Source organism: Musca vetustissima, unplaced genomic scaffold (genome assembly GCF_032173495.1).
Source record: "Musca vetustissima isolate MV318-11 ecotype Yass unplaced genomic scaffold, APGP_CSIRO_Mvet_v1 utg1129, whole genome shotgun sequence".
Classification (NCBI taxonomy): domain Eukaryota; kingdom Metazoa; phylum Arthropoda; class Insecta; order Diptera; family Muscidae; genus Musca; species Musca vetustissima.
In genome coordinates, this window is record NW_026888644.1 from 433,514 (window position 1) to 709,957 (window position 276,444).

At 33.5% G+C, this 276,444-nt stretch overlaps 13 protein-coding genes across 15 annotated transcripts; 7 read left to right on the forward strand and 6 right to left on the reverse strand.

The window, feature by feature from the left end:
* Window positions 1-805: 805 nt before the first annotated feature.
* On the forward strand, window positions 806-87,960 carry LOC133336544 (high affinity cGMP-specific 3',5'-cyclic phosphodiesterase 9A). The gene is made up of 8 exons (XM_061544827.1): window positions 806-2,603; window positions 54,640-54,965; window positions 62,489-62,640; window positions 63,110-63,217; window positions 85,425-85,551; window positions 85,615-85,910; window positions 85,972-86,356; window positions 86,421-87,960. Exons 1-8 carry the CDS (start codon window positions 806-808, stop codon window positions 87,846-87,848), a joined length of 4,620 nt encoding a protein of 1,539 aa, XP_061400811.1. The 3' UTR covers window positions 87,849-87,960.
* Window positions 87,961-101,053: 13,093 nt separating this feature from the next.
* LOC133336530 (endoribonuclease CG2145) lies at window positions 101,054-104,272 on the forward strand. The gene is made up of 6 exons (XM_061544813.1): window positions 101,054-101,129; window positions 101,975-102,309; window positions 102,637-103,418; window positions 103,482-103,678; window positions 103,742-103,974; window positions 104,037-104,272. The coding sequence occupies exons 1-6, from the start codon at window positions 101,054-101,056 to the stop codon at window positions 104,268-104,270; spliced, it is 1,857 nt and encodes a 618-aa protein (XP_061400797.1). The 3' UTR covers window positions 104,271-104,272.
* A 10,087-nt stretch (window positions 104,273-114,359) lies between these two features.
* On the forward strand, window positions 114,360-190,164 carry LOC133336529 (protein tweety-2-like). 3 transcript variants are annotated; one of them, XM_061544812.1, is made up of 9 exons: window positions 114,360-114,501; window positions 161,499-161,676; window positions 166,168-166,262; window positions 183,286-183,513; window positions 183,587-183,838; window positions 185,278-185,396; window positions 185,465-185,740; window positions 185,817-186,164; window positions 189,885-190,164. In XM_061544812.1, the coding sequence occupies exons 1-9, from the start codon at window positions 114,391-114,393 to the stop codon at window positions 190,018-190,020; spliced, it is 1,743 nt and encodes a 580-aa protein (XP_061400796.1). In that variant the 5' UTR covers window positions 114,360-114,390; the 3' UTR covers window positions 190,021-190,164. The 3 variants fall into 3 exon arrangements, with proteins under 3 accessions (XP_061400796.1, XP_061400795.1, XP_061400793.1); XM_061544811.1 differs by having other exon boundaries at window positions 185,817-186,032; XM_061544809.1 differs by lacking the exon at window positions 189,885-190,164 and having other exon boundaries at window positions 185,817-186,211.
* Window positions 190,123-192,026, forward strand: LOC133336545 (alpha-protein kinase 1-like). Its single transcript, XM_061544828.1, has one exon. It carries the CDS (start codon window positions 190,123-190,125, stop codon window positions 191,779-191,781), a length of 1,659 nt encoding a protein of 552 aa, XP_061400812.1. The 3' UTR covers window positions 191,782-192,026.
* A 10,459-nt stretch (window positions 192,027-202,485) lies between these two features.
* LOC133336532 (protein SMG9) lies at window positions 202,486-203,916 on the reverse strand. The gene is made up of 2 exons (XM_061544815.1): window positions 203,878-203,916; window positions 202,486-203,814 (listed from the first exon to the last, which is right to left on the reverse strand). Exons 1-2 carry the CDS (start codon window positions 203,914-203,916, stop codon window positions 202,486-202,488), a joined length of 1,368 nt encoding a protein of 455 aa, XP_061400799.1.
* A 523-nt stretch (window positions 203,917-204,439) lies between these two features.
* Window positions 204,440-205,461, forward strand: LOC133336549 (protein KTI12 homolog). Its single transcript, XM_061544831.1, has 3 exons — window positions 204,440-204,704; window positions 204,767-205,116; window positions 205,176-205,461. Exons 1-3 carry the CDS (start codon window positions 204,440-204,442, stop codon window positions 205,458-205,460), a joined length of 900 nt encoding a protein of 299 aa, XP_061400815.1. The 3' UTR covers window position 205,461.
* A 319-nt stretch (window positions 205,462-205,780) lies between these two features.
* LOC133336533 (carnosine N-methyltransferase) lies at window positions 205,781-207,543 on the reverse strand. The gene is made up of 5 exons (XM_061544816.1): window positions 207,350-207,543; window positions 207,038-207,278; window positions 206,614-206,732; window positions 206,245-206,548; window positions 205,781-206,179 (listed from the first exon to the last, which is right to left on the reverse strand). The coding sequence occupies exons 1-5, from the start codon at window positions 207,529-207,531 to the stop codon at window positions 205,781-205,783; spliced, it is 1,245 nt and encodes a 414-aa protein (XP_061400800.1). The 5' UTR covers window positions 207,532-207,543.
* Window positions 207,544-208,906: 1,363 nt separating this feature from the next.
* Window positions 208,907-210,689, forward strand: LOC133336534 (uncharacterized). Its single transcript, XM_061544817.1, has 2 exons — window positions 208,907-209,293; window positions 209,358-210,689. Exons 1-2 carry the CDS (start codon window positions 208,907-208,909, stop codon window positions 210,687-210,689), a joined length of 1,719 nt encoding a protein of 572 aa, XP_061400801.1.
* Window positions 210,690-210,922: 233 nt separating this feature from the next.
* LOC133336536 (uncharacterized) lies at window positions 210,923-217,286 on the reverse strand. Its single transcript, XM_061544818.1, has 4 exons — window positions 217,260-217,286; window positions 213,091-213,236; window positions 212,802-213,030; window positions 210,923-212,500 (listed from the first exon to the last, which is right to left on the reverse strand). Exons 1-4 carry the CDS (start codon window positions 217,284-217,286, stop codon window positions 210,923-210,925), a joined length of 1,980 nt encoding a protein of 659 aa, XP_061400802.1.
* Window positions 217,287-219,265: 1,979 nt separating this feature from the next.
* LOC133336551 (helix-loop-helix protein 1) lies at window positions 219,266-219,779 on the reverse strand. The gene has a single exon (XM_061544834.1). The coding sequence runs from the start codon at window positions 219,770-219,772 to the stop codon at window positions 219,266-219,268; it is 507 nt and encodes a 168-aa protein (XP_061400818.1). The 5' UTR covers window positions 219,773-219,779.
* A 1,065-nt stretch (window positions 219,780-220,844) lies between these two features.
* On the forward strand, window positions 220,845-221,613 carry LOC133336531 (large ribosomal subunit protein uL30m). Its single transcript, XM_061544814.1, has 2 exons — window positions 220,845-221,005; window positions 221,198-221,613. Exons 1-2 carry the CDS (start codon window positions 220,872-220,874, stop codon window positions 221,610-221,612), a joined length of 549 nt encoding a protein of 182 aa, XP_061400798.1. The 5' UTR covers window positions 220,845-220,871; the 3' UTR covers window position 221,613.
* A 70-nt stretch (window positions 221,614-221,683) lies between these two features.
* Window positions 221,684-223,565, reverse strand: LOC133336537 (torsin-like protein). Its single transcript, XM_061544819.1, has 3 exons — window positions 223,543-223,565; window positions 221,899-222,759; window positions 221,684-221,828 (listed from the first exon to the last, which is right to left on the reverse strand). Exons 1-3 carry the CDS (start codon window positions 223,563-223,565, stop codon window positions 221,714-221,716), a joined length of 999 nt encoding a protein of 332 aa, XP_061400803.1. The 3' UTR covers window positions 221,684-221,713.
* A 2,503-nt stretch (window positions 223,566-226,068) lies between these two features.
* Window positions 226,069-228,306, reverse strand: LOC133336538 (histone-lysine N-methyltransferase SMYD3). Its single transcript, XM_061544820.1, has 7 exons — window positions 228,094-228,306; window positions 227,788-228,029; window positions 227,599-227,729; window positions 226,995-227,171; window positions 226,652-226,937; window positions 226,348-226,510; window positions 226,069-226,279 (listed from the first exon to the last, which is right to left on the reverse strand). The coding sequence occupies exons 1-7, from the start codon at window positions 228,204-228,206 to the stop codon at window positions 226,069-226,071; spliced, it is 1,323 nt and encodes a 440-aa protein (XP_061400804.1). The 5' UTR covers window positions 228,207-228,306.
* Between the last annotated feature and the right edge of the window lie 48,138 nt (window positions 228,307-276,444).

A 276,444-nucleotide genomic window follows, 5' to 3' on the forward strand; every position in this document is an offset into this window, starting at 1 on the left:
AATCCAGCAAATTGCTGGGAAAAATAAACACAAACATACATACACACACATTGATAGCTACATATAGACAAAAAATGTTATGGGTTTTACGATATTACCTCTACAAATGCAGCTGGTGGTGGTCCGATTGCTGGACCATATTTTGGCTATATGCAATATTTTGTGGCTAATAAATCAATTAGCACTGGCCAGGGTAAGATATACACATGCACATACACACACACATGATACACATCATCCAGAGCATCATCATTGGTATTTTGCTTCTGGCCAATATACAAATTTCTATTCAATCATCACTTGATGTGGTTGCACCAAATTACGCACTCATTTGAATACGCAGCAATAGCAGTTGCATCATATACTGTTCTCATTTCCTGAGAACAAAAACAACAACAACAGCAAAAAATTATTTGAATAATTAATTGAGCATAAGCCGAGAAAAAAATTATTGGGAGATATGGCATCATGAATATTTATAAATATGAAAAAATTGACAACAACGAAAAAAGTCACGTGACTTGTCACTTATGGCACACACACACACCCTCATATACTCATCAATATTGTTGTTGTTATTTTTTTTCCAAATAGGAAAAAACAATAATAAATTAATTTATTTTTTTCCATTTTGTTTATTTACAGCAGTAACCCTCCTCAATACTCTCTATCACCCAGTAGCATGTTTTAATGCCCTCACCTCAAGCTGTGGGTAGATATTGCAGCTGAACATCCGCACCCACACACCCACACCGACATAGCAAGCAAGTGGTCACTTGGTCTTACGTTGGACTAACACACATAAATGTACAAGGACAGCAGCTGCCGTAGCAGCCCTCAGCCACCACCGCCAACAACGAACGTCGCTGATCCAGACTCGGATAGAGCGGCAACGACTGCTAGCACGAATCTAACTCAGGGCCACCCACCTAATACGAACTTGACGAGTACAACAACAACAACAGCAACAACTACCACCACCACAACTACTACTCAAGGTACAACAACTACAACAGCTAACGTCCCACCTCATGTCCATAGCTCGGCCACCGTAGAAGACGACGAAGAGGACGGCTTTAGTTGTCCCTCTGAATCGAGCAGTGATTCGGAATACGAAATACGTTCCAGGCCCTCTACGACCAGTACCACCTCAACCTCATCGTCATCGACAACCACAGCAGCCGGTAGCGGAGCAGGAGGAGGAGCGCCAAATTTCGGTTTGACAGCGGGTGTTGGAGGTCCTTGTGTGAGACGTCAGCGCTCCACAACCACCACAGCCCGTCGTCAGCATCATCATCACCGACATTCGAATTCCGATGTACGTATTTTACGTAAAATTGGTTATATAGCTTCAAGGGTACGTTTCCTGGCCCGCATCTATGCCGATTTTAAACTTGTAAATCCCTATACACCCGCCAAGCAGAGACGCCTGCTGCAGGACATTATACTCAAACATTCGATTGTAGATCCGGAAAGGGAATTAAGTAAAGCTGCGGAAGCCTCAGCAAAACCTCGACCCTCTGATACCCCCTCGGTACGTAGCTTAAATTCCACCAGCAGTTACAGTGGCCAACAACAAACGGAAAGCTCTTTTGAAGACGATTCGGTAACGGGTACGGTGAGACGGAAATCCTCAACATCGATAACAGCTTCACCCTCACTGCTGCTGCTCGAAGATCTTTTGGTTCAGTTATATGAAGATCGTCGTAACAAGGTTACTTTGATACGCAGACGCCGCAGCAGACGTAGTAGTGCAGGTCAGGCAACAGGTGGCGGCACCACTGGCGGCTCCCAGCAGCTGAAGAAGCCTCTCAATCATTTAATCATAATGAGCAGTAAGACGACAAGTAGCAGTGTTGAACGTTTACTACAACTCGACAACGAGGATGAGGGAGGCGGCGGCGGGCCAAGCAGTCACACTGCCACAGATGCGGGCAGTGTGGAACGGCTGGCGAAAGGTGGCAATCACATTTACAATGCAAACATCACATCATCTAGTCAACAACAGCAGCAGCAGCAGCAACGCAACAGTTCAATATTTCTACAACCCATTGCGGGGGGTGAGGAAAATTTACGACGGCGAAGGGCCAGTGATTGTACACCCCATCCGGGGCAACCTCTCAGCAATCAATTGCAAATAACGCTTAAAAATAATAACTGTACCAAATTCCCTTTGCATCGTGGCAGCTGTGGTGGGGCGGGAGATCATCTGCTGGCCGCAAATTCCATTGCCAATCGTCAGACCCTAATATTGAGTAAATCGTGTGGCAATGTTGATGCCTCGCTGGGCAATAGCAATCCCGCGCTCTATGGTAGTGGAGATTTGCGTAGCAACACAACAGGGGTGTCATCGGTGGGTGGTAATGGTTCAATGACCACAGCTGGGACAACAGCGACATCTATGTGTGGTGGTGGTGGAGGTGGTAGTGGTATTGGCGGTGGTGGTGGTGCCGGCAGTCAGGCAATGAACGGCAACAACGAGTACAGTATTGTCCAATTAAATAACACCATAATACAGTGCCACTTTAACGATGAAGACTTTAAGGCTTTGGTCAAGGACCTGAAGCGTAAAGTCGAATATACGGAACGCATGAACTGGTTATGTAAGTACAACAACAAATTTATTTTTGTTATATAATTTTTTTTTAAATAAAATTGGGAATGTTTTTTTTCTTATAACAAAATTTGTAGTGTAGATATCAAAATGAAAAAAAAAATTGAAATTAAATTCAATTAAAAAATCTAAATGTATTTTTTTTTAGAATTACATTTTTGTTAAATAGAATTTTTTTTTTCAAAATCTAGATGTATATTTTCCATATATAATAAAAATCTCAATATACAAATTTTAAATATACTTTAATTAAATTTTTAATTTGTGATAGAGAACAATATATTCTTTAATAATTTTTATTTATTTTTTATATATAAAAATTTGTAGTTTGTGTAAATTATAAATGATATATATAAATTAATTTAAAAAAATAATTAATATTTTTAAATTATATATAAATTTGTGTATTATATACTTTTTTGGTATATAGGAAAATGTTATTATACCCTCAGCCTTATTGCTAAAGAGGATATACACATTTTGCTACGATAGAACATGTCCCACATCGAAAAATTGGTTTTATACCCTAAGCTTCTTTGGATGAAATTTGTTTCAGACAATTTGTATAGACCTTTGAAAAAATCTTCTTTAAAAAATCCACGCCTTGTATAGACCTTTGAAAAAATCCACGCCTTGTATAGGCCTTTGAAAAAATCTTCTTTAAAAAACCCACGCCTTGTATAGGCCTTTGAAAAAATCTTCTTTAAAAAATCCACGCCTTGTAGAGGCCTTTGAAAAAAATATTCTTTAAAAAAATTCCACGCCTTGTATAGGCCTTTGATAAATATTCCACGCCTTGTATAGACCTTTGAAAAAATATTTTTTAAAAAATCCACGCCTTGTCTGTATTAAAAAATCTCCGCCTTTTACGGACCCCGTAAAAAATTATTTAGAAAATCAACGCCTATTACGGACCCTGAAAAATAATTTGTAAAAAAATCTCGTGTTATGGACTTCTAAAAAATTATTTAAAAAATCCACGCCTGTTATGGATGTTGAAGAAAAAAATATTTAAGAAATCCACCTCCTACAGATACTGTAGAAAATTGTTTTAAAAATCCAGGCTTCCTATAGATACTAGAAAAAATTATTTAATTTTTTTTCCAAAAAAAGTTCTCAAAAAATATTTTCATAAAATTTTAAAACTGTTGTTAGAAAAAACATCCATTTGTGGGAATCCGAAAATAATTTAAAAACCGCAATTCTGATAAATATAAGAGATGTTCCTTATGTACAAACCATATTTTATTTTTTTACAATGAAGGATATTTTAATCCTTGCAAATAACTCGAATATTTTCCTTCCACGATTATTATCACTTGTTATGGTTACCATATTTCTCCATTTAAAATCCTTTACAATTTTTCCCCTTGAGAGAGAGAGAGAGTGAAAAAATCCTTTAAAACATCAACAACATATTTTATATATTTTTATGATTATTTTTTTTTAGATTTGCATTTGCATCCTTTTTTATCTCAGCTATTAGCTTCATTTTTTAGTTACTCCCTTTGTTCCCCACAAAAGCCGAACACAAGCTTTCACTTTTCATTTCTAATTCATATCTCCATCCTTATGTTGTAGTTTCACTTCTGTTTTTATGTTCATGCTTTAGCCTTAGGCTATTGTTCTGTTTCTTGTTACTGGCTGCATCAGCGGATATGATGGCTGGCTGTCTAACTGCCTTGATGGCTGACAATGTGAAGGTCCTGGTTTTTTGTTGTTGTTGTTGTTGCTGTTGTAATACAAATTATGTTCGTAATTGTTTCCTTGGATTGATGGTTGATGGCATCATTTGCTGGGAACATACCTCTTCTTACCTCATTTCCTCACCTCTTTTAACCTCACTTCTCTGCCAAGGATATTTTTCTCTTTTTTATTCTGCATTTTATTTCTCTCTTGCTTTTTTATGATTACATTTCGTAAGCAGACACTTGTTGCCAACACCAACCCCATCAACCCTGCAACATTTTAATTTTATATTACTCCATTTCTGAACAATGAAGCTGCATTGCTTAGCATCCTCTTTTTTGCCATTTCAGAATTGCAAAGCGAACTTGGCAATAATTTCAAAGAAAGGGAAGACTTTTTTACTTTTTAATAATATATTTATGAAAGACAGCATATGGCCATCCATTTAAATTTAAAAAAAAAACCTGTGTCCTGTTAGCGGTCTCCCTCTTCCTTTAATTTAATTCCCTACTTTTTATAGTTGTTAATTTTTTTTTACAACTCAGGATTATTAGAGTTTTTTAATTACATTTTTTATAACCACCATCCCCCAGCATTCAATCTTACCATGGAATTTGATTTCTGTTATCCTGGCAATAACTGTGCTCAAGTAAACTATTTTTACTCAAGTTCTAAAAATCCTGCAACTCTATGGCGAGGAGAATTTCGAAATGCCTTACTGCACACAAACATAGTTTAATAACTTATTTTTCGTAATACAGTAGTTATCGTTAAAATACTTCTTTCGTCAAGTTATGGTAATTATTTCAGAATTTATTTCATATTATAAATTACAATCTGTTGGCTTTGGCTTCTAACCAAGATGGGAGGAGGAGGAGTGTGGCTTTATTAAAGGCTGGGTAGAAAAAAAATTAAATCCGTTTACTTTATGACTGGCAATCAGAGCAGAACTTTTTTAATGCTCATTTTGTGAAATTACCAACTTTTATTTTTATGGAGAAATAAAATCAGCAACAACAATAATAATAACAACAACAACATAAATTCCAATTAACCAATCATCACATTGTTTGACTTTCAGTAAATCCGCCTTTATTTTTTTTTGTGATGAACGCCATCTGTTGATGTTCTTATTTCTCTTTTTTTATTTCAAATTTCACATTTAATTTTCACAATTTTTATTTCGTTTTTTATTTTTTTATGTCTTATTTTTTTTGGTAGCTTCGTTTTTTATGTTGCTGCTTTATGACGGAAATTAAACATTAAAATTGATTTGGGAAAATAATTTGCAATGTGATTTTGACAGACAGATTTCGAAGGAATAAAAATTTGGAAAATGGGAATTTAAAGGGAGAGAGTACAAATTTCGTTGAGGAAAATTCAAAAAAATGGCTGGACAAGAAATTGATTGTGGCACTAATAAAAATAAGATAAAAACCTATTTTTTCCGTCCAGGTGGCGTATGAGTTGTAGGAATTTTAAATAAGCACAACTCATACGCCACAATTTCAGATATATGTAATTCTAATTATTAAATTACATTGTGATACAAATTAGAGCTCCAAGCCAAAGGCTTGGATTTTTTAAATATTGTTTTGAAGTGGATTTTTAAAATATTTTTTTTCAAATCCCTCTATAGTCCTAGGAGTGGATTTCTTTAAAATTATGTTCCAGTTCTAGGCGCTGATTTTTTTCAGGGCCTTCTACAATAGTTATAGGCTTCGATTTTTTAAATATGTTTTTACGCCTCTCTACAGCTCTAGAAGTGGATTTATTTAACGGTTTTTATTTCAAGCCCCTCTGAAGTTTTAGGCTTAGATTTTGTACAGATATATTTCAAGTTCCTTGACAGTCCTAGGCCTGGATTTTGCAGGGATTTTTTTCAAACCTCTCCATATTCCTAGGCGTCAATTTTTCAAGCCCTTCTATATTAATTAAAAAATCCACGCTTGTTATGGACCCTGGAAAAAATTATTTGATACACCCACGTCTATTAAGGGCCCTGACAAAAAATATTTAAAAAATCCACGCCTACTATAGACACTGAAGAAGATTATATAAAAATCCACGCCTGTTAAGGGTCCTGCATTTTTTTTAAATTCACGCCTGTTAAGGTTTTTGATTTTTTTAATTTATTTAAAAATCTACGTCTGTTATGGATTTATTTTAAATAACTTTTTCCAGCATCCATAAGAGACGTTAATTAATTCAAAAATCAGCGTCCATAATAGGCGTGAATTTTTTTAATAGTCTTTTGCAGGGTCCATGACATGATTTTTAAATACTTGTTTTCAGGGATGGACTTGTTAATAATATTTTGAAGGGCCCATAAGGCGCGTGGATTTTTTAAATAAGTTTTTTGGGGTCTATAACAGATTTATTTTTTTCATGGTCCATAAAAAGCGTGGATTTTCTAAATATGTTTTCGGGGTCCATAACAGATTGTATTTGTTTCGTAGTCCATAAAAGGCGTGGAGTTTTTAAATAATTTTTTCAGGGTCCATTTTTTCAGCGTCCAAAACAGGCTTGGATTTTTTAAATAACTTTTTTTCAGCGTCCACAACAGGCATGGATTTTTTAAACTAAGTTTTCAGCGCCTATAATAGTGGTGGTCTTTTAAATAACTTTTTTTCAGTGTCTATAACAGGCGTGGAATTTTTTATTCATTATACGTCCCCTAGTCCTCCATATGAAATATATTTTTTAAATCCTTTAAATTACTGTCTAAACTATTTTATGGTGATTTTTGTTCATTTCAAAAGTAAAATGTTACTGCCCTTGTATCTTTGGTTTAATAATAACTTATTTCAATAAATTATTATAATTATTGTGGCAACTACAATAATTTCATATATATGATATGATAAATAATAATAAATTTAAATATAAAAGTACTGCCACTACAACTATTTAATATTCCATTCTAGTTATTGTTGTTGTATGCCTTTTGATCCTCTAGCCCCCCAAATAAAAGAACAATACCGAGAAAAAAAGGATAACCGACAATTCCATAGAAATAATTTTTAATTCTTATCACAAAAACAAAACTGCATTGTCTTATGCAGTTTTTTTTCTGTTCTGTGGTTCCATTCATTGTCCATCCGTTTGGTTTTTTTTATTCTGGTCGTTCCGTCTCTTTATCCTGTTCTCTTCTAACGGTCTACATATTTTATGATTGAGGTCCTTCTAACGTTATTACCACACAATTGAAATACATGTCATTCATAAAACATCACTTGTTTTGTCACATATATATTTTGTGTCATATGCATGTATGTCTATGTGTGTGTCTGTGTGTCGCACTGAAGGACTCAACTCACTTACTGGCTAAGTGAATGAATGACTGAGTGAGTGAGTCAATGTATGACAAGGACTTGTTACCCAAATAAATCGAGGAGAATATCAAGCAAAGTTGTTTGCTTTCTCATTGTTGTTGTTCTTGCTGCTGTTGTTGTTGTATGTTAAAATATAAAATATATTTGTCAAATGTAAGTACTTACATACTAGAATATATGTGGTTGTTATTGTGTCTCTGCTGTGTGAGTGTGTGCGTGACTGTGTAATGATAACATATATATTCATGCATGCTTTCCTCAATTCATCCAAGCAACCAGCCAGCCAACAACAACCAACAACAAAAGCCATTTTTTATATTTGAAAAGTTCTATGGAAAACCGACATGAATTTTTCACTTTATTTATTTAAATATTGTGAACATGTATTTATTTACAAATACACACACACCCTCACACACACAGATGAACAAATATCCTCTTCAATATTAATGCTAACAACTATTGTTGCCAGTTTGCCAGGCTCACTGGTTGGCTGGTATGACTTTTATCGCCATAACCCATGGGAAAAGGGGGAAGAGAGGGAGACACAGAGAGTGCACACAAGAGCTGGCGGAAATTTTATTAGAAAAAAAAAACGAAAGAAAATAATGCTTTATGCATATCGTTGTTGTAGTCGTAATTTTATGAGCAGCGAACGAACACTCATTGCACCAGCTGTTATTGTTGTTGGCATATTTATTCTGTTGTTGTTGCTGCTGCTTTTGCTTTTATCATCAAATAGTTAATGGATTTTGTCAAGGACTGACGCTGATGCTGCTGCTGCTGCCGTCGTTGTTCCCCCATTTGCATTGGGACACTCTGTGCCATTTTGCCACCAACAGCCTGTAGTGTAGGTAGTCATTTTTCTTAGCAGTTATTAAATTTCCCGAACAACAACAGTAAAAACAACAACTTAAAGGTAATTTTCAAAGAAAGTTATTGTGTTTTTGTTGTTGTTATAATTATGGTTATGAATAAATATTCTCCTGAGTTATTCTTTATAGTTAGTGGAATTAGTTTGGCGGGGAGAAAGTATGAATAAATATATTTAAAGGAGCATCAAAGCCATAGAGCATTTATTTCAAGCTCTAATAGAATACATTTTTTCTACATCAAATGGAGCAATAGGCATAGATACTTTTTTCAAGTCACAATAAAGCAGTTGACTGCGATTTTGTACGATTTGTTCATGCATCGGGGCTATAGGCGTGAATTTGTTTAGATTCGGATGTTTAAAGGTGTTTGGAGAAGCAACTAACTTTACGTATGGATTTTTAATAACTTCTCAAACCGCACCTTATCATTAGAATGGGATGTTTAATAGCTTCTCCATTCCCAATATATCATTAGGGCCCCACATAGTTTCAAGCATCAACCGAAGCCTGGAATTTTAGGAATTTGTTGAATCTTTTACCAAAATTCGTTTGTGAATTTGTATAAACATTTTTCGAAGACTGTGCCGAACTTTAAATATTATTTTTTCAAGGCATCTGCAGAATTTTATGCATAGGTTTCAAAAAATATTTTTTTTCAAAATCCTTTACCGAACTCTGAGCGTAGATTTTTTTTTTTTTTGAAAACAGCAGCTTGACTTTATGTTTGGATTATTAGAAGACTACCGGAATTAGTGTATTAGTTTTTCAAAGCACCTATCAAACTCTAAGCGTGGATTTTTTAAAGAATTTGTTCAAGAATTTTTTTTATCGAACTCTGAACATAATATTTTTAAAGATATTTTTCGAAGCTCCTATCGAAATCTAAGTGTGGATTTTTTAAAGATTTTTTTGAAACCTATATCAGACTGTTGACGTAATTTTTTTAAAGAATTTTGCTGGAGCCCTTATTGAACTCTAAGCGTCGATTTTTTATAAATATTTTCGAAACTTCTATCGAATTAGCAGCGTTGATTTAATAAAAGATTTTTTCCAAAACTCCTATTGTACTCTAAGCGTGGATTTCTTAAAGAATTTTTTGAAGCCCCTATCGAACTCTAAACTTAGATTTTTTTTCAAAACCAATATCGAAGTCTAAGCGTTGATTTTTACAGCACTTAAAAAATACCCTATTCAACTCAAGGAACTCTAACCTTAATTTTTTGAAATTGTCTTCGAAGACCCTATCGAACACTGAGCTCGAAAAATAAAAAGGAAATTTAAAGAAGTTCTTTAGCGAAGAGTTTTAATTCTTCTACAAAAATGAAGAACTGCGAAAGAGCCTTCTGTAGCATATTAGAGCTTCATTAGGCCCTTCTACACCCTTAAAGACCTACAGAAGTCTCGTCTAAGGAAAATAAGACCATAGGAAGAAAATAGAGGTTTCGAAAAAAATGCTCCTTACCATAGAAGAGTTCTGGTAGGATATTTTATAAAACAGACCCCCCACAGACAGACAGTGGAGGTCCGGTTCGATAGGAAGTCTTATATATGAAGAAGACTTTCAAAGGGTCTTCTATACAACAGATGACCTACTGAAGGGTAATATATTGAAATGGAAACCTCTTGATGTTTTCTATACTATGGGATTTCTTTTAAATAGTACAATTATCTAGAGAATATGAGGCATTTTATATTTAAAGGCCATGAGAAGAATAAATATTTTCCATTGTAAAAAGGTACCATACGGAAAAATTTAAGCCATAGAGGGGAGGCATTTCGTTCTATGTGAAATTCTTCCGGAATTTTTGTAACCTATAGGAATCCATTTTCGATGGTATCCACTATAGAGGAATTTTCGAAGCCTCATGTGGGGATGTTATGTTCCATAGGGTCTCTTTAAGTATATTTAAAAAATAAACTTTCAAATGAATACCTTTCCGGAAGCCTTCTTTTCTAAGGATGGGCCCTCCATATCTACTCTTTTCTATAAAAAACAACAAAAGGGATTAATAATTAATAATTTTTGTGAAATGATCCTCTCTAGAATAGATGACATTTCCTGATAGAAAGTGAGAATGTCTTCTACGCATCTCCAGGGGGATATAAAATATTGTATATTGAGTAAAAGGCCTCCGAAGGGCCTCCCAGAAGGAAAGAAGTCATTTGAAGACCCTCTTAAGAGTCTGTTATAGTACCGATGTCCTCCTGAATAATCAGAAGACGTCATGAGGAGATCTCTGGATTGATACTCTTATTGATTAGAATATATTCGATATGGCTTTAATTGAATACACGACCTCAGGCAGAATTCAGTAATCAACATATGAGGTATCAATCTATTTTTTCAGGTAAAATAAACGTCATGATAAAATTACTATCTTTATAATACTTTATATCCAGCATATGTCCTTGAAAAACATTATCTTACTTCCACAGTGCCTTGTCTATACCATTATATATTTTTTTTGGCAATTTCCTCAGTACCACTATCTTCTTTATTTTATTTTTCATATCTACTCAAGGTGTTCATGTGAATTTATTACCAGCCTTGTAGAAAATTAATATTTTACTTACATGATATCCTTTGAAGGTAATATGCACTGAGATATTCCCGCCCTGTCAGAAAGTTTTTTTTTATTTTTTTGTTTTGTTTTGAATTCGTAATGCCTAGCCGAGCTGGAGGAGATGCTGTGGTGGTTGAATACCATAGTAACTTCTTTATTACTGTTATCTATATTTCCTAGGTTTCCGTTGGTGTTTTTTCTCTTTGCCATTCTGCAGGATACATGTCCTTTCAATATCAACATGGCATATTCTCAATATCTAAAGTATTTCAAGTTGAATGTTATTGTTGTTGTAGTAGTTGTTGTTCGAGTTTGGTTGTGTAGTTCGCCAAAGAAGAAGACATCATTCAAGTGTAAATGAATTCTGTACAAGTGCACACTTATATTCATTCACACGGCAAACACTCACACACAGAGACACACTCCTGTATACTATTGTATATTATTGTGAGAGTCACACACATGATCCTGCCGTACGCAAGAGGTCTTGAATGTGTAATGAGCTACTGCAACATCTTTGTTTGACTACCCACAGTCACAACAATCATTTGCCATGTGGTTAGGAATGTATCTGAAAGTGTGTGTGTGAAACATCCTTCTAAGGACCTTTAAATAGAAATGTCGACATAATTACATATATACATTTATAGGCTACAAATATGTGCTACGCTGTGCTGCTATGTCATTTGCTATTGATGAAATTATTATGCTACTTGCATTTGCCACGCACTTCTCTTGCCACGGCTAGAGGGAGAATGGAAGAGAGACCAGGTGTCACAATAAGAGAGAAATGAAGTCATTAGGCAAGGTGAAGACTTTTCATTTAAGCATTAAGTCAGTCAGCCAGTCAGTCAGGTTAGTTAGTTTAGGTGACAGGTTATTGGGGTTAATGTTGATGAGGCCACAGAAAACCCTCAATATTAATTAAGCTAAGAGCCGTGGTCCGGAATGGAGAAAACCATAAGCCAGCCAATTGGAATCGATAGCAAACATTTGCAATGTGTGTGTGTGGTCACCGTGATAAGTGTCATAGACACACACACTCGGAGATGAAGAGAATGTTTTACAAGAGTTATTTAAAATTAAATTAATGGTATTAATTAATTTTATAGGTAAGGATTATGCATAAGCATTGTGTGGGTTTGTGCAGGGTAAAAAGGGGCTTATGGAGGTGTTCTAATTCATAGGAGTCGCCTAAGGAGGTATTTTATTTAGGAGAAGAACCCATCTAGAGAACTATACTATGGAAGAGACTTTAGGAGGACTTTTTCTTTAAAAATCCGGTGATATAACCACCTTTGAGGGTTTGGATTGTTTTTTTTTTTTTAAATCTACGACTATAACTCATTTAGGGCTTGGAAAAATAATTTAAATAACACGCATACCACCCTATTAGAGTTTGGAAAAAATTTGAAAAAATCCACGTCTATAACTCTCTCAGGGCTTGGGAAAATTCTTTAAAGTACCCAAGCTTATAACAAAGTTAGGGCTTTGAAAACCTTTTTAAAAATCCATTTTTAAGGTTTTTTTTTAAATGAAGGACTGTGTGGCCTTGAGGCTTCGAAAAATCTATAAGAAATCCACACATGAAGACAGTTGGGGTCGCTTGGAAATTTTCCTTTAAAAAATCCACGAAATTTTTCATTTAAAAATCCACTTCTAAAGGACTGTTAGGGCTTCGAAATTTTTCATTATATAACCTTCCCCTGAAGGACTGTTCGGGCCTACCGAAGAGCTTGGGATTTTTTTTCTATAAACCAGTAAGGAAAGTAGTAAAGTCGGACGGGGCCGACTATATGATACCCTTCACCACTATGGGTATATTAAACAGGACTATTAAGATGAAATTGGATGAAATAAAATATGTGATATTTATCTAAATGTGAATCTACCTAAATCTATCCATAAAGTATGTAAATCGACTTCAAACAAATATAAATAGGTCATCCGTTGGGCTATGTCTGTACTTCTACAAAACGCAACTACGTAATTCTATGCTCAATTTTGTAAGTTGTACAAAATTTGATTTCAATCTGACTAACATGAGGAGTTTGATGCCCAATTTACTTGAAATCGGGCGAAAATATATATGGAAGCTCTATCGAAATATTAGGCGATTTCAAACAAACTTGTCACAGGTTAGGTTATACTAATTTCAGAAAGTTTTGTTCCTATCAGCCTATTGGTTCCTTGGTGCATCAATTACTTAAAATCAATCTATAATAAAAGGAAGCTCTATCTAAATCTGGACCGATTTTCACGAAACAAGACAGACATCACTCTAGGCTCAATTCAGTACGTTATGCCAAATTTCGTGCAAATCGAAGGATATATAGGGACTTTGGTGCACCATTTACCTAAAATCGGGCGAAACTATATATGGGAGCTATATCTAAATCAGGACAGATTTTCACGAAACTTGGCAGACATCATTCTAGGCTCAATTCAGTACGTTATGCCAAATGTCGTGCAAATCGAAAGATATATAGGGACTTTGGTGCATCATTTACATGAAATCGGACGAAACTATATATGGAAGCTATATCTAAATCTGGACCGATTTTCTCGGAACTTGGAAGACATCACTCTACGCTTAATTCAGAACGATTTCGTGCAAATCGAAAGATATATAGGGACTTTGGGGCACCATTTAAATGAAATCGGACGAAACTATATATGGGAGGTATATCTAAATCTGAACCGATTTTATCAAAACTTTGCAGACATTACTCTAGGCTCAATTCAGTACGTTATGCCAAATTTCGTGCAAATCGAAAGATATATAGGGACTTTGGGGCACCATTTAAATGAAATCGGACGAAACTATATATGGGAGGTATATCTAAATCTGAACCGATTTTATCAAAACTTGGCAGACATCATTCTAGGCTCAATTCAGTACGTTATGCCAAATTTCGTGCAAATCGAAAGATATATAGGGACTTTGGCGCACCATTTACATGAAATCGGACGAAAGTATATATGGGAGCTATATAGAAATCTGGACCGATTTTCTTGAAACTTGGCAGACATCACTCTAGGCTCACTTCAGTACGTTATGCCAAATTTCGTGCAAATCGAAGGATATATAGGGACTTTGGTGCACCATTTACCTAAAATCGGGAGAAACTATATATGGAAGCTATATCTAAATCACGACCGATTTTCACGAAACTTGGCAGACATCATTCTAGGCTCAATTCAGTACGTTATGCCAAATTTCGTGCAAATCGAAAGATATATAGGGACTTTGGGGCACCATTTACATGAAATCGGACGAAACTATATATGGGAGCTATATCTAAATCTGAACCGATTTTCTCGAAACTTGGCAGACATCACTCTAGGCTTAATTCATTACGTTATGCCAAATTTCGTGCAAATCGAAAGATATATAGGGACTTTGGGGCACAATTTACATGAAATCGGACGAAACTATATATGGGAGCTATATCTAAATCTGAACCGATTTTCTCGAAACTTGGCAGACATCACTCTAGGCTTAATTCATTACGTTATGCCAAATTTCGTGCAAATCGAATGATATATAGGGACTTTGGTGCACCATTTACATGAAATCGGACGAAACTATATATGGGAGCTATATCTAAATCTGGACCGATTTTCACGAAACTTGGCAGACATCATTCTAGACCTAAATGATTAGGCTGTACCAAGTTTCGTGCAAATCGAAAGATATATAGGGACCGTTTACATTAAATCGGTTAAATATATATATGGGAGCTATATCTAAATCTGAACCGATTTTTCCCAATTTCAATAGGGTTCGTCCTTGGGCCAAATAAGTGACTTGTGCCAAATTTCATCCAATTCGGATCATAAATGCGACCTGTACTTTGTTTACAATTTAACATGGACAGACAGACGGACAGACGGACAGACGGACAGACGGACGGACGGACGGACGGACATGCATAAATCGACTCAGAAAGTGATTCTATGCATATTCTCAAAAGGAACCATGGGTCTATCTCGATTATTTTTGCCTGTTACAAACATATGCACAAAGACATAATACCCTGTACCACAGTGTGGTGAAGGGTATAAAAAGGACGCCTGCTTTAGGGCCTAGAAATTTTTCTTTAAAAAAAAACTACGCCTGCTTTAGGGCTTAGAAAAAAAATATTTAAAAAATCGAGGCTTCAACTTTTTAGGGCTAGACAAAAATCTTTAAAAAATCGATGCCCATAAATCCTTTTAGGGCTTGGAAAATTTCTTTAAAAAATACAAATCTTTAACAAATTGAGACCTTCACTCCTTTTATGGCTTGAAACAATCTTTAAAAAATCGAAGCCTTAACGTTTTTACGGCTCTTTAAAAAATCGATGCCCATAACCGTTTTAGGGCTTGGAACATTTTATAAAAAATCCAAATCTATAACCCTCGTAGGGCTTAAAAATCTTAATATGAATACATTTCCATAACCCTTTTCGAGCTTAGAAATCCCAAATTCTATAACTTTTTTAGGGCTTAAAAAAATCTTTAAAAAATAGAAACCTATAACTATGTTAGGTATTGAAATAATATTTAAAAAATACATAACAATAGCAGGGCTTGCAAAGAAGTCTTCATATATGCCACACATTTTACTCTTCTAAGAGCTTAATTTTTTAAAGGACACATTAACTGCTCTTTTAGTTCTTTACCATAATATATTAAAAATCCACTCTCCTAGCTATGGTGCCCCATGAAATATTTACAGTAAACTCTCACTGCCACTTCAAATATTTTAATTTGTAAAAATTAAAATTCCTAGAAATGCATTTCCCCCATAGTTTTGCAATATTTTCCACTTCATTTCTAGCATATCAAATTTTTCCGATGTTAATTATTTTCCTCTTAACATTTGGCTTTTATCCAAAAAATTTCACAAATTACACTTTTAAGTGCTTCACCTAAACCTAATGAGCGTATTTAGTGCGTGTATAAATTACAAAATGTATATTTTTTCCCTCCTGAGCTCGATATTTTTTCACTCCGCACTGAAGTTTTCTAATAATTTACTCTCCTCTCTATATTAAGCAATTTAATCAGGTTACTTAAAATTGTGCTGCTACCCAAAAGTAAAAAACAAGACATTGACTACGACTAACTTACAATGTTGCTTACACTAACAAATTTTTTATTAAGACAATTTTTTTGGAGAACTTTTTACGTTCCTTGTTTAGAATTCCGTCTTCATCGACAGCGGGGCCTTGTCAGCCAATCCAGCCAGTCATTCTTGTTGCTTCATTTCACTTTCATCATTATATAGTTTTGTTTTTTATTTCCCCTTACTTCTATGTTATTTTTTGACAACCATCATCATCACGATCTAACTCTGCCACCTCTCTTCCCCACATTTCTTGGCCCTCCATTTTCACTTTACATTTAAACGTAAAATGTTCTATGGCAGGGTTTCGAGGCAAGAACGGCGAAACTAACTTTGTTATTGACGTTGTTTTGTGTTGTTAATTTAGAAGTTTTATCATTGTTGTTGTTGTTATTGTTGTTGCCTTTCCTTTCCACTACTTGCCATGCATTTCCATGTTTTCTTTTTCTTCTTCTTCTTTGGTCTTCGGCAGGCACTCTGTGTGGCAAACAGAGAAGCAAAAGTTTTTCCACTGTTGTGTTAGAGTGTTTAGTTTTAGTTAGTTAGAGGTTTGAGTTGTTGTTTTTGTTGCTGTTGTTATTATTTGTGTTCAAGTTTTAGTTGTTGTTGTTGGTATTATTTAGTTAAGGTGTATTTCACGGAACTATGATAAAAATTTTAAATGGTTATTATCATACGGTATTGAGTGGTAAGAAGACTGGGTACACTGATAGTCCTTGAAAAAAATGTGGTTGTAAAAATCTCCTTGAAAATTATTTCATAAATATCACGATAATCTATAAAAAATATGTTACAATGGTATATGAGCATATATAAACTATTTAATAATTCATGCTTATGGCTCCTTGATACTCCTTGAAATAACTACTTTAAAAAGCCAAGCTTACAAGTCGGTTAGAGGCTTCACCATTTGTTTTTAAATCCCAGCAAAGAGGTCGGTTAGGGGATTCCAGTCAAAGTTCTTTAAAATTAAACATCTATGGTTCTGGGATTTTTTTTTACTAAATCAACGTCTAAAGGTCTTCATAAAATCTTTTAAATATCAAGCTTGAATGGCTGTTACTGCTTGAAAAGAAATCTTTAAAAAAAAAATCCAGCCTGATGGTCTGCTGTGGCATCAAAAATTCTTTCAAAAGTTCAAACATATTTCAGGTTTGTCTTTGAGAAACTTCTTTAAGAATCCAAGAATGAAAATTCTACCGGACCTTTAACGAAATCTTTAAAAGAATCCAAGCCTAAAAAAATTTTGGATCCTAGAAATAATTTTTAATGGTCTGTTGAAGGTCAAAAAATTCAACACCTTAGGGGCTGTTAAGGATTGAAAAAATATATATTTATATAATTTACGCCTGATAGTCTGTAGGGCTTTGAATAAGAAACATTTTTTCAAATCCACGCAATGTGGCGTTGGGACCTAAGGAAGACCCCAACCTCTCTTAGGGCTTTGGATTTTTCTTTAAAAAATCCACGCCTGGAGGACTGTTGTGGCCTTCCTTAGAGTATGGAAATTGTTCTTTAAGAAATTTATGGCTGAAGGTCGGTTAGGGCTTAATAAAAATCTTTCTTAAAAAAATCCAAGACTGATAATTTTTTGGGCATTGAAAAACTTCTTTACAAATATCCAAGCCTGAAAGTCTTCTGGACCTTCAAAAAATCCTTAAGAGAATCCACGCCTAAAATACCTTTGGAGCTTAGGAATAATTGTTTAATAAATCAACGTTTGAAAGTCTGTTGAGATTTGGAAAAAAATATCTTTAAAAAATTGAACCTGAATGTCTGTAGGGCCTTTAAAAAATCCAATAATCCAATGCCTAAAAAATTGTTTTTGGAAAAATTATTTAAAAAATCGACATCCGAAGGTCTGTAGTGCCTTGAATAAAATCAAAGCTTAAGAGACTGTAGAGGCTTCAAACAAATCTTTAAAAATCTACGCCATAAGGACTGTTGGGGCCTACTTTAGGGCTTGGAAATTGTCCTTTAAAAAAATCACGCCTGATGGGCTGTTGGGGACTCCCTTAGAGCTTGAAAACTGTTCTTTAATGGGGTCTACCATAGGGATTGGAAATTTTTCTTTAAAGAATCCGCGACTGAAGGTCTGTTGGGGCCTTTCATTGAGCTTGGACATTTTTCATTAAAAAATCCACTACTGAAAGGCACCCGAAGGACTGTTGGGGCCCTTTTAAGGCTTAGAAATTTAACTTTAAAAAGTCCACGCTTGAAGGGCTGTTGGGGCCTACATCTGTCTTATGGCTTGGAGAACTACTGTCTTTAAAAAATTTACGCCAGCTTAGGTCTTGGAAAAAATTAATTAAAAAATCTACGCCTCCCTTTAGTAATTAAAAAAATTCTTTAGAAAATCTACGCCTCCCTTTAGGACTTAAAAAAATTCTTTAGAAAATCTACGCCTCCCTTTAGGGCTTGGAAAAATGTTCTTTGGAAAATCTACGCCTCCCTTTAGGGCTTAAAAAATTCTTTAGAAAATCTACGTCTCCCTTTATAGCTTGGAATAATGTTCTTTAGAAAATCTACGCCTCCCTTTAGGGCTTGGAAAAATTTTCTTTAGAAAATCTACGCCTCCCTTTAGGGTTTGGAAAAATGTCTTTAAGAAATCTACGCCTACCTTGAGTTTTGAAAATACCCTTTAGAAAATCTACGCCTCCCTTTAGGGCTTCGAAAAATTTTCTTTAGAAAATCTACGCCTCCCTTTAGGGCTTGGAAACATGTCTTTAAAAAATCTACGCCTCCCTTTAGGGCTTGGAAACAAGTCTTTAAAAAATCTACGCCTCCCTTTAGGGAAAAAATGTCTTTAAAAAATCTACGCCTCCTTGGATTTTGAAAATATTCTTTAAGAAATCTACGCCTCCCTTAGGGCTTGGAAAAGGTTATTTAAAAAATCTACAGTTTTCAGGGCTTGAAAAAAATCTAAGCTACCCTTTAAAAAAACCCACGCCTCCCTTTGAGCTTGAAAAATATCTTTGAAAATTTTGAAAGGGCTTGCAAAAATGTATTTAAAAAATCTACGTCAGCCTTAGGGAATAATGTCTAAAAAATCTACGACTCGCATAGGGCTTGGAACAAAAAATCTCTACAAAATCTACGTCGTTCTCAGGGCTCGAATTTTTTTCTTGGAACATTTTTCTTCAAAAAATCTACGCTTTTTTTAGGACTTGAAAATAAAAAAAAATAAAACCTTAAGATCGTGTAAAAAATCTGAGAATTTTGTAAGTCTTTTCCAAAATCCAAGCCTTATCCAAAATCGATTTTTTTCTCACCATTAAAAAAATGTACATTTCCACAATATAATTGGATTTAATTTTTGTATGTCTCTGTCTTTTATCATTCCAACATCATCATAATGCCAATCACATAATTTTTCCATTATTGTTATTCTCTCCATATTTCCCTCCATATTTCCCTACCTTCCTCACCCCTCCATCTGCACTGGGCTATTCATACGCTGATGGATAAATCGTTGATTGATTTGTTTCCTTATGCATTTGCCTTGTACTGTTGCTGTTGCAGGGCCAGAAAAAAATTGAATGAAAATGTCAAAATGCAATAATAAAACTGCACACACAGAGAAAATGGGAAAGTAAGAGGGGGAAGGGAAAGGAGAAAAGTGAAATATAAACAAACTTTTCATTCATTGGTTAATACACGCACAGTTATTGTCTACAATTGAATTTTGAGGACAACATGCAGAACGTTATACCCTTTCTCTTCCTCTCTGTCTCTCTCTCACCATCATTAAACTGGCAAGACATGTTTGTTATTTTCGTGGTTTCCATCAACGAGGACTTGATAGCATTGCATATGACGGAGTCAGGTGTGTGAGGGTGTATGTGTGACTGATGGCCAAACTGACTTTGACGTGTGAAATGATGTGAAGTGTAACATTGTAACGAAAGGAAAAAAACAACAACAAAATGAAGGAAACATGCTAATAGAAACAGTAATTCAATTCTTTTTTGTTGGTGTTGTTGTTGTCATTCCGTTACTTTTGACAGGCTTTCAATTTACCACACAATATTGTTGCGCTGTTGTTATTTGCGGTGTCCTTTGGCTGTCTTTTGCTTTCCGTCACTTTCGATAGTTAGTTGCGAATATTTTATCTGGCGTAGATGTGACATTTAAGGTATAAATATGTGTGTGTGTGTGTTTGAGTGCATGCATGTATATATCGCAAAGGATGCATTTTGTATGTAAGTTTTAAAGCATGCTGTATATATATGTGTGTTTTTTTAATTTTTACATGCTGTAAAAATCATTTACTGGTAGCTGTTTTTTTACTTTGGTTTGAAATCCACACACAAAAAAAATTACATCGAAAAAATTAAAATCACTGGCTTTAATGAAAAACATGTTTTCCATTTCTGTTTTTTTCTTTTTCTTCTTCCACTCATTTTGCTTCTCGACCACACCTCCTTCCACTGCTTTGCGCCGGGTAAACATTTGTTTTTCGTTCATCACATCCAGGTAAGTTGACGCACAAGGAAATCAATAGTAAGTTGGAACACTTTAATGAACAAAAACAAAAATTTTAAAATTGAAAAAAACAGTTTAAAAATTTTGCCAATTTTCCTAAGTTTTTTGTTTGTAAATTGTTTTGAAACATTTAGGTTGTTGTTATTGTTTCTACTGCTGCTGTTATTATTACAGCTGTGCTCGTTGTTTTGTTGTTATTATTTTTGTTTTTGTATTTTTCTTCTAAGTTTATGTTCTCTTTTTTTATTGATCTAAGATCCTGGACCTTTTAACCAATTAAGTTAATTTGCTGGCATTTATTCGTAATATTTACTCATAATTGTTTTCAATTATTTTTAAGTAATTGGAAAAGTTATTAAAAATTAGGACAATTTTACAACATAAATTTTTTTTGGCATAAAATTCAAGGATGACAATAAAAAATTATGGCTACAGGACAATTGGGGAAATAGAGGAAAATTTAATATTCATTCGGAAGAAAATATGAAGACCTATTCTCTAAAACGGAAATAATTAATTAAAAAAACAGTCCTCAAAAAATATTAAATAATAAAATAGCACCTAAAAATATATTCTCAAAAATGCGAGGGTATATTAGGGGCTAGAGAAAATTCTTTACAAAAACAACGCTTTAAGGCCAGTTGGGGCGTGGAACAATTCTTCAAAGTAGCTCGAAAAAAATTCTGGAAACTTCACCTATCTTAGGGCTTGAAAAATTTTTTTTTAAGAAACTACGCCTCTCTTAGGGCTTAAAAAAATATTGTAAGAAACTACGTCTGTCGTAGGTCTTGGAAAAGAAATTACTTTAAAAAACTTTGCCTGCCTTAAGCCTTGACAAAATTCTTTTAAGAAACTTTGCCAAGGGAGGCAAAGTTTCTTAAAAGAATTGAAAACAAATATTTAAGGGGACCCCCCATTCTCGGGGTCAACTTTTTTTTGATTTTTCAAAAATATTTTTTCAAAGGTCCGCCATTTTGTTAATTTTAGTGCGAAGTCAATAATCCCAGTTCTTACGAGAGCCAGTCATGTACTCTTTCTAACACCGTTGGAATTTTCGGATTCCGATGTTCCAGTGAGGAGTTATCATGCCTGTCATCAAAAATAAGGATTTTTGTTTAATTACCAAAATTACCTTAAAGAGACTACGTCTTTCTTCGGGCTTGAAAAAAAGTTATTTTAAGAAACTACGCCTTGGACTTGAAAAAAATTATTTTTAGAAACTTCGGCTCTCTTAGGGCTTGGAAACAATTATTTTAGGAAACTAGCTTTTAGGTTTTAGAGCTCGAAACAAATTCTTAAAAAAATTTGTTTTTTCTAAAAAATCCACGAAAAAACATGCATCTTTAAAAAATCTTCAAAATCGACGCCTATGAATCTAATAGCAGCAAAAAATTCACGCTTATAGGTCGTTAGGGGCTTCAAAAATAAGTCGCAAGTTTCTTCAAAATTTCTTAAACAAAAATCACGCTAAAAACGAAGGTAAAGGGTTTCTTTATTATGGCTGTTATTCTTCCTGAAAAAAAATCTTCAAAAAATTCAGGCTAAAAGGTTATTATGGGTTAGTATTAAAAAAAAACCTTATAGTAATCCCCAACTATGGCTCGATTAAGGCTGGAAAAAACTTCTGAATTAGGTTTTGAAAAAATCTTTAAAAAATCACGCTAATATGTCGGTTAGGTCATCAACAAATTATAGATCGGTTATGGGCTTCAAATTCCCCGCCTATGGCTCAATTAGGGTTTAGAAAAAATAGCTTAGAAATATCCACCTATTGAAAAATGTTCTCTACAAAATCCATGCTAATATGTCGTATAGGACATCAAATCTTTTTTTTTTTTTTTTGAAATATTAGCATATGGTCCTCATATATTCAACTAACTCATACAACCTAGGTACAAGTAATAGGAACACGTATAAGTAATGCCGTTACTTATACACCACACATGGACTACTAAATACATTTAAATATGTGTAGATCGCTTAATTATAGAATTGAGATATATTGCAGGAAAATATAGAAATAATATTTAGAGAATTTAATATCGTCAGAATTTTTTCCACCCAGGCTCATGCACAAGGCGCATAAGTAATATCAGCACTCATAACTCTCAATCAATATTAATAATTAGGCGTATAAGTAATGTCGTTCATTATACACCACCCATGAACTAGTAAAGAAACATAAATTTAAATATATCTAAAGTCACATAACTGTAGATTATGTAGTCCTTGCCGTCTTCAAAACGTTTAATATTTTTAATTCTAAAGGTATGTAGGGCGTATGATTGGTGTCAATACTTATACGAACCGATACAATTACAAAAACATAAAAAAATATTTAAACATTTTCTTAAGGGTCGAATATTTAAAAAGCATTCTTGATTCTTTTGAATTCCCTGATTTCTTACTTAGAAAATGTTATATCATTTATTAGGAAAACATAAATTAAAACCATATTCGCAGTAGTATGGAGCGTATTGCGAATGACGTTACTAATACGCATATTGGAATTAACTTTGAAATAGAACAGCAAATTAATTTAAAAGAATTTTGTTAGGAAGGATATGAGGTCCATAAAAATTGTTTTTTTTTTTTAATATTTTAGAACGTAGCCAAAAAAAAATGTAGGAACGATAAGGTTCACGAATCCGAAATAAAAAAAAAATAATTTTACAAAATTACTGAAAAATCCTTAGATGTCTTAACGTCCTTTGTTAGGTTTAAACCAGTGAGCGGAGCAATATAGTCGGACGGGGCCGACCATACGATACCCTACACAACTTCAATGAAAATCTAACTTTCTGTGCTTCTATATTCTGAGATTGGGCGATATTTGCATACTTTTGACTGGCTAGAGGTCAGCAAATGTTACTAATAATCAGTACAGCCCCTCTAATTACTTGTCCAGATTCTCTTCACCATGGGTTGTGTTGTGATGTTCGGCTTTCGATTCGAAAATATAAATATTTAAGTTTTCGGTCTACTCCATCCGAAAAATTATTATATGATCATCACCTAACATTTTAGGCGTTGTCCTTCACCATAACTGGAACCTCATGGAAAATTTCAAAGCGATCAGCGCTATATTTCCGTCCTCCAGTGTGGTTATAGGTTACTAAATAATATATGAATACGTAAGCACCAGTAAATATTTAAGTGTAAATCCCGCATCCGAGTACCTACGACAATATAATTGGTATCAATTTAAAGGACAACCACTTCTCTTGGATATACTATCAACTTCTCGGGTCTATGTCCTTCAGTGGTAAATATATACGCTATAGAATACAAATTTTGTCATTTTTCACACAAAAGGTAGGGTCGATTTGACCCGCTAACTATTGACCGATCATTATCAAAACAGTCATGCTTATTCTTTGGCCCGATCCCCTTCTCCATGCAAAAATTCGCGGTATTTGGGCCATTGGAGCCACCAGAAAACCCGACAAAAATAAAGTTTTTGGTCCATTTTATCCCCTAAATATTAACCGATCTTTTCAAAAAACAATAGGGATCTTCACTGGCCAGAACCCATCCTACATGCACAATTTCGTGAAGATTGGTCCATAACTGTGGCCTGTATCGTGTTTACAAATTATAATGGACAGACAGACGGACGGACACACATGTCTAGATCGACTCAGCTAATTGGTCTAGGACCAATATTTCGCGGCGTTACAAACATTTGGGGCTGCACAAAGCTATAATACCCTGACAACATAGTTTTATAGGGTATAAAAATCAAAATGAATTTAAAACATGTTAGTCCCACAAAAAAGTAATTCATATAATCCATTAAAATATTTCTTTGTTGAGTTTCAATTTCTAATTCCACCATTGAATTCTTATTGGGCTCAAACTCCTTCATATAGCGGATGCTAAATTTTTAAATATTTTTTAAATCTCAATTTTTATAAATTCTATCCAAATCTTCTCTTAAATTTTCTTAAAAATCCACATTTAGTCTTCAATTTTTTTTTATTTGTGATAAAATGTATTTTTAATTATTTAATTTATTTATATACAAAAGAAAAATAATACAGTATCCTTAAACCAACAGTAAACGCACACACACAGAGGACAATGAAAACAACAATAAAAACACGTCTAAGTGAGATTTAACAAAGCATTTAACAGCTAGTTCGTTTCGAAGACTCCTATTCAATTGTCTTGTGTGTGTGTGTGTGTAGTTGTGTGAGTGTGTGTGTGGGAGAGACAGTAGACCTGTGATAAAATGTTCTCAATACTCTCAGATACTTGACACACATTAACACAGAGAGATGCACACACACATATACGACAGTGTAGTTCACTCTGTGTGTTATGCACACACACACATAGTGTAATACCCACCGAGTGTCTTACCAAAGATATTAGGAAATTATTCTTTAGCAGGAAGAAAACGTAATCTTAGCCAGCCCACAATTGAACCCAGCCATTCAGCCAGCCAGCCATGGCATCACATAGCTCATACAAACACTTAACAGCAGCAACAACAAATAAAGAATGAAAAAAATAAAACGTCAATGTTTTCTTTAAGCTTAGCATTCTTTAGAGAGAAGTGGAATAGTACAAAAAAATCCTAACGTTTCGCACGTAGCCAAGTTTCTTTGTTTGCCACGACTTCGACTACTTCATCGTCGTCGTCGTCGTTTTCTACTATTTCTTCAAAAAGCAAACAAACAACCGAGATAAATGTAAAGCTTATGCATTGGTTTTGATTTTTTATTTCAGAATCTCTGTTGTTGTTTTTGTTGTTATCTTATTTTATAGACATGTTTTAGTTGTGTTGCTCTACAAGGAAATACACACACACATCTCCATTTGAGAAAATTACTGGTGTTTGTCGCACATGTAAAAAAAATACTTGACATCCTTAAATGCTTTTGTTGGCATGGCAAAATAAAAACAAAAATGAAAAAGAGAACTTCGCAGCCGACTTGGATAAATGTCTTGTTAAACATAGTAAAGCAAAAAAAATCCCAACTAAAATGGTCTGAATCTTTACGTTTTCATTGCTAACTTCTGGCTTTACAACCAGCCCTTCCCTCTTCTCTCACCACCTCACAGTTTCACTTTTCTATGAGAGGCATTTACGTTTTGATTTTTCTTTTTTTCATGCCTACATTTTTCTAAAGATTTCATTACAATGACATCATAAACACATCACAACTACTCAAGGAGCTTAACATTACCATAGAGGTATCCAGAACCCCTCCACCATTTCCTTACTACCCACTAAGCCACAAAACTTCTGCATAACTGCCAGCCAGCCATCCATCCATAACTATGTGTAAGTTTAGTGTGTGAGGAAAAGTTACACATTGCTCCCATATATACTGGAAGAGAGAGAGAGAGAGAGAAGGGGGGGGGGAGGGGGGGATTGAGAGAGCTATGTGTTAATATTATGATTATTTTTATTATTATGAGCCAGGAATGTGTGATTGCGAAAAAAACCATATATCCTTGCAAGGACATATTTGTGGGGTACTCTATCAAGAATATGGAAAGAAAGTTTGAATTTTTCCATATGTTTGGAACACCTGGAGTAATATGAGGACATTAACAAACAATTCCGTACACCTTCTTAAATTAATGTGAAAGAAATAGTTTAAGATATGTTTTTCCATTTATTTTGGCGTATGAGTAATGCCAATACTTATACCACCCAGCTTCATGCAAAAGGGTGGGCGTATAAGTAATGACAGCACTCATACAACCTAGGTGCAAGTAGTAGAAACACGTATAAGTAATGCCGTAACTTATACGCCACCCATGGTCTAGTAAATAAAATTAAATTTACTTATAGAATTGAGATATATTAAAGGAGAATATAGAAAAAAATTTAAAAAAATTTTTTTTAAAAAATATAAAATTATTTGCATGACAATCACACCTTCTTAAATTGATTTTAAATAATATTTTTGGTTATATAGGCATATAAAGAATTTATCGTAGTCAGAATGTTTTCCACCCAGGTTCATACACAAGGCGTATAAGTAATGCCAATACTCATACAACCTAGGTACAAGTAATAGGAAAACGTATAAGTCTTGGCATTGCTTATACGCCACCCATGGTCTAGTAAATAAATTTAAGTATGTGCAAATCACTTACTTATAGAATTGGGATATATTGAAGGAGAATATAGAAACAAATTTAAAATAGATATAAAAAATTATTAAAAAAAATAAATAAAAAGTTAATAGGATGACAATCACTTAAATTGATTTTAAATAATATTTTTGGTTATATAGACATGTAGAGAATATATCATATTCAGAATAGGTACAAGTGATAGGTATAGTATAAGTATTGGCGTTTCTTATACGCCACCCATGGTCTAGTAAATAAATTTAAATGTGTGTAAATCCCTTAATTATAGAATTGAGATATATTGAGGGGTGGAATATAGAAACAAAATTAAATTAGTAAAAAAATGTATTTTAAAAAAATATTTAAATAATTTGGATGACAATTACACCTTCTTAAATTGATTTTAAATAATATTTTCGTTTATACAGACGCATATGAACCACCACCTATGAACTAGTAAATAAAAATGGATTTGATTAAGTCCAAGATATCATTACTGTAAAATTTTTAATATAGTGGAATGATTATAAAGCTGGATTTTTAATTTAATTTTTTTTTTTTTTTTTTTTGAATGACAACCAAGATTTTTCGACGTTGATTAAAAAAATAAACCTGAGCGTATGACGAATGGCGTTACTTATACGCATATTGAATCTAGTATTGAAATAGAGCAACAAATGAATCTAAAATATGATTTAGGAAGGAATTGAGGTCCACAAAACTGTATTTTGTTTTAAAGAATACTTTTAGTTGGCATCAATGATGTAGCTAAACAAATTGTATGGATCCAAAGGACTACGAAGCTGAATTTTTAAATGAACATTTTTGAAAGAAAACAAAGGCCTATGAGCGTTAAATAAAAAATAAACCGGAGCGTATGATGAATGATGTTACTTATACGCATATTTGAAATAGAGCTATAATTATTTTAAATTATACTTTTTGGTAAGGACATGAAGTCCGTAAGACTGTATTTTTAAAGAATACCTTTCTCAGGAATCGAGAATATAGCTAAGGATGGAAGGAACCCAAAGGTCTTCGAAGGAACTCAAAGGTCTACGAAGTTGGATTTAGAAGAAAACAAATGCCTAAATAAAAAATAACTCGGAGCGTTGAAATAGAGCTAGAAGCTGGATTTTTTAAGAAAAAAATTAGAAGTAAACAGAGGCCTGTGAACGTCAAATAAATGGGAGGCAGCGTATGACGAATGGCGTTACTTATACGCATATTGAAATATAGCGATAATTTAATATAAAATATTTTTTCCGAAAGATTTCAGGTCTATAAAACTAAATATTTAAAGACTACTTTTAACAGGAATCTAAAAAAGTAGTTAAGAATGAGGTCTACGAAGCTGGATTTTTAAAGAAAAAAAAAATAGTAGAACACAATGGCCTGTGAAAGTCAAATAAAGTCAAAGAGGGAGCGTATGACGAATGGCGTTACTTATACGCATATTGAAACTGACTTTCAAATAGAGCGACAATTTAATCTAAAATATTTTTTTGAAGGATTTATAAAATCTATAAAACTAAATATTTAATGACTACTTTTAATAGGAATCCAAAAAAAGTAGTTAAAAAAAGTTTGAAGGACTCCAATAGCCTACAAAGCTGATTTTCAAAAGAAAAGAAAGGCAAGGTCTAGGAAAGGGAGATAAATAAAAATAATAAATTTGGAAAAATTCTGAGCCAATCCTTAAAATATTCTAATGACATTTCAATGATTAATGTATTTAAACAAACTTGTTTTGTAATATTTTAAATATTTCGAATTAAAAAAAAAAAAAAATATTTTCGAAGTCATATATTTCGATCATTAATCATGATCTATTTTCAAATGTGTAGTTAAAAACTTTTTTTATTCGAGAATATAATAATTTTTAAATTTTATTCGAATCCAGAAGTGAATCGAAAAGTATTTTAAAGGGTTATGAAAATCTTTTTATCACAAAATATTTATTTATAGTTCTTCTCCTAATTTTTTATTTCATATATTGACATTTTCTTATACGTTGACAACATGTATCCTGGTACTTCCTATTTTCCCTCCATAGTGTAACACACAATCGACCTTGTTTTCCTTGTCCGTACATTTAACTTGTGTCTTTTTATATTTTCTTACATATTCTTCTTCTTCTAGTCTTTTGTATTATTTATTTGATATGCATATAATGTTTTACGTTTCCATTCATGGCCCTAGGACATGTATTTTGCAATGACGTCAGCGATATCAAATGTTACGTTTACGTCCTAAACAACAGGAACAGCAACGCCAACAACAACGCCAAACAACAATCAAATATTGCTTACATGACATGTCTTTTTAACAAATTTCCCAATTATTAATAAAAAATAGAGATATATATGTATGCGTGCATATATATGGCAAAATATGTCATATCATAAATGTGTGATGGTTTATATGTAAATAAAAAAAATACAACAACAAAAAGAAAAGAAACTTAAGTGCCAGAAGTTCCAGTGGATTAAGAAGTTAATCAAAAAGCCAAAAGAAACATGATTTGCTTGTTAGGCAGTAATATGATAATTGTATTATTAAAGTAAAGGAAGAAAATTGGAAGATTTAGTGAGATTTCATATATAATAAAATAAGAAAAAAGTGATAATAAAATTCTTTATTAACGTATACGTGCTGACAATAATTATACGCCACACTGGATACTCTTTGGCCATTGGCGTATACATTTTGACAACACGTATACGCACTTATGGCAATATTTTTCAATATTTAGCCAACAGTAGTATTGGTTCTATAATTTCTACCTATTTTAATGCAAATTCTAATAAGAAATGCTTTGTTAAATTTTGTGGTATAATCGATATTGAAAAATAATAATATTAGCTATTAACGTATACGTGCTGCTAATACGTATACGCACCACTGATAACTCTTTGGCTATTAACGTATACATTCTGAATACACGTATACGCACTCGGGTACTCTTCTAGATAGTTTTTTTCCTATTTTAATGCAAATTCTAATGAAAAATGCTCCGACAAATTTTAAAACAAAATCGATATGGATCTAAATTACTTAAATTTTGCTTTTAAAGTTTCCCACTTCTCTATTGTTTTATTTCCAAGAAAATTGCGGGATTTTTTCCCCTCATCTTTTGTGGCTTCCCCATTTTTTTCTAAATTAAATACATATTTGATTTTCGATTTTAAATGCTTTGCCTTCATCTTTTTCCCTTCCACCTCACCATTTAACCTCATTAGCAACAGTTGCCATGTTAAAAATGTAATTAAAATTAAATATTCATTTGGCTTGGCAAAATTTTGTACGTCTTCAACTTTTGGTTCTATGCACATCCAAGCTTTCCATATTTGATTAAAAAACATCCATTCCGCCAGGTCTGTGTTGTTTTTTTCATAGCTAAGTGTGTTAGGTTTTTTTGTGTTTTTTCTTCCTCTAGTTCTGCCTCCTTGTAAGTCCAAAGTGATGTTAAAAATGTGTGAAATGTTTGGCCTAAAAGTGGATTTTCTTTTTGACATCAAATACCAAAAAAATATATAAAAAGGAAGACAAGAAAAACAAAATTCAGGCGATGGCTTCTGGCAAAGTTGGTAGACTGAAGTCTAAGGATACAGTGTTTTAAACCGAAGCAATTTGAAATAGAAAAATAAATAATTTTTCCCAAAACTTCTGCAAAGTTTGTTGGCTAAAATCTAAGGATTTAGTGTTTTAAACGGGGAAATTTTTATATAAAAAAATAATTATTATATCCTAATCGGTTTGTAGATTAAAGTTCAAGCTTACAGAGGTCCAAAAGGAAACAATTATAAATTAGATAATATATCAATTTTTCTCATGAAATTATTCTGGTAAAATGAATCTATTACTATAATTTCCCAGAGAAGTTCGATTTCAATAGTAAATTACATTCGCGATCTTCTGTAAAACCGTTCAGCATATTAAATTCAAATTATGTTCAATTTCACGTAAGCCTAGTGCGTATAAGTGACGACAGCACTCATACGTACCGACTAAAAATTATTATTTATGCATTTTATTCATTATTTACCAATTTAATTAAGCCTAGTGCGTATAACTAACGCCAGCACTCATACGCAACGGATAAAAATTACTATTTACCCATTTTCTTGGCGCTCATGGAATGATTTTTGTAAAATTCATTTATTACTACTATTTTCAAGAGGAGCTCGATTTCAATTAAATTCCGATTATACCCTATTTGAAGTAAATCGTTCAACATATTAAATTCAGATTATTTTCAATTTCAAGTAAGGCTAATGCGTATGACTAACGACAGCACTCATACGCAACGAATAAAAATTATTATTTACCTTTTGCGTATAAGTAACGCCAGCACTCATACGCAACGAATAAAAATTTCTATTTACCCATTTTCTTGGTACTCATGGAATATTTTTCTCAGAGGAGCTCGATTTCAATAGTAAATTTTATTCATGATCTTTTGTAAAACCGTTAAACATAAAAAACGATTAAAAGTTATTATTTACCACTTCATTATTATTATTTACCAAATATGAAGAGTAGTGCGTATAACTAACGCCAGCACTCATACGCAACGAATAAAAATTTGTATTTACCCATTTCCTTGACCCATTTTGACTGCCCATTATTTAATAATATGCTACCTTATTACTTATCTTAATTACTGTCCCATTTTTTGTCCGTGAGTCCTTTTCCTTTCTATGTCCTCCGCTTTCCTAATATGAAAATTATGCAAATGATTTGCCAAAAAACGAAAAAGAAAATATTTGAGCACCCCAAAAAATCTGCCCAGATTTTAAGTACTTTCTGAATATTTTATATATTAATTTTTTATGCCATAATCTTAAGCGGCTGGCCTAAGCTGTGCAACCGAAAAAGATGAAGGAAAAATTTCAAAGATTTCCTTTTTTAATTACATTTGCAAATATGTAGCAAAGCTTCATTAATGTGTCATGTAGTTATGTGGGAGGGGTGGAGGGAAAGGGAGTTTTGAGAAAAGTTCTAAAGACATATAAAATTAAATAGAGATGATAGCAATTAGAAATATTGCCGAGGACATCAAATTTCATGGGTAAAGAAATTGAAATCAATATGAGAGCGGATATAGGTTGATTTTATGAAGAAATTTTTTAAATATGTTATCAAATATCTATTTTCGAGAATATGGTGCGTATGACAAATGTCATTACTTATACGCATAAGGAAATTAATTTTTAAATAAAGGGAAAAATTTCGTTTCACATTGAAAAAAAATGTGATTGTTTAGAAGAAGTTTTTAATTTTTAACAAAATTTTTTTTAGAGAATATGTGATGCATATGCCAGTATATATATTCAATTCTCAATCGCGCTATATTCTCTTGGCAATTTTCTGCCAAACATTAAAATTTAATCTGACTTTTCCCTTTCTACATTATCAAAAAATGTTTTTTTTTCAAAATTTTAACAACGATTATTAATTAAAATTCTCATTATTTGAAAATCATTTTTTCAATCATTAATTTTATTTATTTTTTTATTTAATTTAATTTTACATTACTTTAAAAATCAATTTCCAGGTGCGTATTAGTAATGCTTCTTTCCATACGCCATATATTCCTGGATGTAGATATTATTAATTGGAGATATTAAGAAATGTATACCGAGCTCGTATACGTATTGACATATATCATACGCACCAGGGACTCACACAAATAAAATGTAATTTATTTTGAACAAATTAAAACATGAATTAAAATATTTTTTTGAACGGCTAGCAAATTACAATCGTGAATTTTTAAGAATTCCCAAATGATGTCCTTCTGTCGTTTTAGACAAATTTGTATTTTAATATTTATTTATTAATCCCAAAAATAATAAAACAGATATTCTTATTCCTTATAAGAGCTGGAGGTATTATTCTTCCTATAAGAGAGCTGGAGGTATTCTTGCTCCTATAGCAGAGCTGCAGGACTTCTTCTTCCCGTGGAAGAGCTGCAGGTATTATTCTTCATTTGAATGAGCTGCAGGTATTCTTATTATTTATAAGAGCTATAGATATTCTTTTCCCTATGGAAGACCTGAAGGTACTCTTCATCCTATAAGAGAGCTGCATGCAATTGTCTTCCTATTGGAATTCTGGAGGTATTGTTCTTCTTTTGGGAGAGCTGGAGGTCTTCTTCTTCCTAGAGGAGGAGGTATTCTTCTTCCTGTGAAAGAGCTGAAGGTATTCTCCTTTCTTTGGAACCGCTGCAGGTAATCTTCTTCCTGTGGAAGACCTGCAGGCATTACTCTTCCTATGGAAGAGCTGCATATATTCTGCTTCCTTTAAAAGAGCTGTGGTATCCTTCTTCCTAGAAGAGAGCTGGGTGTATTATTCTTCCTGCGGAAGAGCTGGAGGTCTTCTTCTTCCTAGAGGAGAACTTTAGGTATTCTTCTTCCTAGATAAGAACTGTAGTTATTCTTCTTCCTTCCCAAAAATATTTACCTTAATGATCAATTGTTATGGAGTACGTATACGTATTGGCATATATCATACGCTGTGATTATCTGAATAAAGTATACGAATTTTCTAGAAATTTTTGTTATTCGAATTCTCAAAAACAAATTCTATTATATTTTCATATAAATAAAGGATTTGTAGTATTTATTAATTTATGTAGACCATAGAAACCTTCAACAATAATAAATTGTTATGGAGAGCGTATACGTATTGTCATATATTATACGTACCCTGATCCCTTAGAAATTAACGAAGACTTTTCATAAGAATTTTACCTTTGTTTGAATCAAATATTATGCAGATCCAACAAAATCATTTAAATTAACGAAATTGTTTATACTGAAGTACCATTAGCTTTGCATCTCATAGACCAAATGTTATGGAGCACGTATACGTGTTGACATATATCTTACGCTATGATAACCTGGAACAATATCATTTAGATTGACTATATATTTTTTTGAATTTTCAAAAAAAAAATCTATTTGATTTTCATAAATATAAAGGTATCTAGTATTTATTTATTAATTTTTGTTGACCATGGACACTTCATCAATAATAAATTGTTATTGCGAGCGTATACGTATTGTCATATATTATACGCTCCCTGATCCTTTAGAAATTATTATTGAAGAAATTTCATAAGAATTTTACCTTTGTTTTAATCAAATGTTGTGAGGACCCACAAAACATCATTTAAATTTTCAAAGTTGTCTATACTGAAGTACCATAGACAAAATTTCCAATAACCTATTTTATATGGAATATTAATATAATGTATCCAAAAAACAAAAACCTTCATTCATATACCCCCATAAACCATTCAAGTGGTATGGATAATTTCCAATTGATTTGATTTTTCAATAACAGCAACAACAACAACCAAATGAAGCTTACACAAATAAAATGTTGGTATATATTTTGTTTGTACAAGAGTAGTTATGAATACCAATTACAGTTTATTACCAAATTGTATTTTTTTCCAATAACAATTTATATGGAATTTTTATATGGTTGTGTTGTTGTTTTTTTCTGACCCACAAATTTCAACAATTTATTAAAACCAAATCAATATGAGAAAAATAACAAAAACATCTAAGGGATTTAATAATATAGAAAATTTCTAATGAACATGAAAATGTTTTTCAATTTGTGATGTATGATTTTAAAAAATCGATTTTTTTTCATTACTCATACCAAAAGAAAATTACCATAGATGAGAATTGTTATGGTACCATGGGTTGCAGGACTAATAAAAATTTATTGAATTGATATAAACTAGGTCAGATTTTGAGGATATGTACAGATAAATTAGTATGGTATTTTGTTTGCTAAGAATTCTCTACATCAATACATTTAAAAGTGACATATTTAATATGATCTATGGATTACCAGATGAAATGTCATAAACATTTAAAGAACCTGTAGTATTTTTACAACTAAAATTTTTATATTTTTTCAATAATAAAAAAAATAATAATTTTTCCATAATGAAAAAAACAAATATTTCATTGGTGAAAAACCACAAAAAATTGTAAACGTCATTAATATTTATTTTCCATTCCATTTCAAAAAATTTATTTTATAAATTGCAATTTTTCTCATACATTATTTTACCCATTCAATAGTTAATTCCCTTCAATCTCCCCAAAACAAAAACTCCCATTTGGATTTACTACTTAACGGATTTAAATTTATAATTGCTAACCAAAGGCAATGTACACCAACGTACCTGCCACATAAGGCCAATGGCTCATGTGTATTTTGGTCGACCGGAATTTTATATTAAATAAATTTTATATAAAGTTTTATGTCATTGCATATAATGTAAAGCATATGTAATTATATTTAAAATTTTATGAGAAAAATTTGACAATATTTAAAATTATTAAAGTGATGTTGAAAAGGGTTGTGCATGACCAACAAAAAATTAATTTAGTTGATTTCAAAATAAATTTTAAATGTTTATAGAAAAATATTCAAAAATATTTCTCATTCAAGTATTATTTAAATATAATTGTAGCTGCCATTATTGCGTATACGTATCGACAATGATCATACGCTCTATATTTCTCGTTAAATTTATTATTTTAAAAAAGCTGCCATAGTGCGTATACATATCGACAGTGATCATACGCTCCGTAGTCCCCTTAATAATCCCAAAATAGAAAATACAAATAATTATTTAAACGATTTCCAAACTAAACACTTTATATATTCAAAGAAAATAATTTTGTCTTTATACCGAGTGCGTATACGTATTAACATATATCATACGCACTATGGACCCTCACAAATATAATGCAATTAATTTCAAATAAATTTCAAAATGAATTTAAACTTTTTTCAATGGTTAACAAAGTAGTATCTGTAATTTTCAAAAATATTCAAGTGTTTGAATGATTGCTGAATTTAAAAAAAAAACGTTAATATTCATGAAGAATAATTATTTCTTGATATCGAGTGCGTATACGTATTGGCATATATCATACGCTCTCAGGACCCACACAAATATAATCTAATATGGGAAGGAGAGCAAATACGTATGGACATATATTATACGCTATATTTGTTTTATTTATTTTTGGTTTTACAAAAATTGAACCTATAAATATATTGAAGCTCATTTCTAATAATTTTTTTATTGGCTAGCAATAGAAAATATAAAATTTTGGTATTTGAAATATTTATTTATTGCCTTCAAAAATATTTAAGTTAAGGATTATTTGTTATGGAGTTCGTATACGTATTGACATAAATCATACGCTCTGATTACCAAAAGACTCAGACGAATATAATTAGTATGATAAGGAGAGCCTATACGTATTGACATAGATTATACGCTCTAACGAGCCACACAAATATAATGAAGTTCGAAATAGGAAATTTTGGTATTTGAAATATTTATTGACTTCAAAAATGTTTTGGGTTAAAAATTATTTGTTATCGAGAACGTATACGTATTGACAGACCAAAAGAAATATAGTTTTATGTACGATTTTCTTATTGTAACTTTTAAATAATTTCTATTATGTTCATTATTATTGATGTGTATAGGTATCGGAAGTTATCATACGCTCCATAAACCCTTTAATCGGTTACAAAAGTTCATTTGTAATAACAATTTGAATTATTTTCCGAATTAGAACAGAAAAAAAATATTCAGAAAGAGCAAGTCTTTCCATTTCAGGATTTCTTAATTGGGGCGTATGATTTATGACACAAAGTATGTACTCTGGGTTTTAAAAACAATTACTTTAATAGGGGTGTTGGGGCGTATTATTAACGTCGTTACTAATACGACTTAAAAATTGCCCAAAAAATACTCTCCAAAAGTTTATCAAACTCTCAGAAAGAATAATTCACACCACTTCAGTATTTTTAATTGGGGCGTATGATTTATAACACATCGTATACGCTCTAGTATGCGCTTTTTAGTAGCCATTACTTTATTAATTTCCATATTATTAGGTGTGTGTGTTGGGGCGTATTATTAACATCGTTATTAAAACACTTAAAAATTTCCGATCTTAAAAATTTTTTGATAGAAATTCTATCAGTTATATAATTTTCTATTAGGGCGTATGATTGATGACACAATGTATACGCCCTGGATTTCTTTAAAAAGAATTTTTCTATTTACTTTTAAGCATTTCCTATTATTTAAGATGGATGTGTGTATGACTAACGAAATTATTTCCGAACTTAAAAATTTAGTGAAAAGAAATTCTATCAGTTATATTCTTTTCAATTGTTGCGTATGATTAATAACACAAAGTATATGCCCTGGATTTCTTCAATAACAATTTCTCAATTTCCTTTAAAGCATTTCCTATTATTTAAGAAGGATGTACGTATGATTAAAGACATTACTAATACGTCTTAACAATTTCTAATATTTAATACTCTACAGGAGTCCTTAACCTCAGTTGTAACCTACTAAACAGCATCCATTGTTAGCTAAATTGTATATTAATTTACAATACCAAGAATAATATGCCTCGAACACACACTTGAAGACCTCAAGAATAAACCTTCACACACCCTCACCACTCTTCTATGATCAAAGTCAGCCAGCATCAATATTTAATAAATATTTTAAGCGATCAATTGCTATTAATTTGCGATGCTTAAAGGCATTACACAAACAGACATGGCAAATTGAAATGTTACAAAAGGCCTTTGTAAGATGTCTTAAAAGTAAATATGTTGGCATTATGGGATGTGAGGCTGTGTATACCGTTCAATATATTGAATGTATTTATGGCAAAGAGAATGAGTGTGGGAGTGTGCATTTGACACATTTCACTCCCACACACACACCGATTTACTTTCCTTCCCTCCCTCCCACTTTTACAATTACAAAACCAACAACCGTTTACAAAGTATCCAAAGTTTTGTAGGTGTTGCATGAATGCCAAAGCATAACAGAAGACAATGGAAATGGTTCTCCCTCCCTTTTATTTTCTTCCTCTTTCTTTGTTTTCCATTTTAGTGCGAGAGTTGGTTGAGAAAACCTCTACCACTACCACTTTTATTCAAAGCGTAACTAAACTAATTAATTAATGGATTGTAATTAATTAGATGGTCTTTGTATTCAGATTTGTTGTTGCTGTTGTTTGCTTTGTTTTCATTCTTGTCTCTTTGTCTCTAGCGTTCTCTCTTTGTATTTGTGCAGGAGCATTGCAATAAACTACTTATGTTTAATTTTCTGCGTTAAGCGGACATATTTGCATACTGAAAATGCGGAAAGCAAGGTGAATGGAAGAGAAATAATCTTAAATAGGTGTCGCGAAGAAGGAGGGTACTTGTAGAGCAAAATATAACCGGCTTTTCTTAAAAAAATTAAAAATTCCACAATTAAAAAAAAAAAAAAAATCTAACTAAAAAACAATTTGGTAAAAAATCTTTTTTATCCGTAATATTGCTGACAATATTTGTAATCACCATTAACAACACGTGCTAAAATTAAAAGAATTATTTTTTTTTATTTCAGCGAATAAATTTCAAAGTTTAAGAAACAAATAATCGGGATAGACACGTGGTTCCTTTTGAGAATATGCATATAATCACTTTCTGAGTCGATTTACGCATGTCCGTCTGTCCGTCCGTCCATGTATTTTTGTTAACAAAGTGCAGGTCGCATTTATGATCCGATTTAGATGAAATTTGGCACAGATCACTTAATTGGCCCAAGGACGAACCCTATTGAAATTGGAGAAAATCAGTCTACGTTTAGGTATAGCTCCCATATAAGGGTACCCCCCAATTTTCGGTATTTTGAGAGGTTTTGATCGCAGTTTTTGAGTGAATTCGCTGAAATTTGGTACATTGAGTTCTTATTGGGTAGCAAATCTCTCCACTAAAAATTCTAAATATAGGTCCATATTTTCGGATAGCCCCATATAAGGGTACCCCCAGTTTTCGGTTTTTTTGGAGTTCTTGGGCTCGTTTTATAACTGAATTTTCTGAAACTTTGTACATTGGGTTATTATTGGGTATCAAATTACTGCACTAAAAATTATAAATATATATGTGCAGTTTTTCTGGTAGTCCCCATATAACGGTACCCCCAAATTTTTGGTATTTTGGGGGTTCTGATCGTATTTTTCGATCGAATTGACTGTAATTTAATACGTAGAGTTGTTATTAGGTAGCAAAACTCTCCACTGTAAATTATAAATATAGGTCCATTTTTTTCGGATAGCCCTCATATAAGGGTACCCCCCCAATTTTCGGTATTTTGGGGTTCTTGAACGCGTTTTTCAACCAAATTCTTTGTAATTTGGTTTTTTGTAGTCGTATATGGTAACAAATCTCCCTCCCAAAAATTATTAATATTCGCTCCCTTTTAGGGGTAGTCCCCATATAACCCTCTTTATATACCCTCCACCACACTGTGGTACAGGGTATTGTCTTTGTGTATATGTTTATTTGCAGCAGATTTAGATGAAATTTGGCACAAGTCACTTATTTGGCCCAAGGACGAACCCTATTGAAATTGATGATATATATTTTCGTCCGATATAGGCATATAGGTCCCACATATATATTTTAGTCCGATTTTTGGTAAATGGTGCACCAAACTCCTAATGTTTGTCCGATTGACACGAAATTTTGCACAACGTACCATATATATATTTTGAACGGGTGTCTTATTGAGATTATATTTTTAGCAGTGCGACATACTGAATCGCTTGTAAATATGATTTAAATTAAATGTAGCATAGGTTGACATGACATGGAATTGTTAGGATACATATAGTGGTGGAGGGTATAATATAGTCGGCCCTGTCCGACTTTACTACTTTCCTTACTGGTTTTTTAAATCGAAATGGTCGAAATTCACCCGATTGGCTTCATATCATTTAAGAGGACCATCCCCCCCATTCTCAGGGTCAACATTTTTTTGGTTTAATTCGAATCTACATTAATTCAAGAATGTCCCTACAAAATTTTAAGTGAAAATCTCAAGAAAACTTGAAGATATAGCCGATTTATTGTGTCAGCATCAAGTGACGGCTAAAGGGCTTCTCAAACTTTAAACTCGTTTTTCTCTCTTGCGAATGGCGGGCACGATAACTCAAAAACTAATAACCCAATCGATTGCAAATTTTTACACGTTTCTCTGTGTGTGTATAGCTATCGTATGAACTAGGATAAAGCCAATCGGTGAAGATCTTCCTTATTTTTGAACTTGGTTTTTGGTCAAAAATCGGCGATTTACCAAAAAAGGTCCGCCATTTTGTTAATTTTAGAGCAAAGTCAATAATCCTAGTTCATACGAGAGCCAGGAATATACTCTTTCTAACACCGTTGGAATTTTCGGATTCCGATGTTCCAGTAAGGAGTTATCATGCCCGCCATCAGAAATAAGGACTTTTCTTTAATTACAAAAAAAAAAACAACAACAAGACAACAACAAAATTTTTTTGTAAATTATTTTTCTTCTCTTTTAAATCTTCAAATATATATGTGCAAAGTTACAAACCTAAAGAAGCATTGGTATTGATTTACCAGCCCATTGAAAATCTTGAAAAATTAAAATCGAGAATGGTGGAAGGTGGTTCCCTTAAAGAAAAATCTTTGGGAACAAGAATAATATTTCAAAAAAAATTCCGTTGAATTTAAAATGTATATTAAGGACCCTTTTTTTGGAATGCAGTAGAACAACAAAAATCTTTAATATTTTTTTCATATTTTGAATTGGGCGTATGATTTATGACACAAAGTATTCGCTTTTCAGTAACTTTCATTTTATAAAGGATGTTGGGGCATTAAGAAAACATTCCTGGATTTATTTAAAATGGATATTGCCGAAATTTCGGCTGAATAGCATTTAAAGAATAATCATTGGGAAAAATTTGCAAGTTAAAAAAAATCTTCAGTAAATGAATTCAATTTAACACATAAAAATTTGAAATAATACATCCTTTGAAATTATCGTCAACTTCACGATTATAATCCCAGTATTCTAGCCTTGAATATTTTATAATTTTGGTTTTTTTTTGGTATTGTATTTTTGTGTGTAATTTGTGTGCTTTCCACCTCCCAGGTCAGCTCTTAGATATTGTGGGAGAAAACGTAAATTCCACTCAAAAATTTCCCCTATTTTTAGTCTGTAATTTTTCTTCTATTTTTTTCTTCAAGGACCTCTAAACACAAAACAAGAAATTCCTCAAAAATACAATTTAATGTTAAATTTATGGCCCAAAGACTTAATATGAAACATAAGATAAAAATGTTTTGTGTTGTTTAGGCAGCATTTTTCTTCTTATTCGCTTATTTTTCGACATGTTGTTTGTTTTTCTTGTATTTTTTGCAAAATAAGAGAAGGCGAAGTCATGAAAAACAAGTATATTTTTCCGTTAAATGCCAAAAAGTGACGACGATGATTCGGTGAGTGATGTAGTTAGGCTGTTTTTCTTTTTTTTCTAAAGCTGAGATGATTTGATGTTTTTCAACTGGGGCCGGCATTAACATCATTTGGGGGATTATTTACAAGGGAATTTATACACTTCCCCTGCATTACTCTGCCACCCAGCTACTTTTAACATACATTTCCTTTAACATGTTAATGTAAAAATGTATTATTTGCTGCTCAAGCACTTCTCCAGAGGTTCCCTCCTATGATGTTGTTGTTGCTATTCTTCATCATCAGCATCATCATGGCATGCTGTGTATGCCACGATGCCATGTGCTGCTTCCCCTCAGGACTTATTGATTAATGCTAATATCTGATATTTAATGTCTTTATTTTGTGGTCCTGCTGCCATCATGTTTTTCGTTGTTGTTGTGCAAAACCCTGTGGTGTTCGCTCATATGAAAAGGTTAAATGAATCATTTCCTTTTTAGATTATACCGAACAACAACCAAAGCAATGCCAAAAGGGAGTAAGAAAAAACAACAACAACAACGTTGAGAAAAAAAATCCTTGACAACTACAGTAATATTAACACCATTATTTTAACTAGATTATAGTGTTATTAGATATGTTATACAGAAGGAGTACACAAAAGGGGCCATCTTCATGTTCTATTTGTTGGAATTTTATTTTTTTTCCTTTGGGTTCTTTTGCTCCTCTTCAATTTATCTTCTCTATAACCACCAACAAGGTTCCATGCTGCTCCTTCCTCCTACTTAATTGTGTGTTAATCAATTTTAATTATTGATAATTTTTCTTTATTTGACTTCCTCTCATCCTCTTGACCCTCTTATCCGTTAGAGCTTTTATTGGAATCTTTTGTAAAGTAAAGGACTTAATTAACCGAATAATGTTGACTATTTAAGGTAATTGATATGTAGTTTAATTAAAACTTTTTTTTTTGGAAATAGAAGAGAAGAAAATAATGAGGAAATAATGTGTAGCGTATAACTTATGACGTCACTTATTCGCACCAGGGAACCTTTTTCATTAATTAAACACACTTTATTTTGAATTCTAAAATCAAGTAGCTTTAAAATTAATTTTAAAACCAGTGAGCGGAGCAGTATAGTCGGACGGGGCCGACCATATGATACCCTACACAACTTCGACGAAAATCTAACTTTCTATGGTTCTATATTCAGAGCTTGGGCAATATTTCACGATATTTGCACCCTCTAGACCAACTAGGTGTCAACAAATATTTCTAATATTCAGTAGACGAGGGCTATACTTGTCCAAATTCTCTTCACCGTGGTTTACGTTGTGATGTTGAGCTTTCAATTGTGGCCTGTAGATCGACTTGAGAAAAAAACACAAAAAAATAAGTTTTCGGTCCATTCATTCCAATATTATTATCTGATCATCACCGAAAATTATAGGCATTGTCCTTGACCATAACTAGAACGTCATGGAACATTTCAAAGCGATCAGCGCTATATTTCCGCCCTCTTGTGGGGTAATGGGTTACTAAATAATATCTGATTATGTAAGCACCCGTAAATATTTAAGTGCAACTCCCGCATCCGAGTACATACGACAATATAATTGGTATCAATTTAAAGGTCAACCACTCCTCTTGGATATAATATCAACTTCTTGGGTCTATGTCCTTCAGAAGTAAAAATATACGCTATAGAATACAAATTTTGTCATTTTTCACACAAAAGTCAGGGTCCATTTGACCCGCTAAATTTTGACCGATCTTTATCAAAACAGGCATACTTATTCCTTGGCCCGATCCCCTTCTCCATGTAAAATTTTGCGATGTTCAGTTCATATTTGCGGCCTTTAGAGCTACCAGAAAACCCGACAAAAATAAAGTTTTGGGTCCATTTCATCCTCTAAATATTAAGCGATCTTTATCGAAAACAATAGGGGTCTTCATTGGCCAGAACCCAACCTATATGCAACATTTCGTGAAGATTGGTCCATAACTGTGGTCTGTATCGTGTTTACAAATTATAATGGACAGACACACGGACGGACACACATGTCTAAATCTACTCAGCTAGTCGAGATAAGACGATCGGTATACTTAAAGGTGGGTGTAGGGCCAATATTTCGCGGCGTTACAAACTCTTGGGGCTGCACAAAGCTTTAATACCCTGACAACATAGTTGTGTAGGGTATAAACATCCATGCGTATAAGTAACGTCATAAAGTATACGCCCAAATTCACCAACCTATTCACTTCTTTAATATAAATATTCCAAATGAAATTTCAATTAACGGAGCTGCAAATATTTGGCCAACAAAATGTGGGTTATTATATTAAAAAATAGTTTATTTAAATTTATCTCCCAAACAAATAAATATTTCAATATTTGTTTTACAATAATTCTTTTTTTGGATCTAGTTTTTATAGATGATCATCCTTTGCTGCAGGGCAGCAGACAGGTGAAATTTACGAAGTTGTATATTTACACACATATAATTATACTTCCATGTTAATGAGATATGTTAAAAAAATAATGAAATTCTCAACAACAACAACAAAATTCCTAAATTAGTTCTGATACCATGGAGCGTATGATTGATGGTATTACTTATACGCAATTGATAAAATGTAATAAAGTGAGCCTAGAAACCCAAAGATGAATTATTTTTATATTAAATATTATTAACATAAAGGATTTCGCAATCATTTCTGAGTCCATGAGAAGAAATATGTAACCATGCTATCAGCAACGTATAAAGGATTTCATTTCGGGTGGCGGCCCGGTAGTACAAAATGAAAAAAATTCGCTGTTGCAAAAATACATTTACTGTGAAAAAATCATTTCGGGGTGGAGGGGCCTCTGCTATGAAATATTTACATAAACCTAATTAGGGTCCACACTGATAATGGAATACTTCTTCCAAAGAATTAATGAATAATTGATTTTTCGTATCAAAAGGATATTAGATAAAAAGAGAAAAAACAACAAACAAAATATATCTTTGAAATGAAAAAAAATAAAACAACAACAAAATGACATCTGTCTTTGACAAAACATGGCGTTCATTGCGTATGATTAATATTACATGGCTCATCGTTCATACGCATTGAAGGTTTTCCCGTGCAATTCCATTGAGAGCAGAGTATGAGTAATATTGTTTGTTTTTCTCGCTTTGTCTTTGGAATTAATAACATTTTTTTCGACATATCAAGAAAGTGATATATGTATATATATGCTCATGTGTGTGTCAGCAGCCAAGCATGTCAGTGGCAACAACAGCAACAAAAAACAAACGTGACAGGCATTGTGTAATTTCTTTATTATTGAAATTAAAATAAAAAGGAAAACCAGGTAGATATGGTTTTGGAATCCTGAAAAGGTAAAAATCTGGAGGGAGAAAGGAAGGTGTAGATCAAGGTAATTTTATTGTAATTAATTACACAACCATTATGAACAAATGACATGCATACAAATGGTTTTCCCCCCAAAGAGATAATAGACCATCAATTTGTAGGTTTTTTTGTTCTGACCAAGCAATCAGTTAAATGTGATTATTTTCGGGCGCAGCCTCTATTGACTTCATGTCTTAGGTGGATTTGAGGTGGGCGGAGGCCATAATTAGCTATTCCTTTTGCCCTGGAGTTTATTTTCAACAAATCGCACTCCCACTAATTTATGTTAATTCACTCTGATACCGAGAGATGAAGGGAAGATCAGGGATGGATGTAAATTAAAATAAATACTTCTTGGTTTATTTTGAAAGCCCTGCAATCCATCACAAAAGCCTTAACATAGCGGTGTGGGGTATTTATATTTATTACTTTTGTTCTTGAGATTGCCATCTCTCCAGGTAACACGCCAGTCAGCCTTTTTAAGGCTTAACAGCAAGTTACCAAGTGAATTTAGTTGCTATTATGTTGGCTTAACAACTCGTAACGTTATTGTGGGTGTAAACCCTGAACATCATGGGCTTTTAAATTTGAATTTGCTCAAAAACAAAACCTTTCTTGTAATAATAATAACAAAAGATTTAAATACGGCGTGGTAAATTCTAGAAATGCCATGTTTGAATAATACATAATTATTTTTCGCCAGAATCTAGCAATTGTTTTCAAGAATAATAACAATACAAAATTTATAAAATAAATTATACTAATTGCTGGATAATTTTGAATAAAATAAATGTTTATGTTATATTAAAAATCAATTCAAAGTAATTAGAAAGAGCTTAAAATAGAATCAATATTTCTTGCAACAAAAGTTAAAAAAATAAAATAAAAATAATTCATTATTTAAATGTTTGCACCCAATTTTTATGTGAGTATAAGTATTGCCAGCAATCATACGCTCCTTGGTAACAAATAAAAAATATCTAATTATTTTATAATTGGCACACTCTATCCAATTGCGTATCAGTGTTGTCAGCAATCATACGCTCTAAAGCACCACGTGCAAATATCGATTATATTTATTTATTTCGAATAAAAAATATTGTAGACTTTTTTTCATTAAGGATATATTCTACTACTGCATTTCCAAAAGCAAGTCTTTGATATATTTTTTATATTTAATGGATTATTTGAAGAAGCGTATGAGTAACGTCAGCAAGTATACGATCTAAAACCCCAATAATGTTTTCTGTTATTGTGAATTGTGTTTTGGGGACAAAAATAAACCTTAAAAATTTATATTGTCAAATTTCCTCTTATTGCGTATGAGTGCTGACGTTGATCATACGCACCCACAACGGCTAAATATTAGTTTTTGAGCAATATTTCTAATAGCAGTATACTGAAATATTATTTGTTATTTCTTGAAATAGTAATCTAGGGACCATTGTGTATACGACGATTCTTATATGCATTCATTGAAAATTTATAAATGCAATTCTTGGTCTTAATAAGATTTTCAAAAGTTAGGAGCCTTTCTCGATGCCCAAACGACCAATAAAGGCTTATTAAAATATGGTCAACTAAATATTTATTGGGACTGAAAATGTTTATTCTTCAAGAAAGGGAAGAAGTATATTAATAATCCATTTTCGGGCTTTGCGTATGAGTGTTGGTGTTGATCATACGCACCATACTCACACATTAAATTTTTCATTACTTATGATTTATAAAGTTGATCGTACACAGCCATAGTCGCAATCTTTAGAATTTTGACCTGGACTCTTAAAAGATTTAGCATAGGATAAATGGTGGACTCATAGTTAAGACTATAAATTGCATGGAATATGCATTTAAAGGTTCTATACAATATTTGCAGCTTTGGAGCCCATTGCGTATGAGTTATGACAATACTCATACGCTCCCATTTTAGAATTTTGAAAACGAGTGTATCAATATTAATTCTTTGAAATACTAATTCCGGAATATTTAGAATATTGTCTCAAGGCCCTATAACATAAAAATGGTAGAACTTGTGTCTTACTGGGTATAATCATATGCTCCCATAGTCGAATATTCGAACAGTATCCCTCATATTTAAATGTACCGTTCAAATAAATTAGTCAGCGCTCGTGGCACCTTGCGTATGATTTACGTCGCTACTCATACGCATCCAAAGACCCAATAAGACATTTGCAACTTTGGAGTACATTGCGTATGAGTTATGCCACTACTTACTCATACGATCACATTGTCACATTTGACCTCGCAGTGTACCAGTACAAATTTCTTGAGACTTTTTTTTATTGAATTATGGCTTTGTAGAAGTTTTACAATTTAACCTCCAGGCTGTATCGAATAAAATGGGTAAAATAGGATACTTTATATGTATAACCATATGCTCCGATAGTCGAATATTGAAAAAGAAGGCTCCATATTTAAATGTTCATGTCAAATAAATCAATTAGTGCCCGTGGTATACTGCGTATGATTTATGTCGCTACTCATACGCAAAGACCAAATACAATATATGCACCTTTGGAGTACATTGCGTATGAGTTATGTCACTACTCATTCGATCCCATTGTCACACTTGGTCACCCAGTGTACCAATATAAATTTCTTGAAAAGTATTTATTCAGTTATGGCTCCATATTAGAATTTTTATAATTTATTCTCCAGGTTATATCGAATAAAATGCATATAACCTTCAAATTATTGCGTATAATCAGATGCTCCCGTAGTCGAATATTCAAGTATTAGCCTCCATATTTAAATTTACAGGTCAAATAAAGCAAAAAGGGCTCATGGCACTTCCGTATGATTTATGTCACTACTCATACGCACCCAAATACCCAATAAAATATTTTGCATCTTTGGAGTACATTGTGTATGAGTTATTACAATACTCATACGATCCCATTGCCGCATTTGGACACATAGAGAACAAATATTAATTTCTTGAAAAATAAATTCGGTTATGGATCCACTATTGAATTTTTAGCACCCGAATATATCTTCATATGCTCCCACATATTTTTGGGATATATTGTATTGCGTATAAGTACTGTCAGCAGTCATACGCATCCAAGCATCATTAAATAATTTATTGAACCATTTTTTCAGACTTTTAAACGAACCGTTCGACTCATTCTGTCTATAAATTTCTTTCTGTGAATTCACTGGAATCATATCCTCTACGAAATTTACAGATATATATTAAAGTTCAACGTTTAGACATGAATATTTTTTATGATGATATATATTTGTTTACATAAACTTATAATTTTCCCATATGAATTACGATATTCCGCAATAAGTATTTATGTTTGAATTTCATTGCAATTTCGTAAAAATCAAATCCTATTATTTTTAACTAGCTCATACCCTTTCCCCCTTTTTATATCGAATCACCTATGCGTATGAGTAGCATCATCACTTATACGCACCGATGCCCTCCAGAAGAAATTCCCTTTTTTGTTTGTAGTCCAAAGTTCAAAGATTTTTTTAACATCTTGTTTTACCATTTAACCTTCAAAACTTTCCCTTTTTTTCGATCTACTCAAAAATGTATTTGTCTGAAGAGAAAGAGATGGAGAGCGACCGACCATGACATAAATGTTTTTTCTCCAGCTTAAACAACTTTAAATTCAATGAACTTTTCAGTGAATTTTAAAATAAAAATATAACTTTCAGCTGTTTCAGCTTAATCGCCCTAACAACAAACAAATCAAATAGAAAACTTTTTTTTTTCGTTAAGCCCAAGTTAAATATTTGGCAAAACAGGGGATTTTCTGTGTGCGTTTTGCTTGTTTTCAAAACAATTTAAATATTTTTTTGTTTTTCAGAAAACAGAAAAATATATTTGGTCGACCATAATTATGGTTAACTGGCTGGCAGCTAAATACGCCAAAGTAATGCATCATTAATTTTGCATAATGAACAAAGTTCGGAAAACGCACACACACACACATTTTGCTAGTAGATATAGTTCTCTATGCGAGTGCAGATTGCTTGGTTGCACAGTAATCAAAGCCACATTATTAAAAAATAGTATAGCGAAACCATAAACCCAGTAACGAGAAAAACGCAACAATCCCTCAGCAGCACAACTGTGGAGAGACCACCGTGGACATGACTGCAGTTTGGAGAGGGAGAATTAAAGTTTGACTCCTTCTCCCTGGCAAGCTGCTACTGCTTAACAGCACCTTTGGTGTAAACTGTTAAATTCAATACAAGTGTTTATACCACAACAGAGTTTGTGTTTTTCAATTTTTTGTTTTTAACATCAAAAACACACATATACACGCACACAAGTCCATACACACATTCATCAAATCCAAAGAAACATGTTAAGCTCTCTTTACATACTCCCATTTTTTCCTCTGTCTGTTACTTTCTTCCCCCCTTTTGCTTAAATACCCTTCCATCAATCTTATGTGTGTGTGCGTGAAATCCTTGTTGCCTTAAATTTGCCATTTCCTTTGCGTCGCTACTCTGAACCTTATGCTCATCCTTGGCCACATCGAGGGCACCAACGCTTTGGTTCGTTTTTGGTTAGACACCTGCCAGGAACACAACAATCAATTTAAGTTCATTTTCTGTGGAGGTCTTTTTTGTTTGGTTGGTATGCTACTGGTTTTGGTTCCACCGCTTTGTTATTGTGGTGGTGATGATGGTGCTCCAACCGAAAAGTAACAGCATCAACAAAAACAACAAACCGTGAACACACCTCGAAAATAACAACGAGGTTTTGAGGTATGAAAAGTTGTTTTTGCCCCTCAGCAAATGAACGCTAGGTGGATATTTTTCCTTGGCGGAGCTACAACAGGGCAAATAGGGTTTCATAGAACAGTCTTGCAATATGTCATATTCGGAGAAATTTATTTTTATTTATAATAAATGTATCTCTCATTGCGTATGAGTGTTGACGTGGATCATATGCACCCACAGTCGCTCATCATTTGCTTTTTTGAGCGATATTTTCCATAGCTGTAACCTGAGGTTTAGTTTTTAAGTTCTTGACATAATAATCTCAATTTACATTGCGTAAGAGTGACGACAATTCTTATACGCACCCATTATGGGATTTTGAAGCTGATTCTTCTACCTTAACCAGATCAAACAATCAGGTATCCTTTTTTTATGTCGAAGCTACTTTATGGGAAAAGTGGTATTAAAAAACTCTTTCCGTTTATAATTTCTTGAAAAATATACATTTTCAGACCCAATGAGTAGTGCGACGGCTCTCATTGCGTATCAGTGTTGTCGTTGATCATACGCTCCATAATCCCTCATTAAGAATTATTGATTATAAAGTTGATCATACGTAACGCAGTAAAATCTTTAGAATTTTGACCTCTACTCTTAAATAATTTTGTATAGGTTACAAGTTGGACCCACAGATAGACTAGTTATTTCTTTGAATAATCAGATCCAGATAACGTATTAACAGCTTTGGAATTCATTGCGTATGAGTTATGACAATACCCCGTCCTCCCTGATATTAATTCGATTATATTCAAATTTTTATAATTTTGCCGCGAGGCTTTATCAACTATGTGGGGTAGAACTTGGGATTTATAGTCTATAATCATATGAATATTCAAACAGTACCATCCATATTTAAATTTACAGTCAAATAAATTTATTGAAGCGGGTGGTCCCTTGCGTATGATTTATGTCACTACTCATACGCACCCAAAGTTCTAAAAAAATATTTTCAGCTTTGGAATTCAGTGCGTATGAGTTATGACAATAATCATACGCTCCCATGGTCGTATTTGGATGCCCAGTGATATAGCCTCCAGGCTAGATCGAATGAAATAGGTAAACTTGGGAACTTATGACATTAACCATATGCTCCCGTAGTCGATTATTCAAAATTTAGCCTCTAAATTTATTTTCATGTCGAATAGCTTAGTTAACTCTCTTGGCCCTTGCATATGATTTATGATACTAGGTGGAAAACTTTTTTTCTTGAAATATGCAGTACAAGATACAAAAAAGTGAATAAAATTTGGAGTCGATGGCGTCCGATTGAGCTCAAAGGGATTCATTACTAGGCTCCTCAAATTTTTGTCTTTCCTCTAAGCTGTATTTATGTATGCAGTAAATCTGGCACCCCAATTAGAAATTCGGTCCTTATTTTTTAATAGTTATACCCTCAGGCGAATGACTTGTGACGTTACTCATACGCATACATATTTTAAATTCTGTGCTTTAGGGAAAAGTGTTTCGAATTCGCCTTGGCCAAACAAAACTCCATTTTAAAATAAAAAAATCAGTTCCTTTTTCATTTTTACCTCACAACGTTTTTCAATTTTCTGGTATTTTTCTTCTTCTTCTCATAGCTTGTCAATTTTTTTTCCTTCTACGCTATATTTGTATGTGCAGTGGCGCATAAAGATTGGGGTCTTTTTATGTGGCTGTGAGAGTGTGTGCGTTACGTTTTTTTTTCTGTTTGTCTTCTTTTGGATAAAGGATGAAACATCAGCGGAAGTCTAACACCCTCCACACACTTTCAAAAATAAAACAAAAATCTTCCAATTGACTGCGATTTGTAAACTGAAAACAAAAAGATAACACCCACAAAAAACACCGGTAACAGTTACTTTTTATTTTGGCACTCAAGGTGCCGTCTTTGGATTAGCCTCAGTAAAACACAAGGAATTTGTTTCCTTCCTGAAGATAAATGAACGAATGAGTGCTGGAGGGGACCCCCATTTATATATAGACAATCTGAAAGACACATGACAAAATACCATCATGTGCCACTGTGAAATGATGATGCGCTGCTGTCGCTGCTGATGATGGCGTTATCAGTAGAAAAATTTCATTAAAATTATTAGAATTCCAGAAATGTATGACTCCTCCAGAAAACCTCCACGAACTTTCAATCCAAAAGGCAAGCCGGAGAAGACGAAATGGGAGGCATTCATACCAATGTGAAATAAAAAATAAATTTGCTGGATTCATTCTGTTTTTTCTTTTTTTCGATGAGTGTTAACGAAAGCAATGAAGCGTAAATGGAAGTGAAGAGAAAATTTAAAATGTTTCGTTTCGTTTTTTTTTATTCGAAAAACTTCGCAGCAAGATTTATGAGCCTTAAATTGCCATAGGCTTTTGATATTTGATTTTTAAATTGAAAGAAAAGCGGAATAACTAACTTTGGGCTATGCATAAAGAAGCAACATATGTCTGGGCCTCCAGGCGTGCACATTGGTTGGTATTTAGCTGGAAATGAGAATATAAATTATTTCCATGGAATTTAAGTATTCTTTTAGGGGTTTTAGATTGTGAAGAGGCAAATAATTAGGTGTGGGAATTAATATTGGCATAACTTAAATAGGAAAAGGGTGCGTATACGTATTGACGCTATTCATACGCCACAGAGGGCAATAAAATATTTTCTTTGAAACGTCAACGAACTATTTAATGTGGCGAACATAATTTTAGATCCCTTAATTTTTTTCACCACGAGAAGGCAAACGAAAAAGTATAGAATAAAGTGTGGGAATTAATACTAAATTGAAAAAAAAAGGTGCGTATACGTAGTGACACTACTCATACGCCACCAAGGAGAAATAAATATTCTCATTGATACACTACCGCACTATATAAATTTGATTATAGCTCCCATATACAATTCTCATACGATCAGGCAGCTAACTAAATCTTCATAGTAATCAGATAAGCCTAAAGACAATTTTTTTTTTTCAAACAAGAATATTGTTCTCTCGTTTTTGGATTTTTTGACAATTTTTCTGCCTTAAATTAAAAATTTTCTTAATTATATAGTTTTAAGATTTCCCAGGGAAAATTATGTATATGTAAAATTCAAAATACCAAACTACAAGCACCCAGCTGCAATATTTTCCCCTAAAACAGATCATTACCATATTTGCGTATAAGTATTGTCATCTATCATACGCCCAAGGGTACCACAATTAAATATTTTCGAATTTAATCATTTTAAAAATTAAAACATATCTAGGACCCAACATATCAATCTACAAGCACCCAGCTTCAGTATTTCTCCTCCAAAACATATCGTTACCATATGTGCGTATAAGTATTGACAAAAGCCATACGCCCAAAGGTACCACAATTTAATATTTTCAAATTTAATCATTTTTAAAGCTTTTTCTTCAAGTCTTTAATAATCACAACCAAAAAGAACATTGTTTTATAAAAAAAATAAACCCTGTTTAAGGATTATTTTCTATGATCCTTTGCTAAGACAGAACAAAAAAATCTCCTCTTCTTGGACAAGTTAGATGCTTGGCTGTAACAGCAAAGCATTTATTTTTTGTTTAATCTGGGTTTTAAGGTAATGACTTGCATCATCAACATTTAACTGTAACAGCTGCAATCAAATGCATGGGGAGGAGAGAGGGAAGAGAGAACAAGGTGAGAGGAAAAGAAGGAAAACAGTCATGTTCCTTTCCCTTTGATAAACTATTACCCTGACAATAAAATAAAGTAAAAAACTTGCTAAACTAATGGCCAAGGGAGAGATGATGACCTTCTTGTGCCCGCTACCCTCTCTTTAGTTTCTTTATTCTCTTTCTGCCACCCATTTTCTCAATTACCATATTAAATTCAAAGTGAATTCTATTGCAGTTGGGAAAACATTTTCCTAGAATGAAACCATGAGAGCAATCACCTTAAGTAGCAGCAAGAAAATGGAAGAATAAAAGAGGATAAAAGGAGAAGAGAGAAATAGGCGAATTTTAAAAACGAAGGGCCTAACATAATCTTGGACTTAAAAAAATACCTAAGGCGTGGATTTTTTAAAAATATTTTTTTCAAGTAGTACCTAAGGCGTGGATTTTTTAAAAATAATTTTTCTAGTGGTACCCTGGGCGTGGATTTTTTAAAAATAATTTTTCTAGTGGTACCCTGGGCGTGGATTTTTTAAAAATATTTTTTTCAAGTAGTACCTAAGGCGTGGATTTTTCAAAAATATTTTTTTCAAGTAGTACCTAAGGCGTGGATTTTTCAAAAATATTTTTTTCAAGTAGTACCTAAGGCGTGGATTTTTTAAAAATATTTTTTTCAAGTAGTACCTAAGGCGTGGAGTTTTTAAAAATATTTTTTTCAAGTAGTACCTAAGGTGTGGATTTTTTAAAAATATTTTTTTCAAGTAGTACCTAAGGCGTGGATTTTTTATAAATGTATCTAAGTACCCAATGAAGGAGTTTTTTGTTGTTATAGAAATATTTTTTTTCTTGAATTTCCTAATCAACCTCAGCATACCCTCCATCTGTGTAGGGAATCCGCACAACAACAAAAATTGTTCTATATATGTATTCTAATTGGGGTAGTGAGAGAAGTCCTTCTAATTACCATGCTGTCATGGCAAGGATGGATGACTGGCTGGCTGTGTGTATTTTTTCCATATCCTACATCTCCTTGTTGCCATTGATGTACTATGGCGAACATTTCAGCTTTTGCTGCCAGCCTGCCATTCACCATTACAGTTGGTTTATTGTTGAGCAATGCCATCATTGATTTAATTATTTTTCTAGATTTTCCGTTTTTTTTTTTTTTTGCATTTGTGAATGACGTTCGGGGCAGGCAGAGGAATTTTCCGAAGCCAGACATTTGTTTTCGGTCTAGAGGCATTGAATGTGGCGAGAGAGAGGGAAAAATTCAATCAGTGTTAGCCTTTGTGTTTAGCGGTAATTTTGCCTTTTGGTGGAAAATTGAATTTGAATTCTCGATTTTATTTTTTTGCACCAGAGAAAAAAACATTGCCTGCCAACAAATGGTAAACATCATGTCCTGTCAGTCAGTAGTGAGAGCAAAAATGGCAAAAAGAATAACCATAACTAATGTTTGTAGCCAGCCAGAATTGCATTTAAATTTAATTTCCGTTTCCAATTGGCCTCCATATTTCCGGTTTTCCAGTTGGGGCTAGAATATCATGCACAACAACAACATCCTGTTTGGCTGGATATTAGGATATTAGGTTAAGTGTAAATCTTTCTTTTTTGTTTGTGATTTATTGCCTTTTTCAGTTTGATTTTCCCCTTTTTTGTTGTAAGGCCTAGAAATTAGTGAAACTCTTCCAAACAATAGATCAACAAAATATAATTTCCTTTTCGTCTCTCTTTCGATTTCAGGTCTTTCCAAGCGTCCCATGGGTCCCCAATGCCGCAAAAGTAGCTTGCCCAAACATCAAGAGGTGAAAAAACGTTTCCTGGAAATATGCGATACCACCTTCTCGGAAGAGGTGCGCAACGCATTGCGTTTGCCGGCCTTCGATTCGTACGAGTGGAGCGATGCCGATATCATTCATTTGATGCAGACCATGTTTATAGAACTGGGATTTATTGAGAAATTCAATATACCGTTGGACACATTGCGGGAGTGGCTATACGAGGTGTACAAACACTACAATGAGGTGCCGTTTCACAATTTCCGGCATTGTTTTTGTGTGGCCCAGATGGTAAGCAAAACAAAAGAAAAGAGAAAAAAGGAAACCCCTATTCCTATCCCATATACATATGTGTCAAACCTCACCTCTCCACCCCAACAAACCCCTTTTGTTTGAAAAGTCAAACCAATCAAATTTTGTTGTATATTTGAAAAAAAGGAACTACATTATTTCGTTACATGGCCATTGTGCAGTAGGGCAGAAAACCCTTATCATTTGTTCGACCATACCTCTATTTTGTCCTGCTAATGGAATTCCTTCTCTTCCGAACTTACATAAAAAAAGATGAACAATCCGATGAGCCTCCTATTGTAGTGAATTGCCATGCAAATTGAACTTCGTTCGGCTGTCATTTCAAATTATATTTGATGTGTCGTGGTTATATTTCAATAGCTTAGATTCTAATTTGATTTAGGCTGTCTTTTTTCTCTCTCTGTGGAATCCTTAAAATGCCACCCAATAAATCCTTATTGATTGTTGAATTGGAAATTAACATTTGCCAGTTTTTCTTTTTTGTATAACAGATGAAGTTTGTAATTTAATTCCCTTCTTTTTAAAGGCAGATCGTAAAAGGCAGATTTATTTTGGAAGCAAGAAAATAATAAAATGAAATTCAATCAATTACAAAGCACACCGCAATGGGTCGAGGGTTCTAAAATTAGTAATATTTGTTTGTTCGAAGATTTACGTATAAGTAATGACAAAAGTCATACGCCAAGAAGTACACCATGAGGCTGGCATATAAGTAATGTCATAATTCATACGGCCTAGGGTACACCTAGAGAATTTTGTTTTTATGTTCAGGATAAATTTCTTTTGGATTTTTTAAATATTTTTTTCAAGTAGGCGGGGATTTTTTTTAAATATTTTTTTCAAGTGGTCCTAAAGGCGTAGGCAACTTGAAAAATATTTTTTCAAGTTGTTCTGTATGCCTGGTATCCTAAGGCGTGGGTTTTTTAAAAAATATGTTTTCATGTAGAATCCTTAGCGTGGATTTTTTAAAAATATGTTTTCGTGTAGAATCCTAAGGCGTGGATTTTTTAAAAATATGTTTGCATGTAGAATCTTAAGGCGAGAAAAAAATCTGAGACCCTTAGGTCTCTACTTTTTTCTATAGAAAAAATTCTGAGACCCTTAGGTCTCTACTTTTTTCTAGAGAAACAATTCTGAGACCCTTAGGTCTCTACTTTTTTCTAGAGAAACAATTCTGAGACCCTTAGGTCTCTACTTTTTTCGGTAGAAACAGTTCTGACACCCCCAAAGTCTTCATCTTTTTGCTATAGAAAAACTTTGAAGTCCTCAGGACTTCACTTTTTCAATATAATAAATTCCGAGACCCTCAGGCGTTTTCTTTTGTCTATTGAAAAAAACATAAAACGTTCATGCCTTCACCTTTTTCTTTAGAAACAATTCTGAGACTCTGAAATCTCAACTTTTTTTATCCTATTTAACTGTCAACACGTGTAACTATTATTAGTAATTGAAATCCTCTGAACTCTTAGCTGATTTCATTTACAATTTCAATAACAATTTGAAATTTGTGTTCCGTGGGTGCGTATAAGTAGCGACATAAATCATACACCCATGGGTACTTAAATCAAAGCAATTGTAGAAGTCTGCTGCATTACTCAAATCATTTTTAGGTTCAATTTAATTTGTAATTAAATTAATTACAAATTCAATATATTAACCATTGTGTGTTAACAATTATATCATTGTGAATTGATTATTTAAAGGCTGCTCCTACACCCCCCGACCCCCACCCAAGAAGGCAAACTAAAAGGAAAACAAGACAATGTACATATTTGGTTGCCTCTATGGTTTGACACGTGTCATTTTTTTGTTTGCCAAAAACTCCGATAAAAATCATTTCCAAAGAAATGAATGAAAGCCCACGTTATTTGTGGAGGCCGGGTCGGAAGATGTTATTATGCTAAAAGCAAGCTTAGGTCTATGAACCGGCTGTTTATCCTCTAAAGAAAAAAAAAACAGAGAAAAAACAAAACACGAGCTGTATTTATCGGGTGATAAAACAAAGGTACGGTGTGTAAAACATTGTCGTAAATGATTAAAATGAACATTTTTATGAGGAATTATTGTTGTGGTTGTTGGGTGGTTTTGAATCCATGGAGAAAACATGACATTATGATATTATTTTGAAACGTTAATACTGGGTTCTTTTATTTGGAAATCCATAAAAATATTAAATATTGTTTACCACTTTTTTCTTGTCATAATCCCTTGCTAGTGTCACAACGTCTTTAATCAGTTCAATTAATAATTTTACATTCCAAACATGAATTTCGAAATGTGTTACGACCGCTAGTCAAAAGAAAAAAAAATAAAAAAATTCACCCCAATTTTTCTACTTCAAAAAATATTTTTAAAAAAATCTTTGTCCATTTTTCTTGAAAAAATATTTTCTCCCCTTCTTATTTTCCATTTCCGGATTTCTTTTTTCAGGTGTCCTTATTCCATCTATTCTCCTGCCATAACGACAGTTATTTTTTTTTCCTCAAAACTTGTTTTCGTTTTAGTGTTGTTCTTCATAGTTTTATTGGAAACCAATAACAAAAGTTCTGCAAGAATTTCACAAAATTGTTGTTTTTTTCTCTTTCTCCTTCCAACAACAACAAAAAACCAACAAGGAAAACTTGTTAAAAGTGACGCAAGTGTCAAATGGCAAATAAAAGAAAATAAGTCAAGTCAATATTTTATTGATGAAATTGTTGTTTTTTTTTCTCAGGGAGGGTGGAAAGAGTCAGAGCAGATACATTTTTGACAATTTTTGGTAAATTTTTAACGAAATTCTTCATTTCTTATTGGAAAGATTGGAAACTAAAAAGAATTTGAACTGGTCTGTCAGTCTATTCGTGTTGTTCTAAGTAGGGGAAATTTACAACATGGAATACCCTTAAATTTCAAACATAATATTTATGGCCAACATTTTTTTCTCCACACCCTGCCCTCCTTCAAAAAATATTTATTTGTCCCGCAGGAAGTTAAAAGGAGTTCCTCTCTCTCTCTCTCTCTTGATATTTATATCCTTAAAGTATTCCAATGTTTATTTTCCCAGTTAAGAAAAAGTCATTTTCCAAAGTTTGTGTTTTGGCTCAAGTTTTCCTCTGCCTGAAATTCTGTTTCTACAGCAACCACTGCAGTGTCCTGTAATAGTTTCGCCATCTTCGTAGTTAGTTTGCATTCGACATTTCTAAGTACTGCCAGTGGCATTACGTGTGTCAGGGATGGTCGTTAGCTACCCCCCATTGTCATTTTTGTTCTCGAAAAAGAGATGACACTTTAGTCCATTTAAATGTCATTGAAACGAAACAAAAATTCCGAAAATATGAAATAAAATTAGCCTTAAATATGATTGGATATGACATTAATGGGACAGACAAAAAGATAAATAAGGTTGATCAAAATAATACAATTAGGCTTTAGTTACTACGTACCCATACTTACTTAGCTGGCTTGTGCCGGAACTTTCGTTCCATATGCCGAGCTTAAAAAAGATTTCCAGGCGCGTCGATCTTTTGGGCAGTTTTTCCAATTTGAAAGACCATATTCGGCAATGTTTTCTTCCAATTGGCCTTTCCATCTTATTCTTGGACTTCCCCGTTCTGCGTGAATCATCAGCTGGTTCGCTATTATATGCCCTCTGGGCTGGAGCATCTTCATCCATTCTCACAACATGACCATGTAGTCGCTGCAGCTCAATACGTCTAACAATAATATAATAATCCTCGCCTTGGATAGTAAAAAATCTACGCCTTGGGTGGTAAAAATCCACGACTTGAAAAATATTTTTTTTTTAAATCCACGCCTTGGGTGGTAAAAAATCCACGCCTTAGAAAATATTTGTTTAAACAAATCCACGCCTTGAAAACTATTTTTTTAAACAAATCCACGCTTTGAAAAATATTTTTTAAACAAATCCACGCCTTGAAAAATATTTTTTTAAACAAATCCACGCCTTTGATAGGTTCTTTAAAAATATGGTTTTAAAAATCCACGCCTTTCAAAGGCCCTGATAGGTTCTTAAAATATATTTTTAAAAAATCCACGTCTTAGAAAGGTCCTTGGAAAAATATTTAAAAAAAAATCCACTCCTTAGAAAAATATTTTCGAGGAAATTCTCGCCTTCGATACATCCTTTGAAAAAATATTTTAAATATATTCCCCACTAATAAATAGTTGTTTTTTATAAAAACAACAAACTGGGATTAAGCCAGACTATTTTGCAAAAACATTTTAAATATATTTAAAAGCATTCAAGCCTAGAGCATGTCCAGGCCCCTAAAAGTATGCAGCGTTTGACTAACAATGATAAATTTACAAATTTTCAATTTTTCCATCATTGAATTTAAAATCCTTAGTTTTTTATATATTGACAATCCCTAGACCTGTTACCTATTTGCCGAAAACCCAGAAAAATTATCTTCTCCCCGAAATTTCTTCCAGTGTCATCGTCCACTATAACAATTGTATACAATTTGTATCTTTTGTTTTACAATTTTTTACTTAAGCTTCTTAGGCTTTTGCCGTTTTCCTAGCATAGTCATGTTGCGATGCCATTATACCAGATACCCTGTCCCTGTACTACACCCCGCCAAAGACAGAGAACTGGGTCAAAATCGTTTTTTGGTATCTTAGGACCGGACAAGGAGACGACGACGTCGGGGTACTTAAAAAAGCCCTTTTTTTCAAAAGGACAGACGGCGTGAACAAAAGATTATGATGTTGTGTAATATTCTAGCTGAGTGTAATCGTTGCATCAGCTTCTTCCTCCTTCTCCACCCTGTTTTCAGGTTTCTAGTGCTGCAGTAAAACGTTAGCATCAAACTAAAGAAGATGCCAAAAAAATACACCGAGTACATGACTTGGATAATGGTGATGACAAAAAGAAACTACTGAAAGGGAATGGCAAAGAGTGGAGTGGAGAGGGGGAGGGTGGGCCAAAGGCAAATGTAACTATTTTTACATGAACATTTCTTTTAAAAATAGCTTTGGCCAAGTGCTTGAGCTCAATAGTAGTAGTTGTAGATGTGCTAGCTTTAAAGTGGCCCCAAACTGGGTGGGTTAGCTAGATTCCTTAATGCCCTGCAAAATAGTGTGCAGGAGGTTTTGAGGGGGGTTTTGGAAAAAAAATCCTTATGATTGCATTGTAAAACGTAAGTGGGTGACTGGACTACAAAGGAAATGAGTAAAAGCTACAGCAACAGAAACAAAAAAAGAAAAAAACGAAATAACAACGTTTCATCTTTCGTTTAGAATTTATGGAATTTCCTTTGTAATGTCAATATAATTTCTTGCATTTTTTTGTTCGTTGGCATTTCCCTTTTATTGCAACGTTAAAAAACGAACGAACGAAAGACAAAAAAAAAATTGAATAACCACACTTTATTTTGAGATGACAGTACACCTTTTTGACAGCATGTCTCCATACACATGCATAAGTAAATGACAACAACCATTTTTTTTTTCTTTGCATGACAATTTGATTGATAATAAACGAAATACAGTTATGGGATTAATAAAGAGAAAATTTAAAATAAATTAAATTTTTGAGGGTATTTTTCAGAATTTTCCAAACCTATTTTTAAACAAGTGAAAAAGCGTTGCAGCAAATTCGTTCAAGAACCCGCAAATTACCGAAAATTGGGGGTACCCTTATATGGGGGCTATCCAAAAAAAATGGACCTATATTCATAATTTTCTTGTGGAGACATTTAGTACCCAATAAGAACCCAATGTAGAAAATTTCAGCGAATTCGGTGGAAAAACGCGTTCAAGAACCTCAAAATACAGTAAATGGGGGGGGGGTACCCTTATATAGGAGCTAGGCATAGCTCCCATATAAGGACGTGGACCGATAAAGCCCATCTTCGAACTTGACCTGCCTGCAGACAAAAGACGACTCTATGCAGACGCACATGGCTATATTGTCATAGAATTTTATACTGATCAAGAATATATACGCTTTATAGGGTCGGAAATGATTATTTCGATCAGTTACAAACGGAAAAACAAGATTAATATACCCTCCATACTATGGTGGAGGGTATAAAAATACAAAACTTTTAAAGGTCCAAACACGCCTCATAAGGTCCCTAAAAAATATTTTTAAAAACCTAGGCCTAATTTAGACCCCTACAAAATTTATTTCGTATTCAAATATCCCAATAAATACTCATTATTATATCCCTTTTCTTGTATATTTGTATATCCTTTCATTAGATTTGTATATCCTGTTATTAGATTTAAAGATTCCGTTAGCCTCTAAATATTCTATAGAAACTCATTGAGCCTTTAGTTCGTCTATAAAGACTCCTTGAGACTTCAGCTCGTCTGCAGAGACTCCCTGTGCTTTAAAGTCGTCTGTAAAGGCTCTATGAGCCTTCAGTTCATTTATAGAGACTTTCTGAGCATCCAGCTAGTCTATAGGGACTCCCTGGACCTCCATATAGTCCATAGAGACTACCGGAGCCTTCAGCTCTATAGATACTCTTTGGGCATTTAGCTCGTCTATAGAGACTCGCTAAGCCATTGGTTCGTCCATAGATACTCCTTTAGCCTTCAGCTCGTCTATAGAGATTATATGAGACTTCCGATCGTCTATATAGACTCGCTGACTCTTTAACTAGTCTATATAGACTCTCTGAGTCTTGAACCCATATATTGAGACTCCCTGAACCTTCAGCTCATCTATAGAGACTCACTGAACCTTCAACTAATTTATGTACATGGACTCTCTAAGCCTTCAGCTCGACTATGAATCGTTCCGCTTGTCTGTAGAGACCTAGGCCTAAATTAGACCCCTACAAAATGTATTTTTTATTCAAATATCCCAACAAATCCTCATTATTATATCCCTTTTCCTTCTATATTTGTATGTCTTTCATATGTCATATTTTTAAAAATCTAGACCTAAGGTGAACCCCTACAAAATGTATTTTTTATTAAAATATCCCAATAAATCCTCATTATTATATACCATTCCTGCTTTATGTGTATATCCTTTCATATTTCGCTGTAGATTTAAAGTAGATTTAAAGATCCCGTTAGCCTCTAAATATTCTATAGAAACTCATTGAGCCTTTAGTTCGTCTATAGAGACTCCTTGAGCCTTCAGCTCGTCTGCAGATAATTCAGGTCGTCTGTAAAGGCTCTATGAGACTTCGGTTCATTTATAGAGACTCACTGAGCATCCAGCTAGTCTATAGAGACTCCCTGAACCTTGAACCCTCGGAACCTTCAACTCATCTATAGAGACTCACTGAATCTTCAACTCATTTATATGGACTCTCTAAGACTTCAGCTCGTCAATGGCGACTTCCGCTTGTCTGTAGAGATACCTAGGCCTAATTTAGATCCCTACAAAATTTATTTTTTATTCAAATATCCCAATAAATCCTCATTATTTTATCCCTTCCCTTCTATATCCTTTGTGTATCCTTTCATATTTCCCTGTTTATTAAATTCCCATCATCATTATTAATATTTCTTATCCGTTTTTTTCATCTCATTTGCAGATGTATGCCATAACACGTCAAGCCAATCTATTACAACGTTTAGGTGATTTGGAGTGTCTCATCCTTTTGGTATCCTGCATTTGTCATGATCTCGATCATCCAGGCTACAATAACATTTATCAAATAAACGCCCGTACAGAATTGGCACTAAGGTAGGTGGCCAACCAGAATCTCTCTCACACACTCAAACACCCACACACAAATTTTCCTTTAAGCCTTTGCCTCTCACACAGCATGTAATAGAGATGGTGTAGAGGGGAACGTACGTAACTTAACCCCAATGCGAAACTTTGAAACCATTCAACCATTTGAGCCAATAAACGTCAATCAAACTCAACAATGGTGTCCATCAAACTTTTTTATGTGTTGGCCTTCCTTCAAAAAAAAAAAAAAAAAGAGGACGAAGAAGGAAAACTTGTAATCCTAGATTTAGAATGTAACCCAAAGGTAAAAAATTCATGCTGTGTTTGGAAGAGAGCGAGACAAGGAAAAAAAGGAAAAATTGTGTGAATTTTTTTGTAATCCTTTTTTCGGGAGGGTAACAGCTGTTATGGCTAAGGGGCTGCAAAATCCTTTATGTTATGCATTTAATGAACATATTTTCTTCTATTCTTGTTTCAGATATAATGACATATCGCCTTTAGAGAATCATCATTGCTCGATAGCATTTCGTTTATTGGAACATCCAGACTGTAATATATTTAGAAATTTTAGCCGAGAAGCATTCAAGTAAGTTGCAATTTTTTTCTGGATTTAAAAATAAAACAATAAAATATTATTTTTCTCTACATACATTTCTATTTCCTCTTGTTTAACTCTAATGTTTGTCTAAGTACTTTGTGAGAGTGTGTAGACACACCCACATATATATATATATATATATATTTGTAATAAGCTGTATGGCCACAAGTACCACACTTAGTTTTCTAAGTCCAACAGAAATCCTCTTGAAGCTAGCCAACAACCCTCTTTCTTCTCCTCTATAAAACTGTTACTTAGAACTTGACCAATGGTTGGGACTTGACCACTGGCAAAGGAAGTTAATGCCAAGTACTCTTAGAACACTCATGCATTCACTTACCCACACACACACACACTCTTCCGCACAGCTATTGTTCATGAACAAATTTAGTTTAAATATTTTTCTTTTTCCTGTTTTTGAAAGAGGGGGGAGATAGAGAAAAGTTTGAAATATTATTCCATGGGAAACTCTGGCCCCAAAAAATAATATACAAACTGCATATAAATCATAGAGAGATAAATCTGAACATATGCTACTGGTATTTAATTCACAAACTCGATAAAATACAAATATATAAAAATTAAATGTCACAAACAAAAGATTTGCCAGGGCAATTGCAAACAAAGAAAAAATAAAACCAATTGAAATAACAAAAATAAATTAAAGTACATATTAAAAAAAACAACAAAATAAATTAAATAAATAATAAAAAATTTATATCAATTATGAAATCAATTTATAAAATAATATTTTAATAATAAATAGCAAAACATTTTTTTTTTGAACCTTGAAAAGTGGGCAGCATTATCAGTTGAACTCCGAAACTCGTCAATATAGAAAACTTCTAAAGCAAATCTCATAACAGGGAATTAGCGTGTTTTTTGAATATTCCAATAAATTTTGTGCTTCAATTTTATATTAGAATCAATTCTGTACCTGAGTAATATACTTCACCCATAAAGACTCCCTGCTTCAGCTCGTCTACAGGGACTGTCTGTCGGTTCATTTATAGAGATTCCCTGAACCTCCATATAGTACATAGACACTTCCGGAGGCTTCAGTTCGTCTATAGATACTCCTTGGGCATTTAGCTCGTCTATAGAGACTCGCTGAGCCATCGGTTCGTCTATAGATACTCCTTTAGCCTTCAACTCATCTATAAAGACTATATGAGACTTCCGATCGTCTATATAGACTCGCTGACTCTTCAACTAGTCAATATAGTCTTCCTGAGTCTTGAACCCATATATTGTGATTCCCTTAACCTTCAGTTCATCTATAGAGACTCACTGAACCTTCAACTCATTTATAGGGACTCTCTAAGCCTTGGAGCCTTCCGCTCGTCTGTAGAGATACCTTCAGCTCGTCTCTAAGGACTGTCTGAGCCTTCAGCTCATTTATGTGCTCTATCTGAGCTCGTTAACAGAGACTCTCTGAGCATTCAACTGGTCTATAGAGGCTCATTGACCTTTCAGCTCGTCCGCAGAGACTCCCTTAGTGCACTATCTGAGCCTTCAGCTCGTTAACAGAGACTTTCCGAGCCTTCAACTGATCTATTGAGGCTCATTGACATTTCAGCTCATCAATAAAGACTCCTTTAGTCTCCATGTTGTCTATAGAACATTCCTGAGCCTTCAGCTCGGCTATAGAGACTCTCTGAACCTTCATTTCACCTATAGAGACTCCCTGAGCTTTCAGCTCGTTAACAGAGACTCTCCGAGCATTCAACTGGTATGTAGAAGCTCATTGACCTTTCAACTCGTCCGTAGAGACTCCCTGAGTCTCCTTATCGTCTATAGAGTATTTCTGAGCCTTCAGCCGCCTATAGAATATTCCTGAGCCTTCAGCTTGGCTGCAGAGAATATCTGAGCCTTCAGCTCATTTATGGATACTATCTGTTCCTTTAGCACATCTCTAAAGCCTCCCTGAGCCTTCAGTTTGTCTATGGAGCCTCCCTGAGTCTCCATATCGTTCATAGAGACGCCTAGAGCCTTCAGCTCGTCTATAGAATAATCCTGAGCCTCCAGCTTGGCTGTAGAGAATATTAGCTCATTTATGGATAATATTTGTGCATTTAACACATCTCTAGAGACTCCCTGGGCCTTCAGATTGCCTATTTAGCCTCCCTGAGTCTCCATATCGTTCATAAAGACGCCCTGATCCTTCAGCTCGTCTATAGAATATTCCTGAGACTATCTGAGTCTTTAGTTGGCGTCCCTGATCCTTCCGCTCGTCTGTAGTGATTTGTTCATCCTTCAGCTCATTTATAGGTAACTAGCAAAGTACCCGCTACTTCGTATGCGGAAAGGGAATAAAAAAATATTTCATATGGAAATGGTGAATACCGTATAATTAGTTGTACTATAGTTCTGAATTCCACCTCTATTCCTACATTTAATATCAAGTTTATTACCATTAATTACTCTTCATACACATAAGCACTATTTTCCGAAATCCACACTTTAGCAAAAACGTACAGTTTCCACATGTAATTCCATTTAGAACTTTTCGAACACCACTAAATTTAGTACCAAAAACCCTTTGGTCCTTCTTTCTAACTCTCTGTCAATGACCAACATTCTGAATTTTAGGTTTCCAGCTCTCTCCGTTATCCAAGTTTAGTGAATTTTCTATTCTATACTATTGGTACACATAAATTCGAGTTTCCAAAGTTGTCTCCATAGCTCAATACTACACTTCAACAGTAATCTAAGTTCCAAATCTCAAGATTCAACCAAATGCAAATGGTTTCAAATTTAGTACCATTTAGTAATTCTCATACTCATAGGTAAGAATTTCTAAAACTACATCAATCCATCAATCCTAATCTTACTTCCACCAAAGTCCAAATTGTTCCAAATTATTTTTATGTCCAAATATTAGGATTCCCGCTCACACAAAACGAATTGTACCATATTAAGTACCAATTAGGTCTTCTCGTATCCATAAGTACGAAATTCCAATACTTCCTTAATCTTGCAATTTTAATTACAAATTTACGTTTACTATCTCTATCCGTTAACTCGAATCTAAATTGTAGCAATTTTTTACCATTTAGTACACATAATGACGAATTTTAAAAAAAATTACCGACATATCTCAATTCTGCACTCAAACTGTAATATTAATTCAAAATTTTAGAATACAGCCCTATCCGTTCACACATTTGTAAGATTTCCGAACCCATTTAGTACTTTTTGTTTCTATAATTAACAATTTCCTAAACTATGTCAATCTTACACTCCAACAGTAATTTTAATTAAAAAATTCGGGAGTCCAGCTCTATCCGTTCATACATAATCAAGTTGTACGAAATATAGTACTATTTAGTACACATATGTACTATGTTTCCATATCTCAATTCTATATTCAAACATCAACCATTAGTCCAAATTATGGGTTTCCAGCTCTCTCCGTTCACCCAAATCCATCTAGTGCCGTTTATTACTTTTCGTACACATAAATACGAGTTTCCAAAGATGTCTCTATAGCTCAATCTTCAACAGAAATCTTAATTCCAAATTTCAGGTTTTCAGTTCTATCCTTTCAAGCAAAATCCAAATTGTACTAAATTAAGTACCATATAGTACCTTTCGTACCAATAAGTACGAATTTCATAATCTACCTCAGTCCTACATTCCAACAGTCATTTTAATTCCCAATTTGAAGACTTCAGCTCTGTCTGTTCACCTAAATCCAACTTCCACCAAATTTAGTACCATTTAGTACTTTTCGTACAAATAAGTACGATTTTTTAAAGCTAATTCCGATTATCAAGATTCCATCTCTACACACTCAACTGAATGCAAATAGTACGAAATTAAGTACCATTTTACACTTTTTATATACATAAGTACGAATGTACTTATTTCCGTACATCAACACTAGTTCCCAACCAGTATTTCATTTCATATGTCAAGATTCATGCTATATATGTTCAATATATATACAACAGGAAGTAAATTCAGTAAAGTTTAGTACCTTTAGTACACTTATAGGTCGAATTTCCAAAAACCCTTTGCACATCATTCTAACTTTCCATCAGTGACCAACATTCCAAATTTCAGAATTCTAGCTCTTCCCGTTCGCTAATAAAAAGGGTACCATATTTGGTACATTTTAGTACTTTTCGCACCCTTCTACTTCCAACAAAACTTCCTGCATACCCCGATTCTACACCCCCATAATGACTGTACACTGTAGTATGAATTTCCAAAACTTCCTACTTAACCCAAACCTACACTTCACAGAGATCCTAATTCCAAGTTTCAGAATTCCAACGCTATCGGTTCACTCACAATCCAAATTGTACCAAATTTAGCACACAGTAGTATGAATTTCCAAAACCTCCAACTTACCCTAACCCTACAACCCCACAGAGACCCTAAATCCAAGTTACAGGATTACAACTCTATCGGTTCACTCACAATTCAAATTGTACCAAATTTAGTACACAGTAGTACGAATTTCCAAAACCTCCTACTTACCCCAATCCTACACCACCACAGTGATCCTAACACCAAGTTTCAGGATTCCAACTCTATCTGTTCGCCCACAATTAAAATTGTACCACATTTAGTACACAATAGTACCAATTTCCAAAACATCCTACATACCCCAATCCTACACCCCCACAATGATCCTAAATCCAAGTTTTAGGATTCCAACTCTATCGGTTCACCCTCAATTCAAATTGTACCAAATTAAGTACATAGTAGTACCAATTTTCTAAAACTTCCTACATACCCCAATCCTACACCCCCACAGTGATCCTAAATCCAAGTTTCAGAATTCCAACTCCATCGGTTTATCCCCAATTCAATTTGTACCAAATTTAGTACACTGTAGTACGAATTTCCAAAACTTCCTACAGACCCCAATCCTACACCCTCACAGTGATCCTAAATCCAAGTTTCAGGATTCCAACTCTATCGGTTCACCCCCAATTCAAATTGTACCAAATTTAGTGCACAGTACTATGAATTTCCAAAACTTCCTACAGACCCCAATCCTACACCCCCACAGTGATCCTATATCCAAGTTTCAGGATTCCAACTCTATCGGTTCACCCTCAATTCAAATTGTACCAAATTTAGTACATAGTAGTACCAATTTCCAAAACTTCCTACATACCCCAATTCTACACCCCCACAGTGATCCTAAATCCAAGTTTCAGGATTCCAACTCTATCGGTTCATCCACAATTCAATTTGTACCAAATTTAGTACACTGTAGTACGAATTTCCAAAACTTCCTACATACCCCAATTCTACACCCCCACAGTGGTCCTAAATCAAAGTTTCAAGATTCCAACTCTATCGATTCATCCACAATTCAATTTGTACCAAATTTAGTACACTGTAGTACGAATTTCCAAAACTTCCTACAGACCCCAATCCTACACCCTCACAGCGATCCTAAATCCAAGTTTCTGGATTCCAACTCTATCGGTTCACCTACAGTTCAAATTGTACGATATTTAGTACACAGTAGTACGAATTTCGAAAACTTCTTACTTACCCTAAACAGAGATGCTAAATCCAAGTTTCAGGATTACAACTCTTTCGGTTCACTCACAATTCAAATTGTACCAAATTTAGTACACAGTAGTACGAATTTCCAAAACGTCCCACTTAACCCAAACTTTCACCCCCAGACTATCGGTTCACCCACAATTCAAATTGTACCAAATTTAGTACACATTAGTAAAAATTTTTAAAACTTCCTACATATCTCGATCTTACACCCCAACAATTATCCTGACTCCAAATTTCATGATTCTAGCTCTATTGGTTCGCATAAAATTCAAATTGTACCAAATTTAGTACCATTTAGTACCCATGAATATAAATTACTGAAACTGGGTAAAAAAATTCCAAAACTACGTACATTCCCAATCCTACACTCAGATGTCCAACTCCTAATGTTAATTTCAAATTTCAGGATTCCAGCTCGATTTGTATCTCCAAATTAAATTTGTACCAAATATAGTATCATATAGTACTTTTCGTACACATGAGTACACGCTTTCAAAACCATCTCCTTAAATAGACTCTACATCTCATCCCTAAGTCGCATTCCAAATTTCAAGTTTTTAGCTCTATCAATTCACATGCTACGAAATTGTACAAAATTAAGTACATTTTAGTACTTTTCGTACCCTTCTATTTCGAATTTCCAAAAACCCGTTGGTACATCTATCCTACACTCAGCGACCACCAATCCAAATTTCAGAGTTCTAGCTCTACCGGTTCGCCAAATACAAATGGTATCACATTTAGTACTTTTTAGTACTTTTCGTACCGTTCTAGTTCGAATTTCCAAAAACGCTTTTGTACATCTTCCTAACTTTACATCAGTGACCCACATTCCAAATTTCAGAATTCTAGCTCTTCCCGTTCGCCTAATACAAAGGGTATCATATTTGGTACATTTTAGTACTTTTCGTACCCTTCTAGTTCGAATTTCCAAAAACCCAGTCTTATCTCACGCCTACACACCAACACCAACCCACACTCAAAATTTCAAGCTTCTAGCTTTAGCCGTTTCGTCTGGGCGATGATCTGTCAGTCACTCACTCACTCACTCACTCACTTAACACTAAGCTCTTTTATATATATAGATATCTGAGCCTTTAGCTCTATAGCCTCCCTGAACCTTTAGTTCGTCTATAGGCTCATTGAGCCTTCATCTCTAGAAACTCCTGATCCTTCAGCTCCTTTATAGATATCCGTTGAGCATCTAGTTTGTCTATGGAGATTCCCTAAGCCTTAAGCTCGTTTATAGAGACACCCTTAGTCTCCATATCGTCAGCAGATATTCCTGAGCCTTCAGCACATTTATAGAGACTCCCTGAGCCTTTATATCGTCCATAGAGATTTCCTGAACCTTCAGCTCTTCTATTGAAATTCCCAGAGCTCCAAGCGGTGATAAATTGGAACTTCTAAGCATAGAACCTCGCACTCTATTGATTTCAACTAAACTCCTATGAAATGTTATTTTTCCCGATTTGTTATTTATTTTATTAGATCCTTAATGGTATTTAATTTTATTACACCTTCCTGCCTTCCCTCTTATGATGGCTATTAAGTTATACATATAGCAAAAGTTTCTTTATATATTTTTAATTATTTAATTTCATTTTCTAATAGTTTGCTTATATATAAAGTAAATTCACCATCGCTCTGCCTCACTTTCCTCCACTCCCTCCTCTCTCCCTGTTCTCTCTCCCTATCTCTGCCTCTGCTATAATAAAATTAAAATATGCAATCGTAAAGTCGAAATATTAAGTGTGTGTGTATACGAAGCTTGGTAACTTAAGAACAATTTTGACAATAATATTAAAGTGGGTCGAATGTTACTGTTATTAACATTTTCAACATGTTACAGTTATTACCATTTTCCTTCAAAAAAAATTACTGTTAATAAAATTTTTCACAGAAAATGTTACTGCTAATACAATTTACTAACTTTTCAACAGAACGCTTACTGTTAATAACATTTGCAAGATAACATGTTACTGTTATTAACATTTTACTCCAAAAATGTTACTGTTATTAAAATTTTCCTCCACAGATGTGACTTTTTCCTCAAAAAATCTTACTGTTCATAACATTTTTCACAGAAAATGTCAATGTTATTAACATTTTCCTCCAAAACAATTTCTGCTAATACAATTTTTCACAGAAAATGTCACTGTTAAAAAAATTTTAAACAGAAAATGTTGTTTTTGATAACATATTCAGCAGATAATGCTACTGTTACTAACATTTTCAACAGAAAACGTTACTGTTAATAAAATTTTCCCCAGAAAATGTCACTGTTAATAAAATTTCCCACACGAAATGTCACTGTTAATTTAATTTTTAGGTTTCAATGTCACTGTTAATAACATTTTTAGCAGAAAATGCCAGTTTTAAAAATATTTCTTAATGTTTATAACATTTGCATAACTGTTATTAACATTTTCACCAAAAGTCTTCCTTTTTCCCCGTTATTTTTTTTTTTTTTTTTGTACCCACTCTAATATCCTCCCTTTATTTCCCATGCCACCTACAAAAATTGTTTGCAATTAAATTTATGATGTTACTGGTAAATTTCTTACTAGTTTTTCACATAACTCTTATCCTTCAACATATGTATGTATATAGATGGCTATGTAAAAAATTTTTACAAATGAGCCTAAGATAGAGAAAGATGCCAGAAATTTAATTTTTAAGAAAATGCAATTTCAAATTATAAATGTAAATTTACAAATACACAGACACACATACACTCTCAACTGCAGTTAACATGTGTGTGTAAATAAAGCAAGTGGTTTTATTTGAAGTACTATCTACCAAAAAAGGAAAAAATTAAAACGAATATAAATGAAACTCATAAAGGTAAGAAGTTGTTCTCGGCTAAAATATGAAAATCCTATTAAAATGTTAAATGGAGAAAATTACTTAATTGAATTGATGAAACTCTTTAAGAGGAAAAAAAACAACAACAACATGAAACGATGTAATATGTCGATTAATTAAGATACAAGGCTGTATAATGAATAGCAAATGTAATTTTTTAATGGAAGGTGGAATAAAAAAATGTGAAGAGGAAATGTAAAGGATATTAAGAGATTGTAGTAAAGCAAAGAGAGGTATGGAAAGTATTAATATTGTTTCAATAAAACTTCAGTTGTTGTTGTAGCAGCTCTACTGATTTTCCACCATGGCCTGAGGTGAGAGATTTTGGCCGAGTGAGCCTCCGGTTGTAGCAGCTCTACTGATTTTCCACCATGGCCTGTGGTGAGAGATGTTGGCCGAGTGAGCCTCCGGTCTTTTCGGATAGTATACCCCTCTGTCGTAGGAACATTGTCTTTTGAAACTTTAGTGGTATTTATTGCTTTCTATGCAAGAATTAAGTTATCATTCTCTGGTTTATTGACCTTTAAACCTTTCCAATAAAATATTTTCAAAATCTCCCACATTGGCTTCTTTGTTAAAATTACCCTGAAAAAATATTTATGATTACCAGTGTTACACTCAAAATCCTTAAATAACTGTCACACAACTTTAAGTTATTTCAAAAAGTTTAACAGAGTATTTGTTTCTCCCTCTTCTCACCTCCCCCTCTTTTTGTCCTCACTTTTGGCTGTGTAATTTAATCTTCTTAATTGAAAGTGTTTACGATTACTTTGTCATCATCATCATCATCGTTGCAAAAAAAAAGAAAGAAATAAAAACCCGCCTAAGGATCCAATGAGAACTGAAACAAGAACGTATCTAAGATAAAAAAAAAGAGTTGGAATGAGATTGAATTGTCAAACAATGTGGGCTGGGAATGTCGAAGATGCCACTATGAGAATTTGAAGGAATAACAATGACATTAGGTGGACTGAAAAGTTCAAGAATATAGAATTTTTAAGTTCGGTTTGGGAAACTCGAATATGACACTAAGAGATTTAGAAGGAATGTCAATGATATTTGGTGGACTGAAAAGTTCAGGATTATTGGGGACGGAATTTTAAAGTTCGAAGAAAATCTCCGCTTATGATGAAAGAGTTTTGGGTTTATTGTAGAAAACCTGCTAAAAATTCAGAGATTAAATATCTACTGCAGCCAGAGAACTATTTTTGGAAAATGAACATATTATGATCTCCTCTGATTTAATTTTTAAACCAGAAGCCTTTTTCTTTACCCAAAATTTGTTTCAATAATGGCAAACCCTTATTAAATAATCTCAATTTTCCCCTTATTTCCTTTCATAAAAATTTAGAACTTCTAATGATGTAGCTATATCCTATGACATCTTAAAATATGGCAACCTTCCCTTAACATCAAAAATAACCCTTTCTTCCACCCATGAAATACTTCCCACTACCATATCTCTCCACTAGTATTTAGCTCGGATTTCATGCGAAATAAAGGCATAAACGAGAAACGTCTTTAACACCAATACCACCACCACCATCCACACCATAGCCAAAGTCATTTCGAAATATATTTCAATTTCTTTTATGACAGTTTATTTGCTACTCTGTTGCTTTTTATGGTGTGTACTTTTTTGCTTTTTTGTTCGCTTTCCTCGCTCGCTGCTCTGTACTCCACGGAGAGTTGTTACTGCAAATGGTGTCACTATTGCAAATGCTTGAAGTTTTGTCTTTTTTGTAGTTTTTTCCATTGCGATTTTATTTTTTTATTTAGTTTTGATAATCATAAAAATTAATTTTTCAAATAAAACTTTAAATCCCAAGACATGATGAGATGAAAGAAAAACCAGAGATAGAGAGAAAGATTCATTGACGTCATTGATAAAAGAAAACCCAATACGAATGCCCAAATGCAAATAGTTCTCAGGGATTCTCAGGATAATTTTGATTAATTTCTTCCACATTTCATTTGATTTTAAATAGAAGTGAATTCTAAAACATAATTTCCTATTACATTTTTCTTCAATGATAATGATTTGCACAGATATTTGCCGTTGCGTATAAGTAACGACAACACTCATACGCCACCAATTACCATATCATTTTTATAACAAAGTTCACATGTGCCTATTGTGGCGTATAAGTAGTGTCAATACGCATACGCCACCAATAACAACTGCAAATTTCTTATTTGATGGTTAATATTCTCAGAACTGGCCATATTTTCTAAGAACTGACCATATTTTTTGAATACATAGGTTTCAAATATTCTGGTGTCCAAAGGAATAACTTAAGATAAAAAGAGAGAAATATGATAACTTTCATTTTAAAAACAATTTTTTTTTTCAAAAGCACAATTCAGATTTAGAAATCATAATATTATGCCGATTTTACTCAAATTTTTATTTAAGAGCAATATTTTTAGTTGATTTCTTGAAGGCAATAGCTACTGTGGGTCCTTAATGCTGCCCTGCTTAATAGACTAATGGATTAAATTATCAGATTATAGAAAATAAAGAAACTACCTCTACAAGAACATTAAAAAATTGAGATTATTGATTCTATTTTTATACCCTACACAACTATGTTGTCAGGGTATTATAACTTTGTGCAGCCCCAAGAGTTTGTAACGCCGCGAAATATTGATCCCAGACCCACCTTCAAGTATACCGATCTTCATATCTCGACTAGCTGAGTCGTTCTAGACATGTGTGTCCGTCCGTCCGTCTGTCCATTATAATTTGTAAACACGATACAGGTCACAGTTATGTACCAATCTTCACGAAATTTTGCATGTAGAATGGGTTCGGCCCAATGAAGACCCCTATTGGGAAAATCGCTTAATATTTAGCGGATGAAATGGACCAAATACTAAATTTTGTCGGGTTTTCTGGTTCCTCCAGAAGCCGCAATAATGGCCCGAACTTCGTAAAATTTTGCATGGAGAAGGGGATCGGGCCAAAGAATAAGTATGCCTGATTTGATAAAGATTGGTCAATATTTAGCGGGTCAAATGGACCCTAACTTTTGTGTGAAAAATTACCAAATTTGTATTCTATGGCGTATATATTTACTCCTGAAGGACATATAGCCGAGAAATTCATAGTATATCCAAGAGGAGTGGTTGATCTTTAAATTGATACCAATTATATGGTCGCATGTACTCGAATGTGGGAGTTACACGTACATATTTACAGGTGCTTACGTACTCAGATATTATTTAGTAACCCATTACCACACTAGAGGCCGGAAATATAGCTCTGATCGCTTGGAAATTTTCCATGAGGATCCAGTTATGTTCAAGGACAACGTCTATAATTTTCGATGATGATCAGATAATAATATTGGGATGAAGTGGGCCGAAAACGTATTTTTTTATTTTCGAGCCTGGAAAAGTAATTAGAGGGACCGTACGAAATATTTCCAATATTCGGAAAGAGGTGCTGTTGTCAGTGTTAGGAAGAGGTGCTGTTGACCTCTAATCGGTCAAGAGGGTGCAAGTATCGGGAAATATTGCGCAAGCTCAGAACATAGAACAAAGAAAGCTACATTTTCGTGAAAGTTGTGTAGGGTATCATATGGTCGGCTCCGTCCGACTATACTGCTCCGCTCACTGGTTTCTAATTACAATTGAAATATTTTTACTTTTTTTTCTTTTAATAGTTTTTAATATTCATTTTAAGTTTTCATTTAAAATATTTTAGTCCGCCAATTCTTTATAAATCTGTTTGATTAATACGCTGTTAATGAATTCCCTCAATATTCATTTTATTATTTGTTTTTATATAATTTATATTCTGTTTCAAAATTCTTTTTTATTTATTACGTTTTCCAAACACTGTGTAGCCGTTTGGTGTATTGTCCATCATGATTGATCTTATCAGTTCTCCAAAAAAAAAAAAAAACTAAGTAACACAAATGTTTATTTAATTCAATGAGCGGCGTTTGAACTTCTCATTCCGACAGATAGCTAGCTAGTCAATCATCAAATGGCCTCCTCAAGAGAGCTCTTCAATAAATAATAAAATATATATTTTTTTTATTTCATCAAGTATTTTATTTATTTATTTCCTAAAGTGAAAACTCTCAAATGGTGTTATCATTTCAAATTACAAATTGTGTGTTTGTGTGTTTTAATTTATTATTTTTTATTATTGATGGAAATTACAACGTAAATCAAAAATTACAAAAAGAAATAGATTATTGGCTGGAATTGAACTGGGTATTGCAAAAATTACACAGAGAAGGGCTTATCAGCAACGAATTGAATTTAAAAAAGAGAGGGAGAGAGAAATGGAAATATTTTTTTGTATAATATTTCAAAACTGGCTTGAAATTGATTAACGATTTAGTTTTATTTTAATTAAGCTTGGGAGAGGTGTTAATCGGAAATTATTTGCGGTTTGCTAAAGAATAAGCAGAAAAGAAAATGCCTTCCAACTTTAGCCATATTTTGTGGTTTATTGGCATCTCCATAATGCTAAAGGTCGCTCGAGCTCTACCCCCCACAACACAGACACCATTGAGCAGCAAACAGAAATTCCCAAAATGTAATACCACCTATTGGCCCAGTGTTAAACTTCAAATGGACGACTATATGGATCTGCTGGAGCAGCCCTGTGATGACTTTTGGAATTATGCCTGTGGCAATTGGCGTGTGCCACATCAGCTGAGATTTATGAAACCCACAGACACCCTGACCGCCATTAAGGCCCAAAATAAATATTTACTTATGCAGTATTTAGATGAAGCTGAAAAGCAAGATGAGGAACAGGAGGAGGACGTGGGAAGCCATGCAAATAGTGATCTGGCCTCAGAAAGTGTGGTGAAATTTTACAAATCCTGTCTGGACAAACGAACTTTAAGATCTCGGACCCAAGATGAATTGGCCATACGTTTGTATACCGATGTTTTGGGTAATTTCAGTTCCAGTTGGCCAATACTGCACAGCAATTTCTCTGCCAGCCGTATGGAAACGAATTTCAATTGGGAATATGTGGCTGGGCATATGCGACGTTATGGTAGCCAGACCTTGATTCGTACCCTAGTCCAACCGAATTGGCAAAGTTCTCAACAGCTGATTGTCTATCTAATGCCACCTTCATTTGAACTACTCAAGGCCCGACAATCGGATAGTACCTATGATGAAGAATCTGTTTTTTTCTATCAACGTTATATCAAAATGTTAATGATGGATCTGGGTGTTAGGGTAAGGAAATCCAATTTAATTGCCAATGAAGTTGTGCAATTCGAACAATCCCTATTGGCCTTGGTCAACAATAAAGATGTCATGATTTTAAAGGAACCTCAAACCTTGGCGTCTTTGGCACGGGAATTGCCTCAAGTGGACCTAATGAAATATTTCAAAACATTGCTGCAAGATTTCCAATTACCAAGGAATTTTGAACAAAAAATGCTAATAGTGGCTGATAAAAATTATTTGCGTAACCTTGTGCGTCTGCTGGACAAAACCAAAATCGAAACAATTGCCAAATATTTTTTGGTACAATTTTTGGTGAATTTCAAAGTGAATCTTCACGATGATGAGGGTTATTTTAAACAAAAGGAAGAATGTTTAAGGCAGCTGAATGATTTTATGCCCTCAGAATTGACCCGGATATTCTTGAGGCTACAACACCATGGGGATGAAGAGGAATTTATCGCCGAAACTCAAAAACATTTGGAGGAAATTTTCAGCAAACTTAAAATACAATTTGAAAAATTGATAAATTCCACCTCGGTATTTGAGCGAGATGTCTATTCGAAAAATCTCAGTATAGAGAAAATTCGTAACATGCGTTTGCTGTTACCAAAATTGGAAGAGAATTCAAGTATTGGTAGTAAAGATTTGGAAATTTCCGATATTTATGATTTAAATTTAATTGCCTTGACGAAATTTAGAAATCAACAACAACTACAGCAGCTGATACCCCACATGGTTAGCGATGTAACGGAAATTGTAATGGATCCGGAATTATCTTTATCTTCCCTATATTTCGATCAATCCTATGGCCCATTGGATGTTAATGCCTATTATCGCCTAAAGAAAAATGCCATTGAATTACCGATTGGTATATTGACCGCTCCCCTCTATGATCGTTGTATGAAACCTGCAAAAATTTACGGAGGTTTTGTCTACATCCTGGCCCATGAACTGCTACATGGTTTCGATTATGATGGCATGAATTATGGTAAAAATGGCAACACGAATAATGGCTGGGGCCCCAAGGCAATTATCAAATTTGGCATACAATCCAATTGTTACCTCGATGATCGTTATGCGGATGGCCATTCGACAATAAATGAAAATATTGCCGATTCGGAGGGTCTACGATTGGCATTGGAAACTTTGCTGGATTATGAAATGGATCAGTCATTCGATCAAAATGATATGAAATTATTTTTCTTAAGTTTTGCCCAGACATGGTGTGGCATTAGTGGTGCCGGAGCCAATGGGGAAAGTAATTTTCGCATACATGCCAGCCATCAGGAGCGCGTGAATAATGTTTTGGGTAATTTTATGGAATTTGCTGATGTCTATAAATGTGAAACAATGCAGCCATTGAATCCGGAGAAGAAATGTAGAATATGGTAGGGGAGGGAAAATTTTTAAAAAATATATATTAACTAAAAAAATAAATATATTTAGAAAATGTTTTGTGAAAAATTAGTTATAAAAATTACGAAAAAATTAAATAAAATACAAAAAATAATAATTCTCTAAACAAAAAATTAATAAAACACAATTTTAGTATTTAAAAAAATATGTTCGTGGGCTGTGGTTGCGTATGCGTGTTGACAATATGTATACGCCCTGGAGAACTGGAATAAAAATTATCTGCAAAATTGAAAAAAAATCTCTGAAAGTCTTAGAAATCCCACAAAAATTTTAAAAGAAATTTCATAAAAAATATCAAAAAGACCATAACAGACAATTTGTGGCCTTTGAACCTTTGAACAAACCTTAAACAAGTTTTATTTAATTTTTGAATTGCATTTTTGAAAAAACATAATTTTTGTTTATTTTATAAAAGTATAATGTTGGCTCTTTCAAATTATCTACGAACATTTCAGTCTCCTGAGCCCTGTGGCGTATAAGTTGTAGCAACACTTATACGCTCCCTGAGTTCTTCAACTAGATAATAGAATACACAAAAGAAAAATACCTTGAAAATCTTTTAACTTCCGATATTTTCTAAAAAGGACATTTATCTGCAATTGAAGGAACCAAAGATTATCCTTCCTATCTCTCCCTAATTGAGATCTTTAATTTCCTTTTTATCTATTTCTTTCCACATAACAAAAACATCTTCCAAGATATATGACATATAATCTGTTTCCTTTCTTTATCCTTTTAGAAATATATAATCATAATAATAACATATGGCCACTAAACATGTGTGTGTGCGTTAGCATGAGTGTCTGTATGTGACAAATTTGCTTTGGGGCGAAATTCTTTGAAACTTCTTTGTTATGCAAAACTATTTTGCCCTCCGTCCGTCCCCTCCCCATGCAAAAGAAATGACAGAAGTGAGAGATTCTTAACATGTTCTATGCATGCATGGAGCTGCAACATTTTCTTAGGGTGCATTGGGGGAGAAAAACTAACATAACTACTTCCTTTGCATTCGCATTTTTCTGCTACAAAGGAATTCAAAAAGCTGTAACATCTTTTGGTCACACACACACAGAGGAATAACTGTTTTACCATTAGGCAAAAGAAGGGAGAGTAAATTCTCTGTGTCCAAGAATTTTAATTTAAATTCTGATATATTTTTCCTGAAGATATTTTAAAGAGCCAAATAATTTCAATTTTAAAGCCTGACATATTTTTCTTCCCTAAAAAGATTTTGAAGGGTTAAAGAAAGGAGAGAAGATTTTTTATAATTTTTCTCAAGAACTTTCGGAGAAACCTACAAATCGTTTTCTTTTCGTAAATTTAATTTCACTTTGATTTCTTTCCAAAACTTCTGTCTCATTTAACCGCAACAATTTTTTAATTAACTCTCTTACGGCAATCAAATAAAACACAAAATAAAATAAACAAATTGTAATTGCTAAAACTATTTCCTCTTTTGCGTGGCGTTCTCTAATTGTCCTTTTTGAAATGGATTTTATTTTATTCTGTAGTCTGTATCCTTTGTATCCCTTTTAGCATCCTTCAATTCTGCTGCCATTTTGTATTATCGCACATAATTTAGTTAATTTCTATCACCACAAAGCTGCTTAAGTTTTAAAATCCAACCAAAACCGATCCCCGACCTCCACCAACCACCCTGTCCACAATTGTTAAAAGTTCGCATGCTGGCTGGCATGGTGATGGCTGAATGAAATCTCATTATTGACATTAGCCGAAGTGATGTGAGGAAGTAGTAGCAGCAGAAAATTTATAATTTTTCGAAATTAAATTTCCGCAGACCATAACGGAAAATATGTGCGTTGTGACAGAAATTATACGTCCTAATGTTCTTAAAAAACGTGTTCTATAATTTTTCTTTTTCTTTGTTACAAAATTGGAATTTTCAGCTCTGTTCGATTATCCGTTTTATTTTCAGCCTCCACATTTTTTTTAATTTCATCACAAAGACTTATACGTTTGATTAACACCCATAGGCACCATGGTCCATTATTTAAATAACTTCACAGTAGCGCATACGTTTTGTCAATGCTCATACGCAGCATAGTCCGTAAAATAATCTGCAAAATCCACTTTCTGGCGATGTTTTCCAAAGATTTGCGAAGGAAATGTAATTTCAACACAATTCTCCAACAAAATCTACTTCTGTTGCCAGATGTTTATGTATAAATTTGAGGATGTTTTAATGTAAATATACGTTTATTATCTTCGTCTATTTAAAAAAAAATCGCGTCTTCAAAAATATTTGAAAATCACACCCTTGGAGGTTCTCAAAAAAAAAAATCTGCTCGTTTCGTATTTAGCTTAAAATCCCAACACTTTTAAGTACTTAGGTTTATTTATTAAATCCCATATTTTGTTCTGCTCCGTTAAAAGTTTTACGGCGTATACGTTTTCTCAACACTCATACGCAGCATGGTCTGCAATAAAAATAACCTGGAAATACACTTTCTGACGAAATTTTTCAAATGTAATTTGGAGGTTCACAAAAAAATCTGCTCGTTTCGTATTAACCTTAAAATTTCAACTATTTTAATTACTTAGGTTTATTTATTAAAACCCATATGTTGTTCTGCTCGGCTAAATGTTCTATAGCGTATACGTTTTCTCAACACTCATACGCAGCATGGTCTGCAATAAAAATAACCTAGAAATACACTTTCCGACGAAATTTTTCAAATGTAATACCAAAATATATCTACAAAAAAACTGACAGTTTCTTCTGTTCGGCTATATTTTCTATCCTTTCAGGATAGATCCAATATATGTTTTTTTATATTTAATCACAATGGCGTATACGTTTTGTCAGCACTCATACGCAGTATGGTTTGTTGAAATTCACTTTCTGGCGATATTTTTCTTAAAAACCATCCCCTCAAAAAATGTAAAAATATTCTCCGAATATTTTTCTAAATTGCGTTTAGGTCCTCCAAATGTATACACAAAATTGCACGCTTTACGTCCTTCAAAAAATTTTAATTTGTAATCTTGTTAAAAGAACTATTTCACTATCCATATAAAAATAAATAAAAATTGGCTTTGGCATAGGGTTTTTAATTGGCGTATGAGTAACGACAGTACTTATACGCTCCCCGTATTATATTGGCGTATAAGTTACGGCACTACGTATACGCTCCCGGTATTAAAATGCTGGCTAATCGTTTCTTCCTCTCTTAATTTTCAGCAAATTACTCAATTCTTTTCATTTATTTTCTACAGGTCCTTTCCATATTTTAAACACCGAACTTCAAATAATGTTAACATATTTTTCCTAGCACATTTTCTTCTACTTTGTAACAAAAAAAGGGAGATCAGAAAAAAATGTTAATAGAAAAAATACTCCACAAATTATCCTCATAATTGCTCGAACATGTTCCAAAGAAAAGTGGATATTTTGTTGCGAATTTTTCACTGACCACCTCTCTCTTTCTCTCACTTTCTTTTTGCTATTTTAGGGTTTAGCATTTAACAGCTAGATTATTATAAAAGTAGCTTGTAGCCAAAAAATACCAAAAATAAAGCTGGTCAAGTGTGGCAAGCTGCTGCTACTAATACCACAACAGAAAATAATACAGAAACAAAAAATTAAATTGCTTCTAGTTTAGTGTTTAATTGGCAATTTAATTAAAAAACAGGAGGCGAACACTATAAAAGGGGTGGCCTGCCTGCCAGCCTTTAACAAAAGAGGAACAAGTTGCGGAAAAACCAAAAATTTATTTCTCTACACAATTTTGCACATTCAGAATTTTTTTTTTCATTTTGTTCATGTTGTTATTAGTCTATGAAAAATGTGTAACGGAATAGAGTAGCTTTTTGAGGTAAGTTTTTTGTTTTCAACACAAGGAGAAACATAATAGAAAACTTTTCTTAGTTATACACCAGCATATCTATTTATGTCCGTAATGATAGGGTTGTTGGAACTTTTACTTACTTGGGTTTTTATTTTTTTATTTTGCAAGGCAATATATACATTCTACACTACCATACACACACACATTCCAACTAACTGGGCCACACCATTATAATTTGTTTCCATATTTCTCTTAACTGTAATTATAGCTTGTCCTCTTGCTTCCGTTGTAGCTCTTTTGAAAGAAAGAAAGTGTGCTTAATGACGCATGACGTTCGCATACACGTGCAGCAGCACAAGCACCCATTAGAATACACAATGTAAAACGGTTTCTAAGATAGTTGGCGTATACACGCTCACGCCAGACCATGCCTCTATGACAAAGTCTTAAATGTATATATTTCAATATAAAAAAAATCCCTGCACATATACATATATATTTTTGTCCGGACACATTATGAGTAGCGTGTTGCATATATCATACGCAGGTTTCTTCGAGGTTTCTTTGATATGCATTCGGGCAATAAATTATAAAAAAGGTCCTTAAAGAAAATTTTTATTTTAGTAAAGAAGGCTTGTGATTTATTTTAAGGCATTAGGGAAGGAAGTTTGTCATTATTTTATGTATTTAGATTCTGTCAGGATGTCAATTAAGTAACAAACTTTTGGTTTGCACCATAAATTGCCTATTATTTGAGTGGTGTAAACCTCAAAAGTCATAATTCATTTTCTAAGGTACCCCATGGCGTATACATGGTGTCAGTAATCATACGCACCATTTCACTCTAGGGGAAAATGTTTTGAAATCGAGTTAAAAAATAAAATTAGGTTAATTAATAGAGGAATATAATTTTTTCTCTACAATAGAAACGATTTTAATCTATTCCAGAAAGACACGGAAGTTTTGAATTTAAATTTATGTGGACCGTGAAGTTGTTTATAAATCTAATAAAATATATATTCAATTCTCAAGCTTCTGAGGCTGTGAAAAATCCGATTATTTAATATTTGTATTCTATTAATAATCTCCGAGGCGTCGATATGGTTTTTATATTTGATCACGATGTCGTATACGTTTTGTCAACACTCATACGCAGCATGGTCTTTTGAAAAATAGCCTTGAAATTCACTTTCTGGCGATATTTGTCAAAGGTATGGAAGGAAATGTAATGCCGAAAATTAATGTTCCAAAATATCTAATTCTCTTGCCAGATGTGAACGTTAATTTTTGAGGGAATGTGTCCCTGAGAAAGACTTCTCCTTATCTGAGAACGAATTCTCTCCGTCTGCATAAATTTCAAGCCAGAAAAGTGATCTGTGGTGTGTGTGTGAAGGAAATGTAATCCCAAAATATATCTACGCGAAGCTGAAAATTCCTTCTGTTCGGTTATATGTTCAATTCTTTTTAGGTTAGATCCATTATATGGTTTTTATATTTGATCATGAAGTCATATACATTTTGTCAACACTCATACGCAGCATGGTCTGTTGAAAAATAGCCTAGAAATTCACTTTCTGGCGATATTTTTCAAAGGTATTGAAGGAAATGTAATGCCGAAAATTAATGTTCCCAGATACTTAGTTCTCTTGCCAGAACATTTATTTTTGAACGGATGTGTCTCTGAGAAAGACTTCTCCCTATCTGAGAAGGAATTCTCCCTGTCTGGATAAATTTCAAGGTAAAAAAGTGAATTTCTTTACAAAAAAAACCGATTCGTCAACCAGAGGACTGCTCCTTTGATTTTTTCTGAAGATTAATAACTACTTTCAAGATTGTATGCAATAATTCCAATCGAAGTCACTTTAGCTCTAATGTGTCGTTAGTTTAGGCCAATATAGCACCAATAGGAACTTCTTCTATACACGCCACAATCATGGCATAGTGAATTGTCGCCTCGCGACCATATGAACGCCCTGAGGCTCTGAAATAAAAAAATAATTTTACTACGTATACGTTCTGACACTACTTATACGCCCTAGTGTCCTGGAATAAATACAACAATTATTTTGAAAATATTTTCAAAAAGATATTTGTAAAAATTCTATCTTATTTTCCCAACAAAATATTTAAAAAGTCCGTACTAAAAATCCTTATTTTTGAGTAGTTTTTGTTTTAGTTGTCCATAAAAAATTATATTAATAATATTCTGAGCAATTTATTTAGGTCCTCGAGATATATTATTAAAAGTCCTTAAAAATTAAAAAAAAAATCTATTTTCTTATCAGTGTCCATATTAAAATAAGCAACCATTAGTTAATACATTGCATAAGGGCCCAATTGACGTATGAGTTACATCGGTACTTATACGCTGCCTGTATACGTGGTGACAGTAATTATACGATCTAGAGTCCGGGAAATAAATAATCGCCGTCTCTCCGATGGCTTGCAACAGTTTATTTCGGATGACAATGTTATCTATAATCGCCACAATCGTGGAGGTTTGGTAGCTTCCACAGTCGAGGATATGAATATGAATGGCACTGGAATTGTTACCGCTGCCCACTCGTCGGGTGGAAGAGTGGCCCTTGGAGGCAGAGGTTATCTGCCCTCAGTGTACGCTTTTAATAACTAAATACCCATGCTTCAATTTATGTTGCGTATACGTTGTGTCAACACTCATACGCACCCCATGCACCTGTTACAATCTTGTCATGTGCGAATATCTTCGATAAACGCCGACATTATTGATTTTACTTACATATTCCATATAAATCAAATACCTGAGATATCTAGAAGCTCAAAATCTCGGAATTTACAACCCTTTCTCTACAGAAACCCTCCATTCATTTACCCACCTATCTGCTGCAATATTTTGAGGCCTTGTTTTGATTTAATCTTTTGTGGCATTACTTGAATATAGCCTCAGGCATATAGTTAGCTCGCAAATAACACCCTCATTCTCCTCCTTCCCCGCCCTTTTTAGGTATTAAACTAGATGTTACGGAGGTAGTGTTAGTAAACACTTACCTGTAATTAAACAAGTGGTCGTCGGTTGTTTTTCGGTACTTATGTTGGCATCATTAGTTTCTAGTAGGCGAGAGTGTGTATGTGTGTGTGTGTTGTTGCTGTTGTAATTGTAATTATTGTAAAGAGTGTAATTTTCTACTTAAAAATCCTGTTGAAAATTAAATGAAAAGAAATGTTGTGGTACTGGGTGTGTGAATGGCTGGGCGGCCCTTCACAAAAATATTCCGCACATATGTGGGGATGTGTGTGTGTGCGAAAGCAAGGTGAAGTGTTTTAGTAACCGCTTAATTAACCCATTTTCTCGTCTCTCTCCTTCTCTTTCATTACAGCCAAATACGTGAAGGAATTATACGTTGCATTTTAGCCACCGATATGGCCCGTCACAATGAGATCTTGACCCAATTTAAGGAGGTTACACCGGTCTTTGATTATTCCAATAGGGCTCACATAAATTTGGTAAGTAGTTTGCCAAAAAATCGAAAAAGTATATTTATTTATTTTTCCCCTCTCCCTCCCTAGCTTTGTATGATTCTCATAAAAGTCGCCGACATCTCCAATGAGGCCCGACCCATGGATGTGGCCGAACCCTGGCTGGATCGTTTGCTACAAGAATTCTTTGCCCAGAGTGCAGCTGAAAAAACCGAAGGTCTGCCGGTAACGCCCTTTATGGATCCCGACAAGGTTAGCAAACCGGGTTCCCAGGTGCGTTTTATTGGTCTAGTCCTGTTGCCGTTGTTCGAAGCCTTGGGTGAGCTGGTGCCAGAAGTTGTGGATATGATTATAGTTCCTGTACGCGTAGCATTGGATTACTACAAGTAAACAATTTTATTTTAAATTAAAAACAAAAAAATTAATAATTTTCCCGACCACTTCCAGGCGTTTAAATGATGCTCAAAACAAATCTCGTAAATCCCTGGCCGATAGCATTTCAGCTGCCGCCTCAGAGAATACAAGCGGTGGCTCAGATGCCAATGCGGCCTCAACAAGCACGGCTGGTGGTTCGACCGGCGGTGGCACCGGTGGGGCTGGCGGTAGTAATACCGGTGCTACGAGCAGTGGGGCCGGCAACTCTGGCGGCAGTATTTCACCCCAAATGCCACGCTCCCAGTCGGGCATTAGTGTGAAGTCCCGCCGGAGTATACCCTCCCAAAAGTCAGCCTCACGCACCTCTGTCGATGAGCCGGGCGGCATGCCAGCCGAATTACATGATCTACCGGAGGGCAGTGAAAGTGGTGACTCCGAAACGGCCACAGAGGTTGATGTAAGCCAAGCAAATACCTCTCCCTTAAATACCCTTCTCTTTAACTCCCTTTCATTCGTTGCAGGTTGCTGAGAAAACCTCCAAATTCAAGGTGGACACCGAAGGCACCAGCAATCGCTCCAAATCCTCACATTCCGCCTCGCGGAAATCGTCACGCGAAAAACGCCCCTCCATGATTGGTGAAATGTGCAGCAGCGGCAGTGGCCAGCGCATCCGCAACTCCTATGGCAACATCCATGGCTATCACTCCAATCGCAGTCACTTTAGCTCTAATCGTGCCGTTAGTTTAGACCAATATAGCACCAATAATCGTCGCCTCTCCGATGGCCTGCAACAGGTCATCTCGGATAGCAATGTATTCTATAATCGCCACAATCGTGGCAGTTTGGAAGCTTCCACAGTTAATTGTCGCCTCGTCGAGGACATGAATATGAATGCCACTGGAATTGTGACCGTAGCCCAGTCGTCGGGTGGAAGAGTGGCCGGAGGTTATCTGCAATCCAATACTTCCCCAATTGTGCCAAATACAGAAGGTGTCACTTCCATAAACGGTTCTTCGCTACAGACGCCTGCTGCGGGACCCAATGCTACCAATACCACTGCCTCTAACATGCAACAGCAACAACAACAGCAGAATATCATGTGCATTAATACCTTCTCCAATGGAAACATATCGCCCACCCAGCAGCTACAGCATCAACAGTTACAGCAGCAGCACCAACAACAGCCACCGCGTCAACATTGTTGTGCTGCAGCAGCAGCGGCCGCCGCTGCGGCTGCCAACAGTGCTCAAAATGGCTTGACTACCAGTACGACCAGCGAAACTCCTGCCGCCTCCAAACACTCCTGGAAGGCCCGCCTCAAACAATTCTCCGATTACTTTAGCTTCTCGTTCGATAAGAGCTCCAAGCGCTTTAACAGCACCCGCAGCAGCCCCTGTTCGGTGCGCAACAACAATGGCACCCAGACGGGCGGGCAAGATGCGGGCGCCACCTATATTGATCCGCTGACCGGCAAGCCCACCACCATGTGTTGTACCATCTCGAATAGCCTGCAATCGCCGGGTCTGCGACAGAAACACATTTCCCACCAACACGACTTAATGTCGGCCGGACGCCATCGGGCCTATAGCCTTGATGTACCCTGCAATCGCAGTAATCCACGTTACAGCAGTAGTAGCGGAGGCGGTGGCGACAGCAGTCGCAAATCATCCCGCCACGATGGCACCGTCACCGGCGAGGAGAACAACAGCAACAATACGCTTCACAGCAGCAGCGGTGGAGGCAGTGATATGCCCACCTGCATGCCGCCACCCATACGCATTGGCAGTGTCGATGCCAGCGATACAATACTCATTACCACTGGTGTCCTGCCAAATGCAACGTCGGCCACATTGACACCCGCCACCCTGGGCGAACCGCCCGAGCCAAGCCTGAGCATTGACTTGGGCCTACAGAGTCAATCATCATCGGCGGAGCCACCGAAAATATGACAACGTGGTAGCTCAGAGACGACCACCAACTCCTCGAATGGAGCCTTTGCTGCACTGCTGCAGCAGCAACAACAACTCGATGGTCAGCAGCGGGCAGCGGTAAGTGCGGCCACAGCGGCCGTGCAAACGTCCAGCTGCAATGTATCATCCTCCATGTCGATGACAGTGTGGTCGGCTCTGGGCCAGCGGTTGAGTGCTTTGGTATGCCATTGTTGTGAGCGGAAATTGCCAGAGCCGGAAAATGTGTAGAGAAATGAAGGCAGGCAGAACAGAAGATTCAGATGATGATAAAAAATAACAATTGAATAGGCAACTAAAGGAAAACAAACAACAACAAAAATAATAGTTAAATCATTATAGCAAGAAGAAGAAGCACAGCATCAAGAAGAATCATGAAAAAACATTATATGTCAAAAAACCAATACAAAGAAGATCATTCATGTTCATTGATTTTCAGATTTAGAAGAAGAAAAAATGCAATACAAAAAAACCTCCCCACCTCTCTCTCCCTGCTAGAAAAATACTACATATACAATAACCTCCAAATTTCTCCACCCATTTTCAAACCGTTTAGACGATTTTTATTTTATAGTTTTAAATAGAGATAAACAAACCTATACATATTTTGTAGATAATCTTTATGTTGTATGTGTGTAAAGTGTGAAGAAATATTTCAATTTGTGTGTAAAAAATGCAAACTTTATTTTTGAAAAAAGTATAAAAATAAATTTTAAACAATTGTCAACTGACCTAGGACCTACATTAAGGACCTTTATTTATGTGCCAGGCAACAAGATTTCATTTTCAAAATCATAGAAAATTATTCGGTAATGTGGCCCTCAGTTTCCAACAAAATTTATGAAAAATAATTCTCTAGGTAACAACGAACACATGTCAAGTATCTTCAATAAGGGCTCTATAAGGACTCTCTGAGGACCTTTTCTGTAAAAAAGAAAATTAGCCTTTAAAATTAGAAAAACATATTTTGAAAAGGGATCATTTCTATGGACATCGGAAATAAGGGTGTATAAAAAATGCCCCTCCGTCAAGAAGTTCTCTAGGTGATCCCCTCAGATGTTTTTTATTTAAAGATTATTTTTTTTAAATTAAAGAATTTTTAAAATAAAAAAATTTTAAAAATTTCTATGCAAATCCTATCCATAGATTACATGGGATTATATAAATGGGTCCTACTTAGCATCTGATATAGTCTATCGGGATTTTTTCTTAATTTTAAAAGATAATCTCTTATGCGTATTGTGTGAGCTCCGCCTAAGAAAATCAACGGATTTTATGTAGTAGTATCATCTCGATATCTTACCATATAAGAGATCTTCAATTGGAAGACTTGTAGTTAATCCACAATAGATCACCAAATATTCGATAATCTTATAAGAAGTTCGGTTCATTTTCTTGAAGAAGATCGGCTATGTGATGATAAATTTATTCTCTGATTCAACTGTGGATCACATCAGAAGGACTTCAAATTTTTTCTATAGAAGAAGACACATACCAGAGAGAAACTCTTCGGAGGGATCTAAGAATTTTTTGATACATAAAGATGCCTTTTAAGACCTCATGATAGAAACAGAATCACCGATGTATTTGTGGATTTTTTCTATAGAAAAATACACCTCAGAGAGACCGGAGAAGTTGTTTCTATAAAAAATACACATTTAGATGTACCTGAGGAAATTGTTTCTATAGACAAAGACCTGCGATTTTTTTCTATAGAAAAATACAGAATAGAAAAAATGAGGATTCTTTTCCTATAAAAAACATCTTAGAAATTCCTGAGGATTTTTTTCCTATCAAAGAAGACACCTCAGTGGAATTTGATGATCAGAGGGATCTGAGGAATTTTGTGTATAGAAAAAACACTTCAAAGGGACCTGAGGATTTTTTTCCTATAGGAAGAGACCTATGTGGGACCTGAATATTTTTTTAAAGCAACTTGGAGGCGTCTGTGGATTTGTTCCTCAGAGGTATCTGAGGAATTTTTTTTATAGAAAAATACTGAGGACCTCAAGATTTTTTTCCGGAGGGACCTGATGATTTATTTCTATAGAAAACAACATCTCAAAGTAATCTGATTCATTTTCTTCTATAGAAAAACACCTCAGTGGGATCAAAGATTTTTTGTTTATAGAGAAATGCAATTCAAAGGAACCTGAATATGGATTTTTTTCCTATAGGAAGAGACCTCTGTGGGACCTGAGTATTTTTTCTATTGAAAAAGACAACCTGGAGGCGTCTGTGGATTTGTTCCTATAGGAAAAGACACCTAAGACGTATCTGAGGAATTTTTTTTATAGAAAAATACTGAGGACCTCAAGATTTTTTTCCGGAGGAAACTAGGAATTTTTTCTATAGAAAAAACACCGATGAATATTTTTCTATAGAAAAAGGTCCCTGAGGCTATACATAAGGACCTCTGAGATACATAAGGATTTTTTTGCTATTGAAATACACTTCTCAGAGGTATCTGACATTTTTTTGTAAGAAAGGAAAAATTTTTATATAGAAAAATAATATTTCGGAGATTGCTGAGTATTTTTTCAATATAATAATACACCTCAGAGTTATCTGAAGATTTTTTTTCTACAGAAAAATATAATTCAGAGGGTTCTGATAATTTTTTTCTACAGAAACATACGAGAAATGAGAAATGTTTTTTCTATAGAAAAGACACCATACAAGAATATGATACATTTTTTCTATAGAAAAATACATGAGGGACCTGGGAATTTTTTTTATAGTGAGACACCTTTTAGGGGTTTTTAATTCTAAGATCCTCTAAGATAATTAAAATATGGGCTGATGGACGGGACAGAAGAATGATCCCGTTGTAAAAATTTCAAATAGTTTTTAATAATTGTATAAAAATTTGTTGAAATATTTTTTTTTTTAAATTATAACTAATTAAATTGTGTAAAAATAAAATAAAGATTTACAATTCAATATCTTTGCACAAACCACAACAACATAAATAAGTAAAATTATTTAGTCCGGTAAATAAATTAAAGGTCAGTTAAAGGATTTTTTATTTTTCTTTCCAAAAATTGTATTTTATTTCATTGCATTTTATTTTTAAACCTTTAAAAAATTTACAAACCCAATCCCCAACTACAAACCCCATTTTTTGTTACATTTCTTTATGCTACAATTCATTGTAACATTTTTACAGTTAAGCACAAAAGTATTTGTCATAGGTATAAAGAAAATAAATCAACACAAAATAATAGTAAAGGACAAAAAAAAACAAAAAATAATACTGAAGTAATAATCATCGATATTGTTCTTAGAATTTATTATCATTATTATTATATAACATACCAATTACATACATATATATATACCATACAAAAATTACATATATACATATATGCATATTATATATATATAATTTTTTTGTTGAAAATAATATTTAAAAATTAAGGTAAATAAATATTATTATAAAAAAGATACATAACTATTTGTTCATGTCTATATATATATATATATATATAAATACATACTCTATCAATCACACACAAAAACCAGAACAACAACAAACTGCAGTATAACAATAATAATAAAAAACCGAACATCACAAACATGAAAAACTTATTTTCTTTGTTTTATTTTTTATTTAAAATTTTAAACTATTTTTCAGAAAGGAGAACTTCTTAAAAGGAGGAGGATTCCATATTTATAGAAAATTTAAAAAAATATATGGATCTTTTCAAATGACCTCTAAGTAGGCTATTATTCGTAGGGACTTCTGTATATAGGTAGACAATTTTCAAATTTTTTTGATTTAAAAAATACTTCTGTGATACCACCTGAGAAAATTGGCGGATCATATGTAGTAGTATCATTCCGATGTTATAGAAGACCTTCAAGGGGAAAATATTCTACTTAGTCATAAATGAACTAAGTAGGCCTTCCAGAAGACCACATATATTATGAAGAAGTATTGTTCGCTTTGAGTAAAAAAATTTTAATTTTTTTTCGGTATTGAATAAAAAATAACTATATTCAGAAAGAAGATCTTCTTAAAGGGGGATTTGTTAGAGGATTCTATATTTATAGAAAATTTAGAACAAATATGGATCTTTTCAAATGCCTTTTAAGGAGGCTTTTATCCGTAGGGACTTCTGTATATAGATAGACATTTTTTTTTTTTTTTTTTTGATTTAAAAAATACTTCTCTGATACCACCTGAGAAAATCGGCGGCTCATATGTAGTAGTATCATTCCGATATAATAAAAGACCTTCATAGGGGAAAATATTCAACTTAGTCATAAATGAACTAAGTAGGCCTTCCAGAAGACGACATATATTATGAAGAAGTATTGTTAGCATTGAGTAAAAAAATGTGGCGATTTTTATTTATTTTTTTATTTATTTATTTTTTTTTTTTTTTGAAAATATTTCTTTAAATTTTGATTAATTTTTTTATATTTTATTTATTTATTTTCTTTTCTTCATTTCATTTAGCTTTCATTTTAACACATTTTATGCGGCATTTTCTATAGAAACTGGCATTTCCGGTGACAGCTCTGCAATGCAATTTAAAAAAACCCACACTACTACAAATTTTAGAAAAAGAAACAAAATATATATGGAACCCCCGGCCAAGCTGGATCTTGGCTAAACGACAAAGCCAAACAATATAATAATAAAACAAAATATTAAAAATAAAACAACACGTCTTCAAATTTATAAAATAAAAAATACTATGCTGGTCCAGACACAAATTAAAAAAATTATGTAATAAAAAATAATATTACAAAAATATTAAAAAATATATATATTTAGAAAAAAATATATATTAAAAATAAATTAATAAAAAAATAGTTATTAAGTAAAACATTTTCTTTTCTTGTGAATAGAAAGTAATAGAAAAAAATTATAATTTATTAATTAAAAAAAATTATTAATTCAAAAAAGGATGCATTTTAAAATATTTTTTTTTAAATTAAAAAAAAATAAATTTAAATTTATAAAATTAAAAAAAATAATTTCAATAAATAATTATTTAAAGTATTTCTTTATTTGATTATTTTTATTTATTTATTTATTATTATTATTTTTTGAAATAGTAATTATTAAAAATAATGCGTCTTTATGATATATTTCTTGGTAAGACTTAAATAATTACTAATAAAAAATATTAATTAAAAAAAAATTAAATATATATTTATTGGTAAGACTTAAATAATTACTAAATAAATTACTAATAAAAAAATATTAATTTAAAAAAATATTAATTTCAAAAAAAAAATTATTAAAGTATATAATAATTTCAAGTATTTCTTTATTTTATTATTTTTATTTATTTATTTTGATTTTTTAATAAAAATTATTAAAAATCATGCCTATTAAAGGTATATGTATTGGTAAGACTTAAATAATTACTAATTAAATTGCTAAATGAAAACTATATATATTAAAAAAATATAACAAAAGAATAAAAATAATAAATGTCTTTATTAAATGTAAACGTAGTTAGACAACAACATGAATTTTTTTCTTCAACCCCCCTTAGTCTTAAAAAATAACAAGTAATCAAAATTTTAATATTAAAAAATATATATTATTTAAATTAAATAATTTAAAATAACGTTTTTTCTATTCCCTTTATTATGTTATATATAACAAAAAATAAAAAAAAATCCTTATATATAAATATATATTTAACTGTTAATTTCTAACCTCTACAACTAAAAAGACTTAAGCCTGAATTTATTCATTACAAAAATAAAACTTAAAAAAATAAACGTTTTCAAAACACAATATAACCCCCCGTTTGTCTGTAGAAAAAACTTTACAACTTAAACAGTCAATTACACACCGAGTTTCGAATTTCCGTTTTTTTTTCCCAAAACCCAAAGATTTTATGAACAAAAAACCCTCTACATGTCATCTAAATGCAACACTGATGAATTGATATTAAAAAAAAACAAAAACAAATAATAAAAGTTATTTATGCAAAAAATTCCCAATAAGACCTTCTACAATAAAAGTAAAGCACAAAGTATAGGCAAATAAAATGGTAAATAAAATAAACAAAGAAATAAAAAAATGAAGAATAAAACTTAAAAAATCCCAACTAATTTACCAAAGGTTTACACACAATAAAAACAATGACGTTACTATTACGTTACTAACTATACGTCTACGAATAACTACGGACTAAATAACTAGAGTAACTACATTCCTACCTAAATAAAAAAAACGGGCGTAAGAGAAATTTTATTGAAAAGAAAAAGAAGATAATGAAATGAATATAGAAACAAAGATATACATCACTAAATATATATATATGGACCAAAAACAATATGTATGTAGTTTGTTAGATCTCTATACATGAAAATCATATGCCATATTTACATTGGAGAGTTAAAAACAGCTGATTGATTGGCAATGAGAGAGAGTGAGAGGAAGGTCAATTCAGCATAGCTTTTCTATAGAGAAGCCCAATCAAGCAAAGTTTTTCTAGGGAAAAACTCCATTTTTTTAAAGGAAACCCCTTTTTCTTTAAAAACCCCCAATTCAGCTAAGTTTTTTATGGAGAAAACCAACAAAGCGGATTTTACCCATATAAAACTACAATTCAGCGACGTTTTTAAATAGAAAATATCAATTCAGCGAAGTTTTTTAATAGAAAATCTCAATTCAGCAAAGTTTTTCGATAGAAAAATTCAATTCAACGAAGGATTTTTGATAGAAAAATTTGAAAACCACAACTCAGAAATGTTTTTCTTCAAAAACCCCCCATTTAGATGTAGACCAGTTATTTGCCGAGAATAGTTCAATTCAGCAATATTTTTTGTGGACATGAACTCTATTAAGCTAGGTTTTTACTATTGAAACCTAGTTTCAATAGTAAAAAGCTATATTTTTCTCTAGGGAAACTCAATTCAGCTATATGTTCCTGTCGAAAAATTGAATTATACAAGAACTTTTTCGAGTAAAAATGAATTCTGATAGATATGCAATAGAAAAAATCTATTCAGCTAAGTTTGTTGGCAGATAATATTAAATCAGTAAGGTTTTTCAATTTATCAGAGTGTTTTCTGCAAATAAACCCAATTCAGCAACGATTTCTCGTCGTCAAACTGAACTCACAATTTTTTTAGAAAACTTCAATTCTAAGGATTTCTATGGAAAAACATTTTTACGTTAGGCTTTCCAATAGATTAACTGGATTTATCAGGGGGTTTTCTGCAGATATACTCAATTCAGCAGGGTTTCTTACATACAAATTCAAATACAATTCAGCATAGGTAGAAAGAGATAATCTGAGACCATCTACTCTGCAATAGATGGCCTCTGAGACCATCCAATCTGCAGTAGAAGGCCTCTGAAACCATCCAATCTGCAGAAGATGGCCTCTGAGTTCATCTAGATGGCCTCTGAGACCATCAACTCTGGTCTCTGAGCCCATCTACTCAGCAGTGGATGACCTCTGAGCCCATTTACTCTTCAGTAAATGCATCTGAGCCAATCTACACTCCAGTAGAGGGCTGATGAGTTCATCTAATTTCGGGTGGAGGGCCTCCGAGTCCATCTAATCAGCTGTATATGGTCTCTAAACTCACCTACTCAGAATGTGGCCTCTTAGCTGCAGCAGATGACATATGAGTCCATCTACTCAGCTGTAGATGGCATCTGTGCCCATCTACACTCCAGTAGAGGGCCTTTTTGCCCATCTACTCTCCAGCAGAGGGCCGCTGAGTTCATCTAATTTCCGGTGGAGGGCCTCGGTGTCCATTTACTCAGCAGTAGATGGCCTCCAAGCCCCCTTACTCTCCGGTAGATGGCCTCTGATCCCATCTACTCTCCGCTAGATGGCCTCCGAGCCCGCTTACTCTCCGGTAGATGGCCTCTGATCCCATCTACTCTCCGGTAGATGGCCTCTGATCCCATCTACTCTCCGGTAAAGGGTCTCTGTAATGACCTTCTATAATAGGCCTTCTTCTCTTCTAAGAAAATATTGTTGATTTAATATACTCTAGCAAATATGGTATCATAGGCAATCATAGTTTCCAATACATATATAAATCTCCTCTCCCTGTTTAAATGTAAAAATTTTTGAATCTAAAATTGCAAAACGGGTCCTTTGTATTACCAATATTATAATGAAAACAAATTTTCCCAATACAAAAACAAAAATCTCTCCAAAAGGTTTCCTTGTATACTTCAATGGAATTATTATTTTTTATTTTTTTCCCCCTCAAACCTCAAGTATTGAAACCCATCAAGAAAAGAACTCCTTAAACTACCTATCACAAAATTGTCCTTAAACTCAGACAAAAAACTGATAACACATATATATTTATGAAACTGTTTTTTATACACTATAAACTATTTATTCCAGCAGCAGAAGAAGAAGAAACTAAATGTAACCTACCAAAAGCCTTTAAAGAATTTTTATTATTTTGTATTTAAAATAAAAAATAATAATAATAAAAATACAAACACACACAAAAAAACACAGAAGACTTGAATACCACAGAGAAAAAACACAAATGTTTTTAAAACTTTACAATAAAAGCAAAAAAGAAATAGAACCTAACAATACCAATAAACTCTAAATGGAAACCCCCTATTAAACAAATGACGGAACTCCCTCCCTTCTTCTACAAAACCAACAGGAAAGTTACACAAAAAAGGAAAAAAATGTAAATTAATTATAGTAATTTACAAAAAAAATGGAATCCTTTACTCAAAAAAAAATTATATAAAAAGAAATTAAAACAAAAAATTATATTTAATAAAATTATTATATTATAATAAATAAAAAAGAAAATTAAAAAACATACACATATTATTATATGATGAGAAATTTAAGTGTCTATAGATGAAATACTTTATTCCAAGAACAAAATATTTAAATTAAAATAATAATAATAATAAAAACGATAATAAAACATTTAAAAATAATCAAAATATTTGATTTCCAGCGAAAAGCTAAGAGAAACCATTTAAATTGAAAGAGAATCCCTTAATGAGCGTCATATTCTCTCTCATGTACAAATGACAACTAAGTATGCAGTGAATGGGGAGAAATGTTATGATAAAATGCATAACTTGACTCAAAGGCCATATTCTATTGAGTAGATGGGCTAAGAGGTCATCTGCTAAAGAGTAAATGTCACATATACAGAGCTACGTACAAACACCTGTGGTACGTACAAACACCTAAGTAAACAGAATCTTGTTTACTAAAGCAATGCTCTCTCTTAAAACATTCCATCTCTACAAAAGATCATCGTTTTATTTATCACAAAGTAACGGCTCTAATACCCAAAGAGAGAGAGTGTGTGTGTGTGATAGGAAGAGAATTGCTTTGAATAAGAGCGTTGCTGTTACCATAAGGGATTTAAAAGTGATGAGTATCGATTCTGAAAAAAAAATAATTATTATATAAAAATTAAAATAAAAAAAACACTGAAACAAATTCAGAAACAAGCATTTACAATTTTTTCTTCAAATAATGACCACACACTTAGGAAAACCCCAAAAAAACGAGGTAAAATGTCTAACAAAACCCAACTTATATAGAAAAGGAGAAGAGAAAGGAAAACAAAACAAAAAACAATTTAATGTATACAATAATAAATTAAAAAAAAACTATATTTAACAAAAACACAATACGATAAATTAAAAACCAATGAACTATACTGCATGTAATACAATAAAAACAACAACAAACAACTGATCATTGATTAAATTAAATTGAATGATTGCAAAAAAAACAAAAAATTTAATTGAATTGGCCCAGAAAATTAAAAAAACAACAACAATGACAACCATATGTCATCTAGCACCTAAATTCCTATTACGTGTATTACAAATTAAAAAAACAGATCACCACATCATTACTAAAAAAATCACCATCATTTTTATTAAAAAAAAATTTTTTTAAAAACAAAAAAAAAACAACTCTCTTGACAAAAGGCATCAGATGTCGCATAAGAAAAAAAATTACCCACATATATTCATATATACTATATAAACTCTCTATAAATTATAAAAAAGTAACACAAGAACAAAAAAAAATTATTTAAACAAGAACAAAAAAAATAAGTATTACTAAAACAAATGGAAACACTTGCAAAAAAGTGCAGAACAATCAATTAAATAAAAATTCATTATGAAAAATCTTGAAAAAAATACCATATTAAAAATTTTATTTTATTGACAGGGGAAATTGTTATAAAAAATGGTAAGTTGGCAACTCGGGGGAAATGGAAGGAAAAAAAATACTATAAACCAAAAAAATCTACGACCATAAAATATTTTTAAAAAATCTACTCCCATAAATGGACCAAAAAAAATTTTTTTTAAAAATTCACGCCCATAAAGGAGACATAAAAATATAAAATAACACTAAACCCAAAAACGGATAATAAAAAAGGACCTTAAAAAATGTTTTCAAGAATCTACGCCCATAAGAACCATAAACATCTTTTTTAAAAATCTACAACCATAAATGGACCATAAAAATATCATCATACGGAAATCCGAGCATATATTATTCATAACAACCTGAAATGAAAAAATGCAAAATAGATAGCCTCCCAGAAAAATATTTAAAAAAAATACACGCCTAAGGTAGACCACAGAAAAATATTTATAAACCAATGAGTGGAGCAGTATAGTCGGACGCGGCCTCCCGTACGTTACCCTACACAACTACCACAGAACTCTATGTTTCTGCGTATTTTTATTCCGAGCCTAGGTAACATTTCGTGATAGTTGCACCTTCTTCCTTACACTGACATATTTTGCGGAATATTACCAATATTCAGTACAGCCCTTCTAATTACTTGTCCATATGCCCTTCACCGTATGTTGTGTTGTGATGTTCGTCTTTCAATTGTGGCCTACTGATCGACTCAAAAAACACAAAAAAAATAAGTTTTCGGTCCACTTCATCCCAAAATTAATATCTGATCATTACCGAAGATTATAGGCTTTGACCATAACTGGAACCTCATGGAACATTTCAAAGCGATCAGCGCTATATTTCCGCCATCTAGTGTGGTAATGGGTTACTAAATATTATCTGAAAACGTAAGCACCTTCAATATTTACGTGTAACTCCCACATCCGACTACATACGTCAATATAATTGGTATCAATTTGAAGGTCAACCACTCCTCTTGGATACATTATCAACTTCTCGGGTCTATGTCCTTCAGGAGTAAACATATACACCGTAGAATACAAATTTGATAATTTTTCACACAAAAGTCAGGGTCAAATTTGACCCGCTAAATATTGACCGATCTTTATCAAAACAGGCATGCTTATTCTTTGGCTCGATCCCCTTCTCCATGCAAAACTTCGCGGAGTTTGGGCCGTAATTGCGGCCTCTGGAGCGACTAGAAAAAACGACATTTACAATATTTACCAAAAACAATAGGGGTATTCATTGGGCCGAACCCATCCTACATGCACAATTTCGTGAAGATTGGTCCATAACTGTGACCTGTATCGTGTTTACAAATTATAATGGACAGACGGACGGACGGACACGGACGGACGGACACATATGCTAGTCGAGATATGACGATCGGTATACTTAAAGGTGGATCTAGGATCAATATTTCCCTGCGTTACAAACTCTTGGGGCTGCACAAAGCTATAATACCCTGACAACATAGTTGTGTAGGGTATAAAAATCTACGCCTGAAGTAGACTCCTAGAAAAATATTTAAAAAAAAAATTGGTATACTTAAAGGTGGGTCTTGGACCAATATTTTGCGGGGTTACAAATTCTTGTGGCTGCACAAAGCTATAATACCCTGACAACATAGTTGTGTACGGTATAAAAATCTGCGCCTGAAGTAGACCACTAGAAAATTATTTTTAGAAAAACCCTCCCAAAGAACATCCCTACAAAAATATTTTTAAAAAATCCTAAAAGACCCCTAGAAAAATATTTAAAAAAAAATGCACAGGCTCGGAGACCACTTCCTGTAGACTATACTGATTCTGGGGGTATCGTCTGAGCTCAGAGATAATATTTTATATACTACATGAACATTGAGGTAATTTTCTATATTTTCGTTTAATTTCTATAACATTTTCTTCGCAGTATAAGAGCTCGCAATCCTCCTCTTATACTGAAGTAGAGTCTATTCATTGTTCGAACAAAATCATATGCAAATTCCGTTCGTCGTACGTATTTTTTTTTTTTTTTTAATTATACAATGTTTACCTCCAAATTACCATGCCACTTTCAATTCACCACACAAATTCCGTTGTTTGTTTTTCAGCTGAAATTAAAAAAAAAAACAACAACAAAAACACACACAACACAAAAAAATCTCAATTGGAATCAATTAAAATTGAGTCACATCTTGACCTGTGGGGTTTTTTTTTCATTTCACAAGCGATAGATAAGATTCTAATGAAATGAAATGAAAAAAAATATGAATACTAGATTTGAAATTAAAACAGTGTTGCCAAATAAATGGAATCGAATGTTCTACAAAATAGTAACGGTTACCACACATACATGACAACACAACAGCTGTTAACACCTTTTCCCTTGAAGAAGGTAATGTTTTGATTTGTTTATGAAATTCTCTCTCTCTCCCTTCCTCCCTTGTTCTTTGTGTAACCTGTTAAAGCCGGGCTCTCCCATTTAAAAACAAAGCCTCTCTTTGTTATGTGAACCAGTTTTTTTTTTTTTTTTTTTTTTTTTTTGAAAGAAGGTCTTGTTTGCCAAAACGAAAACCTCATTATGCAAAACTAAACAAAAACAAGCAATGAAAAATTTTATTTTTTAAGACAAAACCCTGGGCCATGTTTTCTCCCTCTCTCTCTCTCTCTGGGCAGATAATGTATACAACACACATGTGTAGGTGTGTATGTGTATGTGTGTTTTGTGTGTGGGATCTTGCCTTATTTAAAACAATGCCAAACATCTACGATTTACAAAAGTTGAGATGAAAATGGATTGGTAAATTGAACCCTCCAAGCAATCCCAGATAGATCGCTGCTCTTCAGTCTTTCTTCAGCATTTGCCGCATTCACAACGTGAAGTCCGAAAGATTATTTTCGAGTGTGTGTGTGTGTTGTCTTTTAAATACAAGCCAATAGTTGGCTTAAACCGTGATTGATATATAAATTGTTATTGTTTTATTTATCGTGCGTCTTTTAAAACAGCATTGATTGTTCGTCAAGAATACACGTAATAATGTTATTGAAAATACCAAAAACAACAACGGCCATATTTTTGGTTATTTGCTGTGTGATTCAGTTCGAAATCGCAGGTAATATTTTTTTTGTTTATTGGTTGGGATGTTGTGTTTAAATTTGCACTTGAGAAATTTTTGAAGGTGGATTTATGTAGGTAGGTAAGGTTATTTCTGGGTACCTGAAGGTAGTAGCTATGAACAGCTGGCAGCTTAATGGCATTTCTAGAGAATGTTTATGTATAATTTTTTACTGGGATAAATGGACACGATTTTGAAACAGCGTTGCCAGTTTGGATTTAGTAAAAATCAGAAAGTAAATAATCGTCATCAAAAATATAGTAAAAGTAAAAAATTATGGATTTGAAAAGTTGACCCTAGAAAAATATTTATAAAAAATCCACGCCCAAGGTAGACCAAAGAAGTATTAATAAAAAAAGCCCTTATATAATAAAAATACATAGGGAAATCCAAGGAAAAATATAAAAAAAAAAATCTACCTCATCTCTATAGCTTTAGGAGATTCCACTGTAATCGCTATGTCGCAAATGACCTGCAAGTCACTCTTATCGGTAGACAATTTCAATTGAATTTAAAATTCAAAACGAAATTATTTTAAAGAAAAAAATGGTTTCAATGGAAACAAAAATAAAAAATACGGATGACCCAATTTAATTTTTCAATGGAAGAAAAGCATTTTTCGAAATTATAGGGTTTAAGTTTTTTATTTAATATTCCCTTGGGGGTTATTTTTTATAATTTAATATATATTTTTTCTTGGCCTCCAGATATCAGTTTTTCTTATTTTCAACTGAAAAATAAGTGTCCTTTGGAGCCTTTTTATTAATTGGATAGAAATAGGGACCTGTAACTTTTTTAAAAAAGATCTGATTCTTATTTTCTTCTTTCCGTTACCCTTCCAGCATCCTATAAAACTGAAGTGGCCATAACTCCCGCACCTCCTGAGGAAACAACAACAGCCAAAAGTGGTGGATTTTTTGGTTGGTTCAAGCGTGGTACCACAACCACTACCACTACACCCTTACCCGTTCTAGAAGCCACCACCGCCAAAACACCACAAACTGTGCCCGGCCCCAATAATGCCATTTCTGGCCAAACATCCGGTCCGGCTAATCGGCCACCACCATTGAATCTTAATTTAAAACCAGCACCCATGGTACCATTGGGTCCACGACCAGATACACCCTCCACATCACCATGGGGTGATAATCCTCAGCAGCCACCACAATTTCCACAGGTGAATCCACAAAATCCTCAGGTTAAACCACAATTGCCGGGACAACCTAATGCCGGTTTTGGTGGTGGTGGCACCTATGTCCCAGGTGGTGCCCATATGCCGGGTAGTCCAATTTTACCAGCAGGCACTCCCAGCTCTACCACCGTTAAACCCACCCAGCCTCAAAGTTCCTACAATGTGGCCAATAATGTACCCAAACCCAGTGGACCCACACAAAGTGGTAGTGGTGGTGCGTTCAATTTCCCCGCCGCACCCACAGCACAAACGAATCAACACAATCTACCCAAACCAATTGGAGGTCATTCACCTTCGGTACCCGCTTCCCAGTCTACAACATCACAAAATAACAACTTACCCAGACCCAATGTGGCAGGACAACCAAATGTTTTGCCCGGTTTTGGACCTTATCAGCCACCTCAGAAGTCACAACCCTCTGGATTTGATTTAAGCTATGGTGGTGGTGGTATTAGTAGACCTGTACAGCCAAGTGTACGCCCTGGTTTTGGCCCTGGACCTGGTGTGGCTAGCACTCAGACCACAACAACAACCTCCACTACAACGACCACCACAGCCAAACCCAATCAAATGGCATTTGATTTACGTGGAGGCATGGCGGATCCCAAGAAACCCTCCACACCAACCAAGGAGGATTTCCCAGCCCTGCCTGGACCCAGACGCCCATCAAGTGGCAGTGTTAAAGAAGATTTCCCTGCATTGCCAGTGCCCAAGTCACCAACACCCACGCCAGGTTCGCCACATAGCCCCTCATCACCATCGGCCTGGAATAAACCTCTGCCCACACCAGCTGGCGCCGCATTCTCCACAACCACCACCGTTAAGACTCCCACACCCAAGTCTCCGGCAGCTCCTGGTAGTCCAGGTGGTAATGGTGTATCGTTTGTGCCCCACTCTGGTGGTCGCGGCACCACCACTGTCCGCCCCGGCTTCCAATCCAGTACCGACAACAATCCCGTGGCCAGTGATGCGGAGATACAAACCCTTACCGAGACTTTGTACACCAAGGAGACGAATAGCCAGCTAAGTTTGGTGACTGTTAATCCTCAGGGTAAAACTCGATCCATTGATAGTACCGATGAAGCACCTCAGCCGTAAGTCTATAAGGAAATTAATTTTTAGGGGAGATTTTAATTTTTTGTTCGGTATTTTTTTAGGTTGTTGGATATCAATCCCAAAGTTTTTGAAAACCCCACTGTGGCCAAGATGCGTTTGCTCTTCAATAACTATGAAGAGGACACCATGACCAATGAACATGTCACTCCCAATGAACGCAAGGAGGAAAATGACTTTCTGGATGCCGTGATGGCCAGCAGTGTTATGCGCCAGGCTATGCTGTTCCTGCAGAATAAGGGTAAAGAGAGGCTTCATATTTTTATTTCTAAATTTAAAAATTAAAAATATTTTTTTCCTTAAGGCATTGTGGGCCCTGACCCCAAAACCCATCGCGACATGGTCAAGGAGTTGTGGTTTACCCAATACTCACGAGGCAATGGCCGCATTGGCAGCTCTGGCTTTGAACATGTCTTTGTTAATGAGGTCAAGAACGGCACCATTATTGGCCTACACAATTGGGTGTACTTTGCCGATGAGGAGAAGGCCGGACGTTTGGACTATAAGGGTTATCTAAATCAAATCGATTTGGGAAATGTAAGTTGGGAGTTTGAATTTCTCGTATAAATCTCTCTAAATATTTTTTATTTCTTTCACAGAAAGCCAAGGTCTTGAAGGTCCGTTTCACCCACAAGGGTCTGAATAAACCGGTTAACACCTTGTTTGTGGGCACCTCGCCCGAATTGGAATTGGCCCTGTATACGGTCTGCTTTAAATTGCGTCCTGACAGAACCTGCCCTGTGTCCTTGGGTAACAGTAAATTTGGTATTGTTACCTATTCGTGGCGTTATCGTGGCAAGAGTTTAATTGGTAGTGCCTATCCTGAGATTTAAGAGAGAGAGAATTTTTTAGAAAAAATCGAAATATTTTTTGTAAATTTTATAAGAAAAAAAGAAAATAGAAATAAAAATTAAAAATTAATAACATTTAGAATTTATTGATAGAAAATAGAAGGGCTAGGAAAATATTCACCTTAAAATAAGAAAAAAGACTTTTTCACCACGTTGCCATCTAACGACTAGAGAGCAAACTATCGTTTTGTTCACAGGGTTCTTGAATTTGCTATTTAAATTGAAAATGGGTTTGAGATAAATTCACCACCACAATATGAGATATACAGTGGGTCTAATAATATTTAAACCAATATGAAATAAAATAAATGCAGGTTGCGTTCGAGAACCTGAGTAAATATTAAACAAAATTTACACCGAATTAAAGGGACTGAAAAAATGTTTTTAAAAGTATCTACGCCGAAGTTATGGACCTGAAAAACTTTTTTCTTAAAAAAAATCCACGCCTGAAAACCCCTTATTAAAAATTTGCGCCTATTTTGAGAGCCAAAAAGTATTTTTAAACAAATCTACTCTAATTTTAGGTCACCGAAAGAATATTCTAAGATATTCTACACAGAAAATGTGACTAAAACAGTGAGCGGAGTAGTATAGTCGGACGGAGCCGACCATACGATACCCTACACAACTACCACGAAACTCTAATTTTCTCCTGATTTTTTCCGAGCCTTGGCAATATTTCGGGATATTTGCACCCCCTTGCCCGATTAAGTCAATAGCACCTCTTCCTTACACTGACATATTTTACGGATATTACTAACATTAAGTACAACCCTTCTAAATACTTGTCCAGATTCTCTTCACCGTGAATTGTGTTGTGATGTCCGGCTTTTAATTGTGGCATATAATCCGACTCCAAAAAACACAACAAACTAAGTTTTCGGTCCAATTCATCCCAACATTTTTATCTGATCATCCCTGAAAATTATAGGAGTTGTCCTTGACCATAACTCGAACCCCATCGATATATTTACGTCATCTAATGTGGTAATGGATTACTAAATAATGCGTAAGCACCTGTAAATATTGTCCTGTAATTCCCACATCCGAGTACATACGACAATATAATTGATATCAATTTGAAGGTCAGCCACTCCTCTTGGACATACTGTCAACTTCTCAGGTCTATGTTCTTCGGGAGTAAATATATACAATATATATAAATATTTGTCATTTTTCACACAAAAGTTAGAGTCCATTTGACCCGCAAATAATGGCCAATCATTACTTAAAGGTGGATCTAGGACCAATATTTCGCCGCATTACAAACTCTTGGGGCTGCACAAAGCTGTAATACCCTAACAACATAGTTGTGAAGGGTATAAAAACTACACCGTTTTATGAACCCAGTAAAATATAGTTTTACGAAATCCATACCCAGATTAGGCCACAGAAAAATATATTTTAATGTCATCTAAGAAAACTACTCCTATTTTAGGTCCTAAAAAATTTTGTAACCTATCTTCGCCTTTAATAAGACTCAGAAAATGTTTTTAATGTAAGCCTGTTTTTAGATGCAGAAAATAAAATATATTTATAAATCTAGACCCTACTTCAGAAAGCAGACAAAAATATTCTTTAAAGTCGGGACTTATATTTGGACTCTGGAAAATAATTTTCCAAGCCTAAATTTTAAAATCTTCGTTCAGACTCGGAAAAATTATTTTAAAAATCTGAGCTTATTTAGACACTGAAAAAATATTCTTAAACATTCTATACTTGTTTTAGGAACCAGGAAAGTATGTAAAAATTATCATCTCTTTCGCGTTCCAGAAGAATATTTATGAATTCCACGCTAATTTTATTTTTAAACACATTTTTTCATTTATTTCCCTCCTAATTTAATTAAAATGAACGTTCCATTCAATTCCCTTTAACATTAATTAAAACTATGGCAACTCCTTTACTTTACAATTGGCAACGCGTTGCCAACTACTCTTAATGTGTTATTGATGCCCTACGTTACGTTACGTTAAGTACTAATTACCCACAAAGTCACACACTCTCGCAGAGTCGCAAATCAGTACAACTCCAACTACTGCCGCAGATACATGAAAGCGACGGATGAACGAAACGAAACGACGGGTGTTAATTTCCTGTTCTCGGTTTTACCTCCACAACAAAAACAAAAAAGCTAAAGAAACAATAGATGTGTGTATTTAACAAACAAAAGTTTGTGAAAGAAAAGAAACGACAACAACAACAAAAAATCAAATAAAACGAAAAGAGAGCAGTTTAAACAAAAAATAAACAAATTTTTAGTAAATCTGTTTTTGAAAAAAAAGAAAAATAATAAAAAGAATAAAAACAAGTGGGAGTTTATTAGTGGAAAATAATTCGTGAAACTATTTTCTAAATCTAATTCAGAAAAAATGTGAGTAATTTAAAGGAAAAAAGTAGAAGAAGAAAAAGTAATGAATGGTGTGAGATTTGTGTTAGAAGGAAGATGTTGTTTTTTTTTATTTTCTTCAACTTCAACTCTTCGTCTTCGTGCAATTCATAGAGAGTGTGTGTGTGTGCTAGTGAGTGATGTTTGGTGAGAGAGCACATCTCCCCAAACCGTTGTACGTCCGTTGTATGCGGGCAAACGGTGGTTTCTTTGTCGTCTCGTGTAAATGTAATTCGTAATGTTTTCATTGACTCATGCAAGGAGCACCGTAGAGCAGAGAACCCAGTTAGAGTACGACTTGGTTGTGAGAGAGGATACAAGCAACAACAACAAAGCAAACAACATAAAAAAACATATGCCTTGCATAGAACAGAAAAAAATACACAAACCCTATACAAAGACAACAGCCTGGCTGCCTGCATTCTAAGCGAATGGCCCAAAGGAAACAGCAACAACAAAAAAGAAAAGAAATAGAAGCCGACAACATTTACAACAACAACACACAGACAGAGTAAAAGGCAACAAAAGGCTATGAATAACAATTTACACATCCAGCCAGTCAACCAGCCATCCCACCCACATGCAAATTAGAATGGATGGAAGATTCGGTTGTATTTCTGTTCTTTTTTCATTGTAACAAAACCTGAGCTGAGGCAGACAAGTTTCCGTTTGGAAGGCTTATGAGAAGATAACAACAACAGCAAAAATGTTGCTTTGTTTGTCATTATTAGAAAAAAAACAGTAGTTTTCCCCCTACCCCCTTCCTCTTTCGATGGGCATATTGTGTTGCTAATGTAAAATCTAAATAAACAAATTCCATTTATTCGGCGGGTCCTTTGAATCCTTAATTTCTTTGTAATAGACGGCTTCTTTAATGTCATTATAAAAACTCAAACAAACAGTAATCAACTTGGTGGAGATAAGCTTTGACATCTGAGGTCAGGGATGGGACATATCAATTTGTGGAAAATTGTTTAAGCATTTTTCTTAAACACTTTTCAATGTAAGGACCTTGGAAAATTATAAATCCAGGCCCATAATAGGTCCTGGAAAATTATTTTTAAAAATCCAGACCTATATGAGGCCCTAGCAAATTATTTTTAAACCAGTGAGCGGATCAGTATAGTCGAACGGGGCCGACCATACGATACCCGACACAACTACCACGGAACTCTGACTTTCTGCGAATTTTTATTCCGAGCCTGGGCAATATATTGAGATAGTTGCACCGATTAGAGGTCAGCTGCACCTCTTCCTTAAACTGACTTATTTTCCGAATATTACTATTCATATGCAGTACAGTCCTTCTAATTACTTGTCATATTCCCTTCACCGGGGATTGTGATGTTCGGCTTAAAATTGTGGCCTATAGATCGATTCGAAAAAAAAACACAAAAACTAAGTTTTTTGTCCACCTCATCCCAAAATTATTCCCTGGTTATCGCCGAAAATTATAGACTTTTCAAAGCGATCAGCGCTATATTTTCGCTCTCTAGTGTGGTAACGGGTTAAGTTAACTCCCACACCCGAGTACATACAGCCATATAATTGGTATCAATTTAAAGGTCAACCACTCCTCTTGGATATACTATCAACATTTTGGGTCTATGTCCTTCAGGGGCAAAAATATACGCTATAAAATACAAATTTTGTCATTTTCTACACAAAAGTCAGGGTCCATATCAAAACAGGCACGCTATTCCTTGGCCCGATCCCCTTCTCCATGTAAAATTTCGCGATGTTCGGTCCATAATTGCGGTCTCCGGAGCGAGCAGAAAAACAGACAAAATTAAGTATTTGGTCCTTTTCATCCCCTAAATATTAACGAATCTTTACAATAGGGGTCTTCATTGGACCGAACCCATCCTACATGCAAAATTTCGTGACGATTGGTCCATAACTGTGGCCTGTATCGTGTTTACAAATTATAATGGACAGACTGACGGACGGATAGACACACATGTCTAGATAAACTCAGCTAGTCGAGATATAACGATCGGTATACTCAAAGGCGGGTCTAGGAAAAATATTTTGCGACGTTACAAACTCTTGGGGCTGCACAAAGCTATAATACCCTGAAAACAAAATTGTGTGGGGTATAAAAATCCAAGCCTATGATAGGCCCTGGAAAATTATTTTTAAAAAAAATCACGCCTATAAGGCCCTGGTAGGCCCTTGAAAAAATATTTATAAAAAATGCACGCCTAAGGTAGGTCCTTAGGCACGCCTAAATGCACGCCTAATGTAGGCCTTTGGTGGGCCCTGGATTTTTTTTAATACAGGCCTATTGTAGGTTTCTGAGGAAATATGTAGAAAATCCACACCTAAGGTAGTCCTCTGAAAAAAAAAATATTTTTAACAAATGGCGCCCAACATAAAAAGTTCCAAAAACCTAGATTGAAAGCTGCCATCCTTGCTCCCCAAAAAGCCGGGTAGATTGACAGCCAAACAACCACACACAAATAAAACTTGGAAAACCAATCTTGGCAATAGCTACCTACCACTGATCCTCAAGCCGAAAGCATGGCAAACGTGTGCCCTTTGGTGCACAGAAAAAAATATTTTTGCAAATTCATTTAAAAAAAATTATTATGCGGCTTTTTTTTGACATGCTTGGTTTTTAATCAGGGCTTTTGTTTTGCTTTGCACTTTTTTTCTTGAAATTTGAGTGGCACTTTGGGTTTCGATTGTGATTTGCTACGGTCATCAGATTGTTGGCGTTGACGTTTATTTTTTTCTGCTCTTGATTTGGTTTCATATTTCCATTGGGGTGAAAAGCAAAGCTTCATCATCATCGTTTTCTTTAATATTCATTTTCTTTAACAGAATTGCAGTTTACATTGGCTAATCCAGTTCGACTTTGGCTGTGATATTGTTTATTTGGATTTCGATATCTTGAAATGTTTGTTTTTCTTTTTTCGAATAGAAAAAAACTAGTTTTGAAATTGTGTTTTAGTTTATTATTTATTTTTTTCTTCTTCTTCATCGTTGTAGCCATAAAAAACTCAGCAGCAGATTTTTATTTGTGTAGATTTGTCACAGCTAGAAATAAAATAAAAAAAATTGTTGGAATGCAATCATGTTTGTTTTTTTGTTCACCTTCTCTCACTCTATTGACAGTGGCCAGACAAAATGTGTCTATAAAATATGCAAGGCTAAACATAAGTTTTAATTTAGAAAATTAGTAACGAAATTAAATAACGTTTTGGAAATAAAACGGGAGGTGGGGAGGTTGTTTGGGGGGAAACCATTTCCATTAACTTTTGATCTTTTAATTAATTGAACTAAAAAAATACAAAATATTCAAAACATATATGTACCTCAAAACATTTGGGCGCCACTTAAATCATTTACTGGAAAAACGGGAGAAAGCTGTTTTATATTAACTTATATTATTCAAATTATCGTAGACTAATGAGAAGCGCAATAGAAATTCCAGTTTTTTCTGGGGGTAATATAATAACGATAATAAATCTATTTAAGGAGAGTACAAGGTAAAAATTTGAAACTTACTGAAGAAGATTGGTTTCAAATGTTTACCTTGTACCCGTCCGGATTATTAAGATATATAAAAATATCCAGACATAAAGTCTGAAAGAAAATAATATTTTTGAAAGACAAAAAATAATAATAAATTTCAAGGTTTATAGGCGTGGATTGTTTAAATCTACCGTTTTGAAGATAAAGTCTTTTTTGATCCTTTTAAATAGCATGTTTTTTTTTTTTTTTTTTTTTTTTGTGGCCGTTTTCGGCCGGCATTTTAAGACTTTTACCTATGAACAGATACATACACCGGCTACGCGACAGAAACTCATTTTAAATAGAATATAGAATTTAAGACTTTCTCCTATAGGCAGATACCAACATCGGCTACGCGACAGAATCTCTTGTTAAATTAGAATAGTTTTTTTGGGTGACCGGCCTTTGGCCGGGGTTTTAAGACTTTCTCCTATGGACAGATACCAACACCGGCTATGCGACAGAATTTCCTTGTTTTTGTAGGGTTCTAAGGCCCATATCTTTTGATCCACAACAGATACAGCCACATATCGCACCATTTTGGAATGGACAAATTATGGTCTATCAGTCAGGACTAAAATGGCACAAAGTTCGACCTTTTGAAGTATTTCAAAAAAATCGGGAACCAAAACCCAGTCAAAAAACGGGCTGTATCGCAAAAATACCTTTCCACTCAATGGAAAGGTATTTTTATAACCTTTAAAATGACACCATTTTATATTAACCGGATCTCTAGAACCGGATATAACCGAGTACCCGAGTACCCGTTCGTCCCCCAAGAAAAAAAGATATCCCCATAATCTGGAAAATTTTTCAGAAAAATCTGATCAATTTTACATAACTAGAATTAAGCTAAAAAATCCACGTCTATGTTTGACCGTTGAAAATAGTTTTGAAATAAATCCACGTCTATGCTAGGCCTTGAACATATTTTTGAAATAACTCCACGCTTATGGTAGGTCCTCGGAAATTATTTTTAAAAAATCCTCAATGTTGTGTTCTAGTTGGGCTCCATTTTCTTAATTATACCCTTCACCACACTGTGGTACAGGGTATTATGTCTTTGTGCATGTAACAGACAAAAGGAAACGAGATAGACACATGGTTCCTTTTGAGAATATGCATAGAATCACTTTCTGAGTCGATATATGCATGTCCGTCTGTCCGTCCATGTATTTTTGTGATCAAAGTACAGGTCGTATTTATGATCCGATTTGGATGAATTTTGCCATAGGTCACTTATTTGGTCCAAGGACGAACCCTATTGAAATTGGGAGAAATCGATTCGGATTTAGATATAGATCCCATGTATATATATATATATATATTCGACCGATTTAATGTAAATGGTGCACCAAAGGCCCTATATATCTTTCGATTTGCACGAAATTTGGTATAGCCTACTGAACACATCATTCTAGACCTAGAATGATGTGCCCTGATATTTTGGAAAGCAAAAATTATTTGCTTTTAATAGGGCGCCGCATTTGCTAAATTTGAAATACTAAAACCTATATATTTTTACCTTTATTCATTCGATTTCCTTGATTTATTATATTATTTTTTTATTTTCTCCTCCTCTAATTTTTTGCAAAACCAAAATTCTTTGCTTTTAATTGGGCGCCACTTTTGCTAAATTTGAAATACTAAGACCTTTTTTATTAGTTATTTTATTACATTTCCTCTGATCTATCATTTGGTACTCAATAACTTAATTATTTTCCAAAGATTTTAACACTTCATTTAATTGGGCGCCAAATATTTTTCCCACAAGTGCCCTCATAAAAATCTAATCTTGAGGTCTTTCCCCCGGCTTTTGTCAACCAACGAACATAAAAATAATTACCGTGACGAAAAGAGAGACGGCAAAGAGGGTGATTTTTATTATTTAATCAGCTGTAAAAAGAAGAAATTCCCAATATAATTAATTTTCCTAGTCTTCTAAATAAAACTAACAACAACAACAATTAAAGTGTAAAAATATGTTTATCATAAATTTTAATGTGGGTTTTCTTTTGTTTTTCAGATACCAAAATATATTTGGCAACCCAAAAATACTATCAATTCGCCGCAAAACAACAAAAAAATACTTACACACGCACATATCACATATAACATGAATTACAAGAATTATCCTGCAAAGAGAGTGTGTGGTTTGTGTGAAGCAATGAGAGCCGAGTGGTGAGAGTTGGCTCTGAGTGACAGAGTGGCACAAGAAAAGGCAAGTGTGGTGAAGAGAGAGATACAGAGAGAGTTCCTTGTTATGCTGTGCATAAACGCCCTGTTAGCAGGCTCTCTGTGTGATTGAAACAAAGACAGAGAGAGGGAGAGAGAGTGTGTGTGTGTGAGAGAGCGCCAGTGTGTGGTGCCTCGTTGATGTGCCTGTTAACGGGTCTGCAGTATCTTGTCTGTGAGAAATGTAAGCAAAACGCACGGATACGCGAAGCTAAGCACAACGTTTTCGAAAACCCTGCTCGGCCAGGAATAATTTTGTAGAAAAAATTCAATAGAAATGAAAGCAAAATAGAATTTTGAAAAGTGTAACCTTAATCACAGAGAAAGAAAATAAAATTTAAAATAAGAAGAAAATAAATCAAATAAAAGAGGAAATTTCTTAGTGTTTAAAATTGAAAAAATCGAAGTGAAAAACATAGAATAAAAAATTATTAATTAAAAAAATTATTTTGAAGAATGATTGATTGCAAATCATAAAGCTGTAAGTGTGTGTGTGTGTAAAGCTAAAAAAGTAAATGGAATAATATACAAATAGTGCGTGATAAGTGTAAATTTTGTAGCAAAAAAAAAGAAAAGTTAAAAAAAGGGGGATAGCTCCACTTCAGTGTTCGCTTGTTAAATTTTTTTGACTGGTGTGTAAGCCTATGGTTGTTGTTGCCTCGTTTATGTTGCTGTTATTCTGGCTGTTATTGCTACTGTTTTCATTTGTCGTTGTTGTTTTTGTTGTACGAGTACATATTTTTGGGTGTGAAAACGAAAGTGAAAATCTAGCACAGCAGCCCAGAGTGGAACAACAACAAAACGTAACACCACCACCACCATAAAATAACACCAACGAAGGACCATTTTGGAGCACGGGGAGTCAACCAGCCAGCCAGTGGCATTGTTGTGTGTGTGTGTAACAATTATTTTAGTTGGCAGCAGGACGCCCCCACTATTACCACCACCACCTGCTCCACTTCTCCACTTTTGTGGGCCTACTGATTGTTGTTGCTGTTACGTTTGTTACTTAAAACGTAACGTACGTAACTACAACGTACTCTAGTTTACTCTACGTTTGCCGTTTTTGTGGTTGTTGTTGCTTTTTTGGCACATGTTAGCAATGTTCTCGTTTCCATTTCATTACAGAGGACACACACACTGGATTGCGCCCTGATCTAATGATAACTGCTGCTGTGAATCCTGCTTCTTCTTGCTACAACATTCTTGGGTGGATTATTGTTACATAAAAAATAAAAAAATACAAAAACAAAAAACGAAACGAAAAAAATAAAAATTTTAAAGAATTTCGAAACGCAACAAAAAAATGAAAACGAAATAATGTTTAAAAAAAGAAAAGTGAAAGAAAATTTACCCTAAAACAAATAATAATAAAAATTATTCAAACGAATATCCTGTGAAAAATCAACGAAAAACAAAAACAACAATATTAGAAAAATTATCAACTTTGCCAAGCAGATGTGTTGGCGGTGACAGCAGGACAACATCCTCCTAAAAAACAGAAATCTCGCCAGTGATTGACAGGCTGGCTGGATGTCATCAGGCTGGTAGTTAGAGAAAGAGAGCCAAAAAGAACCACACACATACACATACATATGTGTGTGTTTGTGTGACGTCAAAAAATCAAAATTCATTTGTTGTTATACATAGATATTTAAAAATTATTGTACAACAACAACAACATCAACACTGCAAGCTCCAAAGGAAAGAACGAAAAAAGGAGAAATAAGAAAAATAATCCGAAACTGCCTCCAAAGAGTTTTAGCAGGAAAACAGACACACTCACACACAAAAGTGAGAGCACAGCATTAGTGCGTGTGTGGTGGATTTTTGTTTTTTTCATACACCTCCCTTGCCACCCTCACATTCTAACATTATACACCTTGTCCACATCGGCAGCAGCATCTGCATCATAGTAGTAGCCATAGTAGCAGCAGAAGCAGCAGCATCCTCACCATCATGGAGCAGCCCAGCATACTTGTTAGAATTCTACACTCAATACCGCATGTGAACTATACATTTCAGCGGGTTAATGACACCTTCAATCCGGATAGCGATGTTTATCTTGAGGTGAGTTTTTTTTTTTTTTTTTGCTTTGCTTTCTTTTATATATATTTTTTTTATTATAAGGATTTGAATACAAGAAAAAAAAACAAAAAAAACATATAGAAGGGAAAAAGGATAATGTAAAAGGATATCATGCTCTCTCATTTATTTTATATCTATTTTATTTTTTAAATAGTTTTTATTTTTTTTTTTTTTTAATTTTTCCCCTTTATCTCAATTAGAAGTTTTCTTTCCGAGTTTACAAAACTTTAAAACTTTCCACCAAGTATGGTGGCTGGCTTGGTTGCCTGGTTTGTTTGTTGAAAACCCAACAAACCCATAGTTTTGCAACATTTCTTTTTTTCTGGTTTTCCCCCCAAAAGGATTCCTACCACGTTTAAAGGCTGCTTGGCAATTGTCCACTTTGTTTTCTTCCTGAAGACAAGCAAAATTTTTTCTTTCTTTCATTTAAGAGTTCAAAAGTTTGTTTAAAAAAAGGAGAAATTAATACAAAACTTTCAGCAAGTGTATAAGTTCCCAAACACACACACACGAGCTAAACTACAAATCAAAAAAAAATTGAAAAAAACGGCAGCAGTTTCCAGCATTTCTTGCCACTTCAGATAAGAGAGCATCATAGTAACTATTTTATATTTATTTATTTTTTTTCTACTGCTTCTTCTTCCTCTTAATGCTGTTGTTATTCTTGCTTGCTTTCTTCCTTTGTTGACAATTTGATAAACAAAAAAAGGCAGAACTTTGTAGCAAAAAGGTTTTTTTTCTTTCTTCTCGCTCGATTTTCGTTCTTAGAAAATCAAATGAACTTTGCTGCTGCATGGAATAACAACAACAAATGAAATCTACAACAACAACAATCATTTTATGTCATTTGAAAAATAAATAAAAACAGTTATGATACTGAAATCTGCATTGGCTGGTGTCTTATCTTAGTGGGAAAAGATAACAACCAGAAGACATCCCGGCATACCAGTTTTAGTTTTAGAATTTTATTAAGGTTCTAATTATGGGTCTCTCCTTTAAATAAAACAAGACATATGGGGCATACCAGTCTTTTTTGAATTTTTAGAGATTATTTTTAGGGACCATTAATAGGCCTTGGACTTTTTTCAAAATAATTTTTACCATTTATATACAGGCCTGGATTTAAAAAAAAATATTAGAGTATATTTATAGGGGTGGATTATTTTTCAAAATAATTTTTAGAGACTATCTATAGGCCTGTGTTTTGTTTAATATTATTTAGGGTCTATTTTCAGTCGCGGATGTTTTAAAAAAATTATTACAGTCTATTTATAGACTTGGAGTTTTTAAAAAGGAATTACTAGAGTTTTTTAAAAAATATTATGTTTAAAAAATAATAATTTTTTTTTTTTTTTTTTTTTTTTTGATGAGCTTTCTTAATTAGTTTTCAAAAAAAAAATCTTGTTTTTTTAGGGTCATCTGTCTGAAATAGCTTTGCAATTTTGGCTAGATTAGGCTAAAATTCAAATTATAAACCTCTAAAAATTATTACTTCCAAATATTTTAACACGCCCTTAATTGTGGCCGCTAGTTGGGCGCCATTTTCATATACATATGTTTACCTCTGGATACAAATTTTTGGAATTGCTGAGATATTTTACGTTTTTCGTGCCCTTTATATTTTGGAAAACCAACATTTTTTTATTTTAATTGGGCGCCACTTTTGCTACTTTTATACCCTTCACCATACTGTGGTACAGGGTATTATGTCTTTGTGCATATGTTTGTAACAGGCGAAAGGAATCGAGATAGACACATGGTTCCTTTTGAGAATATGCATAGAATCACTTTCTGAGTCGATTTATGCATGTCCGTCTGTCTGTCCGTCCATGTATTTTTGTGAACAAAGTACAGGTCGCATTTACGATCCGATTTGGATGAAATTTGGCACATGTCACTTATTTGGCCCAAGGACGAACCCTATTGAAATTGGGGAAAGTCGGTTAAGATTTAGATATAGCTCCGATATATAGTTTCTTCCGATTTTACCTAAATAGTGTACAAAACTTCCAATATTGGCCCGATTGAGGCAAAATTTTGCACAGAGTACTGAATTAGGCCCAGATGGATGTATGCCAAGTTTTGTTGAAATCTGTTGAGATTCAGATATAGCTCCCATATATAGCTTCGTCCGATTTTACCTAAATGGAGCACCATACTATCAATATTGGTCCGATTGATACAAAATTTTGCATAGCGTACTGAATTAGGCCCAAATTGATGTATGCGAAATTTTGTTGGTATCGGTTCAGATTTAGATATAGCTCCCATATATAGTTTCGTCCGATTTTATGTAAATGGTGCACCAAACTTCCAATATTGGCCCGAAAAATTTTACACAGCGTATTGAATTAGGCCCAGATGGATGTATGCGAAGTTTTGTTTGAATCGGTTCGGATTTAGATATAGCTCCCAGAGAGTACTGAATTAGGCCCAGATTATACACTAAGTTTATATACGAAGTTTTGATGATCCAATATATGACATAGATATTGTATATATGAGCATCTCTTGTATGTACCCAAAGTGGTGAAGGGTATCATATAATCGGCCCCGTCTGACTTTTGAACTTTCCTTACTGGTTTCTATTAGATTTCCCTGATGATCTATCATTTTGCACTCTACAACCTTATTATATTCCAATGATTTTAACACTTCAATTAATTGGGCGCCATTTCTTCTCTACATGGGTCCTCATAAGAAATCTAATCTTGAGATTTTCCTTAATTTTGTCAACCAATTACAATAAAAGTAATTACCGTGACGTAGAGAGAGGCAGGGAGGGGAATTTTTTCCCTGATATATTGGAAAACAAAAAATACTTTGTTCTAATTGGGCGCCATTTATTTCTCCACAATTGACCTCATTAAAATATGATCTAACGATTTTCTCCTGCTTTTGTCAACCAACTATCATAAAAATAATTATCGCGACGAAGAGAGAGAGAGAGGTCGAGAGGGGATTTTCCCTGTTATTTTGGAAACCCAAAAAATTGTTGTTTTTAATGGGGCGCCACTTTTGCTAAATATTGTAATACTAAAACCATTATATTCGTTACTCTGATTTTTTTTAGATTTCCCAGATGATCTATTGTTATGCACTATATGACTTAATTATTTCCCAAAATTTTAAGACTTTATTTAATTGGGCGCCATTTCTTCACGAGTGTCCCTCTAATAAAAATCTAATGTTAGGTTCAAATCAAATCTTTCTATCGGCCACTTTTTACCATATTAACCATAATTGGATTTTAAACATAGATATGCATATTTCTCCCAACTATCAGATCCAAGAAGGATTATTTTCGAACCGAAATTCCCATGTAAAAATTATGATTCCCTCTAATATATTTCCATTCGTTATTTAATCTAGCGCCTTATCTTTGAGATCCTTATAAACCATAATTTGAATTTAAATATAGATCGGAGTAGGATTACCGAACGCAGGTAGTAGTCGGTTGTTATCTTACACAAATAATTTTATGGCTTCATCTAATAAATCCAATATTTTCACACCGCTGAGAACCCTCTCCAGGCGACTATTTACCTATTTACCTATATCGACAGAGTGAACAAATAAGGATACCCCCGATGTTTATTACAGTGTTAATCCCTGCTGTTTTTTTCTGTTATCACACAACTAAATATTAAGTCATAAATTAAAAATTTCAGTTGAAGTAAACCAAATAGGTTCTGTGACAAACATAACCTCAAATAGTGTGTGTTTTCTGAAGTGGACATAATTTTATGACGCTGATAGAGCAGGTAGCAGGAAGCGATATGTGAAAATTAGACACTAAGCCACAGCGGCTGAGAATTTTTTGAGCACCTCTGCCCTAAGCATAACAATGAGCAGGCGTCATGCACTTAAGCAGCCAGCTGTCTAAACAGAGTTGCCACTTTAAAGGGGGATTTTCTAGGGGACACAAACATTTTAGGGAAATATATTTTTGAAAATTAAAATTAACAATTTTCGATCAAATAATGAAGAAATATATTTCATATTGAGTTTTAATACAAAAGATGATCAGGGTAAAATTCTAAGACGATCTAGCCATGTCCGTCTCTCCGTCCGTCCGTCTGTCCGTCCGTCTGTTGTAATCACGCTTTCTTCTGAAGGAATTGTGATAGGGTGCATAGGGTTGTCTTTTGTCTGCAGGCAGGTCAAGTTCGAAGATGGGATATATCGGTCCACGTTTAGGCATAGCTCCCATATAAGGATACCCGCCAAATTTCGGTATATTTTCTGGTAGCCCCCATATAACGGTACCTCCTAATATTCAGTATTTTGGGGGCTTTGGTCGTATTTTTCCACCGAATTGGCTGTAATTTATTATTTTGAGTTCTTAATAGGTACCAATCTCTCTACAAAAATTTATGTATATAGGTCCATTTTTTCGGATAGCCCCCATATAAGGGTACCCCCCAATTTTCGGTATTTTGGGATTCTTGAGCGCGATTTTCAGCCGAATTCGCTGAAATTTGCTACATTGGGTTCGTATTGGGTCCTAAATGTCTCCACAAAATATTATAAATATAGGTCCACTTTTTCTGTTAGCCCCCATATAACGGTACCTCCCAATTTTTAGTATTTTGGGGTTCTGAGCGCGTTTTTCAACCGAATTTGCTGCAATTTGGTGTTTTGTAGTCATATATGGTACCAAATCTCTCTACCAAATATTATTAATATTCGCCCCCTTTTTGGGGTAGTCCCCATATAACCCCCTTTTTTATATTAAAATAGGTATCTGATTTGTTCCGCGTTTTGAGTTTGGTTCTAAGACTCTATTGTAATCAGTTCACCTGCGGAAGATAGCGAGATCAAAAATTAGAACGTAAGGTTCGATAATGAACTATAGCCGCATTTAGACCTAGACCCTGGTTTCAGAAGGAGTGGGCCGATATTCCCCATCTTCGAATTTGAATTATCAATTATCAAATTTCTGAAATTTGTATTATAATTTACATAATCCGTTTTTAAAAATGTCGGTATAGGTCCACTTTTTGGTATGTTCCCTTTATTTTCATTTCTAGTACCTGTCAGTATATCTATGTTGGAGGGTATCCAAAGTTCGGCCCGGCCGAACTTTACGCTTTTTCACTTGTTATTTTATGACCTTTATTTTGGTAGGATTTTTTTAAGTGGCAACCCTGTTACATTTGCATTACAAAGAAACCCTTCTAAAACTTTCCCAAGTGGCCGTAATTTTAGCCTTGAATTTTCCCAACATATCTTAAGAACATCTCCACAGAGTACTTTACAAAATATTAATATTTGTAGAAGAGTGTGTGTGTGTGTTTTTGTAGGTGTATATGTTGGCATATTTATTTATTAATAATGCATTCTTTCACACTCTTTGTGTGTGTGTCTCTTTTCGTAAAGTATTTATCTAGGCGACAGCGGTGGCTTATGTTTAGTTTATTATTTTAGTTGATTTTCTTATCATTCCCCCCAACCCTGGCCATACAACACCACCACCTTTTTTCTTCTCCTTCGTCTCGTTTTCCTGCATACCTGCTGTGTTTATGAGTTTGTCTTTTCTTTTTTTCTTTTGGGTAATTGTTGTTGTTTTTCTTGTCTTTCCGCCATCATCAGGAAGACACTTTTCCATCATATTGCCGCTGCCTCTGCCACCAGCTTAATGTCGAAATTGTGAAGATGTTTCATAGCCATCTTCTTCTTTGTGTTATTGTTGTTGTTCTTCATGGTTTTTTTCTTTAATACCCATAGTTTCCTGACATTTTACAGCTGCTGTCACTACTAACTAACTACCAGTTACAACAGCCATAGAATGAAATGTCATTGTTTGTCCACATCTATTTATGTGTGTGTGAGAGAGAGTGTGGATTTTTATATTTATAACTAAACCACTGGCTAAGAAGACAAACACACAAAAGGACCATATCTATTTTACACACGCACATACACACATATATTTTTCAAGTACATGCGATTAAGTACTACTCAAGTACCAGATTTCCTTTTTTGCTTTGTCGTAGCTGCTGCTGCTAGTTTTGTAGACATGTCCTTAACGTCATCAGGGCCCTTGTTGTTGTCGCTGCTATTCTCATTGCCGGTTACAAAGCCAAACGTTTGTTGTTGTTGTTGCTTTTGTTGTTGTACAATGACACTGTGACAATTGTTTGTCATTTAAAATGTCCTTGAATTGTGTTATAAATCACACCTTAATGATGGTAGCAAATCGCAGGCACACACACAACCGGACACACCCATTTATTTGTATATTTACGCAAATGTGTGTGTGTGTGTGTGTGTTTGTGCAAATTTACATAAAAGGACAATGTAAAGGACCACAATATTTTAACTGTATTTTATGTTAACTGTTATCAGAGGTTTGTTTTGTTGGTTTGGTTTCGTATTTGTTGGTTAGTTTGGCTATTTTATTGGCTTTAGATAAAAATGACAAAGACAACAAAAACACAATGTGCGGACGGAAATGCCATAAATTACGAAGCCAAAAAAATGAGTAAGGGATGACATTCAATTTTTCCAACAATTTTTTTAATTTTATTTGGAATTTAGAAAATGCTGCATTTTTTTAAATTAAGGAAATGTCAAAGCAATAAAAAAGGGCAACATTTTTATCAGTTGATTCGCTGTATTGTAAATTACACTGCGAGGTCATTTAAAAATAAAATTAGAGCTCTGAAGGTCCTTAATAAATTTGTTCCATTGTGTTTTTTTTAATTATATTTGGAATTTAGAAAATTGCAGAATTTTTTGTTCAATAAATGGAATTAAATTAGGGAAATTCTATAGCAATAAAACAAGGCAAGATTTTTATTAGCCCTCTGGATTTGTTGTCAATTACAGACGAGGTCATTTAAAAATAAAATATAGGTCCTTAAATAGATTATTCTGCGACAAATAAAAATAGAGAAAAATTCTATAAGCTCATTTTTATCAGTTTGACTATTAAAACGAGGTTTAAAAAGGCAACTAGTCTGCTTCTCCTAATACAATTGGGTCGCTACGGAAAGGATTTGGTAAAAGGAACGATCGGTACTAGTTCCAGTTCTTTCATTCTTTGTATTTGGTCCGTTGACCTCATTACAGTGACATTCCAATATGATTAAATTTCTTCTGCAAACTTTTAACAATTCAAATCGAAGGACCAAAATTTAAATTGGTCCTTCGACTTCATTACAGTGGTATTACAAGGTGTATAAGGTGGATAAATTTCTTCTGCAAACTTTTAACAAAATTCTATTTGATCCTGCTTTTAAAATTCTGTTGCTTCTTCTAGCGAACCCTTTTTAGTATTGAACTGAAATTAATTTTTATAACTTATTATCCTTCTACTACATTTCCGAGAGAAAGATAACGCAACTAAAATTTGTCTTCCACAAGTAGAGTTGAAACGTTGTGTAGTTCAAATAAATGTTAATTCAAAATTCTGCTGCTTCTCATACCTGCTGACGAACCATACTTCATAAAAAGAAATTGTAAAATGGTCCTTCGATTGATCAAAATTTCAAAAAAGTCACCGGGTATTCAATACAATACTTTTTATAGAATTACAAGTATTCAATACAATACTTTTTATAGAATTACAAGAATCTGGTCCTTCGACTACTTTTCCAAAACGTTATAGAGTTAGGTCGTGCTGGAAGGCCAAAGTTCAAAGACATTAATTCACACAAGGAACGAACGGTACTAGTTCCACTTCTTTCTTTCATGTAATTCCTTTTGTTTCAGTCGTTCTCGTTCACATCGCTTCTTTTGATTCAATCATCTAAATATTTCAGTTCATTGGCCCAATTAATTGTCGTATGCCAATGAACGACTGAACTAGACGTCGTTAAATTTATCTTAAACATTAATTATTCGAGTATTTATAAAAGTTATATGGACCTTCGATTCACTATTTAAACATTCACGATTTAAGAAAAAAAATATTTTCATAACCTCTTATACCTACAATGAACTAGTTCAAAGAAACTATTCCGAAAAAGGGACAATCGATACTAGTTTAACTTCTTTCGTTCATCTAGTTCCCTTCGTTCCAATCGATCATCTGAATATTTCAGTTCATGAAAATGAATATTTCAGCTCATGAAAATGAAATGAACTAACGTGTTTCAATCTACGATTGAACTAATAGGAACTATGGAACTAGATCTAGAATTTGGTCCTTCGACTACTCTTCCGAAACATTCAAATGTAAATATATTTATTTTGCAATTCAATAGTAGAGTTTGGTTCGTTTCGGATCGAACTAGTTCAAAGAAAGTATTTCACAAAAGTAACGATCGGTACTAGTTCCAGTTCTTTCCTTCATCCCATACGCCTCGAAGGACCAATGTTCATAGTTATGGTTTAGGAAATTGCCATTTTGAAAGGAAAAAATGCCGTACGTGGAAATCGTTACACTACTAAAATGTGAAAATTAGAACAAAGAACATTATTTCAATACACCATTTACAATATTTGGTCCTTCGAGTAATAAAAATCATTGCCTTAGTTTTACTTCGCCTCGAAGGACCAATTTTAGCTATTCAGTTTAAATGTAGTCTAAATTCATTTCACTTAGCCAAACTTCTTTTAATTGAGAATTCATAATATGAGAACGGATGAAACTAGTTCAAAGGAACTATTTTCCAAGGGGAACGATCGGTACTAGTTCCAGTTCTTTCCTTCATCCAATTCCTTTAGCTTCAGCTATTGGTTTTTTGCTTTTTACCCAGTTCCTTTTGATTCAAAAATGTTATTGTCCAGATAATTGACCGTATTAATTGACGTGTACCAATGAAGGTTTGAACTAAAAGGATCTATGGAACTAGCTTCATTTTTAATTTTACATACTATTTAAATACTAATTATTACAACTAAAAAAAATTAATTTAATTTATATTAAAATATTATTTAATCTAAATAAAAAACAAATGATAGACTTATAATTTGTAATCTAATTCAGAACAAATACTCCGCTCCAACACACATAAAATCTCAAACGTCCAACTCTTTATATTTAATCTCCATCCGCTGCCATTTAATACAATGACTAAGTTTTGAAATCCAAACCATTGACACCATGACTCAGACACCCAAATTCAAAGGTATTGAACAAATATCCAGCATATTTTTGGATTCTTAAAAAAGGGGACCTTATTTACGGTCACCCCATCATTTATTTTTGAATTTTCCATAAAAACAGTTTTTTCTTTCTTCCATAACTGGATGACGAATATTTTTTTTTTTTGTTTATTTGTTCTCTGGAATTCTTCTTCCCCGCTGAACTTATGTTGACCAGCATAAAAAGTCATTCAACCACTTGGTGGGTCTGTTTTTTGTAATACAATAACAACAACACAAAGCAACAAATAAATGCAACAAAAGATTATTGAATCATTTTGCTAAGCAGAGAATGCCTCGGACGCTTAACTAAATTGTAGCTTAAGAAGTACCAGCACTCTAGCGAACATTCCCCGGGTTGGCACAACGACCATTCCGAACGCAGCAAGTGTCGGTGTCAGAGTAATGGTAATGATGGCGGTTGCTTTGAAAATCCACCAGCCATACTTATGGCTCATAAAGCAGCAGCATTTTTTTGAAAGCAAACATTTAAGACAACCTCTTGAAAATGCATCAAGGAAAAGAAGAAGAAGAAAAACGAAACCCATATGTTGGATCTTGTTGCTGATGCTTCTAGGAATTTTTCCAAACTATTCATTTGAAAAACAAATTTTTTTTCTTAAGAGCCATTAAGTTATTATGATACCGGTTTTTATTTCTCTCTGGTATTTTTGGGCTGGGTAAGTGTTTATCAATATGAATGGTTGCCGTTGAGATAAATGGAAAATGAATGAATGAGTAAGTGGGTGGTTGTGGGGCCCTTACCCATTCCAAATAAAAAAAAAATAAAACTAGGGAAAATCTAAAGAATTTCCATGTGTGGGTGTGGAGTGGGAGAAGTGAAAGTTACCATGCCTAGTTTTTTGTTTTTCATATTTGTTTGAAAGCGCGTTAAAACTGCAATGCTAATGTAGTCTCCCCCCACTCAAGTGTGGCATCTAAGGATTAGTTACAATGCTCCACTAGAGGCCAACAATGGCAGACAGACAAACACTTGCTAGCATTGCATAGCTTTGGTTTTTTGCTTTTTGTGACAGGCATATGAGAGCAAGTTATTACTCAGCATTTTATTGTTGTTGTCGTCGTTGTTGCATCAACAATATGCCTCGTTGCATCTACTTAACCTTCGTGAGATTCGCATCTGATTGCATGTATAGTATAGTAAATAAGAAGAAGAAGAAAAAAACTGATTGTTTCCATACTTGGTGTTTCTACCGATGATGATGATGACATACATAGATCCCCAATAGCAATAACAACAATAACAGTAACAACAAAATACATCATCGATATGAAATCATGCTTGAAAGTTATTACACAAGTAAGTATCGGCTTTTAATTAACGAGGTCAATAGTCAAAGTAAAACAGGGGGAAATAAATATTTTGATTTTTGTTCGTCAGGCTTTAAGAGGTCCATTGAGTCAATTTGAACATTTGGAGCACTACTAAAATATGAAAATTGGAACAGATAACCTTATTTTGATACGCTATTTATAATATTTGCCATTTCTTAAACCAACGCTGAAATTAGTTCTTCGAGGAGTATATAAATATGAATTTAGATACTTCTCGAAGGATCAATTTCAGTTATGGTTTAGGAAATTGCTATTTTGAAGGCCCAAAATCGTTACTCTACTTAAATATGAAAATTAGAATAGAGAATCTTTTTTCAATACACCATTTATTATATTTGGTCTTCCGAGTAAAAAAAATCATAAAAAATCGTCATCTCCTTAATTCTAAATGCTCCTCGAAGGACTAATTCTAGTTATGGTTTAGGAAATTGCTATTTTGAAAGCCAAAAAATACTCTACAGTGGAAATCGGTACACTACTAAAAAACAAAATTAAAACGGAGAATCTTACTTCAATACACCATTTATAATATTTGGCCCTTCGAGCAAAAAATCTTCATTTTCTTAGTTCTAAATACTTGTCGAAGAACCAATTTCAGTTTTGGTTTAGGAAATTGCTATTTTGAGAGGGACAAAAATAGTCTACAGTGGAAATCGGTACACTACTAAAATGTGAACATTAGAACATAGAACCCTATTTCAATACTCCATTTACAATATTTGGTCCTTCGAGTAACAAAATCCATAAAAAATATTTATTTCCTTAGTTTCAAATACTCCTCGAAGGACCAGTTTTCATAATTATGATTTAGGAAATTGATATTTTAAACGGCAAAAATAATCTATACAGTTTAGCTGTGGTCTAAATTTATTTCATTTGACTTCACTTCTTACTTATCCAATGTCGTTTTAATTGCAAATTCGGCGTACGAGAAAAAAATGTACGGGTGTTACTCATTTTCGCTTTCGAATTCCTTATTTCCTAAATTTGTTTTCCTTATATTCAGCTATTAATTAAACTGAGATCGAAGGACCAACAAAATACTATTCCTATAATGAGAAAGTCTTAGTTTTCTTTTTGGATTTTTAAATTAAAAATAATCTCTCATTCAGTTGGGCTGCAAAAAGTAAACGATTTTATTACATAAATATTTAGTCCTTCGAGCAATTCCAATGCTTTGAGTGCAAGAAATTGGTCCTTCGACCACCTCATTTGGAAAAATATATCAAATTTACATTCGAGAACGAACAAGCTCAAAGAAACTATTCTGCAAAAGGAACGATCGGTACTAGGTCCAGTTATTCTGTTCATCTAGTTCCTTTTGCCCCAGTCATGTTCTCGTTCGCCCAGTTTCTTTTGTTTTAATCTTTCACCTAGACCTTCTCGTTCATTGACTGAATTAATTTTATGTTTATTTTAATATAGTTGAGCTGAGCAGGGTTTCTTCGGACTATGAATTCAAGAAATTGGTCCTTCGACCACCTGATTAGGAAAAATATATGCAATTATGATTACGGTAAGATTTAGTTCAAAGAAACTATTCCATAAAAAGGAACGATCGGAACTAGTTCCAGTTCTTTATTTCATCTAGTTCCATTTGTTGCAGTCTTTCCGGTTTGCCCGTAATCGGCTAGTTCTGGGTTTGGTCCTTCGAGCTCTTCTAAAAATTGACAATAATAAATAATTTTGTCATTAACATTTTTTTTAAACCTTCGACCAGCTCATTTGGAAAAATATATCAAATTTACATTCCAGAACAATCTAGTTCAACAAAAAACTATTCTGCAAAAGGAACGATCGGTACTAGGTCCGGTTATTTTGTTTATCTAGTTCCTTTTGTTCCAGTCGTTCCGTTTTGCTCTCGTTCGCCTAGTTACTTTTGTTCCAATCTTTCGCTTAGATCTACCCGTTCATTGGCCGAATTATTTGATGTGTATTTTAATATAGTTGAGCTGAGCTGAAAAATATATGCAACTATTCCGTAAAAAGGAACAATCGGTACTAGTTCCAGTTCTTCATTTCATCTAGTTCCATTTGTTGCAGTCTTTCCGGATTGCACGTAATCGCCTAGGGTTTGGTCCTTCGAGCTCTTCGAAAAATTGGCAATTAAATTTCATTGAATTGACAACAAATGTTCATTAAAATGATAAATAATTTTTTCAATAAAAAAAATCTCTTCTCACTCTACAAGCTTAGTAGGACCTCATTTAAAACAAAATGGTCCTTCGCTCTCCCCACAAAAAAATGTATCCTCGTATATTTTTCTGTAAATATTGTTTTTTATATTTTAATTTTTGCTGACAACAAGTGTTGACTACTCTACGATATTGGCCTGATTTCATCGTTTTTTGTTTGCACTTAAACTGAGTAGAACATTTTTTTGCTGATGCATCCTATCTATGCATTAATTTGTGGCAAAAAATCCGATTATCGGCTGACGCGGCTGCTGTTGCTCCTGCTTGTAAATCCCTTAGTTTCAATTATGTAAATTGACATAATAGAAAATGAAGCATATTGAAAAGATTTTTCGCATATCTCTAGCTTGATTACAGTCATTGATGTGGATGTGGATGTCGTTTTTGTTGTTCTTGTTGTCATAGTTGTTATTATTGTCGTTGGGCTTTATTATTTTTTTGTTGTGCTGAACCTATTTTGTTGCTGTTGTTTTTGTATAGATTTTTTTACTCCTTGCATTGCACAAATAACAACAAAAAAACAGCAACAACAACATACATACATTTTCAGGTCATGTAAGTAGGTCAAACGAGCGAGCACCAGTATTAACAGTGACAGCCATGGTAGGTTAGTTTTTTCATTCGAGTTTTCTGTTTTTGCATCGGCATAGGGGTGCCGAGGGACCACAGAGAACATGACACGGCACAGTTAACGAGTCACACAGCCAGCAATCCCGAGGACACATGGTGTATATAGAGAGTGAAACAACAAAACATCTGAAAAACCGCAAAAATAAGTGTGCTAGGGTTGAGCGTCGGATGAATATGTGCGGCATTAGTCAAAACCAACATAAGCATTACTTGTTTGTTTTTTTGCATTGGCCAATAATAGATTCTTGTTTTAATTCACAATTCAGTTGATTTGGGATCCCAGAGAGAGAATTAACTCCCCAAATAACAACAAAAAACTAACCACAAAGTTTAGTCACAGCCGTAGCAGCAGCTGTAGCAGTTCAATGAATGGTCTATGGCTTAAGTTTTTTCTCCCATTCTTTTTTTGCAGAGCTTGGTCAGTAGCCTATGTTTTTTTTCTGTTTAACATATTGCACAAATTTAGTTGCCATTTGGCATTGTAAAGTTTTGCAGGCCCACGAGTAGTGGGCGAGTGAGTGACTGGGCAAAGAAAGAGCAGCATCGGCAGCAGCCGTTTTTGCTGAAATTCTTGCGAAAACCCAATGACGTGCATTAACGTCGACGAAGAATGCAAAAACTAGGACAATCAATGGCAAGGATGTCTCTGACGTTTAAATGCAAGCTGTGCATGGAAGAAGAGAGGAGGGGATAATGGAAAATCTGTTGAAAAGACATTGAAATATAAATTTTGCCAGTTTTGTGACGCATTGTAATTTTTTTTTCGTATTTTACGTCATAATCAAGCTAAGAAGAAGAAGAAGTGGATTTTCTGCACACAACAATGCAAAAGGGGGCAGGAACACACCCTCAATGAATTCTAAATTATGAATGAATGCCATTTAAGGCAAAAGGGTGGGGTCAGTGGATTTCTGGCATGTGATTAGTTCAGGGATTGAATGATCGGAAGTTAATGGAGAGGATAACAATTTGAAACTCGGAAAATGCATGATTTGAAAGCATAAAACTAAAAATAGTGGGCTCAATTAATTCTGGTTCGTATTTATGGAAATGAGCTTTCTCTCTCTCTCTCTGAGATATTTACAAGGAATAATAAAAATCTATGATGGTCGAAGGACCAATTCTTTTATTTGTTAAAATGTTGAATTCAATTTCAAACTAAATTAAAAATAATATTAAAAATTTATCGAACGGACGGCGATCGATGTTCTCAGCGTTGTATGGTCGTTGGAAAAAATTGGTCGAATTATTCAGATCACTAACCGAGTTCAATTATACGATTCAGTGAAATGAGCATGTGTTCTAGTAATTTAATTGCATAGAAATTCAATTACAAAGTGGATTCGGTACAGCCACAATAGGACAATTTAATAATGAATATTTCATAAATTTCTCCATCGATTGTCAATATTATTCTGAATATTTTGAATTCAATTTTAAAATATTAAAAATTTGTCGAATGGACGAGAATCGATATACTCAGCGTGATATGGTACGGTCATTATTCAGATCACTAACCGAATTCAATTGTACGATTCACTGAAATGAGCCGTGTTCTAGTTATTCAATTCCAAAACAATGCATTGAAAGATTCAAAATGTATTTGGAGGAAAGAAAATAGACCCCACTGGGGTCTTGCGATTTTTTTTTCTATAGGAAAAATAGACCCAAGTTTCTCTCTTTTTATTTCTATTGAAACCAATTTTATTTTCTTCGTATTTATTTGTTTTTGTTAATAAAAAAATTTGGTCCTTCGAACTAAAATTTATTAATTAAATATTTTCATTTCTTTTTAGGTAAGTTTGAATAAATATTTTCCGTTTTAATACACCGACCAAGGGTTGGGTAAGTAAAATTATTTTATCCTGTCAACACCTTTAATGGTATCTGTGGATCGAAATATAGGATTGGAGACGTATTTGGTTGCAAGCTAGTGGTTCACAGAGTCTCTAAGGACAATATTAGGATTCACGGAGTCCTGATTGTAAATAAAGTATTCAGGGAGCATATCATAGGTGATCCGAAAGCCTAGGAGGGTTCTGTGAGTCTTTCATACATGTGTTGAAGGCTTGATAAGTATTTATCGATGAGCTAAAGGTTCGGGGAGTCTTATATAGACTGTCCGAAGGCCGAAGATGTATGTATAGACCAGCTGAAATCCCAATGAATGCTTAGAAAGTACTTATGGAAGAGCTAAAGATTCAGGTGACCTTTCATAAGCAATCTGATAGCTCATGGAGTCTCTAAAGACAAAGTTAGGCTTCAGGGAGTCCTTATATGCAAACTGAAATTAAAGGAAGGCCTTTATAGACTTTCTGAAAGTTAAATAGGTCATTCATGGGCTTTCTAAATTAAATGGGCTCTCTAGAGAAGAACAAAGTTAGGCTTTTGTGAATGTTCAGGAAGTCATTATAGATGAGCTGAGAGAAAGTTAGAGAGGAAGGTGTGGTGTCTTTCATAGATGTTGTGTTCAGTTCTGAAGGTTCATGAGTATTAACGCTCTTATAACTCCTTTAAAGGTCTGAATGGGGAAGTTTGATAGACGAGTTTAGGTGCAGAGAGTCTAAATAGAAGGTGTGGTGTTTCAGGAAGTCTTCATAGTTCGTCTATGGTTATGGATTTCATACACAGTCTGCCTGAAGGTTCATGATGTATTTATAGACGGGCAAAAAACCCTAGAAGTATTTTAAAGACAAACTGAATGTTAAGGAAGTATTTATATATGAACTGAAAGTTCAAAGAGCCTTTTATAAGCAAGCCGATGGTCCAATGAGTTTCTAAAGTCAAAATTAGGCTTCTGGGAGCCCTCATACACAAACTGAAAATGAATGAAGACTTTAAAAACTTTCTGAAAGATGGCTTTCTTTTCATGGGCTTTCTAAAGATATAAAGTCTCTCTAGAGACGAACGCAGGCTTCAGGTGTTCTTTATAGGCGAGCTGAAAGTAAAAGGGAGCCTTTCATAGATTTCCTGAAAGTTCAGGAATTCAGTTAAAGAAAAAGTTGAGCGAGCAGATGATTCACGGAGTGAACTTCCTGGAGAAGTTTCAAGATGAGTTGAGGTTCAGAGAGGGAATTTCAGGAAGTTGTTGCATAAAAGAGGGAAGTGTAAGTGCTGACTGTTCAGGAAGGTACGATTCGAAGCCTCAGAGCATTTAATAGTAATTTTGAAGGTTTAAGAATGAGGGAAACGAATTTTTACCCGAACTATGATTGCATTCTGACTTATGAACATTTTTCAATCATCTTTCTTTCCATTTTTTACCCCTGGGAAATATTTGTTGTATTATTCTTAAATCAAAAATATATTTCTGTTGTTGTTTTGCCGTCACGCTCATAATGCGTTACATGTAATCAGTCAAACAAAGGCGAGCTAACACAAAAATATTCGAGTTTATCAATTAATGACGACGACGAACCACATCAAACAGAGTCTTTGTACTCCAGACTAGGCCACCAGCACCACCATACCAAACTAGAAGTATGAATGCAGAGATATCAGCATATCTCTGGGAAAAGAAAAAAATGCAGTTAAATAATAATAGTAGTAATAATAATATTAATTGTTATTTGATGATAATGGGAGGGAAGTGCATGTAACACTTATGACATGGTCGGGGCGTCATATCTCTAAAAAAGTAATAATAACAATTATGAAACAAAAGAAGCAACAAATAATAAAAAAATCAATAGATATGAGTCGGCGTCAATGGAAAAAAGAAATGTGTAATAATTCACAAAAAAGGGGGAAATGCTGATGGCTATCTTCCTTTTGTCGTGGCATTAATTGTTGATGGTTTTCAGAAATAACAAGTGAAAAAGCGGTAAGTTCGGCCGGGCCGAACTTTGGATACCCTCCACCATAGATATATTGACAGGTACTAGAAATGAAAATATAGGGAACATACCAAAAAGTGGACCTATACCGACATTTCTAAAAACGGATTATGTAAACCATAATTAAAAATTTTAGAAAATTTTAAAGGATAATTATACTCTCAGCCTTATGGCTAATGAGGGTGTATAGACTTTAACACGGTGAAAATGTGTCTCATCGAAATATTGGTTCTAGACCCCATGTTTCTTTGGACCAAATCCGTTTCAGAAAATTTAGATTTCATCCAAACTTTGCCCATCTTATTATTTCTTCCAAGCTTAGTTCAAATTCTCGAACTTCCAATCAGGGGCTAGGTCTAAATGGGGCTATAGTTAATTATCGAACTTTACGTTCTAATTGTTTATCTCTCTATCCTCCGCAGGTGAAATGATTACAAAAGAGACTTAGAACCAAACTCAAAACGCGGAACAAATCAGATAACTATTTTAATATAAAAAAGGGGGTTATATGGGGACTACCCCAAAAAGGGGGTGAATATTAAAAATTTTTGGTAGAGAGATTTGTTACCATATACGACTACAAATTACCAAATTGCAGCAAATTCGGTTGAAAAATGCGCTCAAGAACCCCCAAATACCGAAAATTGGGGGTACCCTTATATGGGGGCTATCCGAAAAAATGGACCAATATTCATAATTTTTGGTGGAGAGATTTGGAACCTATTAGGAACCCAATGTACCAAATTTCAGCGTATTCGGTTGAAAAACGCGCTCAAGAACCCCAAAATTCCGAAAATTGGGGGGTACCCTTATATGGGGGATATCCGAAAAAATTCACTTATGTTTATAATTTTTTGTGGAGAGATTTGGTACATATTAAGAACTCGAAGTACTAAATTATAGCCAATTCGGTGGAAAAATACAATCAAAACCCCCAAAATACTGAAAATTAGGAGGTACCATTATATGGGGGCTACCAGAAAAAGTGGACCTATATTTATAATTTTTTGTGGGGACATTAAGTACCCAATAAGAACCCAATGTACCAAATTTCAGCGTATTCGGTTGAAAAACGCGCCCAAGAACCTCAAAATACCGAAAATTGGGGGGTACTGTTATATGGGAGCTATGTCTAAACGTGGACCGATATATCCTATCTTCGAACTTGACCTGCCTGCAGACAAAAGACAACCCTATGCAAAATTTCAGCATCCTATCTCAATTCCTTCAGAAGATAGCGTGATTACAACAGACGGACGGACGGACGGACATGGCTAGATCGTCTTAGAATTTTACCCTGATCAAGAATATATATACTTTATAGGGTCGGAAATGAATATTTCGATGAGTTACAAACGGAATGACAAAATTAATATACCCTCCATACTATGGTGGAGGGTATAAAAATGGAACTAAAGCTGAACAAACATATGTTGGCGAGCGAGACAGATCAGCTGTCATTTTGGCATGCTGCGCAGGCGCCCAAGATCAGTAGCAGCTGTCCTACGCGCACAGTAATTACTGGCAAGTAGGTAGGTAGGCTGCCAGGCAGACAGACGGTTCACATTTCGGTACAGTTGTCTTGGGCACATGACAATTGCAGGATAAAAATAAAACAAAGAATTCCCTTATTGGTTATGACTCATTCAAAACTAGAGGGAGAGAGAGATCAAGGGCGAAAAAATCCCTAAACATTATTTAAATCTTGCATGGAAACCCAATAAGTGTGGCAAGTGTGAACATGACATGAGGGTGATTGCTGTTTTTTTTCTTTCTTTACTAAATTACACATACTTTGCTCATAAAGTTCACATTTAAACTAATCGGCTTAGTTTTGCCGACCATTTCATTATTAGCTTCTTAGCGAGCGTCGAGTGTACATACCTGTGAAATTTGAAACCAATTTGCAAAATGCCAAGTTGCTTTTTTTTTATTTTCATGTTATTGTCAATTGGAAATAAATGAAATGTTGTCATTTTTTTGTTATTCGTTATATCCGACTTGTCACTTCTTAAGGTGATGACATGTGTAAATGATATGAGCCAGTGGCGAGTGGGAGAAAAACGGAACTAAACTAAGTGAACAAATTACTGTGCGATTTAAATTTCAAGAATGTGAAAAGGAGAATATTCAATGGCAGGGGAAAATCAAAGGGAAAATATTAATTTAATAAAATTTCAGGGTTGTATCTAAGTATCAACTAGTTTTCAAATGAATTAGCTCGAAGGACCAAATAAAGGAAATGAAAAATTCCGTCTACAAAAAATATGCCTATGAAAAAAAATATTTCAAATTCCAAGAATGTACAAAATTTCACTACGATAACAAATGTTCTCCTTTATAATATGAAAAATAACATAAATTTGTAGGTTCTTGCCGTACGGGACCACACCATTCACTGGCAAAGTTCAATTTAAGGATTTACTGAAGTGAACATGTGTTCTAGTAACACTCTCTAGTTACACTCGTACTTGGAAACTTGTAAAAATGATGGGATAATCAGACGCCTGAAACTAGTAGAAATGTCTTTATACCTTGAATATCATCTGGCCAGTGAAAGATCCAATATGTCCGTCTATTATTTATAGCCCACCCACAAAGTTTCAGGGCGGGTATTTTCTGTAGAACCAATATTCTATATAATTTATTATTTTAATTGAGTGATTTAGCAAGTCCTCAAAGGCAAACGGAAGCTTCAGAAATCTTTATAGATGGACTGAAGCGTATAGAGATCCTTTTATAGAAGACGATTTTTTAATTTCTATGTGGATATAGGAACTAGCTCATGAACGAATTGAAGGCTTATGCCTTTCATGAAGGCTCAGGAAGTATTTATATAAGAGAAATATAGGGTTATATCTGAGACATAAGTTGAAGAAGATGTTTATAAGCATTTTTCAAAATTAATTAGCTCGAAGGACCAAATAAAGAAAACCAATAAATTCCATGAACAAAAATGTGTCTATGAGAATAAGATACCAAATTGGAAGAACATAAAAAATTGTACTACGATAACATGTTCACCAATATTATATAGAAAAATAGTAAAAAAAAGTAGCAAAGTTCAATTTTACGGTTCACTGAAATGAGCATGTGTTCTAATACCTCATAAAATTGCTAACACCCATTAACTTCTACTCTCGGAAATATATTTCACAACTAGAAAAATATTTGATCAATACTAAACAGAGTCTTATTTGGTCTTTCGACTACTTTTTAGGATATTTTCCTGTCCTTCAACATTATCGAATATAAAATGAGATCCGAATATAATATTTGGTCCTTCGAACGTGAACTATTCAAAAAGAATTGGTTATTTTCTTTTAAATTCCCTCGTATTGTATTTTTAGCTTCTTATAAAAATTATAACCGTAAAAATTAGTAGATTCTTGCAGTACGGCGGGAACAGAACCTTTACTAGCAACGTTCAATTTTACAATTCCCTGAAATGAACGCGTGATCTAGTAACCCAGTTTCACAAATTGCAACTACGCATCAAATTTTACTCCCGGATATATATGTTTCTACTAGAAAAATTGTCGATCATTATTGAACACATATATTGAGATTCGTATTTGGTCCTTCGACCACTAAATGATATAATTTCCTTTCCTTCAACAATATCGAATATAAAATGACAATATTTGGCCCTTTGATTTCATGTCAAGCGTGAACAATTCAATTTTTTTGATTATATTCGGCATTTTTATATTCTCAGAAGAAGAAGAAGTTCAATTTAACGATTCACTGAAATGAACATGTGTTCTAGTACCTCAATTTGCCATAAAATTGCTACCATCCATCAAATTTTCCTCTCGGAAATATATTTTTGTTTGATCAATATTGAACACGTATTCTTATTTGGTCCTTCGACTACTAATTGAGATATTTTGCTTTCCTTCAACAACATCGAATGTAAAGTTAGAATTGAATACAGTATTTGGTCCTTTGATCTCATGTCAAGCGTGAACTATTCTAAATTTTTGGTTTGTATTCTTCTTCATTTTTTATTACTTCTCAAGAAAAAATTATAACCTTTAAAAATAAAAATCCCATTAAAATAAAATGTTCCAAAAGAAATTCCAATAATTCTTAAAGTAAAAAAATTAAAATTAATTAGTAATAATTTCTTGTAATTTTATTTTATGTCTCTTGATCTCAATTATCTTAAATTTCCAATAATTTACATTCCATAAATATAATCTTAGGCGAATAGCTAATGACATATGTAGATCGGAGCTACCCTGCCACAAACGTTGCTGTCTGTCTTCCTTTCCATATGGCATTAAGTGTTTGTCGTTTTTTTCTGACATTATTTACGAGAGGGTGGGCAGCTATTTTTGGTATTTATTGGTGTTTTTAGTTCCTTGACACCTTTCCAAAAAAAGTAAATCCAAAATACATCGTCTTGTGACTAATGAGGCACGAAGTGTACCACGTGTTTGGTTATTTTTGTTTTAAAAGAAAATAGTTTTTTTTGGTTCGTCTTGTTCCGCCACAATTCAAGTTCATTAAAACAAAAAAGTATTTTTTCCGTTTTTAAAGATTTATGGTTCCAGACCAAAATTGGTTGGTTGGTGGTGTTGCTGTTGTTGTTCTTGTTCTTGTTGTTTTGTGGGCGTAAATATTTATAAACATTTTGCTAAATTGGTGTATGGAAATCTATTTGTTTATTTGTTTTAACTTGATTTGATTAATAAACAGTATTCGAAAAAATTTTGGCAGGTTTTGTCCACACACACACACACATACAAAAAAATTTATTTAGTTGGCCCAAAATGTCCACACAAATTTTCGGTTATAATTTTTCTCAATTATTCTATTATTTTTGATCGAATTAATTTTAAAAATGACCAATCAAGCCAGAGATTTGTTCTATGACTTTCGAGCAGCGCATACTGCTTGACAACTTAAATCAAATTTAATTAGATTACTGACTGCAAAGCGGCTACAGGTCATTACACACAGAGGAGGCTGAGTGGCTGGCTTGTCCGGCTGTCCATCTCTAATGCTCATCTATTTCATTGCGGGCCAATTTACAAAATTCAAATTCAAGTAATGCTGGTTTTAGACAAACCAAACCGACAACCATCTAACCACACACACACATGCACACACACATATCAATATTCTGCTCATTCATAATTGTGAAATATTTGCGTCCGTCCATCCAGCAGATATCCATCCGCTTGGCTGGCTTGATTGGCCGCCGTAACGAAACAGAGAAACAAACACTCCATATAAGCCGCTTGTTACGCACTTCAGGGTAAAGTACAGCAACAATTATGAAAATTGTAGCCATTGCAGGCAGGCAGACAGCCAGTCCGCCAGCCAGCCATTGGCGGCCGTTTTAGTTGACCACGCAAAAACCCTACATCAAAACAAAATTTTTCCATGTGAGGGTATTTTTTGTTCTCCTCTGTGTGAGAGTGTGTGTTTGTTTTTATTGCAAATCTAAACACACACACACACGGCCACATGTAGAAAAATCCGAAATGTGCGTTGGTTTTGCTGCTACTGACATTCAAACAGAGGTTTTTGTAGGTTGCCCTGCATTTATCCAGCTGCCAGCGGAAATTCATTACACCATGCTGCACCAATGTAATTTTCACACACTTAAGGGGGGGCCTAGTTTAGGGTTTTTACCTAAATTTCCAGGCAAAAAAAAAATAGATACAAAGAACAGACAATTTAAAGAGAGGGGAGAAAGGAAACTGTAGGTTTATAGACAAATTCTTTACATTTAATTTTTGCATTACAAATTTTTGACGTTGGGCGCCATTTGTAACTACCCATTAAATTTTACTCTCGGAAATATAGTTTTTCTAATCAAATATTGAAATATTGGTCCTTCGACTACTAATTGAGATATTTTGCTTTCCTTTAAGAATATCGCATATAAAATGGGAATTGAATACAATATTAGATCCATCGATCTCACGTCAAGCGTGAGCTATTCCAATTTTTTTGCATTTTTTTAAATTATCGCTTCTTATATTTATAGCTATATTATATTATTACCTTAAAAATGATAATTTGTGATTAATCAACCAGAAAAAATATCTGAAAACGTTGGGCGCCACTTTCATATTTTTGCCAGATTCATGTTTCATATATTTGTTAGTGTTTAAAAAACATTGGGTGCTACTTTCACGTGTATTTTTCCACTCTTAAGCAGTTCAAAACGGCCTTTCGAAAAACGAAACAGAATTTGGGATTAAAGAACCGAAAATGTGTATAAAAACGTTGGGCGCCATTTTCTCTTTTTTGACAGATTTATTGGGTACTATTCCCACTGTATTGGCAGAGTTTTTTTATATTAAAATATTGTAAAATTTTCAGTTTTTACGTTGGGCGCCATTTATATGTTATGCATTGCAGAGTTAAATATCGTTTATTTAGAATTTTGAAGAGTCCTTTAGAAATAAAACGCTGAATATAATTTGGTGGAGGATGGAACGGGAAATGTCTGAGAAAACGTTGGGCGACAATTTCACATTTTTGACAGGTTTATCATCATTTTTTGACAATGAAATAAAATTAATCCAAAAAACGTTGGGCGCCATTATCACATTTTTTGTCTTGACTACCTCTTATATATGTTCTTAACTCTGGAAAAAGCTGTTGGTTACACTTTTTATTATTTTAAGATTTTTTTTATAAAACCTAAATATTTCATCATTGGGCGCCATTTATTCTGAATTGCTTGTAAAAGTTGAAAATGATTCCAGACATAAGGATTTTAAAAAGACCGTTAGTAATAAAACATCGAAAATCCTTTGTGAATAAATAATAAAAAGAAATGGTCTAAAAACGTTGGGCGCCATTATCAAATTTTTTTGCCAGGACTCACTTTAAAAAAAAATTATATTTATATTCAAAAAAATCATAAAACTGTTTAAAGAAAATTACCAACTTTTCATAAAAACTAATTTTTTGTAAGGAAATATTCGACCACACGTTGGGCGCCATTTATATATTACTATTTTTAGTAAAATTGATTTTTCTTCGAATAAAACATGTTGATATTAAAACCGCATATTTGAAAAAAAAATGTTGGGCGCCATTTTTGCCAAGGATGATTTTATTGAAATCGATAATTTTAATAAAACATTTTTTGTATAAAAACCGTAAATTTGAAAAAAACCGCCACTTTTGCCAAGGCCGCATTGAAAAAAAGTTGCACGCCTTTTTTACCAAGGCTGATTTTATTTAAATTGATTTTTTAATAAAATATTTTTGTATGAAAACCGCATATCTGAAAAAAAACATTGGGCGTCATTTTTTAAACAAAAATATGGGATACCTTTAATATTGTAAAATCTAAAATTTTTTTATTTTCCATTACAAATGAAATACATTTTATATCTCCCAACCTCCAACATCCTCCTCCAACCACCCATCACTAAAAAAAACCACTCACCAAAATTCACATTGGAATTTTTATTAAAAATTTAATAATTAATGAAATTGCGTGTGTGAGAATCTCGTGTGTATCTATATGTGTTTGTGCATTCTTAATCAAAAGTGACTAAATGATAACAGAATAAAAAAACCAAACACCAACTAGAAAAGTGAATCCGGCGTACTGACACTCGCCATACTCACAGCCGTCGACGACACACCTTACTGACCAAAACCGAAAGCGAAACAAAAAGGAAGTCCTCAATAAAAACGCATCGAATTTAAATTGAACGGAAATGTGAAACATAAAAAAATGTATATGTACATGTATTCGTTTAACACAAACATTACCGATAAATAAAAAACAACAACACAAAAATTACATTAGTTACTTCTTTAAATTATTCAGATAATTTTAACCATAAAATGGAATATTGAAACTGACCATAGATTGAAATGGTCAGTATTAAAAAAAGAAATATAAAAAATAATTGCAAGGCTAAATGATTTATGGAACAATTGGGAAAAAAGTCGTAAAAAATTTAAAGGGCTTTTAGGCATAGCTTGAATTTTATAGGCCCACCAAGGTTAGGAGACCTTCTAGAGGTACAAAATATTCCATTTGTTGCCGATAGAAGACTTTTTTTGGAAAAATATATATTAGCTTTTCCGAACCCAAATAAAACATTAGTGGTCCTTTAAGGTCCTGGATCGATATTGAGCGCCATTTTTAAATGGTATGCAATGTTGGGCACCATTTTTAAATGGTATGCAATATTGGGCGCCATTTCACATATTTTCAATAAAATTCTCGAATTCTATGGTACTGATAAGCTTTTTCATTTCCTATTTTTAAATTTATTTTCATTTTATTTGCTATAGAAGACTTTTTGTTGGGAAAAATATATATTACCTTTTCCAAACCCAAACCAAAAATTAGTGGTTCTTTAAGGTCCTGGATAAACATTCCCAATCCTTTTTTTCAATTTATTTTATTTTTCTAATTTATTTACATCGGCTCTCTGGCAAATGCAATAAACCAAATTAATTTTTGTTGTTATATTGGTCACGTGCCCTCCAGAGACTTAATTTATATTCTAAAAAATAATAATGTTTATTATAAATATGATATCATAGAAAATAAATTACATACTTCAAAAGTGCGCGCACACACACAGAGTACAAACACACACACACATTCGCACACACTCACTAAATTACTGAAATGCATTTATGCTAATGACATGGGTGCGTTTAACTTGGTCATATTTGTAATGGCAATTTTAAATAATTTAAATAGAGATATTTAAGGCTATGTGATTGTTTAGCAAAGAAGGGGCTTAGTCACAGACACACAATCACCTAAAGCTGACAGGCAGGGGCGTAGTTAAAACAGGGATGAGGAATTTGTATTCAAATATTTCTGGTTTATTTGGCAATGCCCATTCTAGATGCCGATTTATTTTCAATTTCTTTTTTTCACATCAATTGTTGTCTGATTATTTGTGTTGTTGTTGCTTTTTTTCGGTGTTGTTGTTTTTAATTTTTGTTTACGTGATTTACATTATAATTTTAGTATTAATAACAAAAAAATCTCAAAATGATTGCTATGCACCATAATAACAATAATACGAAAACGAAATGTTTAATGAAATGTGGCTAAAATGATGCAATTTTTATTTATCTATTATGGCCAGTGGTCAGACAGACAAGCCAACACACTCATACATGCATACACAAATTACTTCATCAATGGGTTCTAGTTACGATTTGAAATTTAATTTTTTTCCATGGAATTCCACTTGAATTTAATTTGAAAAAAATACCTGAAATTTATTTCTTTTTTTGGGGATATGCAATGAAATTAATTTTAAAAATTATTGAGAATTAAAGAAGAAAACAGTTCTTTGTAATTTAACGTTTTATGTTGCAATTGCCAAACATTTATGCTGACCATAAGGCCCCCTTCTCAATGGCCATTGAATAATTTTCTTTTTGTTTATTTTTCCTCATGCCTTTCAACATTTCAAGACAAAAGAGCCAGGCGGCGTTCGAACGCATCATGTGTCCATGTTGCCATGCTGCTGCTGCATGCTTGCCATCCTATATTTTGGCGTCGATAATTTTGTTTATGGCCCACGTGCGTGCCATATGCTGGAGAATTATTTCACAATATTTTCCAAAAAGACCAAACCTCAAACTCCAGGCAATTCATCAAAAAGAATTGCAATCAGACTTCCACCAGTGAAGTGGTTTTCTACTTCATGCATTTTCAGTTTTTTCTCCTCTTCACCTTCTCCTTCCTCTTCATGTCTTTTTTTGTATTTTATTGAGATAAATATTTTTTGTTGTTGTTTTTTTACATTTGATTGTAAATAAGAAAATAATGCAAATCAAGGGGAGAATATGTATGCGTCATGGGGGGTATTAGGGTGGTACGTCCAGAAATGAAAGAAATTTGAATATTGAAAATATTACATTAAAAAAAGTCCTCAGCTCTATAATTTGTGATAATTCCAAGTAGAGATATCAAATAGAAACAAGAAAAAATAAAATATACGTTGGGCGCCATTTCTAAACAAATTAAGAAACTCAGGCATTCTCAAGCAATTCTCAAGCCATTTAAGATTTTTAATAAAAAATTGCTTTAGGCGCCAGTTGCAAAATTGTGTAAAGGTCCTGAAGTGCTGATATCCAATTTTAGATTTTTTGTAATTTTGTGTCCATAATTTAGAAGCAAGAAATAAAAATTTAATTTACACAATATGTTGGGCGCCATTTCTAACTTTTTCAGAGACTATAAAGCCCGTAGGTACATAAATGGTAATTATCTTCAAATCGAAAATAAAATTACATACTTTTTTAAGACTCTGGATATTTCCAAAAATACTTTGGGCGTCATTTCTAAAAATGTAAGAAACACCGACACTCTAAAGGAAGATATTAAGTTATTGAATACAAAAATTACGTTGGGCGCCATTTCCCATTTTTTTTAAAGAACCTGAAGTACTGTTCTCAAAATCTAGACTTTTTTGTAATTTTTGGCACTCATTTAATAAGCAATTAATACAAATTATGTTGGGCGCCATTTTTAAAAACTTATTTAAGGTATTGAATAAAAAAATACATTGGGTGCCATTTCCAAAATGTCTTTAAGAACCAGAAGTGCCGATCTCCAAGTTTAGATTTTTTTGTAATTTTATGGCCAACATTTGGAAGAAAATAATAAAAATTTGCAATTATATGTTACGTTGGGCGCCATTTCTTACAGTTTTCAGAGACTCTGAAATCCATAGCTCCAGATTAAGAGACTCTGAAGTTTATCAATGGTTTTGGATTTTAATAGTAATGATTTTTAAATAGAAAATAAAATTACAAGCATTTTTGAGACTCAGGATATTTCAAAAAAATGCGTTGGGAGCCATTTCTTCAGATCTGAATCTACACTTTGTTGCAATTTCATGAAAAACAATAGAGTAATAGGAAATATAATATATAGCATCATAATTTTTTGAGACTCTGAATATAAAAAAATACGTTGGGCGCCATTTACAAAAAATTATTCTATACGCTAATTTTAAAAAAATACATTGGGCGCCACTTTCTACATTTTAGGTAAGTCTGACGTCTAAGTCTAATCTGCTCGATATTTTGTGTTATTTAAAAAAAATACAATTGACGTTGGGCGCCATTTACTCTATTGCTTGCCGAATAAAATGGCTGAGATCAGAAACTTTTTGGATTATTTTTTTTATAAAATTTAATTAAAATTTGTTATATCTGCTTATATTTGCCCTTATGAATATTGACGTTGAACGCCATTTACCACAGTATGGGATTTTCCTTGAAGAAATCTTAGGAATTTTTATTAAAGTTAAATTAGAAATCCTCTACTTGGTGCTGTAAATGTAAAATGGTTGAGCTCTGAAGGTTGCCTGCTCAAGCACTAAGTAGAGAATTTCTACAAAAACTTCAATAGAAAGTCCTAAGATTTCTTGTTGTAAATGGCGCCCAACGTCAATTTTCATAAGAGCAAATATAAACAGATATCAAATTTGTATTTAATTTAGTAAAAAATCAACCAAAAAGTTCAGGCATTTCATTCCACAGGTTGCCCTCTAGAATAAAAAATAGTTACTATTTTCATATCGCTACTTTGTGACTCTCACATGTTGGGCGCCATTTATTAATTTTTTATTTAATTTCAAATCTGGTGCTCTAAGTTTATGTTTTTCTTGTGGGGATCGCCTTAGTAATTTCTCCTACCTCATTTGCCTTCAATAACAAAAAAAAACACTTCCTTTTCACTCCACCCCAATATACTGCACTCCGTCTGAATATCCATTCACCTACCTACTATTTGTAGTAATAATGAGCGCAACAATCGAACAAAAAATCCTTTTGTCCCCCTTTTTTATTTTTCTTATTTTTATATTTGTAATATTTGCCTTTTTAATGAAAAAGAATAAAGTAAAGAGACAAACAAACAATAACAAAAAATGCAAAAAAATATATATATTGTCGATTGTTTGTGTACACACACGCACACAAGAGAACGCATATGAGGAATTTCAGTGACAGTGGAGGATAAATGTAAAGGGATTAAATGGGGAAAAGTAACAAAAAATAAAAAAATAATAAAGAAAAATTAAAACAAGCTTTATTAATTATACCCAAATTAATTTATAAAATGTTAACATTGTTGTTTTTTTACTTTTTAAAAAAAAATTAATTTTTATAAATTCTACTAATTAATTATAATTTTCCGAATGTTATTGAAATGGAAAAATGCATGCAGGTCCACTTTTCTTTAGTTCCAATTTGGAAAGAGGTAATATGGTGCAATGAATGGGAGACTTTTGAGTTGTTAATTAAAAAAAATACGTTGGGCGCCATTTCCAATATGTTTCTTTATTGAATAAAAAATATCTAATATCTATCTAAGTTTTTATTGAGAAAAAATGGGCATAGGAAATATTATGCAAGGAAGAGTAAAAAAAATGCGATATATGTTGGAAGCCACTTCTTCTTTCAAAAAAGTTGTTTTCGGACTAAATCCAGGGAACTTCTTATTAACCAACAACTTTAATTATCCAATACTCCTAAAGGGTTCGACTGTGTTTCTGCCAGTTGGGAACCATAGAAAGGGTCCTCGGATGCGAGATTAATTTTTCTGAAAAAAATCCCATTATTTTTTATTCGATTTTTTGAAAAACTTCATTTATCGACATTGAATTTATCGAAATGAAAGAAAACCTAACAGAGGCAACATTTTGGGTATTTAAATTTAAATATATTTTAATTTTTTTCCCAAAAATGCCAATTATCCTCTTTGTGCATATATTTATTTATTCGTAACGTATGTGTGTAGCCTCAACGTACTTACACACATACATACATATCTACCTCTTATTTGTCTTTATGCAAAATGTTTCTCTCGGTTAGTTAGGCAAGCATAATACAACACAAGGACTTCCGGTGGTAAGCATAGCTACTACAGTAGTAAGGATGCTTTTTTCGTTTTTTGAGCAAAAACCATTTTGGGGTTTCTCGTTTTCTTCTTCTTCTTTTTTGTTTTATTTTTTTCTTTTCTTTCTCTTTTGTCGAGCACACATTGAGGTTACTGGTCTGCTCTACTCGGCATCTCTTGTACATCTCTTGTTTCTAAACTTTGTTTCTATTGTCTTTCGTTTTGTTGTTGGTTTTGTAATCTTTCGGTTTATTTGAATTTTATTCCTGTTTCCGGTTTCTCATGGTATACCATAAACACAACTACTACTACCACACCGAAGACCTCCAACCTTTTTTGAGGTCAAAAAGGAAAAGCAGAACATTCGATGATGTTGATGAGGATGGGGATGGGAAATGGTGATGACGATGATAGCTTTGTCATACCAATAAAGGTATTTCAATGTACATACATATGTATGTGTGTGTGTGTGGGGCCCTGTGAGTCAGGCCCCAAAAAAGCCAACGAACCAACCAACCAGGTAGCAGCTACTGTTCACAATTTAAATAGTTTTGTACTTCTGGCCTGACATGGGAATCTCACCACAATCTACAATATAGTGACAGCTCATATATATGTTACTCTGAGTGTTTGTGTATGTGCGTATGTTTTGTGATCCACAAAGTTGATTTAATACAATTTTAATGTTGTCGTTTAACAACATCGTCGTAGTCGTCGTCTTCTTGACATGTCAGTCATAAAATGACGAAAACACAAAAACCAAAAGAAAAAAAGGAAATAAAAAATAAAAACAGCAGCAGTTTTTTGTTGTAGTTGTTGTTATTTTGCTTCAAGTTATATGACAGCCATTTCAAGAAGCATAGCTAATGGCTTATCCATTATAACAAAATTTTTTTGCTTGTGGTTTTTTTCTCTTCTGTGAGGTGTGAGGCTCAAGCTCAATCAATTTAGAAAAAATATAAAAAATGCCAACAGCAAAAAAAACGGTGAAATAGCTGAGATTTGTTGTTGCTGTTGGATTTTTTGTAATCAGAAAAATTCGTAGAAACATTGTTAGCACTGTAAGTCTCACAGCCACTTCAAAGTTTTTTTTTCGGCCCCACTGGAAGAACTTGCCAAACAAGTAAATCTTCATGGAGTTTTTTTGTTTTTTTGTTTTCCTGTTTTCCTCATTCTCTGGCTCGTAGCACAGCATAACGAGTATTAAGCCAAACACCAAGTTGGCTCAAATGTAAACAAAACACAACCCAAACATAATCGCGTTTTACAGATCAAGCAGCTAAGTTTTGTTGCTGCTGCTACTTGTAATGACTTCGTTGTAACATCGGAAGTTTTTGTTTTTTTTTAGGAAAATTGGCATTGGGGAAAGGCGGGCACGAGAATTTTGATTAAGGAAAATTGGCGAGAAGAAATGTGGTGCACAGACTGAGGAAACTTTTTAAAACAAATTAAAAAAAAATATATATAAAATACGTTGGGCGCCATTTCCAATATTTTTCTTCCTTCAAAAAATATCTAATATATATTTAAGTTTTAATTAAGGGCAATTTGGGGAGAGAAAATATACGTTGCATGAAAGAAAAGACTTTTGAGTTAAAAAGTTAAAAAATAAAAAATACGTTGGGCGCCATTTCCAATATTTTTCTTCTTTAAAAAATCACGCGAGAATTTTTTATTACAGAAAGTTGGGGAAATTTGGTTGAAAAACGCACCTAAACTCCCTAAAAATAACGAATATTTGGCGATATTGTTATATGGGGGATACCCCGAAACTTGGGACTTTTAATTGGGTATTGGCAATTTGTGATAGGGAGATTTTTTACCCCATGAAAATCCAAAAATAAAATAAAATACAATTCAGTTGAAAATAGTTTATGTAAAAGAATATGAAATACTTTGGGCGCCATTTCCAATTAAATTAAAGTATTGTCCAATTCGCCTTCTATTCTATTCGCTTCCTCTATATATTAAACGGTTGGAACGGCATACTTTTGTTCCAACCGTTTATTACTTTAAAAAAGGAAATTCCTGTAAAAAATTCGCTGTTGCAAACAAAAATTTACTGTGAAAAAAATTAATTTAGCTAACACCAGTTCTGTGAATACCTAATTTTTAACTGTGATTTATATTATTATTTATTTTATTATTTATTTTTATTATATAAATGTTGGTGAAGTCCCGTTTTTTAATATAAGTAAATAAAGAAAAATTAATTAAAATTTTGCTCTTGAAAATGTTGGAAAAAAGCCAACGATATTTCGAGTTTTCAAATATGAAATAAAAATCGTTTTAATTTCATATAATTAGCTGGGTTATACAAAAATATTATGCAAGGACACTGCATTGTGATCATCATTTAGAAGCAAATAATTACAAATTTCATTTAGAAATTACGTTGGGCGCCATTTCAAACATTTTGTTTTATACTCTGAAGTCCATAGCTGCGAATCTATATATATTTTGTGCTTAATGGTAATTATTTTGAAATAGAGACTTTAGATATTATTCGTTGGGCGCCATTTCAAAGGTCTTGAGCTCTGAGTCTAAACTTCGTTGCATTTTCATGGAAAAAATTTAGAACAAAATTTATTGAAATTACAATATATTTTTGAGATCCTTAAAGTTTTCAAAAAAAAAAATCAAGCAACAAAAAACGTTGGGCGCCACTTTCAACATTTGTCAGCAACTGACCTTTGAATATCACAATTATTTTCAATTTCATGATCAAATTACAATATTCTTTCAAACAAAAAAAAAATACGATGGGTCCCATTTCCAATTTCTTGCTCTTTCTTCAAAAAAATACGTTGGGCGCCATCTTTAACATTTTTTTTTGCATTTGAGCTTTAAATATCCCATTTTTTGCAATTTAATGATGTAGGAAAATAATTTAATAAATGTAACTAGGATGCCACTTACAATTCCCCTTTAATTGTACAAAAACAAGTTTGGGTGCCGTATCAAAAAAAAAAAAAACGTTGGGCGCCATTTTTAACATATTTTAGTATTTAACAAATAATTATTATTTTTTTTACATTTCATGGCAATTATTTAGAAAGAGAATGGTGCAAATGAAACTCGAATGCCATTTACGTTGGGCGCCATTTCCAAAAATGCAATTTTTGATATTTTTATTAAAATTATTTGTACAATTTTTGTTAATAAAATATAATATGTTTTATTTTTTCTTTCCTATATGATGCCTGCAACTGTTTATTGTATGAAATATTTTTCCCTTTTATTTCTTTTGTATGAAAAAAAAGAAAATTCCTTGTATATTTTCTTAAAGAAAATTCTTCTCAAACCTCAAAAGGCAAATATGTGTGTCATTAAAAATCTGTGTGTGTTTCTTTTTTTTTGGCTCGACTTGACTCAAAACTTAATCACCGTATGAATGAACTCTCTGCTCTGCAGTACGATTTTCTTTTATTTTTTAGCTGCATCATTGAGAGAAATCCAAACAAATTTCAGTTCACTTTCAAGTACATACAGCAATTTTTTTTCATTTTTTTTTTTTTTCATTCGAGTTTTGAAGATTTTGCCCCAGAATTTACTGGGATTCACTGAAGTGACCCAATAGTTTTGCAATGCAACCAAGTGTTGGTTCCTATGGCTAAGTGTTTGTTATATGCGGTGGGGTTTTTTCACTCCCCTCTGTGTTCCTGTTTTTGTTGCGAAACAGAGCACGAAGAAATATGAAAAAACAACAACAACAGAAATTGCAAAATGGGAAAAATGGAAAATCATGATGCTGCTGCCACAAATGATGATGATGCTGACGATGACGATGGAGGTTAAGTAGGTTTGTTTGTTTGCCATACTACCACTTTCTAGAGTATTGAGTCTATTACAAAAGTACATACCAAACAAACACCAACAACAACAACAATGAATAACAAAATAAGAACTACAACAATAATAACAAATAAGCAAACAAAAAACTAACTAAGTGCTGCTTTGGCTGGAATATATATCTTGAGTAGCTCTAGCTAACTATTGGCCTGTATGTACATTGGCCCCCAAACCCCAAAAAACAGTACAAAAAAATCAACATCGCACACACACCCATACCCACTCTCCTCGGGCAGTACAAACTCCACTGCTGCATCTAATCCAATTTGAGGCTTTGAACTGCTTACAAAAGCAGATTGTGGTGCTAAATGCGAATAAAGCTAAAATTTCAAATCAGCATTTACTGACCATCGAACGACTTAAACTGGGTGTTAGACTGGCACAAATGGCAGCAGCAGAAGCAGCAGAGAATGCCAATAAATCTAGGGAAAATAGAAAAAACGACTGCACTTTGTTAAAAAATTAGCTCAACATATTGAAACCATTCCTTTTTTTCTGCTGTTCAAAATGCAAAAAGGATAAAAAACACGAGATTTGAAAGCAAACTAGCACAAATATGTATTTAAGCCATACCCCCTCCACCCCGCTCACTCCCATTCTCCTGGGTGTTACCATTTCAAACTGTTATTTTTTTAATTGAATTTTCATTGGATACCAGTTAAGCCAGGCGGACGGACGAACGGTCTAAACGTAGCTGTTAGAGCCTAACAGGTCTGCTGGATTTTTTTTTGCAATTTAATTATCAATGGATGTTTTACTCCTTTCTCTTCGTTTAACTGGTCAATAAAAATACATGTCTCTGTCGGTCTGTCTGTCTATCTGTCCATCTATCCACCTGTCAATAACAATTTATTACTTGTTTGCTCTATAAAAATAAAATAAAATGGAATGACAAAAAAAGCCGAGGAAAAATCTCAGCGAATTAATTTAAATATTTTCGTTAGCAACATATCCTGCAACTTTAAATTATAATCTATGCTCTATAAAAACTCTTTGCGAGAGGATAGGGAGAAAGTAAAGTGGTGAAAAGGGGGAGGACAACAAATCTCTCCATACATATAGAAATTTAATCTCAGTCATTTATGCGTGACATGTTTTCCGGGATGATGCTTTATTTCCACTTCTCCTCTCACTCTCACACTCAGCCTCTCTATCCCTCCTGTGGGACACTTTTTCTCTAGTTTTTTACAGATTTTAAATAAAATTTTTGTTAGGTTAGGTCAATTCTATTGATATATAAAAAGACTACATTAAAAAAAACTCAATATCAATTTTAATTATTTGTCATTCCACCCCATTATCCAAGCATTAAATATTTAAATACAACAGAAAATATAAAACTAGCCATCTACATATGTGTCTGTACAGTACACGAGGAATATGTTTAAACATGTTGTGTTGTGTTTTGTTTAGTTAAATTAAACTACGATATGGACATTTTTCGACATGGAAAACATTTCAAACAAAATATTTACACGCACATAAAAATAAATACCCACACACATACATACATAAAAATAGTTACATATATACAACTAAATATGTATATAAGCTCATTTGTCGTACATATGTATATACACAATTTATTTAATACTATATACTATTTTCGGGTGACATACATTTGTGGATAAGTATGTATTTCGTTAGTTTTCACATACACATTTGTGTGCCTATGTGTATGTGTATATGTATACACAGAGTATGCTGATGACGTTTGGTGCTGATGCTTTCGACTAGAGTTCAAGGCATTCCCTGCCTGCCATGCCATCCATGCAAAACCCAAGAGGTAATCAATTTGTATAAATATTTTAGTAGGAAGCACTCACTCAACGACAAACACACACCGACACACACTTGGGGAGCGTACTCCAAAAATGTGTCCTTCGACAATGAGGCTTAGCTTTGCTACAACCATTTAGTCATTTTGTGTCTGTTTTTTTCTATTTTTTGATGACACAAAAGGCAGCACCTCCTAGACTAGCTAAATATGAATGACTCTAATGAGATGTTTGACATCAATTAAGGCTGGTAGAGATTTTTTGTTGTTGTTCATCAACGTTAACAGGAATCAAAATTAACCTAAAAAATTTGTACTCTGAACTTGTTGACTTGCTTGTGAGATGTAATAATAGATTCGGAAAATTTGTTATGGGGTTGAAGAATGCAAGGAGGAAAAATATTAAGTTTTGGAAGAGATGGGTAGAGATTTTGGCGAAATAATTCTGAAAATTCTGACCAAAAAGTATACCCTCTCACTAACCAAAAAAAAAAAAAAAATACACCCTTCAGCTGGTCAGTTATGGCCTCCATCAGCAGGTCTACCATGTCTCTATTTAGACCATCCAAGAAAAATGTTATTCTACTCCTCTATAGAGATTCCATAGACTTTTTATTTTAGTTTTTTTTTCACACGTTGGGAGCCATAACCTTCTTTTCCTTCTACTCCTCCATAAAATTTCCATTTATAGTATTTTCATTTTAATTTGTATATGTTGGGCGCCATTTTTATTTTTTTATGATTTCCAGCTTAACTTTGATTGCAGATTCAGCTTATACATAAAAACGTACTGCTACAACTCGCCTAAGATATATTCACAGATAAAACCAGGCATTGAATTTGGGAACCTTTAGCTCGCCCATGAAAGACATTCTGCACGTTTTGATCGTTCATGGAAGATTTTTTGAACCTTCAGCTAATTGTCCAAAAAAACATTGAATCTTCAGCCTGTTCATGAAGAGTGCCTTAATCTTAAAATTATTTACGAAAGACTTCCTGAATTTCCATTTCTTTTTCAAGGGCTCCCTGAATCTTAAGGCTCGTCTATAAAAGACTTTCTCATCCAAAGGGATTTCCTGAGATTTCAGGTAATCTGTAAAAAATTCCTCAACCATAATATCACATATGAAGACTTCTTGAACCATTTGTTAGTTTAATAAATATTCCGGAATGTTTAGCTCTCCTAAAATTACTTGCATAAACTTCAGCTTCTGTAGAGACCCTCTGCATCTCTAATCTGATCTATACAGGCCTCCCAAACCAGAAGCTAGCCTTTAAAGGACCCCCTGAGCCCTCAGCTCCGCTCGCATTTTAAGATTCCCGAACTTTCAACATATCCATGAAATACTCTCTCAGCCTTCAGCCCTTCTAGAATGACTTCCTGAACTTCATTTGACATAAAATGGCTCTCTTAGTGTTTTTCCTTTCCTTTTCCTTTCGGTTCGCTTTGAATCTTCAGCTGGTCTATAAGAACAGCATGAAGCTGCATCTGGTCAATAACAAATTTTCTGGGCCTTCAGTTTATCTGGTCTATAAATACTTCCTGAAGCTTCAATGCTGCTATACAAATTCCATTTGCATTCAGATCGCCACTTAGGACTCTGAAAACCTTCCGATCTGTAAAAGACTCCCTGACATTCAGCTAGTCTTTGAGTCATCAGCTCGCTTATAAAAGATTCTCTGAGCCTTCAGACCCTTCATAAAAGGTTTTCAGAATCTTCAGCCCACCTCTAAGAACCTTACAAACCTCAGCTAGTCTATAAAGGCTCTTTGAACCATCTTTGAGCCATTATTTTGAACCCTAAGCCTTTAAGATCATCCATAGAAGTTTTCCGGCTACTTCCCGGATTCCGCACATATTCAGCATCTCTATCAGATGGTCTACAAATACTCCCACAGCTTCATAGCATCTATAAAAATTTCGTCAGCCTTCAGCTCGTCACAAAGGACCCTATAAAACTTCCGATCCGTCTGTGAAAGACTCCCTGAACCTTTTCTTTGATCCATCAACTCGTATATAAAAGTTTCGCTGAGCCTTCAGATACTTTATAAAAGGTTTTCAGAAACTTCTGCTCAGCTCTAAGAACTTTCTAAAGACTCTTTGAATCTGCAGCTCCTATATAAAATACACCCTATGCCCACAATTCCTTCATGAAAAGTTCGCGGAAAATTCAGCTTTTCTATAAAGCCCTCTGAACATTCAGTTCCGAAAAAAAATAATCCGCTTTATTTTCAGTCCAATTTATATTACAGACGCTTTATAAAAAACATTGGGCGCCATTTTCTGCATTTATGTCTAGTCTGTGAAACATTAGATCGCATATGCCTTCAGTTTCTTCATGAAAAGGTTCCAAAACATTCCTCTACTCAATGAACCTTCAGCTCTTCAAAAAATCGCTCTTCTTTTGTTCAGTCCAATTTATATTGCAGATTCCTTATAAAAAATGTTGGGCGCCATTTTTACTTATTTATTTAAATTCAATTTCCTTTGCAGATCTTTAAATCATTCAAAGTAATATATTTATTACTTTTTTCTTTTATTCCACACTACCCACTCTAATATACCTACAATCCTGGCTTTTCAGATTCCTTATAAAAGAAAAACGTTGGGCGCCATTTTCATTAAATTAAATTTTCAGACCCATTTCCTTTGCAGTTATTTCAATTATTTAATGGATTTTAGTTATTTTTCTTATATTCCACACGACCCACTCTAATATACCCACAATCATGGCTTTGTTTGGCTTTGTAGAAATGCTAATTAAATTCAATAAATTATTTTTGGTTTTTCAATATTCAAAGTCAATTGATAGATAAGTCAATTAAACCGACATTCCTAGACAAGACCTGAACCGACCCCGCAACAACAACAACAACAACCCATTTGCATTTCTCTGACAAGATGGGAGATGAGTTGTAAGTCAATAAGACAATCTTTTATCATCATAAGGAATGTTTTATTAGTCGGTTTGTCGGTCATTACGACGATTGATTGGTCACACAATTAAAACCAAGCCCAGAACAAATTATGAATGGCAACGACTTAAGTGGATTTTTCACAGATAACCACACACATACACAACTGGAATTCTCAGCCTGGGAATTTCGATGAAAGAAAAATTTCGTAAATTTCGAAAAATGTGGCAAATAATCAATCGATAATCTAGCATTCTGAGAACCTACAAAGTCAATGACCTTTATGTGAAATTTTGGTCGGAAATCCAATATAATTTTCTATACATAGTTAGCCACACACATGTTTTGTATTTTATTTATATTTCGTTCGTCATGTTTGTGTTTTGATTTCATTATGCAAAGAAACGAGGCAACGAATAGAACCGAAACCAGAATGAACCTCTCCAACACCACCACCACCACCACCATTGCCTTTCCATTTTGTTTCCTTAGCATAATTGAAGGGGGAGGCGAACGTATGCCTGGTATTGAATTGCAGTATAATGAATGGTTTGTTGGCTGACTAACTGGCTGTTTGTGCCAGCACCATGCCGAACTCTACCACCACCATCTTCCTCTTCAACGTCCTCATCGTCATCATCATTTACGGCTCTTTAAGACATTCTGCACAATTTTTACATTGTTTCCTAAAGTAAACGTCATAAATTCACAGACATGTCAGATGTCTGCTCCGGTTACACATATTGAAAAGCCATTGCAACAAATTTTTGACATTTGATAAATGACTGCACAGAAAACCGAAGGAAAAGAAAAAAACGAAGAGAAAAGAAACCAATTGTTCGAATTCTAATGGGCAAAGTGTAAGTGTTGTTGATGGCTTGGAAATGCCCAATCGGCAGAACGGCCCGTTCGACCACCTAGTTGTTTGCCATACAATTCCAATAATAATTTTTGTTCGGTTCTTTTTTTAAGTTGTAAAAACTCTATATTTTTCCAGGCAGTATCAAGCCAGGCATTGGCAAACTCTTCTTGGATTGGAGCCATGCCAGAAAAAAGGGTGGCCATAAGTTTAGGATTGAAACATTTTTTAAAGACAAAAATTTAGAAAATGTGTAGCAATTTTTTTCATAGAAATATTCTAGGATATTTTAAGTAATTTCGGAAGAGGGCTGAGGAAATTAGATGGGTCCTAATGAGTCCAATTTGTATTATATGTCCCAAAAATAGCCAGTATATTCGACGCTAAACGTAATATTTGAATAATTTTTCAGTCCAATTTGGATTAGAATTTTCCATAATAAACCACACGTTGGTCGCCATTTTCCATTTACAAATATTAAATTTCATGTTCAAAATAAAGAAGATATTGAAATTAAACACAACAGGGGGAGAATCTTGAAGAATTATTTAAAGAAATATCAAATAAAAATGCTACAACAGGTGTATGTCCCTCATTGGACGCCAATCTACTTAAAAGAAAAGGAGTCTGTACGAATTTCAGTTTCTTGACTGAAATAAAGGAATTGAAATTAAACACAACAAGAAGAGAATCTTATAGCCTAGACAGACGACAGCCTTAATTTGCATTAACAGCCTTAATTCAAATTAATTTTAAATCCTCATTTTTATATGTTGTTAATGCACAAAATCAAACTGAATTTATACTGAATTAGGCAATTTCAATATGGCAATGCTGTCGAAAATTAATTGTTTCTTGTCAAATTTATTTATATTTATGAAAACAGAAATAAGAAATGCAGGCAAATCTCAACCATTTTTTAAATCAGGAGCTGTTTTGCTATGATCATAGTTGCTATTCCTCCTTTATGTCATGTATCTATTCCCTAAAGATGTAATCCCGAAAAAATTGAAACAAATGTAAAAAAATGTCATCCTACACACAGACAAACAATTGTTTTGAAGCAAAAACCTGTTTCGTAAATGCAGAAATTCTCGTCTGTCAGGGGTAAATATTAATTCAAATTAAGAAAATTTTAATGCAAATTAAGGCTGTCGTCTGTCTATGGTATTAGACGACTTTCCGGACAAACTTTAATTGAATTAAAATTGAACAAGGGGTGCCCCACATTGGGCGCCATTCTTCATAAATATGGTAGAAGTATCTATGAATACCAAGACAATAATTTTTTAATCGCCCAGATTGGGACGTTATTGAGAATTGGTGAAATATCAATATCAAATATCAATTGCAAATTTTACATGAGGTTTATGCCACCTATTGGGCGCCATTCTCTATAAATGACCCAGGAGTTTATATAAATGTCAGTTTCATGACAGAATTAAAGAAAACAAGAAGAAAGATCCAAGATCTTGGACGACAATTTTAGAGACAAGCATTTATTAAAAATTGAATAAGTGGTGCCACACATTGGTCGCCATTCTTCATAAATAAGAGAGGAGTCTCTATGGATACCAAGAAAACAATTTTTTCAATCCCGCAAAATGGGAAACTTTTAAGAATTCTTCAATGTAATTTCTGTAAGAGATTTTTTGTTAAGAGAATGATGCCCCACTTTGGGCGCCATTTTTTATTTAAAGATATTAAATCGATTTTATTGCTAAACTCTCAAAGAAATATATAAAATTATAGCCTCCGGTTGGTTACAAGAACCATTCTTTGGGGAATCCGTTAAATTTGTTGAGGCCAGGAGATAGGAGAGGGGGAAATCTTCTCCTTCATCAAGATGGGAAGCTTTTCGGGGGGTAATTGAGGAATTTTTGTGGAAGAAAAAAATCAAAAAGGTTCATTCTGAAATTGTCGATTCAATTTCTATTGAGGATTTCTAAAAGAAATATTTTATTGGACCCATTTATCCATTCTCAGACAGGTAGATAACTTTTGAAGCAAGCATAAAACCTCTAACGAAATGAAAATCTGTTAAATCTTTTTCAGTACATTTTCTATTGGAATTGCCTTTCTAATAATTAATCACCTTCGTGAAGAGGCCCAGGAGAAGCGGCTAGTATATCCACAATTTACTATTTTTATAAAAACATGCTCTCAGCCCCCATTCTAATTAATAATCGCAAGAAGGCTGTTGGGTAGATTTTGCTAAAGATCAAGTTCTTTTAGAAAGGAATTATTAAGTTCCGTATGAGAATGAGAATATATGTTGAAGAAAATGTTGATAGATATGAAGATATGTGTAAATCCGCTAAAGAAGTTAAAATCTGTTCAACCTTTTTCAGTCCATTTTATAATGGAATTTCTTTTCGCCTTCGAGACCAAGACAAGCTTTATAAAGCTTTCCTGGGACTATTGAAAATATCCACAAGAAGGTTGTCGGGTAGATTTTTGTGAAATTTAGGTTCTGTCTGAAAGAGATTCTTAAGTTCCGTATGAGAATATTCGTAAAAGAAAGTACATTTTCTAATGCCTAGATTTAATTAGAACATGTTTAGGTTCAACATGCAGATTACATATTTTTCAGTCCAGTTTATATTGGAGTTTCAAATAAACATTTTATCACAATGAATTAGATTTTCCTAGTCCGTTGAAGTTCTTCACTAAAAGAATGTTGGAATATTTTCTATGGCTTTTCCCTTTCAAAGTGCAAGTGTTTCCGTTTGGATCAATTTTTTTTTTTTTCATTTAAAATTTTAAAAGAATAAAATTCTTTAGAATTCGGCAAGATCACAAATTCGTTTCGGTTTTACTTCATATCAAAAAAGGGTTTTCCGAAAAACAAATTATTTTTTCCAAATAATTTCAAATATCAAACCTGACGAGCATACATAAGTTCTCCCCAACCACCTTAGGGTGGAAATGACAGAACAAAAAAAGTGAAATTATGATTATTATTTTTTTGGCGGTCCTCACTTTCAAACCCCCGCTCATAACAAAGCCTCACGGGGCTCTTTTTGGCTCGTGTTTACTCGTTCGTTCTTCAACACAACAATAACGAACGATTATAGATCATTAACAATTTCATTTAACGAAATCATTAGGGACAAATTACAGACATTCATAATGACAATAAAATAGTTGGCTGGCTGGATGGCTGGCATATTGCCGCTGTAGTTCATGCCCATGTCACGTTTACAGGCAACGCTGAATGGCTTGGCTGGGCTGGGCTCACTGCTGCAATAGGAATCATTATTCTGTGCTATTTCCGTTGCATGTCACTTGGAGTATGCAACAGTCAGCCACTACCCGCCACCCGGCCTTTTGTAAATGATTTGACATTTTAAGCGTACATTTCCTTTGCCAGCACTTCAACACCATTTGGGTATATGTATATGACTTTTCCCTAACTCCCTACCTAATTCCCTCCCGAGCTCTCCTGTAAATCGCTGACTTTTGTTGATTCTCTAACTCTAAGTCGTTTGGGCTTAATATGGTCGGTCACTTAATCTACGTTGGCTGAATAAATCTAGGTATCAGTTAAAGTTTTTCTTTTGCTATTCCATAAAGAGTGCAAGGGAATTGGAGAAAAAAAATTTGCACACAGAGTCCAGTTGAGGAACTTTGTGTCCAGCATAACTATCTTTATGGGTGGTAGCAACTAAATCAAACATAACCCTCTGTCCCGGCTTTTTTTTAGAATTTACACAATTGAACTAAATGTTATGCCATACTCCTACACTGCAGCTTCCAGATTTTTTATTTTTCCATTTCTTTTTTTCTATTTCTGTGTTAAGTAAACCAACAAAAAAATGCAGACTATTTTTTCCTCGGTCCCTCACTCCCTCTCTCTTCTGGGAATGGTTAAATTTAAATTCTGAATCGGAATATTGTGGCTTGGTTACATACATACATATGTTTCTTCGTTTTTTTTTTCTGCCATTCGTTTTGATAATGTTTGCAGATACTGTAACTATGTATGCATGGACATCAGATCGGACTGCCTGCCTCCCACCACCACCACCACCAACTTCGAAATTTACATTTAAACTTTTGCACTCCATCTAGATGAGAATATACACATAAATTTCCTAGTACGTGATTAGGTTCTTTGTCGACCGTCCGAAGTCGAGTCATGCAAAGCATTCATAATACACTCATACATGAATTTATGAATGTATGTGTATGTCGTTGTGTCACCTCCATGGGAATTTGTAATAGAGTTGATACTGGACTAAAGTTCCTTTCAACTTATTTGTTTAGTTTTTTGTTTTCTATATCAACATGATATTGTTAAGGAGTTAGTTTTGCTCTGCAGCCGCACATTGGGCGCCATTTGAAAATTTTTTATTTTATTTTTTAATTTAAGGCCACTCCAAATAATACAAAGGGAGAGTTATAAGGGCTCAATATGACTTATTATTTGGGGCGCACATTGGGCGCCATAGTGAAAAGAAGGGGAGGTTTTAGGTAGATTAGATTAAGTTGGGCGCCACTTTTAAAGTTAGGGTGTCATATTATATTATAATTTAAGTCCCCCAGACACTTTTTATTAATGAAGATGGAAGATTATGTTTTGGGTCCCACGTTGGGCGCCATTTTTAATGTTCTAGTTTCATATTTTTTTCAAATATAATTTAATTCCCTTAAAAACTTTTTGTTAATAGATAGGAGTATTTATCAACAAATACTAAATAAGAAAAGTATGTATATTACATGGGTCCCACATTGGGCGCCAATTATAATTGATCTATTTTTATAAAGTTAATTTAGGAAAAACTTTTCTTCACATCTTCCAAAATTACAAAGGGCTTTTTTTATTCACAATAAAATACAGTTTAGAAAAACTATGATTTATTACATGGGTCCCACATTGGGCGCCAATTTGAGATTCATTTGCTATTTAAACATTATTTAATATTTATTAAAGAATTTTCCCATGTAGCTTCCAAAATCATAAAAAAATTATTTATTCATAATCACTGCAATCTAGAGAAACTATTTGCAGGACCCCACATTGGGCGCCACTTTTATTTACATGAATAATCCCCACTCTATAGCTTTTAATAACAGTAATTTAGTGTGTGTGTGTGCTTCCCTCTGAATCATCATCATCAAATCGAAACCCTTTATTATGATTTATTTCCTCTACCATCCCCCCACTCTTCGCCACCATTATTTCCGCTTGGACATTTTGTTGAATTTTTGACAATACTTATCATTCTCGTTCCCTAACTCAATATTTATCGCACACACTCATAAGTATGTTTGTCCGACAATTGCTATTGTACTTAAATAATGACCCCCTCACTCGCCCTCTATTTTTCCAAAATCACTTTAAATGCGGGTAATTTTCAAATTAAATGTCCAACGCATATGCATGTAGGATGATATCGCGCTCGTTGTTGTTGTCGTTGTGATTGTTTGAGCTATTCTTTCATTTAGAGTTGGACATGTATGTATGTCCCTCCACAATGTTTACAGTTTTGCCAATTATGTGTGGGTCGTAGTGTTAGACACGACTACATAATGAATACCGGAATGGAATAGCGAATGAACGATCAAATTATGGGAAATCACGAGGCGAATATTCCATAAGAAACGGAAGTAAAGATTTTGTGAAAAGAAAAAAATAATCTTTTCATTTTGTGGAGATTTTAACTCATTGAAAGGGAGTTCTTAATTGGCGCCCAATATGAGGACATCATGTAAATAAAGATAAAGAGGAAACCCTATAGGGGAAGTGAGATTGAAGTCATTGAGATGCTAGGATCTAAGGATCTACAATATAAAATGGACCTCCAATAAAAATGAACTGATAGAAAAGCTTTGGTCTCAAAGAATCTCTAAATGAACTAACTAGGAAATCTCTATAGGTGAGGTTAAATTAAGAAGTTATATTTTCTGGAAGTCTCAAAAGATACGTCTCAGAGCGTCGTTCGTATAAGAGTTAGACATTCAGAAGGAGCAGAAAAGTCAGGCAGATTCTCTATTGACGAATTAGAATCTCTGGAAGTCTCTAAATGTAAGTAGAAGGTTAAAGAAGTCCAGCTAATGTTTCAGGGAGGCTCTAATGGGGAGTTTGTTGCTAGGAAATCTTTCATAGGAAACGCAAAGTTCAGGGATTCTTCAATAGCAATGTAAAGGTTTCGCGAGTTCTTTATAAATGAGCTGAAGGTTCAGGGAGACTTTCAGAGACGATACGTAAGTAAGCCTTGCACTGGCGAACTGATAGTTCAGGACGTTTTGTTTCTACTTCAAAGATGAAGTAAAGGTTCGGGGTGTTCTATATAGACGAACATGAATTAATGGAGATTTTCATAGATGAGCTGCAGATTCAGAGACAGTTCAGGAAATTCTGACAGTTCAGGGAGTCTTAATAGGCGAGCTAAAGGTCCAAGGAGTCTTGATAAATAAGTTGAATCTTTAAGGAGCCTCTGATAGATACTATGAAGGCTCAAGAAGTCACTAAAAGCAATCTGAAGGTTCAGGCAGTCTCTGATTGAAAAGTGGTCCTCAAAAACGAACCGAAAGCCATCACTGAGCACTTAATAAATATGCTGAGGGTTAAGGGAGTGTCTAGAGGTAAACTCAAAGATGCAGGTGTTTCATGAGGGAAACTGATAAATAAATTGAAGGTTCGAGGAATCCCTAAAGGCGAGCTAAAGATGCAGGGAGCATTTAGTAGACATTTAGTAGATATTCTAATGGTCCAAGGAGTCCAAGGAGAGAGCCTCTGATGGATGTGATGGAGGTTTAGGGAACCCTTTTTAAATAAGATGAAGGTTCAGAAACTCTTTACAGATGAACTAAATATTCAGGGAGACTATATAGACTAACTGAATGTTCAGGGAGGCTATGTAGACATTCTGAATAATCGGAAGTCTTTCATAGATTTGCTTAAGGTTTAGGATAGCTTTGATGTTTAAAAAGTCTAAAAGCAAGTTGAAGAAGGTTGAAGGATCCGTAAATAGATTTTCCATTAGAATTTCCTTAATCAGATCGTAACGGGAACGATATAAAGGTTCAACCAATTTCCCTTGTCTATAAATATAAGTTTCTGAGAGCACTCGATAACTAAGCCGAAGGTTGAGGGAGCCTCTGATAGTTAATATAATGGTTCAAAAAACCTCTGAAGGTTCAGGTAGCGCCAAGATATCCTCAGAGACTAATCGAAAATTCATTAAGCCCTTTATTAATATGCTGAAGGTTCAGGGAGGGTCTAGAGCCAAACTCAAAGTACTGACCCGACAGAGGCTGTCAGCTACAAATTCTGGTGTTTCTAGAGGCAAACTGAAGATCCATAGAACTTATAATAGATAAACTGAAGTTTGAAGGAGGCATTCTGACAGTTCAAGGAGTCTAAATACAAGCCTAGATATGTTCATTGCTTCTGATTAATAATGATTTCTCCAAATTTTGGGCTCTTCAAATATTCTCCTTTCCCATATAATATTTTCAATCCAATTTTTATCAGAGCTTCCCTTTATTATGTATTTCTTTCAGATATTATTTTTAGATCCTCCATTTTCATTATTTCAAATTAATCTAAATTTTCCCCATTCCTTCTTTTTCTTTCCAGAGCCTGGGCATATTAGCATCAATACCCGCCGGTCTGCTGATATTATCACTATTTGGTCTACTATTATATCTGCTGACACGCTGCTGTGATCGCAAGCCACGCAAACCCAGTGCCCAACGCTGTCAAAGTTGTACGCTGGTAATAATTACATTAATGACATGCGCTTCAATAGGTTTAGGTAAGAACAAAAACAAAATGTATTTTTTCCTGACAACTATAAACAAGGATAAAGGAAATAGTTTATTTTTTTATCTGGCATTGTAGCTTGATAACTAATTTTTTTTTACCAATCCTCATCCTTGGCTATTCTTTTTTTTTGTAATTCCTCTACTTCCCCATTTTTTTCTTCCTTGTCGTCTATATAAAGAGACGTTAGTTTTACAACACTAATTAGATAAATTGTCCGTATTTACTCAACAAACACACACACAGACACAATACATGTGTGTGTGTGTGCGAGAGTGTCGTCCAAAGTTCAAGAGTTCATAAAAGTCGATGACATGCATTGAACAATGAAAATACGTTCCTATTTTTCGTTCTTTATTTTACGTTTTTTGCTGTCAATGTTATCCTTCCTGTTTGTCGCAAGACTTATTATAACCTGCGGCATATAAAGATATCTATTGTCTTTCGTTGTTCTTCTGTTATCTTTGAGTTATTTTTGGTTATCCTTTGTCTTGCCTTCTTCTGTATTTTTTGAGGGTAATTTTATTATTTTATAAAATACAATTATTTTTCTTTCTGAGGATTAAGGGCCTTGCTGGTTGTTGGCCAAGTAGTCGACGAAAAACTACAGCAAATGCCAACAGTTTAGTTAGGCAAATCTGGTCACCCGAAACCGGAAAAAAAGAATTGTCATTGTTTCTCCTTCACCCCACACATAAATCTGAAACTATTGTAAAGCAAACACTCACACACACACATATCCGAAAATGAAAATAATAAAATTTTCAAAAGGACCTTCTTGCCAGTTTAACAGTCTACCAACCAGCTAGTCCGACTGTCTACTGCATAGTTTTGTGTTTGTAATATTGTGATTTGCCTGCCAGCCAGCCAGCCAGCCTTCCTTAAGTTTGGCCAAAATAATTCAATTTCAAGTTTTGTGTTTTTTTTAGTTTTATTCTTTTTCGTTGTTCCGCTTCATTTCAATTTGTATTAATTTTTTTGCACGAAGTAATAATGCTGCCAGTAAAATAGGAAATGAGAACGCCAAAAATATAAAATGAAGGAATTAATTACACATAACCTCATTTATGGTGACTAAGTTAGTTTATCCATGCGGCAGTTGAATTGCTACGTGTTCACCTCCCTCTGTAGAATCCACTGAGACCACTACTATTTTTCTGTATTTAAATTAAGAACAATTTCGAGAGATAATATGTAAAAATTAGGCTGATCTGAAAATGAGAAATGAATGTCGTGCTCTTTAGGAGAGCTCTTCAATAGAGGATTCCCTACTCAACTATAAAAGCTCCCTTTTAAAGCCCTTATAGGAAGTCATTCTTTAACAGTCCATATCGTTTCGAACCAACTGTGACGATTTATTTTGAACTTGACGTTGGGCGCCATTTCCATGTTTGTACAAAAACTTCTTTTTTGAGAACTTATCGAAAGTCATTTTTTGGCAGTCTATAAAGATTTCCTTCGGACAGAATCTGTTTAACTCTTAGTTTTAGTTCAATTGTGGCTATTTATTTTGGACATTACGTTGGGCGCCATTTCCACTTTTTTTGTTTTTAGAACAATTTTTGCAATATGTCTAAAAAATACCTCTATTATATTGTCTAAAAAGGATCCCCCAATTTCGACTCCCTTCAGCTAAACCATACGGACTCCTTAAACCTCCAACTCGTCTATGATGACTTCTAGAAACTTTAATTCCCTTATAAGAACTATCATAACGATTGTGACGATTTATTTCGAATTTAACATTGGGCGCCATTTTCACTTTTTTGTTTTCTGAAAATTTTCTGTAATTCAGATACATCTTATCTACCAAAAATACTTCCTATCTTCTTAGGATCCGTGCATTTCGAATACTGAGGCTCCCTTCTGTTGGTCTATAGAGACTCTTTAAACCTTCAGCTCGTCTATAATGATTTCTAGAAACAATAGTTCGTTTATAAGGACTACCCTAACTTTCATATCATCTGTTTGAATCATGTCTTATTCTTAAAGCAATTGTGACGATTTGTATTGAATTTAACGTTGGGCGCCATTTTCACTTTTTTGTAAAAATAACTCCTGTCTTTAAAGGATCCCTTCATTTCCTCTACTGAAACTTCATTCAGTTATTCTATCGAACTCCTTTAACCTTCAGTTCGTATATGATGACTTCTAGAGGCTGAAGTTCATCTATAAAGACTGCCTTGTCCTTCAGATCCTTTATAGGAATCTTGTTTTACTTTGAGATATATTGTGACGATATATTTTGAATTTAACGTTGGGCGCCATTTTCACATTTTTATGTTTCAAGCCATTTTTATTGAGAATCCATCTCCAAAAAAATCCTCCATAAGTCTGTCTGTAAAATATATCTTCATTTCGAATATAGAGAGACTCCTTTCATCTAGTCTATAGGGACTCTTTGAACCTTCAGTTCGTCCATGTTCGTTTTTAAGGACCTTTAACCTCCTTCAATCTTCAGTTCGGCTATAGAGACTCCCTGTACTCCAAGCTCATAGAGATATTGCAGTTTGGGGAAACTGTTTCAGCTTCACTGAAGCTAAAGGGACGGTCTCTACATTTTGCTTGTGTGTAGAGACTTCTTGAACCTTAAAATCATTTATAAAAACTTCCTAAACTTTTAGCACGTATCTAATGACTCACAAATGGGAGCCATTTATTATCTGAATGTTAAGTCCAGTGTGTATGTGTCTATAGCACCGTCATGAGCCTTCAACTCATCGATGTTGACACCCTGGACATTCAGTTCATCCATTGAGATTCCCAGAATCTTTAGCGGGTCCAAGAATAACTCCGTTAGTCTTCAGCTCATATAAAAATACATGCAGACTTAGTTCGTCTATGGAGACTTCTTGAGCATTCAGCTCGCCTATAGACTACCAGGACCTTCAGCACATCTGTGTATCTGAACCTCTAACTCGTATATAAATAATGCCTGAACATTCAGCTTATCTATAAAGATTTCCTGAAACTCTTCTATATAGACTCAATGAGCATTAAGTTCGTCTTTAAGGGCTCCTTCAGAAAGTCTATTAAATTATCCATTAACCACCAAACCAAAGGTTCGGTTTGTCTATGAATCACTTCCTGAATCGTTGGTTTATCACTTCAGGAGAGCCTATCTTAACCAGATTCTTCGTTGGTCGTTCAAACATTATTCCCTCGAATTTTCCTGATCCTGCCGCTCATATACAAAGACTACCTGAACCTTCAGCATTTTAATGAATAATTTCATGGACCTTTGGTGTATCTATAAAGACTCCCCGCACTTTTGGAAAGCCTGTCTTATTCAGCTTCCCTTTTTGGTCACTCAATCACTAATCCATCGTCTCTTCCACTAATCCATCGTCTCTTCCTATAAAGCCTACCTGAAGCTTTTCCTTGTCTTTCAATCTCTTTCTGAACCTTCAGCTCTTGTATAGTCATTCCCCAAAGCTTCCTTACTTCCCCTTACTTCTGGAAAGACCCCCTTAAAATTGGTTAAGAATAAGAAAGGCCCACCAATCTTAGCTGAGAACAATCAAACGTTGGGCGCCAATTTTATTTATTTAGATTTTCAGTCCAATTTTTATTGGAAATTTCACTCTTCCATAAAGACCCTATGACAGCTAATCTAACTTAGCTAATCCACAAATCTTCACTAGCTCTTCAGTTCCTTCGTAAACCTCTCCTTTCCGCTGTTTAATCCACTAATCTTAGCCAAAAACTCCACAAACTATTTGCCAAAAAGTCCTCAGGCTCCATTTGCCTTGTGGTTTGGCTATTATCTAACAAAATGCATAAATCAAAATTCTACCTAGGCTTCCGAACATATTTTTCGAATGAAACAACAATATTATCGTTTACTCTTGGCCATCCAAACCAGCGGTTTTTATTTCGTAATGCCAGACACTTTTCGTTCTGCCTTTTTGGAGCTCCCTTTTTAAATTCCGCATTGGTTTTGATTATGCTTTTCCATTTTGTAGTTGTTTCTTTTTTTCTGCCGCCAAATGAACACCCACGAATTTTTCGCTTATATGGTCAGCCATAAGCTAACCAAATAAAAGCAACAACAACAAAACCGACAGAGATATCCATTAAAGTGGCAATCTCCGTGTGGCCTGTGACAGTGGCACCCATGGTCCAAGTGGCTGCATCAGCTGAATTTCTGAGCATAATTTCCAATTTAAATATTGATTGCATTTGCAGCAGAACGTTTTTTAAGATCATTGACTTTTCCCCACACCCCCGCCCCCATTCCCCAAACGAATTCAATTAATAATCGGGTCAATTGATATTGGCATGGCGGTATTATAACAAGAAGCAGCAGCATCAGCATCACTTTGTAGTTATGAAATGCAGCAAAAAAACGTTATGGCTTAATGGGTGGCTGTATATACCTCTATCATACCCCCAAACCTCTGTCCCATAGCATTCAGTATTTTTTATTAATTCATTTTTTTAATTCAAGCTTCCTCTCTGTCTCTCTCTCCTTTCATTACAGGTCTCTATGGTAATGATGATTTCCATAACGGTTTGCTGCAAGCATTCAGTTCCGGCAAACAAGTCGAAGGACTTGTATTAAGTTTGAAACGACAGGTAAGTTAAGCAGCACATACATGTTTAGAGTTGTAGTAAATTAAAAATTAAATTCCACCCAAAAAACGAAAGGAGATTGGCATGGAAACCATTATAGGAAATCTCCTGTCCCCTTTTCTCCCTCTCGCCTCCTTTATAATCTGAAAACTCTAGACCATAACTAATGTAATATTTAAAATAAAAAGTGACAAGGATGTCTTCCATAAGTATCAGTAGCATCAGCGGCAGCAGCAGCAGGATGTGTGTATCTCGTTAATGCTTTACACTCACTTTTATTTACATACACGATACGAGTAGATAAACAGCCAATGTTTATTATTTCCGTAAAAATTCTAAGGTTCCTCTGTATGTTTGTGAGAGTATGTGTATATGTGTGTGATTTTCTTCTTCCTATATTTTTAGTGGAAGTTTATCTTCTAATAAATTCTAAAGTTTACAACTACTACTACTAATAAGGATGTTTTGGCTTATTATGTTGATTATAAAAATAGTCAAACGTTTCAAATTACAGTCAAGTACAAAAGTATGAAACATAAGAAAGAGATTATTAAATATAAGACCTCCGCTTTTAAATAGAGGCTCAATTCAGCTCGTCCACCTACATAAGCAATTGATCATATATAAGCACCCATACTCTTCAGACGCCACCTGCCTTTTCAACTTGTCAGCAGAGACTTTGCCAACCTTCAACTCATCTACAGTATTCTGCTCTTCTAAAGATGACTCCCTGAAACTTAATTTCAGTTCACGCTTAATAAACCTTCTCATCTTTCGTAAACGATCAGAAGGTTCTGGGAGTTTAAGAAAGAACTAAAGATACCCGGAACCTTCAGATGGCATTTCAAAGACCCCCGGAATTTCAGCTTGCCAATAAAGGCTCATTGAAGCCTCAGGTTGCCTATAAATACTCCGTGAACCATAAGCTAGTGTCAGAAGGTTCCCTGCCATCCAGTTCTCCGGTGAAAGACTCTTCGGATCTTTAGCTCTCCCTAAAGACTGCTTAAACTTCAGCAAGGCTCTGAATGACAACTTAAAACTTCAAATGACCTATAAATCTCCTTAAATATCCAGCAAATCTATTAAAGAGTTCCTTTACCTTTAGCTCCCAAAAACAACAGCCCGGTGCCTCAGCTTGTCTACAGAGTACCTGCGAATGTTCGACTAGTGTAAGAAGGTTTCCTGTTATCCAGTTATTCTAAGCAGCACTCTCTTTACGTTTAACTCTCCCCTTGAAACTCCTTCAAACTTCAGCAAGTCTCTGAATGACAACCTGAAACTTTAACTGGCCTATAAATACTTCTCAAATATCCAGCGGATCTATTTAAGAGTTTCATAAGCTTCGTCTAGTCAAAAAGAACTCCCTGAAGCCTCAGTTTGTGAACAGAGTGCCTGTGAACCTTCAACTCTCTATTCACTTCACGTTTAAAAATTCGTTGTATTTTTGGCAGGTTCTGTGGAACCTTCAGATTGTTTGCGAAATATTTCCTGAACTCTTGATTTCTCCAAAGGTCTCCTGATTGCCTCAGATCACGTTTTAAAGACCCTGAACCTTCTGTTAGCCAATAAAGTGCCCCATACGCCTCAGGTCATCTATAGATATTCCCCGAACCTTCAAAAAACCTACTAATGAATCTCTAAGCATTCAGACTGCCTACAAAAATTCCCTGAACCTTAAGCTCTTCTGGACATACTGCCTACTGTGTATGAAAACTCAATGAACCTTCCGCTCGTCCTAAAAGAATCCATGAATCCTCAGCTCATCCATGAAATATTTCCTGAAACTCTCTGACAAAGCTCTTCAATCTTCGCCTCGCCTATAGAGGCTCATTGAAGGTTCAGGAAGTCTATACGAGGCTCCATCATGTCATGCGGAACTTCAGCACTTATATATAGGCTTCTTGCATTTTAATTCCTCTATATAATTACAACTACACGTTGGGCGCCATTTCAGTTCAATTTGTATAAAGGTCTTCTGGAACTTCAATTGAGACCCTCTTCTATGAACCTTTAGCGGATCAAGATAAATTCCCTCCTCCATAAAGACTCCCAGAACCTTCAGCTCGTCTATAATGACAACTACACGTTGGGCGCCATTTCAGTTCAATTTATATAAAAGGCTTCTGAAACTTCAACCGAGCTATAAAAATTAATTTGACGTTCATCGAAACCTCTGAATTTACATCTACTCTATAAAGCCTCTCGTTAACATTCAGCCCTTCCGTAGGAAAAATTTTACGTTGGGCGCCACTTTTCGGATCGTAGACCTCTCTATCGTGGACGCAATTCAGTCGTGGGGCGCCATTTCAGTCCAATTTTTATAAAAAGCTTCTGAAACGTCAGCAGATCTATATAAAAATTTATTTGTCGTTCATCGAAACCTCTGAATGTTCATCTCCTCTATAAAGCTGCCGTTAACTTTCAAGACTTCCCTAAGAAAAATTTCACGTTGGGCGCCACTTTATTAAATTTTCCTTTTTTAAATTAGCCCAATTTTTGTTTAAGATTCAAAACGGCCATTATATACCCCTGTTAATTAATTCTCCCTATCGCTCATCGATTTAGACTCCCCTTCCCTCCCTATCGCTCATCGATTTAGACTCCCTTTTGATAGTCTATGAAGACCCTCCAGCTTGTCAGCTATTTACTTCTGTATCTGCACTTTTTCTCCCTACTGTCCTTAAGGATGCCTTACACCATCCTTTTACATTCGTACATTCCCATCGTGGTATGTATGTGTACCGCTAACACATTCACTCTACAAAAAAAAAAAACAATGTAAGGATTTATGAGTCTAGCGGAGCAAGGCATATGCAAGTCAACATATTTTTCCCATCCTCATCCAACCAACAGAGCCATCGACCAACCGAAATATGTCTGCTAGTAAACAACGAAATATCGCACATAATAGAATGCTGCAAGAACAAAATCTATATCCTATCCTTTCTCCAAAAACCTATACGTCTATCCCCGTCCATCCAGAATAACAGCAATGTAACAGGACCCTGTGGATTTGTATTCTCTGCCGCTGTACCTTACCTTTTTTCATTCTTTTGTGGGCCACATCCCTTGTTGTTGTTGCTTTTAGCTTTCAATTTTCATGTTGACGCTTGGCAAATCTTAAGCGAATACAAGGCGTGGATAGTCGCCTCTATTCACTTGTTCGAATTCGGGCATATAAACAGAGCAATGGATGGGTGGATGGATGGCTGTTCGGCTATAAAGGTGGAATTTGAATGACAGAAAAAGAAAAGGAAACAAAACAACAAACATGGAAACAAAATATGCCACAAAAATAATGCCGGTATGGTGTGTTAAATTCCTCAATGAAAATGAATGCTCCATAAAGTCCTGGACCCACACACACACACACAGCCAGGCACACCCAGTAAACCCTTTATTGCAAAATTTACACGAATGCCTTACGAAATCAGGCAGCTGTAGAAACAGCCCGCTGGGCCTTATTCTTAATCTGGACCTTTTACTTACATGTGTGTAAGGGTGTGTGTATGTGTGAAGAAAAAAAAATAAACCTGAGAAAAAAGCAAAAGTCCTAGAAAAAAAAACGGGGAGAGGGAAAGGATTTAAAAAATTCTACAACAACTCTTGGAGGAAAAAATTGTGCCAACGACCAGTAGTAACACGAAATATGCAATAAATGTAAATATTAAAAAAATCGCACACACACCCCTACACACAGAATGAAAACGAATGGGTTTTCTTTCATAGCCAGCAGTAGTAGTGAAAAAATACCAAGGAGAAGAAAAGGCGATGGTGATGTATAAGTCGCAATAACAACAAAAATGAAAAAAAAAAAAAGTGCAACTAGGAAGTTTAATTTTTTATATGCCATCATAAATGCATTGCCAGCCTTTCAGCCAGCTCGGCAGCTAGGCAAGTCAGTCATTCATTCGGCCAGCCAGCCAGCCATTCAGAATTTCTCTGTGACAACTTAAGACACTGACAAAATGAAAAACTATTTCCAAAGAAATGAAAAGAAAAGCAACTGAAAAGAGAAATTCTTATGTTTATTTAACAAAGTGGAGCTTCTCTTGTTTCTGTTTCTGGGAAAAAAAAAAACAAATCGGAAAATTTCCTCGAACTGTATAGTTGAGGGGTAATGGAGGTTATAAAGACTGTCCTATATAATTTTTATTTTATTTCTTTTCTTCTTCATCATCTTCTTTTTTATATTTTCATTTGATCAACTTTATAAGCTTTATGATTTTTGAATTAACGGATTTCCTATGATGTTTTTTTCAGTTTCATTCCTGTTTTTGTTGCATTCACTTCACCTACATCCTTTGAGGATGTTTAAGACTCTGTTGTGTTGTTAGTTTGTATGAGTGTCTTGGGGAATAAACTGGATACAGGATATACAGTGGAATGCAAATGCATAATGGGAATGTAAGAGAAAATCTTCGAGGAGATCAGCTGATGGAAAAGGAAACAATTTTACCACGTCCTGTCAATCAAGGACAATATTTTATCGGCTTTGTGGGTAGTCTTCCCTAAGATTCTTATCAGAATATATTAGCAGAGGGTGTTATATGAAATAAAAATAATAATGTGCTGAATATCCTTTTTCTGTGTCGAAAATCTTTGCTTAATAATTTTGATAAAGAATTTTTTTTATTTTTTTAATAGAAAACTTTGCTGAATAGCAATTCTAACACAGAAAAACTTAGCTGAATTACTATTTCCATGCTCATTTTCTTTACTATACACAGATATATATTTTTTGTAGGCAAATTTGTTAATTTTTTTAATAAAAAACTTTGCTGAATTGCCTTTTTTCATAAAAAACTCCAGCTGTATTAATATTTTAATATTATTTTATGTCAATATTTTAAAATTAATCACTAAATTCGGTTTTTTGTATAGATATATTTTAGTTTTTGAGGAGAAAACTTTGCTGAATAGCTCTTCTAACACAGAAAAACTTAGCTGAATGGATACTTCTACGCTCATTTGGATTATTATACCGACACATTTTGTGGATATATTTTGAGAAGATGAACTTTGCTAACTAGTTTAATAGAAAACTTTGCTGAATTGCCCATTTTACATAGAAAACCCTAGCTGAATTAATATTTTTCACCGAAAAATTATCACTAAATTCAGATTTTTGTAGAAATTGTCTGCTGAATTGAATTTTATGTACATAAAACTCTGCTGAATTGTATAATTACCAAAAATATTTAGCTGAATTTGAGTTTTATATAGCAAAACATTCCAGAAATATTTTTCACTGGAAAAAAAATCTTGCAGAAATCATAATATCCACAAAACACCTTGCTGAATTTTAATTTTGTATAGAAAATTTGGCTGAATTGCACTTTTTTCATAGAAAAGCCTAGCTGAATTAATATTTTCACCTACAAATACTCACTAAAATCAGGTTTTTGTAGATATTGTGTGCTGAATTGAATTTTATGTAAATAAAACTCTGCTGAATTGTATTATCACAAGAAATATCTAGCTGAATTAGAGTTTTATATACAAAACATTCCAAAAAAATTTGTTCGTAAGAAAAATTTTGCATTTTTTGTAAATTTTTGAAGATATTTTGCTGAATTGCCCTTTTTACGCAGAAAAACTTTGCTGAATTAATACTGTTCACCTAAAAATTATCACTAAATTCAGATTTTTGTAGAAATTGTCTGCTGAATAGAATTTTATGTAAATAAAACTCTGCTGAATTGTATTATTACCAGAAATATTTAGCTGAATTGGAGTTGTATATAGCAAAACATTCCAGAAATATTTTGCTTAGATGAGTTGGTGTTTTCTCAATAATAATGTAGCTAAATTAACTCCATTATGTAAAGAAATGTTGCTGAATTAATTTTTTTTCTTCTGAAAAACTTTGCTCAATTCGCATTAACTAGAAAAAAACTGATTTTGCTTAAATTTGGTTTTACAACTATTGAATAACTGGATTTTTTCTTCAAAAAAAACTTAACTAACTTCACTATAACTACAGTGCTGAATAGACTTTTTCGTAAAAAAATCATCTCTGAATTGAAAAAAAAAAATCGTTTTGATTTTCTAACCACAAATTCCTTGCTGAATTGATTTTTCTTACAGAAAAAAAGTAGCTGATTTAGCTTAATTTATAAAAAAAACGTAGCTGAATTTGGTTTTACACACAAAAATATTGAATAACTGGATTTTTTCTTCAGAAAAACTTAACTAACTTCACTATAACTACAGTGAAAACTTTGCTGAACAGACCTTTTCAGATAAAATCATTGCTGACTTGTCGTGATTTTACTTGCTTGAATTATTTTTTTTCACAAAAATAGTCGAATTACATTTTTCCTTGCTGAATTGTATTATTTTATATTAAAAAACTTTGCTGAATTAAAGAAATGTCCCTAGTATTTCTGAATCAATAATAAGATGCACCTTGGGTATTACTTCCCTTACTCTGGTAATTCAAATTTTGAACATTTCCTCAAATTTCTGAATGTCTTCATACTTGGTGTATGCTAACATCCTTTATCCTTTAAGAATCCTCTCTTTCTTCCTGTTTTATATATCACACACACCCAAAGAAAGTTGTTATCCTTTTCAATTTCTTTGCAACGTCCTCCCGGATGCCTTGCTAACAGAAAAAGGAAATCATTTTTTTATTTGTATTTTTTATTTATTTTTTTTTTAGGAAAGTTGTGCAATGAAACTTTCCTAAAAACACACGAGTGTGTGTGTGCGTTTGTAGGTGCGTTCGTGTAGGTGAATAGAATATGCAAAAGATTTGTTAGTAATGTATGAATGTATTACTGTGTGTGTGTGTGAGTGTAAACGAAATTCTGGATTTCGTTTTGAATACTTCAGCTAGCTAGCTAGCTAGAATTCATAGAGCGAGAGTGTTTGCTCATAGCATACTTTTGGGCTGTGAATAAAAAAAAACGAACACACACACCCACACTGAGTGAAAGAACGAAAAAACATGTCACACATTTTACACGTTTTGAATAACACATACATATGGCTGGAGGTTTTTTTCGAAAACGAAACCCTATTCCTTGGAATCCCTGGGGAAAAGGTGAGCAGCCAGCAAATGCCATGCCATGCATTCATAGATGTGTCACTACGTGTGCAATTGAAAAAGTGTGATTGTGGCTGGAAGCCACACATACACACAATACATATGTATGATGCTTTGTCCCCATCTCCTTTTTTCCTTTCCCTCCTCCTCCCCCTTTGGCTTTATGCGGAATTTTGATGCATTTAGTTTTGAATTATCCTCCGTAGTTTTTTTTTTGTCTTCTTCTTCTTCTTCTGTCAGGATAAAAGATGTTAGCAAAGGAAAAATGACAGCAACGCAATTTGTTCCCCTGTTTGTTATTTTCTCTTTAAATATTTGAAAAGCTTAAAAGGTAAAACGATAAAACTGCAATTTAATGCAATGGGAAATTTGAAAACTGGAAAGGATATTGTTTCCAAGATGAAATGACTATAATCGTTAAAAAATAACTTTTTAATTGAATTTTTGGGAGACACGGAAACTAGTCTCCTAGGAATAGAGGAATTAGAAAAATTCCTTAGAAACTCCTAACGTAAATGTAATTCAGCATTTACATTTAATAAAATTAATAATTAATAATTTGTATTAAAAACAGCGCTGAATTGACTTTTTATACAGAATAACTTAGCTGAATTAAAAATATCATTAGAAAAACTTAGCTGAATTGCATATACTCTTAATAAAATACCATAAAAATTAATAATTTGTATTTTAAATGGGCTGAATTCATTCTTATACATAAAAACTTGACTGAATTGAAAATTTGCCTTAGAAAGTTCTAGCTGAATTGCATTAAAATTAATCAAATACCTGACAAATTTATAATTTTTATTGTAAATGGTGCTGAATTTATTTTTATGCCAATTAACTCAGCTGAATTAAAAATATCCTTAGAAAAACATAGCTGAATTTGAATTTACTTTAAATAAAATACCCGATAAATTCATAATTTGTATTGTAAAGGGCTCTGAATTGATTTTTCATACATAGAAACTTGGTTGAATTGAAATTTTTTCTTGGAAAACCTTAGCTGAATTGCAATTACCTTAAAGAAAAGGCTTGGTAAATTACTAATTTGTATTGTAAATGACGCTGAATTATCTTTTATACTTCAAAACTTGACTGAATTGAAAATTTCCCATAAAAACCCCTAGCTGAATTGCATTTACTTTAAATAAAATACCTACTAAATTAATTATTTGCATTGTAAACATTGCTGAATTGATTTTTATATGGAAACACTTGGCTGAATTGAAATTGTTGCTCAAAAGTTCTAGCTGAATTGGATATTTCTCATAAATTTTTAGATTTTTCTGTAAAACAACTCATCTGCATTGCGAAAATCCCAATTTTTTCATTGGAAACTTTTTGCTGAAATGCAATTTTGCGCAGAAAAATTTAGCTGAATTGAATATTTCCCATCAATTTTAAGATTTTTCTGCAAAACAACTCAGCTGAATTGGAATTTATCAGCTAAATTACGAAAATCCCAATTTATCATAAATATCCCTTTGCTGAATTGCAATTTTTTTCTGGAAAACTTTGCTGAATTGTAAAATTCCGTCAATTTTCATTTTATTTTATAAAAGAATTTACCTGAATTGTGTTTTCCAATAATATATCCGTCATTTTCATTCAAGTTTCCTGCTGAATTGCAATTTTCCGCAGAAAAACTTTGCTGTATTGTTTATTTCCCATACATTTGTAAATTTTTCTGTAAAACAACTCAGCCGAATTACGAAAATTCCAATTTTTCATTGGAAACTTTTTGCTGAATTGTCATTTTCCTTAGAAAAACATTATTAAGTTTAATTTTTCTATAAATTTTTTTATATTTTTCTATAAAATAACTTAGCTGAATTGCAAAAACCCCAATTTTTACATTGGAACCTATTTCTGAATATCAATTTTTTTTTCAGAAAAACTTTGCTGAATTAAATTTTTCCATAAAATTTTATAGTTTTCTCTAACATAACTTAGCTGAATTAGGGGTGTATCATAAAAAATCTTATGTTTTTCATTATAAATTCTGGTTTGAAATGAAAAACTTAGCTGAATTCATTTCTTGCATAAATATCTTGCTGAATTGCATTTTTGCCGCGGGAATTCAATTTTTTTTCTATGAAACAACTTAGCTGAATTTGTGTTCATGTAATAAATGGTTACTTTTTCTTTAAAAATTAGTTTCTGTATTGTATTTTCCTATAGAAAAAAACTTAGCTGAATACATATATTCTATAGAAAAATTTACAAATAAAATTTCTACAAAGAAATTAATTGCAGAAAAACTTTGTTAAAATATTGAGAAATGTTTAGTCTTCACTGAAAATTTCTTTTTCAAAATTTGAACCCCTGACCGACCAACTGCAGATCTTTCCAAAAAAAATTCTTCCTAAACCCATAACTCCTTAACAAAACTTTTCCCCTTTAGTTTAGTGGGGTTCTAAAGAGTTTGTAAGTTTTTTGAGGTTTTATATTTGTATAACAATATTGGCTTCTTGTATATGTATGCAAACACACACACACGTGTAGGTGTGTGTGTTTTCCTTCCCAGCATGTTTAAACTGTGAATGAACATTGAATGGTTCCAACAATACTGATGATGAAGATGCAGAGTGGAAGACAAAAAAACAACACAAGTCGTCTTATATGGCTCAGAGGAGTAATCACTGGTAGTCTGTCTGTCCGTCTTACCATCTTCTTTTATTCTGTTGAAGTGTAAATCTTCAACAGCAAACGAATGAGAAAAACATATTTTGATCCCACTCCTCGGGGTGGTGATGAAGCGAGAAGAACAGGTCGCACAGCACAGGTCCTCAATGCCAAAGTAAAAGAGGATACAGGGAGCTCTGAGATAAAATATTTAATGGTGAGAAGAAATAAAAATGCAATGCAACAATCATTCATTTTTATTTCCCAAAAAAATACGACGACGACAATGAAGAAGAGGAAATGCATGAATAAAGGAATCACTTAAATTTTGTTTTCAACGTTCAACATTTCACAGAGTTTAACGAGGTGTGGCGGGTGTTGTGTTGCAACACACACATCCAAGTCAATCATTGTGTCAGCAAGAACTCCATGGGGGAGACTTAGATAACAAATGATGAACATAACCGAAAAAACATCGTCCTCTTCTTTTTGGCAACTTATTACAGCAAAATGAGGAAGAAGGAGAGAGAGAGGTAGGAGAGAAGTTACACAATGAGAGCAACTAATATTTACTCAGCAACTGCAGCAGCAGCAGCAGAGTCATCATCATCATAAGTAGCCCCTTTTTTGTGATTTGCCAAAAATCGTTGGAATAAATGAAGGCCGGCCTACAACATAACATGTTACTTACACTGATGACATACACATTGGACTTAATTCCCGGTCAAATGGTTCAGATCAGGTCGGGGAGGTATTTGACAAAATTATACCGATGTCGTAAATGTTACAAAACATATACAACCTCTTTTATATTTCCAAAAAGTATATATAAAGACTTCAAATAGCTTTTTTATGTTTAAAACTTCAAATTTTACAAAATGTCGTAAATGTCAAAAGCCTGCCAAATGGCAAAAATCACCTACTTTAGAATACAACATGAAATTTTTCGATTTTTACAAAATGTCGTAAATGTCACAATTGTCAAAAAGTTGATAAATGGTAAAAATCCCATATTTTAGAATAAAATATTACTCAGACACCATTCTTGGAGTTTATTTGAGGTTTACAACATAAAATTTTTTACATTTTACAAAATGTTGTAAATGTCAAAAACTTGGTAAATGGTAAAAATCACGTATGTTAGAATGAAAAATTACTCAGACATCATTGTTGGAGTTTATTTGCGGTTTACAACATGAAAATTTTAAAATTTTATAAAATGTCGTAAATGTCACAAATGTCAAAATATTGTATATGGTAAAAACGACGTATATTAAAATAAAAAATTACTCAAAAATTATTGTGGGAATTTATTTGAGGTTTACAACATGAAATTTTTTAAATTTTACAAAATGTCGTAAATGTCGCAAAAGTCAAAAACATGGTAAATTGTAAAAATCTCTTATTTTGGAATGAAAAATTAATCAGACAACTTTGTTGGAGTTAATTTGAAGTTTACAACATGATGTTTTTCGAATTTTAAAAAATGTCGTAAATTTCAAAAACTTGGAAATTGCTATAAACCACACATTTTACAAATTACTCAGATTTAATTTTGGATTTTATTTAAGGTTTATAACATAAAATTTGTTATATTTTACAAAATGTCGTAATTGTCACAAATGTAAAAAACTTGGTAAATGGTAAAAATCTATTTGTTGGAACAAAAAATTACTTAGATATCATTGATAGAATTTAGTTGAGGTTTACGACATGAAATTTTTAAATTTTACAAAATGTCGTAAATGTCACAAACTTGGTAAATGGTAAAAATCCCGTATTTTAGAATAAAAAATTACTTAGACAACTTATTTAGAATTAATTTGAGGTTTGTAACATTATATTCTTGGAATTTTACAAAATGTCGTAAATGTCGCAAATGTCAATAACTTGGTAAATTGTAAAAATCACCTATTTTAGAATAAAAAATGATTAGGCAACTTTGTTGAAGTCTATTTGAGTTTTACAGCATGAAATTTTGAAATATCGCAAGTGTCACAAACCTGTATAAAACCTACAAACTTGTAAAAAATCTATTATTTTCATTCTAAATTCTAAGAGTCATGTCGGATGTCTTTTAAGTGAAAATACAAAAATTTACTAATATCAAAAACTCGTATACAAAATTTACAAAATGTCGTAAATGTAAAAAATTACATGTTGTATGTAAAACTTATATTACATTTCTTTAAAATCCGTTACGTATCCTTACGACATTTTTGACATTATTGTAAAATACCTCATGTATTCACGTTAGCCCATATCTGCCTCGGTCATTATGACATGTTCGTTGACACAGTTATGTTTGATGTGTTGCTGTCAAAATTTTTTTAGTTTTTTGGCCCCGAAGAGATCATTTCCATTTCAGTGAAATTCCAAAGGGTCAACCCGGCTGGCTGAATGGCCAGCAACCTCAGCAGCAAATTAAAATATACCCCTTAAATTCGTCACGAAAATCCCAAAAAAAAAACTTTGAGTAGAGTCAATGGCCTCTGGTTGTGCCATTGTAGTTGGGTGTCATTTCTGTTGACTCTGTTGTTTCCAGATGGGTTCAGGATTTTTTTTCGTTTTTTTTGAAATTGTAACCGCACAACAACACACACAGTGTCACACATTTACACTGAACTACAAAAGTGTAACCAGGTTAGCTGGGAAAATGGCAACACCACCACCAACAACAGCAACAACAACAAAGTATGCTATCATGTTTTTAACTCTGTACAAACATTCTAAACTTTTTTTTGCTTTTGATGAGTCTCCATGTGGGTTGACTTCGTTTTTTTGCGTTGTGTTGTTGCTGGGCTAAGTGCGGGACAAATGAGTTGCACGTCACACAAACATCAGAGATGGCTTACAAATTTACATACACTTGTACTTTTTTATATATTTGTCCCATTGACTGTCTGTCTGCCTGCTCATGTCACCAGATCCTTGCTAACATTTGTATAACATTTTTGCTGCTGTTGTTGTTATTTTTTTTTTTTTTTTGCTATAGCAAATAACCATCATCTATAGAGACCTGCTTGCCGAACAAGACTATGTATGCGTGTACATTTTGACACCATTACCCTTTTCAGCCAGAATCATCATATAGAGCCGTTGTTGTTAGTTTTGTTCAGCTTTGCTTTTTTGAGGACAACTCTTGATGTTACAACCACACACAGCAAGCAAGCAAGCAAAAAAATGAAGCCGAAAACAAAATCTCTCTTTTGTTGTATTCAAGTTAAATTCCAATTGGAACATTAAATGTTTTACACACTCACATACATACACACACACGGATATACACTTTCAGTTTATCCTCTAAAGAGGAAGCTCTTCAATTCAATTAACAAAGACACAGTGAGTTGTTGGGGGCATTATGGTTTAGAAATGTCCTGACTTGCTGGTGTCTGAATGAGATTTGAATTTTCCTGGTGTTTTTTGTTTCGTTTTTTTTCAAAATTTTTTAAACGCATGTTAACAAAATTGTGTGTGCGTGGGTGTTAATGAGTTTAAAGTGATATTTTGTTGGGCTATATCCACACTACATTAAGGGATTTAATTGGAAAATAAAAATGGGATTGGGTTTTGGAAGACTAAAGTTGAAGTTAATTAATTTTCTTTGTTGGTTATTTTTGAATTTTTATGACAATTACTCTTAGAATGTTTATGAAATATTACTCTCAGAAGCATATTTTAGATTTAGATTTACTTATTTGAGAGAATTTATGATTTTTAGTTACTTTTTTGGTATTTTGTGCGTGGCGCCCAACGTGGGGTTCCATAGAGAATTCCGAAATGTTCATTTGAAGTAAATATTTTCTTATAAAAATTTCTTAAGCCAATTGTCGAATATATGTATATATTTTTTCCCAAATTTGAAATTTTGCTAAATGGCGCCCAACCTGAGGTAGCATAAAAAAAATTATTAGACATTTAAATGTATATTTTCTAATTTGCGAATTGGCTAATTTGCAAATTGGCTAGGATATTTATTTTAAATAAATGGCACCAAACCTGAGGTCGTTCCAAAAATTATTGAAATGTATATTTTCTTAAAAAAATTTCTAACATTTGTCTTAAATGCATATTTTCTGAGTGTTACTAGTTCCACATTGCAAATCGGTTAGGATATTTTTTTTTTAATAAATGGCGCCCAACCTGAGGTAATATAAAAATGCATTGGATATTCAAATGTAAATTTTCTTAATAAAAAATTCGAAATATTTGTATTAAATGCATATTTTCTAAGTGTCACTCTTTCCATATTGCAAATCGGATAGGATTTTTATTTTTGATAAATGGCGCCCAACGTGGGGCTACTGCTAAATGTTATTTATTAACAAAATTAAATGTTTTATAGGTTAGATTGAACCAAAGAGTAATGAATAATAGAATCTCCATGGTAAATTAAAATGTAAATGCATTTTTGTATTTTAATATGAGGCGCCCATCACGGGGCCGTATAAAGAATTTATTTTTTTATTTTTTTATTTATTTATTTAGTATTTATTTCAAATTACAGTTTTCTTATATAAAGAGAAGTAATGAAGCAAATATTCAAAGATATTATTAATTTTGTTAGTTTTTTTTTTTTGTGAATGGCGCCCAACGTGGCGTTCGATAAAATTTTCCGGAATATTCATTCTAGAAATATACATTTTAAATTACTAATTTCTTATATAAATGGAAATGATTAAGCAAATATTTAAAGATATTTTCAATTATGTTCGTTTTTTGTGAATGGCGCCCAATGTGGGGCCCATCAAAATTTTCCGAAATATTCATTCTACACGCTTATTTTTCAAATCTATTGTGAGAATTCATGATTTCTAATTTTTGAGCCTGGTATGCTGAATCCCTTAGCCGGTTTTAAACTTTCCACAGAGAATAAAAACCTGCTTGAAAACGACGTACCCATCATATGAAGGTCCTAAAGCGATTTTAGTTATTTTGAATGTCCACCTCGTGGTGGAGAGAGAGAGAGATCTGTAGGGGAGAAAAGGGGGGAAAGAAAGGATAAGAAGCTAACAAGGAGTATTAGGAGTAAGGTGGGAATAGTTTCGATGGCTATAGAAATTGGACAAAATTGCACTTTCCCAACCGCTTTAGGTTTCTAATGATGCTGTAGATTAAAGCAGGTTCCATAGGTGAAAAGAAGCTAAGAGACGGTGGAAAGTGAGCACCCACTAGTCTGTGCCGTACGTAGGCCAAAACTGGGCAGCGACACAGGAGATGCTCAATTGTCTCCGTCTCCTCCTCGTCAGCACAGAGTTTGCAGTAATCAGTAACATCATGGTCCCATTTACTGGTATTGCTATGACCAGTAATGACTCCTGTCATTACTCCAACTTCAGCAGGTTCAGCAGTGAGTTTGTTCTCTTGGTTGACAGAGTCTGCCAGATAGTTCTTGACACATTGGTTTTTTCAAAGTTCTACTATAACTTTAATCAATTGTTTTCCAAATGGGAATTTTAATTTCTTTTAGTAATATTCGAAAACTCCGGAGTTTTTGTAAAATCGTTCAAAGATTCTTTTAGGTCTATTACAGCTGTAATCCAATGTTTTCCTTATAGGGATTTAATTTTTATTATTATTTGTATATATATTTGTATTTAATATCATGTCCTTCTTTTTTCTTCTCCTCCAATTAATTATCTCATTAATTAGTTTTCAATATCGCATAAATATCCTCGCAAAGCAAAACTTTGCTAATAAAAAACTTCCTAACCTTATATGTCCCAAGTTCTACTAAACTAAGAATTGTTTTAACTTTTTTCCCAACATTAATAGCTTAATTTTTATTGTGGCAAATAAAAATCTGCTCTTATAGAGTAAAAAAAAAAATATCCTTGCCAATTTTTGCTGTTGTATTTGTATTTGTATTTCTATTTTATTATCTTAACTTTTTTTAGATATCGAATTGGCAGGATTACTTGAAGTTTATATTACTGTACTTTAATGACTTTTAAGCGGCAGCAGAAGCATCGGAATTTTAGTTATAGTTTCCTTTTAAGTTTCTACTGTCGTTCGTCCCTTATGCTTCCTCGAAGCATTTAATCTTCTCAATCTTTAATTAACAACAAAAAATGGCACTGTCACAATGTCGCTATTTCACAATATGATGACAACAACAACAAACAATTATAAACATATACGTATATAGTGTGTGTTTACTTATTTACACTTGAGCGGAGAAGTGTGTAACATAAGTAAACAAAGTTTTGAAGACAATATCGCAAATTTTTTGAAAGCCTTTTTAAGAGAAATTTCTTTTGTATTCTATATAAAGTAGAGTCCTTTTTGTCGCATGTCCTCTTTTTGGAATATTTTTTGTTCACATGCGGTATACTTTTATTATCCACTGTGTACACACACTGTTTAAAAATAATGTATCCCACCTATATATATATGAAGTTGCATTTAATAAGGCCTTTAATGTGACGTTATTAAAACTTGAGATAATTATTTGAGCACACAAACACACACATAGTTAGTTTGGTTCCTATAATAATATGAAGGTGGGTGCTCAGGACTTCGAAAAATATTTAAAAAATATATATATATATATATATTATTGAAATTCCGATCCATTACAATTGGGATTTTTTATAAAGGATAGGTGTATACAATTTCTGACACAGGCAAAAACCTGTTAAGTAGCTGACGCATGAAACAGCTGGTTAGTGTCAAAAAAACAGTGAATACGTTTAGTGAAGACCCATTATACATTTTCACCAATCGAAATCAGAGAATTAAATGTCAAAAATTTGGACGTTATTTACGTTTTCATAGAATAATTCACAATAAAGAATTTTTGACAGCAAACTTGAGAAGCATCTGGTTTGCAGCTGATCTCAACTTTTCTGTCAAATGCCATTATTACAAAGTGCCTTAAAATGTAAAAACGCCCTACTTTTTTAAATTAATCCTGAAAAAACAGCTGTGTTTTCTGTTTCTAGCTTGATCTTAGGACAATCAGCCGTTCTCAAGTTTGCTGTCAAATTTACATTATCAAAATGTAAAAACGGCCACATTTTTGACAATTATATAGAGAAAAACAGCTGTTTTTCGTTTCTAGGTTTGCATTGAACTAGACGAATAATTAATTCCGTTTTTTTTTTCTATTTCAAAGCCATAACCCATATTAATATTCATAATTTCTGCCGGAAACTGTTAGTTTGTCTGCCTTTCTCCCACTCCTCCTCCTTCATTTTAATATTAAAATTTGTTTGTTTATGTGAAACTTTCCGCCATCATCATCGAGAATATTTATTAAAACTAATTAAACTAAGAAACAAAATTTCCTTTTTCTTTTTAATGAATACCATCGACATAATCCCCTTCTTTTTCTTACAGACTGAAGCCATTAAAAATGATCTCGAAACAAAAATGCTTCAACATCGCATCGAGGCACAAATCGAAAAAGTCCAATACAATCAAACGGCCGTAATGCTACTAATTGAGACATGCGGTCTGGTACGTGAGAATACCTCACGTGCGGTCACAAGTTTGGATAATATGGTGCTGTATTTTATGAAGACCAAAGGTAGTGAAAATGATACATCGCTAATGGGTCTGCTGCATGTAAGTATTTGGGGGAAATTCAAATTTTATTTATTTCCTTTTATTAAATATTTTTTATTTTCTTTCTTTATAGTTGGGTGAACTTTACGAATCGATACGATGGCCCGCCACTTTGGGATTTCTCACCATCCTGCTATTGTTGTGTACAGTCTTGGTTATAGGTGTGGCCAGACGTTCGCGCTGTGCTTTGATATTCTTTAGTGTGGCTGGCCTGTTTTGTATTATTTTATGCTGGCTCTTGGCCGGCGTTTATCTGGCCTCGTCGGTGGCGGCTGGCGATTTTTGCATGCGTCCCCATGAGTATATGTGTCGGCAGGTGGGCATGGTAAGTAACATAATTAAATGAAATAGTTCAAAAAAATTATTCAAAGTCCAAATTTTTGACAGTCCTTTCAATCAACGATTGAAGGTTATCCGGCAAGCGAAAGTGAGCTGCAATTCTTATAATAAGTTCATCAAGGGAGGTCAGCTGGATATCAGCTGTATCTCAAGTTTGCTGTCAAAATCCATTATTGTGAATTAACTTTCACTATGAAAACTTAAAGTCCAAATTGTTTACAGTAGTCTTGACAACAAATGATGGCATTATTAATAGATCTTTAACTGGCTCCTATTGCTCCATTCAATGAACGATTGGTAGATCAGCTGCACATCAGCTGATGCTCATGTTTGCTGTAAAAATATATTATTGTGAATTGACTTCCATTATGAAAACGTAAACAAAGTTCAAAATTTTGACGTTAGACTTCAGAAAAAACAGCTGACTTTTGCTAGTTGGTGATCTTATTAATAGATCTTGACTCTGTATACTTTTTGATAATGAAAGTCAATTCACAATAATGGATTTTGACAGTAAACATGAGAAGCAGCTGATTTCCAGCTGGTCTGCCTGGATAACTGCTACAGACATTTAAATATAAAATATTCCTTAAATTTAAAAAAAAATAATTTGGGAAGGGAGTACTAAAGAGACGTCAAAACCTCAATTTTCTGTCACATGAAACTTTTCCCTCTCCCTCTTGATTACATTCACCCCCAAAAAACAAATTCCCGCTTTCCATGGGGGATTTCTTATTAACAACAACTTTTCAATTTGAAACATCAAACTCCTAGTCGGGCATTTTAACTCAACTAGTTTCGTTTTTTCTATTTTGCCAAACCTTCAACTCCTAATGGAATCAACCAAAAAACGAGGGGAGTAACAATCAACCACACACACAACTTTTTTAGGTTAGGTTATGTTTCAAATGGAATTTGTCCTGCTGGCTGAATACCAACCAAGCAAACGGCCATCCCGCCAGTCAGTTAGCTGGCTTATGGCCAATAAACATAACCAACATGCTGTAAATTGCACAAATGTTGTTACCAAAAAAAAAACAGAAAAAATTACGAGAAAAAACTTCGGCGTTAGGGTTTTACAATTTTGTTCGGAACAAAACTGTGAAACTCCCATTTGTCCAAGCCCAAAGCAAACTGCATTTTATTTTCTCGGTGTGTGACCATTTCATAGACAAGATTTTTTAGTGATGGTGGTGGTTGTGATAATGTGCAGTTAGCATTTTAATATGCTGGCTGGCTGGTTGCTAGGCCACAGAACCAAGAGGGAAAACCCGAAGAACAAGCATTTGGCAAATGTTTGTTAACAAAACTTTTGCAAACAAATCTTCTAAGACTTAGCAACAAAAACAGAAACAACAACAAAAAAGAATTATTGAAAAATTTTGAAACTTTTTTTTCACGATTATTTTGTTTTCCATTTTTCAGCGAAGTCCTTACGTCTATTTCCTTAACTGTGGAACTTTGCGTAATCGTTTTATTTTACGCCTAAATGAATCTCGAGATTTGGTGGAACGGGCCAGAGAATCTGTCTCTTTAATACAAAGGTAAGGCATATATAAAAATCCCCCATTTTATATTAAAAATTAAATCCAAATTTTACTGTTATTTGCAGAATGAGCCAGGAAACCTATCCCCGCATTGATATACACAAAACCCTACAAGCCATGGACAATGATTTGGAGGAAACCAAACGCAATCTCACCGTTTTATCAGCCACTTTGGATAGGCGGGCCATTGATCGCCATTACTCTGAGGCCTTAAAGGGTCTGTGTGGTGGCGGTCTATTGGGTCTGAGTCTCATGATGGTGGCCGGTTTGCTTACCTCATTTTTATTCACCATATTGGTGTATGCTGATTCCCATGCCTGGATATATTTAAGCAAGAGGAGGTAGTTTACACATTTTTTTATATTTTTTACAATTTTTTAATCATCATTTTTTCTCTCTTTTTTCTCCTCACCATAGACCCTCTCTCGATGCGGATAAATCCGAAACCGCTCCTTTGTTCCCCTCAAATGCACCAAGTGCCAATATCTCACCCACAGCACCGGCCCATCACACTGGCACCTTGAATCGTACCCTGCTGCATCATCAACAGGCCCATGGCATGGGTGTGGGCTCCAGTGGTACACTGGGTGCAGCGACACGCAGCAATGGCACCGCCAATGGACTGAGAACAGGGTTCGCATCATACAACACTCATCACAATGCTCATCATAAAACTAACACTATACAGGGTGGCGGCGTGGGCAGTGGTGGCAAATCATCGCCCTCACCGCCGCCGCACTATGATGTTGTGGTGCATGGCACAAGGCATGGCTTTTATTAAGTTTTTCATTTCATTTTTTTAATTTTATTTTGATTTTAATTTTTTTGGTAACCTTTTTTAATGGATTATGTGGAATATTTTTTTTTATTTGGAATAGCCAATAGGCAGGTGTACTTAAAATATAATCCCACAATTTTACAGAGGATTACAAAATTGACATTACTGGTTATGTTGCAGTGAATATAGGTTAGGATTTTTTTATTAAAAAAAACTTTGGTAGATTTCAGTCTTCCGAATGAAAAAAAAACAGTTAAAACTGTTTTACAGAAATTGCTGTATTTTTTATTAAGAGTGTGGATGAATACGATTTAATGGCTTAGAGGTTAATTTTTTTAGGTTAGGTTGAATACTATTGAAGATTTCGATAATTTTGAAATAAATTCATTAAAAAAAGGGCCAAGGCCTATAAATAAGGTCATCCACGGAGACCAGCTGCTGGATATAATATGCCGTTCAAGTTTGCTGTCAAAATCCATTATTGTGAATTGACTTCCATAACAAAAGTGTAAACAAAGTCTTAATTTTTGACATTAGACTTGAGAAAAAGAAACAGCTGACTTTCGCTACCTTGGTGGCCTTATTAATAGATCATGTTTTGGGCTATTTAGCTCCTTTAGGTTATGTTGCAGTTAATATAGGTTAGGATTCCTTTTTATTATAAAAATTGGTACATTTCAGTTTTCCGAGTGAAAAAAAAACTAAATTAAAACTATGTTACAGAAATGTAATGCTGTAATTTTTTATTATGAGTTTGGGCTATTTAGCTCTTTTAGGTTAGGATGAAAAATATTATAGATTTAAATTTTCCAAATAGATTTATGTATGTAAGCGTCTTGTCCAAATGGATTAGTATTTTTTAAGACAGATATAGCTTCCTTGAGGCCAATAGGTCCCAGGGAACATAAGAGAACCTTATTTCGATGAGGATTTTAAAACTATTTCCTTGTGAGGTTGTAAGCTCTTTTGAGGTTAGGTTGAAAAATATTATGGATGTAAGCTTTCCAAATGGATGGGTGTGTTTTAAATCTCCTTGAAATCAATAGATCCCAGAGAAAATTATAGTACCAGCTGGCATTTTTTATTTATTAGAAAATCAGAAAATACCTTCATGGTCTAAGTATAGACACAATATTAAGATTTTACTTTCAACTTAACCTAACATTTAAGGTTTTTATAATAAAACGTGCAGCTAGTAGTAAATTTACCTGTGACATATTGGATTTATGGAATATCAGTATCTAAATTTACTTACTGAAAATAAAATGAAATTAACCACAAAAAAATGTACTCTTCAAATTTAAAACTCATTTTGTTACTCAAATTTTATGAGTATATATTACTCCTAGCGAAATTCGATGTAGAATTTTTTTGTTTCCATTGGCATAAACTTCGTCAATTCAAGTGTTGTGGAAATACGATCGATTTCCTGAAAACCAGGCGATGTTAACCTAAAAACTCCTGTGGTAACAACCACATTATTCAAATTATTTTTTATGTTTTTCATGATATATAGAGAACATCACAGACATCTTTTGTTTGGAGACAAATAGTGAAATTTTCTGTAGAATATTTCTTCCTTTGACAGCAACCCTATTATCAAAAGTTTTGTAGAAAATATGACCCGATTTCCCGACATAACTTTAAAATAACCTCAAAAATGTGTCATTGTTTTTATACCGAATTTGCAAGCAATATTTCCTTGATATCTACCATACCTATCGATTTTTCTTCTTTAGAGAGTTTTAATGAAATTCGATGTAGATTATTTGCTCTATTTGGGGGAAACACTTAAAATGAGGTTATTGGGACCAAATTATGCTATTTTAAAAATACTGAGAAATTAACCTGAAAATCATTAGTTTTGGTTTTTTCTTTTTGTATATTTTTATTTTCCAACATTTCGAGAGTCTTCGGCAATCATCTTTAGGGAAATTGTTAAGAAAACCAAGCGATTCACCGTTCAAAAAGTTATCGACATTATCTTTATAACTGTTATGTCTACTGGTTTGTTGATTCGAAGATTTACATATAATGAAATTAATTGTAGATTATTTTCTCCATAGGTAATAGTATTCTACAATAAAGGATTTAGGAAAAAGTCTAGCAAATTAGGCTTTGTAGAATACCCTGATGGTGTAGACTTTGTTGGTGTAAAACATCTTCTTCGGATCTCTTTTACATAGGAAATATGAGCAAATAAGCCTTTGTAGAATACTCTGGTGGTGTAAAAACGCCTTCATTGCAACTGTTTTGCATTTTTTCCCAAAAGAGCTAAACATTTTTCAACTTAGGGTATTAAATATAAAATCCCCATACACCTCAGAGCCATTTTTTTAATAAATTTGTGGCCTTAAATATTTAAAAAAATATATTTAAATATTTTAATTTCCAATAGAATTAGATCTGTTTCTTTAGATCTGTTTAAAGGGTAACTGCCAAAAAATATATTTTCATATAACCAAGAATGAGCTTTTTCCAATATATTGGAATTTGTGGCCTTAAATATTAAAAAAAAAATATGTTATCATTGTAATTTTTTAAATATTTAAATATTTTTTTTCCAATAAATTACTTAAACTCAACTTGTTAATTTCAATATCTACTCTCTTGACGAGTAATAATCCTTTTAATTGTTAAATATCCTAGAATGACTTCATTTAATTTTCTGTTTGATTTTTTTCAATTTATGCTCCATTAAGTTGAGTTCTGCTTATTTGTTATTGCAACAACAAGAATTTTTATTTTCGTAACTGGAATGTATATGCATTTATGTGTGTATGTATATAAATATATATATTCCCCACAATAACACAAACAAAATATTGCTATGCAAATACCTTTTGCTCAAGTCGATAAATATTTATTTAACCGCCACCACCACGAGTAGGCACACTTTCATTTCGGTAACCTCATAACTCCCAGGCAAGAAAGTATCAGCATTAACATCAGCATCATCATCATCAGCCAAAAAGCCCGCCATTCATTCATACATTATTTAACACGCACACACAAACAGACACCTACAATACCACCAGTAGCACCTCAGCACCTAGATATATATTGAAATACAAAAAAATTGAGATGAGAAAAAAAATAACAATATTGAGGTGGCAACAAATACATATTACATTACAAATGTTTAAACTCAAACACACACACCCTGATATATACATATACACATATTCATAATGTTATAAAGTTGAATGGCAGAAATTCAATCCCAAACCAAGCAACCACCCACCCACAGCATCATCAGCCACCCAACCATCTGATCCATAAGCACCATTTAATCCAGGCCTTTTGATATGCACAAGTTTACATACACGTGACCCAATAAAATGTCACACACACATACATGCATACATATGTATTATTTTGCACATGTTATTAAAGTTAACATTTTAATTGTCCATTTTATTGTCCTTATATATTTTTTGTTTACACATAACCTCAAATATATATTCATACATACATATATAGAGAGAGAGAATAATAAACACTGCTTTTTTGTGGTACTTAAATTTTAATTTTGGTTTTTTTTATTATTTTTTTAATTTTTTTGCTTTAGTAGGGTTTTTTATTATTTTTTGTAGATGAAAAGGGATTCCAAAACATAACCTCAAAACTACATAAATCCATTATTTGTGCTATTTAAGATTTTCTAAATTGAAATTAATATTTTTTCCTTTTCCCTTCCCCAACAGATCTTCCTCCGGCCATCACACACTGGGACGCTTGCCCTCCCATCAACAATCCAATTATTTAGCGGGACCCAACAACGGCAAATATGCCACCCTCAGCAAACAATGTAAGACTTTGGAAGCCAACGATTTTTACTGAGATTCGCTTGCCTGCAATTCCAATGCAGGCAGTAGCAGTATTCGACTTAACAGCATCACCACATCCACCATCAATGGGTTGGGAAGAAATTCCATTAAGAGTATGTTCGCCTCGGCCACATTGCCGCGCTCGGCCGGCTCTTCGCTGCGTTCAGTGCTGTCGGCTCAAACCACAAACACCGTGTGTCGTTCCACCGGCAATGGTCTTGATTTGGACGATGACAAAGATCCGCGGGATGTTTCGAATAATAGCTTTAATCGTTTCGATCCCAAATACATTAGCATTGGTCCCAAGGCGGTCAGGGGCAATAATAATTTGAATGTTTTGGCTGCGGCCACGGCAAACAAGTGTGCCACTCTGGGTCGCCCACATGGTGTCCGTTATGGTGGTTCATTGCGTGGCACTAGTCCATCGCCGAATTTGCGCAGTGCCAAGACACCATCGATAGCGACCGTCTCAAAAGATTATTGTCCCCAGCCGGATTGTATACCGCAGTCGTATAATGTCAATGCCACAGATGTGATTGTGCCGCCATCGCAGACAGCACAGCCGCCACCACCACCACTGCCGCCGCCCAAGCCGAAGAATACGTTTACGGAAATACCGGGCACTACAGGGGTGGGCAGTATCTATGCCAAAGAACAGCAATTGCAGCAGCAACAGCAAATGCAATTGCAACAGCAACAACAGCAGCAATATCAATTACAGGAAATCCAAGCGGTGCCGGCCACGCCCACAGTCCAACAAAGACCATTGCCAGTGCAGCATCATCCACCGACGACCCACATTTTGCCACCGTCAGCCGTCTACAGCATTGAAAGTTCAACATACCAGCAGCAGCAACAACAGCTACAACAACAGCAGCAGCAACAACAACAACTTCAACAGCAGCAACAACACCAACAACAACTTCAGCAGCAGCAAAAACAATTACAACAACAGCTACAGCAAGAACAAACCCAAGCCGTACCACCACCTCCACCACCCACACAAACCATACCCTCACGACCATTGCCTCCCCAACCCTCCTCCTCCGCAGCCAATACAACTCCCCTGCTACCCTTACCACGTTCCCTCAATCCCAATTCCATAGTAAATCAACCCTTGCCAGATATACCCACTCAGACACCCCAGCCACCATCGAAAATTTCACCCCAGCCTTTGTGTGCAGCCAATCTGAATCAATACCGGTCTCTGCAGCGACCTCAACAATCCAAACTACAACTACAGACCCCCTCTCAGCAACAACAACTTCAGCCGCCTAGTTTGCCACCCAAAAATCGCCACAAAAGCCGCGGCGAACATTCCAATCAAATGCAACAAACCTTGCCCCCCAAATCCAGTAGCCTAAGGCAACAACAAAGTGCCCCCATTATTTCTTATGAACCCGATCGGGAGCGTGAACGAGAACGGGAACGTCGTGATCGTGAACGTGACAAACACGAACGTATACGACGTTCCGAAACCTTGGATAATGCTCGAACAAATGCCGCCTACATGGACTCACATGGCAAAAAGCAACATTCTTATGATAGTGGTCAAGCACCGCCCAGTTATCGGCACACAGCGGCGGGACCGGCCACCACACCCAACAACAATTTCCATCACAGCAGCAGCAATCTCTCCGCGAAGCAACAACAGCAGCTGCAACAACAACAATTGCTTGCCGAGGCCCAACATCAACAGCAAATGTATTATCGATCGCTGAAACGCGGCGGATCCCAGGCCAACAACGACATGTACTCGGTGACGGAATTGTAGGAATGCGCCTGCTGCGGCGGAGGTGTAGATGTTGTGAGGCGCACCAAGTGCACCACAACATCCACCACCTCTGCCGTAGCGTTGGCAAATAGTCCCTGTGCCGCCCCCATTCCCCTACCGCCCAAAAAGCATCAACGTTCCTCATCGAGTGGGCGAGAGCCACGCGAATCGACCGTAGCCTACAATGCCAATAAATGTGATGAACATGAATACGACGAGTATTGTCCGGGTGCCTATGAGCCGCAACACCATGCGCCTTCGGTGCAGCCCCAATCGATGTCCAGCCGGGCTCCACAGCATATATCCACCTCCTCAAGTTCCACAACCACCAAATATCAACAAAGATCGGCCACGTTTGATGTGGCCGATGCCAGGGATTATGAGCTGAAACGTCTGGGCAATAGGCGTTCCCAATCCCAGCAGGCCAATAATTTGAAATTGAATCGTAATGGTGGTATGCTAACGACGGGTGGGGAGCATCATCGTGGTGAGCGTAGTCATGATCGTGAGAGGAGTCGTAGTGATCATCGTATTGCCTCATATGCCTGTGACGACCATGGTGGCTATCCCAGTGGTAGTATGGGTAATGGTGGCCATCATCATCACCATCAACAGCAGCAGCAACACCAACAGCGTCAACAGCAACGTCGTGAAAAAACGTTTAAAGTATGATTTTTAGAGACGTCATAAAAATTTAGCCCCACTGCCGAGGGGTCACCAAATGATGCTGGAAAGCGAGTGCAAACCATCTACGTGGCCACATGGTAAATGAGAGCCAACGGCCAGGGAAAATTAGGAATTAACGAACGAATGAATGAATGGTTTGTCTTAAAATTTGGTGGCTTGGAAAAGGTAACCAAAGTGGTGGCGGCAAATAGGAGCGGTTTCCTCATAATAATAATGATGATGATAAGAATATGACCTTAAAAATTTGTCACAACCAAACCAAAAATTGCTAAGTTAAGCAAAACTGAAAATTGGCTGTCTTCTGAACAAAAGGTGCTGCATGTATGGACTCCCCCTTTCTTTTGAGATTCAAATCAAAGGCGAAATCCCATAACTATATATGTTGGCTTCTGAACCCCCCCAAAATAATTTGTTAAACCTCCCTCCTGCTGAACCAAAACAAAAAAAAAATGCTGTTTAAAACTGAAAAAAATGTTAGCTAGCTGCTGAATGTTGTTAATTTGATGCTGCCAGAGGAGCTGTGAAAGAAATCAAGAAAACGTACGACATCGTAATTAAGTGTAATATTTTTTAGAGTGTATTTTGTTAAAGTTTGTCGAAATCTTAGCATAACTCTACTCTCTCTATATCTCTCTTTCTCAGTTTTTGTGTGTTTTTATCGTAAAAAGAATTAATTAATTGTTAGTAGAACAATGAAACCAATAATGTAGTGGAGTTACAATTGTGACAACCAACCAACATCATTCAAACAATCAGTCATTCATTCATTTACATAAAACAGCTAGGGATAATAGGGTCTGAATGTAAGAGATAATTGATCACACAACAAGTAATGTTTAAAAATTTTTATGAAGAAAGGGTTTTTATTTGAAAAATGTTAAAAAATAAAAGTAAACATAAATGAATTTGTTGTGTGGCCAGTTAGCTTAAGCATTTCATGGTCGTTATTACACAAGCAATTGTTTAAGAGTCGCACAGGGAAAATTCAATTGAGTTTAGATTTGCCTTAACCACTTGATTTCAAATGTCAATTTTATAACGTATATGTTAAATTAAATCCTGTAGATTTATGATGGGGATTTATTTGACGTATACGCTGTGGAAATGGCATTTGAAATTATGTGGATTTCGTAAAACTAAACACACTTCAATATTCCATGTGCAACTCTTAAACAACTGGGTGTGTAATAACGGCCATTAAATGCCTAAAGCAAACTGGCCACACAAAAAATTCATTTATGTTTATGTTCACTTTTATTTTTTTTTTTTAATAAAACCCATTTTAATTAAAATTTATAAAATAATATTTGTTGTGTGATCAATTTGCGGGTTTTAAATGGAGGTAATCTTAATCAGTGGGTTAAAATAAAGAGAGTAAGAGCGCGTTTAGACTACTAAATCCACTCCATTTCAAACGCCAATTTCATAGTGTATATGCCACATTAATTCTGCTCACGAATCCAGTGGATTATATTTGACGTAGAAGCTATGGAATTGATATTTGAGATCGAATGGATTTTGTAAATTCAACGCATTTTAATTGCGCTCTTTCTCTCTCCTTTTTTTCTTTGATTTATCTTCCCATGTGTAAACTCCTAAACCCAGTATAAACCTAGCTGTAAACCACAAACTTTCAAAGAAACTAACAAACAGAAAATACAACACTGTCTTTACACAAAATATACTTCTAAAAAAACAACAACACAAATAATATATACAAGAGATATTAAAAGAAACCACCAAAAATATTCTTTATTAGAATCAAGGCCAATTGAAAAGGTCACCAAGTAAGATCAGCTGTTTCCCAAGTTAACTGTCGAAATTCGTTATTGTGAATTGAATTTCCAATATAAAATTAATAAAATAACTATGTAACTCTCAAATAGTTATGCAAAATGTTATTCGAAAAATTATTTGACATTAAACAACTGTTTTTTGAATATGAAATTTACAAAAAATGAATAAAATAATTATTGTGAATGGAATTCTCAATTAAAAAATTACAAACAATGAATAAAATAACTATGTAATTCTCAAATAATTAAGCAAAATTTTATTCGAAAAAGTAATTGACATTAAACAGCTGTTTTTCTTGGCTAACTTGAAGAAGCCTTGATTGTAATCTCTCTTTTAAATGATAAACGTTTTCGTGCTCACACCTTTAAAACTCTGGTTATATTTTACTCTGCAATGATGCAATGCTGTAATAATTTCTTCCCCCTCTCTCTCACACAAACACACTCTCTTTTGAGCTCACACACATGAACCCATGTATTATTATTATTCTGATGGATTTGATGTTACTATTAAGTTAAATGTTGCCATTTGCTTATAAAAAAACAAACTATTTTTATTATTATTTATTTTAAGTATTGTGTTAATTTATGATATTTTATTTGATAATTTACACAAACGATAAGATAATATATTGTAAAAAATTAATTAAAAATAGGGAAAGGGAAAAGTCATATGGCTGTCATATGTTAATAGGTGATATGGCCACACATTAAATTTATTTAAATAACTTTTTTCCTTTCCCTATGTAATTTTTTACAGTATAGCAACTTATCCCAAAACCACATATTATTTTATTATTTAATTATAATTTGTTATATAAAATTAAAAAAGAAAAAAATCACAAAAAAACTCTAATTTAGCAAAAATCAAAAACATGCCAGATTAAACAACAACAAAAAAATAATTTACACCACACACCAAACAAAAATGGAAATTGGAAGCATTTATCAAAAAAAGGAACTAAACAAAATTCAAAAAATTATTATTATGAATACCGTTGCGAAATGTCAAAGTCAAAAACAAACAATTTTTGTGACGTCTATAAAAAAACCAACAGTAAACAAAACAACAACCAAATTACTAAACAAAAACACCATCAAAACAAACATACATATATATAGGAAAACATTACAAATTATGACCAGCTAAGAAGAAGAAAATGTGTTTTTTTACTCGAAATAAAAATAATCAAACAAAGTTCAATTTTATGTTAATAGTTAGATATAAATGCATAAAACTGTAAATAGTAATTATATATAATTTAAGTATAGTATGTATACACTGATATTGTAAATATTTCTTCTAAATTTAATATAAAACTATAAAAATTGGAAACAAATTAAACACACTTTTTTGAATTTTTTTTTTCAAATATTGCGAAGAATTTTTTTTTTTAAATAATTCGGCTGTGTTTCTAGGCTTTGTTTGCGACCTACTTTAAAAGGCTTATATTAAATTAGGCATTTCCTAAACAAAAATATATAAACATCTGATGGTGTTTACACGAATTTATAACAGCTGATTGGCATAAAGTATTAGGCCGAATTTACACATAACGTCATGTATTTAACGTAAATACAATAGAAATGACAACTTAAATGTCGATTACATTATGATATATCATAAAATACGTTCGGTGTAAATATGGCCTAAAGCGGTATACACACTATCACTTTTGAGTGGCAGTTTTTTATCAACCATGAATATTTCAACCAAAATTTTGCATGAATGTCATTCAAAAGTGATAGTATGTACACCGCCTAAGAATAAATATATTCCAAATAATAGAGAAGAATTTTATAGATTATTATGTCCAGTTTTTTATTTCATGATTTGATAAATCTCGTGTTTTAAACTGTCAATTCTATTCAATCGTAAAAAGAAAAGTATTATTAAAAGGATTCAAACTGTCGTTATCACTATTTCTTCCTCGGAATGACGAGTAAATGAAGAATTCTGTGAGATGCCATGAATTCTATAAATTCAATTTTTTAAATAATTCTACTTCCATTCACATTGCATGTCTTTTTTGGGTGTTAGGCTTTCTATAAGATTTATGACTACTTCCAACTGAAAATAGTTTTTGTGCAAAGTAATTTGCCATGCTATGTACATATAACTTTGTTTGATTCCGAAAATTTCAGTGAATTTAAATTAAGGACCCTTCTAAAAAATAAAGAACTTCAAAACATGCTAAGACTTAGCATAAGGGGATATGTGCAAGCCATTTTACGGATATTTTGTTATTGAGAGATCGCTGAAAGTTCCCCAGTGAAAAGAAAATCCGTCTGATGACTTCATATTCACAGTTAAGGGGTTTTTATTTTGAAAATGTTGTATTTACATCCTTTTTTGCAGTCGACTTCATATTTATAATAAATCTACGATTTTTGCTGATAAAGAAGTCATTATTCATGTCGCCAATGAATAAAATCTGGCAATATATCTTTTAAATATGGAAAACCTTGTGTAAACTTTCTATAAGCAGATTAAATTTTGAATGCGTCAGCTGATGATGGAATCAGCTGTTTTCTATGAAACCAAGAACTTTAAAAAAACAAAACTTAAATAAGTTTATTATAAAACTTGTTTCTTCAACTATTAATAGTTATATGCATTTATATTTAAAAATATATATACATACATATAAATACGTATTATACATAATAATATAAATACACATAAACAAATGAATCATATATACATTCTATATATATACATACAAAATATATATATATATATATATATAAACGAAATGTCCCCAGAACAAAAAACCCCCTTAAACCGAATCTCTAACACAATACAAATTAAACACATACGTATACAGTAATTATATAAAAAACAATTATAAAATTTATAAAACCAAACAGAAGACATAAAATCAAACAGATTACAAAAACAAAACAAACAAATTATAGAAAAAACAACAAGTAAATGATATTTCAGGTATGTTAATGCATTTAATAAAATCTAAGAGTTTTTTCCTTTATTTTTAAATGAACTTAGATTCCAACTCAAAAGTGTTTACAATTTTCCCTCTATCTCTCTCTATCTTTGTAATTTTCTCTTTCTATTTCATAAAAAATTGTTAACAAAACTGTTTATTTTAACTGTAAATAAGAAGAAGAAAAAATTGCAACACATAGCACAAATGTTTTTTACACAAATAGTTAAAAAACAACAACAAAATAATGAAACTAAACTGTCTCTCTTGTTCCCATCGCCGTTAATAAAACAACAAATGTAAAAGAATTCCTTCCTCTCTAAATCTCTCTCTATCTATCTGTCAAACAAAACACTTCCACTAAACCAAAAAGCTATTCTAATAATATACTCTTGTATTAGCTGTACTCTTTACAATCATCACAGAAGAAAGAAAAAACAAAAACAAATACTATATGTCTACAAAACTAAAATGACAGTTATATGATGCATATCTAAAGTGCATCATGTAAACGTCATATAACAATGCCATGTAAACTCACTCAATACGCTATTCTACTCAACTCTCTCACTTTCTAAAGGGCGTGTTTACATTCAGGTGGATTATTATGATAAGCAACATTTTTATCATATTAATAGTCTTTTGTGTACACACGCCCTAACCCTCTCTCTCATTAAAAACCAACAAACCCCCGTCACAATTATATAGTTTAAAAAAATAGAAAAAAATCCACTGCGTTAACATTTAATGAAATCAAGAAAAAATCAAATTAGAATATTTCTGGTAATAAAACAAAAACAACAATAGTGCATATTTAAATGTAATTGTAATATATAGGAGAAAAAAACCGAAACCATGTAATATTTGTTAGTAATACATTTTTTTCTGCTGTGCAGATGCAAATAATTGTGTAAAACCGTAGACATACAATATGAAAAACAATATTAAATTAATTAAAAGAAAAGCCAATTGTATTAGAAATTATTTAAAAACAAATCACAACATTTTTTTATCGGAAGACAAGAGATTTTGTTTTTATAATCATTTTAAAAACCTAACTTATTTCTGCTCACATTTTTGTTTAATAATTTCTAAAAAATAACAGAAAGAAATTAAAGCAACGAATCTTAACTACGTCATTAATTTTTTAGCAACTGACAATTGAAACAACAACTTATAAAAACAATAGTAATCGATTTATTACATAAACATTCCATTTGATTTAATATCATTTCAAATGTATTGATTTTAGATGAGAAATTTTAAATTAGAAATATGGCAAATTAGTTAACTATATTCTCAGAACATGGCCCAAATTTTAAGTTATTTGACATAGACTACTTTAGACTAGTAAATCCACTCGTTTTCTAATGTGAATTCCATAGCGTATTCATGGTCACTTTAATCTGTATATGTGCACCTCACAAATCATTATTGTGAATTGACTTCCATTATGAAAATGTGGATTATATTTGAGTTGTTTTATACGCTTTTAATATACGTTGGAATTTGAGATCGAGTTGATTCCATACATCTAAACCAAGTTTTAAACGACAATTAAATAATAATTTGTCATAAAGCAAGGATGGTGTAAATGCGCCCTTATATGATCAAGATCAAGCCTTGTAGCCTAAATAGTCATATGATCGTCGTTAAAGTTGTCAGTCACATAAATGACGATTTCCTAAAACATATTCAGTGTAAATGTACCTTAAAGTACAAGATCTATTAATAAGGTCACAAAGTCAGCTGTTTTATCTCAAGTCAGCTGTTTAATCTCAAGTCTATTGTCAAAAATATGGGGTTATAAAGTTTTTATAATGGAAATGTATTCACAATTAGGATTTTGATATCAAAATTGATACCCAGCTGGTCTCCCTGGATGACCTTATTAATGGGCCTTGCTAATTATGTTCAATTATTTTAGAGGTTCACGTTTGTCACTTATTGCGTTTTTTGATAGCTAGAAATTGATACCAAAATATCCTGTCAGCCAAAACTGACAGTGTGTACCGGCCTTTAATTCGGGTCGTATTACACAACTTATTATTTACATTATTTACACAACAATCGGTTTAATTAATGGTCTGTTCCCGTAGAACTACAGTCGAAACCGTTTATAATGACATATTGGTTATAATGGCGGTATCCATTATCTTATATCTTATTTTACCGGTCCCTTGACCGTTGTTATAATCGATTTCGATTGTAGTTTGAAGAAAATGGGATAAATGCAACCCTGCAATGACTCCTTATTATGTCATATATTGTATATAAACACATGAAACAGTTTGTGGATTTTTTACATAAAATTTTAGGAAAATATTGCAAAAATTTAACAGAATGTCAAAATTGAAATTTCTCTTCTAAAATCAATTCAATTAATTCCCTCTAATGACCCACAACATTTTACAAAATATATGGTTTGGAAATTGAAATATATTTAAATTCCAACACTCACCTTCAAAACGCGTATTCATTAATAATTAATTTGAGTTTGGAATACAACAACTACCAAAATTTACATTTCCTATTGTTTTTTGCTGAATTAAAGAGAAGAAACAAACAAGAACGCCAACTCTCAAAAACAAACAATTTTTTTGTACATTGTTATTTATCTCTAGTTAGATAGAACTAAAAATTTTAGTTAATTAACGTTAAGTAAATTTTGTAAATAGTTAGAAATGCGAAATAATTTTTAAATAAAATGAACAAAATAAAACAATCAATCATATAGTCATACAAAAGAATATAAATGAAATATTTGTTGTAAAATATTAAAAAAAAATGGCAGAAAAACAGGAAAAGCAGAAAAAGGAAAATAACAGGAATGTCAGTCCCCCCAAAATCCCCAAAAAAGATTTACCATGCAGACAATGATCATAAGGAACCTGATAACAAAGGTTTTTCTTTCATTTTTCATTACAACATACAGCAAATAGCCTTAAGTCGAATTTAAGCAAAGCAAACTGAAAAAACAAAATCAAGTGGAAACTAAAAATAAGCTAAACCCCTCTATGTCCCCTCTACCAAAAAACAAAAAACGAAAATGAAAAAAAAATTAAATATAAAAAATAGAATTTGAAATTGCACACAGCTCCATCATCTTTTATCTTAAAGATGGTGAGTTGTTTTAAAACTCGAAAAGAATTAAAAACCAAATACTCTGAACGTTAAATTTAAATATTTACGATTCTGATATTAACTCAAATGAAAAAATTAAAATATATAGCATAGTTGTTAAATACACACACATGAGATGGAAATTAAACGATAAATACAATTCAATGATTAACATTTTAGATCAAAAATAATTATTAAAAAAAGAAAAAAAATAGTGAAATAAAATATATATTATAATTAAAAAAAATAAACATTAATACACCCAAACACACATTATATACAAACTTGTAGCTGATTTATGATATAGGATTAAAAACAACAACAGAAAATTAATTATTATAAGTAATAACAAAAAACGAAATAATAAAAAAACAATGTTTATAAAACTCCAATTCTTGTTAGTGATTCAATTTTTGATTATACAAAACATAAAAAAAACAAAAACATAAAATTAAAACAACTTTTAAAACACAAAAAGACATCATAATTATGATGCTAATGGATAATTACTTTAAAAAACAATATACAACAAAAACATGTCATACATTATCGACGTATATAGCAACAACAATAACAACACGAACAAAAAATACCAAACAAATCCCCTCCATAAGGTCCCACTCACATTCCACACCATTTGGGTAGATAAAAAAATTGCAAAAAATTAAAACAATTTTGCAAAAAAAATGTGTAACAAATTTAAAAAATATATAAAATCTCAATTTCCCATTATCCAACAACTAGTTAAACTGTTAGTCTTATATTAAAAAAAAATTGTAAATTTGTTAATTTTTCTTAAAACAAAAAATCCCATCAATATTAAAAAAAAGAAAACAATAACTAACAAGAAACCCAACAACAACATTATGGATGGATTTTGTAAATGGTATTTTATTATGTATAATTTATTTTTTATTATTATTACTATAATTTTTTACATTTTTTAACCATTTTTGCATTTTTTAAAATGAAACCGAAGGCATTATGCTCCAAACCAATTAGTTTATAAGTTTCCAAAGGAAAAAAAGAAATAGTAGCATAACAGCAAATTGTCTCTATGCAAAAAACAACAACACAAATAAAACTAACAAATATTTTGAATTACAAAACAAAAAAAAACATACAAGCAAACAAACAACCAACAAAACATACATACATGTTTATCTAAAAAATTATAAGAAATTAATTATGTTAAAATAAAATAAAAAAAACAAATAAGAAAAACTACGAAGAACTGGAAAAGAAAAAGAAGAAAAATAAAAGAACAAAGAAATTCAATGATAAAAAAATTAAAAAAAGAGTGTTTTATTTATATAAACAAAAAAAAACAACTAATTAAAAAGTCAGTAAGTTCGACCAAACACTACTTAGGATTTTGGAAATGAAATTTCTAACCCTCTTGCATGGGACTAAATACTGTACGGAATGAATTTAACCTCCGCTCACCTTTAATTTGATGACCAATGGTGTTGTTTTTATGCATTTTTCCTTAAAATAATAAAAATAATTATTTTTAAAACACTTCAAATGTCATTGGGAGCCTCAACTCACAACTCAACTCTGTTGCCAATTTCCAAGATTTCATCCTTCTCGCATGACATATTTATTCAATTGACACTTCCCTTAGGGTTTCGGTGCCATATTTTTCTATTATCAGACATTTTGAGTAATAAATTTTATAAAAAAAGCAAACAAATTTAAAAGTTTTGTAATAAAAGTCTGATTCCGTTGCCGCCAACTTTCACATGACAGCAACACAAAAAGTCGTTTTTACACCAAAGAGATGTTGCTGCTTGCTTAAAGCAACGGCGTCAAAACTGAATAATGTGGCCGCAATACAAAACATCGGCTAATTGACATTCCCTCTTGTCTTTTTCTAAACAAACGTGGTAAACACCATTATTCTTCACCCTCTTTCGTAAACAATACCCTCCTCTTGCCGTTTTCTATCAATGTTGTATTTTTTCAGCAATTTTCACCTGTCATTTTTTAACCACCACTCATTTTGTATTTGATGCCCAATTTTCTTGATTTTGATAATTTTTTTCTTGAAATTTTTGAAAGCTGTTGAGAGCCTCCACTCATCTTGAAATTTTGTTTCAAACATCATCAAATAAAATTCTTTTCCATAACAAAATTGTTTACTTTTTTTATTATTCTCTCCAATTATCCATATCCTTAAAACTACTGACGCCCGAACCGACACCCCCACTCACACCCGCAGCTAATTTTTCATTTGCCCCAGCATCTAAATATTTACGCTGAATATCTTCATAAGTGCTAAAGAAGAAATTATGGTTGTCCTGTGACACTTTGGTCAGCCAATCAAACCAAATCTCCTCGTTCAATTCAGTGGGGCCAGTATACATGGGATTACGGGGTGTGGTAAAAACTTGGGTACGAAATCTATTAACAATATCACTTAATGAATCGTGATACGTGGTAGCCGCTTCAGACACGACTTCAGGAAATAGAAAACTATTCACTTCCAAATCCATTTCATTAGAACGATTTTTCTTATTTCTCTGAGTTGTCGTTTGTTGTGCTGTCGGCATGGGATAGGCATCACTTATTTCCCCTCTAAAGATACGCAGCTTCGAATCTTTAAAAAAGGCTTTCAACATTTGATCTAAACAGGTCTTGTTGGCTGGGGCAAAATCTAAACGTTTGGCACGATTTTTAACAAACAATACATTGGGGAAATACTCAGGCAGGAAGTTGGGTTTTATGTCGGGAGCAGAGGGTTTCATTAGCTCAGCCAATCTTAGCAGATTTAAAAAACTTAAATTGAAATAATCATCCTGCACTACAATAAGCAGATGGCACACTGACATTAGGGTTATAATGCTATCCAAATCTTCCAGTTCGTTGTTGATTAAATCTTTCTTATAGGCATTTGACATAACTGGCGGTGTGTCTAATAAAATCATGCGATCGGAGGTAATAAATAAATGTGTAGACTCTGTCCGCGAACGAGCAGAACATTTGTTCGCCTTGAGCTTAGTGGGGAAAGTGGAATCCTCCTCCACAAACACCTTGCGATAATAATCGAAATCTAGCTGTTCGTTTGCCAGCAAATTTAAAATTGTCGACTTCCCAACACCTTGGGTGCCCACAACACCCACTACCAAAAAATCGGTATTGGCTTTCATTAATAACTTTTTGGTGCCGACATTTATTGTGCCGGTCGATGATATCACAGTGGCTGGACGACTCATTTGATAGACTGGTTCAACTATGTTTTGCGATTCCGTTGTGGTAATATGTTGTTGCTGCTGGGCAGTAATGTTGGGGCTTATGTTAGGACTTTGGGCTGAGGATTTTTGAAATATAATTGTTTTATGTGGTATCTGTTGGACATTGGAAGTTTGTTCTGGTGGTTTGGCCTGGGAGGATGAAGGTGCTGTGTCCGTCTCATTTTTCTGCTCTGTTTTGGATTTCAATAAGATTTTCGGTTGTACCTCAAGACGTTTTTCCTCCTGCTGGAAGGGAACAAATCAATTACACATGGCCTCACATGGTATATTTATTCCATTAACACTTACCTTAGGTTTTCGGTATCGTCTTCTTCTATTATCAGACATTTTGTGTAAAAGAATTGATTAAAAACCAAACAATTTAAAAGGTTTTTAATTAAAAACCTCTAAAACAACTGATTCCTTTGCCAACCACTTGCAAATGACAGCAAAACAAAAGGCCGTATTTACACTAAAAAGATAATGCTGCTTGCTTAATGCAACGGCGTCAACATTTAGTAATGTGGCCACGGGCAAAACAGTAGGTAAATTCAACAGCTGATTGACATTCCTTCATGCCTTCTTCTAAACAATCGTGGTAATCGCCTTTCTTCTTTACCCTCATTCGTAAACAATACCCTCCTCTTTCCGCTTTCTTTCGATTTTGGTTTTTATCTATTTTTTCCACAGACTCTTCCATGTGAATGCAACGGCGTTAAAACTCCGTAATACGGCCACGGCACAGTTAAACCACTTGACATTTATTTATTTACATATTTTTGTGGGTGGAAGAGGCTTCCTTAAAAAAACTATTAAAAAATAAATAATTCAAATAAAACCACAATAAAATTAATTATAAATTTCTTCCAAAATGCCTTTGATTGTAATATCTGGATTTCCGGCCAGTGGCAAAACAAAACGTGCCTTAGAATTGAAACAATATTTTGAAGGCAGAGGGAAACGTGTCCATCACATAAGTGAGAACAAGGCCATACCAAAGGCAGGATTCCATAAGAATGTGTATTTTGCCGATTCACAAAAGGAGAAGATGGTCAGAAGTGATTTGAAATCTGAAGCACTAAGATTGTTAGATAAAGAAAGTGTGGTCATATTGGATGCGGGAAATTATATCAAAGGTGGGTAAATATAATTCCTTTAAAAATGATTAATTTAATTGTAAAATTTCTTCTTATTTAAGGCTACCGCTATGAGCTGTTCTGTGCGACCAAAGCCGCCCGAAGCACACAATGTACCCTATTCTGTGGCATACAAAATGACCGGGCATGGGAATTCAATTGTAGCCGTAATGGTGTTGAACCTGAGGACCTTAGTAAAGTGGAAGACGAATCCCTGCTAGATAATTCTAACATTGCCTATAGTAAAGAGATTTTTGAGGGATTGTGTATGAGATTTGAAGAGCCTCATGGTAATTGTCGTTGGGATAGTCCGCTGTTTGTATCGTTTCCCGATGATGAATTGGAATTTGAAAATATTTACAGTGCTCTATTCGAATCGAAACCACTGCCACCTAATCAATCCACGCAAAATGTAAGAAGCTCTCCTCAGATTGTGGATACAACATTATTTCATTTGTTTAATTTTTTCAGCCCCCCTTAAGTTCAACAAATTATGTTTTTGAATTGGATCGCCTAACCCAGGAAATTGTGGCCGATGTTTTGGCAGCAAGAAAAATTGGCATTTTAGGGCCGGTGCCAATAAAAAATAGTCAAATTAAAGTAGAAATACCCGGTAATATGACTGCCATTCAACTCAATCGTGTACGGAGACAATTTCTAAACTACAGCAAACAGCATCATGCCACTACCAGCACCCTTGACAAAGTTCCTCAATTGTTTGTGCAATTTTTAAATTCCAATTGTGGGAGCGGCTAGTAAACAAGAAAAGAAACTACAATAATTTTGCATTGTCGTTTTACGATTTAAATGTATTTTTTGTGTGTTTGCATAAAAATTCACTTAACTCCAATTTGTTACTTGGAAGCCTTCATGGATTTTCTTTTAAATGTTGTACAAAATATTTTTTGTATTTGAAAAATAAAAAAAGAAAAACATAATAATTCAAATATGTTTAGTAAATTCACAAAAAAATTCGTGATTTGTCCAGGTCAATATTTTTTGTTAAACATAATCAGTGCAATCATGACAACATGATCAATCACACTCCGTCATTCTCATAAGATCATGTATGGATTCTAAGCCATACCATCGGTATTGCTTTGATTTTCCTCCATATCATCGCCACCATCACCAGTGCTGTTGAGCGGTTTGCGACAAATCCAAAATATACTTTCATATTCACTCTTCAACATTGAATTTGGATTTTGGGCATATTTTGTACGTACACCAGTCTTAGAGGATAATACTTCAAAACCGACATTATCGATGACATGCATTATGTCCTCAAATGTGGGTTCAATGCTGTCCTCGTTGTGGACATCACTGAAATGATAGAGTAATGGGCCCAGGTTAACCCAAATACCGCCAGGAACTAAGATACGATAAATAGTTTCGATGAAATCGATTACATTGTTTGCACAGTCAATGAAGAAACATGTGGCCACACAATCATAGACATCAGGTGTGGTGTAGACCTTAAAAGAAAATGGAAGCAGATGAAGACGCAAAACATAACCTCAACTATAGGTGGGGGTCTTACCTCCAGAAAATCTCCTGCAACCACGGAGAGTTTACCGGTTGGTTTATTTTTAGCTGGGCTAACATCAGGAAAACGCACCGCAGCCACCTGATCGGCTCTGCGCAAATTATTCACCGTGTGGTGGACCCAGGGATAGAGGGAGTACATGTTCTCATCGGTGCAAAAGTTCAAAACAAAGTTCGAAGCAATCAGCATGAAGTAGGAGAATTCATTGCCCTCACATTCATAGCCCCGACAGGCAAGTTCATAGGTTAGTCTGCCCAAACCGCAGCCAGGTACCAAAATCTTTACATCATTTTCGTTACTGGGAATAAACAGAAATTATTTTTTTGAAAATTTTATAAAAATTTGATTTGAAATCACACTTACTACTCCTTGGGATTGAAGTATTGCTCAATGGCATCAATGATGGGTTTGTAGGATTGATTACGTTCTTCGACACACTCAGGACTCCAGTCCCGGGCAATGGCTTTCAATGTCGATTGGGCCTTTAAAATGTGAAAAGGTTCAACATGGTCTTCAGACTGAATCAAAGTGGTTTTTTGGTTTTGTTTAAGTGTAGAAGAAGAGTAAGGAAGGAAACACATCATGATGGTGGTTTCCTCACAGGAGAGGAGGAGTAATGGAACAAAAATATTACAACAAATCAATTTTAATTAATCTACGCCACAGCCAACATAAATACACACAAACAGACACACACACTCATTACTTAATCTACAAAGGACAGCAGCTAAGCAGAACTCTGGCCCTTTCTCTGCATATCTTCTCACAAATTCCAAAACATACTTACATGTTCCATTTCTTGATGGCGTATTTTCGCCACATGTCCATCCATATCACGCTGGCTCACCGCTGAGCTATCACACAGTGGATTGTCCACCAACATTTTCTTAATGACTACTTGATTCTTGTCAATACAATCCCTTACAATACTTAAATGGTGTCTATATTTGGCCAGCATTTTTTGATGCCTTTTGGGCAGAGAGTTCAGATAACTTTCGGTTTTGTTGACCTTGGCCAGTGAATATTTTCTGCAAACAAAACAAAGCGACATATTTTGGTCAATGACTCTTGTTTGAACATAATTTATCAAACTACCTACCGATAGAATTTCAATGCCGATATTATCTTCTGCAGATGTTGCTTTTCCTCCTCTTCCTCTTCGGGGGTCAACAATGATGGACATGCATCCGCCGACATATTGCTGAGCGAGATCAACGAGGATGATGAGTGTTTTCTGTTCATGTTGTGGTGATCGGTACCAGTTGATGCAACATCCGACATAATCGAGCACGTTTTCCTCACCGTATATATAGCCGGAACAAAAACAATGTCTTTCGTTTCTTTTTTTATTCTTTTTTATTGCAAATCCCCGTTATGTTGATGGTTGGTTGGCTGATTGTATGGATGAATTGTTTACATGAAATGACAAGAGTCTAAAGTGGCGTACACACTATAATTTTTCAATGACACCAAATGTCCAAATTTTGCTTGTTTGATAGCAAGATCAATTAATAAAATCTCCTACCAAACAGCTGTTTTTTATCAAGTCTAATGTAAAAAATTTAGACTTTGTTTACGTTTTCACAAGTCAAATCAATAAGAGATTTTGACAGCAAACTTGAAAAGCAGCTGATATTCAGCTTTCTCCCTTGGTGACCATATTAATAGGCCTTAGTTCAGTTGACAATCAAAACTGTCCGTGTTTAGCTAGAAATTAATTAATTGAAATTTGTCAACATGTGAACCCTACTAAACACTCATTGGGGATGTGTTCAGTAGGCATAAGGTGACATATCTTATTTTCTATTTAAATGAATGGCATAGGGGAAAACTTATTTATAGAATATAAATAGATTTAATAGGTCTTTATGGCATTCGATTGACTTAAATGTCATCACAATTGTTGGAGGTTAATTAGAATTAATTAGAATCTATATTATGAAGGCAATTCACGTTGACAAAGATGTGAGATCCTTGGCATTCAGGGTTCTTAACGACATTTTCAATGTTTTTTATTCATTTTTTTATTTCTTAGCGTGGTTTTATATTTGCCGGGATCGGGATCGGTGTTGAGATTTTCTCTCTCTCTCAGTGGTAAATTGTGAATTGTGTTGGAAAACATTACCACAGGTAGGAACAAAAAAGTGCGAAAAGGTACCTAAAATTCTACTTCAAATGATAATAAATAATAATTATCGAGAAATATTGGCCAATATTTATACCAGTTATTTGCATAAATAATATATGTTATAATTTAAGCGTAAATGTATTCACAAATAATAAAAAATCTAATTTTTGTTTTGGTACGTTTATGTCAATTCGTACCTTTTGTGAACAAAAAGTACGCTTGTTACAAAATTAAAAATAGCGCAACTCTAATTACTCTCTCAAGAGAGAGAAACTCTCAACACCGATCCCGATCCCGACAAATATAAAACCACACTTATCCACCAACATGTGAACCTCCCTTACAAAACCCACCCCTAAAAATAGAAATATAATTGCAGCTGTGTTCAGTGAGCATGAATAAGGTGGAGGCATCTTTTTTGTATTTCAAAATCGACAGCTGGCTTTTATTTTCAAATAAAAAGTATTTTTAATTCTAAATTAAAACCTAATTTTTTCATAGAAAAACTCCAATTAATTTATTTGTGTAATGACGGCCGAGCTAAATTTATCAATGGACGCAAATATAACACCATCCAGAAAAAGGAAACGCCAGCAACCATTCCCCGAAGAAATTATTAACAAGAGTTCAGGTTTTACAAATGAAGCGTTCAGTTCTACGCCGAAAAAGATCCTGGCCAAAAGGCGGCTAAACAAGGAGAATGCCTTGGCATTTGCAAACAATGCTGGTCTGGAAATAAAATCGATTGAGGATATAGTCAAGGATGGAGAGGAACAGCAACAGCAATTACCGCCAAATCCCTATGAGGTTTTGCGTAAGCCTCCCAAGAAAAAAAAACGTCCTGCCGAGGTGGCTTGTTTTGAGAATCCGGCACTGAATATTAATGTACCAGAGAAACAATTTAATCCATATGAGGTAGGATAAAAAAATACTTTTCAAATATTATTTTTTAATGTATAAAATATTCAAATTATTCTAGGTTGTACGTGAAAATGTACCCCTGGCAAATTCCAATTGTTTTGTTAATCCGGCATTGAATTTAAAAACCCACGATCTGCCAGCTTCTAAAAATCCCTTTGAAATACAAAGAGAAACCACAACCAAAGATGATATACCCATTATGCCGTGTAAATTAAAAATAGGTTTACCTTTTGTTCCAAATGTGGGTTGTCGCATCGATTTCAAGGACATGTCCATGTCTCAGTTAACACCCACAAAACTTTTGGCCGAAAAACTTGTTTTCTCTCCCGTGGTAATGAAACCGAATAAAGTGTCCTTAGGATCCATTGGTGAAGAAGATACCATGGATATTGGTAAAGAATTGGATTGTTATCAATTGGAATTGGAGAATAGCATAAATGAGGCCAAGTTAAGGAAAAATGGTATCACCGAACACTTGCCCATGTCTCCGATCAATGAAAGTATTAAATTGGAAGAAACTGTAGAGCGACATACCCAAACCCAAGTAGAAATAACAAATGGGGTTGTAACAAAAATCACTGAAGAAAGTTCGGAAACAACAACACTACAACGTATAGAAGAAGAACCAAGTGGTGTAACAGATTCCAAGCAGGTCAATACAAACCCATTTGAACAAAGTAATTTACCAGAAGTTCCACTACCTAAATTGGATTTGGTTACCAAAAATCCCTTTGCCTTGGATGAGGAAGATGAAATTGTGGTGAAACCAGAAGATTTGGATGAACTTTATGGTCCCGATAGTGATATTGAAGATGCTAATGAATCGTTTGACTTTAAGACACCAGCTCCATTTGTTAGAGCCTACACCAAGGCCACTCCAGCCTTAAAGGTAAGCAAAGAATCTTTGGAAAATGTGGAAAGCAGCGATAATGATAAACACAAAGACCACAAGAAATCAGCCTCCGTTAAAAATATGATACGTAAGTCAATACGTAAACTAATGCATCCCAATGGACATCAGTCGTCAACAAAAACAGAAGCATCAGAAGAAGGCGAAGCTGAAGGTCAGGAAAAACAAGCCACACATGGTGGTATTTTAAATAGCATACGCCAAAGTTTGCGGCGCAAACCCTCCCGTGTTCCTTTGGCTGAAGAAGAAGGACAAACGCAAATCACCGAACTGTCCATTATTGATGGCAGCGAAAGGACAATGAAATTGAAATCGGATTTGGTACAAACAGAATATGTTAAAATTGAAGATCTGACAAATGAAAAGAAGCACAGCCTACGCAGTAGCATACGGCGTTCCACGCGAGAAGTTGGCCACCAATTGATGAAATCAGTATTTCACAAGAAACACGAAGAATATGAGTTTGCAAACAATCATTAAGAGTTACACAATTTTTTTTAATTTCGTTTTTTCCAAAGATTTTTTTATTACAATAATAATGGCTAAGTTATTTTTTCAGCTTCTTACTTTATACTTAAGTATATATTTTGGAGTTTTTATATTGCACTTTTACATATTTTTTATGTAAGTTATTACAAAAAACCAGAAGTTATCTATTGCACCTTTACCAAATAAAATAAAAATGATTTTAAAAAATGTTTTGAATTGCATTTTCATTTATAAACTGTTTGTATGAGAGGTTTCCTACGACTTTGAATTGGTTTGTAGGCCTGCTGATAGACACTGGTCAGACGCCAATGTTCCGGATAACCACCTTCCCCCGCCCCACCGGCATAACTTTTAAATGGCGGCACCAATGTGTCGATATCATAGTTCTTTTTGGTATAGGGATTACGGGGTTTTGGCACTACCAATACACGTTGTGAGGGATGCGAATGATGATGATGACTGCCCATGCTACAGCCACTATCCGAACTAACAAAATGCCCGGCGGCATTAAATCTTGGTAGCCCTGCACGAAATGCCGCCTTACATGGCATTCTCTTTTCCGTGTAATGATGATGACAATTTGGTTCCGGAGCCACTTTGTGACAAATCCGCGAACGAGCTCGGCGAAAGAAACCTGGACGTTTGCAGCCGCCAGGGTCAAGTGAAGAATCAAAATCACACCCTGGTCCCAAATATTTTTCACGTAAGGCTTTATAATCTTGATCGGATATATCGGGATTTGATTGGAATTGTTTTGTAAGTCTTTCGATGCGATGACAGGCACTATTATCCCGCGAAACACTGCGAGCTCTTGGCATGGGACGACAAAGATCCAAATCATCATCGGTTTGTATACGATGGCCACCAAAATCAGTCTTACGTCGTAAAATGTCCTTATCGAAGAAGTCAGTTTCGCCTAAAGTGTTGGTAAATACTCCAGCTGAACGTCCTGTGTTCAAAGGTGGATCTTCTCGAGGACTTTTCACAAAATTAAATACAGCAGGCCCAGCAGAATCATTAGATCCATCAATGTGTCGTGGCCTAGGGGGTTCTTGGGCCGGTAAATCCCAACAAATTGCCAAATCCATGGCTCCAACTTTTTTCTCTGGATAGGGGGCGGCTGAATACGATCTGAAATTGTCACTAGTATTATAGGCTCTGGGTACAACCCTCGATGTCTGAGGTCGATACACTTTCATTTTGGTACAGTGGGTGGGGCCAGCGTTATGGGTCTTAACTCCTACCCCACTGGCAATGGGTTCAATATCTAATGCCAACCCAGGATTATCACCGGTAATTTGTAGTCTTCTAAATGCCAAATCTGCCACACAATCTGGTAGAGGATTGTGCATTAGGTTGGTTTGATGCATACGTTTGGCTAGCTCGAAATTTGTATGGGCTGGCACCACAGGTGAAGGGCAACGTTCGTTGGGTTTCCCAGTTATGGTTTGTGAGCCCATCATGTTTGCCGCCGCTGAATCGTTGTCAAAGACATTTGTTGAAAATTGGTTCGTTTTGGTGATGGTATTATCAAGTAAATCCAAATCTCTTATGCGTGGTGAAAGATTCGATGTAACCAAAGCGGAGGTTTGTGGCAAAATGGGTGTTAATTTTAATGGTGGTGGTTCACAATTGTTAGGCGGTGCCTTACATTCATGATCCCCCAATAAGTTTTGATCTAATTTTAATGGAGGTTCTATATTGTAATCGCGATTGTATTTATTTTCCAACAGAGATTCTCGTGTGGGATGTTGTTCCTTAAAGGAGGTGAAATCACCGGGTATATATTCCAAATCTAGGGACTAAAAATTGAAAAAAGGGAAGAAATGGGACCAGGAAATTACTTTTTTAAATTACAAAAACTATTTCTTGCTTATCTGGAACAAGGTGCGTTTATTATTTGACTAAAAATTGAACAGGGAAAGAAATGTGTTCAAAAAATTTTTTTTTTTTTTAATTTCCAAGAAGCTTATCTGGAACAAAGTGCGCTATAATTTTGATCATGAGTGCAAATGAAATTGATTTTATTTTTTTTTATTAATTTTTATTTTGTAATGGCTTGAAATTGAATGATTGTGCAATTGAATCGAAAATTTATCTTACATCCTTCTTTTCACACGCATGCAAAGGCCGATTCGGTTGAGCCACCCTTGCTAGGGTCTCACATTTGTTTGGGTATGACAATCGAGTACCGGAGACACCAAAATCACTCAGATCTTTGCCATGATTTGTTGCCGTCAAATATTTATGATATTCATCACCAAATTTCCGTGTCAATTTATCCGGTAATTGATAGGTCCCAGAAAAATTACCCCAGGGATTTTGATTTAGTCTGGAAATGTAGAAAAATTATTTTAGAAAAAATTTTTAAATAAAATCCATAACAATATACTTCTTGGAACTATCCAACAGATGGCCCCTTTCATTGGCTATGAACTGGGTAGAGCCTTTACGTTGACGTGGTCGAGGCGGATCTCTGGTTTGCCATTTGGGTAACTCCCAATTACCTAAACGGCGTGAGGCATAGGCTTGTTCAAACTGAAATAGAGAAAAACGGAATGAAATGACAAATTTAACATAAAAACAACCTGTTCTAGAGACATTACACAAATCTAGCCTGTAATACCATAATTTATATCATTATAATCCTTGGGTAAACAAACAGGAACAAAGTTACTACCCAAACATAGATAACAAAACACCCTTTTTTTCAATAAAAAACTAGACACACAAACAACAACAACTCTGCCTTGTTAAAAGATGAGTTGACTTCATCCCCTGCCATATTAGCCGGCAATTACATGCTGTTCGCCATACATCCTTATAGACAATTTTTTTGAGGACATGTGTAAAAAACTATCCTGTTTTAATACCACTTAAGCTTTTGTTTGTTTTTCGAATAAAAAACGATGCACAATTGAATTCAGTTGGTATTTGTCAAATTTAAATGCTGCACTTCTTAATCCATAGCTATCATTTATCACTTTCGGACCTAACCTCAATTTTGGGGGGTGGAGAAATTCTGCAAGGAGGCAAGTGTTTTAGTCAAAAGTTACTGGGATTAAAATACATCTGTTGATGTAAAAAAACAAATAAGAAACCAGGTGGCCGGCGGGATATGACATTAATTTCAGAAATAAAAAAATATTTGGAAACAATTCTAACAGAGTTGGTTTTTTGTATATAAAAATCCAAGACTTGTATAGACCTTGAAAAAAATAGTTTTAATGTAACGCCTTGTGTAGATATTTGAAAAAATATTATTTAAAAAAATTTTTTTTAATTCTCGTGGGAACCATTAGGACCATTATCCTCTTGTCAGCCTCTTTTTTTAGTTTTCATATGTAAATTACAAGAAATTTGATATCTTCATCTGTGGCCAGGAAAAAATTTACATACCGACGTTACTGTTATTATTCCATCAACACTTGTCTTGATGACATTTAACGGAAAATTATTTGATTGAAAACCACACTGGCACGCGCCACACGAACCTGTGGCATAACACCACACCCAGACAGCATCCCGCAAAAGGCAGATACAACCACCCTTCTCTTATGGAAATGATGTGAACAATTTCAACACAGATATTCACACATACAAAATTAGTGAATAATTAAATTTAACGGTAAGAGGCGTTAAATTCGATACTTAAATTTCGGGTGAATTCGTACTTCATTTCCACTCTATCTCTTTGTATTTAGTTCCACTGATATAAGTAGGCATTTCAAATTGATTTTAAACTCAATTAGCAAATTGTTAACAATTTGAGAATATTGGTTGTCTTCCATAGATAACGGAACGGGTCATCATTTGGCACTTCTACAACAAAACGTTCAGCCATCCATCAAATAGCCAAAGTTGTCCCTGACAATGATTATAATGTCAAATCTCTGGGGCAACATTTATCAAGAGATGCTACAAGCGCGGCGACATGCACGTACGTTTGGCAAATACCCCCCACCCCTTAACTTCACACAGGACACACACAATAACGCACCCTTTCGACTTTCACACCAACCCTCTGTAGGCTGTGGGCTAGCTGGTATTTTGTAAGTTAACACGTGTATCAATAGATTTCGAGGATTTTTTTTTGTTATTCGGATTCTATTGGTATCTGCTGGAGGTGGGTTTCACTAACAAAAAAGGCATAAAAACACTTGTTACGATAATCCTCGTTTTATGACACTCCAACTTTAAATAGAATAATACTTAGCCTTCGGAGTAATTTTACGCTTCTCTACCAACCAGATAATGGGCGGATCGATGAATGGATGGATGGATGGTCTCCTGTCGATTTTTTCTTCCTTCTTCTCTTGACTAAAACAGATGTCGAATCAATTGTTTTGAAATTAACTTAATATTATCCCGTGTATCTATGTTGCCGTCGCCACGGATAATTGCCAGCATTAAACGAAGATATGTGATTAAGCGAAAACTCCCGCAAATACTGATATGCCGGGTGAAATCGAACGAACGAACTTTTCGAAATACAAAAGCCTGTCACATTTGACCCAAAAAAACATAAACATATTTTGGCAAAATAGTACAATAATTTCTTGTACCAGGATATTATTTTGTTGTTTGTTTATTTATTTTCTTATGCATGCAAAGGTGGGTATGGGTGTGTGTATACAGGAAGATAGGTAGAAAAATGTACGAGGTTAGGTTTGAACAAGGCGTGGATTTTTAAAAATATATTTTTCAAGGTCTCTCCGGATTTAATTTTTTTTTCATGGACTATACAAGGCGTGGATTTTTAAAAATATATTTTCAAGGTCTCTAGAAGTTCCGGATTTAATTTTTTTCATGGACCATAAAAGGCGTGGATTTTTAAAAATATTTTTTCAAGGTCTCTAGAAGTTCCGGATTTAATTTTTTTTCATGGACTATAAAAGGCGTGGATTTTTAAATATATTTTTTCAAGGTCTCTAGAAGTTCCGGATTTAATTTTTTTCATGGACTATACAAGGCGTGGATTTTTAAAAATATTTTTTCAAGGTCTCTAGATGTTCCGGATTTAATTTTTTTCATAGACTATACAAGGCGTGGATTTTTAAAAATATTTTTTCAAGGTCTCTAGATGTTCCGGATTTAATTTTTTTTCATGGACTATACAAGGCGTGGATTTTTAAAAATATTTTTTCCAGAAGTAAATGGTATGTATACCCCACACAACCATGTTGTCAGGGTATTATAGCTTTGTGCAGTTCCAAGAGTTTGTAACGCCGCGAAATATTGGTCCTAGACCTACCTTTAAGTATACCGATCGTCATATCTCAACTAGCTGAGTCGATCCAGACATGCGTGTCCGTCCGTCTGTCCAGTTATGAACCAATTTTGCATGTAGGATGGATACTGGCCAATGAAGACCCCTATTGTTTTTGTTAAAGATCGGTTAATATTTAGGGAATGAAATGGACCAAAAACTTTATTTTTGTCTGATTATGTGGTTGCTCTAGAGGCCGCAAATTTTACATGGAGAAGAGGATTGGGCCAAAGAATATCCATGCCTGTTGTGATAAAGATCGGTCAATATTTAGCGGGTCAAATGGACCCTGACTTTTGTGTGAAAAATTACAAAAGTTATATTTTATAGCGTATATATTTACTCCTGAAGGACATAGAGCCGAGAAGTTGATAGTATATCCAATAGAAGTGGTTGAGCTTTAAATCGATACCAAATATAGTAATGTATCTACTCGGATGTGGGAGTTACACTCAAATATTTACAGGTGCTTACGTATTCAGATATTATTTAGTAATCCATTACCACACTAGAGGGCGGAAATATAGCACTGATCGCTTTGAAATTTTCCATGAGGTTCCAGTTATGGTCAAGGATAACGCCTATAATTTTCGGAGATGATCAGATTTTGGTTTTTTTTTTGTGTCGATCTGTAGGCCACCACCAACAACACCCACGGTGAATGGAATCTGAACAAGTAATTAAAGGGGCGCCTGTACTGAATATTAGTAATATTCGGAAAATATGTCATTGTAAGGAAGAGGTGCTGTTGAACTCTAATCGGGCAAGAGGTTGCAAATATCAAGAAATATTGCCCTGGCTCGGAATAAAAATCCGCAGAAAGTTAGAGTTCCGTGGTAGTTGTGTAGCTCCGCTCACTGGTTTTGTATATATTTTGATTCCAACTAACCTCGTATTTGAATGTCACAAAAAAACTATTATTTTTTGAATAACGTGCGTGAATTTTATTTATGCGGTTGCTATGCGAGGAATTTTGTTTATCAAGTGATTTTTAGCAAAAACGGAAGACAGCCAGTAGACAATGTTTAAATACTCACAAATTTACAAACATATACAATTTGAGGAAAATTATGATAGATAGCTCGATAATACACAATTTTATTAAGCTACGAATTTGTGAAGGCAGTCTTAATAAAACGTTCAAAGAATATACACAACATTTTTATTTATTTATTATTGTAAATATTTATTTATTATTAATGTTTAATATTTATTTATTATTATTTTTAATTTTCTATTCCGGATTCAGGGAGTTTGCTATTTTTTTAATCCAATATATTTGTATTCAATACCTGATTAGCACTATAATGTGTGGCCATTTTTTTCAAATACACAATTTTCTTAAAATTTTTTCTCACATAATTTTTTAAAAATATTTTTGGATTTCTTTTTCCAAATTTTAAATTATTTATTTTTGTTAATTTCTAATTTGAAAATTATTTCAAAACAAAAATTACTTTTTTGTTTTCAAATATTTTTAGCCCACTCTGTTGCGTGTAGAGTTTGTCTAAGTCCAAACTGAATGCCACAACTATTTGTAAAAATAGTATTCAAGGGGAATGCAGTTTTTTTTCAAAAATTCCTATAAAATGTTGCTAAAGGTTACCACTTTGTGAAAAGGTTTTGTTTTTTGTTGTGTTTATTGGAATTTTTTGTTGTTTAGAACTTGGACAACAAAACAAACATTAATTATTACCTTGGTTATATAGGGATATTTTATAAATTTCAAATATGCGAGGTGAGTGTGATAATTGAGGAGACCCAAAAATAAAAAAAAGAATACGAAAAATTTACAAATTTCAGAACGAATCTTGAGCAAAATATGGTGGATATCTTCATTAGAAACTCCAGAAAAGTACTGACTCGTCCAATTTAATTTCCATTTTTCGTTTTTTTTTTTTTTGTTTTTGTTTTTTTTTAATATCCAATGGAGAAAGTTCCGTATTAAAACCTCACTTGATTGTTTTAATAATTCAAACTAATTAAAAAAACATTGTTTTAATATGGAATCTGTAGCATTTTTTTTTTTTGCTGTGGTGGGGGCTATACAAAAGAAGGCGTGTCTTTTATTTACGAATTCCTGCGCATGTTCCAATTTTTTTTATCCCCAACCAAAAATTTACAGCATCCTCACACAAAAAAGGGGGATTGGAGACTGGACACATATGTTTCGAATTTCATGTATCAACTTTTTATGAATGTAGACAACAATGCCAAATGGGACTTTTTAGAAATGAAGGCATTTCTATACATAAAAGGTTTCCTTTAAAGGACAATGATTTAAAGGGTATTCAAGAGGCAATTGGAAAAATAAGAACAATTTAAAAAAAACAAAAAGTTATTAGAACTTAAAGTTTTCTTTCCTTTTTTATGACTTTTAAGACATTACCAAATTTATTTTATTTATTAAATTTATTAAACATTATTTTATTTTAAGTTGGAATTAAATGTTTTTAAATTCTTTCACAATTTTTATTTTGAGTTTTTTTTCGACATAACCTAATTTCTTTTATTTATTACATTTTTATAAAACTTGTTAAGCGATTCGGCTTAAAAAATGTTTCATTTTTTACTCAATTTTTAGACATAACCTAATTTCTTTTATTTATTAAATTTTTAAAACATTATTCTATTTTAAGTTAGAATTTTGTTTTAATTCTTTCCTAATTTTATTTTGAGTTTTTTCGACATAACCAAATTTCTATTATTTATTACATTTTTATAAATTTTGTTAAGGCATTCCGCTTTTATTTGAAGTTAGAATTTAAATTTTGAACAATTTTATTTCTCTTTTTTAATTGAATTTGTTTTCGACATAACCAAACTTTTAATTTATTTTATTATTTTTGTTTGAAGCTTTAAAATTTCTTTATTAAAATTACTTTCGAATATTAGGAAATGCACCCAAATTTTCAATACATGCAGAAGTATCTAAATTCATTATCCCATTACTAAGTAATAATTATATTTTTCTAAAAGTCGAAAGTACCTGAAATTATTTTCCAATTGAGAAAAAAAAGTATCAAAATTTTCTTAAAAAATTAAAATTATTTATTGAATAGTATTTTCTTAATATTAATAATTACACATATAGTCGACTTAATGCAATATTGAAAAATATTTCCAAGCAAAGTCTACACATTTTCATTTTTAAATTTAAATATACAAAACTTTTATATTTATATCACATAACAGTAATAGATAAACTTAAAAATTTCTATAAAAAAAAATAAAATCATCTATGTATATAAAAATATGTATTCTATTTCAACTTAACCTAACTTATAACCCCGCAATCCTATGGTGTCTCCAGAACATGATTGAGATATGCAATATAACATATGGCCAATTTTAAGATTTCAATTTTCGACAACTTCTTATCTGGCGGTAAAGTTGGTAGCAATTTCCTTAACTCCGCAAAGGATACATTAAATGCTTCGACGCGAATACGTTCTCTGGTTGCATGAGCTGTACGATATTTTAGTGTTGCACGTCTTCGGCGACGTCTTTCTTCCCGCGAAAGACCTACTAATTCTGCTGGATCTAAATGTGTTATGGGTGTGGTGCGTCTACGTGGAGCTGGCGTGGGCGGAGGTTGTGGTAAAGATTGTCCCACAGATCCGGATCCGGATTGTGTCATTGGTGGTGGTGTCTCACACGCCATACGAGCTTGATATCTTTTATCAAAATCGAAAGCGGCATAATCTTGATTTTCCACATTATTTAAATCTTGCAAATAATAACGGCCCACAGCGGCAATATTTTGTGGTGGCACCAAATGATTTTGTGTCATATCATAGACCATGGCGTCCAGTTTTTAGGTATCTGCAAAATAAAGGGGAAAATTTTGACATAAATATTTGCGGCAATAAAAGGCAAAAATATTAACATTAGTATTTGGAAAAGGAAATGGCCACAGGTTGTTATTTAAATAAGCAAACCCTTTATTATTTCAGCGGTTGCATATGCCTAAAGGGCGTACTAATTGTATTATTTATGGCTTTTATTGTTTGGCAAACAATAACGGGTTATTATTTGCACACGTCCTTTGCACACATCGATTGTGTGCATGAAGTATTGTGCAAACACTCAACCCTTCACTTTGTCCAAACATCAAATGTATTGAATAAACATTTACCATCAGCACATCAATATTTACAATCACGTTCACCAATTTGCAGTAAAAATCTTGTCATATTCAATTCCCAAGGGTCATATAATCCAATATGTTTTCATAACTTACCCAGAATTTTGGTTTTGTGGTTTACTATTAGAATATCCGTGCTGATAGGAATAGAATTAAATGAATCCAATTTTTTATTAAGTACTCCTTACTGTTGCAATTCCAATTGGAAACTGTAACTTGTTCGATGTTTAACAGCATCTTATATAGGACACACATCCCTGCATCCATTCATCCCTTATAAATGAGATTAGTCGTGTATGACTACATTAACCAATCAGAATACAGATAAAACGTAAAGGAAAAATGGCGTACAAAACTCCGCCCCTCCTCATTCAACTGCTTCATTGTAGACCCCTAATATTAAATATTTAATTATCTATTTTTAGTTGGTTATTTTAATACATTTTATTTATAATTATTACCTTTATTTATTATATTTTCGTGGCAAATAACACCAGTCCTTTATAAATTTCTGAGTGAACACTATTTTGCCGCCAATTCAACTGACAAAACGTAAACGCATTGAACACAACTGTCAAAACAACTGAACACAGCCACAACTTACAACATCTGTTTCTTAACGCCGTCAAAAGTGATCGGCTTCATGGTGTAATTGTTTTGCATAACCTAGTGGGCGAAAACATATGTTTTGTTTCTTGGGGCAAGTGGAGGAAATCACCGGAATTCTTGGAACATTTTTTTGATATTATAAATTAAAATGTTCTCCTTAAAGTGTTTGCTAAATTCTGCCGAAAGTCATTGCCTCCAGGCTATGCGTCATTATGGCAAACACAACAAAAAATTCCTCTACAAAGATGGCCAGAAATATGGAAACATTATTTACTATCCAAGGCAAGTATTATAGAATATATGATGGGGAAGAAGTCAATTTTAAGGTCCGGTAGCACTAGAGGCCTTGATTTCAACAATATAGTTTTGGAATCAATAAAAAATGCAAGGATAACATCAAATCTTTTGAGGCCATTGTATTCCGCATCCTTTGGTCGACATATGGTTTATTTCCGTTTATTTCCTTCTTTGCAGAACCCCTGATCATCAAGATCCCCCAATTGAACCGGCAAAATTGTTTCGTGTTCAGCGTATTAAACCCGTCAAAGGTAATCCCTACTGGGAGAAACGTCTCTTAAAGGAATTGGGTTTGGATGGCAAACAAGGTGATTTTACCGTTGTGAAAAATATTCCCGAAAACAATGCACGCCTCTGGAAGATAAAGCATTTGATCAAGGTGACACCAGTCACATTCCCTCATGGTGAACCCACAGAAAATGATATCAAACACACTGTACTCAAGGAGAATGGTGAATGTATAGTGACCAAAGAAATTGGTCCCGTTGAAGACAGAATACAAGCATTGGAAACATTCGAAAGTGATCCCAAACGTTTGGATACGGATTTATTGAAAAAAGATGCACGTTTGAAATGGCAAAATCCATGGTAGAAAAGAGGTTTTATTATTAAAAAAATGAACAATTTTTTTCGCTTAATAGTTTTGTGCTAACAATAAATTATTAATCTATAGAAAACAATTGCTTCTTATTATTATAAATCTGGCGACATAGCTTCTACGGCCACTTTTTTGCCCAGTTTCTTACAACCTGAGGTGGCAAAAATGCCATGGACTCGATCGTAAGTGATGTAGTCGTTTACAACTCGCCTGCAAATAACCAAAGGGCAATATTACAACATGGTATTTTATTATTAAATATTCATTTTTCAATACTCACTCCACAACTTCATCCTTGGGTTTTTTGCCCCACAATTCAAACTCCGCCTGGGCACATTTGTAAACATGCGATTTTTCCAAAGGCAAAAATGGTATAAAATGATCAATTAAATGTGATTCAATGAGGCTGGTCTTCTTTAAGCCTCCATCCAAGTTGTAGGCTCCCTTTTCCAGAATTTGTTCAAAATCACTCAAACGAGTTTTATCACGCAATGTCCCACTCTTGATCAGCTTACCCAACTTATCGGATATGTGGACACCAGCAGTATTGGAAAGAAAAATAAATATCGCCTGGGTACTGTCCACACCATTAACCAAGGCATTGTAATTAATCAAAGATGCCAATGATTCAAAGACCATTGGTGGCATTTTATCCACCTCATCGAATATAAACAATGAACGTGGACATGCTGCAATCGCCTCTTTAGCATCCTTTAGTATACGGGCACTATACAAATGGGCATCCGATTCCAATGGAAAATCACCACGGCCCAAATATTTGCGTACAAATTTACTTTTCGATCCTTTTTCGTAGATTCTTTGGGCAATTTTATCGGCCACAAAATTCTTACCCGTTCCCGGGGTACCATGAAAACTAATTACTAATGGTTTTTTGGAATGCTCCTTTTCCTTGAAGTGAGCCTCTAAGGCGGGTATCAACTGTTGCTTGACAATGTGTTGGCCAAACAAATGCTTGTCCAAATCCTCTTGCAGACCTTTAATGTCCGCTGGTATGGAGCGTTCGTTGCAACATTCAGCAAAGCGACAATAAGTGTTATCTTTTAAAGTATCAAATTTGTAGAGACCCAATGCAGCACCAGCTGCTAGTCCCATGGACAAGGGATCAAATAAGGCACGGACACTGGAATTTATAACACAGATAATTAATGACAAAATAAATACACATTTTGAAAACATTATTCTATTCTAAACGACGTGGTGCAAGGCGGCAGTGCAGTAATGACGTATCTTTTGTTGGTGGATTTTGAAATTTCTGTTTTAAGGGGACTGGAATGTATCTCAGCTGTTGTTGTTTTTGCAAGCCATGCAAATATAATTGATGACTGCGTTGTCAAAAATAGATGTCGGCAGTGACGTTATCATTTTGCAGTGAATCGCATAAAGTGTAAAATGAATGTTTGCTTAAATCAAAATTAGTATTTTTTTTGAAATATATAAAATAAAAACGATCTTTTCTTCACTAAAATTTGATTTTTAATTAAAATTGTTTTAATTTCACATCGTCACAGGCATAATTTTTTTCATTTAACCACCTAAATGCGATGAGTTACCAGGACACATTGTTTACATGTCACAAACAGCTGTTCGATAATGTTTTTAAAAGCGCCGGCAATTTAAAAATGCTGGCATTGTAATAACGGTACTTTTAAAAAGAAGAAGGTATTTAGCAAGATCTATTAATAAGGTCACCAAGATAGCAATCGAAATCGGAAAAAATGTTTTTTTGTAATGTTCAAAAAAAAATTAAAAAACAAAATTAGCAATCGAAAATCGGAAAACAGATGTTTTTTTGGCAATACTTTTATTCAAAAATTTCGACAAAAATTTGTGTAAAAAAATGTTTTCATAATGGAAGTCAATTCACAATAATATTCTTGACAGCAAACTTGAGGGGCACATATACAGCTGGTCTCCCTGGATGACCATATTTCTATAAAAAGGCGCGTCACAACTAAAATAGAAAATTCAAACTTTTTTCTTGAAGCTTGAATGTTTTGAATGTTTTTGAAAAACTTGTAGAAAATGGAAGTGTTGGACATTAAAACGGATTTCAACTCCAACAAGGGTGCAGAAAATGTCAACGACATTAGAAAACATATCATTACCAAACTGGAGCAGATACATCGTTTCAAGGAACGTGTCTCCAAATACATTGATGATAACTATGTCGAGTTTATGCCCAATAATACAACTCTCTTCGATTTGGAAGAGGGTAAGCTTTTGGAAAAGGAAGCCTATGATTTACTCAATTCCCTGCAATGTTCCATGCCCCAGTTTGATGCTGAACTAATGTCAACGGTACGTAAATTTGAGTCTGTGGTATGGGAATTGGATGTGGTCAATCGTATCCTGGGTGCCGATGAAATCTTTCAAATGTTGGAAGAGACGAGTTCGAATGAGTACATGATCATATTGGATATGTTGAAGAAATTGAATAATTTAATACACACGAGTGCCAGTGATGATGTTCAAAAGCTGTTGGTGGCCAGTCCATGCTATGATACAATCAAAGTGAAGTATATTTTACAATTTTATACGGTCAAATCGAATATGCGTAATAAATTTCAAGAGCTGGTGCAGTTTTCGGAAAAGCAAGTGGCATTAAGTTCGTGTGCCACCATACAGGTGTCCAAAGATATTAATCAATTGCAGGATACGGCACTGGCTTTGTTTCAGGTGGGTGAAGATATTTTTTATATGAAAATAATTTTAAAATTTTGAAATTTGTTTCCAGGCCAAGTATGATGTTACCGAATTGTGTGATTTTTTAATGGACAAATGCCTGGCACCGATTATTACCAAACCGGTAAATGTAAACTTCTCGGAAGAAGGCGAAGATTATCAAATCTTTCAATTGTCCTACTCTGCGGCTGCAGCAGATGTAGGCAACACACCCGATTACACACAGGTCTTTGAAAACATTAAATTACTCTTCCATTGTTTGGATAATTTGAATATATCTGTTACCGAGGAGCAACATGTTTTCGGCGTAATAGGAGAACATATTTCCAAACGATTGCTACAGCTACTAATCGATGAATGTCTAATGGATTGTATACCGGATACCTTGGATAATGATTCACAACCAAGAATGATTGAAGATATTCTAATGTTTGAAAGTTTTCTGGCTGATGTGTTTTTAATTAATCGCGATATTGATAATCAATTGAGTAAATTTACGGAAAACTTTGATACGCTATATCATAATCGTCTGTTTCGGCGCATTATGGATACGGGCAGGGAGTTAATGCAGAAGGATCTACAAGATATGACCGTTATGGCGGAGAAAAATACAGCCGAAGATGTGGCAAATAATCCATTTTTGTTTCCACGCTGTATGGTGTCAAAAAGTGTGTTGGTGAGTAGCATTTTATATGATCTAAATTTTAAAAGTTCACCTTGAGAAAAATTCAATTTTAGAATGAAATTTGAATTAAAAAAATTTCCAAAAATCTGTAAGACACTTGTAAACCTTTAATTTGTATATCCCTCAAAAAATTATGCCCATTTTCTCCCCCACATAGGAATTTGTAAAACTTCTCAATCGCATTCTACGCCAGGACAATGAATCTGCCAATGAGGAGGGACGTTTTTTTAACATCATTTCCATTCTAATCAATTCCTATGTTACCCTAGTACCACAATATCACAAAGAACATTTGGAAACATTGCCCCAACAATCTATGTTGTTCTACAACAACTGTATGTTTCTTCATCATTTCTTGGCCAAGAATTATGGCATACCCACGGTATCAAATATGATTAAAAATCTATCGGCCACGGGTACCAAATATTTGCGGCAACAAATCAATCAACAATTGAATGAGCTGCAAAAAATACTGCAAACAAATGAAAGGGAGGTGGGAAATATAACACCCACAATGGTGCATGAATGTTTGTCCCACCTACGTTTGCTTGAAAGTTTATGGCAGCCTGTCTTACCCGTCAAGGAATATAATAAAACCATGGGAGAATTGATAAGTACCTGTTGTTTAATTTTGAATCAACAGGTTGTTGCCAAAGAGACGATTACATCCTTCGAGGCCAAAACAATGTTGGAAATATTTGAATTATTTCAAAACAAGGCTGGCTCCTTGTTTAAGGTAACTCCTCCATATGACACATAAACAACATTTGTCAGTAATGTCCCCTTAAATTCCAGGTGGGCCAAGAACTCAAATCGGTGGTCAGTTGGCAGCGTATGCTACTCTTAAAGGAAACTCTGAAGGCATCTCTTACGGAAATCACCGAAATGTGGTCCATGGGCAAGTATTCAGATTATTTCAAAGCCGATGAAATAATTGGTTTAATCAGAAGTTTACACCCGGATACGGAAAGACGTGCCTTGGCCTTAAAAAAAATCTATTAACTATTTTTTATTATATTTACCTATGTATATAACCTATATTACAATTTGAATTCTTAAAAACTAAGCTGTGCTTTCTGCAATTGCCTGCAACAATAAAGGCTTTAGCTGATTTTGTATTAATGAATGATCTTTGCCATGTGTAACTTCGAGAATTTTACGTGCTTCTTGGAAATTTTCAATACAATCTTTGAGATGGGATTCATGATGTTGGATTTTGGCTAATTTTAAATAGAGCAAACCCAAAAGAGGATTCCAATCGCCATAGTATTTGCTGTAAGGGAAGAAAATTAAATTTTATTAATTTCTTATGGGTTGGAATTGTTGAATGATTTAAATTACCGAAAACCTGGCAGTAATTTTTTGCCATAATTTAAAGCTTCTGGCCATTTGCCAACATCTATGGCAGCTTCAAAGGCAGCATCTAGGGTTTTGATATACCAAACATTGAAAGGATGCATAAATTCCTCCTGTTTGTTCAGCAATACTTTACATACATCTAAATCTGCAAAGGAAGAAGAAGAAGAAAAATAAAGTCCTTAGAAGTCAGGAAGATTTAGAAATGAAAAAGAAAAATATTTTTAAAAAAATCCACACCTTTTATAGACCTTTGAAAAAATGAGTTTTATAAAATCACCAAACTTACATGCCACATCTTTCATACTGCCTAACTGATGTTTGGTTAACTCCATGACTTCATTAAAACCATTACGATGCCTGGGACTAATACCCGTACCACAGGCCGAACAATTGGTGAGTTTAACATCAACATTGGCTTTACATTTACGATTCGGACAACAGGCCGACTCCATTTCCAAAGCCTCATGGGGATCAATACACTTGCTGCAGATACACAGGAAATAGTAATTGTCCTTTAAGTCCTTACGTCTTTGTTCAGGCGTATTCAACAAATCTATGTAGCTAATGAAAATCTGAAACGACAATATGTTTATAAATATTGAATTTATATTCAGAGAATCTAAAAATACCTTTGACCAATCCAAACACTCAATATCTTCTATGGCCTGTATATGCAATGTGGTGCCCTCAAATGTGGCCACTGCATTCGGTTTGCAGCTGTGATCGGTGACGGAAACACCCAAAAATATGGCCGTTGCAATTGAATTCATTTCGGCATCGAGTATATTGAATCCATTTGTAATTAACTACAAGTGGTGGACAAATTACATGTGTTGATCATTCAAATAACATTACTACAATTTGTCTACATAAAACCAAAAAAACTACAACTTAGCGCCACATTGCTATGCAAAAAGTCACCAGAAGGGGGCTCGACATTTAACATTAGAAATTTTTGTTGTTGTTGTTCATGTTCTATGTTTATAAAAATCGAAAACGAAAGTGTGTTGTGGATGCTTCTTTTGTTGGCACAGTGCCCAGGTAGAACACAAGCAAAAAAATTATAAAAAACAAACAATTTAAACGTAAACGTAAAATGAAAAAAAAACAAGCAATATTTTTAATACAAAAAATATGATTGGACAACGCATAAGGTGTGCAAGATTGTTCTAGATTCATATTAATGTGTCATTGATAGCAATTTTTCTTTTTGGTTTATTTTTACAAACCTACCCGGCCATATATTGTTAGCAGTTCAGCCTCGTTGGGTACAATGGCACTGTCCTGCATCATTTCACTCAAAATGGCATGTAAGCATTCCAAGTGTTCCAAACGTCGTGGGTCATGTTTGATTTCTTGATAGTCTATTAAGAGAATATCAATTAATATTTAAACTAATAATTAGGTCAACATTTTCCTTACGTGACATTAAATCTCTAAATTTGCGAAAACATGTCTCTGTGTAATAACCCTTTTCCATATCACCACCATTATTCAATTTGATTATAATACGGCATAGTATGCGTGCAGCATCTGGTACGCTACGTGGATAAATGCGTTTCAGGAATGGACATTCGATTTTATGTAATGGCCATGCCTCCATTTGGCATGCCCGATTACAATAATAGACGTAATTGCAATTTGAACATTTCATAACCTTAGTACTAGTATAAAACAAAGAAAACAAAATTATTTATATTTTATGTCAAAAAATTACATTCCACTCACCTGCTCAAACAATTATCACATCTTTCCTTGCGAAATTGCGATTTAAGCACATAGGTAAATGGCTTTTCCGTTAGAATACGATCGCCCCGTTTTATCGCCTTATTGGGTTTCATTTTCACCACATCCTTTTTGTAATCCTTGGCAGCATAATTACTGATATTCAACGATTCTAGGGATCGTATTAAGTGTGGTGCAAATATTCTTCTATTTGAAGGCATTTTGTTGTTTTTGAAAATAGAATTTATTAATATTGAATTTTATTTGGCAAACTGAAGAAGAAACTAGATTGCCGTAGTATTGCAATTCTTTTTTCTTCCTCCTCTGGTTGTTATTTAGTAGCTGTTGCTTGCTTTTCTGGCAATCGATCGAAAGAAACTGAATGATGTCTATCATAACATAACATTACCTGCTGTGGTGTTTTGTTTTTGGCTGCCTGGCGTCTTATTATTTTTTTTTGTTTTTCCTATTGTGCTTTATGTTTCTCTTAATTTTAAGTGCTAAAACTTAAAAATAAACTCACGGCAAGCGAAAAACACAGAAGGAGAAGAGTTGGCGTTTTATTTTTAGAATGTAAACAAGAAATTGCATGCTATTGTGCCGCTTTGTTTACATTTTGTTGTTGTTCCTTAACAGCTGTTATAAGGGTTATGGGAGAGGGAGATATATATGAATGGTGATGACTGTGGAAATCTTGACACTTGTGGGTGATACTTAGATGTTGGCGTGTGAATTGTATGACAGTTGTTAAAATCAATAAAAGGGTGCATAAAATACTGCAATTTTAACGTTTTTATTACAAATTATGCATAAACAATGTAATTACGTTTAAATTTTATTCGTATAAAATATATTTAATTATTTGTTTTGCAATAATATGAAATATAACTCAAATATTTTGATAAAAAATTGTATTTTTATTTAAATTATAAAATTATTTTAATCTTTGAGGAAGCAATTGAGAATTTAAATTTATTTTTGTAATTTGATGCTGTCTATTTTATGCTAAAAACTGTGAAATTCTACTGTATTAAAATCAAATGATTAGCTATTTGGAATATATAATTGTTAACAATATGATGTGTGACTCGAAAGCTTTATTAAGGATGATAAAATCACACACTCTAAACGATATATAAATCTAAAAAAATCTAAATGTAAATGATAGATAATATAAATAAATGCAAAATTTTATAATGATTAAATTACGCCGTGTAAACGTTATGTTATATGTAAAATTTTTATGATAAAATTTTAATGATAAATTTGCCTTGTGTAAATGTTAGGTAATATATAGATATTTAAATTAAAATGGCTCCGTGTAAACGTTATTTTACACGGAATCTAGTAATATTAATTTATTTTTTTCTTAGTTATTTTAAATCAGGATCAGGCGGAGTGTCTACTTGTTTATTTTTTATTTACTCCCCCCTTTTAAATCCGCAGTACAAAAGTCAAGTCTATTTGTTTTGTTTACATTAAAAAATATCTCCCCTGTTCTGTACTGTTTTGTCTGGTGTTTTTTGGAGAGTGGAAGTAATGAAGCCGTTAGTTATTTTATTCTCTTCTTCAGTACCGCGCTCTCTCTTGCTTTTTATTTAACTACTTTCCCAGAGAGCTTTCAATTGTGAATCCTTGTTCTCACTCTCATGGCATGTCACAGGTTATTTGTTATTTCGCGTGCACACGCACATACACCCGTAGTGTGTACATGCATAGCGATACACACGACAAGAGGCTGTTGTTTTGGCATGCTGTAGCTTGCCTGCCACACAGATTTGCTTTTAGTCGTATACTTTCATTCATCTCTGCTGGACCAAATAAACAAACGGAAACTGTTATAACGGTATGTGCGGTTAATGGATGTGATAAAAGAACAAGAAGAAGAATAAGCATTGATAACAACAAAAACAACTTAAAGGAATATAAGAAAGCAAAGGAAAAAAATAAAAATCAACACTTTGAGAGTTGTAAAATAAAATACAGAAAATTTGTGTTCATTTGTTTCTTTTTGACATAACGGTAAACGGTTGGAGAAGAAGAATTAAAATCTATTGAGAGCGTGAGTGTGTAAACAAAATGTGTGGACAAGAGATTTGCAAAACAACATTATTTGTTATTTTTTATTAGTTAAAATTCTTGTTGTTGTTGTTGCCTTTGAAAAGGAAAATGTACACAAAAGAAAAAAAATTAAGAAGAGGATGTTGCTCTTGAATGTGTCTGCCAATGTTGCTGCTGCTGTTGTAACAATGTGTTTTGTTGTTGTTACTGCTCGTCGTCGCCTTTTTCTGCTCCATGCATTGGCATAATTCGTGTGTTCGTGTGTGTGCCTGTGTGTTGCTGTGTGTACGTGCGTGTGCTTTACTGCTGTAACAATAGTGAGTGAGTGGTTTTTATGTGACACCACCCCAAAGGAAAAGCAGATACAAACAGAATTGATTTCAATTATGAGACAATCGAAGGATTCAACAGAAAAATTAAAGAAAGCAGTCAGCCAGCCAAAAAGCTTGGCAATAGTAAAAAAATAAAATAGAAAAAAACGAAAGAAAAAGGTGAAGAAAAAATCTGAAACGTTGTTGCTATTCACAGAGATAACCGAAATTGCCCAACAAAATGAAGTGAAAGGAGAAAAATCTCTACAAAATACAGAAAAAATTAAATAGAAAAAACGTAGAGTGGTAAATTAAATGAAAATCAAAACTAAATAAAAAAGGAAATATTTTTGTGTTGAAAAAAATTAAATATACAAAAAAGAGGAGTAAAGAAAAATCACATACCAAAGGAAATAAATTACCCAGCATTATTGGCGTGTGTGTAGTGACAAGGCATGAATTGCTGAAAAAAGAACAAAAAGTTTAAAAAATCTCAGCCCTTTTTAGAGCAAAGAAATTGTTTGCAAATGCTGTGTAATTGTAAAAAATGACTAAAAACGCCAAGTGAAAAGTTTCTGTGCAAAGTAAGAAAAGTACAAAAGAAAAGTGCAAAAAACCCGAAAAGTTAATTATGTTTCCTCTGTCATGGATGGTTTTACGGACTGTTTGTTGCCATCACACCATATATCCGTTTACTTCGCATCCTTTAAAAAACACCTGGCCCACAAACAACAGCATCTTCTAGTTTAATATTTTTTTTCGCCAAAACAAAAAAAAGTTTCGTGAATTGTGACTGGCAACAAAAAAATAAACAAACAAACAAAACGAGCAAACGTGCGAAAAAAGGATATCCAACGCAAGTTTAAGTCGAAGTGGCTTCCCCCAACTATTTTTTTCTCACAAACACAATCAAATATCCGGTTGACATTTTTTTGTTGACCTAAGCCAAGGAAAAACCACCTTTCTGGGTAAGTTGTCATTTCCTTTTGACTTTAACTTTAATTTACATTTTATTTTTATTTTATTTAGATTAATTTTTTTGTCCTAACATCGGATCACTCCTACCTTTACAAATTGTTTTGGGGTTATATGGGTGAGCTAAAAATAGGGGTTTGAGTTTTTAATTAAATTCTAAAGCCAAAGGCTAGGTTTTGTGCCTGTTTCCATTCCCAGAAATGCCGGTACGAAGTTACAGAAAAATATGTACAAAGGAAAAACTCTTTGATTTCCTAACATAGCCAAGGCAGAAAAAGGGCAAAAACGAACACTAGTTCCAGGAAGGTTTTAAAATAAAAAAAATATTTGAAAGCATCCTCAAAATTTCCTCATTATCCTTTTCATCAATGCATTTTTATGGACAATTATCCTATCCTTGAAATTCCACCTGTTGGGATAATTTTTTTAATGAAAAAAGCAGGAAAATTTTTCTCAGAAACCCAAAGCTTCTCTGAGCCATAGTTCGGAGATATTTTTGGTACTTGGCTGTGTATGACTGATGACAGTAGTCATACGCCACAAATCTCATAAATAATATAAAAAAAATCTAAACTGATTTTTATCCATAGAAAAAATTTGAACCAAACCACAATTAAAAAAAAAACTAGAGAAAGCAATCTTAAGATTCCGGCATTATCCTTCTCATCAATGTGTTTCGATTCCCAGAAATGTCGGTTCGAAGTTGCAGAAATATAATGAACAAAGGCAGAAAGAGGGCAAATTACGAACACTAGTTCCAGGAAGGTTTTAAAATGAAAAAAAGAAGGAGAAAGCTACCCCAAATTTCCCCCATTATCCTTTTCATTAATGCGTTTTTATGCTGTCCTTGAAATAGTTAGGAAATCCAGCTGTTGGGTTTTTTTTATCAAAAAAAAAAAAAAATATATATATAGGAAAATTTTTCTCAGAACCCCAAAGCTTCTCTGAGCCATAGTTCGGAGATATTTTTGGTACTTGGTTACAAATTCCACCTCTTGAAATATTTTTTTTTTTGTAAAAAAAGGAAACAAATTCTCAGAACCCCAGGACTTCTCTGAGCCATAGTTTGATTTTTTCTATAGAAAACTTTTAGTAGAACCACAGTTCGGAGATGTTTGTGGTACATGGTTGCGCATAACTGATGATAGTAGTCATAGGAACTCATGACAACTAAATAGAAGACGAAAGGATTTGTTGTTTTTAATATAAAAAATTTCTAGACTGATTTTCATCTAGGGAACCTCTTCTATATCCTGCTCACCAATGTGGTTATATGGACAATAAAGATGGCCTTAAAATTTTTTAATGAAAAAAATCCCAGGGCTTTTCTGAGTCATAGTTCGGAGGTTTTTTCAGCAATAGAAAAAAATTTAGCCCCCCAAATACCTTAGATTTATTTTATAGAAAACTTTATGCAGAACCACAGTTCGGAGATGTTTTTGGTACTTGGTTGCGTATGACTGATGATAGTAATCATACGCCTTGGAACCCACAAACAAATATTATTTAAAAAAATCTCTAGACTAATTTTAATCTATGGAAACAATTCGCAGAAAATTTTTATAAAACAAATTTCGCAGTACCAAAGCTTGGTTTTATGTTTGGTTCTTGGTTGCGTATGATTGATAACAGTAGTCATACGCCTATCCTTGAAATTGTCGGGAATTCCATCTGTTGGAATGATTCTTTTAAAAAAAATCTAAAAAAATATTCTCAAAACTCCAGGGCTTCTCTGACCCATAGTTCGGAGGTTATTTCTATTGAAAAGAATTTCAACCGCCCAATATCTTAGTTTTTTTCTATAGAAAATATATGTTGTTGCGTATGATTAATGCCAATAGTCATACGCCTTAGAAGTCATGAACCAATAGAAGAAGGAAGGATTTTTAAAGACAGATTTCTAAAGGACATGAAGGCAACAAGGAGTGGATTTTTAAAAGAAATTTAAAACCAACAAGGCCTGGAAATTTTCTAAAGGACATCTAACCAACAAGGCGTGGATTTAAAAAAAAAGAATTCTAAAGGACATGAAGGCAACAAGGCGTGGATTTGTAAAGGAAAGAATTCTAAAGGACATGAAGTCAACAAGGCGTGGATTTTCAAAGTAAATTTTTCAAAGGACATGAAGGCAAAAAGTCGTGGATTTTTAAGGGGATTTCTCTAAAGGATATTGAGGCTCTGAGAGGCGGATTTTTAAAGGGATTTCTCTAAAGGACATTGAGGCTTTTAGGGGTGGATTTTTAAAGGGAATTCTCTAAAGGATATTGAGGCTCTTGGGGTGGATTTTTAAAGGGATTTCTCTAAAGGATAGAACAAATTTTCAGACATCCCAGGTCTGTTATTGTTTTCAATAACAAATTGGGCAAAATCACAATAAATTAGAATAGTATAAATGCATATATCTGGTGGTACTTGGTTGCGTATGACTGCTGACATACATCATACGCCATTAGGAACCCAGGAACCAATTGAAAAAATATTTAATGAAGAATAATTTTAAGGAAAGAAAATGACTTGCTTTTTTATATAAAAAAATAATTGATAATAGACCTATTATAGGCTTCTATTACCAATTTTACCTATTTGAAAATTGCTCTACAGTCCGGGTTGCGTATGAGTACTGGCATTACTAATACGCCGTCTTGAATTCATTTATATTTTTAAGTCCTCACTCTCCAGTTCCTGCATGCGTATGAATAATATATGAGACGTATGAAAATAATTGGGGTTTGAGTAACAAACAAATATTGAGTCCTCCATGGCGTATAAATGATATATTACTTATACCACTTCCCTATAATGCTACAAACAAAAAAACTTGACAGAATATAATAATGAATTCATTCGAATTATTGACCATAGTAATGTCATTTGGTCTTCAAGTAATTGCTGATATATTTCTATTTCAAGAATTTTGGGCTAATCTTCATTTTCTTCCAATTCTGCCTTGCCTTGCCTCAGGGGGATTTCGCCCTGATAACATATTTATTACAATAATTTCAAAGCATAATTTATTTTTATCGTATGCAAAAAGAGAGAGAGACGAAAAACATGGCAATTTTTATGGCCATATTAATGTGGTACGCTGCCTGGCTGCCTGGCTGAATGGTTGTCTATAACAAAATTTATGGCTATTTTTTCCGTGCTAGGTAATTCGGCTAAAAGATGAATGAACTTTATTATGGGTCATACACATGGGCAAAAAAAGGCAATCAATTGTCTATTTGCAAAAAATTGAAAGGGATTTTATGTTCATTAATGTCTATAATAACCAAGTGGTTGGAGGTAGATAAAGACACCAGTCATGGGATTAATCCTTGGGAAATGAATTGAAAAACTGTAATGCAAGTCATTTTCCTTCCAAAAAAATAAAAATTATGTACCTCCACTGTAAACTGTAGAAGTGTAAAGCAAATTTTACCATCATCCAACCAACCATCTAGCTAGCGATTTTTCCCCGCACAGTTATGGAACACCTTAATTGGATTGGAAACTTCAAATCTCCTTAGGCTGCTTAAATAATATATATGGCCTGTTTAGCGTATGCTTTCAACGTATGCCACATACGGCGGCGCCACGTTCTAACGAGCAGTTATGTCGGCCATGCAGACAACCTAACAACCAAGCATCTAACCAGCCATCTACACGACCACCTATCGTTCCCCCCAACTACATGCGAAATAAAAGTCAAAACCATTGCAAGCATTTGCGATTTTCGTTTTTTTCTGGCCAAAAATCTATTCTTAACACACACTTCCTGCTTTCAATTGCATATTTGCCACAAAACGCTGTAAATTAAACTTTTGACATTTGATGTGCCACACATTACAGCTATGGAATATTTATGGCTACTTTTCTATCTTTTTGGAATAGGCCAGCAGGCAGGCTGGCAGTTAGGCAGCCAGGCAGGCTTTGAGGCTCTCTCTTGTTGGGTATTGGCTAAGGAAGTTGGCTTTGGTGAAAAGGTAAATGGAAAAATACGAGGGTAGAGTAGCTAAAATGAATGTTTTAGGGCATAAGTGGTACTAGGTGGCGTATGACTGGTGTCATACATCATACACCCTGGGGGACACATAATGGAATCAAATAAAAACAATTAATTGAAATATGTTTTGAATGGGAAATGGCTGATTTTTTCTATACAAAGAATCAGTAGTAAAAGAGGATATATTTTTTCCCACAGTTAATTTTTTCAAGATAATGGATTTTTTCTATAATACTGAGCATTTGCTTTAGAAAAAAATATCTCTGCTTCTTTAGGGTTCATTTTTTAAGGAAAAATCATCATCATTGTCCTCCAAACAATTCAATTTTAATCTATAGAAAAACCCGTAATCTTTCCCAATAGTGATAAATAAATATTTCACGGGGTACTTGGCTGCGTATGATTGCTGATATTCGTCATATGCCCTCTGAAACTCCCAAACTAATTGGATTAAATTTTTATTAAAAATTATTTAATAAGCAGTAAGATTTTTTTCTACAGAATAAATTTTTTTGGACCACTAGTTCGGATATTTTTTTATAGATTTTTTTACAAAATAATTGATTTTTCTTTAATAACTTTCATTTTTTTAGCAAAAAACCCTGTGTCCTTTAGCACCCATTTTTTATCCATCATAGTCATCCAAAGAATGATATTTCTTCTATAAAAATAAATTACAGTCCATCACGATATTCATAAATGAAGATTTCAGGTGGTACTTGGCTGCGTATGACTGCTGACATACCTCATACGCCCTTAGGAACAGCCGAATCAATCGAATAATGATTTAGTTAGAAATATTTTAAAGAGAATGAAGATTTTTTTGTAAAAACTACAAAATACATTTTTTATGAAAAAAAAAATCGAAAAAAAACTATAGAAGAAATTCACAGAACCACAGGTCCGCCAAAGAATGAAATCAATTCTAAAGAAATAAATCCCAAGCATTCGCGATAGTGATAAAATGAAGATTCCAGGTGGCACCTATCTATCATACGCCCATAGGAGCAGCCGAACCAATCGAATAATGATTGACTTACAAACATTTTTAAGAGAATTGAAATTTTTTATAAACTAGTATAACAGCCTTTGCTTTTCGTATAGAAAAAATCTAAGTTCTGAGAATTTTCATTCAGATCCACAGGTGGAATTTTTTCTATAGAAAATAAGATGCAGAATCACAGTTCGGATATTTATTTTTAGAAAAATTTCTTCGAAGATTTTATTCTAAGAGCTACAGATCTGAAGTTGTTTTAAAAATCCACGCCTTGTTGCCTAGATATCCTTTAGAACATTTCCTTTAAAATCCACTCCTTGTTGCCTAGATATCCTTTAGAAAAAATCTCTTAATGTCATTTAGAATTCTTTTCTTTAAAAATCCACGCCTTGTTGTCTTCATGTCCTTTAGAAAATTTGTTTTAAAAATCCACGCCTTGTTGTCTTCATGTCCTTTAGAAAATTTGTTTTAAAAATCCACGCCTTGTTGGCTAGATGTCCTTTAGAAAATTTGCTTAAAAATCCACGCCTTGTTGCCTACATGTCCTTTAGAAAATTTGCTTTAAAAATCCGCGCCTTGTTGCCTAGATGTCCTTTAGAAAATTTGTTTTAAAAATCCACGCCTTGTTGCCTAGATGTCCTTTAGAAAGTTTGCTTTAAAATCCACGCCTTGCTGCCTAGACGTCCTTTAGAAAATTTGTTATAAAAATCCACGCCTTGTTGCCTTCATGCCCATGAGAAAAATTGCTTTAAAAATCCACGCCTTGTTGCTTACATCTCCTTTAGAAAATTTCCTTTAAAATTCCGCACCTTGTTTCCTTCATGTCCATCAGAAAATTTCTTTTAAAAATCCACGCCTTGTTGCCTTCAAATACTTTAGAAAATTTCCTTTCTTTAAAAATCCGCGCCTTGTTACCTTCATGACCTTCAGAAATTTTCCTCTAAAAATCCACGCCTTGTTGCATGGAAGTCCTTGCCTTGTTGCGCCTTATTGCCTTTAGAAAATTTCCTTTAACCGTTGTTCTCTAAATTTTTGATTTTCGATAAAAAAACTGCAATTTTTCCTGTAGATAAAAAATTAGTCTAGAGATTTTTTATATAAAAACAAATCCATTAATATTTTATTGGTTTGTGAGTGCCAAGGGCGTATAACTACCGTCATCAGTCATACGCAACCAGGTACCACTTGATTTCTAGGGAGAACTCTGCTTTACTGTTATTATTTTTTCATATAAAAAATATTTTTATAGAAAATAATGTCCCCCAATTCCCCTTCCCACCCTCGTTTATCACTTTTCACACATTGTTCAATGTAAATTTATGCATTGAAAACTCGTTGTATTATGAAGAAATAACCGCATAACAGTGTTGTGGCGAAAAAGCCGCATACAAACTTTCCGTTTTGCACAACAACAAACACACACGCACACACAGAGTCACTCTTAACAGTGTAAAGTTCACACACGCACACACACATCTCAATCTATCCACATGAATTAGAACTTATCCGGTAAACACGCATTGCAAACATTCACACGCACACACTCACTCTCACTGGAAATTGGTCTCTTTCTCCCCCCCACTCTCTCTACGATTTATATTTTATGGCAGTTGCTGTGATGGCTGCCCTTTTTTGCTTGGTGCATGTGTATTCGTGTAGTCATGATCACACATGTGTGTGTGTGTTTGCACGATGAGGATTTTAAAAATCAGTTCAATGTTTAGCTATGGTAATAATGGTGCTCCAAGGAATTGAAAACTAGTGCCTAGCCCCCGAAAAAAAATTCGCAAATGTGGTGTTTGAGATATCAAGCACGGCCCAACAGCAGCAACAACAAAATAATGTAATGACATGAAGTTTTTGGGCCCATAAAATTGTAGAGAATAAAATTAAATGCAAATTGCCAAAAAGTGGAAATTGTAATACAAACATGTCCACAACCGCATCCTTGGTAATGCCATCCACCCACCAGCAACAAAATTTATAACCCAAAACCTGTTTAGACACATGACTTGGATTATCTGTCAACAGAGACTTAACCATAAAATGTTGGCCTCCCCTAAAATAATGTCAACATATTACAGTAATTTCAAACCCCTCAACCTTCCCCCAGCACTTCATCAATTGAGGAGCCTGCTGCTGCATGCTCACTCTCTCCATTATAAGTGATTAGATTTCTGTTTTGGAAAAAAAATCTTCCCCAAATCATGTAACAATAACTTTTGGCAATAAAAAACAACCTTTTTCTTTTTTCGAATATTTGAAAAATGTTGTTCAAATTTGAATTTCAAACAGTTTCAACAACCAAAAGCAAAAAAAAAAACGAGAACGACACGAACGAAACATCAACATGTCAATGTCATTGGTAACACTCACTCATCTATTCATAGAAATTGCCGGGGACGGACAATGTGTCTGTTGTAACGAGATTAAGTTTTTTTGTAAGTTGCGGGTGTGTGTGTGTGAGGTATTGAGTGTTAGTGTGAGTCTGGTTTTTTACCTTCACACCAAAGTCAGTGACAGGAGGGAGGAAAAACCAATCTTGGAATTGTCAGCCTTATCCTAGAGGGCAAATATCAAAAAAGGTAGATTTTAGCATAAAGTTTTTTTTTATTTGCATTGAAATTGAGGTAGATACAGTGGTGGAGAAAAGTGAGCGCAAAGCTATTCCGAATTTTTTTCAATGGAAATTTTTTAAAAGGATAACTTGGTTTTCGTTTTTTTTAAGGAAAGTAAGTAAAAAAATATGTTAGAATATCGATATATGGAGGAGGAATTATTTTTATCGTATATGCCAATTTCGATAACATTTTCGACACAAAATGTTATTATCGACATTTTTTATAGAAAATATTTGTATGGATAACTTTTTGTTTAAAAACATTATTATCGATAACATTTTTCAGCGTAAAATGTTGTTATCGACAATTTTACTAAAGAAAATTTTATTATCGATTATTTTTTCCATGGAAAATTTCATTATCGATAACTCTTTTTATAAAAAAGTTATTACGATAACTGTTTCTATGAAAAATGTCATTATCGATAAATCTATTTTTTAAAAATGATATTATCGATAACTATCTGTATGGAAAATTTATTTATCGATAACTGTTTCTTTGGAAAAATTCGTTATCGATAAATCTATGTTTTAAAAATGATATTATCGATAACTATTTCTATAGAAAAATTCATTATCGATTAGTCTTTTTATAAAAAAATTTATTATCGATAACTGTTTCTATGGAAAATTTCATTATCGATAACTCTTTTTATAAAAAATTTTATTATCGATAACTGTTTCTATGGAAAATGTATTTTTTCTATGGAAAATTTCATTATCGATAACTCTTTTTATAAACAAACGTTATTATCGATAAATGTTTCTACAGAAAATTTTATTATCGATAACATTCTCTATAAATAAAAGTTATTATCGATTACTTTTTCTATAGAAATTGTTATTATCGATAATATTTTTCTATGGACAATTTCATTATTGATGAGTTTTTCTATAGAATATTTCATTATCAATAAATTTTTTGTATGAAAATTTCATTATCAATAACTTTTCCTATAAACAATTTTATTATCGATAAGTTTTTGATAGAAAATGTTATCATCGATAACTTTTTATAGGAAATATTATTATCGATAATATTTTTTATAGACATTTTTATTTTCATTAACTATGGAAAATGTTATTACCAATAACGTGTTGTATAAAATATATCTATATTTTTTTATAGAAAATATTATCGATAACTTTTTTATAGAAAACATTTATCGATACTATCTATTATCGATAATTTTTATTGAGGAAAATGTTAGTATCGACAGCACTATCAATGGATAATGACACCATCGATAATTTTTCAATAAAAATATTAGAGTTGATAAGAATTTTTAGAGAAAATATATCGATAAAGCTTTCTATAAAAAATATTAATATCGAGTACATTGTCAATGGAGACGTCAATATCGATATTTTTTTCTTGAAAAATAATGTTATCGATAACACTTTATTGAAAAATTGTATTATCGATAACATTTTCTTGAAAAAAAAATTATTATCGATAACATTTGTTTGAAAACTATTATTATCGACAACATTTTCCACAGAGAATATTACTATCAATATCGATTTTTATTGAAAAAATTACTATCGATATCATTTTTTTATGAAAAATTTAACTATCGATATCATTTTTATGGAAAATATAACTATCTATTTTCTATTGAAAAAAATGCTATCGATAACATTTTCTGTGGATAGTTTTACTATCGATATAATTCTCTGTGGAAAATTTTACTATCGATAAAATTTTCGATTGAAAAAAATACTATCAATAACATTTTCTGTGGGAAATTATACTATCGATAACATTTTCTGTGGAAAATTTTACTATCGATAAAATTTTCGATTGAAAAAATTACTATCGATAACATTTTCTGTGGGAAATGTTACTATCGATAACATTTTCTGTGGAAAATTCTACTATCGATAACATTTTCGATTGAAAAAATGAAAAAATTTAACTATCGATAACATTTTCTCAAAAAATATTTCAATATTGCAATATATTTTCTTTTTGCACATTTCCTCTTCACTGTTAAATTTTACTACCAGCAATTTAGTGTTTAAAACCCCCAGACACACACACACATTCACCAACATTTCTATGCGTGTAGTTTGCGTGTGTCAGTGTATGTGAATCTACGTGTATCTGCTCTTTGGTTTTACATTTATTATCAGGGGTTTTTAACCCATCTCCAATAAAAACACAAACAAATAACACATTCACATGTGATTCCTATATTTGTTATGGTTATTGTTGTTGTTGCCGTTACTGTTTCTCTCGCCATTTTTAACCTCAAATATGTTGTACGTGCTAAAGGAATCCAAATGTTTATGGGACTTTAAGTAAATCTTATGGGACATCATTTGCTAGTAGTGTTTGTTGTGGCCCTTAATGGAATCCTAAGCTTTTTGGCCTATGAAGTTGTTAAGTTTTCGATTTTTTGTTACCGTTTTACGCATTTCAAGAGCCCCAACTCTTTTTTTGTGGAGAACACAAATGTTGGTTTGTTTTGTTGTAATAGATGTCTCATAGGAGAGGTGTTTGTTGTTGGTTTTTTTTGTATGTGTAAAGGTAATAAATTTTTTATGTGTGTTGTTGTCGTCGTTGACTTTGTATTAAGCTGTAAATGGAAAGTTTCTGTAAGCTCTAGAGCCAATATATATAGAATTATATGTATGAGCGTAAAAGGAGAGAGAGAGCGAGTGGGAGTAATTTAATAGCTGCTCATTACGAATATATCAAAAACCTGAGTGCCATGGCCTCACCTGCAATAAAAAACAAATTCAATCCTAGATAACTACACATTTGCTCTAAGTATGTGTGGAGCTAGTTGGAATTCACAATCATCGTAATAAAAATGTAAATTTATGCAATGGTATAGGTAAAGCTGTGTGTGTGTATATGTGTCTGTTGGTTTCACCTGTCACTGTTGAAAGTTTATCAATAAAATTCAAATTTATTAATTTTCTGACAATGTTTTCTTCTGTTGTTGTTGTTGCTGTGTAAATCTCTAATCCTTCAGCCAATTCATTTTACATGGTGTAGGCGTATTGCCAGGTGTATGTATATGTATGTGCGTCTCTTTTATAGATACTGCCTATCATTTAAAGGGCAATCATGTACGATTTTGTTGTTGTTTATTTTTTTAATGGAATTGCTGACGATACCTCAATGTAACCATTAATCCAAGCCACTGCTAAACGGCTCAGCTGACTCGACTCTACAAAAATATTCTAATTTAAATTCCCAAGGACGACGACGACAACAAAACAAAGTATTATTTTACACTGAAAACAGATGATAGGTAAAATAAATGGGTTTCTTGTTTGCTGAGAGGAGGAGGGGGCGGTGGTAGAACTCCTTAACAAAAAGGTTGTCAACAAATAAATCTCTCAATATATTTCTATTTTTATATAGAAATTCCATTTTAAATGAGAGATCAAATGACAAAGACATTACATTTTTGTGTGTGTGTGTGTGTGAAAAATTGGGTATTGATTTCAAGGACTTCAAATTTTTTATTATATTCAAAATGAAATTAGAAGGCTTAAATGAGTTTAAAGAAAGGTAATTGATTGACTTTTTAAAAACAAGGAGCTGTTTTAATATGATAGGGGAAATATCATAAATATCGGGATTGGAGAAAGAAAAGTTTATCGATAACAATAATTTATAATGAAAAACTTAACGATATTAGGATTTTCTACTCCAAATGTTGTCTAGCACAAGGTTTTCTATAAAAATGTTATCGATAACAAGATTTTCGGTAAAGAATGTTATCGATAATAGTATTTTTCATAGAAAATATTATCGATAGTTGTATTTCCGATACAAAATATTACCAATAACAATATTTTTAATTAAAAGTGTTATCGATAATAAGATTTTTAATGTAAATTGTTATCGATAATATGATTTTAATAATAATATGTTATCGATAATTATATTTTCTTTAGAAAATGTTATCGATAATTATATTTTCTTTAGAAAATGTTATCTATAATTATATTTTCTTTAGAACATGCTATCGATAATTATATCTTCTTTAAAAAATGTTATCGATAATACGAGTTTTCATATGTATTATATTATTCTCTTTGAAATATGGCATCGATTATAATATTTTCCACAGGAAATAATATCGATAGCAATTTTTGCGATATAAAATATCGATAATACGATTTTTAATAAGAAATGCGATTTAAAATTATATTTTCTTTACAATATGTTATCAATAATGATATTATTTGTTATCGATAACAATATTTCCGATATAAAATATTATCGTTAATACAATTTTTAATAAGAAATGTTAATTAAAATTGTATTATCTTTAAAATATATTATCGATAATTATATTTTGTGAAGAAAAATTATCGATAATAGTATTTTTCATTGAAAATATTATCGATAAAACGATTTCTATATCTAATATATGATTTTCTTTGAAATATGTCACCGATAGTAATATTTTCTATAGAAAATGTTATCGATGACGATATTTCCGATATAAAATGCCATCGATAAAAACAGTTTATTAAAAATTGTTGTCTAAGATAATAGTTTTTAAAATATACATCGATAACAATATTTTTGTTAGAAAATGTTATCTCGATAATAGTATATTTCATTGACATTTTATCGATAACAAGATTTTTCATATGAAATGTAATCGATAATACGATTTTCAATAAAAAAAAAAAAAAACTAATTAAAAAAATAGTTTATAAAAAAAATTATCGATAATAAAATTTTATAAAAGTATTTATCGATAATAAAATTTTGTAATAAAAATGTTATCGATGATATAATTTTTATATAAAATGTTATCGATAAAACGATTTTTTCATAACGATAATATCATTTTCTTCTACATATGCCATCGATAACAAGAATTTCTGTAGTAAATGTTATCGATAATACGATTTTCTTTAAGAATCGTTATTGATAATACAATTTTTCATGGAAAATGTCGCCGATAATAACCCTTTCTATTAAATATGTTATCGATAACTATATTTTGTATGTTAAAGCTTATCGATAGCACGAAAATTCTATCGATAATAGCTGTTTTTATTACAAATGTAAACGAATTTGTATAAAAATGTTTTTATCATTAATTTTTTTTATGGAAAACATTTTACGATCGATTATTTTTTATAGAATTTGTTGTTATCGATAACGTTTTCTATTCTATTATTACCGATAAAAATTTCAAAGGAAATATAAAAATTGATAACTTTTTCAAAAGATTTTTTTAGTTTCGATAACATTTTCTATCGGAAATATTTTATCGATAGTTCGTTCCAAAGATTTTTTTTTGTTTCGATAACATTTTCTATCGGAAATATTATTTTCGATAATATTTTTGAAAAGATATTATTCATGGTGTTATATCCCCTTGAAAATATTATTATCGATATTGTATTGAAATGGAATAAAATATCGATAATTCAAATTTTTTCCTGTAATTTTGTCAATGAAAAATATCGTCATCAATATTTTTTTGATAAGTTTAAATATTTGTGCTATTGTATTTTTGCTCCATAAATTTTCGATTTTATTTTCCTTATCGAAATTTAATTAACTATGCAGAAGTCTGATTTTAACTTCCTATTTAAATTAATGTTTATTTATTTCCTCCATCTAATTCCCCGCCTTAAAGTATGCAACATTTCTATCAACGGTATACAATATTATGCTCACAGTTATCTCATTATTCTCTTTGCTTTGCCTGGCATTCAATTATTGTTATTGTTGTTATAGTTATTCTTCTTCTTATTATTGTTGTTGTTGTTGGTAGTCCGCTGTCATTAACGTGTTCGTAGTCATAGTCATTAGGCCACATTGATTGTAATAATGCCAGTTTAATAACTAAATAAAAATTGAAAAATTCAATTAAGTAATGTTTCAGCGGTGCCCTGGTTCCACTATTCATTATCGGTCACCCTCACACACCACCAAGACTGGCTGGCTATCATCCATCCACAACAACCATACCATCTGCAAGGGATGCAAGCTTTGGTCTTGCCACTGACACCATTTCATTATTATTATTGTCATCATCTATGTGTGTGTGTGCTTTTCTTTGGAGAATTCTATTTCCAAGTGATGGCTTCATGGGTCATTACCGGGTAACGGTTTTAATGCACAACGCGAAAGCTAAGCAAAAAAAAAAAGAAAACAAAATGAAGAAGGGAAATGTTAAAGACCTAGTCAGGCAATGGTCACAGCATAAATTGTGGTTATTTTTGTTGTTGCTGCTGCTGCTGTTTAGGCTGCTAACATCCCAGTGCTCCAATTTTACCTTCATAACTGTTCTTAATTCTTTCATTTATTCACTCTCTGCCCTTCATTATCATTAACATTTCCAATTGAATTGTTTTCATTTTACTTTTTTTGTTGACAGGGGAAGAGAGATAGAGATAGGGAGTGTGGTAACTGTGTCACTTTTGAGCTTCTTAAGAAGTCAAGTGATTTTTGTAGTCTTAGATGGCAGGGATATTTAAATTAAATTGAAATAATTATAAAAGTATTTCTTTGCTGTGGTCAATAGACCATGCAATACAATTTTTTATGAGAGAGGGTAGGAATGAGAGAACAAACATTTTCTAAAGGAACATTTACCTTTTTGATAACAATATTGAAAATGTAATCGATAGTAACGTTTTCCATAGAAAAAGTTATCGACAGTAACATTTTTTTATTGAAAATGTCATCGATAACAACATTTTCTGAGGGAAATGTTGCCAACAGTGATATCTTCTGAGGAAAAGGTTATTAAAAGTTACTTTTTCTGTAAGAAATGTTACTAACAGTGATATCTTCACCAGAATGTTATTAACAGTAATATTTTCCGAGTAAAATTTTATTAACAGTAAACTTTTTTGAGAAAAATTTTAATAACACTAAGATTTTTTTTAATGAAAATGTTACTAACAGCAACATTTTCTGTAAGAAATTTTAATAACATTAAGATATTTGGTAAGAAATGTTAATGACATTAATTTTTTTTGAGAAATTTTACTAACAGTGACATTTTCTGTAAGAAATGTTATTTACAGTGATATCTTCTGATGAAAATGTTATGAACAGTAAAATTTTTTTGATGAAAATTTTACTAACAGTAATATTTTCTGATGAGGGTGTAACATTTTCCGATGAAAATGTTGCCAACAGTAACATTTTCTGTAAAAAAATTTACTTACAGTGATATATTCTGATGAACATGTTATTAACAGTACTATTTTCTGAGAAAAATTTTATCAACAGTAACCTTATTTGAGGAAATTGTTACTAACAGTAACATTTTCTGTAAGAAAGGTTACTAACAGTAAAATTTTCGGTAAGAAATTTTAATAACATTAACATATTTGGTAAGAAATGTTAATGACATTAACATTTTTTGTGAGAAATGTTACAAACAGTAACATTTTCTGTAGGAAATGTTACTAACAGTAACATTTTCTGTAGGAAATGTTACTAACAGTATCATTTTCGGTAAGAAATGTTATTAACAGTATCATTTTCTGTAGGAAATGTTAATAACAGTAACATTTTCTGAGGGATAATTTAATAACTGTATTTTTTTCTGAGGGAAATTTTAATAACATTAACATTTTCCATTGAAAATATTAATAACAGTAATTTTTTTTGTTAGAAATTTTAATAACATTAACATTTTCACATACAGCAATTTTTATTACAGTGACACAGAAACTAAAGTATTTTGCCCATTTCCTCCTCCCTCTTATTTTTTTATGTCTCTTCCTTTAGGCTCCTCTTATTTTATCCTGTTGTCCTGTTTATCCTTCATTCCCCACCATTCTTATTAATTCCATTTCGATTATTTATTATTTGTCATTAAAAGTCCGTTGATTATATTTTAATTAGAAATCCTGCTGTATGCTATTGTATCGACACCAAAATTACTACTAACCGTAAAGAGCTGTGGATGTAAGTACACAACAACAGCACACACACGCTCACACACTCACATGCATTCATTAATATGTATATCATTCGAATACCACAAACAATTTGCAATAACAATTATATTTGATGATTACAACTCTTTGAATTGTGTCTCAATGGACCACAAAACAGAATACATATGTGAGAGGATAGATAGATATATTTCATATATATATAGAAATGTGTATTAGAGAGGGTAATAAAGATAGAGAGGACGAGAGTAAGAGTTTCATGAATTACGGTATTTAGTTGAGTAAACAAATCAAGCAAAATGCATGTTTGTTTTCATGATCAGAGTAAAGGGAATTACGGTTGTTTATAAAGAGAAACCCATTAGAGGTAGTGAGAGAGAGAGAGAGGGAGATGCTTATATGAACAATTTTCTTGTTTGAATTACTGTTCATGATTGTTCAATGGTTATAAAGGGAATATGCAAAACAAACTGTTATGTGTGATACCATAAGCAGACAGAGAGAGAGAGAGTGAATAACAGACCCAGAAGAGTTATTAATCACATTCATAGTGCAAACAAATAAAATCTTTTAAAAAATGATAAATAAATTAAATAAAAATATTTTCTTTTAATAATGGACCCTCTCTATTATACACATTACCAATAAAATCAAATTACTCGATATATATTACAATGTGTTAATATAACTACTTAATATACATATACACACATATACATATATAACTATGGTAATTTGATACTTATATGTTAATTCAATGCAATGGATGATTGGAAAGGATTGAATTACACACTGGTGGGTTGCTTTGGTGGTGCTGATGATGCTTCCTGGTATGGCATGCCAAAATAACAAATCGTCAGAGAGAGAAACTAAAACTAATTTCAAGAGGCGATTCATTCATTTGCAATTCAAATTGGATTTTTGTAAAACCGACAAATGAACCTCAAAAATATTACACATAAATATTTAATGAGAAAAGGAGCAATTTACCCAAAAATAGATTTTCGCTTCTTCTTCTTCTAAAAATGCCTGCCTTGTTTCAAAATCTTCCATTTGTCTTTATCTCCTTTCAACTAAATATTTTCCCTGGATCTTCACAAAACCTCTAACAGCAATTAACTTGTAACCTGTTGTTGTTGCTGCTGTGTTTATTGCTATTATTTTTCGTAGATTCTTCTTAAAAGTTCAGCGAGTGGTATTCAAGTGTACTTGAGTCCATTGTTGTTGGCTTTGGTTACAATTTGATACTCTTTTGGCTTCTGTTGTGGTTTTTGTTGTTGATGTTGTAAGGATATTGTGACCACGCTTTTGTCGTTGCTGTTGTTGTTACTGCCACTGATATGCACTTAGCTAACAGTTTAATTAAAGCTCAAGAGCTCATAATGGCTGATGGATATGCGGCCATATAAAAGTTAATTGAAACTTCAAAACTGGAAAAAATTAAAATTAGCCTCAAAATTTTGGGATAAGAGGGTGGGGTAGTGGAAGGGGAAGGAATTTGAAAACTAGAAAATATGTTACCGACTATAAGATTTTCGATAGAAAATGTTATCACAACTTTTTCCATGTTATCGATAGTACAATTTTCCATTGAAAATGTTATTGATAGTAAAATTTTCCAAAAAATTCCATGAGAAATTTTATTCAAAATTACATTTTTCATAGAAAATCTGAACGATAACAACATTTTCGATAAAAAAAATTTATCGATTTTATCGAAAATATTGTTATCGATCAGATTTTCTATGAAAAATGTCATGATTAATAAAATTTCCCATTACATATTTAACTATCGATAACATTTTCTATGGAGAACGTTACTACCGATAACATTTTCAATGGAAAATTGTACTATCGACCACATATTCCATGAAAAAAGTTGTTAACGATAACATTTTCTATCGAAAATCTTATAGTCGGTAACATATTCATTGGCATATTTTAATATCGATAATATTTACTTTAAATAATGTCATTATCGATAAAATTTCCTATGCTAAATTTTACTATTTATCGATAACATTAGAAGATATCACTGTTAGTAACATATTCCTAAAAAATGTTACTGTTAAAAATATTTTCCTCGAAAAAAATTACTTTTAATAACATTTTCTCCCGAAAATGTCACTGTGTTAGTAACATTTCTTCCAGAAAATTTTACTGTTAGTAACATTTTCATCGGAAGATATCACTGTTAGTAACATTTCTTACAGTAAATGTTACTGTTAGTAACATTTCTTACAGTAAATGTTACTGTTATTAACATTTCTTACAGGAAATGTTACTGTTAGCAACATTTTTGTTGGAAAATGTCACTGTTATCAGCATTTTCATCAGAAAAAGTTACTGTTAGTAACATTTCTTACAGAAAATGTTACTGTTAGTAACATTTGTTACAGAAATTGTTACTGTTAGTAACATTTCTTACAGAAAATGTTACTGTTAGCAACATTTTTGTTGGAAAATGTTACTGTTAGTAACATTTCTTACAAAAAATGTCACTGTTACTAACATTTTCATCAGAAAATATTACTGTTAGTAACATTTCTTACAGAAAATGTTACTGTTAGTAACATTTTCATCAGAAAATGTCACTGTTAGTAACATTTTCATCAGAAAATGTTACTGTTAGTATCATTTGTCGCAGAAAATGTTACTGTTAGTAACATTTCTTACAGAAAATGTTACAGTTAGTTACATTTCTTTTCTCAAAAAATGTTACTGTTATTAACATTTTCAATAGAAAAATCTACTGTTGAGAACATTTTCCTCAGAAAACGTTAATGTTAGTATTATTTTTTACAGAAAATGTTACTGTTAGTAACATTTCTTACAGATAAATGCTACTGTTAGTAACATTTTCATCAGAAGATATCACTGTTAGTAACATTTCTTACGGAAAATGTTACTGTTAGCAACATTTTGATTGGAAAATGTTACTGTTAATAATATTTTCACTAGAAAATGTTGCTGTTATTAACATTTCATGCAAAACATGTTATTTTTATTAACATTTCTTACAGAAAATGTTAATGTTAATAACATCTTCATTTATTAACCTTTTTATTAGTAATAATTTCCTTTGAAAATCTTCAATTTTTCCCATTCTTACAACTATATTGTTTATCAATTGAAGAAAAATAGTATATAAAACCACCTCCTATTGCTTACAAGGATATCTCTCTCTCTTGTTGATGCTCAGCAACAGATCACAGTTCAATTTATGCCAAAACAAATTACAAAATTGAGTTTAAGTTATGCGAATATATTCGACATTTAATGGTCTTCTTCGCTGGCATTTGTTGTGTGTGGGGGGGAATCAGACAACAATGTATGTGTGTTGAGAATGAAAAGGGGTGTTGAGTGAAAGAGAAGGGGGGTTTTTTCACAACAATGTTGCCATTGTTAAGGCAACAATGTTTTGTAGCACTGCAGAAGAAATGGAAAACTGTGTGTGTTTGATTGTGGTTTGTATTTTCTATTCAATTCTAATATTATTATTTTTATGATTATTATGCGGAGGTGCCATATCTTCGTTTGTTATCTGGTATTTTGGATGCAAGTAGATTTATTGTGAGGGATGCTGTCGAGAAGCGGGAGTACGAGGAATGAAAACTTTGTGCCAAAGAATCCTTTTGAAGTTATTTTTCGAATCTCGCTCTTTTGTTATGTCTTGCAGATAGCAACAAAATTAAAAAACGACAGGAGAACATTACTCTGGTGTTTCGGGAATTTAATTTGTTGCCATTTTCTAGTTCATTATTCCGGGAAGTAATGGGAAAAAAGTTCTTTAATTTTATTTTGCGTGTGATAAACTTTTGGTATTTTATTATGAGCTGAGGTGGGGCAACCAAAAATATCTCAGCAATTGTTTGGGGAAGTTATTAATTCTTTAGACACGTGTTTAGAGATTGTTATTCGTATTTGAAGAAAAGGATATTGTTTTCAAATGTATTGATAACACACAGAAAATGGTGTTAAATTTCATTCTTCCTAGAATAGATATAATTGAAATTTCATTTGACTATGTTATCACATCCTTGAGAATCCCTCTATTCTAACACGTTCATCAAACAATAATGACCCAACTGAACTCATTCTGACAAAAATCTAAGATCTTAATCTCCCTGAAAAGCCTTTGAACAAATAATGAAGATGTTTCGGTTCCACGAATTCTCCCCGTGCTACTCCTCCTCCTTCCGCATGCCGCCTGCTACCTGATTGTGGCTTAATTTGATTAAGTACTTTTTGTCTATCAGTTTTTGCGTGGGCCTCCTCCGCCATAGACCTGACACAAATGTTGTCGTCATTTTCGCCTCATTGTTTGCAAACCTTGTGCCACATGCTTCTCAAATTTAATACCTTTAATTGTAATTGTATTGTTTCGCTCTTAGTTAGCAAAACTTCGGCAAAGACAGAGATTGTAATTAAATTTGATTTATTGGCTAATACAATTAATTAGAACATTGAAGCTATACTTGAAACCCAATTTCATTAATGTTGAATGCGAAGGCAAACAAAAAGAGATCTAGAGGGAGAAAAGGTGAAGGGGAAACATCTTATAATAATAAAATGAACAGCTTAAATTTTTTAACAGCCTTTGTCTAAGATTTTCTTGAGCGAAACTTATTTTCATTATTATTTTCACAACTGTACAAAAAAAAAGCATAAAATGATTGCCAAAAGCCAATAAAAGTTTTATTACATTGCAACTTCATTAATCAGCTGTAATTAAAAATAATGTAGTTTGCCTAAAAGTATGCAGCGTACCATGAAATAGTTGTTAAACGGAATAGTTTAATCTTTTCAAACGAACTACAAAGCTGGAGGGTGTTTTGTAGATATGAGAAGGATAACCAAGCTTTAATTAATGATTTTATTTAGTAAAATTGTGCTGATAGCTAAGGATTTCTCATGAAATGTTTACATTATCATTAAATATTGAAAATGGGAACCAAAGACAACCAGATTTCAAAAAAAATGTTTAAAAATTAACCTCAATCAAGTCTTTTTTTTTACAAATAATGTCTCAACTGCTGGTATTTCCTTATATAGAAATAAAGTGTAGCATACTTTTAGGCAAATACAGAAGTAGGGTGTAGTTCTCTTTTATAAATTGTATCATAACTGCTCGTATTCCCCTTTATAGAGAAAACGTGTTGCATACTATGAAAACAAATACAAAAGTAGGGCATTTTGGGGAATGTAAGTTAATGCAATTGATTATTTTTTTAGTCCCACTGCCCCCAAGAAGATCTCTCTTTTATAAGAAGCTTTATAGCTGCTCGTATTACCGTATATAGAAAAAAAATTATTCCATACATTTAGGCATCTACAGAAGTAGGGCATTTATGGGAATGTATGTAAATGTAATTAAATATTTTTCTTTAGCCCTACAACCACAGAAGTAGGTCATTTTTGGGAATGTATGTAAATGTAATTAATTATTTTTCTTTAGCCCAATTACTTCAAAGAAGTTATCATTTATAAATAGGGTAATAGCTTCTATAGAAAAAAGTGTTGCATACTTTGAAGAAAAATTAATAAGTAGGGCATTTTTGGGAATGTATGTATTTGTATTTAGTCCCACTCCCCCAATAAGGGTCTTTTTATAAGTAGCGCCATAGCTGCTCGTATTCCCTTATATAGAAGAAAGGGTTGCCTACTTTGAGGAAAAATACAAAAGTAGGGCATTTTTGGGATTGTATGTAAATGTCATTAATTACTTTCCTTAGCCCCATAACCCTCAAAGAACTTCTCATTTATAAATAGCGTCATAGCTAATCATATTCGGGTCTATACAAAAAAGGAAAAATGAGGAAAAATTCATAAGTAGGGCGTTTTTGGGAATGTATGTAAATGTAATTCATTATTTTTCTTTAGTCCAATTACTCCCAAAAGAAGTTATCTTTTAAAAAAGCGTCATAGCTGCTCGTATTTTCTTTAATAGAAAAAAAAATATTCCATACATTTAGGCAACTACAAAAGTAGGGTGTATTTGGGAATGTATTTAAACGTAATTAAATATTTTTCTTTAGCCCCATTAATCCCGAAGAAGTTTCTTATGTTCTATATAGCGCTATATATGCTCGTATTCCCTTATATAGAAAACAGTGTTGCATACTTTAGGAAAATATAAAAGTAGGACATTTTTGGGAATGTATGTAAATGTAATTAAATATTTTTCTTTAGTCCCATTAACCCCAAAGAAGTTCTCTTTTATAAACAGCGGTATAGCTACTCGTATTCGGGTATATAAAAGAGATTTGCATTCGTTGAGGAAAAATTCATAAGTAGGACGTTTTTGGGAATGTATGTAAATGTAATTAATTATTTTTCTTTAGCCCCATTATCTCAAAAGAAGTTCCTTCTTTTCTAAATAGCGTCATAGCTGCTAGTATTCACTTATATAGAAAAAAGTGTTGCCTACTTTGAGGAAAAATAAAAAAAAGTAGGGCATTTTTGGGAATGTTTGTAAATGTAATTAAATATTTTTCTTCAGTCCCATTACCCCCAAAGAAGTACTCGCATATATAAATTGCGTAGCAGCCGTATTCTCTGATATAGGAAAAAAGTGTTGCATACTTCGAGGAAAAATGCATAAGTAGGGCGTTTTTGGGAATGTATGTAAATGTAATTAATTAGTTTTCTTTAGCCCCATTATCTCCAAAGCAGTTCCTTCTTTTCTAAATAGCGTCATAGCTGCTCGTATTCACTTAAATAGAAAAAAGTGTTGCCTACTTTGAGGAAAAATTCATAAGTAGGAGGTTTTTGGGAATGTATGTAAATGTAATTAAATATTTGTATTCAGTCCCATTACCCACAAAGAAGTTCTCGCATATATAAATTACGTATCTGCCGTATTCTCTGATATAGGAAAAGAGTGTTGCATACTTCGAGGAAAAATTCATAAGTAGGGCGTTTTTGGGAATGTATGTAAACGCAATTAAATATTTTCATTAGCCCCATTACCTACAAAGAAGTTCATTCTTTTCTTAATAGCGTCATAGCTGCTCGTATTGCCTTATATATAAGAGAAGTGTTGCCTACTTTGAGGAAAAATACAAAAGTAGGGCATTTTTGGGAATGTATGTAAATGTAATTAAATATTTGTATTCAGTCTCATTGCCCCCAAAGAAGTTCTCGCATATATAAATTGAGTAGCAGCCGTATTCTCTGATATAGGAAAAAAGTGTTGCATACTTTTAGGAAAATATAAAAATAGGGTGAATTTGGGAATGTATGTTAATACAATTAATTAATTAAGGGAGTGGACTTTTAAAGGCAATTTTCTAAAGGATATGAAGGCAACAAGGCGTGGATTTTTTAAGGAAATTTTCTAAAGGACAAGGCGTGGGGATTTAAAGGAAATTTTCTGAAGGACAAGGCGTGGATTTTTTAAGGACATTTTCTAAAGAACACGAAGGCTCTAAGGCTTGGATTTTTAAAGGACATTTTCTAAAGGACATGAAGGCAACAAGGCGTGGTTTTTAAAGGAAATTTTCTAAAGGACATCTAGGCTTGGATTTTTAAAGGAAATTTTCTAAAGGACATCTAGGCTTGGATTTTTAAAGGAAATGTTATAAGGGGAATCTAGGCTCCTAGGAATCGATTTTTAAAGAAAAGAATTCTAAAGGACATCTAGGTTCCTAGGCGTGGTTTTTAAAGGAAATTTTCCAATGGACATAACTGTAACAAGGCGTGGGTTTTAAAGGAAATTTTCCAATGGACATAACTGTAACAAGGCGTGGTTTTTAAAGAAAATTTTCTGAAGGACATCTAGGCTCCTATGCGTGCTTTTTAAGGAAATTTCCAATGGACATAACTCCAACAAGAAATTTTCTAAAGGACATGAAGGCAACAAGGCGTGGATTTTTAAAGGAAATTTTCTAAAGGACATGAAGTCAACAAGGCGTTGTTTTTAAAGGAAATTTTCTAAAGGACATCTAGGCTTGGATTTTTAAAGGAAATTTTCTAAAGGATATCTAGGCTTGGATTTTTAAAGGAAATGTTCCAAAGGACTTCTAGACTCCTAGGCTTGGATTTTTATAGGAAATTTTCCAAAGGACTTCTAAGCTCCTAGGCTTGGATTTTTATAGGAAATTTTCCAAAGGACGCCTAGGTTTCTAGGAGTGGATTTTTAAAGAAAATTTTCTAAAGGACATGAAGGCAACAAGGCGTGGATTTTTAAATGAAATTTTCCAAAGGATTTCTAGGCTCCTAGGCGTGGATTTTTAAATGAAATTTTCCAAAGGATTTCTAGGCTCCTAGGCGTGGATTTTTAAATGAAGTTTTCCAATGGCGTGGATTTATAAAGAAAAGAATTCTAAAGGATTTCTAGGCTCCAAGGCGTGGATTTTTTAGGAAATTTTATAAAGATTAAGAGTCGTCATTAAGAAGTTGTTTTGCACCAGAAGTACCATATTATCCAGGCCTACCCCCCATTTTCCCATGCTCATCTAGGTAATTGCTAATGATTTCTAGGAATCTTTGACTTCTATGATGATTTATTTACCAAATCCTGTTGTGTTTGTGATTAGCTGCCATTGTCCTTAGTAAGACAACTATTTCCTGGTTTCCATCCCTCCTCCACCAGTCAAGTTGTATTTAAACATCATTAGCCGTTAAAGAGTTATGCCATTGTTGGGACTTTGACCAGCCTGCCATTAAAACTAAATTTTGTAGTTAGTTTTTTTTCGCCTTTTTCCTTCCCCTTTTTGTTTTGTATTCTGGACTAGTCTTCTGGCTGTTATTCAACTCATAATGAGCTAAAAATATTTAACAGCTGGGTTGAGGCATAAGCGAAACAATAGAAGAAGAAAAAAAAAACTTGGAAGCTGTTGAGTTAAAGTTTCTTGGCTCGTTGTTTTTCATTCTCCTCCACTTTCTTAGTGCTTGGTTTAATTTTTAATTTCCTTGTAGTTTTTCTGTTGTTGTTGTTTTTTTTGAAATGCCATTTATTATTTAACTAATTACCAGGCGAAGAAGAAATATAAATTTTAAAGAAAAAATATATTTTTCTTGTGGATAAGTAAGAAAATCATTTGCATTACGCATACATATATACCTACCTACAAACACACACACGCATACATATATATTTTTTCCTTAATTATTTACCTTGGCTCCATTAGGCTGCCAGGCACGAGAAGCTTGTCAGCGTAAGCTTAAGTAAATAATCATATTTATGGGTGTGTGTGTGTGTGTTGTTTTTCAGCTTCCGGTCTTTTTGTCTTTGTCACTTTTAAAAAGGCATATTTGCCTTCTCTCTCACTTCAACTTCTCACCACTCCATAATCCATTTCTGACAAGTGTGAAAAGAAAAACATTTTGTTTTTGTATTCAACACTTCACTCAGGCGTATGATTAATATTTAATGGCAATGTCTTATAATTTTCAAAGCAGAAAAAAAAATAAAACATCACTCGAAACAAACAGGATAAGAAAAGTAGCTTGTAGCATGTTGTTGTGTAATCCTTTAAAAAAGGATAACAGCTTATGTGATTTGTTTTTCGGCTTTGTACACGAATTTTCCGAGAAATAAACATTTTACACTTAATGGGATTTTTTGTCGGGTCGTATGAGTAATGTGCAATGCATTAATTAATAATAATCATACGTGTGGGGGTGTACGGCAATCAAAATTCCAATAAAAATCCACGCCTTGTTGCCTTCATGTCCTTTAGAAAAATTGCTTTAAAAATCCACGCCTTGTTGTCCTTTAGAAAAATTCATGTCCTTTAGAAAAATTGCTTTAAAAATCCAAGCCTTGTTGTCCTTTAGAAAAATTCATGTCCTTTAGAAAAATTGCTATAAAAATCCACGCCTTGTTGTCCTTTAGAAAAATTCATGTCCTTTAGAAAAATTGCTTTAAAAATCCACGCCTTGTTGTCCTTTAGAAAAATTCATGTCCTTTAGAAAAATTGCTTTAAAAATCCACGCCTTGTTGTCCTTTAGAAAAATTCATGTCCTTTAGAAAAATTGCTTTAAAAATCCACGCCTTGTTGTCCTTTAGAAAAATGGCTTTAAAATCCACGCCTTGTTGTCCTTTAGAAAAATTCATGTCCTTTAGAAACATTGCTTTAAAAATCCACGCCTTGTTGTCCTTTAGAAAAATTCATGTCCTTTAGAAAAATTGCTTTAAAAATCCACGCCTTGTCCTTTAGAAAAATTCATGTCCTTTAGAAAAATTGCTTTAAAAATCCACGCCTTGTTGTCCTTTAGAAAAATGGCTTTAAAAATCCACGTCTTGTTGTCCTTTAGAAAAATTCATGTCCTTTAGAAAAATTGCTTTAAAAATCCACGCCTTGTTGTCCTTTAGAAAAATTCATGTTCTTTAGAAAAATGGCTTTAAAAATCCACGCCTTGTTGCCTTCATGTCCTTTAGAAAAATTGCTTAAAAAATCCACGCCTTGTTGTCCTTTAGAAAAATTGCTTTAAAAATCCAAGCCATGTTGCCTTCATGTCCTTTAAAAAATTGCTTTAAAAATCCACGCCTTGTTGCCTTCATGTCCTGTAGAAAATTTCCTTTAACAATCCACGCCTTGTTGCCTACATGTCCTTTAGAAAATTTCCTTTAAAAATCCACGCCTAATGTCCTTTAGAAAATTTCCTTTAAAAATCCACGCCTAGTTGCCCTAATGTCCTTAGAAAATTTCCTTTAAAAATCCACGCCTAGGAGCCTAGATGTCCTTTAGAAATTTTCCTTTAAAAATCCACGCCTAGGAGCCTAGATGTCCTTTAGAAATTTTCCTTTAAAAATCCACGCCTAGGAGCCTAGATGTCCTTAAGAAAATTTCCTTTAAAATACCAAGCCTAGGAGCACAGATGTCCTTTAGAAATCCACGCCTTGTTGAATAAATATCCTTTAGAAATTTTTCTTTAAGAATCTACGCCTTGTTGCCAAAATGTCCTTTAAAAATCCACGGCTAGAAGCCTTTATATCCTTAGATTATTTTCATGCGATTGCTCCTGAAATTTTATTTATTTTGATCATTTGCTGATTGTATAGCCTACTTTTAGGCAATTTAATATAAACCCCCTGACAATTATAATAATAATCTGTTTAACAAGTGTTTTTAATGTGTGAGCTTTTAATTGTTTTTTTTTTTCTTGGAATTTAATTTCGAAATTCCATTTTAAATACTACCACATTCAATTTACTCTGCTTTCACTGAGGCATTTGCATTTTTGTTCTGTTTTTTTGTGAAAGGTTAATAAACAAAGATGCTGTATCTTTTTGTCGAATATAACAATAAAATGTCTAGACGTCAAGCTCTTTGTTTTAAGTCTACCAAAAAAGAAGAACAACAACAAAAATATTGACAATCACAACCTCTCTACCATTCCCAGCATTGTATATTTTTATTTACCCCTTTTGGAATAAATAAACAAATTAAAAGAATAATTTTCCTTCTATTACTTTGCTAAAAAGTTTGTTTGTTTTCTTCAGTGATATGGGTATAGAAAATTTTTCTTAAATTTTTCTTACTGTTGTTGTTTTTTATTTGTTTACCCCCTGAGTAATAGAATTGAATAGGCCTGAAGGTATGCCAAACAAAAGTTTTCGTTGAATCCATAAATGGAGTATACACAAGGGCTGGTCAATAATGTTTGGACTATTTGTTGCTTCGGCAAATATACACACATACAGGGAGAATGGCACACACACACACACACGTCTTCCAAAAATATTATTAAAAAGTTCATATTTATTTCTTCCAATCATCTGCAGTGGAGGGGAAACAAACTTTGGTTTAACAACTTAAAGGTTTCTCAACAAGTTAAACGATGAAGAGAATTTATCTCTGTGTGTGTCTCTCTCTCCCTCTCCTGCCATTCATATCTCCCAATGCGACCACAGATTTTTTTTCGGTTTGCCTTGTGATAATAAAAAAGTTTTCTGTAGTTTTTTTATTGCCTTCTTTATGCCATCTCTATTTGTATTGGCAGGATATATAAATCTTATGTGATTTTAATCCTTGCAAAAGTATTTCTCTGTGACTTGTTTGATTATGGCCATAAATATCTGAAAAAGAAAAAAAGAAAATGGATAGTAAGATAAGGAAGTGGATAAGAGTGCTGGGGATAAACAAAAATGAGTACAAAGGAAGGAAATAACTAAAGGGACCTCTTTCAAGTTCGTAGAATTTTTCTTAACAACTAAAACATTTTAGTCTTAAATAAATTTAATTAAATCTGTAAAGGTCCTTCAGAATTATCTAAAGGATATTGAAGAACATAGGCTGGGATTTTTTTTAAGAAAATTCCTAAGGACATTAAGTCAACTAGCATGGATTTTTAAAGGAAATATGTTCAAGGACTTGAAGGCAACAAGGCGTGGATTTTTCAAGGAAATATGTTCAAGGACTTGAAGGAAACAAGGCGTGGATTTTTAAAGGCAATATCTCTAAAGGACGTTAGGCGTACATTTTTAAAGAAAAAAACTCTAAAGGACGTTAGACGTAAATTTTAAAAGAAAAAATCTCTAAAGGACCTTAAGGCAACTAAGCGTGGATTTATAGGGAAAGTATTTTCAAGGATATAGGCGTAATTTTTTGAAACAAAAAAATCTTTAAAGGTCCTTAAGGCTTAAAGAAAAAATCTTTAAATGTCCTTAAGGCTCCAAGGCGTGGATTTTTAAAAGAAAAAAATCTCTAAAAGTCCCTAAGGCTCCAAGAAAAAATCTGTAGAGGTCCTTAAGGCTCCAAGGCGTGGATTATTAAAAGAAAAAAGTCTTTAAAGGTCCTCAAGGCTCCAAGAAAAATCTGTAGAGGTTCTTAAGGCTCCATGGCGTGGATTATTAAAAGAAAAACGTCTTTAAAGGTCCTTAAGGCTCAAAGAAAAAATCTTTAAATTTCCTTAATGCTCCAAGGCGTGGATTTTTAAAAGAAAAATATCTCTAAAGGTCCTTAAGGCTCCAAAAAAATCTGTAGAGGTCCTTAAGGCCCCAAGGGGTGGATTTTTAAAAGAAAAAAATCTGTAAAGGTCTTAAGGCTCCAAGAAAAAATCTTTAAATGTCCTTAAGGCTCCGTGGCGTGGATTTTTAAAAGAAAAAAAATCTCTAAAGGTCTTAAGGCTCCAAGAAAAAATCTTTAAATGTCCTTAAGGTTCCGTGGGGTGGATTTTTAAAAGAAAAAAAATCTCTAAAGGTCTTAAGGCTCCAAGAAAAATCCTTTAAATGTCCTTAAGGCTCCAAGGCGTGGATTTTTAAAAGATAGAAATTCTAAAGATCCTTAAGGCTCCAAGACAAATTGTCTAAAGGTCCTCTAAGGCTAGTTTTTTTTAAAAATAGAAATTCTAAAGATCATAGGTCCAAGAAAATTTTCTGAAGGTCCTTTGGATAGGCGTGTTTTTTTAAAAAAAAATACCTTAAGATCATAAGGTCCGTTTGAATAATTTTCTTTAAAAATCGAAGGTCCTTTGGATAGATTTTTCTTTAAAAATCCACGCCTTAGAGGCCACAGGTCTTTTGGATAGATTTTTCTCTAAAAATCCACGCCTTAGAGGCCACAGGTCTTTTTGGTAGTTTTATTCTTTAAAAATCCACGCCTTAGAGGTCACAGGTCCTTTGGGTAGTTTTTTTCTTTAGAAATCCACGCTTTAGAGGCCACAGGTCCTTTGGGTAGTTTTTTCTTTAAAAATCCACGCCTTAGACGCCACAGGTCTTTTGGATAGATTTTTCTTTAAAAATCCACGCCTTAGAGGCCACAGGTCTTTTTGGTAGTTTTATTCTTTAAATATCCACGCCTTACAGGCCAGAGGTTCGTTGGGTAGTTTTCCTTTAAAAATCTACGCTTTTATGCCTTTCCTTTAAATATTTTTTTTTAAATCCACGCCTTACAAGCCACAGGTCGTTTGGGTAGTTTTTCCTTAAAAAATCCAGGCCACAGGTCCTTTGGGTATTTTTTCTTTAAAATCCACGCCTTACAAGCCACAGGTCCTTTGGGTAGTTTTTCTTTAAAAAATCCAGGCCACAGGTCCTTTGGGTATTTTTTCTTTAAAAATCCACGCCTTTGATGCCAGAGATCCTTTGGGTAGTTTTTCTTTAAAAAAATCCAGGCCACAGGTCCTTTGGGTATTTTTTCTTTAAAAATCCACGCCTTAGAGGCTAAAGGTCCTTTGGGTAGTTTTTTTCTTAATATTATTTATTAAAAATCCCTGCCTAGCCTTTGAATATTTTTCGTCATTTTTAAATTCTGACAAATCCCGGAAATTAAATCTCCAATAATATAAAAATAATTGAAAGTGTTTTTTTTAATATGCGTATGCAATTTCAATCAGCACTCAGTACCCCCTCTACCCTTTTTATTTTTTTTTTACAATTCAACACTTTCAATTAATTATGAGTTTTTTTCAATCCTATTATTTTTTCACACTACCAAAAGCCAATGATAGGCCATTTGGAGCGACAACAAATAGTGATCGAAGGTGTAGGTGTTGTTCGGCAATTATTTTTTTTAATTGAATTATAAAAAATAGTAAAAAAATTTACGATATATAATTTATGATTTTTATCAAGGCAAATTAATTTAAAAATAATTTCCAATATGCTGCTAGAATTGAAAAAAATAATAAACCTGCAGTGGCATCAATGATGATGCTGATGTTGCTGGCCGTCATGTTGATTGCCACATAAGCCTTGGTGATAGCAAAAAAACCTCGATATCCGTTATTGAAACATAATCAGAGGTCAAAGGAGAGGGGGTCAAGTGAGAGAGACTGAAAAAGGTGGAGAGTTATGTCACTGTCTATATACTTTTTTTTTGTAATGGAAAAAATGTCTCCCCTTAAAAAAATATTATTTTAATGAAATTAAAATGGGTAATCTTATGATATAAACAGATTTTTTTAATGGCTGTACAGTCAAGCCAGGCTATAATGGATTCTAAAATATTTTTTAATAACAAATAAATAACATTTTTATTAAAATAAAAATATTGAAATTTTTAAAAAATATTTTTTTTTATTTTTTTTCTTAATTTCAAAAAAAAAAATGTTTCTTATAAGCGAACTTTTATACATCGATAACTAGTAATTTAGTTTTAATTTTTTTTAATTATTTTTTTTTATAGAATTCCTATAATTAATTATGTCTATTTCAATAGTCTGAGTACGTGTTGGCCTGTATGTGTCTCATGTCATGTCATTTCACATTGAATCTACATAAACAGCTAAGCTCCCCTTTCAGCCTGATTCCGATCCATGGTTTCAGTGATTTATGGAATTGTTGAACAAACACACACGCACTTAATGAATTATGAAACAAGATTGTCGCATGGAAACATACGTGCGAAATAGTTATTGTCACTGTTTTTGTTGTTGTTGCTATTTTTATTTTCTCACCGATCAATTATTATAATCCTTTAATATGCATAACAATATTGGCTGATTGCATAAAATCCAAACAATGCCAAAATGATTAATTTAAATTACCAATCAAGGCAGGTGGGAGGTGGGAGGACGATCGGGTGTATGGACAATATTAATTGAATTATTAATTATATGCAATATGTTTTTATGTAGGTTATGGAGATTGTTTTAAACAACTAAAGGATTTGCGGTCTCTAAAATATTTGTTAAAAAATGCCGCATAGCTTCGAAAAAATATTATTTGAAAAAATCCACGCCTTGTGGTAGCTTCGATAAAAATATTATTGAAAAAATCCACGCCTTGTGGTAGCTTCGATAAAAATATTATTTGAAAAAATCCACGCCTTGTGGTAGCTTCGATAAAAAATATTATTTAAAAAAATCCACGCCTTGTGGTAGCTTCAAAAAAAAATATTTTTAAAAAAATCCACGCCTTGTTTTAGCTTCGAAAAAATTATTTTTTAAAAAATCCACGCCTTGTGGTAGCTTCGATAAAAATATTATTTCAAAAAACCCACGCCTGGTACCTTCGATAAAAATATTATTTAAACAATTCGCGCCTTTTTGAAATTTTCCATGTTTCAAAATATTTTTGAGGCCACATTTTCTCCAAATTTGAAACCATTCTGTATCTTCTGTAGCCTAGTTTTGATTTGAGAATATTCTCTGATTTAATGGCTTCCATTCGCCTATTTTCCTTTTCGAATATCTTTTCAGGATTTGCTACAACTCGCAATTTATTGAAATTACTCAATAATTAATAATACTTATACGCACCATGGGCCGTAGTTTAAAATTCTCTGTAATTTCTGAACGCGCCCACGGATTTGTGGGAAATTTTGCACACATAAGGTCACGAGTCGTTACTATTTAAATAAATAATTAAATTTTCTTTTAATAGACGTAAACTTTTATTCCAAGGACCTTTGACCTAAGAGGTGTGATTTTTTTAAAGAAAAACATTTCTAAAGGCTTCTAAGGCTACGATGTGTAGATTTTTTTAAGAAACAAATCTCCAAAGGATCCTAAGGCTTTTTGACGTGAATTTATACATGCTCTCTAAGGAGCATGAAGTAGTATTTCCACCTAAACCATGTTGGCATTCACATCACAATTTTATAGTTTTGCAAATAAGCCTAAATCGGCTTGAAGAAAAAAAATAATCGCAAACACGTTTTTTATTCTCATGCTCTCCTACCGCCCATGTTCCTCCCACGTTCTCCATCACTTGGAACAAACCTAATCTACATCTCAGGTCTTAGTGTTACCATTGAAAGCCTAAAGTGTGGACGTTGATTTCAGGGATTAGAATTTATGTTAAAAGCAACTCACCTACACACCACATATGACCATTCTCACACCTAAGAATTTCGTTTAAGGATCTTGTTGATAACACACATAATTTATAAGAACATTTCGATATTACTGTTTCGATTAGAGAGTGGGTGTAGATTTCGATCCCCATTCGAACTACAAAAAGGAAAGGGATTTTTGTCCATTGCTTCCCCTCTCGTTGATTTATAAGAAGCTATCAGCCAACATTAAAACGTTTTTTTTTGGGAGTTTTCATCAATTCTCGGTTTGTTTGTTTATGGCATCTAATGATGATTCCTTCAGGTCCTTTAAAATGGGAAAATTTAATAAAGTTAAGCTGCATTTGAAATAAATTGAAGGCTTTTAACATGGCACATATTTGTATTTGTATGGCAATGTTATCGTATTTCAGTTTTCGGTTTTCCATTCACGCACAGGGCATTATATTTTTTTTTTGAGTGTCCACTCACACATGCTCATGTTCATGTATTTTTGGCCTCAAGATGTTTATCTAATCAGATCAAAAAAAAAGAGAAAACCTTTTTTTCCTTAATCCAATGTCCCTTTGAAGTGGGTTGGCCGTACGTGCAGGCTGTGTTGATGTTGTTACTGCAGTTCAACTCATATTTAATTCCTTTACACAAACACACATGGACACCGAGAAAATTATTATCCTTTACACATGCCACATATTTTCCTCACGTAACCTCAAACGTAAACATGACAGAGAGGTTAGAAAAATATTTAAACACTAGAAGGTTGAGGAGGAGAAGAAGAAGAAGGAGGCAAAAAAAATTAAATAAAAATGTAAAATATCTAAACCACACACACATGCATACATATATAAGTATTAGGTTGCGGACATGAAGTAGCCATTAGCACCCAACATACTAAAAAAAGGAGACTGCAGTGTCTCTTTCTCGTGACGAAAAGGCCTCATTTTCTCCTAAATTTGAAACTATTCTGTAACTTCTGTAGCATAGTTTTGATTTGTGAATATTCTCTGATTTCTTGGCTCCCAATCCTAATTTTTCCTTTTCGAATATCTTTTCAGGATTTGCTAAAACTCGCAATTTACTGAGATTACTCAATAATTAATAATACTTATACGCACCATGGGGTGCAGTTCAAAATCCTCTGTAATTTCTGAACGCGCCGACGGATTTGAGTGAAATTTTGTACACATGAGGTCAAAAGTCATTACTATTTATTCAAAAGACATTTGACATTAGAGGTGTGGATTGAAAATATATATGTTTAAAGGAGCTTTGGTCTAAAGGAGCCTAGGGCTTTTACTCTAATGTATATAGGAAATATCTGACGGACTCTAAGATTTAAAGGTGTGAATTTTTTAAGTACAAATCACTCGAAGACCATTAGGCATCTTGGAGAGTGCATAAAAAAGACTCCAACTGAGGCTATTTGAAACTTGAAAAGGCATCATGGAAATCTATATTCTGAGGCACCCAACAAAAACAGAAAATCCATGTAGATAAAGAATTCAATTTGGTACATATGGTGCCCAACAGTGGCCCTATTTGGACCACAAAAAAGCGATATGGACTATTACTATTAGTTCAAGTTTGAAAACAAATTTGGCGCGCAATTAAACTATTATTTAAAAAAATCCATGGCTTTTTGTGTTTTTCCATGTTTCAAAATATTTTTGATGGTCACATTTTCTCCCAACTTTTAAACCATTCTGTAACTTCTGTAGCATAGTTTTGATTTGTGAGTATTCTCTGATTTCTTGGCTCCCATTCGCCATTTTTCCTTTTGGAGTATCTCTTCGGGATTTGCTAAAACTCGCAATTTATTGAGATAAGTCAATAATTAATAATACTTATACGCACCATGGGCTGCAGTTTAAAATCCTCTGCAATTTCTGAACGCGCCAACGGATTTGAGTGAAATTTTGTACACATGAGGTCAACGTTTCAAAGAATGTATTTTTTAAGGTATCCGACAAAGAATTTCTACTAAATTTTTAAATTTGGCGTCCAATGGGTTAGATTAATAAAAAAACATATATTTGGCGCCCAACATAAATTTTGCCAAGTCTGGGATATTTAAGGTGCTTCCAATTTTTGAATTTGGCGCCCAAGAGAATACCTAAATTTGGCGCCCAATAGAAAATGTTCACAGTTTAAGAATTTCTATTAAATTTTTGAATTTGGCGCCCAACAGTAATTATACACAAACAGTCTTAAATTGAATCTTTAAATTTGGCGCCCAACATAAAGTGTTCACTGTTCTTTATCTATTAAGGTCTCGAATGGCGCACAGGTCTCAATAATGTCACACAGCAGAAATTCTTTGCTTGGTACTTTTTAAGGTTCCCAGCAAAGAATCTCAAAGAATTTCTATTCTTTTTTAAATTGGCGCCCAACAGAAATTGTCCACAGCCATTTCTCAATTCGGGTAGCCTTCTTCTTTGCTGGGCATACGAACAAAGTGAATTTATTTTAGCTATCCCCAAAAATGTAACCAAAACCTTTCGAAGTGGCCATTTTGATGCAATCACACAAACACACACATTGGCCAAAGTATGAGTCAAGTTCTTGACTGAATTTCCAGCAGACACCTCGAAGAGCAACACTTGAGCTATTATAAAAACAAATTTGTTGGCCTGGGAGAAGGGAGCAGAAACCGATGTCGAAGAAAAAGAAGAAGCATGAACGAAAAATAATAATATAGAAAACCCAAAAGCACGTTGTGCATACAAAATTCAATCACTATTTTTTCGATATTTTCAACTTCAGATGCACTAAACAAAAATATTTATATGGGGGAGCGAGAGAGAGAGAGAGAGAGAGAGGGGGGAGCAAAGGGAGGAATTGGTTGCCTTATCAACTATTATTGGAACACACACAAAACGTTTACTGTGTTTAAAGATCCCCGGCTCCGGCTCAATACCCTACCTTCTCCTTAGACTGTCATTGATATCCTGCCATGAGATGTTGGAGGTTAGAAAACTATCGAAACCAAACAAGTGCAGAGTTTTTTCTTTCTCATTTTGAAAATTTCTTTCGTTAAAGCATATTTAAATTGTGTGTGTGTTTGTGTTTGCTTTTTATTTTCAATTTCTAATAGAATATAAATTGAGAATTTAACAACAAATTCAATTCAAATTCTGAGGATCAACTGAATTTTTTAGACAACAATAACACAAAAATTGAAAACTACTCAATTTTTTATGCTGATGATGACGATGATGATTGTTAAATGACCTTCTGTGTTTTATCAAACATATTTGTATTGAAGTAATGAAAATTTTATATGCCAAAAATAAACACACACACATCCGAGAAAACTATTTTATCAGGTAGTCTGTTTGATGATGACGATGCAATTGTTGTTGTTGTTGGATTTTTAAATATTCATTTGATTATCACAAATATTGCAAGTGCAATAATCAAATGTAAACAAACGATTGACAGTTATGTCTGAATTAAAAATAAAAAAAACTCGCACACACAACAAATAAAAATCTCCCACAGCAAATAAATCTGCGGAACAAATCAACAATTGCTGCAAATAACCTGCTGACCAAGGTGTTAACAGGCGATTTATACCCAGCCATTTAATGGGATTTAAGGTATCATGACCATGGTTGGGAAAGGTTGAATTGAAGGTTGACCAAGAGTAAAAAATAAAATAAATAAAAAAAATCGTTTAAAAATATGGCGCCCAACATCATGACGGGAGGTGACATATAGCGCATATGCACCTATTTGCCATATATCCATATTTGTAAGAGGTGCTATTATTTCTAAATATGGCGCCCAACGTTTTCTGGCGAATTACCGTCTTCCAGAGTAGAAACCTACCACCTCAATTCTGGCGCCCAACAATAATTATACACAACCAATCTAAGATTGAATTTCTACATATGACGCCCAACAGAAAGTGTTCACAGTTTTTTATCTATACAGAGCTCAAAATGCTGAATAATGGCGCCCAACAGATTATAGATAATATTAATATAAACGTATATTTGGGGCTCAATTCTTCAATACATAGTTATATCATGCTAAAAATCGCAATTTATTGAGATAACTCAATAATTAATAATACTTATACGCACCATGGGGTGCAGTTTAAAATCCTCTGTAATTTCTGATCGCGCCAACAGATTTTTGTGAAATTTTGTACACATGAGGACACAAGTCATTACACAAGTCCTTCAAAGGACCTTTGACCGTAGAGGTGTGGATTAAAAAAATATATATATTCAAAGGAGCTTTGGTCTTAAATGGCACCCCGAATTTGGCACCTAACAGATACTGTTTACAGTCCTTTATCTATTCGGGGCTCGAAATGCTTAATAATGGCGCTCAAAACGTATATTTGGTGCTCAACTCTTCAATACATAGTCATATCATGATTAATAAAAAAGAAAACTTTAAAAAATAAAATTCCCTTTTGGGAAAACATTTTGAAAATATGGCGCCCAAAATCATAGACACAAGCCAGAAAAATATCATAACTATAAGAATATATATTGTGAGGAAATTCCATTCTGAAACCTCTGAAATTTGTTGCCTAAGCGACATCATCGCCCAATTTGTTGTCAAAATCCCAAAAATGGCGCCCAACTGGAATATATGAATTTCTATTTTTCTGAGGCCACCATAAGGCGTGGATTTTTTTTAAAATATTTTTTCTGAGGCTACCATGAGGCTTGGATTTTAAATATTTTTTTCTGAGGCTACCATAAGGCGTGGATTTTTTAAATATTTTTTTCTGAGGCTACCATAAGGCGTGGATTTTTTGAATATTTTTTTCTGAGGCTACCATAAGGCGTGGATTTTTTAAATATTTTTTTCTGAGGCTACCATAAGGCGTGGATTTTTAAAGGAATATTTTTTGAGGCTACCATAAGGCGTGTATTTTTAAATATTTTTTTCTGAGGCTACCATAAGGCGTGGATTTTTTAAATTTTTTAAATATTTTTTTCTGAGGCTACCATAAGGCGTGGATTTTTTAAATATTTTTTTCTGAGGCTACCATAAGGCGTGGATTTTTTAAATATTTTTTTCTGAGGCTACCATAGGCGTGGATTTTTTTTTTCTGAGGCTACCATAAGGCGTGGATTTTTTACCAAATATTTTTTTTTTTTTCTGAGGCTACCATAAGGCGTGGATTTTTTAAATATTTTTTTCTGAGGCTACCATAAGGCGTGGATTTTTTAAATATTTTTTTCTGAGGCTACCATAAGGCGTGGATTTTTTAAATATTTTTTTCTGAGGCTACCATAAGGCGTGGATTTTTTAAATATTTTTTTCTGAGGCTACCATAAGGCGTGGATTTTTTAAATATTTTTTTCTGAGGCTACCATAAGGCTACCATAAGGCGTGGATTTTTTAAATAATTTTTTCTGAGGCTACCATATGGCGTGGATTTTTTAAATATTTTTTTCTGAGGCTACCATAAGGAGTGGATTTTTTAAATATTTTTTTCTGAGGCTACCATAAGGCGTGGATTTTTTTAATATTTTTTTCTGAGGCTACCATAAGGCGTGGATTTTTTAAATATTTTCTTCCGAGGCTACCATAAGGCGTGGATTTTTTAAATATTTTTTTCTGAGGCTACCATTAGGCGTGGATTTTTTAAATATTTTTTTCTGAGGCTACCATTAGGCGTGGATTTTTTAAATATTTTTTTCTGAGGCTACCGTGGATTTTTTAATATTTTTTTCTGAGGTCCCTAGGTCCCTAGGATTTCAAGAATTATATACTCAAAACTCAGTATCCTTAAAATCTATTTTCTTAAAAATAAAATTAATAAATTTAAAATTTTTCATTCCGAAGTCTTCAAGTCCTCATGTCATGGATTCCTTAAGGCCTCAAAATAAGTCCAAAGTCTTGATACCAACACTTCAATACTGAAGACTTCTCGAGATATAAAAATTGTCTAAAAATTATACAATTCCCTTATATGATACTATTACTTTCTATAGGTCCTCGGATTCAGAATTCAGGTTCCGAACTTATATGGATCTCAAAAAAAAAGAAATCGCACCTATATCTCTGAAATTTGGTATGCCACACAATTTTTAATATAAGATGGGGAATTTTTTTCTCCTCCTAACCACCCTCGCAACCTTATGTGTGTAATTTAATCTATAAGTTTACCAACCTGTAAGGATATAATTTTAATTTTTCTTTCTTCCATGTCCAACTTCGACGGGTTTTTTCTCGCACCCAAAGCCATCATTTTGGTTTGGGGACTATTTATCCAAAATTATTCAGTGGTTGGGTATTATGTCTTGCATTCATTTGGTGTGGGCCACATAAGGCCTGGCATGAAGATAGATATGTGTGTGTGTGAGTGAATAATAGGGATTGTATGTGTGTGACTGGGTATGTGTGTGTGTTTGTGTAGTACAATATTCGTATTTATATTTCATGATGTCGTTCGTACGTATCTATCGTTTGGTTTTTGCTTCTCATTTAGCTGAAATGAAGGGAGGCAACGACGTGATTAAGAAGTAGAAAGGAGCTGGAGGAAACTGTGGTTGTTGGCGAAAATTTCCCAAGAAGTTTAACTGTTCACATATCACGTAACGAAAATAACGTGTGATATGTGGCTATAACAGACATTTTCTTAGCTGAATTCCAATGCTATGAAATCTTGATATCGGTTCTATTAAGATTTTCAACAACAGCAACAACAACAACGAGAACAGGAGCTGCAGCAGTGGCTGAAGTGAATCCGACAGCCTCAGCATCAGAAGAAGTTGTGGTGGTGCTTGTGGCAGCAGCCACATATGGTAGTGGGTTGTTGGTGGACTGGTTTCTGGCCAAGTTAAGTGAAGTTAAGTTGGGTCTGACTGTCGGGATGGCCCTACCCTATTCTATGGCCGGGCATTCGTAAATGTTTAAACGTTCACTTTGGCTCCACCGACATGTTTTATTTACTTTCTATTATTTTTGCTTTGTTTTTAATTTTTAAACAGTTTTCAATGGAAGAGTGTCTGTGTGTGGGTGTTAGTGTTAGTGGGTGGCTATGAGTGTTTGGTCTCCACTTCTTGCTGTTGTTGGCGTTGGTGTGTGGTTTTTTGTTTACAGCAGGGACACGTGATTTCCTGAGCATCTTCGTGGTAAATGAAAAATTGAAAAACAATTTGATTTTCCTTCCTTTGAGGCTTTCTCTCCCTCTTCCCGCTCCTTCTCCCTCTCTCTCTTTTGTGTGGTCCATTGCAATTCCCCGTAACACCAAATGTGGGTGTTCCAAACAGCATCAGCTAGGCAGGTTGAGTGGGTGATAATAAATTAAAATAGGAAAAAAAGGAGATTTGTGTGTTAAGAAAACGCACACACACACTTATGTAGGATTAAAAAAATAAATAAATGTTTCAATTTATTTTTTCGGACTATATATAGAAAATATTTCTTTTGTCAAGATTTTAATATGTGGGTGTTTTGAGGATGTATTTTATGCATGGTTGGATTTCCAAGTGCGGATTTAAATATTAAAAGGGATTTTGAGAGGAAGTGTGGATGAGATTATGTGATTTTTTTCTGAGGCCACCAAAAGGCGTGGATTTTTTATATAATTTTTTTCTGAGGCTACTGAATAATGCGTGGATTTTTTAAATAGTTTTTTTTTTCTGAGGCCACCAAAGGGGTCCTGAGGTCACCATAAGGCGTGGATTTTTTAAATAGTTTTTTCTGAGGCCACCAAAGGGGTCCTGAGGTCACCATAAGGCGTGGATTTTTTAAATAGTTTTTTTCTGAGGCCACCAAAGGGGTCTTGAGGTCAACATAAGGCGTGGATTTTTTTAAATAGTTTTTTTCTGAGGCCACCAGAGGGATCCTGAGGTCAACATAAGGCGTGGATTTTTTAAATAGTTTTTTTCTGAGGCCACCAGAGGGATCCTGAGGTCAACATAAGGCGTGGATTTTTTTAAATAGTTTTTTTCTGAGGCCACCATAAGGCATGGATTTTTTTAAATAGGTTTTTTCTTAAGGCTACTATAAGGCATGGATTTTTTAAATAGTTTTTTTCTGAGGCCACCAAAGGGCCCTGATGGCGTGGATTTTTTTAAATATTTTTTTCTTAAGGCTACCTAAGGCTTGGATTTTTTAAATAGTTTTTTTCTGAGGTCACCAAAGGGGTCCTGAGGTCACCATAAGGCGTGGATTTTTTAAATAGCTTTTTTCTGAGGCCATCAAAGGGGTCCTGAGGTCACCAGAAGGCGTGGATTTTTTAAATATTTTTTTTCTGAGGCCACAATAAGGCGAGGATTTTTTAAATAGTTTTTTTTCTGAGGCCACAATAAGGCGTGGATTTTTAAAAAAGTTTTTTCTGAGGCCATCAAAGGGATCCTGAGGTCACCATAAGGCGTGGATTTTTTAAATAGTTTTTTCTGAGGCCACCAAGGGGATCCTGAGGTCACTATAAGGCGTGGATTTTTTTTAAATATTTTATTTCTTAAGGCTACCATAAGGCATGGATTTTATAAATAGTTTTTTTCTGAGGCCACCAAAGGGGTTCTGAGGTCACCATAAGGCGTGGATTTTTTAAATAGTTTTTTTTTCTGAGGCCACCAAAGGGGTCCTGAGGTCACCATAAGGCGTGGATTTTTTAAATAGTTTTTTTTCTGAGGCCACCAAAGGGGTCCTGAGGTCACCATAAGGCGTGGATTTTTTAAATAGTTTCTTTTCTGAGGCCACAATAAGGGGTGGATTTTTTAAATATTTTTTTCTGAGGCCACAATAAGGGGTGGATTTTTTAAATATTTTTTTCTGAGGCCACAATAAGGCGTGGATTTTTTAAATCCTGAGGTCACAATAAGGCGTGGATTTTTTAAATCCTGAGGTCACAATAAGGCGTGGATTTTTTAATTTTTTTTCTGAGGCCACAATAAGGCGTGGATTTTTTAAATCCTGAGGTCACCATAAGGCGTGGATTTTTTTAAATATTTTTTTTCTGAGCCCGCAATAAGGCGTGGATTTTTTAATTTTTTTTTCTGAGCCCGCAATAAGGCGTGGATTTTTTAATTTTTTTTTCTGAGCCCGCAATAAGGCGTGGATTTTTTAATTTTTTTTTTTTTTTGAGGTCACAATAAGGCGTGTGCCTTATGGTATATCGTTATATTTCTGATACATCTTTAATTTTTATTTTAACGTTCTCTCTTTCATTCAATTCCCTCTCGTTGGCTATCTCATCACATCGCAGTTATTAAATTACTTTTTTTTCTATTTTGGCAACATTCAATCTTATTTTGCCACAAAATGCCAATACAATTGTCAAAATAACGAAGGCAGCAACAACACTCAAACATAAATCGCCTAGATTTATTGAATTTTCCCCACCATAGTAGTTGTTGTTATTTTAGCTATGACATAGATTTTCGTATTCCATGTCACAGACACACACACACCCACCCACACACGAGCACTCACTGTCTCTCTGTCCCTTGGTCGCACATTTCCATTTCATGTGTCAACAGTTTCACTCAATTTGGTCAGCTTTACCGTTAATGTAAATCCATCTAATATTCTCCATTCCCTCTCTCTCTGGCATACTCCCATAATTCGAATGCGTTTCGGCCAAGGATATCCCACCATTTGCAAGCGTTCTGTGTGTGTGTGTGTTTGTGTGTGTCATATAACTGTCAAGGATAAAGGTGTTTTAGTTCTGTTGATTGGTTGACTGCCTTTTTTGATTTTTCCGGTTGACTCTTTGTTCTGATTTTTGTTGTTGTTGTTGCTGTTGTGGATATTTTGGGTTATTTGCATGGTGCTGGGATTTGAAATAGTCACTGCTGTTTGTTGCTGTTGCTGCTTTGTGATAGCTGACGTTTTATTGACAAAACCTAAGGACATTGGAGTAAACACATGTTAGTTTTAGGATTTAACCGAGAAAAAAACCCAGTGACATTAGGGTGTAATCGAACAAAAATACCTAAATTAAAATGTCTGAAAAATATAGGAGAACCTTTTTTCGCAATAAAATTTACTTCCCCAGCCCTCGATTTTTATTTCTTATTTTCAAAGGCAAATTCTTAGAAATTATTTTTCTCACCTAGTAAAATTAAATGTCATTCCGTCTGGCTGTTAAAAGCATCTGTCAACTGGACGTGTGAACATTTTCTTAATGGCAACAATTTTCAACAACAGCAACAATTTAATTTTATTTTCACTCTTCCAAATGTGTGTGTGGGTGTACCTCTGTGGTAAGAGGGAGGTCGGATGATCTTTGAGTGCATGCCTAGGTAATGTAAATTGGTTGTAAGGTCAGAAATTAAAGGCAATTGACAGATTTTAGAAAAGAAACCCAGTAAGGAAAGTAGTAAAGTCGGACTGGGCCGACAATATGATACCCCTTACCACTTTATGTATATTGTTCTTACGTATCCCAACAATTTCATGTCAATGGGACAAATTTATGAAAATCGATTTATAGCAAACTTGATACACGCTACTCAGTATGCCGAACGGTTAAAAATATAGTCTCAATTAGACACCCGTTCGAAATATATGTGGTAGGTTGTGGAAAATTTCGTATCAATTCGACAAACATTAGGAGTTTGGTGCATCATTTACATAAAATCGAACAGAAATATATATGTGGGACCTATATCTAAATCTGAACCCATATTCTCGAAACTAATTCTCATTTCAGACTCAATTCAGTACTCTATGCCAAATTTGATGGAGATATATAGAGATTTTGGTGCAACATTTACATTAAATCGGACGAAAATATATATGTGAGCTATATTAAAATCTGAACCGATTATTACGAAACTTGGCAGACATCACTCTAGTCTCAATTCAGTATGTTATACCAAATTTCGTGCAAATCGAAAGATATATAGGGAATGGTGCACCATTTGATTTAAATCGGACGAAACTATGGGAAACTATAGAAGCTATATCTAAATCTGGACCGATTTATACGAAACTTAGCAGACATCATTCTAGGCTCAATTCAGTACGGTTTGCCAAATTTCGTGTAAATCGAAAGGTATATAGGGACTTTGGTGCCCCATTTACCTTAAATCGGACAAAAATATATATGGGAGCTACATCTAAATCAGGATCGATTTTCACGAAACTTAACATAGATCATTTTAGACTCCATTCAAAACATTATGCATACTTTCGTGCAAATCGAAAGATAAATAGGGACTTTGGTACACCATTTACCTTAAATCGGTCGAAAATATATATGGGTGCTATATATAAATCTGACCCGATTTTCTCGAAATTTGGCACACGTCATTCTAGACTCAACTGAGTACCTCACGCAAATATTTGGGGAAAATCGAAAATATGTAGGGGCTTTGGTGGACCATTTACATAAAATCGGACAAAACTATATATGGGAGCTACATATAAATCTGAACCGATTTTCACGAAACTTTGCACACATCATTCTGGGCCTAATTCAATAGCCTATGCCAAATTTCATGCAAATCGAAGGATATATAGGGACTTTCGTACACCATTTACCAAAAATCGGGCGAAACTATATATGGGAGCTATATCTAAATCTGAACCGATTTTCACGAAACTCAGCACACATTATTCTGGACCTAATTCAGTACACTATGCACAATTTCGTGCAAATCGAAAGATATATAAAGACCGTTTACATCAAATCGGAAGAACATATGTATGGGAGCTATATATAAATCTGAACCGATTTTCCCCAATTTCAATAGGGTTCTTCCTTGGGCCAAATAAGTGACTTGTGCCAAATTTCATTCAATTCGAATCATAAATGCGACCTGTACTTTGTTTACAATCTAACATCAACAGATGGACGGACGGACAGACGGACGGACGAACGGACATGCATAAATCGACTTAAAAAGTGATTCTATGCATATTCTCAAAAGGAAGAATGGGTCTATCTCGTTTCCTTTTGCCTGTTACAAACATATGCACAAAGACATAATGCCCTGTACCACACTGTGGTGATGGGTATAAAAAGGAGAAACAGGACATATTGTTGAGGTCGTGAGACGTGTTGTTGCTTCCATGGAAGTTCTTGTACCTATGGGATACCCCCAAAATATTTCCCGACCTTACAAGAAATTTGGGAATTTTTTTTGTCCAAAACATTGGAGTTTATTTTTTAAAAATATTTTTAAGAATGTTTTTAGACCCTTAGAGGAGCGTGAATTTAAAAAAAGTTAGACCCTTAGAGAGGCGTGGATATGTTTAAAAATATTTTTTAGGGTCCTTAGAGAGGCGTGGATTTGTTTAAAAATATTTTTTAGGGTCCTTAGAGAGGCGTGGATTTGTTTAAAAATATTTTTAGGGTCCTTAGAGAGGCGTGGATTTGTTTAAAAATATTTCTTACGGTCCTTAGAGATGCGTGGATTTGTTTAAAAATATATTTTTTGGGGTTCGAACAAAGACGTGGATTTTTTCTATGGTTTTAGAAAATCCGCAGCTCTTGTAGTATTCGAAGAAATATTTTAAGAAAATTCAGGCCTATTCTAGTACTCGAAAAAAATATTGTTAAAAAAAATCCAGATTTTTTTTCCTCCACCATAGAGACACACAATTCCTGTGATAATAAATATCCAAATCATATTAATAATAAAATTCAACATTTGTTCTATTGTTGCCTATTATGGCGCCCAATATATTACCATATTTTTTCCTCTGTATTTTGTTTCCAATTGCAAAGAAAAAAAGTGGACCAGATTCTAATTTCATATTTTTCTTGTTCTTCTTCTTCTTTTTGATTATTTACAGCTATTGAATTACACACACATATATAACGTCCTAAGGCAGCAGTAAAAACGATTTGGATGCGTTCATCAGACAATTGGAGGCCATAA

Bases quoted from the DNA above. Each gene is read 5' to 3' on its own strand.
- LOC133336538 (XM_061544820.1), bottom strand. From the start codon at position 228,206: ATGAAACCCAATAAGGCGATAAAACGGGGCGATCGTATTCTAACGGAA. The intron at 227,172-227,598 runs GTAGGTTTGTAA...CACCACTTGTAG, and splicing joins TGCTAACAATATATGGCCGG to TTAATTACAAATGGATTCAA. The intron at 226,280-226,347 runs GTAATTTAAATC...CTTCCCTTACAG, and splicing joins AAATTACTGCCAGGTTTTCG to CAAATACTATGGCGATTGGA.
- LOC133336529 (XM_061544812.1), top strand. From the start codon at position 114,391: ATGGAGCAGCCCAGCATACTTGTTAGAATTCTACACTCAATACCGCAT. The intron at 166,263-183,285 runs GTAAGTTAAGCA...TTTTTCTTACAG, and splicing joins TATTAAGTTTGAAACGACAG to ACTGAAGCCATTAAAAATGA. The intron at 183,839-185,277 runs GTAAGTAACATA...TCCATTTTTCAG, and splicing joins TGTGTCGGCAGGTGGGCATG to CGAAGTCCTTACGTCTATTT.
- LOC133336533 (XM_061544816.1), bottom strand. From the start codon at position 207,531: ATGTCGGATGTTGCATCAACTGGTACCGATCACCACAACATGAACAGA. The intron at 207,279-207,349 runs GTAGGTAGTTTG...TTTTGTTTGCAG, and splicing joins TCGGCATTGAAATTCTATCG to AAAATATTCACTGGCCAAGG. The intron at 206,180-206,244 runs GTAAGACCCCCA...TTTTCTTTTAAG, and splicing joins TTGCAGGAGATTTTCTGGAG to GTCTACACCACACCTGATGT.
- LOC133336530 (XM_061544813.1), top strand. From the start codon at position 101,054: ATGTTATTGAAAATACCAAAAACAACAACGGCCATATTTTTGGTTATT. The intron at 101,130-101,974 runs GTAATATTTTTT...TTACCCTTCCAG, and splicing joins GATTCAGTTCGAAATCGCAG to CATCCTATAAAACTGAAGTG. The intron at 102,310-102,636 runs GTGAATCCACAA...CCCGCTTCCCAG, and splicing joins AGCCACCACAATTTCCACAG to TCTACAACATCACAAAATAA.
- LOC133336536 (XM_061544818.1), bottom strand. From the start codon at position 217,286: ATGGCCACACATTATAGTGCTAATCAG. The intron at 213,031-213,090 runs GTATATTGTTAT...CTACATTTCCAG, and splicing joins CTGTTGGATAGTTCCAAGAA to ACTAAATCAAAATCCCTGGG. The intron at 212,501-212,801 runs GTAAGATAAATT...TTCAATTTTTAG, and splicing joins ATGCGTGTGAAAAGAAGGAT to TCCCTAGATTTGGAATATAT.
- LOC133336549 (XM_061544831.1), top strand. From the start codon at position 204,440: ATGCCTTTGATTGTAATATCTGGATTTCCGGCCAGTGGCAAAACAAAA. The intron at 204,705-204,766 runs GTGGGTAAATAT...TTCTTATTTAAG, and splicing joins TGCGGGAAATTATATCAAAG to GCTACCGCTATGAGCTGTTC. The intron at 205,117-205,175 runs GTAAGAAGCTCT...TAATTTTTTCAG, and splicing joins CTAATCAATCCACGCAAAAT to CCCCCCTTAAGTTCAACAAA.
- LOC133336545 (XM_061544828.1), top strand. From the start codon at position 190,123: ATGTTCGCCTCGGCCACATTGCCGCGCTCGGCCGGCTCTTCGCTGCGT.
- LOC133336551 (XM_061544834.1), bottom strand. From the start codon at position 219,772: ATGGTCTATGATATGACACAAAATCATTTGGTGCCACCACAAAATATT.
- LOC133336532 (XM_061544815.1), bottom strand. From the start codon at position 203,916: ATGTCTGATAATAGAAGAAGACGATACCGAAAACCTAAG. The intron at 203,815-203,877 runs GTAAGTGTTAAT...GTTCCCTTCCAG, and splicing joins GACGATACCGAAAACCTAAG to CAGGAGGAAAAACGTCTTGA.
- LOC133336531 (XM_061544814.1), top strand. From the start codon at position 220,872: ATGTTCTCCTTAAAGTGTTTGCTAAATTCTGCCGAAAGTCATTGCCTC. The intron at 221,006-221,197 runs GCAAGTATTATA...CCTTCTTTGCAG, and splicing joins AACATTATTTACTATCCAAG to AACCCCTGATCATCAAGATC.
- LOC133336534 (XM_061544817.1), top strand. From the start codon at position 208,907: ATGACGGCCGAGCTAAATTTATCAATGGACGCAAATATAACACCATCC. The intron at 209,294-209,357 runs GTAGGATAAAAA...AAATTATTCTAG, and splicing joins AACAATTTAATCCATATGAG to GTTGTACGTGAAAATGTACC.
- LOC133336537 (XM_061544819.1), bottom strand. From the start codon at position 223,565: ATGGTCATCCAGGGAGACCAGCT. The intron at 222,760-223,542 runs GTATATGTGCCC...TATAAATTCCAG, and splicing joins GTCATCCAGGGAGACCAGCT to TGTCCGTGCCTTATTTGATC. The intron at 221,829-221,898 runs GTGAGTATTGAA...GGTTATTTGCAG, and splicing joins CCCAAGGATGAAGTTGTGGA to GCGAGTTGTAAACGACTACA.
- LOC133336544 (XM_061544827.1), top strand. From the start codon at position 806: ATGTACAAGGACAGCAGCTGCCGTAGCAGCCCTCAGCCACCACCGCCA. The intron at 54,966-62,488 runs GTAAGCAAAACA...TCTCATTTGCAG, and splicing joins GTTTTTGTGTGGCCCAGATG to ATGTATGCCATAACACGTCA. The intron at 85,911-85,971 runs GTAAACAATTTT...GACCACTTCCAG, and splicing joins GTAGCATTGGATTACTACAA to GCGTTTAAATGATGCTCAAA.